General features: G+C 53.2%; 13 protein-coding genes and 1 long non-coding RNA gene across 17 annotated transcripts; 8 read left to right on the top strand and 6 right to left on the bottom strand.

The window, feature by feature from the left end:
• Window positions 1–4,254: 4,254 nt before the first annotated feature.
• On the bottom strand, window positions 4,255–37,199 carry Pde4a (phosphodiesterase 4A). Its single transcript, XM_048342227.1, is given in 16 exon segments — window positions 4,255–6,276; window positions 6,278–6,418; window positions 7,363–7,545; window positions 8,021–8,143; window positions 8,299–8,453; window positions 8,871–8,970; window positions 10,353–10,517; window positions 10,607–10,705; window positions 11,917–12,140; window positions 13,605–13,698; window positions 17,609–17,721; window positions 17,897–17,946; window positions 18,269–18,339; window positions 18,427–18,463; window positions 19,466–19,657; window positions 36,647–37,199. Coding segments are annotated over 16 exon segments (2,475 nt in total). The 5' UTR covers window positions 36,949–37,199; the 3' UTR covers window positions 4,255–5,850.
• A 10,869-nt stretch (window positions 37,200–48,068) lies between these two features.
• Window positions 48,069–57,332, top strand: Cdc37 (cell division cycle 37, HSP90 cochaperone). The gene is made up of 8 exons (XM_048342284.1): window positions 48,069–48,284; window positions 53,643–53,918; window positions 54,334–54,442; window positions 54,553–54,668; window positions 54,760–54,882; window positions 55,414–55,596; window positions 55,689–55,760; window positions 56,801–57,332. Exons 1-8 carry the CDS (start codon window positions 48,183–48,185, stop codon window positions 56,954–56,956), a joined length of 1,137 nt encoding a protein of 378 aa, XP_048198241.1. The 5' UTR covers window positions 48,069–48,182; the 3' UTR covers window positions 56,957–57,332.
• A 7,271-nt stretch (window positions 57,333–64,603) lies between these two features.
• On the top strand, window positions 64,604–88,268 carry Tyk2 (tyrosine kinase 2). 3 transcript variants are annotated; one of them, XM_048342201.1, is made up of 25 exons: window positions 64,604–64,779; window positions 65,511–65,688; window positions 66,840–67,026; window positions 72,654–72,777; window positions 72,855–73,002; window positions 73,500–73,663; window positions 74,525–74,891; window positions 76,503–76,721; window positions 76,803–76,960; window positions 77,969–78,077; window positions 78,162–78,351; window positions 78,438–78,541; window positions 78,864–79,067; window positions 79,168–79,255; window positions 79,970–80,097; window positions 81,500–81,635; window positions 81,719–81,873; window positions 83,526–83,676; window positions 83,879–83,976; window positions 84,211–84,403; window positions 85,061–85,179; window positions 85,626–85,798; window positions 85,992–86,109; window positions 87,828–87,938; window positions 88,032–88,268. In XM_048342201.1, the coding sequence occupies exons 3-25, from the start codon at window positions 66,858–66,860 to the stop codon at window positions 88,164–88,166; spliced, it is 3,561 nt and encodes a 1,186-aa protein (XP_048198158.1). In that variant the 5' UTR covers window positions 64,604–64,779; window positions 65,511–65,688; window positions 66,840–66,857; the 3' UTR covers window positions 88,167–88,268. The 3 variants fall into 3 exon arrangements, 2 of the variants coding, with proteins under 2 accessions (XP_048198158.1, XP_048198159.1); XM_048342202.1 differs by lacking the exons at window positions 64,604–64,779; window positions 66,840–67,026 and having other exon boundaries at window positions 64,856–65,688; XR_007210404.1 differs by lacking the exons at window positions 64,604–64,779; window positions 85,626–85,798; window positions 88,032–88,268 and having other exon boundaries at window positions 64,852–65,688.
• Window positions 88,269–90,303: 2,035 nt separating this feature from the next.
• On the top strand, window positions 90,304–96,994 carry Icam3 (intercellular adhesion molecule 3). Its single transcript, XM_048342238.1, has 7 exons — window positions 90,304–90,665; window positions 91,452–91,718; window positions 94,313–94,618; window positions 94,832–95,113; window positions 95,375–95,629; window positions 96,378–96,626; window positions 96,718–96,994. The coding sequence occupies exons 1-7, from the start codon at window positions 90,455–90,457 to the stop codon at window positions 96,909–96,911; spliced, it is 1,764 nt and encodes a 587-aa protein (XP_048198195.1). The 5' UTR covers window positions 90,304–90,454; the 3' UTR covers window positions 96,912–96,994.
• Window positions 96,995–97,001: 7 nt separating this feature from the next.
• Raver1 (ribonucleoprotein, PTB binding 1) lies at window positions 97,002–114,861 on the top strand. 2 transcript variants are annotated; one of them, XM_048342231.1, is made up of 13 exons: window positions 97,002–97,491; window positions 99,231–99,297; window positions 101,891–102,360; window positions 108,491–108,682; window positions 108,768–108,897; window positions 109,115–109,221; window positions 109,663–109,750; window positions 109,840–110,051; window positions 110,145–110,438; window positions 112,542–112,616; window positions 113,026–113,166; window positions 113,420–113,503; window positions 113,594–114,861. In XM_048342231.1, the coding sequence occupies exons 1-13, from the start codon at window positions 97,222–97,224 to the stop codon at window positions 113,738–113,740; spliced, it is 2,277 nt and encodes a 758-aa protein (XP_048198188.1). In that variant the 5' UTR covers window positions 97,002–97,221; the 3' UTR covers window positions 113,741–114,861. The 2 variants fall into 2 exon arrangements, with proteins under 2 accessions (XP_048198188.1, XP_048198189.1); XM_048342232.1 differs by lacking the exon at window positions 113,420–113,503.
• Window positions 114,862–115,054: 193 nt separating this feature from the next.
• On the top strand, window positions 115,055–122,945 carry Fdx2 (ferredoxin 2). The gene is made up of 5 exons (XM_048342321.1): window positions 115,055–115,213; window positions 115,289–115,340; window positions 115,543–115,649; window positions 122,411–122,498; window positions 122,577–122,945. Exons 1-5 carry the CDS (start codon window positions 115,087–115,089, stop codon window positions 122,731–122,733), a joined length of 531 nt encoding a protein of 176 aa, XP_048198278.1. The 5' UTR covers window positions 115,055–115,086; the 3' UTR covers window positions 122,734–122,945.
• Window positions 122,946–123,114: 169 nt separating this feature from the next.
• On the top strand, window positions 123,115–129,668 carry Zglp1 (zinc finger GATA like protein 1). The gene is made up of 5 exons (XM_048342303.1): window positions 123,115–123,361; window positions 123,807–124,157; window positions 128,414–128,499; window positions 128,866–128,959; window positions 129,328–129,668. Exons 1-5 carry the CDS (start codon window positions 123,240–123,242, stop codon window positions 129,455–129,457), a joined length of 783 nt encoding a protein of 260 aa, XP_048198260.1. The 5' UTR covers window positions 123,115–123,239; the 3' UTR covers window positions 129,458–129,668.
• Window positions 129,669–132,582: 2,914 nt separating this feature from the next.
• Window positions 132,583–139,965, bottom strand: Icam5 (intercellular adhesion molecule 5). Its single transcript, XM_048342203.1, is given in 12 exon segments — window positions 132,583–132,947; window positions 133,780–133,992; window positions 133,995–134,042; window positions 134,562–134,801; window positions 134,945–135,223; window positions 135,317–135,559; window positions 136,915–137,163; window positions 137,294–137,548; window positions 137,737–138,024; window positions 138,174–138,494; window positions 138,688–138,957; window positions 139,832–139,965. Coding segments are annotated over 12 exon segments (2,742 nt in total). The 5' UTR covers window positions 139,914–139,965; the 3' UTR covers window positions 132,583–132,693.
• A 1,870-nt stretch (window positions 139,966–141,835) lies between these two features.
• Window positions 141,836–143,738, bottom strand: Icam4 (intercellular adhesion molecule 4 (Landsteiner-Wiener blood group)). Its single transcript, XM_048342301.1, has 3 exons — window positions 142,559–143,738; window positions 142,139–142,444; window positions 141,836–142,026 (listed from the first exon to the last, which is right to left on the bottom strand). Exons 1-3 carry the CDS (start codon window positions 142,941–142,943, stop codon window positions 141,908–141,910), a joined length of 810 nt encoding a protein of 269 aa, XP_048198258.1. The 5' UTR covers window positions 142,944–143,738; the 3' UTR covers window positions 141,836–141,907.
• A 910-nt stretch (window positions 143,739–144,648) lies between these two features.
• Window positions 144,649–154,553, bottom strand: Icam1 (intercellular adhesion molecule 1). The gene is made up of 7 exons (XM_048342261.1): window positions 154,356–154,553; window positions 151,206–151,472; window positions 147,798–148,103; window positions 147,206–147,493; window positions 146,514–146,768; window positions 146,119–146,367; window positions 144,649–145,499 (listed from the first exon to the last, which is right to left on the bottom strand). Exons 1-7 carry the CDS (start codon window positions 154,414–154,416, stop codon window positions 145,282–145,284), a joined length of 1,644 nt encoding a protein of 547 aa, XP_048198218.1. The 5' UTR covers window positions 154,417–154,553; the 3' UTR covers window positions 144,649–145,281.
• Window positions 154,554–160,047: 5,494 nt separating this feature from the next.
• Mrpl4 (mitochondrial ribosomal protein L4) lies at window positions 160,048–167,597 on the bottom strand. The gene is made up of 9 exons (XM_048342298.1): window positions 167,491–167,597; window positions 167,322–167,388; window positions 167,066–167,216; window positions 162,654–162,705; window positions 162,087–162,204; window positions 161,708–161,814; window positions 161,514–161,623; window positions 161,349–161,425; window positions 160,048–160,804 (listed from the first exon to the last, which is right to left on the bottom strand). The coding sequence occupies exons 1-9, from the start codon at window positions 167,545–167,547 to the stop codon at window positions 160,659–160,661; spliced, it is 885 nt and encodes a 294-aa protein (XP_048198255.1). The 5' UTR covers window positions 167,548–167,597; the 3' UTR covers window positions 160,048–160,658.
• Window positions 167,598–175,508: 7,911 nt separating this feature from the next.
• LOC125347679 (tetratricopeptide repeat protein 32-like) lies at window positions 175,509–177,947 on the bottom strand. Its single transcript, XM_048340658.1, has 3 exons — window positions 177,841–177,947; window positions 177,476–177,677; window positions 175,509–175,535 (listed from the first exon to the last, which is right to left on the bottom strand). Exons 1-3 carry the CDS (start codon window positions 177,945–177,947, stop codon window positions 175,509–175,511), a joined length of 336 nt encoding a protein of 111 aa, XP_048196615.1.
• Window positions 177,948–187,113: 9,166 nt separating this feature from the next.
• On the top strand, window positions 187,114–197,813 carry S1pr2 (sphingosine-1-phosphate receptor 2). The gene is made up of 2 exons (XM_048342288.1): window positions 187,114–187,232; window positions 196,489–197,813. Exon 2 carries the CDS (start codon window positions 196,527–196,529, stop codon window positions 197,583–197,585), a length of 1,059 nt encoding a protein of 352 aa, XP_048198245.1. The 5' UTR covers window positions 187,114–187,232; window positions 196,489–196,526; the 3' UTR covers window positions 197,586–197,813.
• On the top strand, window positions 191,718–198,938 carry LOC125348793. The gene is made up of 3 exons (XR_007210409.1): window positions 191,718–191,732; window positions 194,381–194,384; window positions 198,088–198,938. It is a non-coding gene; the product is annotated as an uncharacterized LOC125348793 (long non-coding RNA).
• The last annotated feature ends 16,072 nt before the right edge of the window (window positions 198,939–215,010 follow it).

The following is a 215,010-nucleotide window of genomic DNA, read 5'->3' as shown; positions in this document are numbered from 1 at the left end:
CTCTACCACTTGAGCCATAGCTCCACTTTTAGCTTTTTGATGCTTAATTGGAGATGAGTATCTGAGACTTTCCTGCCTAGGTTGGTTTTGAACACTGATCCTCAGATCTCAGCCTTCTGAGAAGCTAGGATTACAGGCGTGAGCCACCAGCCCCTTATCTGATTTCCCAGGTGACGTGTGACACTTTCCTCTATTAGCTCCCCCTCTCATGACTGTTAGGATTGAGCTGAGGCACCCACTACTTGGGAGTCATGGGAGTGGGGGGAGGTCTTCTCAAATCTACGGGGCTCATGAAGCCTTGTAGGGAGCTCCAATTTGGGAGGAGAGGTTGCCATCATGGGGGGAGGGGAGGGCAGGAAGGGGTGCTAGATCCCTATGGGGGATGGGAAAAGCAATATTGGAAACCCTCAGGAAGTGGGAACGAGGCCAGTCCCCTTTTCAGGAAGGGAGAAAGCTGAGAAGGCTTGAGAAAAGGAATGACTCTGGGGTCCCCTCAAGAACATACATCAGGGTTTCCCCTCAAGAAGAAGAGGTGATGCCCAGCTTTCCTGCTGAAAGGAAGAAAAGGTTCTGCTGGAGCCGGAAATGAGTGACTTTAGGGGCCCCTAGAAAGGGCGATGATATCAGGATGCCCCTAAAATGGGAGAACCACTGCAGGGGGCGGGGGGGCCCACAGATACAAGGAGAATGTTAGGTGACTCCTTAACTGATGGTACTTTGAAGTTAGGTTAATCTCAGAAAGGAAGTTTAGCTCCAGGGTTCACCTAAGAAAGTGGGTGGCAGGGGGCTGGGAATATGGCCTAGTGGCAAGAGCGCTTGCCTCCTACACATGAAGTTCTCCGTTCGATTCCCCAGCACCACATATATGGAAAACGGCCAGCAGGGGCACTGTGGCTCAGGTGGCAGAGTGCTAGCCTTGAATGGGAAGAACCCAGGGACAGTGCTCAGTGCCCTGAGTCCAAGGCCCAGGACTGGCCAAAAAAAAAAAAAAAAAAAATTGTGGGTGGCAGGGTGGGTCACTTACTCTCTTCAGGGAATTGCACCTACAGATCAGAAACTCCTGCTCCTAGACGGCTTCTGCCCCTAGAATCAAAAGGCATGGCAGGGCAGAAGCCGGTGGTTCATGCCTGTAATCCCAGCTACTCAGGAAGCTGAGATCTGAGGATCATGGTTCAAAGCCAGCTAGGGCAGAAAAGTCTTGTGAGATTCTGATCTCCAATTAATCAAAAAGCTGGAAGTGGAGGTGAGGCTCAAGTAATAGAGTGCTAGCTTTGAGCACAAAAACTTAAAATCAGCACATAGACCCCTGAATTCAGGGCCCAGGACAGGCACACACAGGCATGCGCATGCCCCCCCCCCCCCCCCCCCAGACACACAATAAGGCTTAGCAGAAGCGCCTGTCATTGGCTTTTTCTCTGGGAATGACAAAGTCCTGAGCCAGTCACAGCGGGAAAGTTCCCTGTCACACCTCCCAGTCATCCTGGCTCTGCTGTACCTCCCTAGCCCAACTGTAGTGGGCGCTCAAGGGCTTGTGGTCCCAGGCATGTCTCCTAAAACCCATTTTATTTTATTTTTTAAAAATTTTTTATTTTTATTTATTTTGCTAGTCCTGGGGCTTGGGACTCAGGGCCTGAGCACTGTCCCTGGCTTCTTTTTGCTCAAGGCTAGCACTCTGCCACTTGAGCCACAGTACCACTTTCAACTTTTTTTGTTTATGTGGTGCTTGTGGGGCAAGCCTGCCCCGGATGCCTTGCATTAAGAGGCAATTAGCTGGCCTCGCCTCCCAGCCTTGGGACCATGTGTGGCCAAGATGGCACCTGGAGGTGAACCTGGAGGCGGTCCTGTGGGCTGTGATGTAGAATTAGGCTGCCTCTTAGGATTGGTCCCTTGGCCCTCCGCCCTTGACAGACAGCTCGGGTGTCCCTTCACAGCCCCTACGTAGGTGCACGTACTCCGTACTCCTCCCCTTCTGCCGCTCTCTGACCCGTTTAAGAGCGGCGCCCTCCTCTCAATAAAGTGAGACTTAGCACTGAATGGCTCCTGGACTGTCTGTTTGTCCTCCGGTAAAAGGGGGGCTGGGTGTGGGCAGTCTGTCTGCCCTTTCCTCTTCTTGGCTCGTCCGGTTGGGCCGTGTTTTCCTGTCTCTCCCGCAGGTCAGGAGAGCACAGGAGGCTAAAAACCCCGACAGCGCTGAGGAATCAAACCCAGGGCTTCATGCATGCAAGGCCAGCACTCTACCGCTAAGCCACATTACCAGCTAAAACCCATTTTAGTTTTCTTTTGCTGGTCCTGGGGCTTGAACTCAAGGCCTGGGTTCTGTCCTTGAGAATTTTATGCTCAAGGCTAGCCCTTTATCACTTGAACCCACAGCTCTACTTCTGGCCTTTTGATGGTTCATTGGAGTTAAGTCTCACAGATCATGATCCTCAGATCTCAGCCTCCTTAGTAGCTAGAATTACAGGCCTGAGCCACTGGTGCCCCCCTCCGGGGATCCCTGAGCTCTGGATTTGGTGACATAGTGAGACACTATCTAAAACATTCAAGTAGCCTCAGATCACCTCTGCTTAAGAAAGTCAGGCTTCTGGCTGCTGCACCTCCACTGACCTTTGTCCTTGTCTGGGGTGAATGAAAAGAGCAAGCTGATCATATGCCACACTGACCTTTGACAAATTGTCATAGTCACTGTGTCCCCACATGAAGTCTTTGGGACAATCCTATTTGCCCTTTAACACTTGGGGAAACTGAGGCTAGGGGTCAGAAGGCTGGCCCTGAGCCACCTCCAAAGTCACCTTTTGACTCTCAACCCAGTGCCCTTTCCCCAAGTTTGCCTTGGGACAATATCTGAGTCCTGTCTTTGCTTCTTGCATAGGTTCTAGAAACTTCTACCTACTTTTTCAGCTTCCTCCCTCCTCTGGGGCTATATTGGCCCTTACTCTTCTGGGGATAAGATACTCAGCCATGATCAAACAGAACTACTTTGTACTGAATCTTTTACACGAACTGTTTCCATCTGCTATGGTAGCTTCTAACCCCTGAGGGGTAAAATTTCCAGAACTTAACAGTCACCAGTGGCAACTTACTGGGTGTCACAATATAGAACATTGTCACCATTACAGACGTGTTTTACTGGGAGCCAGGTGTGACAACACACACCTGCAATCTCAGCACTGGGGAGGCTGTGGCTGGAGGATCCAAGTTCTAGGTCAGCTTGGGCTAAACCTGGAGTGTATTGTCTCCAGAAAGTCAAATGAACTCTTCTAGTGATGCACCAAATACAAGCAGAGTTGTGACACAAGTGGTAGAGCACCAGCCTTGAGTGAAAAAGCAAAGACAGCACCTAGGCCCTCAGTTCAAGCCCCAGTATTCACACACAATCAGTATACATGCTATTTCTATTTCTATTTTCTCATCTTGGTCCCTGAACTTGAGACCTGGGCACTGACTTTTTTTTCTCAACTAGCATTCTACCACTTTGAATCACAGCCCCACTTCTGGCTTTCTGGTGGTTTTGGTTTTTTTTTTTTTTTTCAAATTTTTATTATCAAACTGATGAACAGAGAGGTTACAGTTTCATATGTTAGGCATTGGATACATTACTTGTACTGTTACCTCGTCCCTCATACCCCCCCTTCTCCTCCCCCTTTCCCTTTCCCCCCATGAGGTGTTCAGTTCACTTACACCAAACAGTTCTGCAAGTATTGTTTTTGTAGTTGTTTTTCTTTTTTTACCCTGTCTCTCAATTTTGGTATTCCCTTTCAATTTCCTAGTTCTAATACCAGTATACGTGGTTTTTTTTTTCTGGTGGTTAATTGGAGTTGTGTCTCTTATCCAGGCTAGCTTTGAACGACACTCCTCAGATCTCAGCCTCCTGAGTATCCAGGATTACAAATGTGAGCCACCAGTGCCAGCTATTTTTTTTTTTTTGAGAGTCTATGTGTACCCGGCTGAGCCTCAAATTTCGACCCTCCTGCTTGAGCCTAAGTGCTGGGATTACAGGTGTGCCCCACCATACCCAGTCCATATTGACTTTTTCAGACTCATCCTGAAGTTTGAACTGTGGCTCAATGAGTTTGTGATATTCCTGGGTTCAAATCTCCCCAGCAGTCAACTCCGTGGAATAGCCTTGAGCCCGTTGGGATGAAGCCAAGTTCACAAATCAGTTCCCAGGAAGGGCAGGGCACTCTTTTCATCCCTTTCCCATGGAGGGCGTCACCCCGATGAACAAGGTGGCGTCAAATCACACGAGCCGTGAACCTCAGTGAAAGCCTGGGTTTAATTGGTAACAAGATCAGAGCCTTATCAATCCACAGACCAATTGATCATCCAGCAGAGCAGCACTGGGGGTGGAGAGGAGCCCCTGGCTTGGGGTGTGACCAGCCCCCCAGGCCTGCTGGACAGGTCCACCCAGACGCGGTCCCTCTCGGACCATTTCCTGTGACAGCACAGGGAGCCGCCTACTCCTTCCTGGGACTATGGTACAGTTTGTATTATACATTAGAAGTGAGGGGACCCCCCCGGGGACCCCTCTCCACTTTCCCACCAGGTTGGCTAGGGAGAGGCGAGTTGTTTTTCCTTTTTTGTTGCCTCTGAAAAATAATTTACAAACCAACTTTGTAAAGTATGTACAAAAAAGAAAAAAAGACTGTACATTATGGGGTGAAGGGGAAGTGGGTGGACAGACTGACTGTGGGGATTACAGTACCATGTGCACAGAATTGGGGGACAGAATGAAATAAGGGTGTGTGTGAGGGCTTCCCTTCCCAATGCTCCCCCCATGGCTTGTCGTATTGCTCAGGGAATAGCTGGAGGGGGGGGGATGAGCTCTGCAAAGTTGGGGGACAACAGGAGGATTGCTTTGGTGCCAGGGTGGAAGACTGCCCAAGGACAGGGGTTCTGGGGGTACATATTGTTATTGCTTCCTCCTAGGGCAAAAGGGGGCATGGGTCTGGGTCCACGTGGAGGGGTGCAGGACACAGGGAGGGGGTGCCTGGAATGGGGGCCTGGGCCTGGCCCCACCTCAGATGACGGGAGGACCACTGCCACCAGGTCTCCCCTTTCCACAGGGGGTCCCCTTAAGGCAGAAACAGGAGGAGAAGAGCTGGAAGGAGCATATGTGAGGTCGGAGCCCCCTTTCCTTAACAGTAAATGCAAAGTAGACTGGGATGGGGGGACAGCAATTGGAAAGTGGGGGGGGGGGGCGGGGTCAGGGTCTCCTCAGATCTGAAGCATGAGGCTGACTGGCAACAGCTTCCCTGACTCCTGCTCCCTATGGCTAGAGTGGTAAAAAATAAGATGAGGTGGAAGACTACTCTGGGGTTCAGTGGAGTCCCCTCCTCACTGAGCCCTCCCCGGAGGATGGCTATGGATTCACAGCCTGGTTCTGGAGTCTCCCCCCTCCACCCAATCAGACCCTGGAACATGGCCTTCATCCATGCCTGGGCCCTTAGAAAAACCCAGCAAGACGGAAGACAGACTTGGGGGGGGGGGGCCGGGAGGAAGGTGGGGGAGATTAGGGTGAGGGGCTGGGACACGGGGAGCCAGGAAAGGGGGGTGGTCTACAGTTGCCGTGTTTCATTCTTTTTTTTTTTCTTTTTCTCTTTTTCTTAAAAATGTTACAATTAATATTGAAAAAATAAAATCCCTCCCGGGACTTGGGGGGCCCTCACCACCTCCATCCAAAGGCCCCACGGTGGGGGGGGGGTGTAGCGGCAGCCTAGGGGAAGCAAAGAAAAGCGAGAACCCCCCACTTTTCCGTTTTCTTTTTTCTCAGGAGGGCGATGAGTCTTTGGGGCAGCGGCGGCGCGGGGTGGTGGGGCGCAGGGGTCCGGGGACGCCCCAGGTCGCGGGGGCTCAGGTGGGGTCCCAGCCACCTGGAGCCGGGGGCAGGGCCGGGGCCTCCTCCGGGGTCCCCGAGGAGCAGGCCCGGCAGGCCCTCTTGGCAGCCCGGTGGTCTTTCGGGGCCCCCGCCTCGGCCGCCGGGGAGGGGAGGCCCGCGAGGCCCGGGGCCTTGGGTGGGCTGGGGGGGGTCCTCAAGCTCGGGGCGCTGCCAAGGGCCGGGCCAGAGGAGCTGCCGCCGCCCACGGCTTCCCTGGGTGGCGCGGGCCGGTCGTGGGCATCCAGCCCCGGGGGGACCGGGCCCTCGCCCTCGCAGGCTTCCGAAGCGTCCTGGCACGCTGGCGGCTGCTCCTCGTCCTCCTCCTCCAGTGTCAGCTCAAACTGGAACTTGTCAGGAGCGGCGGGGTGCCGGGCCCCCCCGGGCTCCTCCTCTTCAGGGGGGTGGCGATGGGCTCTGCCGAATGGCGCTGTAATACCAGTCCCGGTTGTCCTCCAAAGTGTCTAGGATCTCCTGGGCATCGGGGTGTACGAGGTCTGCCCACGTCTCCCACAAGGGGTGCACGATGTAGTCGATGAAGCCCACCTAGGGGGCAGAGGGCACCTGTCAGCCCGGCTACTCAGGAGGCGGAGATCGGATGACCGCGGTTCAAAGCCAGCCTGGGCAGGAAAGTCTGTGAGCCTGGTGTCTCAAAAGAAAGCTGGAAGAGGAGCTGTGGCTCAAGTGGTAGAGCTCCAGACTTGAGTAAAACAGCTCAGAAACAGCACTCAGACTCCAAGTTCATGCACCAGGACTTGGAATGCGTGCACAGACAGACAGACAGACACACAGACACACAGACACACACATACACACACACACACACTCCATGCTTCTAACAGGATAGCAAACTTCAGGCCCCACCTGGCTACAAAGAAAACCCCTAAAACAACAAAACCAGAGTTCTATTCTCTGATCTAGCAACTTTGTTTCATCAAGTGGTCCTAGGGCTTGAACTCAGGTCCAGGGCACTATCCCTGAGAATTTTCACTCAAAGTTAGTGCTCTACCACTTGAGCCACATTGTCATTTCTGGATGTTTGGTAGTTGATTGAATATAAAAGAGTCTGACAGACTAATCATGATCCTCAGGTCTCAGCCTCCTGAGTAGCTAGGATTACAGGTTTGAGCCACCAGCACCCTGCTAATATAAGGAGTCTTAAATAAGACAGTCTGGCATTCATTATGTAACCCCGGTTGACCTTGAGCTCTCATTGTCTTGCCTTTGCCCCGCCCCTCCCCACAAGACTACAACAGGCGTGTTCTACCATGTTCAGCTAAGTAGCATTTCAGATCAGTTGGTGCTGTCACTGAGTTTCAATAGCTGAAAGAAGACCTCCATATTGTGAGTACGGAGGCTTAGAACCACTGTCCTTCAGTGGAGGAAATGTGGCCTATTTCTCATCTCCATGAAGAATTAAACAAACCAGAGACCATTGATGTGCAAGATGAGGCCGGCAGGCCAGCCCTGTCCCCTTGTGTTACTTGTACCTGAGACTTCTCCACCGACGCTGTGTGCTTGTCACACATGGGGCTGATCTCCATGCCACGCTCACGTTCCCGGTCCCCCTGCTGGAAGAACTCAGCCATGATGCGGTCGGTCCACTGGCGGTACAGCTCCAATGGCTTTGTGGGGTTGCTCAGGTCTGCACAGTGGACCATATTCCGAAGGACCTGCGTGGGGCGGGGGAGGGGAGGCCCTTCAGAGGCCATGTCCCACCTTGGGGGACATGTGTCTCACTCAAGGCTATCTAACATCCCACCTTGTGAAGGGGCATGGGGGGGGAATGGGGGGTTGGGATGAAGGAGGGAAAGGAAAGGAAATAGAGAAGAGATGGGAGATGGAGGGAAGTGGTGGGGAAAGGGTTCACTGTCTTTTTTCTTCTTTTCTTGGTGGTAGTGCTTGAACTCAGGGCCTGGGCACTGTCCCTGAGCTCTTCAGCTCAAGGCTAGCGCTCTACCACTTTGTGCCACTGCACCACTTCTGGTTTTCTGGTGGTTCATTGGAGGTAGAGTCTCATGGACTTTGCTTCCCCGGGATGGCCTTGAACTGTGATCCTCAGATCTCAGCCTCCTGAGTAGCTAGGATGACAGGCGAGAGCCACCAGCACCAGGGTGGGCACTGTGTTTGAGAGAGAGGTGTGGGCACCTGGATGCGGTCAGAGTAGTTGTCCAGGAGGAGAACCCCAGAGCTGGTAACTTTCTTCGTCTCCACCATGGTCTTCAGGTCAGCCAGGAGAGTCATGTGCTTGGACATGTCTGTGGCCAGCACCTGCAGGCAAATGGGGCGTCTATCAGGCCTGGAGAGGTTTTCATTCTGCAGAAACCTCCAGGTTCCGGAAGGTTCCCTCTGGGCTCCAGACCCCCTGGATCTCTATGTATCCTTCCCATGCTCGGTCTGTGCCCCTGTCCCCAAGCCCCACCTACCATGTCAATGACCATCTTGCGAAGGCTCTGTCGCTGGCGCTTGCTGAGGTTCTGGAAGATGTCACAGTTCTCCTCCTGCAGCAGCTTGAAGCCCACAGCCAGGTGGTGATTCTCCAGCACCGACTCATCGTTGTACATGAGCGCCAGCTCTGAATCTGTAGCCCAGAGGAAGGAGGTTAGGGGAGGGAACCACTGGTGACACCCTGGCCGGCCCAGTCCAGGGATGCCTCACCCACACCGCTTGCCCACCCCAACAAGGGGATCTTCCTGTCCACAGTGCTGGCCCGGCCCACAGCACTAGTTCCGCCTAACCAGGTAGTTGCTCTACACTGTGGGTCATGCCCCAAATCCATTGCACAGGACCCAATCAGGTAGCAGCCACATATTGCCAGCCCCGCCCTGTCTGGTCATTCCCAGCCCTTTACTAAGCTAGTCCTTTCTTGTCTTACTAGCTCCACTCTTAGCCTGCCCATTCATTCAATCCCTGGCTCTCAGACCAGCTTCTCCCACAGGCCACTGGCTCCGCCCCAAGGCTCGTCAGTCAACCCCAACACCAAGAGGGGACCACTCACTCGTGTTGATGAGAAACTGGTTGGAGACTCCAGGGTGGTCCACGTCGTGGATGGCAGCTGCAAAGAGGGCTGCCAGAATTTCCAGGTCTGTGAACACCGCCTAAGAGCAGGAAGAGTCAGTCAGACAGAGAAAGGGATGACAGGCTACAGGGGATGGGAGGACCAGGGGAAGATGGAAGGCTTCAGACAAATCAGGAAGCCCGAGTAGAGGCAGGAGGATAAGGAATTCAAGGCCAGCTTGAATTTCCTAGGAACATTTTATCTCAAAAATAAAATAAGGACTAGGGATATGGCTTAGTAGTAGAGTGCTTACCTAGCATGCATGAAAGCCCTGGGTTCAATTACTCAGTACCACACATACAGAAAAAGCTAGAAGTGGGCTGGGGATATGGCCTAGTGGCAAGAGTGCTTGCCTCCTATACATGAGGCCCTGGGTTCAATTCCCCAGCACCACATATACAGAAAATGGCCAGAAGTGGCACTGTGGCTTAAGTGGCAGAGTGCTAGCCTTGAGCAAAAAGAAGCCAGGGACAGTGCTCAGGCCCTGAGTCCAAGCCCCAGGACTGGCCAAAAAAAAAAATAGAAAAAAAGAAAAAAGAAAAAGCTGGAAATGGTGCTGTGGCTCAAGTGGTAGAGTGCTTGCCTTGAGCAAAAAGAAGCTCAGGGACAGTGCCCAGGACTGGAGTTTTTATCTCCAGTAAAACTACTCAGATAAAAACAGAAGTACTGGGGGCTGGGAATATGGCCTAGTCATAGAGTGCTTGCCTTGAGTGCTTGCCTCATATACATAAAGCCCTGGGTTCGATTCCTCGGCACCACATATATAGAAAAAGCCAGAAGTGGAGATGTGGCTCAAGTAATAGAGTGCTAGCCTTGAGCAAAAAGAAGCCAGGGACAGTGCTCAGGCCCTGAATTCAAGCCTCAGGACTGGCAAAAAACAGAGCAAGCAAAAAAAACAAACAAACCCCAAAACAAAAATAAAACCCAGAAGTACTGCTGCAACTCAAGTGGTAAGAGTGCTAGCCTTCAGTAAAAGAAGCTCAACGCCAGTGCTGGTGGTTCATGCCTGTAATCCTAGCTAGCTACTCAGGAGGCTGAGATCTGAGGATCTGGGTTTGAAGCCAGCCTGGGCAGAAAAGTCCCTGTGGGACTATCTCCAGTTAGCCGCTCAAAAACTAAAAGTGGCACTGTGACTCCAAGTGATAGAGCGCTAGCCTTGAGCAAAAGAGCTCAAGGGCAGCGCGCACAGGCCCTGAGTTCAACCCCCAGGACTGACCCCTCCTCCCCCCAAAAAGCCAAAACCAAAACCAGAAGATGAAGATTGGAAAGAAGAAATAGATGAGCAGGGAAGCCGGAGACAAGGGAGGAGAAAGACAAACGGGACGGGACATGGAAGATGGGCAATCCCAAAGAGACACAAGTGTGAGAGATGAGAGTGGGTGGGCATGGCGTGGGGGTGGGCAGAGATGCAGCCACACTCACGTCCAGCGCAGGCGTGGCGAGCAGCACGTGGGTGGACTGCAGCACGTCGGCTGCGTGCAGGCTGTTGTGGTAGGCCACATCAGCATGGTAGTGATCTTCCAACGTCAGCATGTACGTCACCATTGTGTCCACGGGGATTCGGAATTTCTTCAGCAGGTCCCGCTCCTGGGGACCAGCAGGGGCAGGGCTGTGACCCCTGCCAGCCCTGTCCTGCGCCCCGTCAATCCCTGCCCACTCCCTACTGCCCCCATCACCTGGAATATGGTGTACATGATACAGCTGAGTGAGCGGCCTCCTGCATAATCAGACACGCAGAAGATGTTCAGCCCCCACTTGCTCAAATTTTCCAGTTCCTGGTGGACATGGAGGTTAAAGGTCAGAAGCATGCAGGGGGCAGAGCCTGAGAGACCCTCTCCTAGGAGTCTGAAGCCCTCATCTGTGGCATGGACTCCTCAGGAAAGAATTTAACATAGCTCCTTGTCTGTTTCCTTGCAGGTTCTAAGGCTTGAACTCAGGACCCGGACGGTGCTTTCCCTAAGCCTCCGTAAGTTGTTTTTTTTTTTTTTTTTTGGCCAGTCCTGGGGCTTGAACTCAGGGCCTGAGCACTGTCTCTGGCTTCTTTTTGCTCAAGGCTAGCACTCTGCCACTTGAGCCACAGCGCCACTTCTGGCTGTTTTCTGTATATGTGGTGCTGGGGAATCGAACCCAGGGCTTCATCTATATGAGGCAAGCACTCTTGCCACTAGGCCATATTCCCAGCCCCCCCCCTTTTTTTTCCCTCTCTCACAGCTAGTGCTCTACCACTTGAGCCACAGCTTCAGTCCCAAGTCTTCTGGTGATTAAGATCCTTAGATCTTCACCTCCTGAGTAGGTAGGATTACAGGCTTGAGCCCTCAGTACCTGGCCAGCCTGCAGCTTTTTTATTTTCTCAAGGCTGGTGCTCTACCACTTGAATCGCACCTCTACTTCTAGCTTTACTGGTTAATTGGAGATTAAGAGTCTTACAGACTTTCCTGCCTGTGTTGCCTTTGAACCCCAATCCTCAGATCTCAAGCCTCCTGAGTAACTAGGATTATAGGTGTAAGCCACTGAGCCCAGCTTCCTGTCCTATTTGTCTTTTTGGAGACAAGTCTCAACCATGTAACCCAGGCTGGCCTTGAGTACCTCTCAATCCTTCTTTCTCAGCTGGGATTACAGGCATGCACTACCATGCCCCAACCCACAGCTACTGCCTTCATTCAGCATTTGTCTATCAAGTACTCAATCATACTTGGCTGATGAAGAACCCAGAGATGACACTGATGTCTCCAAGATCCCTAACCATCAAAAAGCCAGAAGTGGATCAGTGGCTCAAGTGGTAGAGCACCAGCCTTGAGTGAAAAAAGCTAAGGGACAGCGCCCAGTCCAGGGGTACCCTTAGGCGGAGGGCGGGAGCCCTCAGGCGGAGGGTGGCTCCAGCCGAGACCCCTCCCCTCACCCTTCATCTCTTTCTCCAGGGAATCTGACTTGAGATGTGTCCCAGTGAGGAAAGGAAAGACCCAAGCCTCTGGGGAACCCCACCCACTTGGGCCAGGAGCTCTTCTTGATCCGTCTTCACCCCAAAACGTGGGATGCCAGCATTGTTGAGGCCACTGCTGTACATGAGCTTCTTCACTCCTGTGATCTGGGACATGGGCTGGAACTGAGGTACTGGGGGCAAGGGGTGCTGGGAGGGTTTCTTTGGGGGCATTTCCTGGGTTTCTTGCTCCTTCATCGTAGGTGATGGGATCTCAACTTCATTTTGTTTGTCTGTAAAATATAAAAATCCATGAGTGAGAGAGCATGGAGGAGCACCCCCTCTTTAGAAGGCACCCGCACTCCTCAGCCCGTCACCATGTCCTGAGACACCAAACCCAAATGGACCACTTCCTCAGTGTCATCATGAGGATTATTCTAGGTGATGGAGAACTGGGGTGGGGACCCTGGGGTGGGGTCACTGCCAGGTTTGGCAGCAAATGGGAAGAGTCAGTCTGAAAGTGGGGTGGGGATGCCAGGGACACCCGTGGCTGACTGCCCAGGACAGCCATGGAACTTTCTGGGCCAGCGAAGACAGCTGCACAGTGGTTCAGAGTGCTGGTGGGAGGGGGCATGGAAGGCAGAAGGGAGGAGAGGAGGGTCTTGGGGTCCATGGCCCCCTGAATTGGCCAGCCTACCTGGGGAACCAGCCCCAGGAGCTGTTCTGGAGTTTTCAGAACTTTTGAACCCAAGTAGGGACCACCCATTGTGATCTGGGGTTGCCAGTCAACACAGGGCTTGTTAGGGGTCATTTGCATAGCAAATTGCTGAATCCTCATTGGCTGAATCCTCAGAACTCTTGGGGCATGCTACACCCTCATTGGCGGGAGCCTTTGACAGCAAGTCCCACCTTGCTATTGTTTCTGAAATGTCAGAACTCTCCATCTAGCTTGGGCAAGGCCTTGGACATGGCACATAGCCCAGGCTGGACCTCATGCTCTTACTTAGCTTTTTTTTTCCACTTAAAGCTGGCGCTCTGCCACTTGAGCAACACCTCTACTTCCAGTATTTGGCTTAGTTAATTGGAGATAAAAATCTTGGATTTGTTTGCCAAGTCTGGCTTTGAACTGTCATCCTCAGATCTCAGCCTCCTCAGATGCTGAGATTACAGGCCTTAGTGGTTGGTGCCCAGATGTTTTTTGTTTGTTTGTTTTTCAAAGACAGGATATTGCTAGGTAGCCTATGCGGATCTCTAAGCTTCTCCTGCTTCAGCTTTTCAAGCACTGGGATTATAGTGTACACCACCATACACGGCTTTCTTAAGGCTGAAAATACTATTTTGTTTGGGGATGAGCTCCTAGAATTTGGGGAGTGCTCAAATTGAGTTGGAGAAATCTACTAAGGTTGGAAGAGTTGATAACTTAGTGATTTTATTTACTGATTTATTTTTGAAGTTTGGAGGTCTCGGTTGAATTTATTTATTTACTTATTAGTTTATTTGCCAATTCTGGGATGTGGACTCAGGGCCTGAGCACTGTCCCTGGCTTCTTTTTGCTCAAGGCTAGCACTCTACCACTTGAGCCACAGCGCCACTTCTGGCTTTTTCTATATATGTGGTGCTAAGGAATCGAACCCAGGGCTTCAGGTATAGGAGGCAAGCACTCTTGCCACTAGGCCATATTCCCAGCCCCCTGTTTGGAGAAGTTAATTCAAGGTGTCCCCAGCCTCCCCCACCCCTGCCACCCCATAATCACTCACCCAGGAAAGTTGTGGAAATATACTCTGAGACTTGGTTTCCCGACCTGCTCATCTCTGACAGGTGTGTGAGCTCCCGGTTCAGCATCCTCTTGAACTAAGGTAAAGAGGCCGAGAGGGAGAAGGGGTGACTTTTGGGGGGGGTGGCGTGGTGCAGTTGTCATTGTGTGTTTATGAGTACAGGTCCTATATATCTCAGCTCATCAGAACTCCTAAAAACCCCTGGAGTTGTTCAGATTTCTCCTCTCCAACCCCTATCTGCCAGGCTACTTAAGACAGGCATGCCAGCCATTCCTTTCCTTCTAGCTATGGATGGGGGTCCCCAGGTGTGGTAGGAGGGGTTTAGAATCAGCATGCCCCCTCCTTGCCTGAGGAAAAGAGGGACTCCTCTCACTAACTCCCCTCAAGGAGGAGCCAGAGGGGGCACCTGTGGAAGGGAGGGGCTCCAGCCTGACAGAGAACCAATGGGGTACCAGGAGATTCCCGTTGTCATGGTGATGCGAGTCTCCTTAGCAACTCCCTCTCCAACCAGCTGCTGAGCTGGGGAAATGAGGAGGGGGGGGGCAAGCCTGAAGGCCCTTAACCCTTGCTTTGCCAGGACTACCCCTGGCCTCTAGGTCTTGCCAGACATGGGACCCCAGTCCCTGAAGTCCTGACCTTTATTCTCTGCCCAGTTTGGAATAAGCAATGTGCCCCCCAGCCCCAAGCTGTGGAGAAGGAAATATGTCCATGATATGGGTAAATACTGAATCCAGGAGACGCCCCCCTCCCCAGTTTGGTCAGTTGGGGAGGGGGAGGAGGGGCTCCTACTGGCTTCCCCTTCTCCTCCTTCCTGGATGGATGCACAGATGAATGGAGTAGACGCAAAACTGAGCTTGGGGTCCTTCCCCCACACACCCTGCCACTCCACACAGGCCTCTGCTGTGACATTGTGCTTGGAGGAGGAAGGGCACTGGCTCCCCTCCCCCAGGCTCGGCCAAACATCCCTAGGGCAGCAACAGACTATGTCCTGGGCAGCCTGAGGGACCTTGGAAAGCGTAGCCCACCCTGCAACATGGGGATGGATCATGGGGTCATTCCTCCCAGGCTGGTCTGGAGTCCCTGTACTCACACCTCACACACACATACACACACAGTACTGCACACCCGTGTCACAGGCTGCCCCCTCTATTCTACATAGGGTCACACAGCCCAGGCACACACACAAACCAAAGGGTATAGATCACACAGCAGTGACTGACACCCAGGGTCACATGTTCCCCCTATAAAAACAACCCCACCAAAGCACCAGACACCCCTGGGCTTGTAAACATGGTCCAACATACAAAATCAGGGTCAAAGCCACCTGGCTGAAGACAGGACCCAGGCTGGGATACACAACATGACAGCCAAGCCCCCCCCCCCACCCCCCGCCCCAAAATTCAATGACAGATCCATCGTCCTCAGAAAGAGCCATCCCTGCCCAGCCCTGGGCTGCGCACAATCACCATGTGAAATGTGCAGCCTAACACCTGCACACAGCAGCCCACACCCCCTGCCCTTCATTTCTCCTACCTGGTCCCACCAGCCCACCAGCCAGGGCTTGGAGCAGGTCTCACAGAAGAAATCAACCAGGGGCATCTTGGAGGCTTAGTCCCCCCTCGGGGCTGCTGAACGCTCAGGCTAGACTTAGTGAATGCTAGGGGTGTGTGGGGGGTGGGGAGGGCCACAGGGACTAGGGCTGGGGGCTGGGCAGGTGGGGGCAGTGGAATGAGGGAGCCGCGGAGGGGCCTGGGCCGGCCCAGCAAGGCTGGGGGCTCCCTTCCCCTCCGCGCTCCCAGCGGCAGTCCTGGTTACATGATCTGCCAGGCCCTGGCCCTCATGGGCCACCCCGCAGCTGTGGCGGGGGCAGCCAAGGGCGCCTGCCCATGGGGAGGGGGACGCAGGACAAGGGTCCCGTGAGGAGGCTGCTGCGGGATCTGTGTGCCCTGGTGTGTGTGTGTGTGTGTGTGTGTGTGTGTGCGCGCGCGCGCATGTGCGCGCTCACTGCAGCACTGGCAGACTGCATGCGAAGTCAGGTGGTGCTGGAGATGGGGGGGTGTTAAAGGGGCATGAGAAGCCAGGCTGCCGGTGGCTCACACCTGTAATCCCAGTTCCTTAGGAGGCGGAGATCTGAGGAGCATAGTTTGAAGCCAGCAACAGAGGAGAGTCTGAGACTCTTTATCTCTAACTAACCAGGAAAAAGCTAGAAGTGGATCTGTGGCTCAAGTATAAGCCTTGAGGGAAAAAAAGTTCAGGGACAGCACTCAGGCCCTGAGTTCAAGGAGCAATACCAATACCAAAATAGACAGATGGATGATAAACAGATGCATAAACAGATAAGATGGGTAGAAAGATGCTAGATGCACAGATAGATGTATAGAGTTATAGGTGCATAGATGAACAGATGCATAGGTAGATGGGTGATAAATGGATAGACACTGATAGAAGCTTAGATGAATAGGTGCACAGACAGACAGACAGACAGACAGACAGACAAAAGAGGACCCGAGTCCAGAGTCTCCACTAGGAACGAGAGAAGGCTGCTGGGGAGAGGCAAGGAGGCCTCCACAGATGTGTGAGAATACATTTTCCCCTGTGGATACAACACACACAAATGTGTGATATGCCATTGACAAACACCAATATACACCCTGACCTCTAATGCATACACAAGGCCAAGTCCTGCCAGTCTACAATACACACATGTGCACACACACATGCCAGGAGAGGGGCACAACTCCTGGGTTCTGCACCCAGGTCTACATGTGAGCACAGAGACACAACACTGAGAGACACAGTCCTTTCCAGAACATGGACCCAGGGCCAGACACACACATCATTACACAGAGGCAGTTGCATTCAAGGTCACACTGACCCACCCTCAGACTAATTTTCCCAGATAAGCTGCCACCTACAAATATATGCACCTCTTAGGCAAGAAACCCCACCTGCACCCCCACTTCCTGATAGGCACCCACCCACCACAAACACTCCCAGCAGTGCTATTCCTACTGCCTGCTTTCAGAACAGTGCCCCCTGGAATTGTGCAATGCATACTGCACAACTGTACATGGAAACTGCACTGGCCTCTGAGGTACTGCAAGCACACGTGGAGTAACAAACACTTCAGGGATATACACTCAGATTTGCACCTGAAGTCACTTCACACCTGCTCACAGCCACATCTCTCTGATAGGTCCTACATTTAGCACACTCTTAGCCTGGCATAATCACTGGACATATTCATATGCCCACCCACAGGTCTACACCTGCATGCCACCCCTCATAACCTGCTTAAAAAACACCAGTGTTGCTGGGCACAGATGGCTCATGGCTGTCATCCTAGCTACTCAGGAGGCTGAGATCTGAGGATCGTGGTTCGAAGCCAGCCTGGGTAGGAAAGTCTGTGAGACTCTTACTTCCAATTAATCACAGAAAAAGCAGGAAGTAGAGTTGTGGCTCAAATAGTAGAGCACTAGCCTTGAGCAAAGGAAGCTCAAGGACAGTGCGCAGGCCCAGAGTTCAAGCCCCGGGACCAGCAAAAACAAAACAAGCAAACCAAAGCTGACAAGTGTTGCAAAGACTATCTAAAAGAATCAACAGCTACAGAGCCTCACAGACACACCTGTAGACTGTACAAGCTCACAACAGGGACTTCTGAAAGTGCCACGCAATGCTTGGCCTCACCCAGGCACCCCACCTAGAGATTGGTCCTGCCCTCATCATCCAATGGCTGATGCCTTTCACTGACCCAACTAATGATGGGCCTTGTCCATAGGGTTGGCCATTGCCCCCCACCCACTGACCCTGCCCAACTGGCTCTGCCTAGTAGTTGGGCCCACCCATGGGACCTAAAAATTAACCAGTAGGTCTTCGCCAATGGATTAGTCCCGCCCATCGCTCCACACACACCGGCTCTGCCCACCAACCCTGCCTAGTCATTGGCCCACCTTGTAAGCTACTCCCACTCCTGTCAAACCACATACCTTGTGCGAAGCCATCTCGCTGACAGAGCGGTAGGTCTGCATGGTCTCCAGTTGCTCCAGGCACCAGTCCAGCTCCTCCAGCGTCTCGCGGGCCAACTGCTGGCATGTCTCCTCTGAGGAAGGGACAGCCCAGGGGGTGACCCAGAGGGCCCGTAGACGAAATCCCGGCCTACACACACACCCCAGGCTGCGATGATGGGGGTCCATTAGGTGAGTGGAGTGTTGAGGAAGGGTGCAGGCCAGCCACCCAGGGCGAGGAGCCGTTTCCCACCCCCTAGGCTCAGCTACCTGACAGCGTGGCCTTGCAGACAGGGGTTGGAGCGCCCAGTGGGGACCGCCTGTAAGGAAATGAAATTTCGATGTCAGCCTGCTCACTCAGATCCATGAACAAGAATGCTTTTCTTTCTTTTTTTTTTTTTTTTTGTGCTGGTACTTGAGCTGTGCCTGAGCATAGTCCCTTAGCTTTTCCACTCAAAGTTGAGCTTTGTGCTGATTAACTGGAGGTCATCATCTCCTACACTTTCCTGCCTGGGCTGGCTTTTCATAGGAGTTGCTCAGTGATCAGAGGTTCAGCGTGGTCATGTGCCAGCCAGCCTGAAGTCACACAGTTGAGAGATGGATTTACTGGACCTCGGGAGTTGGGGCCCAGCCTCTACTTACTTATTGTTGGGAGTGGGCACGTTGGTCAGGAGTGAGAAGTTGCTTCGAACGCTACGGAGACTGGCCAGCACCTGCCACAGGGGACAGTAAATGAGAGAGGTTGGGCATTTAGGGGACACTTGGGAGTCTCTTCCTTGCTGAGCCATTTGGGGTCTCACCTGAGCAAATGGCGTAACGATGAGGTCCTCAGCATGCCTGAAAATCAAGGGCAAGGACAAGTCAAGATCCAAGTCACGATCGCCAGAGAAGCAGCACCCCACCCCATGCCAACCCAAGGGTAGACATGACGCCAGGGCTGCTCTTGGGGAACACCTGGGGAGTGGGGTGCTGCAGGAGCTGCTCTGGGGTGTGTGGGGATTGGTGGGAGGTACAGAGGAAGTGAGGTGAGAGAGTTGAGGTATCCCTGGGGCAGGAGGCAGCTGAGTTGGCCTGTGGGGGGGACTCCTAGTTCAGTAAGGAAATATGATAATGGGGGGGGGGCTTGAATATACAGTCGCTTTTTTGGGGGGGGGCTTGAACTCAGGGTCTGAACACTGCCCCTGGCTGCTTCTTGCTCAAGAGCTAGCACTCTACCAACCTGTACTCTACCTCTTGAGCCACAGCACCAAGCGGCCTTTATTGTATGTATGTGGTGCTGAGGAATCGAACCCAGGGCTTCATGTATATGAGGTGAGTACTACTTGCCACTAGGCCATATCCCCAGTCCCTGGAGTCACTTCTTGAAGGACAAGATAGTTGAAGTAGGACCAGGTCCAGGGCAGCCAATGGCAGGAGGAATGGTGGGCGGGGCTAAGAAGGGAGAGTTAAGGTAGGTTCAGGTTCCAGACAGCCAATGGGAAGCAAGGGTGTGGGCGGGGCTAAGTCAGGGAGAGTTAAAGTAGCAGGGCAGCCAATGGCAGGAGGAATGGTGGGTGGGGCCAAGTAAAGAAGAGAGGGTTAAAATAGGACCAAGTCTAGGACAGCCAATGGCAGGAGGAATGGTGGGCGGGGCCAAGTTAGGAAGGGAGAGTTAAAGTAGGGTTAGGATCCGAGCATCCAATGGCGGGAGGGATGATGGGAGGGGCTAAGGGGTTCAAATCCACCCAGATGAAGCCTTGAGCGGTGGGGCCTTTGGGGGCTGCTTTCTCCCCTCTCCACCACGGCTGGGGAGCACAGGTGGGGCGGGCGCCCCGACCCCTCGCTGGGAAGGATGCTCACGCCTCGCTGGTGACAGAGGAGTTCCGGGACATGGTCTTGGGGGACATGTCGTAGTCGCTGTCCGAGCGGTAGAGGAAGGACTCCCGGCGCTGGCCGGTGACTCCCCCGGCGTGCAGAACGAGCCCCGGGCTCGCCTGCGAGTCCAGGGGGCTGCGGCCCGGCGAAGGCGTCGGCCCATTCTCCCCCTCGTAGCTGCGGGGGTGAGGGAGAAGAGGAGGCTCAGGGAGGGCAGCATGGTTAGCTGGGAGGTGAAGAGAACGGGGGATGAGGGTTGTAAAGTCACACAAGAACACCCCCCCCCGCAAAAAAAGATAGATGCCAGACAGGGAAGAAGCCAAGTCAGAGGCAAGTGATGGAGGTCACCCCAAGGACAAAAGTTTGTCCTTCGCACCTCAGGTCATCCTGGCTGCCAGGATCTACCCCAAATCCCATTTTTCATGCCAGGCCCTCCGGTCCCCCACACAAGCTTTTCAGCTTGACCCTGGGTCCCCAGCTCCACTCCATTCTTCCCCATCTGTTCCTCCAACCACAGGCAGCAGGGAGGCAGGAAGCACTTTCAAGTCAGCTGAAGTCCCCCTCCCAGCTCTCAACTTTCCAATGCTCCCACTTCACAAGACAACAAAACACGAGTCCTAGTGTAGCCCCTCAGGTCCTCCTCCAGACCTGGACCCCCAAGTCCAGCCCCCAGGCCTCATCCTCCTTGCTTCAGTTAACAGCAGCCTCCTCCCTGCTTCCTAGATATACCGCTTCCTCAGGACCTTCGCACAGTCTGTTTCTGCTGCCCAGATTCCAGTGACTTTCTTTAGGCCTCGGCTCAAATGTCACTTTCTCAGGCAGACTCTTTTCCAAACGCTGCAAACTTTAGCTCTTAAAACACACAACCAAACTATTTACTTCACAAAAGTCTGTATGTTTAACTGGGCGCTGGTGGCTCACGCCTATAATCCTACCTACTCAGGAGGCTGAGATCTGATGATCAAAGTTTGAAGCCAGCCAGGGGAGGAAAGTCTGTGACACTCTGATCTCCAATTAGCCACAAAAATTGAAAGTAGAGCATGGCTCAAGCAGGAGAGTGCTAGCCTTGAGCATAAAAGCTAAGGGACAGCGCCCAGGCCTTGAGTTCAAGCCCCAAGACAGGCACAGAAACACACACACATACACCAACAAACTACCTCACAAAAATCTATATTTTACTAATTTTTTTTGCCAGTCCTGGGGCTTGAACTCAGGGCCTGGGCACTGTCCCTGAGCTTCTGTTGCTCAAGGTTAGCACTCTACCACTTGAGCTACAGTGCTACTTCCTGCTTTTTCTTTTTATGTGGTGCTAAGGAATTGAACCACTAGGCCTTGTTCCCAGGATGCCCCTCTGCCCCCCACCCCACTGTGAGACTCTTATTCTCCAATAAACTACTCAAAAAAGCTGGGAGTGGTGCTGTGATTCAAGTGGTAGAGCGTTAGCTTTGAGCACAAAGAGGCCCAGGGAGAGCACCCAGGTCCCAAGTTCAAGACCCAGAAGCAGGAAAAAAGCCAAGTGCTGGTGGCTCTCGCCTGCATTCTTAGCTACTCAGAGGGCTGAGATCTGAAGATTATGGCTCAAAGCCAGCTTTGGTCAGAAAAGTCTGTGAAATTCTTATCTCCAATTAGCCACCAGAAAGTTGGAAGTAGAGCTGTGGTTCAAGTGAGTGCCAACCTTGAATAAAAAGGTAAGAGGTAGTGCACAGGACCTGCGTTCAAGTCCCAGAGTATTGGCAGGGGGAAAAAAAGTTTTATCATGAAGATAAACCTGAACTCCAGCTTATCAGAACCAAGGCGACCTTGAACAATAGTGGAAGGAAGGAAACACACCATGGAAATTCTTTCTTTCTTTTGCCAGTGCTCTACCACTTGAGTCACAGTGCCGTTCCCAGCCTTTTCTGTTTATGTGATACTGAGGAATTGAGCCCGGGACTTCATGCATGCTAGGCACGCACTTTACCACTAAGCCACATCCCCAGCCCTCTTTTTTCTTTTCTTTTTTTTTGGCCAGTCCTGGGCCTTGGACTCAGGGCCTGAGCACTGTCCCTGGCTTCCTTTTTGCTCAAGGCCACTCTGCCACTTGAGCCACAGAGCCACTTCTGGCCATTTTCTGTATATGTGGTGCTGGGGAATCGAACCCAGGGCCTCATGTATAAGAGGCAAGCTCTCTCGCCACTAGGCCATATCCCCAGCCCCCTCTTTTTTTCTTCTTCCAGTTACTTAGAAGTCTAAGATCTAAGGACCCAAGCTTGAAGCCAGTCCATCCATACATATTCAACACTCTTATCTGCAATTAACCAGCAAAGAGCCAGCCTCAGGTAGTTCAGCACCTGCTAGTGGAGAGCAATGGCCTCAATTCAAAGTGCAGTACCAACAAAAACAAATGAGAACAACCCCAAACCCCACAACACCACTGGACAAAACAAAAGCAAATCAACAACCAAAAACCCCAGTGAAGTGAGTACTCCACAAAGTTAGTTTCTGCCTACAAAAGCTATGCAGATAGGTGCAAGTGGCTCATATCTGTAATCCTAGCTACTCGGGAGGCTGAGATCTGAGGGCCAGGATTAGAGGCCAATTCCGGCACAAAAGTCCATGAGACTCATCTCCAATTACCAAGCAAAAAGCAAAAGTGGAGCTGTGGCTCAGGTGGTAGAGTGCCAGCCTTATGCGAAAAAGCTCAAGGACAGTGCCCCTGGCCCTGAGTTCCAACCACAATGCCACCAAAAAATTAAATAAAAAATTTAAAAGATCTTGGATTTGGCAATGATTTATTTACTCTGACAACAAAAACATAAGGAACAATAAACTTTAGAAAATGTGACTTTTTTATTTTCGTAGTGACAACCCTGGAGCTTGAACTCAGGGTTGATCTTTGCTCAAGTCTGGTGCTCTACCACATTAGCCACAGCTCCATTTTCAGCTTTTCTGCTGGTTCACTGGAGATAAGAGTCTCACGGACTTTCCTGTCTAGGCTGGCTTGGAACTGAGATCCTTAGATCTCAGCCTCCCGAGAAGCTAGGATTAAAGGCGTTGAGCCACTGGTGCCTGCCAAAATGAGAAACTTTTGTTCATTTCAATCTACTCTCTGAATGTGAAGATAATCCACAGGATGTAGACGAATGGTACAGTCATACATATGCTTAGAGATATGCAGAATTCATATAACTCAAAAACCACTAAAAGGCTAGAGGAGGCTCAAGTGGCATACCAGGGCAGGAAGTATGAAGTCTAAATTTCAAACATCAATACCATCCAAAGGACTGAGGGGGTGGGGGGAAGAAAGAGAGAAAGAGAGAGAGAGAGAGACAGACAGACAGACAGTCTTAAATAGGCTTTCTCCAAAGGAGATGTACTCAGGGCTAAAAGTGCAGAAAGATGTTAGTTTATCAGTCACCAGGGCAATGTAAATCAAAACCAAATGAAAGCCAAGTGGGGGTAGAGCAAGGCACTCCTGTAGTCCAAGCTCCAAGGGAGGTTGAGGAGGGAGGGTCACTTGAACCTCAGAAATTGTAGAGAAGCTCAGGCAACACGTGACTGATTCACAAACGAAGCAAAACCAAAAAAAAGTACAAACCCCTCAATGGGTTATCTCTTTGTATTTACTAGGATGGGTCTGATTTCATAGCAAATATGAAAACAAAGAAAAATTATAACCGTTCATGAGGATATGCAGAATGGTAATTCAACCTGGCGCTGGTGACTCACACCTGTAATCCCAGCCACTCAGAGGCTGAGATCTGAGGATCACAATTGAACCAGCCTGGGCAGGAAAGTCCCTGAGACTCTTATCTCCAATTCATCAGAAAGCTTGAAGTGGCGCTGTGGCTCAAGTGGTAGAGTGTTAGCCTTGAGCAAAAAGAAGCCAGGGACAGTGATCAGGCCCCGAGTTCAAGCTGCAGGACTGGCAAAAAAGAAAAAAAAAAAAAAAGAGAGAAAAGTCAGGCAAGGCGGCACATGCCTGTAATCCCAGCACTCAGGAGGCTGAGGCTGGAGGATCTGAGTTCTAGGCCAGCCAGGGTTGCATAGTGAGGACCATGTCTTAACAGAAAAAACCACCCTCATAGTCAGGCACTAGTGGCTCACACCTGTCATCCTAGCAACTGAGGAAGGAGGCTGAGATTCAAGGATGATGGTTTAAAGCCAGCTCGGATAGGAAAGTCCATGAGACTCTTTATCTCCAATGAAACAGCAGAAAACCAGAAGTAGCACTGTGGCTCAAGTGACAGAGTGCTTAGGGTTGAGCAAGAGTTCTGGGAGAACACCCAGGCCCCAGGTTCAAGCCCCACGACCAACCAAAAAAAAAAAAACAACTCATACTTCATATATACTTTATGCACAACATACATATATATGTATATATATATATATATGCACATACACACACAAACAAAATGACCTGGATATCATTTATAATTTTGTGCATGAAACTTTAGTATCAACATGGCGTTTAATTAATTTTGTAGTCTACTACATGTTTGGCTTAGGGCTGTTTAACCTGTAATGATAATTCTTCTTGAGACTTTTTTGTGTTTTGTTTTTCTTTTGAGACAGGGTCTCTATGTTGCTGAGGCTGGCCTTGAACCATTACTGATCCTGTGTCATATGGAATATTCTAGGCATCGGTCTTCAAATTCATGGTCTCATGCTTGCCAGGCAAATGCTCTACCATTTTGCTTATGTCTCCTGTGTATTCTTTTTATTTATTTTTTTGCTGTTAGGTTTCATTGTTATTGCCCCCCCACATTATTCTTTTGCCCAGGCTGGCTTTAGGGTATGATTGATCCACCTACTTCTGCCTCTCTGAGTAGCCAGAATTACAGGCATGGTCCACCACAGCTGGCCCCCGTGCCCGCCACCATCAAAATGCTTTGCGCACATACTGCCTTGGTGCATTCTGCCGCCAGCCCTCTGCCCCTCAAGGCCCAGCCTGGAGTTTGGGGGGCCTCAGTGAGAACATACCAACATCATACACCCCCATTGTAGGAATCAGTTTAGGAGGCCAAAGACCCAGGCTCCAGGGGTGCCGAGCCAGCATCTCTGAGGCAGATCCACCTGCCCCCTGGGGCACAGCACACGTAAGCAGGAGCCCAGAGGCCCGGATAGAACAGGGCACTCCCTGGGGCTTAGCTGTTTGTGCTTCTGCACTGAATGTCCCTTGGGCTGAGTGGGAGGGGAGGAGGGGACGGAACAGGACAAGGACAAGATGTGAGGGAGTTGTCGCACTGCCACCTAAGAGTGGAGGGACAGGGTGAGGTGGGGTGGGGTGCTTAGCTTCCCCTGGGCCTTCCAGGCTGGCTGGCCACTGGCAGCCTGCGATGTCTCGGTGGAATAAAGCCACAAACCGTACTGGAGTGTGGCCATCAGCCTCACATCCCTGTCACAGGCCCAGGATCTGTCCCTCCGACACGATGACTACTTGGTGGCACTCTGCAGGGACACAGGCCTTTACCTCCATGAGCACGCTTAGGCCTTGCCCACTGAAGTCTCGAGTGGCCATAGATTAGGGCTCTGGAGGACAGAAAGATGCTGGAGCTGAGCAGATCAGCACATGAGCCCTGGGGAGTCCGGTGAAAGGGATTCTGGGAGAGAAGCAAGGTTGGGGACACTACAAGGAATGGGGACATGTCATTACAAGACAGTCACAAGAGCTGGGAGCTGGTGCCTTATGCCTGTAATCCTAGCTACTCAGGAGGCTGAGATCTGGGCTGGGAATATGGCCTAGTGGCAAGAGAGCCTGCCTTGTATACATGAAACCCTGGGTTCAATTTCCCCAGTACCACATATATGGAAAATGGCCAGAAGTGGCGCTGTGGCTCAAGTGGCAGAGTGCTAGCCTTGAGCAAAAGGAAGCCAGGGACAGTGCTCAGGCCCTGAGTCCAAGGCCCAGGACTGCCCCCCCCCCCCCAAAAAAGGAGGCTGAGATCTGAGGATCGAGGTTCAAAGCCAGCCTGGGCAGGAAAGGCCAGGTGACTCATCTCCAATGAGCCACTAGAAAACCAGAAGTTGCACTGTGGCTCAAAGTGGTAGAGCCCTAGCCTTGAGCAAAAAAGCTCAGGGGCAGCGCCCAGGCCCCAAGTTCAAGCCCCTCCCCTCAAAAGAAGATACAGACTCACTGAACGTCCTCTGCTAGGCCTGGACACACCTCACCATCACCCCCAACAAATGAGTCCCTTAGTGGCTTTGAACCCAGGACACTCTGGCTAGCTACCAACGGCCTCTAAATCACAGTCCTAAGTCACCGGGTGACTGCTGCACTCCAGGGCAGAGGAAGGCAAGGCGGGGTATGTCTCCCTGGCTCCTTGGCCCTCTCCACCTGACTGCCTTGGCACAAGGTGCCAGGGCAGCCTGGCATTTGCTCTGTGAAGGTCACCGGGTGAGCTGGGGGTGCTGGTGTGTCTGCCAGGCGGCGTGTGGCACCGGGTGACCAGGCCCAGTGGACAAGGGAGGGGTATGGTATATGGATGAGTCCACGGGGACTAGTTGTATGTACAACTAGTGTGTGTAGAATTGTGTCCCTGTGTTACCCGGGGGGAGGGGGTTGGGTTGTTGTGTATCCCCACATCTGTGACTTCACGTGTGTGTGACCGTCTTCCAGAAGTGTGTGTGAGGGTGAGGCCCTGGAGTTGTTGTGATCTGTGTGTCAATTGCGTGTGTGGCTGCAGGTCACTCGGTTCAGTCGGTGCCTGGACTAGCCAGGAACCCCACACCTAGTATAGTAAACACCCCGTTGACCCCTATTGCCCGGCTTGCTTGTGGGTGTGGCAGTATGTGTGTGTGAGTGTGTGTGTGCCAGGTCGGATGAACAGCTGCGGGAGAGGTTTGTGGGTCCAGGTATCTTCATCCAGGTTCTGGGTGCTGGGTGGCATTAGATCCCGGAGAATTGCACTGGTCATCTCCTGGCTCTGGTTCTACCCAGCTGGTCCTAAATGCCCTCCAGGCCTGCAGGGCCCCCTCCCCCCAAGCCCGGCTTCGTTTTCAGCCCAGCCCTCTCCCTCTGGTGGGGAGGGGGGTGGCTGGTGACAAGGCGCAGATCAGGGCTTAGGGACCTGGCTCCAAGCCACCAGCCTGGGAGTGGAGCCCAGGTGACGTTGGATACTTAGATTTACTGCCAGGGTGAGTGCCATAGGCCAGGGTTTCGGGGCACAAAGGCGGTGAAGGGACCCTATCTTAGGCCGGCATGGAGACCCCCACTTTGGGGGCTTCCATGTGGAGAAATTCCACGCCCCCTAGCAGCACCGCACTTTGAAGGACTGGAAGAGGGAAGACCCAGAAAAATCCTGGAAGCCATTTAGGGGAGGCACTGTCTCCCTGAAGACAGACTCAGGTCGGTCCCCCCCTCTCCTCCCTCTTTCCACCCACCCAGCATAGTCCACATCCTGGGGGTCACCAAAGAGAGGCCGCACTGGCCATGGGCACCCACCTGAGGGATCTGCCCGGCGGGTGCCGGTGACGGGGGTCCTCATCGCTGCTGGGAAAGTGGGTGAAGGCCTCCGGCCCGGGGTGCAGCGTCAGGGCCGGGGGCCGAGGCCGGGCCCGGGGCACTGCCACGCTGGGGCGCATGGGGGACCCGGAGCCGTCGGGGCGCGCATAGGGCTGGCGGCACCGGGTTGTGCCGGTCGCTGGGCTCTGGCCCAGAGGTGTCAGCGGCTACAGGCGCCGCCCCCGGCGCCCACCATCCTCCCCCGTGACCCCCGGGGACGCCCCGCGCTGTCTCTGGGCACGCGCCAGCGCCCGTCCCCTCCGCCGGGCCCGGGCTCCGGTTTCCCGGGCTCCCGCCCCGCCTTTCCCTCCTCCCCGCCTGACGTCGAGCTGGGACTACAGCAGGTCCCCGACTGCTGTGCGCCCCGGGGGCGCAGCCCAGCCCCAGCGGGTGTTGGGCGGGGAGGACGTGGGGGCCCCCGGAGTGGACGTGGAGGGACCCGGGGTGGATGTGGGGTTCCCCCGAGATGGACATGGGGGTCTGGATGGACGTGGGGGGACCAGCGGTGGACGTGGAGGGATCCGGGCCCCGGGTGGACGTGAGGTCTCCCGCGATAGATGTGGGGGGCCGGGATGGACATGGGGGACCGGGATGGAAGTTGGGGGACCAGCGGTGGACGTGGAGGGACCCAGGGTGGACGTGGAGGCCGGGGTCATCAGCTGAGGGGGCGGGGCCCTGGGAGAGGCGGGAAGAGGCTAATGGAACCCCTGCTCCCCTCATGTTGGGTCCTGAGCGTTCAGGGGACCCTCAAGGGGGCGGCGGACGCAGAGGAGAGCAGTCGATGCCACACACACACACACACACACGGCCCTGCTGGACGCGGCCCCTGACGCCCCCATCAGGCTTCCTGCGCCGGAGCCACCCCGGGTGCCCCCGCGGGGCCTGGCGCGTCTAAGCCCCGTGACGAGGAGGAAGAGCGAGGCGCAGCCCACGACGCCCCCCGGCCGCGCGCCTGGCCTGCGCTGGCGACCGCGGCGGGCCTCGAACCCCCGGCCACGCGTGCGCGCGGGCTTACCTGGCCCCCGCCGGGCGGCCCGGGCCCTGCAGGGCGCGGAGAAGCCGCGGGCGCCGGCGGAACGTCGGGGACGGGGCGGTGAAGAAGACGGGCGACGAGGGCGGCGAGCGGGGCCGACGGGGCGCGCGCGGGGCCGGGGGCTCCGGCAGGAAGGCCTCGTCCTCGACCGCCGCCTCCGGGAAGGCAGCGGGTCGCCGCTCGGAGATGCGGCCCAGGCCGCGGGGCCGCGCCATGGCCGCGGGGGGCGCGGGGACCCCGGGGAAGGGCAGCCGGGGCACCGCCCGCCCAGCCCTGCGGGCTGCACCCCGCCCCGCACCACCTCGGCCCTTCCGGCTTCGCGCTGGGGCCGCCCCCGGGGCGGGGCCCGCCGGGCCTGGGGCGCCTGGCAGGCCCAGAGGACCCCAGGAAAACCCCAAGCCTCCCGCGGCCCTCAGGAGAGCCCCGCACAGCGCCCACGACCCCCCAGACGCCTCCACAAACCCCGCACTGCCCTTCCTGTGCCTAAAACAGCCACCCCCACAGAGCCCACGGGCACCCCCAAATCCACCCGCGCCCCCACAGTGACCCAGAGGTGTTCCAGGAGCCCAACGGACCCAGGAAAGCGGCCCCAGCTCCCCATGACCACTTTTTCCTAGAAGTATCTATACAGTTTCTGGAACACTGAGTCACCCCCAAGTGCCAGGGACACCCCTGAACAGCCCCCACAAACCCCAGGCTTGCTCAGAGCCCCTGACAGTGCCCTTCTGGTTGTAAGGCCACAACCACAGCTCCTCGAGAAAGCACCCGAAATTCCTGGGTCAAGTAGGCACCTCCAAAACACCCTTAGGGCCTACCCACCAGTACGGCGCCATTCTCACACTTGGTTCTCCCAAATCTTCCACTCCCCCTGGGTTCCCCATAATGTTCCGTTCCTGTTCCCGGTTCCATGGTATCCCTGAAATGCCCTCCACAAATGCTGAGACTCCCCTTCCCCACCCCACCCCCAGTAACCTCAAAGGTGCTTCAGGCTTAGATGCTATCTGAATTACTATGAAAGTGCCACCAAATTCCTGGGGTACAGCGCACAAGTAGGCTCCTGCACAGCTCCGGAGAGCCCCAATACTAGGCCTGAACCTGAGGTGCACCCACAATTCTTGGGGGAACCTCTGTTAACTTTATACCTCTAAAGATATCCCTGGAAACCCCAATTTAGCTTTGAACCATGTTCCTCAGATCTCAGCCTCCTGAGTAGCTGGGATTACAGGTGTGAGCCACGGGTGCCAGACTTGACACCCTTTAGAATGGGGTCCCCGCCTCTCTGCAGCGGCAGGCTGAGCAGTAAACATGGTTGAGGTTTTCCTGGTCCCCCAACCTGCTCTGCATTCCCCCTACTTTGACCCACTTTCACCAACTAGGCAAAGTGAGATGTGAAAGGCCAAAATCTTGAACTGAATCAGCCATCTAGTCACAGTTCTGGTTATCTGGAACTTTATTGGGGAAGGTGGTGGGGTGGTGAAGCTTTAGAATCAAACTAGGGGAGGGTACATCTATTTGAGGGCTCCCAGAGTTAAGGTGCCTGGGCCAGAGTCTGGCCTTTGGCACTCCTTAGCCAACTGGTATTGGCCAAATCACTTCATTTCACCAAGCCTCAGTTTTCCCAGCTGTAAAATGGGCATAATAAGAATACTTCCGGGCCTGGAATGTGGCTTAGTGGTAGAGTGCTTGCCTAGCGTACATGAAGCCATGGGTTCAATTCCTCAGTAGCACATAAACAGAAAAAAGCCAGAAGGGACACTGTGGCTCAAGTGGTAGAGTGTTAGCCTTGAGCAAAAAAAGCTCAGGGACAGTGCCCAGGTCCTAAGTTCAAGCCCCAGGAATGGTAAAAGAAAAAAAAAGGGAAGAAAAATACTCTCCCCGCTCCCACTTTGAGCATCAGTAGGTCACATCTGTAATCCTAGCTGCTCAGGAGGCTGAGATCTGAGGATTGTGGTTTGAAGCCAATCTCAGAAAGAAAGTCTGTGAGACTCTTACCTCCAATTAGCCACCAAAAAAGCCAGAAGTGAAGCTGTGGCTCAGGGAATAAAATGGTCACCATGAGCAAAATAGCTCAAGAACAGCAGCATCCAGGCTCTGAGTTCAAGCTCTTGGAATAGTGTGTGCATGCATGCGTGCATGCATGCACACACACCTACCTACACACTTCCCCTTGTGGATGAAGATTCATAGGTTCCAGAACATAAAACATATTCATTAAATGTGAGCTACAAATACAGATAACAGCAACAATGAAGATGAGGGCCATCCTATGTGCCTCTCTCCTGTAATTCCAGCTACAACAAAAATGAGGGAGGGGATGAGAATGTGGCCTAGCGGTACAGAGCTTGCCTCACATACATGAAGCCCTGGGTTCGATTCCCCAGCACCACATATACAGAAAAAGCCAGAAGTGGCGATGTGGCTCAAGTGGTAGAGTGCTAGCCTTGAGCAGAGACTCAGAGACAGCACTTAGGCCCTGAGTTCAAGCCCCAGGACTGGCAAAAAAAAAAAAAAAAGAAGAAAAGAAAAAGGATGAGGGCGACCACCTCTATCTTAACTGTAAACAGCCTGGCACAATGTTTTATGTCTATAATTCCAACTATACGAGAGGCCAATGGTTTGAAACTGGCTCCAGGCAAAATCATATCCTCTATCCTGAAAGACTAAAGCTATAAAGGGTTGGGGACCAGGCTTATGTGGTAGAGAGAGTGCCTGTCTCTGAGAAGCACAAAGTTGTGAGTTCAAAATCAGGTAGGCCAAAACCAAAATAAAAAGACAACATAAAAATAATGCACCCTCACAAAACACCCACCAAAGGTTACTACTCCTTTTTGTAAGGTACAGACAAGAAAAAGTGTAGGAGAGGAACAATCGGTTCAAGGTTATCTCAAGGTTACATCACCAGTGAGCTGGCTGAGCCAGAACTGCCAGCCTTTATTTCATTATCCACCCCTTATGAGATGGCCAAGGTAGACTTGGTCATTTTACATCCTAATTGCCTTCCCCATGAAATGTTAATGTCTGTTTAAGTGCTGTGTGCACAACCTGCCCTCGACCACGGCTGCAGCTGGCTTTCCTCCCCAGAGTCAACCAATTGCAGAGTGAATGTTATTTTCCTTTCCCCTGACAGTGCTGAGGGTGCTCTACCACTGAGCCATGCTTCCAGTGGTTTTTGCCTGTCCTGGGGCTTGAACTCAGGGCCTGGGCACTGTCCCTGGCTTCTTTTTGCTCAAGGCTGGCACTCCACCACTTGAGCCACAGTGCTACTTCTGGCTTTTTCTATATATGTGGTGCTCAGGAATCGAACCCAGGGCTTCATGTATAGGAGGCAAGCACTCTACCGCTAAGCCACATTCCCAGCCCCCTTTTTTTTTTTTTTCTTTTAAGGCTGTTGGTTCTACTACTTGAACCACATCTCTGGCTTCTTGGTGGTAAATTGGAGATCAGAGTCTCATGGATTTGTCTGCCTGGTCTGGCTTCAAATAATGATAATCAGATCTCAGCCTCCAGAGTAGCTAGAATTACAGGCGTGAGCCACGGGTGTGCTCCTTTTGTGATATGGCCCTGGCCAGTTGCCTAGGCGAGATTTCCCACAGGCACTAGGATCATGAATGAACACACTCTTGGTGAGAAGGGAAAGGGTCTCATGAACTTTTCTGCCCACACTGGCCTCAAACAGTGATCCTCCAAATCTCAACCTCTCAAGCAGCTAGGATTACATGGGGAGGCGGGGGGTAGGTGGAAGGATCTGGAATTTATAGCTAGGCTGTGCTACAGGTGACCTACTGCTTCAAAAATAATGATTTTGGGGCTGCGAATGTGGCCTAGTGGTAGAGTGCTTGCCTCGTATACATGAAGCCCTGGTTCGATTCCTCAGCACCACATACACAGAAAAAGCCGGAAGTGGTGCTGTGGCTCAAGTGGTAGAGTGCTAGACTTGAGCAAAATGAAGCTCAGGGACAGTGCCCAGGCCCTGAGTTCAAGCCCCAGGGCTGGCAATAATAATAATTTTCCTAGGCTGCCAGTGGCTCACACCTGTAATCTCAGCTACTTGGGAGGCTGAGGATCTGAGAATGGCTTTTCAAAGCAAGCCTTGGCAGGAAAGGCCATGAACCACCAGAAAAACAGAAGTGGCGCTGTAGCTCAAAGTGGCAGAACCTTCATCTTGAGCACAAAGGCTCAGGGACAGCACCCAGGCCCTGAGTTCAAGCCCTATGACCAACAAAATACCATAATAATAACAAGAATAGCAGTTATTATTTTGTCCTGAACAGCTGGAGACTTTTCCCTATTGCCCTTATTCCCTAAACAATACGGTAAAACAACTATTTACCCAGCAATCCCAAGTGTCAGGTGTTCTTGGAGTCTGTACAAAGACTTGCGCAGGGCCTACGTCATCTTATAGAAGGAGCTGGAGGGGTGGGGTAGTGGGGCTGGACCCACTCCACAGCGGCATATCAGGGGACCAGCTGCATCTCTGAGCTTTTAACTGTGTGGCAGTACACACCTGTATTCCCAGCCCTCAGGAGGCTGACACAGGAGGGTGGAGGATTTCAAGCCAGACTGGGCTACACAGCAAGACCCGGAGTCAAATATTTGCTTCAAAAATTAATTAATGTTTTTGGGGTTGGGGTACTGCCCAGGAATGAGTCAGGGGACCTTTTCATTGACTAGAGTTTACTCAAAGTTTACCTCAGTCCACGAACTGTCCTGTCACTTCTCAGCTTTATTTCCTTCCACTGGCTCTGTCTGAAGCACATTTATCTTTCTGGCTCCTATTTCGACCACAGGACCTTTGCACTGGCTGTTGTCTCTGGCCGGCACCTTCTTCGATGAGATCTACCCAGATAGCATTTCTGTCTCTCTCTTTTTATTTAAAGGTCTCTCAAATGTCAGCTCCTCCAAGAAGCCTTGCCTGGCCTCAGATCCTTCTTGTTTCTTCTTACCCTCCCATGTCACTAGCTATAATTATCAGACGGCTCTATGTGTTATTTTAGCTTTCTGCCACTCGTCTGAGAACCCCCAGACTGCAGGAATGGAGAGCTCTGCACCACAAAGGTGCACCTTTCCAGTGATTGGCTTTGGCAGGCAAGGGGTACCAAGCGAGCGAGAAGGCGAGTTCAAGGGCAAAGTGGCTGCCCTTGACCTCTTTCACAACCCTCACACTCATCTTCCTGCAGCTCAGTGGAGCCCCAAAGCCCATGCCACCAGTGATGGGCAAGGGGCAAAGTCTGTGGCTTGAGACCTTTCTCTGCACTGATGTCATTTTAAGGAAATGCCCCTGGCAGCTCAGCCTTACCACAGGCCGGGAAGGGGGTGCGAGGAGGCACTTCTCATTCACACCAACCTCGGTTCCTGATTGAAAAAAGGAGGCTCAGAGAGGTCCAGCTCTCATCACAGGGTCACACAGCAACCTGGCGGAGAAGCTGGCCCTGCTCACTTACTCACCCGCGTGGGTTTTCTAGGGAGCAGGCAGGACACAGACAGGGATGCTCAGGAGTTGGGGGCCCCTGGGGGAACCCCAGGATGGCAACTATCACCCCCGCACCCGTTCCCCTCGGTTCGCCAGGCGGCGCGCTTTGCTTGAAGGCCGGGGGCGAGAGTCAGCTCCCGATAGGGGATGTGGGGGACCCCCGCCAGCAGCTTGCGGCCGGCCAGCCCGGCGCCCGCGCTCCGCGGCGCTCGATAGCCAAGAAATCGCCATCCCCGGCCAGGCGGGAACTGCGCGCCGCCCCTGCGCTTCTGGCGCCGGCCAGCAGGGGGCACTCGGGTCCATCCCGCCGGGGTTGCACCCGGGTGTGGGTGTCCCTGGGGTGGACATGCGGGTGTGGGGTCCCGCCGGGGTTCCGTGTGAGTGTGGGGTCCTTCTGGGGTGGGCATGTGGGTGTCAACTGGGGTGGGCATGCGGGTGTGCGGGGGCCCAAGGCAGAGACACATCCCCACGTGCCAGACAGGAGTCCCAGCCCTTCTCCCTCGCTGGCTTCCACCTGCTGCCTGGCCCCGCAAGCGCTTCCCCTGGGGCGGCCGTTCTGGGGGACTGGTGCGGGGGAGGGTCCCACGAGTGTATGGGTGGGGATCCCTGGTGGACTTCCCCCCCCCCCCCAATGCGGGCACCCATGCCCCGATGCCTGTCCCCCTGCGGGTCTTCTTGCTGTTCCATCTGCCTCCTGACAGATCATGACTCAGCCTCGCAGGGCGCTCAAACACTACAACAGGGGGAATGGAGGCCTGGGGATGGGACTTAGGGGGTGGGGTGTCGTTTGTGGAGCCGGCTGCATCCCACTTCTGGAGGCTAAACTCTGAGGTGGAGAGAGCCGGGATCCCGTCTTTCTGCAGTGCTAGCACCCCGTCTTTTTCAGGTGCTGGGGTTATGAACTCGGGGCCTGGAGCTGGCTACGCAGGCACTTTACCACTTGGCCCTTTTTCCAGCCCTTTTCGGTTTTGAACTTTTGCCCAGAGCCAGCCTGGATCTTGCTGCGTGCTCCCTGTGCCGCCTGTGTAGCTGGGATTACAGGCGGGAATCACCACACCAAGCTTTGGAACCCGGGTCCTTTGGAGAAATGCCAGTCTCAGGAGTTGGCCCCTTAGACTTCCTCTTCCATCAACTTGGGATGCAGAGGGAGGGGGCTGGCACCAGCGCCCCAACCACTCCCACCTCAGCTCACAGCTCACCTCAGTGCCGGCTGTGGTGGCCCGAGTCTACACAGGCCCACAACGAAGCGGAAACGGAGCACGGTGCAGGGATGTGGTTGAAGTTCCTGTTTCTAATTCCCAGTCTGATCAGCCAGGCTTCACCCCAACCTCTTCCCCTCCTCCTTCCCCACGAGCCCAGCTCCCTACATGATCACCTACAATGCGCTCCCCAGGTCAAAGCCCTTGTAACGTTTGCAACTTCCATGGACTCCTACAGACAGTGCTCACAACAACTCCACCCTAACCGGCAGGATGCTGAGGCTCAGAGAGGACAAGACACTTACACAAAGACACACAGTAAGGGACCAGGCAAAGCCTGACTTGAGGGAATCCCAGGTGTTTCCTGGCTGCATGAACTTGAGGAAGGAGTAGAAGTAGGTGGGGATCTCTTTCCCCCCCCCCCTCAGTTTCCCCATCTGTCCAGCAGAGATGTTTCACAGAGATCACGGAGGCTAACAGTGAAGCATTGAAAGATAGGAGTGCATTAATATGATGCTGATTACCACTCAGGGCAAATCTCTGAAGAGGTAGCACTGGGGGGGGGGAGGGGGGAGGCAGGGAGAAGGGGGATGTAGGGAAGTCCCTAGGGCCTTAAAAGGGAATCAGGCCCAGTTGCTAGCACCCCACCCCCTCCAAGTCTCTCAGGACAGTGACTTGAGCCAGTTTGGCCAGCTGCCTCTGGTCCTGGCATTTCCTGTTGATCCTAGCTCTGTTTTCCTTTAGTTTTCTTTCTAGTTCGATTTGGGAAAAAGCCGACGATGTGTGCGTGTGTGTGTGTGTGTGTGTGTGTGTGACACGCGCCAATGTAGCCAGCACTAGATCTTCCAATCAGCTACAATCCTGGGGTGCACAGTCAGACCCCTCCAGGAGCTTGACATGGGGGGTGGGCTGGTCCCACATCCGCCTGCTCGCCCCCCCCACCCCCTCCAGAGCACTTGGCTCAGGGCGGATGACAGCATGGTCACGGTGTCTCCCAGAGACAATCGTACTGATACAATCAACCCAGTCCCAGTGACACATCACCATCCTGGGGATGCAGACACAACCGTTTCACAACCTCTGTTGTGGAGACACACACAGTGGCTGTCACAACGGCGACGTCCTGTGAGGACGGAGCCACTGTCACCATCCACCTCTCACCCTGTCACACAGACACGGTCCCTGGGTCCCACCATGACACACATGTGACAGCCATGGTATCCCAGGGACACGGACTCCTGCTGTCTGTCACCCTCCCCCCATGCGAGGGGACGCGGCATCAACAACACAACCTGTGTGTGGGAACACACGGTTCCAGTGTCACACGCGTTACACCCGCACGATCCTAGCGGCACAGTCACCTTGTCACTGTCACCAAAGGCCGGGACAGACAGCACACAGCAAAGCCTGTCGGGGTGGGGGGCACCCCCAGTCCACACATCCACTCACGACCATGTCACCCTCCCAAGTAAACAGGCACCTATTCTCCCTGCCGTAGCGGAGAGAAAAACAGAAAACCCCCAACATGCCCGCTCTGAGAAGAGGGGCTCCAACATGACACAGGGTCGCTCAAGAGGTGCACCCCCCAAACTGCATTTCTGACCTCAGCTTTGCAAGGCGAGTCCTCAAATGCCCCCCTCTTACAGAGTCCAACACCCCTAGGCACCCCCTGTCTGGAGGTGGTCCCCCATCTCCTCCAGGGCGTCCCCCTAGGGTACCCCAAGAAAGTCCAGGTCTGCCGTGATCGGCACTGGCCACTGTCCCCCAATAAACGGACCCCGCTAACAACACCTGCAGGTTGGAGCCCCCCTAAATCGGCTCCGGCAGGGGCTCCCCTGTGAGGTGCAGGGCAGGGAGAGGGCCGGGTCCCGCACCCCGTCCGCCCCCGCGGGTCCCCCCGACGCCGCCCGCTCCCCAGCGCCCCGTGCGGGCGGCCGCGCCTCTGCGCGCCGGGGCCGGGCGCGCCCCGCCGGGGTCTTACCGCCTGCCGCCGCCTCCGCCGCCGGTGCCGTGGAAGGACGAGGGCCAGGACATGCGGGTTGTGCGCAGGCCGGGCCGGTCGCCCGTGTCCACGGCGTCGGCGCGCTCCATGGGCCGGTGCGGCGGCCGCTCGGGCTCGGCGCGCTCCGCACTGTCCGAGTAGCCGCGCTGCTGGATGCGGATGGGGGTCCGCGGCTGCCGCCACAGGTGCTGGGGGGGCGGCTTCAGGGTGGCCTGGCCCTCCCGGGGCCCGGGCAGGGACAGAGACAGGCTCCTCTCCGAAGGGGCGGCCGGCGGCTCCATGATGCCGGTCTCCGCTCCCAACCCCGCGCGCGCGCCCACCCAGCGGCGCCCCCGGCCCTGCCGAGCTGCGCCTCAGCCCTGCCGCGCGCCGGCCCCGCGGGGGCGCCCGGCCTTGGCGGGGGCCATGGCGACCCGGGGGCGCCTGCTGGGCCGATCGCCCCGCCCCGGCCCGACCCCCAGGGCCGGGGCACTGCGGTGTCCGATCGGTGCCCGAGACTGGGATGGGGGGTGCTGGGGCCGCGAGCCCAGCTGCGCTCTCCGCGTTCGGCGCCCGGCTCGGCGCCAGCCCCGGATCCCCCACTCCGTCCCGCCCCTCCCTCCCGCCCGCCCTCCGCCGCCGTCAGCGCCGCCCCCTCCCCTCCCCCGCCCGGCTCGGCGGGAGGAGGGAGCCACGCCGGGGAGGGGGGCTCTCCCCGGCAGGGAGGGGTACGGAGGGGAGGGACGCCGGAGCCCCGCGATCTCCCGAGCCGAGCCACGGCGCCCCCGGTCACCAAGGAGTTAAGCGGTTAATCCGATCTCGGGAAGACACCCGAGTGGCTGCCCGTGCGTCCGTCAGTCCGTCCATCACGGCGGGGGGCGGAGCCGGGGGCCGGCCGCGGGCGGCGGCCACCTCCTCCCACCCCCGGGGGTGGGGCTGGGGAGGCCGGGGGGAGTGGTCCGGCGCCCCTCCGCGTTCCTCCGCGCCCCGGTCCCGCGCGGGGTGCGGGCGGCGGCGGAGTACAGGCGTAGGGGACCGGCCGCGGGCCTCGGGGCGCGGGGCGGGGCGAGCGGCGCGCACGTGGCCTCGGCCCGCCCCGGGGCGTCTTGTTTTCGACGTCGGCTGCGAGTGTGGGTGCGCACGTGGTCGGCGGGCGCCGTCTGCCCTCGCTGCTCGGGGACGCGCTGGGGGGGCGGGGCGGGCGCGCGCACGTGCGCGGGCCCGGGGGGGGGGGGAGTGCGTCCCCGTGAACCCCGCCCGGGAGGGAGGGGTCCCTTCTCAAGGCCGGGGGGCCGGGCTGGAGCCCTCACTGCGGCTCGAGGACGCGGCCCGCGCTTGTCGGTGCGCTTATCCGATGACCCAGGTCCTGGATGGACGGCCTGGGGTGGGGTGGGAGCCTATCGGGTTCGTCGGTGACTCCAAGATGACACCCCCGTGGCGGAGTTGGAGAGTACCCCCCTCTGCTCTAAGGATAGCTGCTCTCTTTTTGGGGGGTGGGATGAGGTGTCTTTCTAAAACCGCTTCTGGCAGTTGGTAAACTGAGGCAAGACCCCCGTAGCTGCGAGGACGCCTGCCCTTGGTGCCCTTTTCAGGAGCGTAAGCAGCCGAGCCTCTTCCCCGCGGCCCCCGCCCGCCCGGCGTGAGCCCCCCCCCCCGCCCCTCTTTCCGGCACCTAAATCCGGCCGTGACTCACGCTTCCCGCCTCCCCCAGTGCCGCGCCGGGCCGGGCGCGCGGGCCAAGAGTCGAGGAGTCCTCGCGCCTGCTCTCGCACCCTGGGCCCCGCTCCCCCACCCCGGGCCCCGCTCCCCCACCCCGGCCCGCTCTCCACCCCGGGCCCGCTCCCCACCCCAGACCCTCTCCTGCACCCCGGCCCTCTCCTCACCCCTGGCCCGCTCCCGCACCCCGGCCCCCGGGGCTCCAGGGCTGGGGGTGTCCGGGTGCCCTGGCTCTGCCCCCTCCCCAAACCGATCGGTATTCAGATGGCCCGGGGCGTACGCCCGTGGCCTCCCCACCCGTGTGACCTCCATCCCGCCACCGGTTCCCCTGGGGTCAGGCATTGCATCCCCCCCCCACTCCCCGCCACGTGGGCTGTTATTTTCTCTTCTCTTTTCTTTTTTTTAAAAACAACCTTTCAGTCTCCAACCTCCAAAGCCACTTTTCTCCCCCGCGGCAGGGGCTTCGGTAAGTGTGGGCGAATGAATGCAGAGCAAGAATGGGGAGCCCCCCTACCAACCAGCCGCGGGGTATCCTGGAGGCCCGAACTGTATACATCCTTTCCCCTTCTTGTCTTACAACCCCATTGCCACCTCTAGTTTTGGGGGAGAGGGGGTGGATATTCAAGAACTCTAGTCCTGCCCAAATCTTGAGGGGTCGTGAGTTGAACCCAATTCTCAGGGAACCGAAGCAGAGCTTTGAATGAGGGGAGAGTGGGGGTGCCGGCGAATGTGGGGGGTCAGGCCACAGCCGGGAATTGCAAGAGGATGGAGGAGGGTAGGAGGCAGAGGGCCAGGGTTGGTATTTGAAGCCGTGACTTGAGCCCCAAGATGCGTCAAGCTGGACAGGAGCCAAGGGGAGGCTAGAGGGGTGGGGGAGGGGGAGGTGTACATCAGGGGCCCGGAATGACATCTCGTCCCCGTCTCCCCTCCCCCCCAATCAGGAGGAATCAGGCAGGACCCGCAGAACCCTCCATTAGTGTACAGTGTTGGGGGTGGCACTGGAGCTGCAGAGAGCTGAGGCCAGGGGAGGGCAGCGAGAGGAGGGACAGGCCAGCAGCCAGGACCAGCTCAGCTCTTTGGTTTTCCGACTCATCCATCCCTGGACAGAAGGGGGGGGGGCAGAAGCTGGTGCCCTAAGAAGACCCCAAATGAGAAATATCTAGAAAGTACAGCATAATATAGGTTTTTTTTCTTCTTTTTAAATTATATCTCTCCCAGAGAAGGGAAAAGTCCCATCTCAAACCTCTTTTTAAGATTTGATCCTACTACCAAAATCCTTCCAGCTGGGCAAAGTGGCTGGTGCACCCCCAAGATTGGTGAGACGCCAGCTCCCCAGTGGGTCTGATCTCTGTGGATCTGGAGATGCTCTAAGGGCACTGGAAAGCTAAACCCCGTTCCTTCCCCAGGCCCTCCGTGATCCAGGCCCTTCGTGATTCAGGCGGCTCAGTTACCTGAGGCGCCTTTGCAGCCTGACTCACCAGGCCCACAGGGCTGCCACAGCCTGACCCACCAGAATCCAGAAGTTTCTGTTTTGCAAAACACAAAAGAGCAGGGAGCCCGGCTGGAGCCTAGAAAGGGCTAATGGCCACTAGTATGTAACCCAGCTCATCCTGTGCCTTCACCCCTCCCCACCCTCAGTCCTGGCCCCCCACCCCCACCCCACCTGCATACCTGGTGATGAAAATTCGTGGCGGGATCAGCAAGGGCAGTGTGGTGGGCCGTGGTGGCACACGGGTACCCGTGTCTGAGGAGGGCTCAGGCTGGGCCCAGCCCAAGCCGGGACCAGAGGACAGGCGGCGGCGAGGACGACGAAGATCGGCCCCTAGCAGGTCGGCACAGCCGGGCTCGAGGGTCTCCCGGGGCCTCTGTGGATGGACACTGTCCTTAGTTTTTCCCCCCTCAAGGATGGAGCTCTACTTCCTGAACCATACCTCCACTTTTGACTTTTTGGTGATTAGTCTAATGGACTCAGATTGGACTCGAACTGGGATCCTCAGGTCTCAGCCTCCTGAGTAGCTAGGATTACAGGGGTGAGTCACCCATTCTGGCTCCTCCCTCCATCTTATTTCTTCCATGAGATTCCCATTCAGCATCCCCCTTTTATAAAGGGCCTCATTCCGCCCTCCATAGCTAAAGAAGCTCCACTTGACTGCCCTGTCATCCCACCTATGAGACCCTCAAGATCTCACCCCCAGGCCCCTTCTCGTCTCCTGGCCAGAATTCTCTCCCTGCTTAACTTAAGCAGCCCCAAGAAAGACCCTTCCTCCCTGTCTACTGTTGGCTAAGAAACCGTAAATCCCGGCAGCAAGAGAAAAGCGGAAGCAAAGAGTAAACTGAGGCACCAAGGGACCAAGACACCTGCTGGGTGTTTCAGGAAACAGCTGCGATCACTAGAGGGCGCTGTCTCATCGCCCGCCCACGCTGGGGCCACGCCCCTCGCCAGGCCCCGCCCCGCACCTCTTCCCCGATCCCGGCCACCGACAGCGCGCTGCGACTCCTCTTCATCCCGCCATCCTAGCCAGTCCTGGGGGGCGCGGGGGTCATGTGGGCTCTGCCGGGGCCACCTGCAGGACCAAGCGAAGGCGTCTTGCCATGAACACCCTGAGGGCTCCCCCTGCCGGCGGGGCCTGGAGTCCACCCGCTCCCCCCCCCTCCCCGGCCGGCCCCCTGCCTAGCCGCGCGGCGTGACGTCAGCGAGCGGCTGACGCACGGCCCGCGTGTGACGACGCCCGCCTGTTGCCAGGGCGACGGCTGACGCACGCCGTGCTGGGGACGCACGTCAGTGCCGCGCTTGGCCGCTGGGGGGCCCGCTCGGCCCTCCGGCCCGGGGGATCCCCGCGGAGGAGCCCGGGAGCTCCCCGCGAGCCGGCCGCCGGCGGTGCGTGGTCCGGGCCGGGGGCCGGAGGAAGCGTCTCCTCCGAGCTCTGCTGGGCTTGTCTCTCTTTTTTTTTTTTAATGTCTGTACCCCGAAATAGATGCGATTTGCGGGGGCCGGGCGCCGCGCAGATGGGGACGGAGACAGACGGGGACGCGTGGAAATAGCAGCAGACAGAGCGGGCGCAGACGCGCTGGCGGCCCGGGGAGGCCGGGGGCCGGTGGGCGGGCTGCCTCGCTCCACCCGTGCTCGGCGCTGAAGCGTATGAGTGCGCGTTTTGTTTGCGGTGTGACCGTGAATCACCGACTTCAAGCTTCTGAGCCTCAATTTCTCCCCCCGGAACACTGAGTAATGACCTCTCCCTCCCCCTCCCCCTGCGGGGCTTACAGGAGAAGAACTCGCGCCAGATTGTGCAAAAAGAAAAAGGGAAAAAAGAAAACCCCCAGTGTCTGGGAGTCAGGAAGTGCGCTGCCAACATCTTGAGCCTGTGGAATAGCATCGGATGATGGCTCTGTTCTGCAGCAGAACCTTCCGTGGCCCTCACAGTCTGGAACCCGAGGCCAGGCACCGGGCAGGAAGGAGGTGCGGCTCACCTCCCTGCCCTCGGGCCAGTTCGCGGCTCATCTCCACTGATTCTGGGTGCAATCGCTCCCATGAGCCACAGGCCCCTCACACCCGCAGGTCTCTGCTTATTCTTTCTCCCTCTCCCCCCCCCTCGCCTTTTTTTTTTTTTTTTGGCCAGTCCTGGGTCTTAGACTCAGGGCCTGAGCACTGTCCCTGGCTTCCTTTTTGCTAAAGGCTAGCACGCTGCCACTTGAGCCACAGCGCCACTTCTGGTCGTTTTCTGTATATGTGGTGCTGGGGAATCGAACCCAGGGCCTCATGTATACGAGGTAAGCTCCCTGGCCACTAGGCCATATCCCCAGCCCCTCTTTCTCCTTTTTGCCAGTCCTGGGGCTTGGACTCAGGGCCTGAGCACTGTCCCTGAGCTGCTTTTGCTCAAGGCTAACACTCTACCTCTTGAGCCACAATGCCACTTCTGGCTTTTTGGTGGTTCATTGATGAAAAATGTCTCATGGACTTTCCTGCCTGGGTCAGTTTGGAACCTAGGTCCTCAGATTCTGCATACCTAGAATTATAGGTGTGAGCCACCTGTGCTTGGCTTATTGTCCTTTTTTCTTCTCTTATTTCAGTAGTCAGAACTTCAGTTTAATGTGGCAAGGAGTGAGTTTGTAAATAGCACCTTGTGGTATGGGGAGATGGCACCAAATCTCTAGGCACAATCCCAAAGAACACAGGAGTGGGGCCTGACTACCTCCTAAGTGCCAGAAAGCTAGGCACCTGTGGCTCATGCCTGTAATCCCAGCTTTTCAGGAGGGAGATCTGAGGATCCTGGTTTTGAAGCCAGTGTGGGCAGGAAAATCTGTGAGACTCTTATCTCCAACTAAACAGCAAACAGCCAGAGAGTATAGTAGCTGTGGTTCAAGCAGTAGAGCACTAGCCTTGAGCAAACAAAGAAAAAAAAAGCTCAGGGACTCAAGTGCCCGGGCCTGGAGTTCAAGCCACAGGACTGGCACACACACACACACATAGTCTAAGTGCCTGGGAAACTCTATAGTGAGTAAGTATTCTGGGATTTGCAGAATGAAGGAGTGGATCCGTCACATAAGAGGACCACAGGCAGGCAAGAAGGCAAAGAAACCCCAGGGGAGAGAGACAGGACTTCAGGAGCTGCGGGGGGGGGGGGGGCAAGGGGCTTCTAAGTCTGCCTTTCTTTTCTGAAACAGCAGGCTGACTGGAGAGAGGTTCAAATGTCAAATGGCACCAGGATTGGCACTGGGCAGCAGGCACCATACTCAGGCTGAGAGAGGCCCTTTCCCCCCTCTGTCCATCCATGTGGTCAGGCACCAGCGGGCTTGGGATGCCCCCCTCCCCATCCCACTCACGTCCAGCCAGGCCACATATCCAGAGCTGTCCCGGGCGGGAGAATAGGACTCCAGAATTCAGGAATACGTGGCTGGGAATGCAGCTTAGTGGTGAAGTGCTTGCCTACCATGCATGAAGCCCTGGGTTCAATTCCTTAGCACCACATACACAGAAAATGCCAGAAGTGGCGCTGTGGCTCAAGTGGTAGAGTGCAAGCTTTGAGCAAAAGAGGCCAGGGACAGTGCCCAGGGCCTGAGTTCAAGCCCCAGAACTTCCAAGGGGGGAAAAAAAGAATTTAGGACTATGTCATTCAGGAGTATGTATGGACAAGGCTTTCCCACACCTGTGCAATCACACACATAAAACTTTCTCTTATTTTTTGGTGGTATCCTTTGAGCTTTTTTTTTTTTTTTTTTGGTAGTCCTGGGGCTTGAACTCAGGGACAGTGCCCAGGCCCTGAACTTTTTTGCTCAAGGCTAGTGCTCTATCACTTTGAGCCACAGCTCCACTTCTGGTTTTCTGGTAGTTCATTGGAGATAAGAGTCTCACAGACTTCTCTGCCCGGGGTTGGCTCTGAACCACAATCCTCAGATCTTAGCCTCCTGAGTGGCTGGAATTATGGGTATGAGTGACCACCACCCAGCTAGTCTTCACTTTTTTTTTTTTTTTGCCAGTCCTGGGGCTTGAACTCAGGGCCTGAGCACTGTCCCTGGCTTCTTTTTGCTCAAGGCTAGCCACTTGAGCCACAGCGCCACTTCTGGCCTTTTCTATATATGTGGTGCTGAGGAATTGAACGCAGGGCTTCATGTATACGAGGCAAGCACTCTTGCCACTAGGCTATATTCCCAGCCCCTAGTCTTCACTTCTTGATCCTCCTTAGTTCTGAGATTACAAGCATGAACTACCATGAGGGACTTGAAGAGAAATTTAAGTATCTCTTCTTGTTCATCTAAGCAGGGTACATGTTTTCCTGACTTTTTTTTTTCTGTCCTGGCCCCAGCCTTTTACTACTATCATAGCCTTAGCCACTTGGTTTTGTTTCATTTTTGGGTGGCAGGAATCAAACCCAAGGCCTTGTAATTTGGTAAGCACACTCTCTTAATCATAACTAGTTGTTAGATATTGATTTGTTTGCTTATAGCCTGGTTCTGGTAGTTCTTGTGCATCCTGGTTCAAAGCCAGCCTGGGGAGGAAAATCTGTGAGATTCTCATCTCCAATTAATTGGCTAAAAGCTAGAAGTAGAGGTGTGGCTCAATTTGTAGAGCACCCGTTGTGACTGAATAAAAAAAGCCCAGCATTAGCAACAGCGCATGCACAAGAAAAAAATCTTGTTTTTGTTTATTGTTGCTTATTTTGTTTCCTCCACTAAACTTCTGAGGGTGTGGGGGCTTTATGTTCTTCGCTGCTATTCCTCAGCTCATACTTCTCGAATGAATAAATGAATGGTTAAATCCCTATCAGGACCACCTCTGTCTGGAGTCAGGACTCAGTTCTGATGTGTCCAGATACTTTCTTAGCTGCTTGTGACCATTCCTCCAACCTGCTACACATTTAGTGGTTTTGTTTTGGCATCTACTGGGGTTTGCACTCAGTGCTTTGAGCAAGGCAGGCAGTCTACTATTGAGCCACGCCCCCACCACTTGGGACAGCCCCTGGGTTGTAGCCACGCCCCTTTCTAATAAGGCACGCCCGACACCCTAGCCACGCCTCCAGCTCCTCCTCACATTTAGAAGCCTCTACATTTGATGGGCTCCTGACGATGCTTCGTTTTCTGAACCTAGTCTGAATTTAATCTCGCTTTTTTTTTTTTTTAAGTACTAGGTTGAACTCCTGGACTCCTGCTTGATGGGGCCTATTACTGAGCCAGGTTCTCTACTAATTCTCAATTTAATTAATTCAACTTGGATTGAGCTCCTACTGTGTGCCCAGCCTCCCAGTTCTAGACTGCATCAGTCTCGGGAGTTCAAAAGTGAAGGAAGATAGTAGACACGTCTCAGAAGTGTTATTTACTGCTGGGCCTGGGGAAGCTACGGGAGAAAAACAGTTGAAGGCCAGCCTGGGATACAGGGCAAGCTGGGAAGATTGAACAAGAAGAAAAGCCAGGAGCTGATGGCTTACACTGTAATCCTAACTACTCCGGAGGCTCCCAGGGACAGTGCCCAGACCCTGAGTTCAAGCCCCAGGATAGGCAAAAAACAAAAATAAAAACAACAACAAAACAAAACCACCTCAGAGTCTGTTCCCAGGCCCAGACAAAAACATAAATAAATAAATAGGGGCTGGGGATATGGCCTAGTGGCAAGAGTGCTTGCCTCGTATACATCAGGCCCTGGGTTCAATTCCCCAGCACCACATATACAGAAAACGGCCAGAGGGGGCGCTGTGGCTCAAGTGGCAGAGTGCTAGCCTTGAGTGGGTAGAAGCCAGGGACAGCGCTCAGGCCCTGAGTCCAAGCCCCAGGACTGGCCAAAAAAATAAATAAATAAATAAATAAAATTAAAAAAAATAAATAAAATAATGTCATCCTCTCCAGTACATTCGCTCCCCACTCCTCTTGGTACCCCCCTCCCCAGGCTGCCTGGCCATGGAACTGTAGTTTTCTCCGTCTCACACCATCAGGGCTCTTGTTTATCCACTGCTCTTGGCGACCAGCAGGGATCCTGCGGGCTGGGTATCCCTGCTGGTCTGGTTGGTTGCTGCAGCCTGATGGTCTTAGCCACAGCGCGTGGAATACAAAGCAGGTACCTGGGAAACACGCAGGAGATGAGCAAGGAGAGAAAGGATGGGATTAAAAGCAGCCCTCCCCTTCCCGACTCTTCCGCCGTGTCATCCTTACCCACTTCAGCAAAGCCGCTAGCCCATCTGCCTCAGCTACGCGGTGTGTGAGGCTGTGATGTGCATACAGGAAGCCAGGGTGCCCCCAAGCATTCCCACCTCCACCCCTACCGCACGGAAACAAGACGGATGCACTCATTGATGGGGCGGCGGGGAGGGGAGACAGAACAGTGCACAGCAACTGGGGGGGGTCTCAGTCCACAGGGCTGAACACACGATGGGAGGGGGGTGGGTTCCTAGTTCTGGGACTTGGGACCCCCATCTCGCCACCAGAGGCGTCTCTAAAGCCAGAGAGGGATCCCCGGACCGCCCTGCCCTGGAACCCAGGCCACCCAAGGTCCTCAACACATACCCAATTGGGGGGGGGGGTGCTCAAACCACTTAGCGTGGAGAGAGCCGACTTTTCTGGGGGAGCCAAGGGGACACACCTCCATCGACTTGATTGCCTACCCCCCCCCCCGCGTTCCCCATCGTAATTCGCAACCCAAAGCTTACCAGGCTGGGGTTGTAGGGAGGGGATGTCTCGCCCTCTATCCGGCCTGGGAGGGGCTGGGGTACCCAGAAGTGGATAAAGGAGGTCCAGACCCTTTGTTCACCGGCGTGTGTGAGTGTGAGTGTGTGTGCGCCCGTGCAATCGTTGAGTCGCGGAGTGAAGGTCCATGCGCGCGCACGCGCGCGCGTGCCCAGGCCCTGTTGACCACCGGTGTACGGGACTGACGAGGGCGGGAGGGGGAGAGGGAAGAAAGGAGACGGGTTCCCCCTCCCACTCCCGGTTTGAATGGGGTGCTGGGGGGATAAATGAGGGGGGGGGCGATGAGAGGTGACAGCCAGTAGGATGATTTGGTGCTGGTGGTCCCTCTCCCGCTCCGTGTTGGGGAATCACGACCCCCTCCCCGTTTGCTGACCTTTCCTCCTGACCAGCCCCCCATTATCCTCTCCTGGAAACCCTAGGAAGAGGTACCCAGATGGCCTAAACTCCTCCCAGCACTCCCCCCACTACCCCTTCTCTGCCCCTACCGAGCACCCATTAATCTGACATAATCCAAGCCACTAGGCTGCCACAGGTCTCGTTCACTCCGTATTTGAGCACGCAGCCCAGGTTTTCCCCCAAAAACTTGGGAGTAATAATAGAGTTCTTCAAGCCTCGGCGGTGGTTGGGGGTGGGGGGAGGTCCTCAGATGCACAGGGAGGGGCTAGAAGCACAGAGACCCTGATTGCGACGCAACGACGAGGGAAGCCTTCCCCCCCCCCCCCCCCCCCGCCGGCTTCGGTCCTCACTGACACCTCCTTCCCACCTCCACTCACCCGGAGCGGATCCAGGATCATCGGTCGCCGGCTAGACTCGAGCGACACCCCGCGGCCATGTGGGGTGACCGGTGCTCGCCTGACACTTGTGAAGAGAGCTGGGGAGGGTGGCGGGGGTTTTCAGGGTGATTCCAGAGCAGGTGAGTGAGCACAGATTCTCGCCCACGAGTCGCCAGGAGCTGGGGGCGGGGTGGGAGGCTGCGATCCGAGACTGGGGATCGCCAGTTTCCCGAGGCCGAGTCGCCATCGCTTTCCGAGGGCGCGGGCAATGTGACCTGTCCGAGGTGGACCCTCCCAGGACAGAACCCGGCCAGTCCCATCCGATCGCGTACCCTCCTCAGCGCGGGGTCCCGGCCCCCCCCCGGAGTAGGGAAAGGGGGCGTGCCTTCGAGCTGAGGCCACGCCCCCGCCGGTGGGCCGGGGCTGACGTCGCTGGGACGTCAGCTAAGGGGGACAATCCTCTCCGCCTCGCCCAGGGACACCCCACGCCGTGGCCGCAGCAAGCGCCCCTCCCACCTTACTGTAGTGGCAGCGGAGGATGAAGGGAGCTCGAGGTTGGGGCGACTACCCGTACGTCCCCCAGAGGTGCTTAGCGGAGCCTCCCCGGCCCGAGGAGGCGGAGTTTCGGCGGGAATTCCCGAGGCTCTGCAACACGTGCGTAGGACCCTTTAAGGAGGGCCTGGTTGTTAAGGCCGCCGGCACCGTTACCAAGGATGTGACGTATGAGGGATGGCCGGGACGTGCGGGGCCCGCCGGAAGCGGAAGGGGCGGGGCTTCGCGGCCTGAGGCTCCAGCCTTGCTGCTCCGCTGCCGCCACCGCCGCCTCCACCGCCGCCGCCGACACCGGAACCTGAGCGGACCTGGGCCGCTGAGGTAAGATGGTGGACTACAGCGTGTGGGACCACATCGAAGTGTCCGACGATGAGGACGAGACGCACCCCAACATCGACACGGCCAGCCTCTTCCGCTGGCGGCATCAGGTAGAGCGTGCGCGCCGTCCATCCCCTTCCCCCTCCCCCCCGGACCCCGCTCCACAGTTCTGACCCCCTCATCCTGTCCTGGGGACCCCGCTCCTGGCAACTGGGGTTTCTGTGCTGCAGTCTGGATTTGCATGATCCTCGATTCACCTCAGGGATTTCTCCACCCTCATCCTCGCCCAGTACTGCTGGGACCCTGAGAGTCTCCTTCGCCATTTCAGGGGTTCCCCCTCCCCCCCCCGCTTTCTGCGTGGGACCTAGGGGCTTTTTATCCTCTCAAGCTGAGCCTTGAAGTAGGGGACACATTCCACCACCACCCCCAAATCCCAGGGACTTTCACTTACAACCAGAATGTTTTCTTCAAAGAGAACTGCGAATTTCAGACGATCCCTTATCCTGCCCAGGTATCTGCTTTTGATTTTGGGGATCCCCCTAGAGTCTCGAGCCTCAGTACTAGTATCTTTTCTCGGGGTTTTGATCAAGGAGTCTGATTTAGAGATCTCATTCCTCATCCGAATCAAACAAGGAAATTGGTCCTAATCTCAAGATTTTTCTGCTCTGGATACCAACCCCCCCCCCCCAACTCCCTTTTTAGCCCTTCTAGGACATGAGGTTTGGAAAGCCTGTTCTCTAGATTCAACCACCAGGCCACCCTGAGGTAGCATGGAGTTCTAGCCTCTCCTGTCCCATCTCCTGTGGATCCCATTTCCCATTATGCCAGGAAACCCCGCCCACTTAACTTCCGCCCCAACCAGCGCCTCTTCTCCCTCCTAGTTTTGTAGACCCCCATCTCTGAAACTCTCACTTTACTGAAGCTAGGGACCCCCAAAGTCCACTCTGCTTTCCCTCGCTAGTCCCGGGCATTGAAGATTGTCCAACCTTAGTGCAGGGATATACTTGGTCTGATTCAAAATCACTACCCCTTCCGATGGACAGACCTCCCCAAGTCTGGGTGGCCCATATCTTACCACTCTTCTTTATATCTAGCAGTTCTCAGGGATGAGTGGGATGACTCAAGACCTAGTGCTGTAGCTCCCTGTTACCCAAATCAAGTGCTTGTGCGTGTAATACTCAAGTGGAAGATGTGTACCTCTCCAGTCTTTCCAGTTAGGAATTTCTTTTTTTCTTTTTCAGTCTTGGGCCTTGAACTCAGGGCCTGGGTACTGTTCCTGAGCTCGCTCTGCCACAGCTCCACTTTGTTGTTCTGATGGTTCACTGGAGATGAGTCTCACACACTTTCCTGCCTGGGCTGGCTTTGAACCACAATCTTCAGATCTCAGCCTCCTGAGTAGCTAGGATTACAGGCATGAACTACCAGTGCCAAGTTGGGAATTTCTTACGGCCTCTTACCTTGTTGCAACCCAGAAACTCCTAGAAGGCTCTTTCTCCCCTCTCATTTTCAGAGTATGCCTTGGTTCCCCTCCCCACCCCCACCCCCAAGTCTACCTTGGAAGCAGAAGTCTCCTGGGCAAACACACTGGAGTATGGGAAGAAAGTTCTCATACTTTTGTGTCCTTCTGCGTGTAACATTTCATCGTGGAATACTTAAGACTTCAGCTCCCTATTCTTACGAATGTCTATTTGTGTCACATAAAGAGGTTAATCTTACTACTGTGTGATAATAGTTTAGTCCTGCTGGGGACAGGGTGGTGGCCTCCCCTCTCCTGGTGGGAGCTACAGCTTCTAGTTCTGTGGGCTGTGGCCCCCAGAGGGAGGCAGGTGGCCTCAGCAGCCTCAGCCTACATTCAGGACTGGGTTCTAAATCCAGCCCTGCCCCTTCTTGTCTCAGGATGTGAAGTGACTCACAACCTCTCAGAGCCAGTGTGAAAGTCAGGGTCTCCAGGAAGCCCAAGCTGGCCTTGAACTCAGAATCCTCTTGTCTTAGCTGCCTAAGAGTTGGGTATGCACCACATGCCTGGCTTCTCTAAGATCTCTCCCTCTCCCCACCCCCCTCTCTCTATATATATCTCTCTATACATATTCTCTCTCTCTCTCTCTCTCTCTATATATATATATATATATATACACATTGTTTATTACTTTTTTGTTTGGTAATTGGGCTTGACCTCAGGGCTTGGGCATTGTCCCCGAGCTTTTGTGCTCAAGGCTAGTACTGCTCTACCACTTTGAGCCACAGCTCCACTTGCAGTTTGAGGGTGGCTAATTGGAAATCAGTCTCGTGGACTTTCCTGCCTGGGCTGGCTTGGAACTGCAATCATCAAATTTCAGCCTCCTGAGTAGTTGGCATTACTGCCACCAGTGCACAGCTTGAGATCCATTTAAGGATGAGATGAGACCTGCTCTAAAAAGGACTTGGATCAGGTGCCGATCACTTTTGTCTGTAATTCTAGGAGGCTGAGATATGAGGATCGTGGTTCAAAGTCAGCCTGGGCAGGAAAATATGTGAGACTCTTGTCGCCAGTTAACCAGCAAAAACCTAGAAATAGAGCTACATCTCAAGTGGTGGAGCCACCAGCCTAGAGCGAAAAAGCTAAGGGATAATACCCAGTCCCTAAGTTCAAGCCCTAGTACTTGCACATGCACACAAAAGAAAAAAAGGAAAATTGCAAAGGACTGAAAGTGAGTCTCTCCCTACCCCACTTCTGTCTCTGTTACCATTAATGGTTTCTTTCTTTCTTTTCTTTTTCTTTTTTTCTTTTTGCCAGTCCTGAGGCTTGAACTCAGGGCCTGGGCACTGTCCCTGAGCTTCTTTTTGCTCAAGGCTAGCACTCTACCATTTGAGCCACAGTGCTACTTACGGCTTTTTCTGTGTATGTGGTACTGAGGAATCGAACCCAGGGCTTCATGTATATGAGGGTGAGCACTCTACCACTAAGCCACATTCCCAGCCTCACCATTAGTGGTTTCTTATGCTCCTTCCACAAGCTGTATGTCACTGGGATTCCATGAGTCTCAGTTTCCCCATCTTGAAGGCAGGACCATGACACCTGTAGAACCCTTTTCCTCCTGCAGCTCTGCCCTGCCTGCCACAGCGCCCCCCTCCCCGAATGTGCAGTCTAGGCCAGAAACACTGCTGCCACCACCAGCTCCGTGTGGCCTTTTTGACTTTAGTGTCCCTGGCATTCATTCAGAGGACACGAGGGAGAAGCGGTGGCTGAGCCGCAGGATGGCAGCTTCCTAGAGCCAGCCCTAAGCCCAACCAAGGCCCCCATGGAGAACAGCAAGAAGGTTCCAGGGTGACTAGGCCCATGGTGGGGCTGTGCCTGACTTGGGGGAAGTCTTATTGACTGGGGAGGCCTTGCTTCTCCCTTGGGCTCAGAAAGCACAGTAGTGAGTCAGCACAGCATTTGGTGGCAGTGTCAAGGACCTGAGGGCTCACTGGGGGACACTGAGAGATGTGGGGACATATGCTGTTCTGAGTCTCACAGTTCACAGAGAGGCAAAGCACGGCCCACAGAGGCACAAGTGGCTGAACCCAAATTGCCAGATGGTAGCAGATCTGGCTGCTGTGACACAGACCTGAGCTGTCCTCAGATTGGTCCCCAGAGAGAGGTTGTCCCCTTGGGCAGATGGGAATGACAGTGGCCAGCCCTGCCTGGAAGGATCATTGGAATATTTCCTTTGTTCCTACTGCACATAGTTTGTGCCTTATGATAATTGATAATTCCATAGAGATTTTTTTTTGGGTGGGTGTCAGTCATGGGGCTTGAACTTGGGACCTGGGCACTGTCCCTGAGGTCTCTTTTTGCTCAAGGCTAGTGCACTACTACTTTGAGCCAAAGTGCCATGGTTCATTGGGCTGGCTTTGAATCACGATCACGATCACAATCGTCAGATCTCAGCCTCCTGAGTAGCTAGGATTAGAAGCATGAGCCACCGCATTCTTCTCCATGGAGATTTAAAAAAAAAAAAAACACAAAACTGGGATTGAACTCATAGCCTCAACCTCCTGTACTATGTCTCCAAGCCCTAATAGCTTTCATTATTTTTCAGATAGGGTCTGGGTTTTGCCTGGGCTGAACTTGGACTGTGACCTTCCTACCTCTGCCTCCCGGTTAGCTGAGACCTCTGCTGTATACTACCATGCCTAGTTTATGTTTGAGATAAGGTTTTCTGCTTTAGTGTTGGCTGGCCTGGAGCTGCAATCTCCATGTCTCTTCCTCCTGAGTAGCTGGGATAGTAGATGTGAGTCACCAGCCCAGGCTTGATTTTAGATTTTCTTGCTTTTACAGCAGTGCTAATGCATTCCTTGAACACAATTCTTTTTTTTTTTTTTTTAAATAAACTTCATTTTACAATAGTTAGCTACTTGGCAGGTGAAGGCAGGAGGATCCTTTGAGCCCAGGGTTTCCAGGCAGCCTGGGTGACATCGGATGATCCTGTCTCAATGAAGTAAATAACATGAGGGGTTGAACACTTTGTTATAAAACAACTTAGCATTAGATGATTTTTAGCCTTACGGCAGGCTAAACTGGGAGGTTCGAGATGTGAGGTTTATCCCCACTTTGTCTCCTTCCTGGTATGTGATTGTCATGTGACCCCATGGTAAGTGAGTCTCACTGCTTCCAGCAGAGGTGCTGTGTGGACAGATGAGAGAAATGAGGGTCATAGAAGCTAGGAGATGGCTTCAGCGGAACTTTTGGGGCACAGATTGCCTTGGGTTAGGAGCGTGTGATAGAACAGAGAGGAAGAAATAAGCCAAGTATCAGGGGCCTCTGCCAGCCACCCAGAGCCCCATCTTAGTGCAGGCCCTCCAAGATGGGGTGTATCAGGGAGAGCTATGGTCAGGAATGGTTTTCAAAGACCTCTGGAGTGGCTTCCAAGCCCAGATTGGAGCAGGAGGGGGGTCTGAAGAGGGGAGGGGTAACTCTCAGCGCTTACTCAGCAGCCTCGGAGAAGGCATGAGGTGGGCCAAGCAGGGGTGAAGAATGGAACCAGATAGGATGAAGGTGGGGTCACCCACCGCTGGCTTGGGGTTGGGGCAGCTGTTGGAGCAGGGGCTGAGGAAGCAGCTTGCAGGAGTGGACAGCAGGCAGGTGAATGGAGCGGAGGGGCCTCTGCTCTGGTCCTTGTCCAGGCAGGAGGTGGACACAAGTGAAGAAGCAGGTAGAAATGAAATCCCAAGGACTTGGGGCAGGGAAGAGGGTGGAGGCAGCCGGCCAGCGGTGGGTGTGGAGTAGCCTTTACTGGCATGAGAGCAGCTATTGCAAAGGCCTTGGGGTTGTAAAAGGAAGTAGTTACCAGAGCAGGTGCAGAGGCCACTTGTGGCCGGAGGAGGTGATGTGGTGGAGTGTGCAGGTCTGTAGCTTGGTGTGGTGGAGGCGGTATCCGCCAAGGGCTCTGGACAGAAAAGGGACCAAGGGGGGAGTCAAGAGTGATGGCCTCCCCACGTGTCCTTAGGCCCGCGTGGAGCGCATGGAGCAGTTCCAGAAGGAGAAGGAGGAGCTGGACCGGGGCTGCCGCGAATGCAAGCGAAAGGTGGCCGAGTGCCAGCGGAAGCTGAAGGAGCTGGAGGTGGCCGAGGGTGGCCATGCCGAGCTGGAGAGGCTGCAGGCCGAGGCGCAGCAGCTCCGCAAGGAGGAGCGGAACTGGGAGCAGAAGCTCGAGGAGATGCGCAAGAAGGAGAAGAGCATGCCCTGGAATGTGGACACGCTCAGCAAGGACGGCTTCAGCAAGGTGGGTGCTTGCTGAGGGGCAGGGACACGACACAGTGTGCATGCTCCAAGGTGGGGGGGGGAGCTCCCATTCGCGGGATGGGCAGGCATTGGAACTTCCAGGTAGGGATGGGGGCGGGACTCGCCACGCCTACCACGCGCAACCCTTGGGTTCGATGCCCTTGGTACTGCCAAAAAGGAGTGAGTGGGACCGAGTGGGGACCCCGACCTTCACAAGCAGGAGGCAGTTAATGAAGCACCCCACTGGTACCCTCTGATCTGCCCCAAGGCCCACGCCCCCGCAGCCTTGATGCACATGGCGTCGCCACCAGCTCCACCGTGGACAGGATGGGCGCTGCGGCCACGGCCCCCCGCACCCGCGTGCCCGGCGCTCGGCAGCCGGACCCCAGCCCACTCCCCCTCTCGCCCTGTCACAGAGCATGGTGAATACCAAGCCTGAGAAGGCGGAGGAGGACTCCGAGGAGGTGAGAGAGCAGAAACACAAGACCTTCGTGGAGAAGTATGAGAAGCAGATCAAGCACTTCGGTGAGTGGGGCTGGGAGAAGGGGTACCCCCACGAATGGAAGATGAGGCCAGGAAGAGCCAGCCCTGGCCTCCAAGACCCTTCTAGAACTACTCCCACCATCTTTCCCTAGGTATGCTCCGCCGCTGGGACGACAGCCAGAAATACCTGTCAGACAATGTGCACCTGGTATGTGAAGAGACAGCCAACTACCTGGTTATCTGGTGCATTGACCTCGAAGTGGAGGAGGTGAGCCAAGCTCAGTGCAGGGCTGGCCCTGCGGGGAGATCGCCTCTGGGGGAGCATCCCTTGGTGACCTTGTGCTGCTTCTCCCTGACAGAAATGTGCGCTCATGGAGCAGGTGGCCCACCAGACCATTGTCATGCAGTTCATCCTGGAGCTAGCCAAGAGCCTGAAGGTGGACCCCCGGGCCTGCTTCCGGCAGTTCTTCACTAAAATTAAGGTGGGGGAGCCCCTACTCCACAGATGAGGGTTTGCATTGGGACTCAGCCTCTGTGCTGGAGGGCATCACAGCTTCAGAGCTCCCACCTGGTGGGTAGGTGAGAAGTGATCAGCTGACTGTCAGAGTTTGAACCTGGAGCAACAGGAGGAGCCAGTGGCTACCATTTGGGGGAGTAAGCAGGCCTGCACCTTTTTTTGGCCTTGGCATTTAGAAAAGCAGCTACCTTACTAAGATTGGGGAAATGGAGGCAGGGAAGACTGGTGTGAAGGAATGATCAAAGCTGCGGTGTAGCTGTGTTGTTTTTCAGGGGACCTGTGAAACCCTCAGGGTGGACACTAAAGTTGAAAGTGTCTGGAGTTGAAGCAGGGGTTCAGGCAGGTGCAGGTAGGTGGTCACTAGCCAGGTAGACATCAGAGGAGCGGTCAGGCCTTGGGGTGCTGACTGTGTAACCAGGACCAGAACTGGGGAGCTGGCTGCCAGGAGCCTCTGGGAGCTGGCAGGGTCCCTCAGTAAGCACCCCACCCTCCACAGACCGCAGACCGCCATTACATGGAGGGCTTCAATGATGAGCTATCCGCCTTCAAGGAGCGAGTGCGGGGCCGCGCCAAGCTGCGCATCGAGAAGGCCATGAAGGAGTATGAGGCCGAGGAGCGCAAGAAGCGCCTGGGCCCCGGTGGCCTGGACCCCGTGGAAGTCTACGAGTCCCTCCCAGAGGTGCGTGTCCCAGGCAGGTGGCAGGCAAGGCGCTGAGCGGTGCCTTGGGTAACAAGACCCAGACCCCTGACCTTTGACCCATGCCCCCGCAGGAGCTGCAGAAGTGCTTTGATGTGAAGGATGTGCAAATGCTCCAAGACGCCATCAGCAAGATGGACCCCAGCGTGAGTAGTGGGGCTCCTGGCCGCCGAGGGCACAGGGGAGGGGTGGAAGGACAAGGCCGTTCTTACCATGTTGAACACCCACAGTGTGCCCAGCGCCTGGACTGTGTACCTACCGGTCCTGGGGCCTGAACTTGGCCCAGGCGCTGTCCTGTAGCCTTTTCAAGTTTGGTGCTCTACCATTTGAGCCACAGCTGCACTTCTATGAAGCAGGCTTTTTTTTTTTTTTTGGCCAGTCTTGGGCCTTGGACTCAGGGCCTGAGCACTGTCCCTGGCTTCTTTTTGCTCAAGGCTAGCACTCTGCCACCTGAGCCACAGCGCCCCTTCTGGCCATTTTCTGTATATGTGGTGCTGGGGAATCGAACCCAGGGCCTCATGTATATGAAGCAGGCACTCTTGCCACTAGGCCATATCCCCAGCCCCATACAGCTGCACTTCTAGTGTTTTACTGGTTAACTGGAGAGGAGAGTTTCATGGACTTTCCTGCTTGCAATGGCTTTGAACCTCTTGAACCTCGGTCCTCCCATCTCAGCCTCCTGAGTAGCTAGGATTGTAGGCATACCTTTATTTTAGACTCACCCTGTTTAAATTGAAACGTTAAAAGCTTTGTTTCTGGGCTGGGGATATGGCCTAGTGGCAAGAGTGCTTGCCTCCTATACGTGAGGCTCTGGGTTCAATTCCCCAGCACCACATATATAGAAAATGGCCAGAAGTGGCGCTGAGGCTCAAGTGGCAGAGTGCTAGCCTTGAGCAAAAAGAAGCCAGGGACAGTGCTCAGGCCCTGAGTCCAAGGCCCAGGACTGGCAAAAAAAAAACAAAAAAAAAACAGCTTTGTTTCTGGGCAGGGATGCAAATGCTTGCCTGATGCGCCCTGGGTGCAATGCCTAGTGCCAAGGACAGGTTCCTTCCTTCAAACCCATATGGAGGCTCTGTGGCCCTGTGTGGCCCTGGCTGCCCTGCAGGGTATCACAGCCAGTAGGACACAGGCTCGGGGCCCACGGCCATGGCCGGCCGGCCTCACCCACTCTCCCTTCCCCCTGCAGGAAGCAAAGTACCACATGCAGCGCTGCATCGACTCCGGCCTCTGGGTCCCCAACTCCAAGTCCAGCGAGGCCAAGGAGGGGGAGGAGGCGGGCCCTGGGGACCCAGTGTTGGAAACCGCCCCCCAACCAGGCGATGAGAAAGATGTCAGCGCCTGACCCCCCTCCAGCCACTGCCACCAGCGGCCACCTGCCTGTGGGCCTCCTGCACCCCTTTTCAGAAAACGAAAATAGACATCTCTCCCCAGCTCCCAGCTTCCTCCACTCGCTGCTGTCCCAGCCCCAGCTCCCAGAGCGCCCCTTCCTCCTCCCCCCTCTGAGTGTCTGCTTTGAGTCAAGGGGCCTCACTGCCTGCAGCCCCCATCAGCATTATGCCAAAGGCCTGGGGGTCCAGGGAGGGGCAAAGGTGGCCAGGCCCATCCTCTGGGTGGGGTGTGTGTGCCAGCCAGGGGGCCATCACTGTGGGTCTTCATTTCACGGTCCCTCTGCTGTCTGTTCTTCTATGAAATGGTCTAATAAAGGATGTCAGATGCTCGTGGGGGCACAGCCCTTCCTTTTGGGGGGGGGTTGTGGGGGCGGCAGGTGTAGAACCTAGCGAACTTGCTTCCTCCGCTGCCTTCCCTGTCCTCACTCATGGCCCTGACATGTGCTGTCCCACCACCTGGAACAGTTTTCCTGCAGGTGCCACCCACACTAGCCTGGCCTCCACAGGGGATCTGGAACCTGCCCCTCCCCCTCTTCCCTGCCAAGGCCTGGGTCCCTATTCTAAAGTCTGCCAAGGCCTGGGTCCCTATTCTAAAGTCTGTTGCCACCTCCTCCAGGATGCCCAGGCAGCTTCCAGAGGGTGTCCGTGAGCCTTGACTCAGGGCAGCACCCTCAGGACCCTCCCTAAGCCCCTCCATGAGAGCCAAGGCACAGGGCCCCAAACCTCATGCCCAGGACCTCTTTCCAGCCTACCTGCGTTCATCAGAGCCACATGAACTTTTCTCTTGCTCTCTCTTTTTTTCTTGGCCAGTCCTGGGCCTTGGACTCAGGGCCTGAGCACCATCCCTGGCTTCTTCCCGCTCAAGGCTAGCACTCTGCCACCTGAGCCACAGCGCCCCTTCTGGCCGTTTTCCATATATGTGGAGAGCTTCATGTGTAGGAGGCAAGCACTCTTGCCACTAGGCCATATTCCCAGCCCCTTTTCTTCTCTCTTTTTTTTTTTTTTTTTTGCCAGTTCTGGGGCTTGAACTCAGGGCACTGTCCCTGAGCCTCTTTGTGTACTCAAAGCTAGCACTCTGCCACTTGAGCCACAGCGCTACTTCCAGCTGGTGATTCATTGGATATACGAGTGGCACACTCGTATATCCATTTCTTGCCTAGGCTGGCTTTGAATTGTGATAATCAGATCTTAGCCTCCTGAGTAGCTAGGATGACAGGCCTGAGCCATACCTGGTCTGTGCTCTACTTTATACAAGCCCCACCACTGACACACATACACAATGACAACTCAGGTGCAATCAGCCCAAGACATGACATGTCCTCAGTCTGGGGGGACCTGCTCGTCCCTCTCAGGGGACACCAATCTGGGAAAGGCTCGTCATCCAGGCCACAGCAGTGTTTCTCCCAAAGTGACCCAGTCCCACTTTCAGAACCTCTCGTCTCACCGTCTCCCTCTCTGCTGATTGGTGCATCAGCTTCATGCATGTACCAGAGGCACCGTAAAGGCTCAAGTAGATTCTCTTGTTCATGGTGCTGTCAAGGGAGCCTGGCACACAGTAGGCCCTCAGGAAACCTTTGCCAAAGGAATATATGAAAGGGCCTCCCGAATGTTGCTGTTCCCAAGCAATACCACCAGGTGGCACTGGCGAGCTGCAGTCTGACTGGCATCCTAGATTACTTGTGTGTGCTGGTCCTGGGGCTTGCTTGAACTCATGGCCTATGCACTTCTGAGTTTTTGCCCGTGGCACCCCACCATTTCTCTACCATTTGAGCTACAGCTCTACTCCCAGCTTTTTTTGTGTGATTAATTGCAGAAGAAAAACAGCAAAAATAAAGTATGGCCAAAAGTTTTGGGGGGTTTTGTGTGTACCAGACCTGGGGCTTGAACTCAGAGCCTGGCTGCTGTCCCTGAGCTTTTAGTGTTCAAGGTTAACATCCTACCACTTGAGCCACAGATCTATTTACAGCTTTTTCCTCCCTTAGTAGTTTAGTGAAGAGTCCCATGGACTTTTCTGCCCAAGCTGACTTTGAGCCACAATCCCCAGATTTCAGCCTCCTGAATAGCTAGGGTTCTAGGTGTGAGCTACAGGCACCTAGCTAACGATTATCTTTAAATGAAAAATGACTAGCCCCTCGCCCTACACTCCACTCTGTGCTCTGGATAGGGCCAAACCTCCAGCCTGTTTTCTCTTAGTTATTTTGGGGGTAGTTTGTTGCTTTTTGCCTAGTACCACAAGAGTGGTACAGGAGTGTTTATGCTTCACAAATAAGAGTGCCAGGTCTGGGGCTGGGAATTTGGCCCAGTGGCAAGAGTGCTCGCCTCGCATACATGAAGCCCTGGGTTCGATTCTCCAGCACCACATATATAGAAAATGGCCAGAAGTGGTGATGTAGCTCAAGTGGTAGAGTGCTAGCCTTGAGCAAAAAGAAGCCAGGGACAGTGCTCAGGCCTTGAGCCCAAGGCCCAGGACTGGCATAAAAAATAAAAAGTGCCAGGTGTGCACTACCATACGAGCTTACGCATCGAGATGGGGTCCCTCAGCCGTCAGGGCTGGTGTGGAGCCATGATTTTCCTACCCTGCCTCCAGGCTAGCTGGGATCATAGGAATAAACCATAAAGCTTTGTTTATTGAAACAGTCTCACTACATAGCCTTCAAACACAAGATCCTCCTGTTTCCCTTTCTCAAGTTCCAGGATTACAGGCATGCCCCACCCCATCTGGAAATAGTTCCACTTTTACAGAGTCAAACAAACAAAAACCTGGCGAGGTCGAGTTGCAGCCCTGAGTCGTGTGGTGGCAGAACGGAGGCTTGATCGTGGGTTATTCAGTGCCAGCCTTGGCCATGTGCCTGCTGTTTCCTTGCCATGCTTGTTGGTGTGAAATTTCCCAGGGACTCTCAGTTTACACGTGCATCCAGTGAGGCAAAGATTCGTGAAAAGATTCCCAGGAAACTCACAACTCTGAAGGGTGGGCTGTGGGCTGAACTCTCCCTGTCAAAAGCACACAGGGGCTTTGTTTCAGCTTGCCAGCCTTGGGCTTTTCCCAGGTCTGGTGGGAGCTGGAGGCAGGAGTGGGGGGGGAGGGGGGAGGTCCCCTCCCTGCCGGCTAGCTCCGGGGAAGCCCCAGTCCTGAAATGGAGCCAGCCATCCTGCTTGGCCCAGGACAATCCCCACTGTCACATGGAAAGTCCCCAAGCTTGGGGAACCCCCTTAGGTCCTGGTGGTTTGTGGGGCCGGACACCACCCTGCTGAGCCCCGGCCAGGGGTTAAGTGTGAGGAGCGTTGGGGTTTCAGCCCTGCTTTGAAAGAAGGAGGGCAGGGCTGGGGGCGAGCTTGAAGGGAGAGCCCTTGCTTGCCACAAGTGAAGCTAGGAGTCAGTCACAGGGGAAGAAGAAAAGATCAGAGGAGCAGGGCGCCAGTGGCTCACACCTGTCATCCCAGCTACTCAGGAGGCTGAGATCTGAGGATCAGGGTTCAAAGAAAGCATGGGCAGAAAAGTCTATGAGACATCTACCAAAAAACTAAAAAAAAAAAAAAAAAAAAGCCAGAAGTAGAACTGTGGTAGAGTGCTAGCCTTGAGCAAAGAAGACTCAAGAACAGTGCCCAGGCCCTGAGTTCAAGCTCCAGGACTGACAAAAAAAAAAAAAAATCGGAGGGAGAGACGGAGGAAAGAGGAAAAGAAGAAAGGAAGGAAGGAAAAAGAGAAACCACTTTGCAGTACTAAACACCCAGCCCTTGTCCCACTCTGCCCAAGGGTGAGCTGTTGTTATTATTACTGCATTTATTACCATCATTATTGTCATGAATTATGACACCTAATATTTCCTGCAGGGCCCTGGGTGGATGGGCCCCCCTCCCCATAGTTCAACATCCAAATCCTGGGGCAACGCCTGGCCTCAGCCACCCCAGCGAGCTGCCTGTTGATTCTGGCACCTTCTGTTTCCTGTCACTGAGCCCTGGTGGGACCCAGCAGTAGAAGAGGAAGCCAAGGCTAGAAGACCATGGCCAGCCCTTCCGCAGCACAAAGGACAGTGGCCTGGCCTCCCAGCTCCTAGGCATGGCTTCAACAGCTACCAATTGCCAGGCCCGATTCCAGGTTCTGAAGAGAGAAGCAGACCCCTTGCTCCCTCCCTTCCTTCCTCTCTCATGGGGCTCAGTGGCTCAAAGAAACTTCCAGCTTCATACCAATGGCTCAGCTCTGTAACCCTAGCTACTCAGGAAGTTACAAATCTCAGGCTTCCAGTTGGAAAACAGCCCAAGCAGAAATGGCTGTGAGATTCTTATCTCTAATTAACTACCAAAAAGCTGGAAGTGGAGCTGGGTGTAACTGCATACCTGTGCACTCACTCACACAGACACTCACACACAAAATTGGGATCACAGGAGACAAAAAAAAAAAATGCAGCAAGGAAGTAGAAGAGAAAAGGTCTTGCTGATTAAAAAAAAAAAAAAAAAGCTGGGCTGGGAATATGGCCTACTGGCAAGAGTGCTTGCCTCGTTTACATGAAGCCCTGAGTTCAATTCCCCAGCACCACATATACAGAAAATGGCCAGAAGTGGCGATGTGGCTCAAGTGGCAGAGTGCTAGCCTTGAGCAAAAAACAGCCAGGGACAATGCTCAGGCCCTGAGTTCAAGGCCCAGGACTGGCAAAAAACAAAACAAAACAAGAAGCTGATATGAAAACACTGCAGGTTTTTTGTTTTTGTTTTGTTGGTTGTGGGGCTTGAACTCAGGGTATGGGCGTTGTCACTGAGCTCCTTTACTTAAGGCTAGTGCTCTATCACTTTGAGCCACAGCACCACTTTTGAATTTCTGGTGGTTAATTGGGGATTAGAATCTTATGGATTTTTCTGCCCAGGCTGGCTTTGAACTGTGATCCTCAGATCTCAGTTTCCTAGGTAGCTAGGGTTATAGGTGTGAGTCAGCTCCTGGCATTTTTTTTTTGTTTTGTTTTTGTGCCAGTCCTGGGGATTGAATTTATGGTCTACTTGGGCATTGTCTCTGAGTGTTTTTGCTCAATGCTTGTGCTCTACTACACAAGCCACAGCTCTATTTCTAGAATTTTTGGTAGTCAGTTGGAATAAAGAGTCTCATGGGCTTTACTGTCGGGACTGGAATCAAACCATAATCCTCACATCTCAGTATCCTAAATAGTTAGGATTGCAGGCATAAGCTACAGGTGCACAGCTATTTGTTGTTGTACTAGTTCACCACTTTGAACTCAGGGCCTGAGCACTGTCCCTGGCTTCTTTTTGCTCAAGGCTACTTCTGGCCGTTTTCTATATATGTGGTGCTGGGGAATCGAACCCAGGGCCTCATGTATACGAGGCAGGCACTCTTGCCACTAGGCCATATCCCCAGCCCTGGCTTTCAACTTTGATCCTCACATCTGCCTCTTGAGTAGCTAAGACTAGAGGTGTGAGCCTTCAGCCCTCCATTTTTTTATTTTATTTTATTTTTTTCTAATGCTGGGGCTTGGACTCAGGGCCTCAGCACTGTCCCTGGCTTTTTCTTTCTTTCTTTCTTTCTTTTATTCAGGCCTAGCACTCTACCGCTTCCATGTATGTGATGCTGAGAATCGAACCCTGGGCTTCATGCATGCTAGGCAAGCCCCTTACCACTAAGCCACATTCCCAGCCCAGCCCACCAATTTTTTTGTATTGTTGTTGTTTATTTGAGATAGAATCTCATTATGTTGTTAAGACTGGCCAGGAATTCCCAGGATCAAGCATTCCTGCATTCCTTCTGGCTCAGTCCCTAATTGCCAGGGAGGTCCTTATGGCTGGGAAGCCAGGCAGCCTCTGGCCAGCAGCCATCTAGAAACTGCATCCTAAGAAAAGCCTCCTCAGGCTGGACACTGGTGGCTCATTCCTAATATTAGTAGCTACTTAAGAGGCTGAGATTTGAGGATCAAGGTTAAAAGCCAACTGCAGCAGTGAAGTCCTTGCAAGTCTTATCTCCAGTTAACCTCTTATGGGATCTGGAAATTGACAAGCAATGAGACACTCAGATTAGAAAAATTTGTTTTCTTTTTTTTTTTTTTTTTGCCAGTCCTGGGCCTTGAACTCAGCCCTGAGTTCAAGTTCTGGCCGTTTTATATATGTGGTGCTGAGGAATCAAACCCAGGGCTTCATGTATAGGAGACAAGCACTCTAGCCACTAGGCCATACTTACAGCCCAGATTAGAAAAAATTAAAAAAAGAAAAAAGGTTTTATTGAGCGGGAAGGTGCTGTTGTGTCAGGATCTCTCCTAGAAAGGCCTTGGGTGTGGTTGGTGCGGTCAGCTGTGGACTTTTAAGCATTCCTGCTGAGGCCAGGAGAAGGTGGGGTGGGATACAAGCATGTGCCCTAAGGCTCTTTGTTTTAGCCAACTCTAAGTTAATCAGGACAGAGCCAGAGCAGAGTAACAGAAACTAAAACTGTTAGTTACCAAACAAGTCTTTTTGCAGAGGCAAAGGTGGAACATTTCATGTGAAGGTTACAGTTCAGTTTTATAATTGAATAGTTGTAATCATATTTTTATTTTTATTTATTTATTTTATTTTATTTTTTGCCAGTCCTGGGCCTTGGACTCAGGGTCTGAGCACTGTCCCTGGCTTCTTTTTGCTCAAGGCTAGCACTCTGCCACTTGAGCCACAGCGCCACTTCTGGCCATTTTCTGTATATGTGGTGCTGGGGAATCGAACCCAGGGCTTCATGTATACGAGGCAAGCGCTCTTGCCACTAGGCCACATCCCCAGCCCCTGTAATCATATTTTTAAAAGCATTTAATTTTTAAATAAGCAGGGACTCTTAATTTTTAGCATGTTGGAGCATAATATATAATCTAAATCAAATTATTTTATCCTCAATTTTCCTCATCACAATAAACCCACCAAAGAGCCAGAATCGAAACTGTGGTTCAAGTGGTTGGGGGCTAGCCAAAAATGCTGTGTGCTGGAAGTACTGGGCAGAGTTCAAGTCCTAGTACTGTTACACACACACACACACACACACACACACACACACTCTTGAGGTTAGAACCCGATCTTCTGGAGTTTTCCTATGACATCCCAGCCCCCCCCCCCCGCCCCCGTGGTCCAGGTTTTGTGAGAGATCTGGAAACCAGGTAACTCAGAGACTGAGATGATCTGTGAGGTCTTAGAAGGGATAAGGTGCTGGAGGGATTTATTATGAACAATGAGAGAGAATTAATACAGTAACATTAATTTTGTGCTGGGACTAGGTTTAAACTCGGAGGCCTTTAGCTATGCTATTTGGCACAAGGCCGATGCTCTACCACTTGAGCCACAGCTCCAGGCTGGCTTTGAACCGCGATCCGCAGATCTGCTTCTGGAGTATCTAGTATTACAGGCGTGAGCACCGGTGCCCAGCCTCATGTTCACTTTGGCAAAGGCAGCTAGGTTCTTACAACCAAAGCACAGGAGGGTTAGGTCCATCGAGGACTTGACTCAACTCTACAGGTTGCGCTCCGGAGTGAAGACGAGACCCGCAGCCCGGAGAGCACGCTCTTCTGCCCGCCCAAGCGGGCATCCTTTGCCTCCTCGCCGGGTTCCAGACTGACCAATCGCCTTTGAGGCTTGTGTGTGGTCACAACCAATCAGCGCGAAGTTCATCTGGAGAAACGACCAATGGGTACACACCGCGGGGCTCGGGAGGCCCGCGGTCATGCGCGTGCTGAGGAGCCAATGGGAAGTGGCGTCCGGGCTAGGCGGCAGCGGCTCCCCGCGGCGGCGGGGCGGGGTCGCAGCTTCCAGCCGGGCCCCTCGACGAAGGGTGAGTCTGGAACTGGGGGCCCCGGGGGCGCGCCTGGCCGCTCCTGCTGGAGCGGAGGTGGAGGAAGGGAGCCTCAGGTCCCGTGCACAGCCAGCGCACCCCGCAGTTGACTGCCCGGACAGCCGGGTTTGGAGGGGGGTTGTGGGGGAGGGATGACACGGGTGCAGCCTTCCCGGGCGCAGATTTCACCCTGAAGATCTCCGGAGGCCACGGAAGGAGGCGGGGAGGAAGCCGAGCACTCCCCACAAGTCCCATCCTCCGTGGGAGCCCTCTCCAGCATGAATTAGGCGCCGGCGGTACACCCGGAAGCCCTCGGCCGGAGCTCTTTGAGTCTTCCCCTCAGCTCTTTGCGGCAGACACTCCAACAATGTCTTGTTTTCCAGAGGGAAGCCCCGGGCCAACATTCCCCACTTCCCAACAACTTGCCATACACCAGTAACATCCCTCGCTCCGGGAGTCCTGGCTCCGGACTTAGGGTGCTGGGAGGGAGCCAAGCTGGGGGAGGAAATCCGAGGGGCTGGAGATGCCGGGGACAGAAATCGTGACTGACAGGAAGCAAAACCCACCGTGATCCTGAAACCAAGGCGAAGGAATGAGTTGGTTGAATTAATGAACTCATAATTTTTCTCAGGGCCACGTTACAGCTGCCCAGCTCCCATGATGATTGTATTTTGATTTGTATCGCATTTGTTTGCTTCTTTTGGTTTGTTTGTTTTCCTGCTTGATTCAAGGTCTGTGCCGAAGTTGTACCATGCAGAACCATGTTGACAGCTGGCTATTTTCCCACATCACAACCCTCCGGCACTCTCTCCTCCACACGGGCAAACAGGACTAAACTAGCTGAGCGAATTGCCACAGCACAATCCTCATCTCAGTAGTGTTTGACCACAGCCTGATTATTTCAGAAAGGTTGGTTCCAATTTGGTTTGTTGTTGTTTTTTGTTTTTTTTTTTTTTTGGGGGGGGGGGGTTGATAGGATCTTGCCATATTGCCCAGCTTGGTCTCAAACTGAAGATCCAACTTCCTCTGCCGCCTGAGTGCTGGGCTTTCAGGTATGCACCACCATGCAGAGCCAGAGTGGATATTCTTTTTCTTTCTTTTTTTCTTTCTTTTTTTTTTTTTGGTGCCTATCCTGGGACTTGAATTCAGGGTCTCAATGTTATTTCTGAATCTCGGTTCTACTTCCAGTTTCTTGTTGCTCAATTGGTGATTAGAGTCTCATGGACTTTCCTGCCTGGGCTGGCTTCCAACTTAGATCCTCAGATCTGTCAACCTCCTGTGTAGTTTGGATTACAGGTATGAGTCTGCAGCACCCTGCTTATTTTATTCATTTTAATTTTAATTTTCATGTTATTTCGGGGTTAAACCTAGTCCCAGAGTGGATCCTTATATTGGTGCAAATTTATCCACAGAAGGGAACATTCACATTGGGCTTAGTAGTGTCCACCTGTAGTTCCAACTGCTCAGGCAGCTGAGGCAGAAAATCACTTGAGTCCAAGTATTCTAAAAAAAAAAAAAAAAAAATACCTGGGCGTTGGTGACTCAGGCTCATACTGCTAGCTCCTCAGGAGCCTAAGATCTGAGGATCACAGTTCAAAGTCAGCCAGGGCAGGAAAGTTTGTCAGACTCTTATCTCTAATAAACCACCAAAAAAAAAAAAAAAGCCAGAAGTGGAGCTGTGGCTCAAGTGGTAGAGCACTAGCCTTGAGCAGAAAAGCTTAGGAACAGTGCCCACACCCTGAATTCAAGGCCAAGGACCAGCAAAAAAGAAAGAAAAAGGAGGAGCCGGTGCTAGTGTCTCATGCCCCAAATCCGAGAGGGGGGGGGGAGGAAAGGGAGAGTTTGATGTTAGCATGGCTGGCAGATGGAGGAAGTAGGTCCCCAGCCAACCCCATCAATCAAATGTGGACATTGATGCCAGGGAAGAGAATCAGGCACTTAAGGTTCCACAGACTGAGGGAGCCCCAAATTTACCCCTGAGGCCTCTGCCCAGGTGGATGCACATGGTAGGGCCATCCAGGGAGGGAGGCCTGGCGGCTGACACTCTGTCCCCTCCCAAGGTGCCAGCTGTGAGGAGCATGTCTCTTTGGAAGCCAGCTGCAGTAGACGCACCGCTCATGGCCGACTTGGGAGGTGTGAAGGTGCTACTGCATTGGGCCGGGCCCACAGGTGGGGAGCCCTGGGTCACCGTCAACGATTCCCTGCTGACCGCGGAGGAGATCTGTGTTCAGATCGCCCACAAAATTGGTGAGTCAGAGGTGGGCCAGGGTTCAGGTGGGGCAGGGCTAGGCCCCATTTATTATCTGCCTAAATGAGCACCAGCTACATGTCAGCTTCAGTTCTTTTCCTTTTTATTTTTTACTCAAGGCTGGCGCTCTACCTCTTGAGCCACAGCCCCATATCCAGCTTTTTGGTGGCTCATTGGAGATAAGAGTCTCCTGGACTTTCTGCCTGGGCTGGCTTTGAACTGTGATCACCAGATCTCAGCCGCCTGAATAGCTAGGATGACAGGTTTGATTGGGGTCTAGCTAGACTGACCTCATACCCCCTCTTCCTGTCTCTGCCTTCCCAGTAGCTGGGTCTCCAGGTATGCGCCACCAAGCCTGTCTGTCAGCTTCAGTTCATAGGAGGGAAGATGAGAGGAAACCTAATAAATGATGTTGAGAGGATGAGAATTTGGAATGCTAGGAAGGTTTTATTGAGGAGGCATTGTTTGAACAAAAGCTCAAAATCGGGAAAGGGAAGATGATACCAGTGGGAGCAAACAGTTTATGCAAAGGCCCTGGGGTTAGGACTTGCCAGGAACAGAAGGCGGGCCTGTGGGGCTGGAGTGGAGTGATTGAAGGGGAAATGAGACGGGAGGAGGTGACAAGGGAGATAATGTAGGAGGGAGCCATGAAGGGTTCTAAGCAGAGGACACAGCTAGACAGGAACGCTCACTCACCCATGCCCTCTGGCTGTGATCCAGGGAACAGAGTCTGGGACCCAATGGATGCTAGGAAATGATGGACAAAACAGAACTGAGGGTTTCAAAGAACTGTGCAATGGGCTAGAAAATCAACAGTAGACGTTAGTTCTGGGGTCACAATTCTGGGGTCTCGGATGTTTCAAGCAGGCCCCAGCATGTGCCTGGGGTTTCTTCTGCCTTTATTTGGGCTAGTTATTTTTGTTTGCTTGGTTTTTGTTAGTCAGGGGGATTGAACTCAGGGCCTGGGTGCTGTCTCTAAGCTTTTCTCTTCAAGGCTAGCGCTCTACCACTTGGAGCCACAGAGACTCTGATTCTCTGGTGGTTCATTGGAAATAAGAGTTTCATGAACTTTCCTGCCTGGGCTGGCTTTGAACCCTCAGATCTCTGCTTTTTTTTGGGCCAGTCTTGGGCCTTCAACTCAGGGCCTGAGCGCTGTCCCTGCTTCTTTTTGCTCAAGGCTAGCACTCTGCCACTTGAGCCATAGCGCCACTTCTGGCCGTTTTCTATATATGTGGTGCCGGAGAATCGAACCCAAGGCTTCGTGTATACAAGGCAAGCACTCTTGCCACTAGACTGTATTCCCAGCCCCAGATCTCTGCTTCTTGAGTGGCTAGGATTACAGGCATGAGACACCAATTCCCAGTTTATTTGTTGCTTTTTATTGGGTGTTATTTTGTCTTGGTGCTAATCCTGGGGCTTGAACTCAGGAAGTTGAGCTCTTACTTGACTTTCATTTTCATCAAAGCTCATGCTCTACCACTTGAACTGTGTCTCTACTTTTAGCTTCTTTTTTCTGGTTAATTGGAGATAATTATGGATTTTTCCTCCCCAGGCTGGCTTCGGACTATGATCATCAGATCTCAGCCTCCTGAGTAGCTAGGAGATTGTTGACATGAGCCACCAGCACATGGCTTGGGCTAATTATTTTGGAGATAGTCTTTTTTTTTTTTTTTTTGCCAGTCCTGGGCCTTGCTCAAGGCTAGCACTCTGCCACTTGAGTCACAGCACCACTTCTGGCCATTTTCTATATATGTGGTGCTGGGGAATTGAACCCAGTGCCTCATGTATACGGGGCAAGCACTGTTGCCACTAGGCCATATTCCCAGCCCCCTGGAGATAGTCTTATATGTGACTTGATCTACTTAATTTCATACCACCACGCCTAGCTAGGGATTGAGATGCTATTTTAGTGAACCCTTTTTTTTTTTTTTGTCCAGGCGTCCTCAAACCGCTATCCTCTAGATCATGGCCTTCTGAGTAGCTGGAGTTGAAGGCGTGACCCGCTGGCACCTGGCTCTTCCACTTCCTTTTTTTTTTTTTTTGGTCATTCATGGGCTTGAACTCAGGGCCTGGGCACTGTCCCTGAGCCTTTTCACTCAAGGTTAGCACTCTACCACTTGGAGCCACAGAGACTCTGGTTCTCTGGTGGTTCATTGGAGATAAGAGCCACAGCATCACTTGCAGTTTTCCGGTGGCTCTCTGGAGGTAAAGTCTCATGAGCTTTCTTTCCTGCCTGGGCTGGCTCTGACCTGTGATCCTCAAATGTCAGCCTTCTGAGTAGCTAGGATGACAAGCAGGAACCACCAGTGCCTGGCTCCTCTACTTCTTTTTTGTTTTTGTTTTTTGGCCAGTCCAGAGTCTTGAACTCAGGGCCTGAGCATTGTCCCTGTCTTCTTTTTGCTCAAGGCTAGTGCTCTGCCACTTGAGCCTCAGCGCCACTTCTGGCCGTTTTCTATATGTGTGGTGCTGAGGAATCGAACCCAGAGCTTCATGTGTACGAGGCAAGCATTCTTGCCACTAGGCCATATTCCCAGCCCCTCCTCTCTACTTCTTATAAAGCCACAGATACCATTCTAGGGACCCCACCCTCTTAACCCAGTCATCTCCCAGAGACCCCTCTGGAGATTAATATCCCACCATAGGCACTTCAAGAAGGCACTTCAGCTGTGTGCTGGGGGCTCACGCCTGTAACCTTGCTACTCAGGTGGCTGAGACCTGAGCATCCATATTTGAAGCCAGCCTGGGCAGGACAGTCCATGAGACTCTTCTCTCCAATGAACTACTCAGGAAAAGCCAGAAGTGGTGCTATGGCTCAAGTGGTAGTACGCTAGCGCTAGCACAAAGAGGCTCAGGAACAGCGCCCAGGCCCTGAATTCAAGCCCCAGGACTCCAAAAACAAAAGTCATTCCAGGGGACATAAGGCCAGTCTAGCAATGGGATCTGTCACTCCATTGATTCTCAGCATTGGTTCACTCCTCTAGCCATCTTTCTCCCCCTCACTATGCCACAGATGGCTCTCTTGACATTCCTGCTAAGGAAAGGGTGGGCCTTCCTTCATTGAGTTGTTCGTTCTCCTGTCTGGGGGTACAGGAATCACAAAGGACCCTTGATAGTTCCTACAAACTGCCCAGCTGAGGGAACTATGCCTGCGATGCCCAGGTTGCTCCATGTGTTTGAGGAAGCTGGGGAGCTTCGGGGTGACTGGTGTTTGCTCGCGTAACTGAGAAAGAGAAGCAGGAAAAAACCATACACACAAAAAAAAGAAAGAGGGGGCTGGGGATATGGCCCAGTGGCAAGAGTGCTTGCCTTGTATACATGAGGCCCTGGGTTCGATTCCCCAGCACCACATATACAGAAAATGGCTAGAAGTGGCACTGTGGCTCAAGTGGCAGAGTGCTAGCCTTGAGCAAGAAGAAGCCAGGGACAGTGCTCAGGCCCTGAGTCCAAGCCCCAGGACTGGCCAAAAAAAGAAAGAGAAGCAGAAACAGAACCCCGGACATGACAGCTGAAGCCAGCTTTCAGTTACTCAGGGCTGGGGCATTGGGCCTTCTCAGCAGGAAGTGGGGAGCTTGGAAGTTATATGACTCATCTTCCTACCATGGAAAACCAATGCCTCCACCAGCATCAGTGACTCATGGGAATCCCTGCTACTCAGATGGCTGGGCTCTGAGAATCATGGTGGAAAGCCAATCCAGGCAGGAAAGTCCATGAGACTCTTATCTCCAATGAACCACCAAAGGAGTTGGAAGTGGTGGAGCTGTGGTTCAAGGCACTAGCCTTGAGTGCAAAAGCTTAGGGACAGCGCCCAAACCACGAGTTCAAGCCCCAGGACCAGCACATATACACACACCATTGAATGAATCAATGAGAAAAGGTTCATTGTCGCTCACAATTTTGTAGGACTTGGTCCAGGATTGGTTGTTATGCCCAGTTGGTTGCATTGAGCATGTCACAAATGGCAGCAGCTTGTGGCAGAGCAGAACTGCCCTCACCATAGTCAAGAACCAGAAAGATAAATGATCAGAGTCCCACAGTCTCTTGAACATTAGGCTGCCAATTAGCTAAAGACTTCCCACAAGGCCCCGCCTCTTAAAGGCTTCACAACATCCTAATAGCACCACCCTGGGACCAGTTCTTCAATCTATAGGATAACTTGAAGATTGAGTCTTATAAGAGGTGTATGTAGGGGTGGGGACCTTGGATGAGATCTGTTTCTAACAGTACACATCAAAGGGGCCCTTTGACAGCAGATCATAGTTGGATATTTCTTTGGGGTTAGAGTTATAGGCAAATTGCTAGTTATTTCTAGAATGGTGTTAGTCTAGCATATATTTTGCTGTTGTAATAAGCAGTCCACTTCTCTCCTACCCCTCCCCCCAATATTCATAAAATAAGAAAACCAAGTTTGCTGGGTGCAGAGGCTCACACCTGTCCTCAGGAAATTGAGATCTGAGGATCATGGTGGTTTAAAGCCAGCCTGGGCAGGAAAGTTCATGAGACTCTTATCTCCAACAAGCCACTCAGAAAAAGCCAGCAGTGGCACTGTGGCTCAAGTGGGAGAACACTAACCTTCAGTAAAAGAAGCTGTGGGACAGCACCCAGGTTATAATGAGTTCAAAACCCCAGGATCAGGAATGGGAATATGGCCTAATGGTAGAGTGCTTGCCTCATATACATGAAGCCCTGGGTTTGATTCCCAAGCACCACATATACAGAAAACAGCCAGAAGTGGTGCTGTGGCTCAAGTGGCAGAGTGCTAGCCTTGAGCAAAAAGAAGCCAGGGACAGTGCTCAGGCCCTGAGTCCAAGCCCCAGGACTGGCAAAAATAAATAAATAAATAAAATAGGATCAGCCAAAAAAAAGGAAAGAAAACCAGATTTACCTGTAATCAAATGCAGGTTGAGACAGACATGCTGACACACACTTTTAGTCTCAGCCTTTGGGGGAATGAAATAGGGAAGGCAGTTTGGACTACATAATATGACCCCATCTCATCCTGCCCTATTCCGCCTTTCCCTCCAAACCCCCCATCCCCCCTCCCCCCCCAGAAAAAAGCTTGTCAGGGGCTGAGAATGTGGCTTAGTGGTAAAATGCTTGCCTGGCATGTATGAAGCCCTGGGTTTGATTCCTCAGTAACACATAGACAGAAAAAGCCAGAAGTGGCTCTGTGCTTCAAGTGGTAGAGCGTTAGCCTTGAGCACAGAGAGGCTCAGGGACAGGGCCCAGGCCCTGAGTTCAAGCCCCAGGACTGGGGGGAGGAAGGAAGGCTGGTCAGATAATTTGCCTCCATCTTATAGCTTTGCCACTGACTGCATAAGAAGTCTTCTGCACGCCTAGGATGGGGGACCTAGTATGGGGGAAGTGGCAGGAAGGATTATTTCCCAGCTCAAATCTGTCTGTCTTTCCTACCATATCCCATTGGCCATGAACCTAGCTGCAAGGGATGCTGGGAATTGTAGTTCTGTGAGGGCTGGCCTGGAGTTATTGACATACTGCATTTCCTTCTGCCTCTGTGCAACTGAGGAGGAGACTTACGGAAGAGGTTTGAAGGAAGATGGCTGGTCTCAGGGATCTTAGGGTGGACCTCAGCAGATAGGGCTCTGACCTCATTGTTTTCCTGTCCCAGGCATCACTCCACCCTGTTTCAATCTCTTTGCCCTCTTCGATGCCCAGGCCGGAGTCTGGCTGCCCCCAAACCACACCCTGGATGTGTCCAGAGACACAAATATGACTCTGTTATTCCGAATGAGGTGAGTTAGGCCTTAGGGAAGGCTTGTCCTTCTGTGTCCAGCCACAAGCCAGCTTTAAAACCCTTCCCTTCTTGCAGATTTTATTTCCGGAACTGGCATGGCTTGAATTCTCAGGAACCTGCTGTGTACCGCTGTGGATTCCCGGGGGCTGAAGCACCTCCAGAACAGGCAGAGCAGGGGGTACAACTCTTGGATTCAGCCTCATTTGAGTACCTCTTTGAGCAGGTGTGTGCAGGACTGGGAGGTGAGACTGAAGGAACTTAGGGGCCGTTTAGAAAGTTGCCAGGTCCCTCTCTAATTCACTATAGTGAATCCATTTCAACTCTTGTCATCTGGGATCCTTTGGCTTCCTGCACAACAAAAGATCCGGGGCATGTGGTGTCTTCCAAAATCAGGCTCGTTGGAGGCTGAGGTGAAAGGATCATGAGTTTAATGCTAGTCTGAAATATGTAGCAAGACATAATTTTTAAGTGTTTTTGTTTTGTTTTGTTATAAATCCCTATTTAAAAAATAGTGTGGTTGAGTGCTGGGATCAATTAGTGACATCTGTTATTGGCACCAGATGAATTAGTGATGTCTGCCACAGGTACAGGATTGGACCAATAAAGTTGTATTTTACCTTTTCTAAAAATGGTGGCCTCTCCCTCTAGAGCCTAGCAACTAAAGTTCTGTAGCTACAGAGAGCAAAATGGCTCTTACACCTCCTTTTCTTCCCACCCCAGGGCAAGCATGAGTTTGTGAATGACATAGTCTCCCTGTGGGAGCTGACAAGTGAAGAAGAGATTCACCACTTTAAAAATGAGAGCTTGGGCATGGCCTTTCTGCACCTCTGCCATCTCTCCCTCTGCCGTGGCGTTCCTCTGGAGGACGTGGCCAAGGAGATCAGGTGTCTGGGAATGGAGTGGGGAACTTGCCTTTCTCAGCAGGGGGTTGGGATGGACCACAGTGTGGAAGGAAGGAAGGAAGGAAGGAAAGAAGGAAGGAAGGAAGGAAAAAAACAGAAAAAAGGGAAGGAAAGGAGGAAGCAAGGAAGGAACGAAGGAAAAGAAAAGGAGAAGAGGGGCTGGGAATATGGACTAGTGGCAAGAGCTCCTGCCTTATATACATGAAGCCCTGGATTCGATTCCCAGTACCACATATATAGAAAACGACCAGAAGTGGCGCTGTGGCTCAAGTGGCAGAGTGCTAGCCTTGAGCAAAGAGAAGCCAGGGACAGTGCTCAGGCCCTGAGTCCAAGGCCCAGGACTGGCCAAAAAAGAAATGGAGAAGAGATAGAAAACTGTATGTCACACTAGTGGCAGGTGCAGGCAGATGACAGCAAGAAAGGACGTACTAGAGAGGCTGAGGAAGGAAGGACCGTGTTCCCAGAGCTGTGCCATTTTGCCCATCATCTTAAAGCAAAAGAACACCACCAAGTGGGGTTGGATCGCAGGGCCTTGAGCTCTTGCTTTTTGCTCAAGGCTTGGCACACTCCCAACACTTGAGTCACATCTCCACTTCCAGCTTTTTTGGAGAGAAGAGTCTTAAAGACTTATCTGCCCATGGCGGGCTTCAAACCTCCATCCTTAGCTCTCTGTAGTAGCTGGCAATGTTGAGCCACCAGTGCTGGATCTTTGTGTGTGCCTGTTTTCTAGAGAGGTGAAAGCCACTTTGCCCAGGTGATGTCACGCCGTCGGGGGCCTGCCCTCCCCACCACTCCAGTCCCTGACACCCCCCCTCACCCCACTCCTCCCTGTGTACCCCGCAGCTTCAAGGACTGCATCCCACGCTCCTTCCGCCAGCAGATCCGCCAGCACAATGCGCTGACCAGGCTGCGCCTGCGCAACCTGTTCCGTCGCTTTGTGCGCGCCTTCCAGCCCCGCCAGCTGTCTGCGCACGCGGTTATGGTCAAGTACCTGGCCACCCTGGAGCGCCTGGCACCCCGCTTCGGCGCCGAGCGCCTGCCTGCCCGCCACCTGCAGCTGCAGGCCCAGGCCCCGGGGGCGCCCTGCTACACCCAAGACGGCAGCCAGGCCTCCAGGGACTCGGACCCTGAGTCAGCCCTGGGACCCCCCACCCATGAGGTGCTGGTGACTGGCACGGGGGGCATCCAGTGGCGGCCAGTGCAGGACAAGGTGAGGCGGGTGATGCTTCTGCTCCCCAGAGCAGGGGGTCCCCACTCATCCCTGGCAGGCGGCCTGGGCCTTCTGTGTCTGTGTCTGTGTGTGTGTCTTGGTCCTGAGGCTTGCACTCAGGACCTGGACAGCACCTGGACACTGCCCCTGTCATTTTCACTCAAGGCTGTCCCTCCACCCCTTGAGTCACAGCCCCATTTCCGGCTTTTTGCTGGCTCATTGGAGATTTCAATTTGCATGGATTTTCCTGCCCAGCATGGCTTTGAACCACATGATTCTTAGATCTCAGCCTCCTGGGTAGGTATGATAACAGGTTTGAGCCATCGGCACCTGGGTTTGGGAGCTGTTTTTTTTTTTTTTTTTTTCTGTTTATTTTTGCTGGTGGTGGGCCTTGAACTCTGGGCCTGGGTGCTGTCCCTAAGCTCCTTTTGCTCAGGGCTAGCACTCTACCACTTGAGCTACAGCACCACTTGTTTTGTTTTGTTATGTCTCATGGACTTTCCTGCATGGCTAGCTTTGAACCACAGTCCTCAGATCTCAGCCTCCTGAGTAACTAGGGTAATAGGTGTGAGTCACCATCACCCAACTTCAGGAGTTACTCTTTTAGTGTCCTATTCTATGAGGTGATACCTGGAGTATGAACCTCCAGAGGGACTCTCTCTTCTTGCCATGCAGGGAATAGGACCCGGGGGCCTCACACATGCCAGACAGGTTATCACCCACTGGTCTGTACCACAGTCCTGGGGAACTCCTTTTTGTTTGTGTGTGTGTGTGTGTGTGTGTGTGTGTGTGTATGTGTGTGTTTTAGCTCATCCTGAAGCTTGAACTCAGAACCTAGGTACTGTCCCTGAGCTTTTTTGCTCAAGGCTGTTGCTCTGCCACTTGGGCCACAGAACCACTTGGTAGTTAATTGGAAATAGGAATCTTACAGACTTTCTTGCCCAGGATGGAACGTGGGAGCTGGAGGTGGGGAGTGAACGAGTCGGGCCTCCCTTCTGCTCTGCCAGAGATTCTGGCTTCTGTCCTGGGCATTTTGTATGATCTGTGGCTGTAGGTGGCTGGTTCCCCAGCTTCTGTCTTGCCCCTGGGGCTATAACCACACATGGCCCGTGTGTGGGACAGGAGCTGGCCTGTTAGCCTCTAGTTCCAGCTAATCTAGAGCCCAAGGGAAAGGATCACCTGAGCTTCAAAAGCAGCTTGGAATGTGGCTCAAGTGGTAGAGCATCAAGCATAGGGACTTGAGTTCAAACCCCAGTACCACCAAAAACCAAACAAACAAAAAATTTTAGCCCCCAGTAGTTCCCGCCTGAAAATTCTTACTCAGGAGGCTGAGATCCAAAGGATCATGGTTTGAAGTCAGCCAGGGCAGGAAAGTATGTGAGACTCTAATCTCCAATGAACCACCAAAAAGCCAGAAGTCGAATTGTGGTTCAAATGGTAGAGCAAGAGCACAAGGCCCTGAGTTCAAGTCCCAGTATTGACACAGGAAAAAAATAACCCCAAAGTGCAACAGACTGTTCAAGGCCAGCCTGGGCAACAGCAAGACCTTAAATCTCAAACAAAAGGAATTCATAGACAGGGCTTGTTCTCTATATTTCCCCCCACCCCCAGGTGCTGGGCTCCCAGGATTCCAAGGGTGGCAATGGTGACAGCAGGAACCTCCAGGGCCGCTTGTCCCGGAAGAAAGGCAAGGCCCACCAGGCAGGAGAGCAGGTGGTGGGCAGGCCCTGGGAGCCACCCTGGACCTACTTCTGCGATTTCCAAGACATTTCCCATGTGGTACTGAAAGACAGCCGCGTCAGCATCCACCGGCAGGACAACCAATGCCTGGTGCGGCCTGGGGCCACAGCTGGGTGGGCAGCAGGGCAGCTCTGGTCCCCACTGCCCACCTGATGTCCCCCTGGCCCGCAGGAGCTGAGCCTACTTTCCCGTGCCAGCGCCTTGTCCTTTGTGGCTCTGGTGGATGGCTACTTCCGCCTGACAGCAGACTCCAGCCACTACCTGTGCCATGAGGTGGCACCGCCTCGGCTGGTGATGAGCATCCAGGATGGCATCCACGGACCGCTGCTGTGAGGGGGCATGGCAGGGGCTCGGGCGAGGCCAGCAAAGCCCAAACCACCCCCTGAGGGTGGGGAGGGCGTGGTCAGCAGCAGGGTGGGGTGGCGTGTCTGGGAGCGTGTTCACTGTTGAGTGCGTGTGCATTGTCCACATAGGGATGTAAACTCCAATGTGTATGTGTGTGGTCCTTAGTGCACGAGTTTGTCTTCGTGAGCATGTATGCACGTGCTTCCGGGAATAGTGCATGTGTCCATGCGTATGCAAGGGAGTCAGGATGCACACTCACACATTTGCCCAGGTGTGGATGTGCATGTCCAAGTGTGCACCGTGCACACATGTGCATCGCACTCAGTGCACCCACGTGTGAGTCCACATGTGTAGACATGCACACGTGTAATACAGTCACACATGAATGCTGTATTTTATGTTTGTGCACGCACAGGCATGCACATGTGTGTGTCTGAGGGCTTGTGTGGTGAGTGTGGCTACCTGGGCTGGGTGTGGTGCAATGACATGCTATGTCATTGTGGAAGTATCCCTCCGGAGCTGTCACCCCATTTCTTTGTTTAACTGCTTGGGTTTGTGTCTCGTGTTTGTGATTGGCACCACCTACCAGACCAGCAGCTTTTACTGTCCATTTGTGCTTCTTTTGCACTTAGTTTGCGTGACACTGAGGATTGAACGCAGAGCCTGAAGCCTGCAAGTCTGGCACCCTCACTGGGCCACACCTCCAGCCCTGTTTTTGCTTTAGTTATTTTTGTGTTTATGTATGCCAGTACTGGGGCTTGAATTTAGGGTCTCATGCTCTTGCTTGTCTTTTTACACTAGAGTTAGAGCTCTACCACTTGAGCCACAGCTCTACTTCTGACTGGTTCATTGGGGATAAGTCTCACTCACAGACTTTCCTGCCCTGGCTGGATTTGAACCTCAATCTTCAGATCTCAGCTGTCTAAATAGCTGGGATTACAGATGTGATCTCCTGCACCTAGCTTCATTTGGCCCTCTTGTTCCCCCTTCAGGGATCCATTTGTGCGAGCCAAGCTGCGGCCGGAGGATGGGCTGTATCTCATTCACTGGAGTACTAACCACCTCTACCGCCTCCTCCTCACAGTGGCCCAGCGTGACTCGGTGGGCCTGGGTGCTGGGGAAGGGTCACTGCCTGGAGCCTGGCTGGGCACACTGACTGCTCACTGCCCCTTCCACCCACCACAGGCACCCGGGGTGCAGAGCTTGCGCCTCCGGAAGTTCCCCATCCTGCAAGAGGCTGGGACCTTTGTGATGGAGGGCTGGGGCCGCTCCTTTGCCAGCATCAGGGAGCTGCGGATGGCTCTGCAGGGCTGTGCCCTGCGGGCTGGTGAGGATTGTTTCCCGCTGCGCCGCTGCTGCCTGCCCCGACCTGGAGGTAGGTGAGGAGAGTGGAGACCAGGGGCCGGGCCTGGCATCTCTTCTCCCCAGCCAGCCCATCTGCCGTTTCGCCTCTGACCCTAGAAATCTCCAACCTCCTCATCATGCGGGGGTCACGGGCCAGCAGCCAGCCGCTTCATCTCAGCCAGCTCAGCTTCCACAGGATCCATCAGGATGACATCACCCAGGTGGGTGTGGCCAGTGGACAGGGAGGCGCTAGCCAGGTGGGCGGGGCTAGGGTTGCCGGATCCAATAGGACGCCACTCGGGTGGGTGGGGCTTCCAGGAGGAGAGCACCTAGGTATGTTGGCCTCCGGTGGGTGTGGCTATCAGGTCTGCTAAAAGCATTCAAAAGAAGGCAATGTTCTCGTGGGCGGAGCTTATTCTAAGTTCAAATGATGTTGTTGGGCGGGGCTTCCGGTGGGCGGGGCTTGAGCCAAGGCCAGCCCCCTCGCTGCTACCTTGTGGTGCCTGCTGGCCTTCAGGTCATATTCTGTGCCACTTCCCACAGCTCTCCCACCTGGGCCAGGGTACAAGGACCAACGTATACGAGGGCCTCCTACATGTGGGGAGCCCTGAGGAGGAGGAGGAGGAGGAGGAGGAAGACAAAGTGGACAGTGGGATCTCCCTGGAGCCATGTGGGAGCAGGAGCCGTGGGCAGGAGCTACGGGTGGTGCTTAAAGTACTGGACCCCAGTCACCATGACATCGCCATGGTGAGAGCGCCCCAGGCCCTGGTTCATCTGTTGTGGGCAGTGGAGTGGGACGTGAAAGTGGGCTTTGCAGCCCCGTGCGTGACCTGCCTGGTCCCCACAGGCGTTCTACGAGACTGCCAGCCTCATGAGCCAGGTCTCGCATGCACATCTGGCCTTCGTGCACGGCGTGTGTGTGCGTGGCTCCGAGAGTGAGTGGACCCCATCCATCCACACCCAACACCCCTTTGCAGACATGCCCATTTTCTAGGCTGTACCCCACTCCCAACTTTTTTATGAGGTGCTGGGGATGGAACCCAAGATTTGCATATTCTCTGCACACACACTACCATTAAGCCATGCCCCTAGCCCATCTGATTACTCATACATGGCCTGAAATCTGACTCTGGGCTAACCTTGATCTTCCTTCCATAACCAACCCCTGACTGTGTGCCAACCCTGTACTTACATCCTAACCCCAGATTACACTTTTGTCCTCTCACCTGTACCCCAACTTTCCACTTAACACCCTGATTGCTAGCTACACCCCAGTCTCCATCTCCCACTTTGCCTGCTGCACCCCAGTTCCCTTTAACCCTCCAATCCCATTGGTGCTGTGACCGACCCAGGTGGTCCTCCAGTCCTGTTGTGACCCCCTCAAACTTCCCACACCACTGCCTCTGCAGTGCAACTCACTTAGAGCCTAGTGCTATTCATACCCCTCTCCATGGGGCCCTCTAAGAGTCTTGTACCTCATGATCCCAGCCTTGCCATAATGCAACCCCTAAGTATATAACCATCCCTCCACTCCATCCCCCATTTCTCTTGTGAGTCTCTCCCAAACCTCTCCTACATCTTCCCCAACCCTCTGGCCCCTGGAGGTGGGAGGCGGGGGGGGGGGTCCTGGAGCAGCTGGATCTTTGCAGACATCATGGTGACAGAGTTTGTGGAACATGGACCCCTGGACGTGTGGCTGCGGCGAGAGCGGGGTCATGTGCCCATGACCTGGAAGGTGGTGGTGGCCCAGCAGCTGGCCAGCGCCCTCAGCTACATGGTATGTGGCCTGGAGGGTAGCACTGCAGCCCAGGGTGGCCAGGGAGCCTGGGCATTGTGGGGACGGCAGGACACAGCCCTAGTCCACAAGCTGGTATCTGGTCTTGGCTGCCTCTCTAGTTTTGGTGGGTCCCGGGGCTTGAACTCTTGGCCTGGATGTTGTCCCTGAGCTTTTCTGCTCAAGGCTAGTGCTCTACCACTTGAGCTACAGCACCACTGCCAGTATTTTGTGGCATTGGAGATGAGTTTCACAGATGTTCCTGCCCGGGCTGCCAGCAAACTGTGATCCTCAAATCTCAGCTTCCTAAGTAGCTGGGATTACAGGTGAGAGTCACTAGTGCCTGGCTTCTGTTTCGTGTGTGTGTGTGTTTGTGTGTGTGTGTGTTGGTAATAAGGTTTGTACTTAGGGCCTTGAGTTCTGCTCAAGGCAGGTGCTCTACCACTTGAGCTACACACACTTTGAGTTCAAGTTTTTTGATGGTTAATTGGAAGTAAGTGTCTCACAGATTTTCCTGCCCAGGCTGCTTCAAATTACAATCCTCAGATCTCAGCCTCCTGAGAAGCTAGAATTAAAGGTGTGAGCCACTGGCACCCAGCTGAAGCTAGAATTTTGCAGGAGTGGGAGGCAGTACTGAGGCTTGAACCTAGGGCCTCACACTTGAGCCATACCCTAAGCCAGGATCTGGGATTTGGGGTGGGAAGAGACAAGGACAATTCATCATTCATTAGTTCCCTCTGGGTTCCAGGACCCTTGACTGTTCAAGTCCCTTCTATACAGCGTCATAGTGTATTTTGGGTATGGTGGCTCAGTGCTATAATCCTAGTTACTTGGGAGGCAAGAGAGAAGAGCATCACAGTTGGAGGCCAGCTCAGGCTCATCCCCCCCCCCCCAAAAAAAAAACCCATAGTAAGACCCTTTCTCAAAATAAGCTAGATATGGTAGCACACATCTATAAGCACACCAGAGGCTTAGACTGGTGGATGGGGAATTCTAGGATAGCCTGGGCTACAGAGTGAGGCTATATACCCTGTCTCAAAAATAAATGAATAAATAGGTAGGCTGGGGAAGGTCTCATTCATTATAGAAGTGAAAGAAAGAACAGGAAGGATGTGGGTGGAAGAATCTATTGGAGGGAAAGTACAGGTAGTGCAAAGGCCTTGGGGCAGGAGGGTGCTTGGCACATGTGTGAGACCAGCAATGGGGTCTTCTGGCCTTTTGTCCCTGGCAAAGATCCTTGGCTACTAACTTAGGCCCCTTGTGCTGTTACCTGGTTACAGTGACAGAGTGTGCACATCCCATAATGACTATGGTATCCTTTGCACATAAATGCCAGTAGAGTTTGGGGACACAGTCTGTGCCCTTTCCCAGTGGTCACCCCTTTCCATTCCTGTCTCCCATCCAGGAAGACAAGAGCCTGGTTCATGGTAATGTGTGTGGTCGAAACGTCTTGCTAGCCCGGCCAGGGCTGGCAGAGGGCACCAGCCCATTCATCAAGTTGAGCGATCCTGGCGTTGGCCTGGGGGCCCTCTCCAGGGAAGGTGAGTACCCCAGCAGAGCAGGGCACAGGGACAAGGGACCCCTTCTCCTTCCACCCTCTGTGACCTCTGACCTTGGTCCCCAGAGCGCGTTGAGCGCATCCCCTGGACGGCTCCTGAGTGCCTGACTGGTGGGGCCAGCAGCCTGAGTACCGCGGCTGACAAGTGGGGGTTTGGCGCCACTCTGCTTGAGATCTGCTTTGATGGGGAGGCCCCCCTCCAGGGCCGTGGCCCATCCGAGGTACATCTAGGGCATCCCTGGGGCTCTATCTTGGGGTTCATTGCTGTCTTCCTTTTCTCTCTCATTTTTTTGTCAGTCATGGGGCTTGAACTCAAGGCCTGGGCTCTGTCTCTGAGTTCTTTAATTCATGGTTAGCATTCTACCACTTTGAGCCATATTGCCACTTCCGGTTTTCTGATGTTTCATTGGAGATAAGAGTATCAAGGGCTTTCCTGCCTGGGCTGGCTTTGAACTGTGATCCTCAGATCTCAATGGCCTGAGTAGCTAGGATTACAAGCCTGAACTACTGGCACCCAGCTTGTCCTTACTTTGTAAGGAAATCAGTGGTGGCCAAGGCACCTAACAAGGCTTCAGTTATAGGCAGTGAGCAGGGCAAGGGCAGAACCTCTTAGGGTCTGCACAAACCTTACCTTCAGGTTTTATTTAATGTAGGATTAGTGGACAAGTGTGGTGGTTCACACCTGCAATCCCAGGTAATTAGGAGGCAGAAATAGGAGGAACTGCCTGGGCAAAAATCTCAAGACCTGGCTGAGCACCAGTGGCTCATGCCTGTCATCCTAGCTACTCAGGAGGCTGAGATCTGAGGATCACAGTTGGAAGCCAGCCCAGGCAGGAAAGCCTTTTTTATCTCCAATTAATCATCAGAGAATGAGAGGCAGTGCTGTGCCTCAAAGAGCTAGAGCTCTAGGGCTGGGGATATGGCCTAGTGGCAAGAGCGCTTGCCTCGTATACAAGAAGCCCTTGGTTCAATTCCCCAGCACCACATATACAGAAAATGGCCAGAAGTGGCTGCGGCTCAAGTGGCAGAGTGCTAGCCTTGAGCAAAAAAAAATAAAAAAAGAAGCCAGGGACAGTGCTCAGGCCCTGAGTCCAAGGCCCAGGACTGGCAAAAAAAAAAAAAAAAAAAAAAAAAGTGGTAGAGCTCTAATCTTGAAAGAACTCAAGGACAGAGCCCTGGCCCTGATTCCAAGCCCCATGACTACTGCCACCACCAATAAAAATATCAAGACCCTATTTGAAAAATTATAAGCCAAAATGTTGAGGGTAGAGTGCCTGCCTCATAGGCCTGAGGCACGGAGTTCAGTTCCAAGTACAAAAAAATAAAGTGTAGAATTAGGCCTCTGAGCAAGGTTAGAAAAGGTAACTACATGGCCCAGCCTGTGCAAAGGCCCTGAGGCCTTCAAGCATTGAGGAAGCAGCAATATTAGCAATGACCACAAGCATGGGGAGAGAGGGGTAGAAGCCAGGACAGTAAGTACAGGGAACTTGGGCCCAAGCCTTGTCTCTGCAGCCCTCTGGGAGCCTCCCTCTTGCTCCTGTAAAAGGCTGGGAATGGGGCTGGGAATATGGCCTAGTGGTAGAGTGGTAGAGCCCTGGGTTTGATTCCCCAGCACCACATATAAAGAAAAAGCCAGAAGTGGCGCTGTGGCTCAAGTGGTAGAGTGCTAGCCTTGAGCAAAATGAAGCCAGGGACAGTGCTCAGGCCCTGAGTCCAAGGCCCAGGACTGGCAAAGAAACAAAAACAGAAAACCTTGGGAATGAAAAGGGCCAGGCATTTGGCTGAGGCCAACCCTCCTGCTCTGAGTATGGTCAGACTCTTAGGGAAGGTCGCAGATGGGGTGCTCACTGCGCCTCGCTCCCCTCTCATGTAGAAAGAGCGTTTCTACCAGAAGCAGCACCAGCTGCCGGAGCCCTCATGCCCTGAGCTCGCCATGCTCACGAGCCAGTGCCTGACCTACGAGCCTGCGCAGCGGCCGTCCTTCCGCACCATCCTGCGCGACCTCACACGGCTGCAGCCTCACAGTGCGCCTCGGGCAGGGGAATGGGATGGGTGGGATGCCCGTGACACAAGCATGTGTGGCCCCGAGGCCTCCATGCACAGCACATACAGGCAGCCGGGGGACGGGGAGGGCTGCAGCGGGAGCAGTAACCTGCCTTGTGATCCCGTGTGGGTTTGGCTGGGAAATGGCTGGAGCTCCCTCTTCCCCCACTGTGGTTCTAACAGATCTAGTGGATATCTCTACTGTGAACCCCGACTCGCCTGCCTCTGACCCCACGGTTTTCCACAAGCGGTATTTGAAAAAGATTCGGGATCTGGGCGAGGTAAGGGCAGGGCCTGGGAGGGGCCAGGAGTCTTCTGAACCCTGGTGCTCCCGATGGGGGAGGGTTTGGGGATTGTGCAAAGATATCTCACCTGTGATGGAAAGGCCCGGAGCGCCGAGATCCTCTAGCTCCTCCATCGCAGGACTGGATGGGGCCTAGGACTTCCCAAATGGGCATTCCAGAGGCCTGGCCTGGGAATTTGAGGCTAGGGCTGACCCTCTTTCTCCTGGCTAGGGGCACTTTGGCAAGGTCAGCCTGTACTGCTACGACCCCACCAACGATGGTACTGGGGAGATGGTGGCGGTGAAGGCCCTCAAGTCTGGTTGCGGCCCCCAGCTCCATTCTGGCTGGAGGCGGGAAATTGACATCCTGCGCACACTGTACCACGAGCACATTGTCAAGTACAAGGGCTGCTGCGAGGACCAAGGTGGGCAGGGCCTAGCCACGTTGTGATTGGATGAGGACGAGTGGGTGGAGCCTGTCTGGCCAATTCGAATATCACTATGTCCGTGGGGTCGGAGTCAGGCAGCCTTCTTTCCACTTACGATGGACGGGAGTCAAGTGGGGCCTTTATGGCGCATGCTTGTAAATCCTACTCAGGGTGCTGAGATCTGAACCTCTCCACTCAAAGCAAGCCCGAGCAGGAAAGTCCCTAAGACTTTTTTTTTTTTTTGTCGGTTGTGAGGCTTGAACTCAGGGCTTGTGTACTCACTTTGAGCCACATCTCTACTTCCAGATTTTGAGTGTTTAATTGGAGATAAGGGTCTCCTGCACGGACTTTCCTGGGCTGGCTTCGAACCGCAATCCTCAGTTCTCAGCCTCCTGAGTAGCTAGGATTACTGGCGTGAGTCACCAGTGACTGGCTCCATGAGACACTTACCTCCATCTAACCAGCGGAAACCTGAAAATGGAGCTGTGGCTCAAGTGGCAGAGTAATAGCCTTGGGTAGAAAAGCTCAGGGTCAGTGCCCAGGCCCTGAGTTCAAGCCCCAGGACTTCTCTCGCATACACAGATACTAGACCTCGGGTGCATGTAGGTGGGTGGTGATCTGGCCGTCTCCACCATGGCTCCCTCTCCGTGCCAGGCGAGAAGTCGGTGCAGCTGGTCATGGAGTACGTGCCCCTGGGTAGCCTCCGGGACTACCTGCCCCGGCACAGCGTGGGGCTGGCTCAGCTGTTGCTCTTCGCCCAGCAGATCTGCCAGGTGGGCCGGCCCCAACCCTGCTTCCAGAACCTGCTACCTCTGATTCCACCTGCCCCATCCATCCTGTCCAGTCTGCCCCTACTCATGAATCCTGGTCCTATTGTCCTTGGACCCCCCCACCCCACCCCGCCACTCTCTTCTGCAATGCCTAACATGCCCTACCCTCTCAAGGTCCTGGAGGATCCCAATGGCCAAGCCCATCAACCTGGCCACGCCCACCGCACAACATGGCCTACACTTATTGCCACGCCCACCATGGTGGCCACGCCCACTGCTATTGGCCACGCCTTCCCAGTTCTCTGGCTCCACCTGCTGCCCCATCCTCCCTCTTGACTGGGTCTCTTGCGGACTCAACCTGTTTCCCTGTGGTCCTGGCACCCACTGCTACCCCATCCCCTCTCCCCACCCCCCATCCCTAGACCCTAACTCCCCCCCACCGCCCCTAGGGCATGGCCTACCTGCACGCCCAGCACTACATCCACCGAGATCTAGCCGCGCGCAACGTGCTGCTGGACAACGACAGGCTGGTCAAGATCGGGGACTTTGGCCTAGCCAAGGCCGTGCCTGAAGGCCATGAGTACTACCGCGTGCGCGAGGACGGGGACAGCCCCGTGTTCTGGTGACCGTGGGTGGGGCCACAGTCTGAGGGCGGTGCCACCTGGAATAGCAGGGTGGAGGAGACTGAGGAAGAGCCTGATACTAGGGGAGCTGGGTGGTCCCAAGTAGACCTTCCCCTGGGGCTCCAGCCTGGACTGGACTCCTACACCCTCAATACAGCCTCTAGCCCTGAGGCCCGCCTCCCCTCTCCCCAGGTATGCCCCAGAGTGCTTGAAGGAGTGTAAGTTCTACTATGCATCTGATGTCTGGTCCTTTGGGGTGACCCTCTACGAGCTGCTGACACACTGTGACTCTAGCCAGAGCCCCCCTTCGGTGAGCACCAAGCCCCACCCATGGGAAACAGAAGTTTGGAAGCTGGGCCACAAAGCTCACTTTCTAGCCTGGTGTGGTGGTACACACCAGTAATCCTAACCTACTTGGGAGGCTGAGGCAGTAAGATCAAGAGCTTGAGGCCAGTCTGAACAACAACAAAGATATCAGGGGCTGGGAATATGACCTAGTGGCAAGAGTGCTTGCCTTGCATACATAAAGCCCTGGATTCGATTCCTCAGCACCACATATGTAGAAAAAGCCAGAAGAGGTGCTGTGGCTCAAGTGGTAGAGTGCTGGCCTTGAGCAAAAAGAAGCCAGGGACAGTTCTCAGGCCCTGAGTTCAAGCCCCAGGACAGGCAAAAAAAAAAAAAAAAAATCAGGACCTTCATTGCAAAATAAAAATAACCAGAGGTAGGGTTTGGCTCAAGTGGTGAAGTATTTTCTAGCAGATGGGTTCAATCCCCAGTACAAAGAAAATAAAACCCCAGCTCTCCATCCTAGCAGATGCCTCTCAGTGCTGATATTTAACAGGGGCCACTTGTTCAGGATTTTTATTTGTTTTGACAGGGTCTTATTATGTAGCCCCAGCAGGCTCAAACCTTGAGGTCTTATTCCATTGTGGTAGCATATGGAACAGGATGAGCCTTTTCTGTGGCCACAGCAACCCGTCCCTCCTTTTTCTGGTGTGATTTCCATGACTTCCTCTGATTGGCCCAGCTTAGTTCCTATGTGCATTCGGAAACCCATCACTGCACAGCCATAGGCCACAGTGATTGGCAAGACTTGGTGCAGGGGGGTGGAGGGAGCAGCTAGGAGAAAATTCTGTTACCCAGAATGCCTTTATAGCCCCAGCTACTGGAGATTGAGTAAGAAGTAGCACTTAACCCTAATAGTTCAGGGCTTGCCTGGGCAACATAGCAAGACCCACATTTTTTTTGTTGGTTAGTCATGGGTCTTGAACTCAGGGCCTTGGCACTGTCCCTGAGCTCCTTTGCTCAAGACTAACACTCTACCACTTTGAGCCACAGCTGTACTTCTGGATTTTTAGTGGTTAATTGGAGATGAGTCTGACAGGGATTTTTCTAGCTAGCTTCAAATCGCGATCCTCAGATAGCAGCTTAATTTAAAAAAACAAAAAGTTTCTCCATTTCAGTTTGATAGTTCATAGCTGTAATCCAGGAGATGAAAGGCTAAGGATCATGAGTTTGAAGCCAGCCTAGGCAAAGTTAGTGAGGCCCCGAAGAAGGGGGGAAAGGGAAGAAGATAGAGGGAGGGAGGGATGACAGGAGGGAGGGAGGCTGAAGTGGTAGAGGGCTTGGATAGTGTGCAGGAGGCCCTAAGTTCCATCTCCACCAAAAAGGAAAAATAGCTGGCACTGGTGGCTTAGCTACTCAGGAGGTTGAGATCTGAGAATTGAGGTTCAAAGCCAGCCTGGGACGGAAAGTCCATGAGACTCCTATCTTCAATTAACCACCAAAATTAAGGAAGTGGAGCTGTGGCTCAAATGGTAGAGCACCAGCCTTGAAGTTTGGGGGATGGGGGAGGGAAGCCCAGGACAATGTCCAGGCCATGAATTCAAGCCCCAAGACTGGGTCAAAAAAAAGAATGGTTTTGGATTGAGCCTGCAGCTGGGAAAAGTGTTGAGGTGGGATTTGAACCCCCCACAGTGGCGTGTCAAGCCTCTCTCTCCCTGGCAATGTCATCTCTCTGTGCCGTAGAAATTCATCGAGCTCATAGGCCTCACCCAGGGCCAGATGACGGTGCTGAGACTCACCGAGTTGCTGGAGCGAGGAGAGAGGCTGCCGAGGCCCGACAAATGCCCCAGTGAGGTGAGATGGGTCCCCTCACCCCTGCCTTCCACCTCCACTTCCCACAGACAAGCTACAGGGAGCAGCACCCATCACTCCGTTCTCCTTCCCCAGGTCTATCTCCTCATGAAAAACTGCTGGGAAGTGGAGGCCTCCTACCGTCCTACCTTCCAGAACCTCATCCCCGTCCTCAAGATGGCCCACGACAAGTACCAGGCCCAGGCCCCGTCGGTGTTCAGTGTGTGCTGAAGTGCCAGGACGGGTCAGAGCCCAGGGGTGCCCCCCCGCCCCAGGACCCGGGCCTTCTGTCTGGAGCCCTCCACTTTGCTGGTCCTGGGGCTTAAACACGTGGCCTGGGCGCTTTCCCTGAGTTTTGTTGTTGTTTTTCCCCTTCAAGGCTAGCATTCTACCATTCTACCATTTGAGCCACAGCTCCTCTTGTGGCTTTTTGGTGGTTCATTGGCAATAAGAGTCTCACGGACTTCCCTGCTTGGGCTGGCCTCAAACTGCAAGCCTCAGATTTCAACCTCCAGAGTAGCTAGGATAACAAGTGTGAGCTGCCAGTACCCAGCTAGATTCAGCTTTTAAACTTCTGCTCCCCATAAGCTGCCAGCCAGGCTGGGGTGCTGCTCAGTGGCACAGCATAAGTTTAACACACAAGATGCCCTGTGCTCCACCCTCAGCACCCAAACTACACGTACGCACACACACAAAAGGCCAATTTCTGGTACACAGAAGGCGCTCAATAATGGCTTGTTAAGTGTCCAAAGTATCTGGGGAGCCACTTTCCCCCTGGGTAGGACTTGACTATGCACATTCTTTATGTTCTCTGAGACCTCAGGCAAATCGCCAGCTCAGCCTGTCTGGGCCTCCCTTTTCTTTTTCTTTTTTTTTTTTTTTTTTGGCCAGTCCTGGGCCTTGGACTCAGGGCCTGAGCACTGTCCCTGGCTTCCTTTTTGCTCAAGGTTAGCACTCTGCCACTTGAGCCACAGCGCCACTTCTGGCCGTTTTCTGTATATGTGGTGCTGGGGAATAGAACCCAGGGCCTCATGTATAGGAGGCAAGCTCTCTTGCCACTAGGCCATATCCCCAGCCCCTGGGCCTCCCTTTTCAATCTGTGGGAATGGATGTAACTTGCTACCTGGCAGGACTGATGTGGGGAATGCTGGGGATGTACATTGTTGAACAGAAATGTTAATAAACATTCCGTTTTGTTACCGTGACTGTCAACGTTGCTGTTTGAGTCACTTGCGTCTGTGCACAGCACTACAATCATTATCTTCTGAAGACGATGTGGCCCAGTGCCGTGTGGTTCACGCCTGTAATTCCAGTCCTCTTGAGTTCAAGGCCAACCTAGGCCACATCTTGCCTAGCAGGGGTTTAATCCCCGGACACACACACACCCCTTGAGCCAGGTGTAGTAATCCCAGGATTATGAGTTCCAGATCAGTCTGGGCTACATACCAAAATCCTGTCTTAAAGAACAAAACCAGGGGCCTGGGAACATGGCCTAATGGTAAAGTGCTCCCCTCACATACATGAAGCCCTGGGTTCAATCCCTCAGCATCACATATATAGAAAAAGCTGGAAGTGGCGCTGTGGCTCAAGTGGTAGAGTGCTAGCCTTGAGCAAAAAAAAAGAAGCCAGAGACAGTGCTCAGGCACCAAGTTCAAGCCCCAAGACTGGGGAAAAAAAAAAAAAGAATAAAACCAAACATTAGGCCTTACTCTGCCCATAGAGAGTTGGAGTGCTCCAAATATTCCAAGGGAAAACCCACAGTGGTCAATAGAAGACCCACCATTGGTGTGGTAGGCTGATTTCTTTTTTCTTTTGTGCTCTCCTGGGACTCAATGTCAAGGTCTTGGCACTGTCCCTGTGCTTTTTCACTCAAGGCTGGTGCTCTATAGCACACAGCCACAGCTCTGCTTCCTACCTTTTTGGTGCTTAATTAGAGATCGCCTCACAGACTTTTCCTGCCTGGGCTGGCTTCGAGCTATGATCTTCCGATCTCCGTAGCTGGGACCAGCACCTGTGCTCTCCGCCCTGGATGCCAACGTCTCACACAAACCCTCTGAAGTTATGCATGCCTGGCACTGCTCCCGTTGTTGCCCTTCTGAAATGCTGTCTTGGATTCCTGTCTTTAGCTGGGTGTAGTAGTGCACACCTATAATCCCAGCTATGGAGGGCAGTTGAGGCAGGAGGAGCCTTTGAGCCCCAGAGTTTGAAGCCAGCCTGGGTAGCAAGGCTAGATGCCTTAAGGAGAAGAAACCTCGCTTTTAAGAAGAAAAAAATGTTACCTAGACACCCCTCCCCCCTGACTTCCTCTCTAGGGACAGAAGTCACCCTGTGCCCAAGTACTGCCGATGCTTTCTCACCCCCACTTCACCCCAAACCCAGGGTTTCTGGGTACTGAGAACAAAGGCAACTGCCAATCTTGTGAATTTGGGGGAACAGCTGTGCATCTGAGACCTGTCTCCAACTGTTTCTGCGGGTTCCCCTGCTTGTGCCACCTGGGGCCCAGAGCCTCCCACTTAAAGATGTCAGGCCCCTCCCAAGGTGCAGCCCCTGGCTTCTGCAACCCCAACCACAGGCTTCCGCTCCTGGTCCTGCGCTGCCCTGCCAGGCATTTGCTCCCCAAGCCTTCCTCTCTCCGCCTCGCCGCCATGGCAGCCTCCAGGCTGCACCCCCTGGGACCCCGTCGTGACCAGCTCATCTTTCAGCTGCTGGCCTGCTGTCTGCTGCCCATAGGTCAGGAGACACACGGGGCTGGGGGGATCCAAGGAGACTGAGAAATGGAGAACGGGAAGTTCGGGCACCCTCAGGCACCCCGATTACTTCCTGCTCTCTCAAGTCTGCAAAGGCCTCCCTAGGAGAAAGTTCTAGCTCCTTACTTTAGCCATGTGTTTGTTGTGTTTTAGTCAGTTGTGGGCATTGAACTCTGGGCCTGGGCATTGCCCCAGGGTTTTTTATTTTGTCTTGTTTTTGCTCAAGGCTAGTGCTCTACCCCTTGAGCCACAGCTCCATTTCCTGATTTTTGGTGGTTCCTTGGGGGAGATAAGTCTCTCAAACTTTCCTGCCCAAGCTGGCTTTGAACTGTGATCTTCAGATCTCAGCTTCCTGGGGTGCTAGGATGATGGGCAGGAGCTACCAGTGCTGGGCGACTCCTGCCTTTTGTGTTTTGGCAGTACTAAGGATTGAGTTGCTAGGCAGATGTTCTACTACTTGAGCCATGCCTTTATCCTGTTTTGCTTTAAATATCCTTAGAGAACCCCACACACCATGTTTGGCACAGTCTCAGACAACAATTACCTACATCTGTCTAGCTGGGACAACAGACAAGCCCTCCCATGCCCCATTGACTAAATGAGATGGGGGGCTCCACTCTGATTGGCTCTGAAACATAACTGTCCTGGTCTCTGCCTTCTGAGTAGTTGGGATTACAGGCGCCAGACACTGTGCCCAGCCCTCAGTCCCTTATCAATCCTTTGTCTTCCTCCACTGGATGTTCGTGAGTATTCTCTCTTGTTCCTCCAGGAGACCCGGTGCAGGGGTCCCTGATGCGGGTGGAGCCCAGGGACCCAGTGCTTCTTGCTGGAAGGACCTTGGTAGTGAACTGCAGCATGGAGTGTCCCCAACCTGAACTCCTCTTCCTGGAGACATCCTTCCTCAAGGTACCCGCAGGCCATGGTGTGGGCTGGGCAGCCTTCCAGCTCAGCAACGTCACTGCCAACAGCCAGGTCTTTTGCTCGGGATACTGTAATGGCTCTCAGCTGACAGCGGCCTCTGCAATCACTGTGTTCTGTGAGTGGATGTGATGGTGGGGGGATGGCCAGCGTCTGGGGGAGGGGGATTTGCTGGGAGGAACGGATCTGGGCTCTGCCTCAGAACTTCGACTTGGACCTATGTATATGTGTGTCTGTGAGAGATAGACAGACAGACAGACAGACAGACATGCCTCTCAGTCAAATGATGGAATAGCAGGTGCTGGTGGCTCACACCTGTAATCCTAGTTACTCAGGATACTGAGATCTGAGGATTGTGGTTCAAAGCCAACCTAGGCAGGAAAGTCTGGGTGACTCTTTTTTTTTTTGCCAGTCCTGGGCCTTGGACTCAGGGCCTGAGCACTGTCTCTGACTTCTTTTTGCTCAAGGCTAACACTCTGCCACTTGAGCCACAGCGCCACTTCTGGCCATTTTCTATATATGTAGTGCTGGGGAATCGAACCCAGGGCTTCATGTATACAAGGCAAGCGCTCTTGCCACTAGGCCATATTCCCAGCCCCTCTGGGCGACTCTTATCTCCAATTAGCCACCTAAAAAAAGGAAGTGGTGCTGTGGCTCAAGTTGTAGAGTACTAACCCTGAGCAAAAAAGCCTCAGGGACAGCACATAAGCCCTGGGTTCAAGCCCTATGGTCAAAACAACAAAGACAGAGTAGGAGCTGCTATCCACTGCTGGGATTTGAACTCAATGCCGTGTAATTTTTTTAATTTTTTTTTTTTTGCCAATCCTGGGCCTTGAACTCAGGGCCTGAGCACTGTCCCTAGCTTCTTTTTACTCAAGGATAGCACTCTACCTCTTGAGCCACAGCACCACTTCTGGCCATTTTTTTCTATATATGTGGTGCTGGGGAATCGAACCCAGGGCTTCAGGTATACAAAGCAAGCACTCTACCACTAGGCCATATTCCCAGTCCCTGGTGTAATTTTTTGTTTTGTTGTGTGCCACTTTTTTTTTGTTGTTGGTTGTAGAGCTTAAACTCTGGGCCTGGGCGCTGTCCCTGAGCTCTTCAGCTCAAGGCTAGCTTTCACTTGAGCCATAGTTCCACTTCTGGCTTTTTGGTGGCTAATTGGAGATGAGAGTTGCTGCCTGGGCTGGCTTCAAGTCAGGATCCTCAGCTCTCGGCCTCATGAGCAGCTAGGATTGCAGGTGTGAGCCCCTGGCACCTGTGTGGGCCTCATTCTTGATTGTGCAGGTACTCTACCACTAAGCTATGCTTCTAGTTCTGGCTTTTTGCCAGAGGCTGAGATTTGAGGATCACAGTTCAAAATCAGCTGAGCAAACAAATCATATCTTAGCCAGGCACTGGTGGCTCATGCCTGAGCTTTTTTGCTTAAGGCTAGCACTCTACCACTTGAACCACACTGCCACTTCCGGCTTTTTCTGTGTATGTAATGCTGAGGAATCAAACTCAGGGCTTCATTCATTCTAGGCAAGCATTCTACCACTAAGCCACATTCCCAGCTGTGAATGTATAAAGGGTTTTTGTTTTGTTTCTTGCCAGTTCTAGGGCTTGAACTCAGGGCCTAGTGCTGTTCCTGAGCTTGGTTTGCTCAGAGGTAGCACTCTACCACTTGAGCCACAGTACCACTTCTGGCTTTTTCTGTGTATGTGTACTGAGAAACCGAACCCAGGGCTTCGTGCACGCAAGTCCTTTAGCATTCTACCACTAAGCCACACTCCCAGCCCATGAATGTAGAAAGTTTTGATGGGTATGGAAAATGACCTTTAGGGGAATCTGATGGGTTTGGGAGATTTACAGTAGCCTGGAGACAGACTGTGTGTTTCACTACAGAAGGGGTAATAGTTTATAAATGTCCCTGTTGGCTAAGGGACCAGGCTTCCTGCAACAGGATTTAGCTGATAACAAAGGACCCAAGGCCATTGTTTCTCCTCTGGTGGGGTCTGTACTTAAGGCAGATAAGGCCCAGACTATACTTTTTACTTTTTTTTTCTCTCTCTCTGTGCCAGTTCTGGGGCTTAAACTCAGGGAACTGTCCCTCAGCTCTTTTGCTCAAGGCTGGTGCTCTACCACTGAGCCACAGCTCCACTTGCTGGCTTTTTTTTTTTTAGGTTAATAGATGAGCCTCATGGACTTTTCCTCCCAAGGCTGTCTTTGAACTGTGGTTCTCAGATCTCAGGCTCCTGAGTAGCTAGGATGACAGGCCTGAGACACGGGGGCTAGGCTCCCATTCTGGCTTTTTGGTGGTTAACTAGAGATTAGAGTTTCCCACAGGTTTCAAACAGGGATCCTCAGACCTCAGCCTTGTGAGTAGCTAGGATGACAGGCCAGAGCTACAGGCACCCAGCTTAGGTGTGGTTTTCTGAGCCCCAACACTGGCAGGGTGCCTGACAACACCAAAAATATTAATCCTGCTACTAATGACAAAGACAAACACTTGTGCTGGCCCATTGTGTCTACTCCACATTCACAGGCTCAGGTGTGGCTCATTAGCACCAGTGGGCCAAGGACAAGTTCTGGGGAGTGGTGGTGGTGGGGCCGTCCAAGTTCACAGATCTGAGCAGGAACGGTCCTGTTTCCCCTTCAGTCTCTGGGATGGGGGAATTGACAGGGGAGAGGACTAACTGCCCAGTGCCACTCAGCACTCTTCCTCAGGGTTCCCAGAGACCGTGGAGCTGGCTCCCCTGCCCCCCTGGCATCCAGTGGGCCAGAACCTCACCCTGAGCTGCCTGGTGACTGGTGGGGAGCCCCGGGCCCAGCTCACCTTGGTGCTGCTCCGCGGGGAGGAGGAGCTGAGCCGGCAGCCTGTGCTGGGGGAGCCGGCAGTGGTCACAGCCACGGTGCTGGCCAGCAGAAGCGATCATGGTGCCAATTTCTCCTGTGCCACGGAACTGGACCTGCGGCCACACGGGCTAGGGCTGTTCCAGAACACCTCGGCCCCCAGGCGGCTCCGAGTCTTCGGTGAGGGAGGACTGCAGAGGCTGGGTGATGAGCTGGGGTCTTCAGGGGCAAGCTTGCAAGGGCCTAGGAGGCCCTGCAAGGGAGCCAGGGAGCAGGGCTGGGGCTTCCCTGGGGTGGAAGTGAGCTAGGCTGAAAGTCATCCTGCAGAGAAGGGGACACTGCCTGGGGTGGGGGGGCTCCTGCAGCCTTCAACTCATGCCTCCACCTCCCCAGCCCTGCCAGGGAGGCCCCTGCGCCTGGAGGCCCCGCGGATCTTGGAGGTGGGGTCGTCCAGGCAGGTGCAGTGCATCCTGCATGGGCTCTTCCCGGTGTCTGAGGCCCAGGTCCACATGATGCTGGGGGGCCAGAGGCTGGATACCACAGTCACAAGCTCTGGGGACACGCTCACAGCCACGGCCACAGCTCACACCCACCTGGAAGGTTCCAGGGAGATCGTCTGCAATGTGACCCTGGGAGGCCAAAGTCGCCAGGCCCAGAAGAACTTGACTGTTTACCGTAAGTGGGGTCCCCAGACCCAAACTGCTGTAGAGGCGGGGCCTCTGTGGGGCGAGGGGCGGAGACATGAGAGGGCAGGGTGTGGTCTCTGCGGGGCGAGGGACAGAGACTTGGGAGGGCCGGGCCTGTCCCCCGGTTCTCAGGATTGCAGCTTGGGCAGTGCCTGACCCCCATGTTAGGTCAGGCCCCAAAAAAGGCGTGGCCTGGAGATCCCCAGCGGGAAGAGGTGGACACCTACAGTAAATGTCCTCCTGTCTTCAGGCTTTCTAGGACCCGTTCTGAACCTGAGTGAGGCTGTGGTCGCCGAGAGGTCCACAGTGACTGTGACTTGCACAGCCGGACGCCAAACCCAGGTCATGCTGGATGGGGCTCCGGTCCCACCTCTGGGGCAACCCGCCCAGCTTCAGCTGCATGCCACTGAGCGCGATGATGGACGCCACTTCTTCTGTAGTGGCACTCTTGAGGTGGACGGGGTTGTTTTGCATAAGAACGCAACTGTCCGGCTATCTGTCCTGTGTGAGTTGATCACTCAGACTATTGCCGGTATTGGTTGAACTAAGGGCCTGTTGCTGTCCCTTAGCTTTCACTTGAGACTGGTGTTCTTTTTTGTTGGTTGAATGAAGATAAGGGCCCCATAGACTTCCCTGTCTGACTTCCAACCATAACCCTCAGATCTCAGCCTCCTAAGTAGCTAGGATTACAAGCGTAAGTCACCTTGGCACTAGGCTATTTAATATTGGGATTGGTTCTTGAACTCAGGCCGCTTTTTTCCTCCTCAAGGTTGGTGCTCTACCACTTGAGTCATGGCTCCATTTCTGGCTTTTTGGTGGTTAAATGGAGATAGGAGTCTCATGGGATTTGTCCACCCAGGCCGGCTTAAACCTGGGATCCTCAAAGCACAGCTTCTGTCTGGAATAGCTAGGATTACAGACCTGAGCCATCTGGTTTTTGTTTGTTTTTTCTTTTTTTTTCTTCCCAGTCCTGGGCCTTGGACTCAGGGCCTGAGCACTGTCCCTGGCTTCTCTTTGCTCAAGGCTAGCACTCTACCACTTGAGCCACAGCACCACTTCTGGCCGTTTTCTATGTACGTAGTGCTGGGGAATTGAACCCAGGGCTTCATGTATAAGAGACAAGCCCTCTTGCCACTAGGCCATATTCCCAGCCCGAGCCATCTGTTTTAATCCCTCATCTTCCCATCGATTTTCCCTTGTCCATTTTGCCTCTGGAAAGATGTTGGGTGTCTGACCGCACGGTGGTTCCACAGATGGCCCCAAGATTGACCGGGACAAATGTCCCCAACACTTGGTGTGGAAGGAGAAGACTACCCAGGTTTTGCGGTGCCAGGCCGGAGGTAATCCGGTCCCTAGGCTGCAGTGTTTGCAGGAGGACTCTGGGAATGTGGTGCTCATCGGGATTCCATTCATCGTCGGGCTAAATTATAGTGGCGTCTACTGTTGCCAGGCAACGAGTCCAATGGGCTCTGCTACCTTGCCAGTGGAGATTGACGTTCGAGGTAAGTCAAAGGGGGAGGGACAAACCCAGGGGAGGGGGGGTGGAGTCTAGAGAAGCCCTTTTTTTTCTTTATTCCGAGCTTTTCTGTGCAGAACGCAATCCCGCGTCCGTCGGCATTGTCTTAGGGGTGCTAGCAATCCTAGCGGTGGTGATTATCACGATGGCCTTAATATATGTCTTCGGATCGAAAACACGGAGGGGCAGCTACTCCGTGGCAAGGCGAAGCACCTCCATACCCCTCACGGCGAGGACGCCTCAAGAGACAGAGGCAGACGAAGTGCCTTGAGCGGCCGGACGCCGGGATCCGGGGTCAAGGACGGGGAAGGGACTTTGGCTCCAGTTCCCCACCAATAAAACCCTTCAAACTTCCGTGTTTGGTCCCTCGATTCTCCTACTTACGCCGCGTAGCTGTTCCCACCGCACCGCACAACTACTGAATCGCCCGGCCAAGACGGAAGGGGGCGGAGCTTGTGGCGCTATTAACGTAGCTCGAACTCTAAGAGGCTGGCTGAGCCTTAACCAATAGGCTGAGGAGGACGAGGAGAAGGCGGGGCTTTGATTAGCCAATCGGGGGGGCGCACCTTCATTGCCGCTCTATGCCGCTCCGCCTTGACTCGCTGGTTCCAGAAGGCGCCGGGTTTCCCAAGATGGCGGCCGACGTGTCCGTTACTCACCGGCCCCCGCTGAGTCCGGAGCCCGGGGCCGAAGTAGAAGCTAATGATACTGCGGAACGCCGGGCACCCGAAGAAGAGCTGCCGCCTCTAGATCCAGAAGAGATCCAGAAACGCCTGGAACATACCGAGCGCCAGTTCCGTAACCGCCGGAAGATACTGATCCGAGGCCTCCCGGGGGACGTGACCAACCAGGTATAGCTGAGGGGGGGGGGGAATGAGTGGAAACGGGGGGGCGGTGTGAGAGCGTGGCGGGAAATACCAACGTGCGGGTGCGCGCGGGGGGGCGCGTCAGGAGACACCAATGCCAGGTTCCGCGGGGTGGGGGGGGCATCCCTGCGCGGGATCCCGGTGGGGTCGGGAGAGACCAAGAGCGAGATGGGGGGGAGGAGCCGCGATGAAGGGGGAAACCAATGATGGATTGCTGGGAGTCGTTGCTAGGGGAGACCACGGGCTTGGGTCAGACCAGATAATTGAGTTTGGGCCTTGGAGGACGAGGGGAGAGGGCTGTGTGCTTGCATTGCTGGATTGGGGTGTGGAAATAAGAATCAGTAGCCCCCACCTTGCTTTGGATTGTGTGTTTCCCTCCCCCCCCTCCACACCGTGGGTGGCGGGACCTTCCGTCCAGAAGTTTGAGGATCAGAGCACAACCCTGCCTCGATGAACACACCTCTTAAAATGCAGAGCCGGAAGTCGTAGCAACCTTCCATAAGGAAGCCCGGGATTGATTTGGGAAGAGGAGGTTTCCTGCGACCGTATCTCGGATCTAGAGGCAAAGGCTGTGTTCCGTGGAGCTCACCTTGGTCGATCTTCCTGCATGCCCTCCCCCTCTCGGCCCACAAGGGACAGCCCTTCCCCATGCTCTTTGGACCCAGGAAATGGCATCTCTAGCACGGGGTAGATTCATTCTCCCTGTGGTTCTCCAGCCCTCTTTGCCCACAAGATGGGGCACATGGCTGAAGGAGCCCCTTCGAGGGTGAGGGGACCGCTCCGTCACCAAGTGCCAAGTCCACAAGGTCTGGCTTGTTTCTGGGGCTGGTCTTCCCGTGTCCACAGCACACAGCTGCCCCTCCTGCCACCTCTACAGGGTGTCAGGTGCAGTGCCTCCATCTCTAAGCCCTGGAACAGGAAGGCCGCCCTGCCAATGGGAGGGGATTGGGAGACAAAGTTATAAATAGGTGGAGTTTTTATTCTCTACTCAGTTATCATTGGAAAGTATCTTTGCCGCTTTGCCCCACTGCCCCACCTGGGGCATATTGATTCACCTCCCTGAGTCTCAGCCTCCTTGCCCACAAAATGGGTTTGTTAATATTTAGCTGGAAAGTTGTAGGAAACAGCCTTGCAGGTAAGAGTCAGGACAGGTTCATAAGCTTCCCCTAAAGGCCCACTTTCTGAGCAGCCTGTGTAATATCGTGGCCAGTCCTCTTCCTTGTCTTCTTCTTCCTTCTCCTCCTCCTCCTCTTCCCCTCCTTCCCCCCACATCCCCCTTCTCCTCTTTACTAATACTAGGGGCCAAACTCAGGGTCTCAGGCTCGTGTTGGGCTTGCTTGCTTACTGCTGGTGCCCTACCATTTGGGCCACCCCTCCAGCCTGGCCCACTCCAGCCTTTGGGTGATTAGAGAGAAGAGTCTCATGGGTTTTTCTGCTCTGGCTGGTATGAAATGGAGATCCTCAGATCTCAGCCTCCACAGTAGCTAGGATTACAGGCATGAGTGTCAACAGTGCCCCAACTTTCCACCCAGCTCATGAATCTTGCTTTGCCAGTGATGGTGTGGAGCAGGTACAGTGGCCTTGTTGAAGCTCAGTTTCCTCCTTTGAGTGGCGGGATTGGTAACCCACCTGCCTTGGTAGCTGGTTCACCTGCAGGAAGCGCCTGCTTGGTTGTTCCTTCATCAACCCTTGGTGACTCTGTGCTCTGGTTTCTGTCTCTGCAGGAAGTACACGACCTACTCAGCGACTATGAGCTCAAGTACTGTTTTGTGGACAAATACAAAGGGACAGGTTTGTGGGGTGGTGGGGCAGGCCTGGGCAGGAGGTGAGTGTGCCTGAAGGTGGGAGGGTCACATCTTGTATCCTAAACTTCGATCCCAATAGACTCACCAAAGCCAATGGCAGTCTTGGAGCTGCCTGCATGTTCTACCCTGGGCTTTAGGCTCCCTCCCACAACACCCATGCACCCTCAGGCAGCGCATCAACCAGGCCTCAGCTCTCAGCCCCCTCCCCCTGCCCCCCTTTCCCTTGTGTGTGCTGGTACCAGGGCTTGAAATCTAAGAGTCTTGGCACCATCTGTTAGCTTTCTCACTCAGGGCTTGTGCTCTAGCACAGCTGCACTTGGGGCTTTTTTGGTGGGTTAATGGGAGATCATAAAAGAGTCTCAGGGACTTTCCTGCCTAGGCTGGCTTTGAACTGCAGTTCTCAGATCTCAGCCTCCGGAGTAGCTAGGATTTCAGGAGTGAGTCACCAGTGTCCAGATCTTCTTGCTTCTAGTGCATGCATGCTCACACCCCCCTCCCCCAAGCCAGTTCTAATTCCCTTACACACCTCATTCTGTCCCTGATCTTTTCCCCTCAAAACCACTCTCCTATCCCTCGTAGCACTGTCTTGTAAAGATGTGTTCTGGAAGGCTCCAGACTGTCTCCTCTGCCTGCCATCATGGCACTGTCTACCCTTGGCTGTCATTGCAGGCTTAGAGGCCTGCCTCCTGCCTCGATCCATGAAATTGGGATGGTCTTGTCAGCCTCAGCCACTGTAAGAGACCCTCAGTGTATGTCTGTGCCTGCTTGCCATTGTGCCAGGTGTTAAAGATCTTCTAGAACATTCCCTGACAGTGTGTAGGGCAAGGTTAGTGATTGAGATCTCAGAAGTACAGAGACTTCATGTTTGAATCCTGGTCTGTCCCCACTCTGGCTGTGTCAGGTGACAAGGGGGACAATGCTGTGACTATGTAATGAATAGCCAAAGAATCAGCCAATCATAAACATGCTGGGTCCCAAGTACAACTGGGCCTCAGTATCCACAGGCCTCTCCTGGGGTTCCAGGCTCTGCGGGTGCTCAACACAGCCTTCCAAGACTTCAGCACCTCTGAGTGACAGGATAGCTAATACCACGTAAATATTGTATGCTTGGCTGCTTTACTATAGAGTTCAAAGATAATGACAAAAATCTGTCCATATTCAGTGCAGCCACGCCTCCTTTCTCTCCAATACTTTGAGCCCGCAGTTGGCTAACCTGTGAGTGTGGAGTCTGTATTCAGGAAGTCTCCAGATGTTGAGTGATGTTTTCTATTCATGTCATCTTTCAACAAATCCTTACTTGAGCATTTACTATGTGCCGGGTGCCAGGAACATGGCTAGTCACTAAACAGTCTGGGCTGGAGAGGAAGATGATATTCAAATACCTCCAAATGTAAAGGTGAAATGGACCAGGCATGGTGGCACACCCCTGTATCCCAGTACTACAGAGGGTGAGTTCAAGGCCAGCCTGGGCTATGTCTCAGAGGAAAAAAGGAATTAAAAAAGGATGTTGGCACCAAAAGCTACAAAAAAGGTACAGTGGGAGGACAGAGCAGGGACCTTGAACTACAGCAGTTAGGAGAGGCTATGGGAGATGCTAAGCTTATGGTCCCATCACGAGGGTGGGTCAGGATTGAGCAGGGATTGGTGGGACTCAGTGTTACTTACTTGGGGAAAGCAGCACGGAGGCCTGGGTTGTAGTCTTGTCTTTCATGGTTCTAGAAGCATCTGTGGGACATGGCAGAGGAGATGACGTAGGTCACAAGGCTGGGCCTGGATGAAGGGGAGGACAGGGTGCAGTCAGGGCTACTTAAATTTATCTGTCTGTTTATTTGTGCCAGTCCTGGTGCTTGAATTCAGGGCCTGGGTGCTGCCCGAGTATTTTGTTGTTGTTGTTCAAGTTAGCCCTTTACCACTTGAGTCACAACTTCACTTCCTGCTCTTTTGTACTTTATTGGTCCCATGAGCTTTCCTGGCCCAGCTGGCTTCAAACCATGATCCTCAGACAGATCCCAGACTCCTGAGTAGCTAGGATGACAGTCTGAGCCACCAGCTCCCAGCTTATTTTACATTTTTTTGAGCTAGAATCTCATTATGTAGTTCAGGCTGTCTTCAAACTGAAGATCTTCCTGCTTCCAATTCCTGAGTGCTGGTGATAGAACATATGCATAATATGTGTGTGTGTATATATATATGTAGTATACATGTGTACATATGTGTGCATATATTATATCACTGCCTGGAATGTCCTAGAACACAAGTTCCTCCTATTCCACCTCTCCAGGGTTGGGATTATGGGTGTGAGCTATCATACCCGCCTCTGCACAGTGATCCTTCTTAGGCTCTCCTAAGTCAGCAGGCCCTGCTGCTGGTTGAGAACAGATGCAAGGGCCAGCAGGCTGGGGACCCCCTGGGCCCTGTCCAGCTTGCCCTGGCTTTGCAGATTGCGAGGGGCTGGTGACTTGGGACTCTCTGGGGGTTCACACCCTGTGATCAGGCCAGATGGAGAGGGCCAGGATCCCCAGGGCTGAGCTCTGAGCAGGCCTGGAGCCGCTGACCCGCCTCCTGCCCCTGCCCCGCAGCCTTCGTGACCCTGCTAAACGGCGAGCAGGCAGAGGCGGCCATCGGCGCCTTCCACCAGAGCCACCTGCGGGAGCGGGAGCTGTCGGTGCAGCTGCAGCCCACCGACGCCCTGCTGTGCGTGGCCAACCTGCCACCCAGCCTGACGCAGGCGCAGTTCGAGGAGCTGGTGCGCCCCTTCGGCAGCCTGGAGCGCTGCTTCCTGGTGTACAGCGAGCGCAGCGGCCACTCCAAGGGCTACGGCTTCGCCGAGTACATGAAGAAGGACTCGGCCGCGCGCGCCAAGTCGGACCTGCTGGGCAAGCCGCTGGGCGCGCGCACACTCTACGTGCACTGGACGGACGCCGGACAGCTCACGCCGGCGCTGCTCCACTCGCGCTGCCTCTGCGTGGACCGCCTGCCGCCTGGCTTCAGCGACGTGGACGCCCTGCGCCAGGCGCTGTCCGCTGCGCACACGCCCACCTTCTGCCAGGTGAGCCCGGGCCCGCGGCGGCTCCTTGCGGGGCCCTGCCTCACCAGTCTGCCTCCCTGGGAGGTGAAGCAGTGCTGCCGGGCCTAGTGGCTGACACCCGTGACCCTAGCTTCTCAGGAGGGCTGTGATCCAGAGGATCGAGATCCGAAGCCAGCCTGGGAAGGAAACTTCAGGAGATTCTCATCTCCAGTGACCCATCAAAGAACTGCAGGTGGGGCTGGGGTTTAGGTGGTAGAGGGCCTGCCATGAGAAAAAAGCTCAGGGACAGCGCCAGGGCTCTCAATTTAAGCCCCAGTACCGACACCACACATGTGAAGCAGTGCCCCTCACCTTTGAAATGGGCTCTTAGGTGTTGGAGGCTCCCAGAGGCTGGGGTGTGGCCTGGGGCCCCAGCTTCATCATTCCCTTTGGTTGCAAGTTTCATCAATGCCTAGGCACTCCCAGCCAGAGGCCAAGCATGGCGGTGGCTGTCATCCCTCCTTTACTCCCATGTGCTGGGATCACAGGCATATGCGCACCACCCACACTTGGCTCTCCTCATCATGAAATAGCATAGTAATGCCAGTTGCTTACTTTTTTTTTTCTTTTTAGCCAGTCCTGGGACTTGAACTCTGGGCCTGAGCACTATCCCTGGCTTTTTTGCTCAAGGCTGGCCCTCTATCACTTGAGCCACAGTGTCACTTCCAGCTTTCTCTATTTATGTGGTACTGAGGAATTGAACCCAGGGCTTCATGCATGCTAGGAAAACACTCTACCACTAAGTCACATACATACCCAGACTCCCTCCCCCCCTTTTTTTTTGACAAGTTCTCATTGTGTTCCCCAAGCTGGTCTCACAGTACTGGTCAAAGTATGAGCCTCCTGCCTCATCTTCCCATGTTGCTTGGTCTGTACTACAGGCATATGCCACCATGCCCAGTTTAGTGTTCTGTGGGTACATGATCTGAATGGCTGCTTGTGCATTCCTCCCTTATACATTTACTAACATTCACTTGTTTATGATTTACTTTTTTTGTTGTTGGTTGTGAGGTTTGAACTCTGGGCCTGGGTGCTGTTCCTGAGCTCTTCAGCTTCAGCCACAGTACCACTTCCCGTTTTCTGGTGTTTAATTGGAGATAAGAGTCTCACAGACTTTCCTGCTCTGGCTGGCTTTGAACCATGATCCTCAGATCTCAGCCTTCTGAGCAGCTAGAATGACAGGCGCAGGCTGATTTACTTATTTTTTGCTGATACCACTTGGGCTTGGTTTGCTCAGCAGGTGGTCTACTGCTTGAGGCATACCTCTAGCTCTCCTATTTATTTTGTGATAGAGTCTCAAGGTCTTTTACTGCCCAGGCTGGCTTTAAACTAATCTTTCATATCTTAGCTCCTGAGTAGCTAGGATTCACAGGTGTGAGCCACCTGCTGTTTCATTTATTATTTATATATTTTTGGTATTGGAGATGAAACTTAGGGCTTTGTGCATGCTAAAGAAGTGGTCTACCACTGAGCTACACCCCAGCCCCTCATCAGACACATATGAAACACCTGGGGACCACCAGATGTTGAAGTGACACCCTCCCCCCACCTCCAAGTAGCTCAGTCAGGCCTTGGGTATGGAGCAGAGATTGGTGCCTGGAATCAGGCAGGTGCCTCAGCCCCCCCCCCCCCCCCGCCTTATCTAGGAGTCATGTGACCCTGGTCACTCTTTGGCCCCTAATGTGTCTGTCCACCAGATGGGCAAGAGTAGAAGACTTCTTTTTTTTTTTTTTTTAGTAGAAAACTTCTGTATCCAGATTTTGGCCCTAAGCTTGGCCAGGAGCAAAAGACAAGTGCCTTGTATGCTGGGCTGGCATATGCAAAGGTCCTGGGCCCTTCCCATTAGCATTTGCCAAAACAATGACTGAAGCCAGGCTGTGGCCAGGGCACTCTGAAGGTGCTAGAATGGTAGCCTACCTTCCCCTTGATGAGTCTCATAACACCACCACCAGGTGGGTCCAGTTGCTGGCCTCACATTCTGTGTTATGGGCTAGGCATGTGGCTGTGTCTACTAGGCAGAGGCAGTGGCACATGCCAAGCTGGAAGCTGGCATCTTGGAGACGTTGCTGATTTTCTCCAGTAGGATTGATCCCAGAGAGACCCTAAGGGCACTTGGCCTGGATTCACTGGCCACAGAGTCTCAGGTCGTTTCCATTCCTTGTGTTACTGTATTATGAAGTTGCTGAGAAATTTTTCCTGGTTGGTGGGGGGCAAAATATAGCTGGGGAATTTTGAGTTTCATAGGTTGGATGTGGCTCAAGTGGTAGAACATTTGCCTAGCCATGCAGGCAGGCCCAACATCAGAAAAAAAAAAAAAAGTAAAACAACACAAACTAAAGCAGATATCACAAGACCTGGCATGCTATCCAAAAGTTGTTTCTGATTGTTTTGTGAATGGGCCATCCAGGCAATTCAAAATTCAATGTGTCAGCCAGGCACCGGAGGCTCACCTGTCATCCTCGCTACTCAGGAGGCTGAGATCTGAGGATTGCAGTTCAAAGTCAGCTCTGGCAGGAAGTCTGTGAGACTCTTTTTTTGGCCAGTCCTGGGCCTTGAACTCAGAGCCTGAGCATTGTCCCTGGCTTCTTTTTGCTCAAGGCTAGCTTGAGCCACAGTGGTGCTGAGGAATCAAACACAGGGCTTCATGTATACATGCTAGGCAAGCACTCTACTGCTAAGTCCCATTCCCAGTGACGGTGAGACTCTTATCGCTAATTAACCACCAGAAAACCGGAAGCAGCCCTGTGGCTCAACATGGTAGAACATTCACTAGCCTTCAGCTGAAGAACTGAGGGACAGCGCCCAGACTCGAGTTCTAGCCCTAGGACTGACAAAAACCAAAACCAAATTTCAGTGTGCACTGAACAGCTTGGGGTGAAGTAAGTGTTCATCCTCCCCACACTTCTTGGAGTGACCCTGCTCATTCCTGATGCCACAGAGATACTCTGAAAGCTGAAACTTATTTTTTGTGTTGCCCAGGTTGGTCTCAAACTCTTGGTCTCATGTTTGCCTCTGCTTCCTTTTTAATTTTTTTTGGCAGTCCTGGGTCTTAAACTCAGGGCCTGGGCACAGTCCCTGAGCTGCTTTTGCTCAAGGCTAGCACTCTACCACTTGAGCCACAGCACCACTTTTTCTGTGTATGTGGTACTAAGAAATTGAACCCAGGGCTTCATGCATTCTAGGCAAGCACTGTACCACTAAGCCACATTCCCAGCCCTGCCTCCACTTCTTAAGTAGCTGGGACTATAGGCAGGTGCACCCATCTCCCTGTTTTCCTTTTGATGGTATTGAACATTGAACTCGGGCCTTGTGCTTGCTAGGCTGATGCTCCCCTACTGAGGCACACCTCCAGTCCTGTTTTTGCTAGTTCTTGTTTTTTTTTTTGTGTGTGTGTGTGTGTGTCAGTCATGGGGCTTAAACTCAAGGCCTAGGCTCTTTCTGAGCTCTTAGAGCTCAAGGCCAGCGCTCTACCACTTAGAGCCACAGCGCCATCTCTGGTTTTCTGGTGGCTCATTGGAGATAAGAGTCTCACGGACTGCTCTCCCCATGCTGGCTTTGAACTGTGATCCTCAGATCTCAGCTTCCTGAGTAGCTAAGATGATATGTGTGAGCCACCAGCACCTGGCTGTTACTTCTTTTTGAGTCAGGGTCTCTACTCTTGCCCAGGCATGAGTCTGAGCTGCCACCCTCCTACTTGAGACTTACTATAATTCTTGGGATCACAGGTGCTACATGCTGTCTTATCTCCCCAAGGGAGTGGAATCTCGTGGGCTCTTCTCAGGCTAGCCCACACCTTAATCCTTCCCTTCTCGGCCTCTCAAATAGCTAGCTGGCTCAGAACTTTGCTGACAGAATACTAAACAGTAGTTCTGATCCTGGTTTGAGATTTTTGGGGTTAGAGAATGGTTAAAGTCTTAAACTTGGAGAATGATTCTGAAATCTGATGGCTTCTGGTCACCAGCATTTCAGGTCAGAAATATTCAGGCTGAATTAGCTATCTCTAAGTGCTACATGTATTCCCTACCCCCATTTTACAGGCAGTAATGGGGTCTTGAACACAGGGCCTCTTGCTTCCTAGTTTGGCACTCTGCCCCTTGAGCCTCATCTCCAGCCATTGACCCCAATATTGCCATGCCTGGTTTGTCTTGCCTTCCCAGGTTTTTTTGGAGGGAGAAGGGCCTGAACTCAGAACCTGGGTGCTGTCCCTGAGCCTCTTTGTGCTCAAGGCTAGCACTCTACCACTTTTGAGCCACAGTGCCACTCCCAGCTTTCTCTGAGCAGGTTTTATTGGAGATAAGAGTCTCATGGGGGCTGGGAAGGTGGCTTAGCGGTAGAGTGCTCGCCTAGCATGCATGAAGCCCTGGGTTCGATTCCTCAGCACCACATATACAGAAAACAGCCAGAAGTGGCGCTGTGGCTCAAGTGGTAGAGTGCTAGCCTTGAGCAAAAAGAAGCCAGGGACAGTGCTCAGGCCCTGAGTCCAAGGCCCAGGCAAAAACAAAAACAAAAAAAACAAGAGTCTCATGGACTTTATTGCCCTAGTTGGCTGGCTTCGAACCATGATCCTCAGATCTCAACCCCCTGAGTAGTTAGGATTATAGGTGTGAGCCACCGGCCGTACTTTGGTCTCCAGTGTGGCTCTGTGTTCACCACACTCTTCTTCACTCCTTTGCAGTGGAGCAGTATTCCTTCTTAGAGACACAGCTGCTCCTCAGCCTGTGTGTGAACTGTGTATTGGTACTCAGTACACTGTCACACTTCTATAGTCCCAGCTACCCAGAGGCTGAGATTGGAGGATCACGTGGGCCCAGAAGTTTGAGATGAACTTGGGCCACATAGTGAGACCTTATCTCAAAGCCCAAATCATCATATTGTTTCCCATGAGTCACTTGGGACAGGAAAGGATGCCTCACCCACACTTTGAACACCCCAAAAGCTATAAAAACTGAGAAGTGGGCCTCCCAGGTTGGTGGCAAGTCCACTTGATGATATAGCCTGACCTAATGTGGGTCATTTGTAACTTTTTGGTTTTGTTTCCCAGATAAGGTCTCACTATGGAGGCGGGCTGGCCTTGAACTTGGGATCCTCCTCCCTCTGCCTCCTGAGTATCAGGACGATAGGCCTGTGCCACGATGCATTGTTTGTGGCCCTGCATTTTGTACCTTGTTATAGAACCAGCCCTGTGGGACTGGAAGCATACAGGCTTTCTTGTATGTATGCTGGTACTGAGCTTGAAATCAGGGTTCTGAGCTCTTGGTTTTTTTTCACTCAAGGCTGCCATTTTACTACGTGAGCCACAGCTTCACTTCCAGCTCTTGGTTCTTTTTTTTTTTTTTTTTGGCCAGGGTTGGGGCTTGGACTCAGGGCCTGAGCACTGTCCCTGGCTTCTTCCCGCTCAAGGCTAGCACTCTGCCACTTGAGCCACAGCGCCGCTTCTGGCCGTTTTCTGTATATGTGGTGCTGGGGAATCGAACCTAGGGCCTCGTGTATCCGAGGCAGGCACTCTTGCCACTAGGCTATATCCTCAGCCCCCAGCTCTTGGTTCTTAACTGGGGCTAAGAGTCTTCTAGACTTTCCTTCCTGGGGCTGGCTTTGAACCTTGATTCTTACATCTCAGCCTCCTGAGTAGCTGGGACAAGGGTGAGCCACCAGCACCCAGTGGCATACTGCATTTTATGCATATGATGTCTGCAGCATTAGGCCATTCCAGTGTCAGCCCATTTTCATCTTGTAATACTTCTGACCTCGGATGTGACTGAAGGGCTGTGGATACAAAGTACCGAGTGACTGCTGTGAGCAGTGTGGAGAGGTCTTTGTCCAGCTTTGATTGCTCTGTGCTGGGACTCCAGCCACCTGCCCAGTTCCTGGCAGCACAAGGCCCAGAGGAGGAGCTGACCTGGGCATGCTGACTTCTCTGAAACATGGTTTTGAGGGAGGGTGGTCATAAAAATTAGATGATGGGAGACAAAGCAGAGTTGGGGATCAGGAATGGCACCAGCACCACCCGCCCCCCCCCTCCCCCGCGGAAGGGGCTCTGTCACGATCTAGATTCCCATCCTGGCCCCTACTGGTCACTCCATACACCCTGGGCTCATGACCACTTCCCCTGCAGCTGGCGTGTGGCCAGGATGGCCAGCTGAAGGGCTTCGCGGTGCTGGAGTACGAGACGGCCGAGATGGCGGAAGAGGCACAGCAGCAGGCTGACGGCCTGGCTCTGGGGGGCAGTCACCTGCGCGTGTCCTTCTGTGCCCCTGGCCCCCCAGGCCGCAGCATGCTGGCTGCACTCATTGCTGCCCAGGCCACGGTGAGTGTCTATGGGACGGAGGCTTCCTCAAGATGCCACTGTGGCTGCCAGCCCTCCCTCAGCCACCTTCCCTTCTTCTCCCCAGGCCCTCAATCGGGGCAAGGGGCTGCTGCCGGAGCCCAACATCCTCCAGCTGCTCAGCAGCCTGGGTCCATCCGCCTCCCTCCAGCTGCTGCTCAACCCCCTGCTCCATGGTGGCGCTGGTGGCAAGCAGGGTAAGTCGAGGCCTGCGGCCTGAGGTGGGGGTGAAGTCTCCAGGGCTAGCCGAACAGGCACCCAGGAGGAATGGTGGAGAGGGGACAGTTCTCCTACCCTCTCAGGTCTTGCTAGTGTGGCTACAAGCCCTCCAAGGGTCTGTTACCTGCCATCAGCAGGCCTGGGTGAAGTGTGTGTGTGGGGGGGGTCAGCACCCAGCTCCCTGTATCCCCACAGGCCTCCTGGGCGCCCCTCCGGCCATGCCGCTGCTCAGCGGGCCTGCCCTGTCCACGGCACTGCTGCAGCTCGCCCTGCAGAGCCAGACGCAGAGCCAGGCTCAGAAGGTAAGGGCTGCCATGGCCATGGCCACCTGGGGCCACGTCCCCTACCCAACGCAGCTCCGGCCCCTCCTTTATACACCCTCTCCACTCACCCATGCACAGAGACCAAGACACTTTCACACCTCACTGCCCCCCGTGACTGCGTGTGGTTGCGGTTCCTACACCTCCGTGACACCTCCATGGTGACATTGTGAAACGGTGGGCCCAGGCCATTGTATGATGGAGTGACCTAAAGTAGCTGCGGTGGGCCCGCGTCTGTGTCACCAGCAAGGCCTAGCAAAGGAGGCCCTGAGTTCACGGGGTGCTGTGTGTGTGTGGGGGGGGGGGTGGGGGGGTGGTAGACAGGACCTGGCATGCAGGAGGCCTTGGGGTGTGGGGAAGTGTGGGGGTGGGGGCTGCCCAGAACTCACCTGGCTGTCTCCCACTGACTGTACTCTATTATAGAAACCTGGCATTCTGGGAGACTCACCCCTGGGCACCCTCCAGCCGGGCACCCAGCCGGCCAGCCCCCTCCTTGGGGAGCTGTCTGCAGGTAACACCTCCTCCTAGCCCCCAACACTGGCAGGACCCAGCTGTGTGGCCTTGGACCAGGACACTGGCTCATAACCCTTTTCTCCATAGGGGGAAATTTGTCCTCAGAGATGCCGCCCAGGAGAGGAAAGCCACCCCCCCTGCTGCCACCACTGCTGGGCCCCACTGGTGGTGATCGGGACACCATGGGCCTAGGTCCCCCAGCTGCCCAGCTCACCCCACCTCCTGCCCCTGTGGGGCTCCGCGGCTCAGGCGTCAGAGGCCTGCAGAAGGACAGTGGGTCCCTGCCTGCACCTGCTGGGGTAAAGCACCACCTGCACCCACCACTGTGTAGCCTTCTGCCACCCCCCTTCTCTCTCCTTGGCTCCTTTGTAAGTCTGACCCTTTGATCACAGGCATCGCTGCTGGGGGAGCCCCCCAAGGACTACCGGATACCCCTGAACCCTTACCTGAACCTCCACAGCCTGCTTCCTGCCAGCAACCTGGCAGGGAATGAGGCCCGGGGCTGGGGAGGGGGCCCACGAGGCCGCCGCCCACCCGAGGCCCCTACACCCAATCCCCCATCCTCGGGTGCAGGGGGCAGCAGCAAAGCCTTTCCGCTCAAGTCCCGCCTGCTCAGCCCCCTCTCCAGCTCCCGACTGCCCCCTGAACCAGGGCTGGCTGACAGCTTTGGCTTCGACTACCCTTCGGTGAGTACCAGGGATTCGCCAGCTCTTGACTCCCCAAAGCATGTCATGTTCCAAATCAGTTCAAGGTGCGCCTCCTTAATCCAAAAATCCACAATCTGAAATGTTCCAAGTAGCAAACCTTTTTGTTTTACAGTGCTGAGGTTGGAACCCAGGGCCTTGCATGTGCCAATAAGCAAGTGGGCCACCACTGAAGCCCCGCCTCCCAGCCCTAAAACCACACCTGCCAGCCCACCTCAGTTCCATTTAGTTGTATGGGTGTGGTAGTGGGGCTTGCAGTCCTATGGGCGGGAACTCTCATTCTTGCTCAGCCTTGCTCACACCTAGCTTTCAACCACTTGAGCTACGCCTCCACTCCAGCTTTTTGCTGTTTATGTGGAAATCAGAGTTTCAAAGATCCTTCCGCCTGAACTGGTTCCAAATCACAGTCCTCAGATCTCAGTTTCTTCAGCAGCTAGGGTGGCATGAACCACAGGCACCAGGTTTTTGAGCAGCCAAAACATAATAAGTATAACATTCTATTCCTGTGCCTGTGGCTTACATCTATAATCTTACTCAGGAGGCTGAGATCTGAGAATTGTGGTTCAAAGCCAGCCTGGATAGGAAAGTCCGTGATACTCTTTATCGCCAATTAATCACAGAAAAAGCCAGAAGTGGCACTGTGACTCAAGTGGTAAAGTGCTAGTCTTGAGCAAAAAGAAGTTCAAGGAACAGTGCCCAGGTCCCTGAGTTCAAGCCCCAGGACCGTGGTGGGGGTGGGGGTGGGGAGGAAGTATAACATTCTACCCTTGGCCTTGGTCTTCTGTGTGGGTCACAGTTCCAGTGCAGACACTCTAAAAATACTGTAAAAAATAATTGTCGGTGGGCTAGGAATATGGCCTAGTGGCAGAGTGCTTTCCCCGTGTACATGAAGCCCTGGGTTGGATTCCTCAGTACCACATATATAGAAAAAACCGGAAGTGCTAAACTTAAACAGGCCCTGAGTTCAAGCCCCAGGACTGGGGAAAAAAATTTTAATCTAGGCACAGATGGCCCACACCTGTAAGCTACTCAGGAAGTTAAGATCTAGAAGGTGGAGGTTTGAAACCAGCTTGTGGAAGAAAAGTCCACTAGGCTCCACGTACAACATAATCTGCAAAAAGGCATGTTGCGGGGGGGGGCTGGGAATATGGCCTAGTGGTAAAGTGCTCCCTTCATATACATGAAGCCCTGGGTTCAATTCCTCAGCACCACATATGTAAAAGCCAGAAGTGGCACTGTGGTTCAAGTGGTAGAGTGCTAGCCTTGAGAAAAAAAAAGCTAGGGACAGTGCTCAGGCCCTGAGTTCAAGCCCCAGGACTGGCAAAAAAAAACAAAAAACAAACCAAAAAAAGCATGTTGGGGTGTAGCTCACGTAGAGCCTCAGCTTTGCAAGGAAGCTGAGTAAATGCAAGTTGGTGATATCAAACACTAGTATTGGCCAGACACTCGTGACTCACACGTATACAGTAATTCTAGCTGCTCAGGAGGTTGCGATCTGAGGATCACAGTTCCAAGCCAGAACAAGCAGGAAAGTCCTTGAGACTCTTATCTCCAGTTAAAAGTGGAGCTGTGGTTCAACGTGGTAGAGTAGCCATGTGATGGTGGCTCAGGAGGCCAAGATCTGAGGATCATGGTTCAAAGCCAGCCAGGGACACTAAGTCCATAAGATTCTTTATCTCCAGTTAATCAGCAAAAAGCTATTGGAGGTGTGACTCACGTGGTAGACTGCCAGCCTTGAGCAAAAAAGGGACAGTACCCAGGACCTGAGTTTGAGTTCTAGTATCAGTGCAAAAAAAAAAGGTTGGGGGAAGGAACGAAGGTCTTTCTAACACCTGTGGGGATTCTCATCTTACACAGTGGTCCCACAGGGCCACCTTCATCCCAGTAGCCGTATTTAGCCGGGTGCACCTGAGATGGGCGGCCACACCTGGTCTTATTCTTTGACTGCTACAAGGCTGAATTTGCCTCTTCTGGGCCCAGGGAAGGAGGGGGCAGGACATGGATCTGTGATGCCAGCTGGGCTGTAGAATTCATCCTGGGTGAGGCTGGGACGAAATTTCATCTTTCCTGCTCCTGTCTCTTCAGGACGTGGGACCTCGACGGCTCTTCCCCCACCCACGGGAGCAAGCCCTAGGGCCTCATAGACCCAGCCGGCACAAGGTAAGAGCTTCCCATGTAGGTACATTCTAGCTCTTTGTAGGCTTTTTTCTACTGAGCCCTCAGGATCCTTCTGTCTCAGTCTCCTCGGTTGCTGGGACTATAGCCAGACCAGGTCTGGCTGCTTACAGTTTTTCCTTTCTCACCATTTTGCAGCGTGGTGGGTGGTTTCTTTGGCTGCTCACTCACTCCCCAGGGGTTCAGGGGCTTCCCATATGTGGTGGTCACTGGCCTGTGGAAGGACACTGGACCCCAAGTGTTTGTCACTGACCCACCATCCCAAGTCCAGCCCAGATTGTTCTGGCTGGTGGTATCTCACTGTTTCCTGGAGGACAAGGGAGTGTGGGCCAGGGTCCCTCCCAGAGTTGTTTGGAGGCTCCTACAGTGGCTTCAGTCAGTCAACCCTCTGCAGATGTCCCCCCCACCCAGTGGCTTCGGAGATCGGAGTGGCGGAGGAGGTGGAGCCCCTCTTTCTCACTTTTACTCGGGATCCCCCACTTCCTACTTCACCAGTGGCCTGCAGGCCGGCCTCAAACAGAGCCACCTCAGCAAGGTGAGAAGGGACACTTTTCTGGGGGAACGGGGGGAGGCAGGTCCCCAGGGTCAGCCAGGATGCTGTAGGCAGGGCGCCAAGGCTGGGGTGCCAGGGGTCTGACCAGCCCACTGTGCAGTGCCACACTTCCACTCACTGTCTGCCCCGTCAGCCCCAGATGGGGAAACTGAGGCTCAGGGAAATGGAATCTGCCCAGGTAGAGAAGCTTCCCACCCCAAGAGTGGCCCACCCCTGACCTATCTCCTTTCTCCAGGCTGTCGGATCTTCCCCACTGGGCTCCAGTGAGGGGCTCCTGGGCCTCGGTCCAGGGCCCAATGGCCACAGCCCCCTGCTGAAGGTACGGGCAAGGGGTGGGGACACACAGAACTGTGGGTCCCCCAGCCCTCTGGCAGTCCCTGACGCAGCCCCTCTTGCTGTCTGTCTCTAGACCCCACTGGGTGGCCAAAAACGCAGCTTTGCCCACCTGCTGCCCTCGCCCGAGCCCAGCCCTGAGGGCAGCTACGTGGGCCAGCACTCACAGGGCCTCGGGGGCCACTACGCCGACTCCTACCTGAAGCGGAAGCGGATTTTCTAAGGGCCTTCCTGCAGCGCTTTTGGGGTTTCCTGGGTTTTGTGGGATGTCCCTCCCTGTCCCCCAATTTTCTTGTAGTACTAAAGAGAAATCTTGGAAAAGACTTTGCTGACCAAGGAACTGGAGCCCAAGGAATGGAGGGCTTTGGGGAGCCAATGTGCACATCTGGGCCTGCTCCCTCGTGCAGAAACCATGCAGCCTTAAGAGAGAGGCACCCCCAGCCGCTCTCTCCCTCCCTGGGCCCCTGCTGTGCCTGGCTCTCAGGGGTCCCCCCTGCCTCATCACTCCTGTGTTTTGGCCTTTCGAGTGCCTTGGGGGCCTGCTGACCTCCCGTGAGGATCAGAGACTGTCTGGCCTTTTTTAACTTTGACAATGGACTTTGGTTTTCTTTTATAATTTTTATTAATTTTTTAAAAAACCAGGATGCTCCCTCCCCCAGCTCCGATTCCTGAAAGGACTCTGATCTGCCTGGGCCTCCAGTTCCTACTTCACAGTATAAACGGCTCAACTCTTCCCCCCTGTGTGTGCTGTGGGCATGGCTGTGTCCAGCTCCCACAAGCCTACTCTGGCCAGTACCTGGGGCCCAGCTCCTTGCTTCCATCCTCCTCACCTCCTGATGCCTTAAAGTTGGGCCCCAGGCTTCGCTAGCCACAGCCTCTCAGATGCCAAGCTCCCCCCAAAGCTTGACTCAGGACCAAACCTCTCTGGCCTGAAGATTGGGCCCCTCCAGCTGAAGTCTCCCCACCATGGAGACAGAAGGCCAAAACTTTGGTCTTGGCAGCCCCACCCTTCCACCCAGGCCTAGGCACTGAGACTAAAACTTCCCCCTTGGGGCTGTGGCCTGCTGTGGTTACTGAGCCCCCGCCAGCCTCTCTCTGGAACAGAGCCTGGAGTCCTACCTTTGGAGCTGGCGTCCTTCCTACCCAGTACAGACCGCCCCAGCCCCGCCCACCAGCAGGACCTGCCCGGCTCCGGGGCCCTGGGCCCCTGCCTTGTCCCGCTGGGCCACTTGCTTTCCTCTGACTCTGGTGGTGCACAGCCCACTCCCAGGGGTGCCTTCCCTGTTCTTACCACACAGAGACCTTTGCTGAATTAAAGTTTGTAAGTAAACGGTTTTAAAGAGATCACAGCTGGCTGGTTTCTTGGGACAGTGAGGGGTGGGGGGGATCCAGGATGATGCCCCTCCTGCCTCCCGACCCAGGCCCACAGCTCCCTTGCCCCTGCCATGCTACTCCTGATTCTGCTGCAGCCAAGCGGGAGGCGGCTGCGCTTCTATCCGAGGCAATACGTGCTGGGCCTCCGCGCGCGGCACCACGCATGCTCAGTGTTCCTGTCACGTGACTCATGTCATGGCCGCCTCCATGGCTCGGGGCGGCGTGAATGCCGGGTTTTTGCTCCGGGCGGCCAGAGGCTCCAGGTGGAGCTGGTCCGGGGAAACGGCGACCCCGGAGACAATCAGGAAACTGAGGACTGCAGGTACTCGGGTGCCTGGAACAGATCGGCAACGCTTTGAGCGCCGCCGAGCCCGGCTCACCCTCCCGTGTCTTCCAGGCTCTGCAACCGCTGGGGAGGCGGCCGGAGGCCCTGAGCGGCCTGGGGACGTGTGAGTGCGGGGATCCGAGCTGCGCCCAGGCCATGTGTCCCCATCCCGGGCCGGCGCCCTGACCTCGCGGCCCTGTCCTGCAGCCCCACCCCGACCCTGCCTGTTCCCCTCCCCGCCCTCCAGCCACCAGGCCCGAACCCTAAATTCTAGGTGGCGCCAAGCTCCTCCTCCTAGTCGCCATCTGCACCCCGCCTGTCCCCAGGGTGAACGTGGTGTTCATAGATCGGTCAGGACAACGGATCCCGGTGAGCGGTAGAGTCGGGGACAATGTTCTGCACCTGGCCCAGCGCCACGGGGTGGACCTGGAAGGTAGGGGCCCATCACTGGGAACTGGGGGGGGGGGGGGGGGGGGGAGGGCCTGCACCCTTTGTTTAAACAACGAAAAAAGTTACAGATTAGTAGGTGGAGTGATGCAGGCCTGTAATTCCAGCCGAGCTCCACCCTGTGTCATTAAAACAAATAATCAAAAACAAGTCTAAACTCTTCACCTCAGCCTAAGTCTGCCTAACCTTTTTGTTGTTGTTTTCTGAGGTTTTGTTTTTTTGTGTCCCCCCCCCACCCCCGGCACTGTCCCTGAGCTCTTATCACTTAATAGCTCCACTTCCTGTGTTTTTTTTTTTTTTTTTTTTTTTTTGCCAGTCCTGGGGCTTGGACTTGGGCCTGAGTGCTGTCCCTGGCTTCTTTTTGCTCAAGGCTAGCACTCTACCTCTTGAGCCACAGTGCCCCTTCTGGCTTTTTCTGTATATGTGGTGCTTAGGAATCGAACCCAGGGCTTCATGTATAGGAGGCGAGCACTTTACCACTAGGCCATATTCCCAGCCCCTATACTTCCTGTTTTTTTTTTTTTTTTTTTTTTTTGCCAGTCCTGGGCCTTGGACTCAGGGCCTGAGCACTGTCCCTGGCTTCTTCCCGCTCAAGGCTAGCACTCTGCCACTTGAGCCACAGCACCACTTCTGGCCGTTTTCTGTATATGTGGTGCTGGGGAATTGAACCTAGGGCCTCGTGTATCCGAGGCAGGCACTCTTGCCACTAGGCTATATCCCCAGCCCACTTCCTGTTTTTTAATGGTTAGTTGGAGATAGTCTCAGACTTACCTGCTTAGGCAGTCTTTGGACTGCTATGCTCAGTCTCAGCCTCCTGTGTGGCCACAGGTGCCTGAAGCACACAGCCTGTCTGTCCTTTTTTTCTTCCTTTCCTTCCTTCCTTCCTAGTCCTGGGGCTTGAACTCAAGTTGGGTGCTGTCTCTGAGTTTCTTTTGCACAAGGCTAGTGCTCTACTACCTTTAAAAAAATTTTTTTGGTCTGTTATGAGGCTTGAACTCTGGTCTTGGGCACTGCCCCAGAGCTCTTCAGCGCAAGGCTAGTGCTCTACTTGAGCCATAGCACCACTTCCAGTTTTCTGGTGGTTAATTGGAGATAAGAGTCTCAGAGATTTTCCTGCCTGGGCTGGCTTTGTACCATGATCCTCAGATCTCAGCCTCCTGAGTAGCTAGGATTACACGTGTGAGCCACTGGCACTGGCCACTTCTGGCCTTTTCTGACTGGATTTATTGGAGATAAGTCTCACAGACTTTCCTATCCAGGATGGCTTTGAACTATGATCCTCAGCTATCAGCCTCCTGAGTAGCTGAGATTATAGGCATGAGCCACTAGTGGCCTGGTTAACACTGCCATTCTTTCTGGTTATTTTGAGACAGAGTCCTGCTCTGCTCTATAGCCCAGGCTTGCCTCAAATTTACCAAGTTTCTTTCTTTCTTTCTTTCTTTTTTTTTTTTTTGAGCAATGATGGTAATGTTTATTGATAAAGCTAGGATTTCTATGTTAGTGTGGGGAACCCCACAGTTCACAAGGATCAGACAGGTGACATAAATGAGTCAAATTTACCAAGTTTCTGAGTGCTGGGCTCACAGTGATTTTCTTCATGTATTTAGTAGCTAAAGCCTCCTATCTCCAGAGCTTTGTTTTTCCTGTTCTCTTCATCAGATATATCTTCTCAGCAAATGTCAACTTCCTCAGCCAGTTGTTGGTCATATGAGTATTTTGGTACTTGTTACCTATTTTGATATTACTTGAGTTTGAGCTTAAGACCTTGGGCATGCTTGGCAAGAACTCTACCTCTTGAGTCTGGTTATATCTCAAGAGTATTGCTTTTTGTATTGGGTTAGCCTCCTAACATGAGCCTTCTATCTGTGCCTCCTGCATAGCTGGAATCACAGGTATGAACCACCGTGCCTGGCTCATTGAGGCAGAAGTCTTGCTACTATTTTGCCTGGGCTGGCCTGGAACTATGGTTCTCTAGATCTCCACCAGCCAAGTAGCTGGGATTACAGGCATGAGCTGCACAGCACCTGGCCTAGTATGTTTCATTGTCCTCATGGCACTTGTCAATGTTTGGCTCCCTTCCTTGTCCTCTGTCTCTTGGTGCACTAGGAAATTAAATGCATGCATCTCATGACTTGGAGTGTTCATGACTTGAGATCAGTATTGCTAAAAGAAAGATAACAGCTAATGCCTATGAACTGACTGAATTTTCATAACAACATTAAGTAGAGATGAACTCCATTTTAACAGCAGTAGACCTGGTCCAAAATCAACCATGTGGGAAACCCAGATTCAAATCCAGCTCATTTTAGCCACTCATCCATGCTTCCCTCCTGTGGATACTGAAAACCTACTGGGTGTTAGGTGGCACTGTATGAGCTAGACAAGGCCTCTGTAGGGACAGGAATCCCTGGACACTGGTGGCTCAACACCTGTAATCCTAGCTACTCAGGAGGCTGAGCTCTGAGGATCAGGGTTCAGAGCCAGCCAGGGAAAGTCCATGAAAAACTTCAATTAAGCACCAGAAAACTGGATGTGGCACTGTGGCTCCAGTGATAGAGTGCTAGCCTTGAGCTGAAGAGCTCAAGCACAGTGTCCATGCCCAAAGTTTAAGCCCCACGACCAACAACAACCACAAAAATCTAAAAAAGCCTGGGCACTGGTAGCTCATGCATATAATTCTACTTACTCAGGAGGCTGAGATCTGAGGATCGTGATTCAAAGCCAGTCCAGGCAGGAAAGTCCATGAGACTTATCTCTATTTTATTTTATTTATTTATTTTTGCCAGTCCTGGGTTTGGACTCAGGACCTGAGCACTGTCCCTGGCTTCTTTTTGCTCAAGGCTAGCACTCTGCCACTTGAGCCACTTCTGGCCATTTTCTATATATGTGGTGCTGGGGAATAATCGAACTCAGGGCTTCATGTATACGAGACAAGCACTCTTGCCACTAGGCCGTATTCCCAGCCCTGAGTCTTATCTCTAATTAACCAGAAAACTGGAAGTGGTGCTGTGTCACAAGTGGTAGAGTACTAGCTTTGAGCAAAAGAAGCTGAGGGACCATTCCAAGGCCCTGAGTTCAAGCCCCAGGACTGGAAAAAAAGAAAAAGAAAAGAATCTCACTAGTAAACTTATGATTATCCCCTGCTCAATAGGAAATAAACAAATAGATCTACCAGAAAATGTACATAGGGTTGGGTTTTTTTTTTGGGGGGGGAGCTGGTGGTTGTTGTTGTATTTTGTTTTTTGCCAGTCCTGGGCACTGTCCCTGAGCCACTTTGTGGTCAAGGCTAGTACTCTACCAATTTGAGCCACAGCGCCACTTCTGGATTTTTGGTGATTAATTGGAGATGAGAATCTCATGGAATTTCCTGCCAAGGCTGGCTCTGAACCTCAATCCTCCGATCTCAGCCTCCCAAGTGGTTAGGATTTCAGGCATGACCCACCAGTACCTGGCTCCCCAGCTATTTTAAAAACAGGTGGGGTTTTTTGTTTGTTTGTTTTGTGTTTTTTTTGCCAGTGCTGGGTCTTTTTTGTTTGTTTTTTGCCAGTCTTGGCACTTGGACTCAGGTCCTGATCACTGTCCCTGACTTCTTTTTGCTCAAGGCTAGCACTCTGCCACTTGAGCCAAAGCACCACTCCTGGCTGTTTTCTGTAAATGTGGTGCTAGGGAACCGAACCCAGGGCTTCATGTATATGAGGCAAGCACTCTTGCCACTAGGCTATATTCCCAGCCCAAGTGCTGCGTCTTGATCTTAGAGCCTGAGCACTGTCCCTGAGCTTCTATCTGTTAAAGAATAGCACTCATTCCCAGTCTAAACCAGGTGCCAGGTGATTTCTGTATTCTCCCATTGAGTGGCTGTGGAATGAAATTATTTGTGATACTTACTACCTGGCACCTGTTGCAGAGAGGAAGCAGGTCAATCTAGAGTTAAAGGTGATTATGGGGTTGGAAATGTGGCTCAGTTGATAGTGTGCTAGCCAGTGAGCAAAAGCATCAGGTAAGCCGGGCACTGGTGGCTCATACCTGTAATCCTACCTATTCAGGAAGCTGTGATCCAAGGATCAGGGTTCAAAGCCAGCCAGGGCAGGAATGTCTGTAAAGACTCTTATCTCCAATGAACCACCAGAAAACCAGAAGTGGCGCTGCACTGGCCCTGAGTTCAAGCCTTATGACCAACCAAAAAAAAAGAAAGAGGGACTGGAAATGTGGCTTAGCGGTAGAGTGCTTGCGATGCATGCACAAAGCCCTGGGTTTGAATCCTTGGCACCACATTAAAAAAATAAAATGAATATTAAGAAAAGCCAAAAGTGGCGCTGTGACTCAAGTAGTAGAGTGCTAGCCTTGAGCAAAAAGAAGCTCAGAGACATTGCCCAGGCCGGGAGTCCAAGCCCCAGGACTGGCAAAAAAAGGAAAGCATCAGGTTCAAGTCTTGGTCTGGTGGGGAGGGTGAGAGAGAATTTATAAGCCAGGCACGGTGATTCACCTGTGGCTAATCTAGTACTGGCACACAAAAAAGTAATAAAGCAAAGTTGTTTATCTCAGTGAACAGTGCACAAACAGAAGGAGGAGGAGGCATCTGGGGATAGTCAAGTTGAACCAGTGGAGGAAAAGAGCATTCCAGGCTTTAGGGACAACAAGAGCAAAGGCCTTGGGTGGAAGTGAACTTGGAATATTCACTGTTGTATCAAGGGGGTCATTGTGGAGCCATTCGTGGTAGTATATGTCTGTAATCCCAGCAGTTAGGAAGCTAAGATGGGAAGGTCTTTCCTTCCAGTGCAGCTTTGTCTTCAAAGGCCTGTCTTAAAAAAAAAAAAAAAAAAAAGAGGGGCTGGGGATATGGCCTAGTGGTGAGAGAGCTTGCCTCCTTTAATGAGGCCCTGGGTTTGATTCCCCAGCACCACATATACAGAAAACGGCCAGAAGTGGCGCTGTGGCTCAAGTGGCAGAGTGCTAGCCTTGAGCAAAAAGGAAGCCAGGGACAGTGCTCAGGCCCTGAGTCCAAGGCCCAGGACTGGCCAAAAAAAAAAAAAAAAAAAGGAACAGTGGAGTGATAGAGGGAAGAGTAGATCTCAAGTCATGAGTAAAGAAATTTGGACTTTATTCCTGGGGGGGAGGGGGTTGTGCGCACGCGCCTGTGTGTATTTGCCTGTACTTGGGCTCAAACTCAGGAGCTGGGCTCCATCCCTTACCATTATTATTATTTATTTTTCTTTTGCCAGTCCTGGGCCTTGAACTCAGGGCCTGAGCACTGTCCCTAGCTTCTTTGTGCTCAAGGCTAGGCCTCTACCACTTGGGCCGCAGTGCCACTTCTGTCTTTTTCTGTTTATGTGGTGCTGAGGAATCAAACACAGGGCTTCGTACATGCTAGGCGACTAGTCTACTACTAAGCCATATTTCCAGCCCCTTATTATTATTATTATTATTATTATTATTATTATTGTTTTGTCAGTCATAGGGCTTGAACTCTGGGACTGGGCACTGTCTTTGAGCTCTTCAGCTAAAGGCTAGTACTGTACCACTTGAGCCACAGCACCACTTCTAGTTTTCTGGTGGTTAATTGGAGATAAGAGTCCCATGGAGGGTTGGGAATATGGCCTAGTGGCAAGAGTGCTTGACTTGTATACATGAATCCCTGGGTTCAATTCCCCAGCACCACATATATAGAAAGTGGCTAGAAGTGGCGTTGTGGCTCAAGTGGCAGAGTGCTAGCCTTGAGCAAAAAGAAGCCAGGGACAACAGCACTCAGGCCCTGAGTCCAAGCCAGGACTGGCAAAACAAAAACAAAACAACAAGAGTCCCATGGACTTTTCTGCCTGGGCTGGCTTTGAACCCTGATCCTCAGATCTCAGCCTCCTGAGTAGCTAGGACTACAGGCTTGAGCCCCTGGCCCCTGGCTCCTTACCTTTATTGTACTCAACAGTGGTGCTCTACCCCTTGAACCACAGCCTTACTTCTAGCATGTTGGTAGTCTTACAGATTTTCCTGCCCCATCTTTGATTGAACCTGGATCCTCAAATCTCAGCCTTCTGAGTAGCTAGGATTACAGGTGTGAGCCACTGTGCTCAGCCTGCTCGCCTGGAGCCAGGAGGGAGAGCCAGGGTACCCAGCACAGTTGCAGCGAGGCCTCACAGATGCCCGCTGACCTGTTGCACTTCTTCCCGTCTTTACACAGAATTTATGGCCATGGTCACTGTGGGTTGCACTTCTAGCCTGCTGGGCTATGTCTTTGCTGGCGACTCACACCTGTAATCCTAACCTCTCAAGAGGCTGAGATCTGAGGATTGCAATTCAAAGCCATCATGGGCAGCTGAGTTGGTGAGACTTTTTATCTCCAGTGAATCATCCAAAAGGCAGAAGTAGAGCTGTGGCTGGAGTCGTAGAGTGGTGCCCCTTGGGCCAAAAAGCTCAGAGACAGAGCCCAGGCCATGAGTTCAAGCCTCAGGACACACACAAAAGAGAGCTGGGAGTGTGACTTAGCAGTAGAGTGCTTTCCGAGCATGCAAGGAGCCCTGGGTTCTATTCCTCGGCACCATGTGATCAGAAAAAGCCAAAATGGCACTGTGGCTCAAGTGGTAGAGTGCTAGCCTTGAGCAAAAAGAAGCCAGGGACAAAACCCAGGCCCCGAGTTCAAACCCTGGGACTGAAAAAGAAGAAAGAAAGACCACTGTGGGTTGCTTGGGGCCGCTGCTAACTTACGGTGAGGCCTCAGGCCCCAAATCAGTCCCTTTTTTCCCTTCCTCCCGGCAGGGGCCTGCGAAGCCTCCCTGGCCTGTTCCACCTGCCATGTGTACGTGAGCGCGGCCCACCTGGACCTTCTGCCCCCGCCTGAGGAGAGGTGAGCGGGGCAGGCCGGGCCGCAGGCCCTGGGGTCCCGCGGCCTTCCGCGCTTACCGCGGCTGCTGCCCGCCCCCAGGGAGGACGACATGCTGGACATGGCGCCTCTGCTCCAGGAGAACTCACGGCTGGGCTGCCAGATCGTCCTGACTCGCGAGCTGGACGGCGCGGAGTTCACACTGCCCAAGATCACCCGAAACTTCTACGTGGACGGCCACGTGCCCAAACCCCACTGACGTCACCCCCACGGCCCTGGGACTTGCCGGGAGAGCCACGGGGGGGGGGGGGGGAGGGCGGGACGGGCTCAGGTGGGGACCTGGAGCGGCCCCTCCCGGGTGGGGGACAGGGCCCGGCCTGGGCGCCTCAGCCCCGACCCCAGCCTCTGAGAGCAGGGGCGTGCGCAACGGCGTGGGCTCAAATTGAGCCGCAATAAAAACTGTCACGGATGTCCGGCCTGTGAGTGTCCTTGGGGTGCTGGCCGTGGGGTGCTGGGCTCGGTCTTGCCTCCGCGCCCTGGCTCTGCGCCCTGCGCCCTCCGCACCGCAGAGAGGCTCGAGACACCGGATCGCGGCCCTGGGCCGCGGAGGGGTGCACAGCCCCGTCCCCGCAGGCCTCGGCCGCCCGCCCCGCCCAGGTGGCGCCCATCGCACCCCCCCCCACCCTCCGCGGCGCCCCCGTGCGGCCGCGCCCAGCTGGCGCCCATCGCCGCCCAGCGCCATTGGCGGGGCGGGGCGGCGGGGCCATGGAGGCCGGGGGCGACCCCAGCTTGCTGCTGCTGCGGGAGCTGCTGGCGCCGCTCTGTCTGGACCGCAAGTCACCCCCGGGACCCCCGGCGCCTCGCGAGCCGCGACCCCTGAGATGCAGGTAATGAGGACGGAGGGGGTGGAGCCCCTGGGGGCTGCTGGTCCTGGGGCCTCGCTCACCGGGACGGCGGGGGGGGGGGGGGGGGCACGCTGCCATGACGGCCGCGCACCCACGCCGGCGCCCGTGGGGTCACGAGGGTGGGGGCGGCTCTGTAATAAATGAACCGGGTCGGGATGCGAGCGCGGGGTGCCGGGACCGGCCAGAGTTCAGATCCAGCCGAGGCTTTGAACTCTGGAATGATCGGGACAAACAGCTACGCGATCCCGCAGGCCGAAGATGGCCGGGCCCTCGGGGGTGGGGGCGGGCGCCCCTCACTGTCAGGTGCCGCCAGGTGAGTGATTGATGGGGGCCGAGATCCTGCACCCCCCCCAGTCAGCCCTGCTCGTAACTCCCGATTCCGGACCTCCAGATAACCCCAGCGGCCCCTGTCCCTCACCCCACCCAGGTCCCTCTGGCCCACCTGCCAGGGCTCCCTCCTGCGCCTCCTCCAAAAGACAGAAGAGGACTTGGCTCTGCGCCCCCTCTCTGGCGCCCAGGCCCTGGGGCCCTGCTGGGAACCGATGGCCCTGGGGACCCTGGGGACCCTGGCCGTGGCCCAGGCTTCCAAGAGCATGCCGAGAACAGCCAGCCCCAAGCGCCGCCACCCGGAGCACCCCCAGGCGCCGCCTCGGAGGAGAGCCCGGAAGCAGCCGCGCCCGCGCCCAGGCAGCGCGCGCGAGGATCCGGACTTCAGAGGGGTGACGCTGAAGTTCCAGATCAGCCCGGACCGCAGCCTCCAGATCTCGCCCACCTACAGGTAGCGCCGCGTCGGCCCGGCCCGGCTCCCTTTTCCCAGTCAGGGCTCCTGGGGACACCACCGCCAACAATGTTCAAGTGTTTAAAATAAAATGGCTGCCAGGCACCAGTGGCTCATGCCTGTGATCCCAGCCACTCTGGAAGCCGAGATCCGAGGACTGAGGTTCAAAGCCAGCCTAGGCAGAACCGTCCAGGAGACTCTTCTCTCCCGTTAACTACCAAAAAAAAAAAAGAAAGAAAAGCTGGAAATAGTGGCTCAAGTGGTAGAGCCAACTCTTTTTTTTTGGGGGGGGGGCGGGGAGGTGCAGTCCTGGGGCTTGGACTCAGGGCCTGAGCACTGTCCCTGGCTTCTTTTTGCTCAAGGCTAGCACTCTGCCACTTGAGCCACAGCGCCCCTTCTGGCCGTTTTCCATATATGTGGTGCTGGGAATCGAACCCAGGGCTTCATGTACACGAGACAAGCACTCTTGCCACTAAGGCCCTATTCCCAGCCAGTAAAGCCAACTCGTGAGCAAAAAATCCAAGCAAGAGCAGGCGCTGAGTTCAATCCCCAATTTCAGCACCCCCAAAAAAAGAAAAAAACAAGAAAAACTTCGTTTTGAGACAGGATTTCACTATGGAGGCCAGGCTAACTTGGAGCTCTCCCTCCTCTTGCCTCAGCCTCCTAAGTGCTGCGATTACAGGCATGTTTCACCATGCCCAGCCCTCTTGTAAACTTCATTTTATTTATTTTATGTTTTTATTACTTTTGGCCATCCTGAGTTTGACCTCAGGACCTGATGTTCGCTGTGCGGCTGAGCCATGCCCTTAGCCAGTCTCCACAGACATAGATGATTTATAGTAAATACCTACACTGGGTACATGGTGTAGAAATCCATGTTTTACCTCATTGTTTAGGTGACAAGAGCAAAAGGCATCTATGTGTTCAGTACAGGGACAGCTTGCTTTTGTTTTTTGTTTTCTTGGTCCTGGGTCTTGAACTCCGGGCCTGGGTACACTATCCCTGAATACTTTGTTCAAGGTTAGCATTCTACCACTTCGGGTTTTCTGGTGGTTAATTGGAGATAAGAGTATTGTGGACTTTCCTGCCTAGGCTGGCTTTGAACCAGGATCCTCAGATTTCAGCCTTCTTAGTAACTAGGATTACAGGTGTGAGCCTCTTAACACCTCACCTTTTTTTTTTAATGCCAATATTGGGATTTAAACTCAAGAGTCTCGGGCTGGGAATATGGCCTAGTGGCAAGAGAGCTCGCCTCGTATACATGAAGCCCTGGGTTCGATTCTCCAGCACCACATATATAGAAAACGGCCAGAAGTGGCGCTGTGGCTCAAGTGGCAGAGTGCTAGCCTTGAGCAAAAAGAAGCCAGGGATGGTGCTTGGGCCCTGAGTCCAAGCCCCAGGACTGGCCAAAAAAAAAAAAAAAAAAAAAAAAAAAACTCAATAGTCTCATGCTCTTGACCAGCTTTTTGTTGCTTATGGTTGATGCTCTACCACTTGAGCCATACCTCCAGCCCTCCTTGATTTTTTTTTCTTAGAATAAAGATCATGTACAGAGAGGTTATAGTTACATAACTCAAGAAAAGAGTACATTTCCCCATTTTGTTGGGGGGGGGGGGCTGGACTTGTTGTGTGGCTTGAACTGAGGGCCTAGGCACTGACCCTGAGCCTCTTTGTGCTCTAGCACTGTGCTACTTGAGCCACAGTGCTACTTCTGGCTTTTTCTGAGTAATTTATTGGCAGTAAGAATCTCACAGGGGGGCTGGGAATATGGCCTAGTGGCAAGAGTGCTTGCCTCGTATACATGAGGCCCTGGGTTTGATTCCTCAGCACCACATATACAGAAAATGGCCAGAAGTGGCGCTGTGGCTCAAGTGGCAGAGTGCTAGCCTTGAGCAAAAAAGAAGCCAGGGACAGTGCTTAGGCCCTGAGTTCACGGCCTAGGACTGGCCAAAAAAAAGAATCTCACAGGGAATTTTCTGCCCAGGCTGGCTTTAAACCACAGTCCTCCAATCTCAGCCTCCTGAGTAGCTAGGATTACAGATGTGAGCCACCCACCAGTGCTCAGCTATCTTTTTCTTTTTTGTTTTTTTCAGTTGTGGGGCTTGAATTCAGAGCCGCAGTGCTGTCCCTGAACTCTTTTTGCTCAAGGCTAGTCCTCTACCACTTTGAGCCACAGCATCACTTTCTGGCAGTTAATTGGAGATTAGAATCTTAAAGACTTTTCTTCCTGGGCTGGCTTTGAACCACGATCCTGAATCTCAACCTCCTGAGTAGCTAGGATTATAAGGGTGAGCCACTGGCACCCAGCTAAGAGTACATTTCTTTTTTTCTTTTTTTTTTTTTAGTCGCCAGTCCTGGGCCTTGGACTCAGGGCCTGAGCACTGTCCCTAGCTTCTTTTTGCTCAAGGCTAGCACTCTGCCACTTGAGCCACAGCGCCACTTCTGGCCATTTTCTGTATATGTGGTGCTGAGGAATCGAACCCAGGGCTTCATGTATACGAGGCAAGCGGTCTTGCCACTAGGCCATATCCCCAGCCCCTAAATTTTTATTTATTTATTTATTTATTTATTTATTTATTTATTTATTTAGGCCAGTCCTGGGCCTTGGACTCAGGGCCTGTGCACTGTCCCTGGTTTCTTTTTGCTCAAGGCTAGCACTCTGCCACTTGAGCCACAGCGCCACCTCTGGCCATTTTCTATATATGTGGTTCTGGGAAATTGAACACAGGGCTTCATGTATACTAGGCAAGCACTCTTGCCACTAGGCCATATTCCCAGCCCCGAGTACATTTCTTCCTGTGAAATGTCTCTCCTTCTCTTGCTCTTTCCCATTTTTCTCCTCCTGTGCACACCCACAAGTTGTATAGTTCGTTTTCCTCATAGTATCTAGTGAATACCTCTGCTGCATTTGTTTTCCCACTGTCCCTCCATTTCTGTGCCTCCCCCCAAAGACAGATAAATGAGCAAACAAGACAGAAAAAAAAAAAAGAAAACAGAAACAGCAACAAAGAAAAAAACCTTGTTTTCATTTACTGGAGTTCATTTCAATAATTTTTCTTTCTTTCCTTTTTATTTTGCCAGTCCTCAGGCTTAAACTCAGGGCCTGTCCCTGAGCTTCTTTTTGCTCAAGGCTAGCATTCTACCACTTGAGCCACAGCGCCACTTCTGCCTTTTTCTATTCTTCTCTGGCTGGGCACCAGTGGCTCATGCCTGTAATCCTAGCTCCTCAAGAGGCTGAGATCTGAGGATTATGGTTTAAAGCCAGCCCTGGCAGGAAAGCCCATGAGACTCTTATCTCCAGTTAACCATCAGAAAACCGGAAGTGGAACTATGGCTCATAGTGTTAGAGCGCTAGCCTTAAGCTGAAGAGCTCAGGGACAGTGCCCAGGCCAAGTTCAATCCCAACGACCACCACCACCACAACAACATCAAAAAGAATTATCCTCCTTTGGTCTCACAATGTGTGATTGCCCAGGATTTTGTATAATTTATCATATTCAGATGTATTTTAGATTTAGCTTCTACAAAACATGCACCATTTTTCTTTCTGAGCTTTGCTTACCTCACATAACATGATTTGTTCTAGGTCCATTCATACCTCTGCAAATGACATCATGATATTCTCTCTAGTGGCTTTGTACAATGTCATTGTGTATACACATACCCCATTTTTTTGATCCATTCATCTGTTTATTGTGGGGGGTATCTGGGCTATTCCCACAACTTGGCTATTGTGAATAGTGCAGCAGTGAACATGGGTGTGCACGTGTCTTCATGGTGTCCTGGCTCGTGATGTTCAGGGTAGATGTCCAGAAGTTGTAGGGAAGATCTGTGTTTGGTTTTCTGAGGAGGCTCCAGTCAGGTAACAAGCCATGAGCCCACTGCAGCCTCTGAAACCCATTTTACACAGAAGGGGAGGCCATGGGGCCATGGTCACCCCACAAAGATGTGGGATGAACAGATTTGAGCTTCAAATAATATTTATGCTTGATTGAGACAAGGTCTTGCCATAGAGCCCAGGTTAGCCTCAGATTGGTTTTCCTCCTCCTGCTTCTGCCTTTTGGAAGCTGGGATTACAGACCTGTGCTACCATGCTGGTGTCAATATTACTGGACTAGCAGGGCACAAAGCCAGACTTTGGGGACATCATATACCTGTTCGGGAATGTGGAGCGCCTGGATAATTGCCTTCATTTGGGGAGGGGGTTAAGATGGGGATTCCCCCCCCCCCATATTCATGTGTTGTCTCTCTTCCAGCCTGGCCAGCACCAGCCTCGCTCAAAAACCTCTCCCCAGCCCAGCCAGGGTCCCTGAGCCCAGCCATGGGAGCAGTGAGGTCCTGGGTGAGTCCTAAAGCGTGAGAGCTATAAATATATTGGGGGGGGGGGTCGCGGGGGGACAGTTTCCCAGCCTCCATGTCTCCTCCCCACCCGCTTCTCCATGGTGCTTCCTCATTTAGCCCAAACAGCACGTCCCCCCTCTGGGCTGAGTCACCCCACCCCCGCTTCCTCCCTGGCACAATTCTGCCATCTGTCTCCCTTCCTGGCACTCCCCATTTTCCATCTCACAACACCCAAGGCTGGCCCAGAGCCACCCGGGCCTTCACAAGAGAAACTCCCCCAAATTAGAATTACCCTAACTCCACTTGGGCCTCTTAATTTTCTCTATCTCTGCCTGTCACCTCTGACCTCTGACCCCTGACCCTACAGAACCACGGCGATGTGCTTCATGCAGGACCCAGAGGACCCCGCTGTGGAGAGACGCCGAGGATGGGACACCCCTCTGCAATGCCTGTGGAATCAGGTCTTCAAGCATGGACTGGGGACCCCAAATGGAGTCTGTGCTTACCTAGGGCGAGGGAAGGGAGTGACAAGTAGCCATCTCTTTGGGAAAATGGTTTCTCTGGGATGATTTCTGGGGGGAGGCTCTGCTGCATCCTCAGTATTGATTTCAACCAGGTGCAGTAGCTCATGCCTGTAATCCCAGCTGCTTAGGAAGCTTAGCTCTGAGGATCAAAATTTGAAGTCAGCTGGGGCAGGAAAGCCCATAAGATTCTTATCTGCAGTGAACCAGCAAAAAGCTGGAAGGGGGCCCTGAATTTAAGCCCCTGGACTGGCACACGCACACACACACACAATGATGTTTTTTTTGTTTTCCTTCCCCAACCCCAGGTACAAGAAATATGGTACCCGTTGTTCCAGTTGCTGGCTGGTGCCAAGGAAAAGTGTCCAGGCCAAGCGTCTGTGTGGCAGGTGTGGGGTGTCCGTGGGATCCCATCCAGGCCCCACTCAGGAAACCTAAGCGTTCTTTCACCCAGAGGAGTGGGTCCTGCCTCAGTTTCTCCCAGGGAAGAGAGGGCAGAACTCAGAAGCCAGTCTGCCCTCCGTCACTTCCCACTCCAGCTCCCAGGTTGGAAGGTCAGGCCTCAAGGCGGGGCTGCAGGACCCCAGGCTCCTCCCCTTCTCCACCTGGCCCTGCTGGGCCCCAAATAAAGGAAATACCTGAGCAGAGATCACTCACTGTCATCATTAACACAGCACCACAGCACAGGTGATACACACAGACCGGCTCAGGATAGGGCTGAGGGTCACGCGGGATCAGACAGGAGACAAACATCCCAGCCCTCAGGCGGCTCAGGCACAGGAGGATGGGATTTGGAGGCTCAGTCTGGGCCACATACTGAGGTCCTGTCTCACCCTGGTGCCTCCCACCTGTCGTCCCAGATACTCAGGAGGCTGAGCTATGAAGGTATGAGCCAAGGTTTGAAGGCAGCCCAGGCAGACAAAACTTGACATTCCCATCTCCAGTGAGCAAAAAGCTGGAAGTGGAGGTATGGCTCAAGTGGGAGAGGACCTGCCTAGCCATCACATTGCCCGGAGTTCAGATCCCAGTACAGGTGCTCCCCGCTTTGTGGTGGGAGGGGAAGAAGGAAGCCACGTGATCCTCCTGTCACTCCCGTGGGGGAGCACTGGGGACCACTTTTGGGAAGACAGCCAGTCTTCACTATCCAGTCTAAAATACCCATAACTGCACTAGCTGCTCAGCTCCTTGCTGACCTCCCTCTTAGATCCGTGACTTTGTGTGGGTCCTGGGGCTTGAACTCAGATCCTGGGTGCTGTCACTCAACTTTTGTGCTCAAAGCTAGCACTCTACCACTTGAACCACAGTGCCACTTCCAGCTTTTTGGTGGGTCATCACAGGTAAGAGTCTCACTGACTTCCCTGCCAGGGCTGGCTTTGAACCATGATCCTCCGATCTCAACCTCCTGAGTAGCTTGGGTTTGCAGGTATGAGCCACCAGTGCCCAGCTTAGTACAAAGATTTTGAGAGGACTCCAGTGCAAAGGTGAATGGAAAGGCCATGGGGTGAACTAGGTTTGGGGGTCTTCCAGGAGCCTGGAGGCAACCAGTAGGAGTGGAGTGGGAAGATGTAGTGGGCTGGGGGCCCACACATCATTTGTGTTTTTGTGCCTTTGTCCTTGGCATACAGCACCATTTTGCTTCGAATGCCATTTCCTATTCTCATCTTCCCCGTGCACTGTTCTCCTGACAGCCAGTGAGGGCGGGTGCCTAGGCTCACTTCCTGCCATGGGGCCCAGTGTTCCTGCTTTGTAGGGAGCAGGGAGAAAGGGGGAGGCGTCCCAGCTGCTCTCTCCTTCTGCTGTGAGGGGGTGAGGGGACCATGAGTGTGCAGTGGGGGTTGCAGCTCATCCATTGTCTGCTTTGAATCATGAAGGGCCCCGCAGAAAAGCCAAGCTTGGGGGTAAAATGAGGCACTGGAGTGAACACATTGGAGAAGGTCTTGAGGGTGGAACAGGGCTAAGCCCTTTAAAGAAAGAATACCTTTTTTTCTTTTTTTTTTCTTTTTTTGCAGGTCCCGAGGCTTGAACTCAGGGCCTGGGTGCTGTCCTTGAGTTCTTGAACTTGAGTCACAGCTCCACTTCTGTCTTTTTGGTGGTTCATTGGAGATAAGTCTCACTGACTTTCCAGCCTGGGCTGGTTTCAAACTTGTGACCCTCATGGCTGGGAATGTGACCTAGCAGTAGAGTGCTTGCTTAGCATGCATGAAGTCCTGAGTTCGATTCCTGAGTATCAGACACAGAAAAAGCCAGAAGTGGCACTGTGGCTCAAGTGGTAGAGTGCAAGCCTTGAGCAAAAGAAGCTCAGGAACAGTGCTCAGGCTCTGAGTTCAAGCCCCAAGACTGGCAAAAAAAAAAAAAAAAAAAAAACTGTGATCCTCAGATCTCAGCTTCCTGATTAGGATTGCAGAATGTGAGGCACTGGACCTGGAGGGGGATATCTCTAAGACTGACGCCCATCGGGTTTAGTCATCCCTGTGGGGAGGGTGTTTGCCCATCCTGCTACTTATCTTGGCAAGGTGACTTTGCCCTGCTGGTAACCAGGCCCTGGGAAGCACCTTAGCTGCTACCTCCAGGAAGTTGGGGTCAGAAAGCAGTGCTGGGCAGGGAGGAGGAGGAAGGCCAGAGGAAGGGCTACTGATTGCAGGAAATGGGGCACAAATAGCACAGACTGCAGGTTACATGGCACCCAGATGTCTGACAATGTCCCGGAATAATAGGCCTCCAAAACAAAAAGTTGAGTGACTTGTGTGACCTTTTTGGCCATTCCTGGGGCTTGAACTCAGAGCCTGAGCACTCCCTGGCATCTCTTTTGCTCAATGCTAGCACTCTGCCACTTGAGCCACAGCGCCACTTCTGTCTTTTTCTGTGTATGTGGTGCTGAGGATCAAACCCAGGGCTTCATGCATGCTAGGCAAGCACTCTACCACTATGCCAATTCCCAGTCCCGTTTTTTTTTGGTTTGTTTTGGTTGTGTGTGTGTGTGTGCACGCGTGTGCTTGTGCACACGCGCAAGTACTGGAGCCCAGTACAGGGCTGGGTGCTGCCCCTTAGTGTTTTATTTTTTTGCTCAAGGCTGGTGCTCTACTGCTTGAATCACACCTCTGCTTCCAGCTTTTCGGTTGTTAATTGGAGATAAGTATCTCACAGCTGAACACTAGTGGCTCAAACCTGTAATTCTAGTTATTCAGGAGGCTGAGATTGGAGGATTGCCATTCAAAGCCACCCTGGACAGAAACGTCTGAGATTCTTATCTCCAATAAACCACCAGAAAACCAGAAATGGCGTTGTGGCTCAAGTGGTAGACAGCTAGCCTTGAGCAGAAAAGCTCAGGGACAGCACCCAGGCCCAGAGTTCAAGCCCCACAGTGGACCAGAAAAATAAAAAATGGTCTCACAGATTTTCCTACCTGGACTGGCTTCGAACCTACATCCTCAGATCTCAACCTCCCCAGTGGCTAGGATTACCTAGCTTTTATTGTGCAACTGTGCATTGAGCTCAGAATCCCACCATATTGCAGAAAGAAGCAGAGCCCCCTCCAACAATCCTTTATAAAAACTTTATTGGGGGTGGGTAGAAAACAGGGAGGATGAGGCCCCTGAAGTTGGATAAATACAATAAATAAGCCCCCTTGTGCTTCTGGGGGGCGGCCCCCGGCCCGCGGGGAGAAGGGAGCAGGCTCAGGCCGATGTCAGCTGGATGGAGAAGACCTCGCCTCCCTTGGGGGACTCGGCGCCCCCATCTGCGCCTGCGCCCCCCGCGCCTGCGCCTGCACCATTGAGACACACGGCCTCGCCCGAGCTCTCGGCCTCCTGGACGTTGTATTCACCCTTCTTGCAGGCCGTGGACTGCACATAGAAGGCCAGGCCGGCCCCGGCCGCCAGCAGAGCCGCACCCCCTGCCGCTCCCCCCAGAGCGATCCACAGCCAGGGACCTGGGGGGGCGGGGAGGGGGTGCACCCTCACCAATCAGGGCTCCCCACCGCTCTGAGCCACCCCTGGCCCCTGGCACGGGCTTGAAGGCAGGCCTCATGCACCTGCCATGGGAATATACTTTTTTTCTTTTGCGGCCAGTTCCACTGGTGTTCTACCACTTGAGCCAGTGCCTCCAGATTGACATTTTGCTGCTTAATTGGAAATAAGGTCTCATGGACTTTTCGGCCGGGTTGGCCTTGAACCTGGATTCTATGGATCTCAGCCTACTGAGTCTCTAGAATTACAGGTGTGAGCTTGGGAATATGAACTCTTGACTCCCCTAGGCCCATACTGATGAGTCTAGTCCACTAGTCCCCAGAGTAGGGGAATGCTGGCTGGACGGGCTCTGCTTTCTGCCATGCCGGACAGACCCCAGCTACAGGAAGAGGGGAGGGGAGCCTAGTTGGGCCCCACATTGGCTACTAGGACCCTTTCACTTCTCCCCCACTCTTTCCCATAGCGATGTAATTGAGGGAGAATTGGGTGATGTCTTTGCCCCTTCCTCGTATCGTGAGTCCTCCCTGCTATTCCTGAGAGGCCGAGACACTGAGGTACAATCAGGGTGAGTGCAGGAGGCCCCGCCCCCCACAGGCCCCACCCCGTTCAGACCCTACTGCTTGGAGGCCCCGCCCTCACATGGGTTCTAGCCCCATTAAGTCCCGCCCCTTGGTCAGGCCCTGCCCATCACTGACCACGCCCTCGCACCCGGACCTCTCGTAGGCTCCACTCATAAGGCCCCGCCCCTCCCACAGGCCACACTCCCATTGGACCACGCCCCATTCCCCCACTCACCGGCCACGCGCACCGTGATGCGCCGCGCGTGGCGCCCGTGCGCGTTGGTGGCTGCGCACTCGTACTCCCCGCCGTGGCTGCCCAGGGCGCCCGCCACGCTCAGGGTGCTGTTGTTGCTCGACAGGCCGAGGTTGAGCGCCCCCGGGGGCGCGCGCCAGCTGATCTGGGCGGGAGGCCAGGCCTCTGCGCGGCAGGTCAAGGTGAAGTTGCCGCCGGTCGCACGCTAGGGGGAGAGGCGGCCAGCTCCGCCACCACCGGCCGGTCTACAGGGGGACAAACGGTGGGGTGTGGGGTGATCAGCGGTGCCCAGGTGCCGTCGTAGGCAATCCAAGACCACCCTCCTCCGGTGATGGGCCGGCGGAAATGAGTCCTCCCGCGGCAGCCCCTCCCCTGCTGCAATCAGACAGGAGTGCTGTATCCTTAGGGAATGGAAGCAGGCTGGGCCTGCTTCACTGTGATTGTTTCACTCGAGGCTGGTGCTCTACCACTTGAGCCACACCTCCACTTCCAGCGCTTTGCTGTTTAATTGGCGGTAAGATTCTCAGGCTGGCTTGTTTGCTGCAACTGAGATCCTCAGGTCACAGCCTCCTGAGTGGCTGAGATTACAAGCGTGAGCCACCAGGGCCCAGCCCTGGTCAAGTTTTGCGAAGGACCCCCAGTCTAGACTGCCCCTTGGTTCCCCAACAGCAGGGCTGGGAGAGATACCCAGAAATCCCGCGGATTCTGCCACCAGCTCTGCATACTTGGGAGACCTCTCCATCGCTCCCTGTGGCCTCACTTACATTCCACGCCCACGGTGACAGTCCTGGAGTCCGAGCCGTGGGCATTGGTGGCCACACAGTGGTAGGTCCCCGCGTCCTCACGGGACACGAGCTGTCGCTCAGGCCGGGCCGCGCCGTCTCTGGAGCAGCGCACCCGTGGTGGGGGGCGGCCCCGGGCGGCACAGGCCAGCGCCGTAGTCTGAGAGCCTTCCAGCCACGTCTGGTGACTTGGACAGCTGGAGTCGTCCATCTGAGGAGGTGCTGCAATAAAGCCACGGGGTGGGAGGGCGAGAGGGAGGCGTCAGAGAGAGGCCTGGATGTTGTAAGGCGGGGGGGGGGGGAGGGGGGGGGGAGGGGGAAGGAGGGGTCCCCTTTACTTCCCCGCCCATCTGGGCCCGGCTCACACTCCGCGCTCACGATGACTGTTTTGATCGAGGAGCCGTGCGGGTTGGTGGCATTGCAGAGGTAGACACCGGGTGTCAGATTTTTAGGACTCCCAGGGTTTCGGGGACCAGGATTTGAGGATGCCAGTGGCAGTGCCACCCCGTCACTGGCACCCTCAGGACCCGTGCACTCCACGCTTGGCTCTGGTTTCCCGTCCACCTCACAGGAAAACGGCTTTCCAGATCCTTCCACCCAGGTCCAATTGCTGGGGCACCTCAACTCCTCAAAACTAGGGCCATCTGGGGAACAAGAAAGGCTGAGGTTGGCTCAGGGGACAGACAGGAAGCCCAGGACAGGATTGTCTTTGTGGGACTCGGAGCTGCGATGCTCACATTCCACGGTGACAACCACATTTTTGGCTGCAGAGCCTCGGGCGTTGGTGGCCTCGCAGCGGTAAGTGCCTGCGTGCTCCCGCGCGACCTGCAGAAGCCCTTCCATAACCTCCACCTCGCCGGAGCGCACGCAGCTCACGCTGGGCGGCGGGACGCCATGGGCCACGCAGCTCAGCGACGCTTCCGTTCCTTCCAGCCAGGTAATACGTTCTGGGCAACCCACACTGTCCAGTGCCGGTGCGTCTACAAGAGGTTGTGCGTCGTTGGGGTTGGGTGTCCAGAGACCCATCTTTTTTTTTTTTTGCCTGTACTTGGGCTCGAACTCAGGGCCTGAGCTTCTTTTTGCTCAGGGCTAGCACTCTACCACTTCAGCACTTCAGCCACAGCTCCATTTCCGACTTTTTGGGGTAGTTAATTGGAGATAAGAGTCTCATAGATTTCCCTGCCTGGGCTGGCTTTGAACTGCCATCCTCAGATCTCGTGCTTCTGAGTAGCTAGGATTTAACAGGTATGAGCCACCTCCACCTGTAATCCTTTTGCTTCAGCCAAAGGCCAAGAGGAAGGGTATATAGTCTGTTTGCTCTAGGGACACTGACTCCTTTTTTTTTTTCTTCCAATTTGGCCATTGGTCTCCCCCAGTCTTCACCCTATTGTTGCTAAAGCCCACCCAGGCACCATGCCCCAGTCTATGGACATGCCTTCCCCTTTCCTTTCATCTTTTCCTAAGATCTTGCCCAAATCCTGTTGCTCATCAGCCTCCTCCCAGCCCCCAAATCCTGCCCACATGCTAGGCATGGTAGTGCACCTCTTTAATCCCAAATTTTGGAAGGTGGAGATTCAGAGGACTGAGATTACATGTCAGCCAGCATAAAAAGGTTCTCAGATCCTATCTCAATTAAGAATCCATGGAGGGTCTGGGAATATGGCCTAGTGGCAAGAGAGCTTTCCTCGTATACATGAAGCCCTGAGTATGACTCCTCAGCACCACATAAACAGAAAAAAGCCAGAAGTGGCACTGTGGCTCAAGTGGCAGAGTGCTAGCCTTGAGCAAAAAGAAGCCAAGGACAGTGCTCAGGCCCTGAGTTCAAGCCCCAGGCCTGGAAAAAAAATCCAGAAATCTGTTACTTCCACAGAAGTAACTTTGGGAGGAGGGAGCTAAACCTTTTGCAAAAAATAATAACTATAACTAAAGCAAAAACAAAAGGGGGTTAGACTTCCAGCCCAGCAAGCATGAGGCATCAAATTCAAACTTGTATACTAGCTGGGCAGCAGTGGTTCATGGCTATAATACTAGCTACTCAGGAGGCTGAGATCTGAGCCTCAAAGTTCAAAGGCAGTTGAGGCAGGAAAGTCCATGAGATTCTCATCTCCAATGAACCACCGAAAAGTCGGAAGTGGAGGTATGCCTCACGTGGTAGAGCACCAGGCTTGCATAAAAAAACTCAGGGACAGCATTTGGGCCCTGAGTTCACGCCCCAGCACTCGCTCACGGGCACACACACACACACGGAGTACTGCCCCCCCCCCATCTTGTCTGACGCTTACACTTAATTTCCCAGACAGAACCAGAAAGAGGTGCACCTCGTGCCCCTACTCACACTCCACGGTCAGCATCACATCCTTGACCGCCTGGCCCTGGGCATTGGCCGCTGTGCAGCGGTAGATGCCGGCGAGCGCGCGGGTGACCGGCCCCAGCAGGCCCAGCGCCAGCACGGCCCCGCCGTCCGGGCGAGCGCAGTGCACGGAGGGCGCAGGATTTCCGCGGGCCTCGCAGCGCAGCGTCTGCTCGGGGCCCTCGGGCCACGTCCAGCTCCTGGGACAACCAGAGTCGTCCAGCCGGGGAGCATCTGCGGGCAGGGACGTGGACACAGGTGGCTCTTTTGCAAAGACCCCTAGTCCACGACAGGGTCAGGGCCCCGGCAGGTCCTTGGTGTCACCCAGAATGGGGGGACGAGCGAGGGGTGAGCACCGACTTACACAGGACTCGAAGCTCAGCGCTCCCATTTTTGCTCAGCGTCTCCCCGTCCACCTCGAGGGTGGCGTCACAGAAGAAGTCACGTTTGTCGTCGTCTTCGGTGACGTTTATTTGCAACTGGACCGGCTGTCCCAGGACAGCAGCTGGAATTCCCTCCAGCGTGACCCGTGTTTGAGCCCCGCCGGTGCAAGTCACGGTGACCATCTTCCCCTCGGGTGCGTTAGGATCGCTCAAAGTCAGGCGGGGCGCTGGGAAGCCTGCGAACGGGCATTGGCTGAAGTCCGCTGTTTAGGCCACGCCCACCCGCTAAGTCCCGCCCGCAGCTCACCAGAACCTGCCTATTGGCTGCAAGTACACAGAGGCCCCGCCTCTCGGTCCCGCCCACTAGCCGCCACGCCCTCTCGTTCCTTTAGCCCCACCCCCGAGCCGCCTCATTGGCTCTTACTATAGACGGTCACGTTTTCCCACGTCTCACGGCTTTCGCCCCCCAATGTCACGTTGCACACTAGCTGCCTGGTGCCCTCGTGTTCTTCGCCCGCGGTGGCGGTGGCAGTGGCCCTCAGGGCGTCCCCCTCGAGGGTGACATTAGGATTCAGCCTCTGGTCTCCCAGCGCGAGGTAAACCCCAGCCTCTGAGGCTGGAAACAGCCCGTCCAGGGTACAGCTCACCGGCCTTTCTGAGCCCACTTCTAAGAGCCGGGGAGCGGTGAGGTGCGGGGGGTCCGATGGCAGGGCTGGGGGGTGGAGTGGGGGAGGACAGAGATTGAACTTCAAAACGGAGCACTCGGTAGGGACTAATGCAAGATGGACAGGCTTGACGTGAATTGCCTGAACCACCAAGCCCACCCCATGGGGGAGTGGCAAAGTCTGTTTCCGGACTCACCAAAAGTTCGGAGCTCTCTAGGGGCTGAGCTGTTTTCGAACAGTCCCAGGCCGTGCGGCCGCAGATCTAACTCCGCGCGGCAGGAGAAATTAGCGCCATGATCCTCCCTCCGCGCCAAGACAGTGGCGGAGAGCACCGCGCCCCGCGCCCGGGGTGGCTCTCCGGCAAAACTACGACGGATCAGCTCCTGGGTGCCCCGTAGCAGAATCAACGTGAGGCTTCCACGAGGTCCGGCGCCGGGGACCCGACAGCTCAGGGTAAAGTTCTCGCCTATGGGCTGCCAGGGAGGCAGCGGTACTAGCTCCACGTGATCGGGTCGCTCTGCAAGCGGAGGGGGGAAATGCTGGGATTTAGGGAGACTGGGATGGGGTGGGAAGTTGCTTGGAGAGAAGGGCGTGGGGATCTAGGGGGTGGAGCTTAAGGAGAGGCCCTCACGTCCCCTCCTTCCCCAGAGGGTGGGGCCTGGAAGGGGAGGAAGCGTAGTGGAGTAGCATCGTGGCCACCCGGAACTCACGGAAAGTGCGAATGAGCCCACGCGCCTGGAGCGTGCGGCGCGCGCAGCGGAAGAAGCAGACGGGCTGGGTCTCCGGTTCGCGGATGTCCACCAGTTGCCGCGCCAGCCAGCGCAAACCCCTCTGGGTGCCGTTTCGACGCAGCGATGTCTCCAAGCCGCCGCGCTCCGGCCGAGGGCAATTGGTGCTACAGTTCAGCCACAGCGAACCCCCGCGCTCCACCAGCGCCACCCGCGGCTGCAGGTCCGCCCAGAAGGGCTCCTGCGCGACCGCTGCCCGGGGAAACGCGGGCTCAGCCTGGGGAGAGGGCCACCTTCCCGAGATCTCAGCCATCCCCTAGGCCAAATCTGAGGGCCTCCCAGAGGGACGAACTCCAAAAGACCCCAAGGAAGGGGTGGGAAAAAACATAAGAGGGGAAGAGAGGGGAGGAAAAACGAGATCTCCGATGCACGCTGCCACGTTGGGAGGCAGGCGATTCCAGGTGGGGGATGGGAGGCAAACAGATTCGTAAGATCCTGGCACATCGCCAGGAGAAGGGGAGAGAGAGAGAGAGAGAGAGAGGAGAGAGAGAGAGAGAGAGAGAGAGAGAGAGAGAGAGAGAGAGAGAGAGAGATTGGGGGCGAAAGCAAAGGAGAGATGAGGTTGGGTCAAAGACCAAGGAAGACCCCAGACCTAGGTAAAGAGAGCAGAAAGCAGACTCGGAACTGGACGTCGGGAACAAAACCGGGACCCAGCTGCCAGGGCTCCAAAGTGGAGCGGGAACCTCTTCTCTTCGGAACCGTGATAGTTGAGATGGGGTCTCTCTGCCGATCGCGAGTAAGGAAAATGCCAGTCCGTGCACCAAGGTGCAGAACAGAGCAAGAGGAGGGAAGGGGAAAGGAGAGCCTCTCGGTCCTCAGGGCGCCGTTTGGGCGCTGGAAAGCGCCCTGCATCTCGAAGGAGGTAGGGGAGCAATCTGGGAGTCAGAAAGCTGGCTCCAAGGGTGTGTCGGGAAGAGGGGGACTAAGGGTAAAGACCTGGTCTCAAGGTGGGGGCCGAAGCGTGGGAGCGCGGAGAGGGCGGAGCCAGCAGGGGCCTGAGGCCGCCCCTCGGTCCGGCAACTCCGCCCCCGCCTTGTCCACCCGAGCCCCGGCGGGCTCTCCTTACCTGAGAGGCCGAGGATCCCCAGGCCCAAGGTAACCCAGAGGCCGAGTAGCGCTCGGCGCAGCCCTGGCGAAGGCCCTGGCATCGCCGCCGCCGTGGGGGGAAGCGCAGGAGGCGAGGGGAGCGCGAGTGACGAGCCGGGCTGGAGGACGGCGCGGCGCGGCGGGTGGAGTGTGGGGGAGGCCGACTTGCGCTCGGGGATTGGTTTAAACGTTGGTAACTTGGTTTCCAAGGAGGGGGCGGCGGCAGAGGCGGCCGGGAAGGAGGGCTGGGGGGCGGGCGGGAGGGGAGCGTGTGCGGGGCTCCGGGCCTTGGTGAAATCAAGCTTGCAGGAGCGCGCGAACCCCCGGGGTCCTGCCTGGAGGTCCGCAGTCCTTCCGGGGACGGCGCTGAGGTGCCTGGTGGTCCTACCCAAGTCCCCTCCACCGACCCCTGGGCTCCGATGCTCCGTTTAAGGTGCTGGACTCCAAGCTCCGCCCCCTCTCTTAGCTCCGCCCACCAGCGCCCCTTAGGGCGGGGACGGATTGGGGGGCTCGGCTCCCGTGAACAGCGTGGGGGAAGGGCCGTCCTGGGGGAGGATGGGGGGGCGCTGCCCGCCACTGATCCTTCTCCTTGGACCCTGAAACCTCTCCTCACCCGAGCTGCGGATCCCCACCCACACGCCCTCGCCCCCCTCCCCGCTCCGGCACGCGACGGCGAGGGGCGGGAACGCGAGTGGCAGCGAGTCGGGGACACGAAGACACGTGTGCGTGCGCGCCGCGCTGGTTCGCAGGCGTCCACCGGGCGAATCGGCCGGGCTCCGGGGTCTGCGTGTACCCGGCGTGCAGCGGGCATGTGTCCGTCTCCCTGGGAGAGGCGCCTTCCCGGGGGTGGGGGGTGGGGGCAGGAAGGGGACTTGGACACGCCCCCTCCACCGGCGACCCCCACCGCCACCAGCTCCACTAGGTACCCAGCGCAGGTCTGGCTTCTGCATCCAAAAGAGACCCAGAGGGCAACTGTGACACTTCGGATCCGGCGTCGGGCTCTCCCTCCCTCCCCACCGCCCCAGATGCCCATCTGGCTCGGAGACTCACCGAAAACAGCGCCTTCCCACGTGGACCAACGATCTCTCTCTCTCTCTCTCTCTTCTGGGTATTCACGTCCTCTCTCTCACTATTTCTTGCGAACACCCACCCATCCACCCACCCACGTGTGACCTCGTCGTTCCCCCTCCCCCCCACTCGCTGTGAGTAAAGTGGAGGGGGCGGGCAGGGCGGGGAGAGGAAACTTAGTATCCAATTAGAGCTGCTGAGAGTAGTGGCAGAGTCAATCAGGAAGAGGCATTCCTTGGGCCCGCCTTCCCCAGACCTGGGGCGAGGCAGTAGCTCGGCCCATGCACTTGGATTTGGACCCCAGGAACTTTTACTTCTAGAGCTGCAAATGCAGAATCTAGACAGGTGCGGGTCTGAAACCCAACGTGGGTTTTTGTTTTGCTTTTGCCAGTCCTGGGGCTTGAACTCTGGGCCAGGGCATTGGACCTGAGCACTCTAGCACTTGAGCCACAGAGCCATGTCCGACTTTTCCTGATTGATTAATTGGAGATTGGAGTCTCAGGAACTTTGCTACTGGGGCTGGCTTCGAACCGTGATCCTCAGATCTCAGCCTCCTGAGTAACTAGGATTATATAGGCCACCAGTGCCCAGCCAACGTGGATCTTGATGGATAAATCACAGGTGCCTTGAGAGTAACAGAGACTTTAGGAAAAGCAGAGCCCAAAATTAAGAAGACTACGTGTGGGGCTCCAGTGGCTCACGTGTGGGGCTCCAGTGGCTCCAGTGTCATTCTGGTTCCTCAGGAGGCTAAGATCTGAAGATGTTAGCTCGAGGCCAGGCAGGGCAACAAAGTCCAGGAGTCTCTTATCTCCTGTTACCCACCAATAAGCTTGAGTGGAAAAAGCTCAGGGACTGAACCCAAGCCCTGAGTTCAAACCCAGCACAAAAATAAACAAACACACAAAGGAGAGGAAGCCACTGGACACCAAGACTTTATTGATGGGAGGGGCCAAGTTCTTCCCCTCAGCTGGCCTAGAACACCTCTCCTCTAGGCCTGCGGCTGCATAGCCAGGTACTTGCGCAGGGAGGCAGCTCCCACGCCAAGAAGGAGTCCCACCGTGACGAGAATGGAAGTGGAGGCCAAGGCTATGGAGGTGGGGCTCCAAGCTGAAGATCCGAGGTGAGAATTAGGAACAAAGTGCAAGTGGGGACTGTACCAGGTTGACCCCAGCCATGGCCTCCTTCCCTGCCCCCCAAGGCTCCGCGTGGGGGGCCTCACCGAGGAAGGTCAGCATGACCCGGGCTGAGTTGCTTCGGATCACCAAGCCGTCGAGATTGAGGCGCGCGTGGCATGTCAAGGGTTGCCAGAGGTCCTGGGGCCCAGCGCGCACCACGTGGGTCAAAGTAACATTGGCCAGATCCAACCCCTGGAAGCGCTCCAGGCTCTCGAAGTAGATGACGCGGCCGCCACGCCGGAGGGTCACCACCAGGAAGCCCACGGGGAACACGTGCGTCACGTGGCAGCGCAGGGTGTACTGGCGGCCCACGAGGACCGCAGGCTCCAGGACCACGCTGCGGGGCCGCTCTAAGGCAGGGCAGAGGGGGAGCCCCCTAGCACCACCGCCAGCCACCCTCCTCCGCCCGCCTCGCTCCCTCCCTCCCCCCAAGCCTTCCCGGGCCTTGAACCCTGGACCCTCACTGTATGCGTTGATCGTGGCCGTCGCCTCTCGAGTCTGTCCCGCGCAGGTGACGAGGCAGTCCACGCTGGAGCTCCAGGCTCGCACCTCCAGCAGTTGGTACAGTACCCAGCCGGGACCCCTGAGAGCCTGGCCCTGCCTCAGCGGGGTGCGCAGGCTGGATGTCGCCGGCAGGGGGCAACTGTGGCTGCAGTTCAGCCACACCGAGTCCCCGGGTGGCACAGCCACCAGCTCTGGGGTTAAACGCACCCAGAATGGCACCGAGGTCCCCGAGGGTGCAGGGGGGCCAACACCATACACCTGCCCATCCTGGAGGTCCTGGAGGTTTCCTTCTCCCGGGTGGGCGGCCACCAGCAAAAGAGGGAGCCACAGAAACGCAGGCCACATGGCCGAGAGCCTGCACTGAGGGGCCCAGAGCCAGGGAGCCGCAGCTGGCTCTGGAGATAAAGAGGCCTGGAGCCCCACCTTTTCAAACCCGCCCAGAACCGGAGGCCCCTAAGAGGTACAGGAACGACACCCCGCCCCCACTCCAGATCCTGTGTTCAACAAAAAATTATTGCAATTTCCTGGGCCAAGTGTGTTTCCTTTCCCCAAATGTATATATTTTTTAAATCCTAGATTTGGGATGGCAGCCTCAGGGTTGGGCCAGCCAGCAGCCTTGGCTTAGAGAAGGAAGTGAGCCATCAAGGTCCTCCACCAAGTAGCTTAGAAAGAACTGGAACGGATGTGACACCTGCCCCCAAGCTGAGGCTGATAAAAAGCTTTATTGGCACCAAGGACATTTCCAGAGCTGGGATGGGGGTGCTCCGTACTGGGAGGGGGGCATGCCCACCCCAACTGCTTGAGGATCCCATTGATTTGGGAAGTGGAGTCACAGCGTTCTTCTGAAGCTGGGTCTGCCTGAGATGGAAATGGGCAAGATCAGGTGGAGCACCTGAGTTAGGCCGGTTCCTGGGACTCCATACTTGAGCTGCTGAGCAGTGGGCATGCATGTTTAGACATTGTGAATGCTGGCACTGAGGCGTGTGGGTGAGGAAGATGGCTGGAAGTGCAAGGGCTGGGAAACGAGGCACAGGAAAGGCTCTGGAAATGGTCACTGAACATGTCCACACAGTGCTTTCATGTCTAACTTGTGTGTGTGCCAAAACGGGGGCCTGAACTCAAGGTCTTGCACTTTCACTAAGCTTTTTCACTCAAGGCTGACATTCTACCACTTGGGCCACAGCTCCACTTTCAGCTTTTTGATGTTTCACTGGAGATAAGAGTCTCAAGGACTTTCCTGTCCAGGATGGCTTTGAACTGTGATCCTCAGATCTCACCCTTGAGTAGCTAGGATGCCAGGTGTGAGCACCACAGTACCTGGCCTGATTTTTAAGAAAGGAAAGGAAAAAGCAGCTTGTCCCAAGCAGCTTAGTCAATGGAAAGAGAATCCCAGCCCCACATGATCTCTTTTTTCTTTTTGTCAGTCCTAGGGCACTGTGCCTGAGCTCCTTTGCTCCAAGTTAGAGCTATAGTACTTTTGAGCCACAACTCCATTTCCGGCTTTTTGATGGTTCATTGGAGATAAGAGTCTCATGTACTTTCCTGCCTGGACTGTCTTTGAACCACCATCTTCCGATCTCAGCCTCCTGAATAGCTAGGATTCCAGGCCTGAGCCACTGGTACCAGGCTTGTTACTTTTTTGTTTGTTTTTGCCAGTCCTGGGGCTTGGACTCAGGGCTTGAGCACTGTCCCTGGCTTCCTTTTGCTCAAGGCTAGCACTCTGCCACTTGAGCCACAGCGCCACTTCTGGCCATTTTCTGTATATGTGGTCCTGGGGAATTGAACCCAGGGCCTCATGTATACAAGGCAAGCACTCTTGCCACTGGGCCATATCCCCAGCCCCTGGGCTTGATTTTTTTTTTTTTTTTGGCCAGTCCTGGGCCTTGGACTCAGGGCCTGAGCACTGTCCCTGGCTTCTTCCCGCTCAAGGCTAGCACTCTGCCACTTGAGCCACAGCGCCGCTTCTGGCCGTTTTCTGTATATGTGGTGCTGGGGAATCGAACCTAGGGCCTCGTGTATCCGAGGCAGGCACTCTTGCCACTAGGCTATATCCCCAGCCCCTTGATTTTTTTTTTTTTAAACCAGATCCTCTTGTGCAGTTGCAGCACAGTCAATACAACTGGACTTGGCCAACTCTGACAAACTGGGTGTTCTATCAAGGCAGGAATCAGTGTTACTTTTGTACATCTTTCTAGCCTCCATGGAAGGTACTCAATAAATAGTAAGAAAAATATTTAAAAATAATAAATACATTATCGTGGAGATCTGAGAACAAGTCAACAGACAGCAGGGCCCAAGCTGGCACAGGTCGGAGGAAAGCTGGACATCTGAGGTTCCACTTGGGGTCATTTCTGCCCTTGGGCCACAGGGCCTTAGGACATGCAATAGAAGGTGATTACAGTGTTTCCTGGCTTCAGGGCCCACGTGGCCATATTTGCATTATTTCCAGCTCCATCTCTCCTTCCGTCTGCCCAGGTCAAGTTTCCAGGTCTGGTCCCAATCCTGACTTCTTTTGGCTCAGTCTCACAGCTACAGATTATCTGTGCAGCCTTGAGGGCCCAAGGGGTGCTGCTCTCTTGACTCCAAATGCGGCCTGCATCATGAGGCCACGGCCCCTGGCCTCTGTCACCCTGAGGAGTCGCTATGACTAAGTGACCACACACGTCCACCATTTTGTTCAATTCTATGGCATGGCAGCTGTGCAGGGGGTCCCTGGGGTGGGCGGGGTGCACAGGGGCGGGGCTTGCACGTTCAGTTTCATGGCGCAGGCCTCCCGAGCCTTTTGCAGCTTGTACTTCTTGATCTTTCGCTGTCGGTTGTACAGGTAAGCGCCAATGGCCACAGTGCCCAAGATCAGTCCAACGGTCACCAGGATGATGACCACTAAGTTGTTCTGGTTGTCTGCAGGGAGAAGGCAGATTAAGGATGAGGAGAGGGAAGCAGGCCTCACGGCCCTACCCGTGCCCAGCTCTACACCCTAAGATACTTGTTATGGGGTCCAAGGGAGGGGAATCCCCATCCCTCCAAGAGTCCACCACTCAGAGATCGTTTCAAGCAAAAAGATGGGTTTAGTGGGGAAGCATAAAGCAAACTGACCAGCCAGGGACATAGCACATACTCGGAGCTGCCACTGTGACCCCGAGCAGTCCTCAAATTAGAGTTTATAAAGGCAAAAGCGTGGGCTGGGAATGTGGCCTAGTGGTATACATGAAGCCATGGGTTCGATTCTTCAGTACCACATATACCACATATATAGAAAAAGCTGGAATTGGCGCTGTAGCTCAAGTGGCAGAGTGCTAGCTTTGAGCACAAAGAAGCCAGGGACAGTGCTCAGGCCCGGAGTTCAAGACCTAGGACTGGCAAAAAAAAAAAGGCAAAAGTGTATCACAGATGTAGGGGGTTGACACAGGGTAGAGCAAGCAACAAACAAGTCAAGCAAGCCGTTTACAGAAGCAGAATTTTGGGGTCAGGTTGACCTAATCAAGATGGAGTCAGCTTTGCTCCCTACAACAATACTCACAGCTCACTCTCAGGACCACCTCGCGGATGACCTCCCCTCGAGAGCTCACTGCCCGACACAGGTAGGTGCCAGCCTGCTCTCGCTTGACCGGCCTCACGTCTCCGGTGGGCAGCGGAGCGCCATCGTGTATCCGATTACAGCTCAGCTGAGGGGCTGGATTCCCCCTCGCTTGGCAGATCAGAGTCTGATGAGACCCCTCTTCCCAAGTCCAGTTGCCCAAGCAGTCTCTCTCATCTAGTCGGGGGCCATCTGGGAGAGAAAGAAATGCAAGATGAAGGGCAGAAGTCTGGGACAAGGACATGCCTCTCCATCTAAGACTGGAGGGCCAGGACTGGCGGAAGCTTAGGGGTTGGGCCCCGGAGGGCAGGGCTCCTTGACTCAGCCGACCCACTCACACAGAACACGGAGCTCCACGGTGCGGTTCTTGTACAACACCTGCCCGGACACTTCCAGGCCAGCAGAGCAGGAGAAGCGACGCCCATGATCCTCGGCGCTGGCGTTCACCTGAAGCTGGGCCTTGGAGGACGGTGGCTTGGCTGGGGCGCTGCTCAGGGTCACCCAAGCTCCAGCTAGGGCCTCACAGGACACCATCACCAGGTTCCCTTCCGACACTTCGGGCTCACTCAGGGTCAGGTTGGGACCGGGGAAGCCTGGAGGTGGGGCACACGGTGAGCCCCTCCCCTGGTCCTGGGCACTCTTCCCTACTGAAAACCCTAATTCTGGCCACAGATCCTGCTCCAGCCATAGCCGCACCCACAACGCCACGCCCAAGATTCAAGCCCGCCCCACGAAAAATCCGCCACTTCCAGGCCACGCCCCCACGGGAAGCCCACTGTGGTGCAGACTCTGCCAATCCAGGCTCCAGATAGTCAGACTCCGCCCTGTGTCCCCGCCCACTCCACAGACCACACCTCCATAGAGGCCTGCCCAATCAGACTGTGCTTCCCGGGGAGCCCCGCCCTGTCCCAGATCATGCTTCCAGGAAGCCCCGCCTGCTCTAGACCATGCCACCCAATTCAGGCCACACCTCCAGGAAAGCCCGCCCCTGTCTAAACCACGCCTCCACCAAAGCCCCGCCCCTCCTTACTGTAGATGGTCAGAGTCTGCTGGGTCTGCCGCCTCTGGGTCCCCAGACTGACCATACACAGCAGGTTCTGGGGGCCCTCCAGGTCTGCTGTTGCCTCGATAGTGGCCATGGCAGACACGGAGTCCCTGCTGTAGGTGGTGGTGAAGCTCAGCCTCTGACTGCCCAGCTCCAGGTGTATCTGGGCCTCGGAGGCCGGGAACAGTCCATCCAGAAAGCAACCCACGGGCTGCAGGGTGCCAGTCTCCACGACCCTGGGCATGGAAAGTTGCGGGGAATTCATCGGCAGGACTGGGGAGAAAAGACGGGCATGATCAGAGACCTTTGCTGCAACCTGCTCACTTGCTTTCTGGAAGATTCTCCTCCCTGGAGATCTAAGGCCTGGGTCACCCTTGTCACATGGACTCTTTAAGGAGGGTCAGTTTCCCCCACATGATCCTGCAGCTTATCCCATGGCCAAAGACATATTCCTTCCAGAAAACTTCTACAATCCAAGCATAACTTCTGAGTATCCCCATCTAGGACCCCTACCTTCAACCCAGGAAGATTGTCCCCCACCCCTCCCTTCCAAGCCCATCCTTTCCCAAGGCCTCACTGAAGGTTTGGAGCCGCCTGGGGGCCGAGGTGTTCTGGAACAGCCCTAGCCCGTGTGGCCGCAGGTCCAGTTCCGTGGCACAGGAGAAATTGGCACCATGATCGCTTCTGCTGGCCAGCACCGTGGCTGTGACCACTGCCGGGTCCCCCAGCACAGGCTGCCGGCTCAGCTCCTCCTCCCCGCGGAGCAGCACCAAGGTGAGCTGGGCCCGAGGCTCCCCACCAGTCACCAGGCAGCTCAGGGTGAGGTTCTGGCCCACCGGATGCCAGAGGGGCAAGGGGGCCAGCTCCACGGTCTCTGGGAACCCTGAAAGGGGAAGGGGGGAGTAAGTCCTCTAAATATGCCAAGCCTCCTTGCTGCAGACAGGCCACACCTGTCTGGGAACTTAGCTTTCTTCTTCAAGCAGAACACACCACCTAAGCATACAGGAATGCTAAGAGCTTCACGGAAAACCGGTGAGTGGGCTCCCAGTGTTTGTCCAGGAAAGCAACACATTCTTAGTTCACTGACACAGTGTTTGACAAGTAGAAAAGAATCTGGAAACTGGTCCAAAAAAAAATCTAAGCTCAGTCCACAAGGCATGAATTTAGAAAAGAAACTGGAAGGCTGAGCATGGTGGTTCACACCTGTGATCCCAGCTACACATACACACACACACAAAGACACTTGAGGGTTGGCTTGGAGATTGATGGTAGAGCACTTGCCTAGTGAGTGTAAAGGCTCTGGGTTCTATATCAGCACTATATACACACAAGCCCTGAACTGTTACCCAATAATGCCAAAGAGGAAAAAATGGAGAACCAGAGAAACTGTATGGCATTCCCAGCTCGTATGGCTGTCTTTGTGTGACTTGGCCTCTCTGAGCCTGTTTCCTGAGCTGTAAAATAGGGCTACGAGAGGTAGAAATAGAATTAATCCACTTAACATGTTCAGGAACCAGGTGCTTCAGGCTCACGCCTGTAATCTGAGCTACTCAGGAGGCTGAGATTTGAGGACTGTGGTTTGAAGTCAACCAAGGCAGCAAAGTCCATGAGACTGGCACACACAAAAAGCTGCCAAGACAATTCTCAGATGTCCAGTGCCAAAGTCTAACCATTTTCTATCAGGTGTAGCAGGTAGAATTTGAGGTCCCTTAAACCTCCACCCTACAAATGAGACCCAGCAGCCCTGAATTCAGTTCCCTGTATTATGTAAGACATAGTAAATTGGGGGGGGGGGGGTTGTGATCTCTCTCAGCTGCTCTTTGACCCTGGACCTTCAGTCCTGCACCAAATCTCACTCAATTTTTCAAATATTTGTCCGCTCCTCCTCTTTTGGATCCTGCCACAGTCAACCATAGCCTGGAACATTTCACAGTCAGAGGCTGTTGGGCTGTGTGTGTCTGTGTGCCTGTGTGTGTGCGCGCACTACCCACACACACATACATGCACTCGAGCTTACTGGGTGCTGGTTGAACCCAGCCTGGGTGTTGTTCCTGAGCTTTTTTGCTCAAGGTTAGCACTCTACCACTTGAGCCACATGTCCTCCACTTTCCCTTTTCACTGATTAATTGGAGATAAGAGCCTCATAGAGTTCCTCCCCAGATTGGCTTTGAACTAGAACCCTCAGATCTCAGCCCCCTGAGTAGCTAGGATTACAGGCAGGAGCCACTGGCACCTGGCTACCTTTATAGATTTTGATCCTCAACATTTGTTCCTAGTTTGTTTTGTTGTGATTCAAGGTATTTTTAGTTTTTGCTTTGGTAACTTACTTTCCCAGTTCAAAATCCCCAATATCGGGGCTGGGGATATAGCCTAGTGGCAAGAGTGCCTGCCTCGGATACACGAGGCCCTAGGTTCGATTCCCCAGCACCACATATACAGAAAACGGCCAGAAGCGGCGCTGTGGCTCAAGTGGCAGAGTGCTATCCTTGAGCGGGAAGAAGCCAGGGACAGTGCTCAGGCCCTGAGTTCAAGGCCCAGGACTGGCCCCCCCAAAAAAATCCCCAATATCATTATTTCGTTCTTTTTTTTTTTTTTTTGCCAGTCCTGAGCCTTGAACTCAGGGCCTGAGCACTGTCCTTGGCTTCTTTTTGCTCAAGGCTAGCACTCTGCCACTTGAGCCACAGCGCCACTTCTGGCCATTTTCTGTATATGTGGTGCTGGGGAATTGAACCCAGGGCTTCATGTATACGAGGCAAGCACTCTTGCCACTAGGCCATATCCCCAGCCCCTATTTTGTTCTTTCTTTCCGCGTGTGCGTGTGTGTGTGTGTGTGTGTGTGTGTGATGGCTGTGGGGCTTGTCCTTGAGCCTCTTTGTGCTCAAGGCTAGTGCTCTACCACTTGAGCCACAGCGCCACTTCTGGCTGTTTTCTGTATATGTGGTGCTGGGGAATTGAACCCAGGGCCTCATGTATACGAGGCAAGCACTCTTTGCCACTAGGCCATATCCCCAGCCCCATTTCCAGTTTTTGAGTGGTTCATTGGAGATTAGAGTCTCACAGACACTTTTCTGCCTCAAACTGTGATCCTCAGATTTCAGCCTCCTGAGTAGCTAGGATTACAGGCTTGAGGCACCAGTGCCTGGCTTTTATTTTTCCTTTTGACATGGTTTCTTGCTGTGTTGCCTAGGCTTGTCTCCAACTCTTGAAGTCCAACTATCCTCTGTCTCAGCCTCCCAAGTAGCTGAGACTGCAGGCAGAATTTATTATTCTTTCTTCTTTTTCATCTCAGGCTCCTATATTTATATCTTCCCCCAACCTGTCCCCCGCTGTTCCCTAATAGAGCAAGGGGCATGCCCCTTAGACTTGACTTCATTTCTTTCTAAGTCATCTCACTCACCTAGGAACTCATTCTCTCCTGGCAAGAGGTGTGTCCTTCTTCTTTTATACAGCTGTATACTATTCCCCATATGCTGAAACCACTGATCATCTCACTGGCCCTCAACAGCAGAGTGGTTGATAAAGTTACAGCCTTGAAACCAAACTGCAATGTGGCTGGGAGACAGAACTGCGGTGGGGGTGTGGTCCAGTGGCAGGGTTATAGCTCCTTGGCTCCTTGGTGGAGGCATGGCTTAGTTTGGGGGTGTGGTCCCAAGATGGAAGCATAGCTCATTGGCCCTGTGGTGGGGGCGTGGCTCGGTATGAGGGCGTTGCCCAGGGGTAGAGGTGTAGCTTTGTAGCACAGATTAGCATAGCATGAAGCTTGCTATGGACCTCCAGCAACACACACACACACCCACACACACACACACAGTGTAGCTGTGGCAAACCTCATGAGGTCTGAAGTAGCTTCTAAATGATCAGGGAACTGACTTTCCACAGGTATGTCTGCCAGCCTTTAGTCCCTGCGAACCTCTGCCCCATCCCCTCCCACCCCGGCTTTCCAAGTCCTGTCCCCCAGGCTTCCCACCCCCATCCAGCAACTCACAGTACACAGTGATGGTGGCCTGCGACGACACCTGGGCCCCGTCACAGGCAGCAAAACATATGGGGCTGCTCGTCTTCAGGATTTCGCTCAGTTTAAACACCGTCCAGTTGTCCCCCGAGGCCAGCTCCACCTTTGGCAATGGCGTCTCCAGGCCCAGGTTACCAGGCTTTGCACAAGGGGCGCTACAGTTGAGCTCAATGGACCCCCCTCGGGGCAGGATGGCCTCTTGGGGGAGTACCGAGGTGGATCCCTGGGCACCGCAGGGCCCTGAAACAAAACAAGACAGACACAGCTGTTAATATGACAGGATTGGACTGGCTGCTGGCACACAGCCTTGAACCGGACCAACAGACAGTCATCAGCAAACAAGATAATTAATAACGGATGTTAAAAAGAGCTCTGGAAAAAAAATAACGGGGTGAGAGAAAGAGAAGCTTATGGCTTAGTGACAGCCTTGAACAGAGACCTGAGTGATGGGAGAGGGCTGGACTTGCAGAGAAGGGGGAAGTGGATTTCAAGCAAAAGAAAATCACATGCAAAGGTCCTGAGGCAGGATAGTGGGAGTCTAGAGAACAAATGGGGAAGGGAGGAAATGAGCCAAGAGGGGTCACGTAGGCGGTGCTGGCCAGGGCGAAGAGCCGTCCCTTAGGGTGAGGAGTGGCTCTTTGGTACTGTCTGCCCGGTATATGCCAAGCCCCTGGGTTCCATTCCTAGCAATGTAGCAAAAAATAGCCGGAAAAGTCTGTCTAAACCCACCCTGGCCACTCCCCCCAAATTCCTTGTCCTTAGATGACACGGAGACTGGATGTTCCTCAAGGGGGAGTCTAGAAACATCCATGTTTCACAGAACGAAAGAGGTGGGATCTCTATTGTGCCAGCGATCCAATAGTTGTTTCCTCATACACACACACACACACACACACGCACAATTGTGACCAACATAGTTTTTACTAAAAGTGGCTAGAAGGCATTTCTCAAGCAGCTTCTTCTTTCACAAAACGTACGTGAGGCCAGGGAAGGGCTTCAGCTCTAGTTCCTGCGGGGGCCACAGTGGCTGCGACAAACCATTTCAAGAGCTGTTCTTAAACCCTCTGCCAACAGATGGGGGGAAAGCACCTGACAGAACCCCAGAAAATCCAGCTTCTTGCATTCCTGAAAACTGAGGTTTTAGGTTTATCTAGTCATTATAGATACTGACACAACTTGAGTAGTTTATGTCCTGGGGCTGCCATTCCTCATGGTTGTTTTTTTTTTTTGGGGGGGGATGCCAGTCCTAGGATTTGAACTCAGGACCTGAGCCCTGTCCCTGAGTGTTTATGCTCAAGGCTAGCACTCTATTATAACTTGAGCCCCAGCTCCAATTCTGGCTTTTGGGGGGTTAATTTGAAGATAACGACTCTCACAGACTTTCCTGCCCAGACTGGCTTCAAACCTCAATCCTCAAATCTCAGCCTTCTAAGTAGCCAGGATTCCAGGTGTGAGCTATGGCACTGGCTAAGAGCTGCTACAGAAATCAGGTCACCAACTGGAGATGAGCGGTAAGGAATGATCAAGTAGACGAAAGAAAGGAGGCAGAGACCTCAACAGATGAGATCAGAGTTTATTCATCTGAAGAGGGGGCGTCAAGTACCAGTGGGCAGAGTTGGAGATACAGAAAACATGGAAATGAGGAGTCCAGAGTTTCAAAGCTCAAACAAGGACATGAAATCAGGAAGTTGGCAAAGGCTCCCTACCCCAGGCCATGCATAGCTTTCAGACAGGTGAGGATTTTCAGAAAATTGCTTCAAGGCCAAGACTTCCAAGAACAGCGGGGAAGGTGGGGGGTGGGGGACAGAGGACCCTGAAGGGAACACAGTGAAGATTCCTGTTCCCATCAACTGCTCCCCTTTCTCTAGCTGGGCGGTTGTGGGGAGGGCAGGCTTGGGGTGTCCTGGGATGCCCCACGTCTTAGCTTTCAGCCCATGATTAAGTCAGTTGCTTCTGGAATTCCCCTGCCTGGACTTCCCCAAGGGTAGAGGCCGAGTGCCTGTACTTGGGGACCCACTCTGCCCTGTGGCTTAGCATGGGGTGAACCAAGTCCTGGGGTCAGTTGCTGTGTGGTGAGATCACTCAATGCCTACGGGTGGGGGTGGGGGCAGGGGTTGTTCTGGCCTCATAACGTTCCTCAACTAAGAGCTGAGAAACTGAGAGGACAAGGCGCTGGCATGCCTGGCACGGTGGCTCAAAACGTGGGATCTAAGCAGGGCTGTGGGGGCGCGGCGGCCCACCTGTCATCCCAGCTACTCTGGAGGCTGAGAGCTGAGGATTGTGGTTTGAAGCCAGCCTGTGCAGGAACGTCTGTGAGACTTTATCTCCCATTAATCACAGAAAAAGCCAGAAGTGGCACTGTGGCTCAAGTGGTAGAGTGCTGGCCTTGAGCAAAAGGAGCATAAGACAGCGCCCAAGTCCTTGAGTTCAAGCCCAGGGATTGGCTAAAAAACAAATAAAAGTGCAATCTACAGCTCCAGACCTCCCCTATTACAAGGGAAGAATCCAACTCAGAGCTGGTAGTGTTTAAGTTGCTCCTCCCACACCCTCTTCCCATAACAGCTGCAGAGATCGTGATGCACCTTCATGGCCAGTCCGGGGTCAGGGGGATGGGGGTGGGGGGAAAAGGGAGACTGGGGTGTGGGGGGCAAGGGGATGGGGTGTGTGGGACAGGGAGACAGGGGTGTGGGGGACGGGGTTGTGGGGGACAGGGGTGTAGGGGTCAGGGGAACTGGGATGTGGGGGGCAAGGGAATGGAGATGTGGGGGGCAAGGGAACAGGGCTGTGGGGGACTGGGGTGGGGGGCAAGGGGACGTGGGTGGAGGGGACTGGAGGGCAAGAGGACAGGGGAGAGGGGAATTTGGGGGGAAAGAGAATGGGGGTGGGGGGACAGGGGTATGGGGTCTGATGTGTGGGGGACAGTGGGATGGGGGACAGTGGGACGGGGTGGGGGGGACAAAGGAACAGGGGTGGGGGGGACGGGGGTGTGGAGGGCAAGGGAACGGGGGTGAGGGGGACGGGGGTTGGGGGGCAGAGGGGCTGGGGTGTGGGGGACCAGGGGCACGGGGATGTGTGGGATGCGGGGGATGCGGTTTCATAGCTCTCGGATCTGGGAGCGCTCACCTGGAAGCAGGGCAGCAGTGATCAGCGCCAGGATCAGTGGCTGGGGGCCGGCGGGAGCCATCGGAGCGCTGCGGGCGGCTGCGGGGTCAGCGCTGACCGCGTCCCGCTGCTCCCTCCTTTATAGCGCCGGGCCGAGGGGCGGTCCCGGTGCCTTCCCGGAAACCTCGCGCCTTCCCCTCCGGAACGAGGCCGGCATTTCCGGACGAGAAGTGCCAGGCCTCCGGGGGTCCTGCCCGACGCCCCCATGTGCCGCCCCGGAGTTTCCTTCCGAACTGAAGCAAGCGGGAGGGGGGACGGGAGCCGGGGAGGAGAGGGGAGGCGGCGGGATCCCCCCGCGACCCGGACCCGGGGTCCACCCCGAGCCCTCCGCCCCGGACCCGGACATGTCACCGCCCCCTTGCACCCCAGCTGTCCCCCGCGTCCATTGCGCAGCAGGGGAAACTGAGGCCGCGCGGTTTGGAGAGGTCAGAACCCGGGTCTGGATGACGCCCCCAACGCGCGTGCACACGCGCACACACACACACGCACACACGGGCTTTGTTTTCCGGGGTGCAGCCCCCGGATCGCTTGGGGTGCGCCCTCCCTCGCAGAAGGCCCGGTGCCCGCCCGGTGTGGGAGACTTCCCGAGAAGCGGTGCGGGCAGGTTGGGACACTTGCCGGCCGCGTGCCGGGACCCGGTGACTCGGTACCCCCACCCCGCCCGCCCCACGGCGCCCCCGCAGTCCCGCTTCCGCTTTCGGCCCCGGGGGTGGGGGCTGGGGTGGGGGAGGGGCGTCTTGGTAGCTGGGAGGGGGGACAGAAAAAAGGAAGTCCCACGGTGGTGTGGCCTGGAGCCCCGCCGCTGCTGTCCCACGCTCCCCGGTTCAAACTGAGGCAGAACTGAGACGTGGGCCCCAGGGGAAGAAGCGGGGGCGCTGAAAACCCTACCTTCCGGGGGAAACTGAGGCAGAGCTGAGCTGTGGACGCCACACAGTAAAGAAAGAGGACGCTGTTAATTCTATGACCCGTAGGGAAACTGAGGCAGCCCTAGGGAAGATGTGAGCCGGCGCTCCTGAAGCTCCCACGTCGGGGTTGGGGGGGACCTTGGGGCTGCAGGCCGCCTCTGAGGCTTCCTGTTGTGCGACGCCAGGGCGGCTGCCATGGAGACCTCCGAGGGGCCGGGAGGTCGCGCTGCAGCCGGGGAAGGGAGGGTCCCGGCTGCGCGGTGCTTCCTGCGGCCACCGCCGGCCCACGGCCCCGCCCCTCGCCCCGCGCCCCCTCCCCGTGTCCCGGGCCCCCGCCCCGCGTCCCCCACCCCGCGCCCCGCGTCCCCCACCCCGCGCCCCGGCCCCCGCCCCGCGCCCCCTCCTCGCATCCTGGGGCCCGCCCCGCGCCTCAGGCCCCGCGCCCCCTCCCCTCGTCCTGGGCCCGCGCCCCCGCCCCTCGCCCCGCGCCTCAGGCCCCGCGCCCCCGCCCTGCGCCGCGCCCCCCGCGTCCCGCGCCCGCCCAGCGCCTCGCCCCCCCCCCCCCCCGACCCCGCGCCTTGCGGCTCCGGGTTATTCCCAAGGAATTTCCACGGGGATCTTTGTTTCTTGGGGGGCTCTGGGACCGGGGCGGAACTGCCTCCCTGCCCCGGAATGGCCTTGGGTAAAGTCGCTGGGAAAACACTGGGGACCTGCCGGCCGCGACGGCCCGGGGAAGCCCGGGTCTCACCTCCCCGCCCCGCCGAAGGAGGCGGATCTCCCCCGGCTCCGACCCAGTCGGCGCGGCTCCGGTCTCCGCGCGGCTCGCCGGCGCCCCCGCGCGGCCATGCGGCGCACCTGCGGCTGGAGGCTAAGCGGGGGACCCGACCTGAGGAGGCCAGAGTCTCAAGTGTGCCTGTGTTAGTGTGTGTGTGAGAGTGTGTCCACTCGCCAGTCCTAGGGCTTGAACTCGGAGCCTGGGCGCTGTCCCTGAGCTCTTTTGCTGAAGGCTAGTTCTCCACTACTCGAGCCACACAGCTCCACGTCCAGTTTTTGAGTGGCTAATTGGAGATCATCACCGGCAGTTCTGTGTCTGGATTGACTTCGAACCACAATCCTCAGAACTCAGCCTCCTGAGTAGCTAGGATTACAAACCAGCCTGAGCCACTAGCACCTGGCTGGTTAATGAACTTTCAGATTACCCTGGTAGACTAAGAATGTGGCATGCGGCTGGGCAGGTGGCTTAGCAGTAGAGGTAGAGTTAGCATGCATGAAGCCCTGGGTTTGATTCCTCAGTACCACATACACAGTAAAAGCCGGAAGTGATGCTGTGGCTCAGGAGGTAGAGTGCTAGCCTTGAGCAAAAGAAGCTCAGGGACAGTGAGCACCCAGGCCCTGAATTCAAGCCCCAGGACTGGCAAAGAAAAAAAAAAAGTCAAAGGTTGAGGGGGGGGTTCCTGAGCCCCTGGAAGGATGGCAAGCCCCTTCCTGAGTGGGGTGATAATGGGGGCCAGGCTGGAGGGGGGGCATCTCCCAGGCTGGCAATGCCCAGCCCTAAGCCACAGCCTGGAGGAAGGGCCAGGCTTCCTCCCTGGTGCCAGGCAGTCTCGGGCTGGCCACAGGACGGGCTACTGGGGGTCCATGCAATTAGCAGCTCTTTTCTCGCCACACTCTGGGACTGCTTGCAGGTTCCTATACCTGAAATACTTTTCCATTCAGTCCTTTATTTGTGTGGTACCCTTCCTGGGATTTGAACCCAAGGCCTGAGCACAGTCCCCTGAGCTCCTCGGCTCAAGGCTTGCACTTTACCACTTTTAGCCACAGCGCCACTTCTGAGCGCCACTTTCTGTATCATTGGAAATGAGACTCATAGGCTGGTTTTGAACTCAGATCCTCAGGTTTTTGCCTCCGGAGTAGCAGGGACTACAGGCATGAGTCACCAGGGCCTGGTTGTCCTTTTATTTAAGTGGGTTGTAGGGGTGGTTCACATTCTCCATCCTCTTGCCTCGGCCTCCCCAGCCCAGGGATTACAAATGTACACCGCAGCACACAGCACAAGCGTCCTAATTATTATTCTCAATGCCGAGCTCAGCACATGCTGCCATGTTTTGGATCTCATGCGTTGTAATTCTCTTGGTGTTCACCGCTCAACTCCCAGAGGCCCCAGGGTTTAAGGGAATGGCAGAGGGGAGGAGTGAGGCTGATGGAGAAAGTCGGGGCCGTTGCTGATTGGTCCATCGGGAAGTCAGTTACAGGAGGTGGAGTCTCCAGCTTCCCTCTGCTGGGTCGCGAGGCCTGGGGAAAGGCTGTTCCTGGGTCCCCACACTGAGGGCTGGCCTCCAGCGTTCCATGTGACCCTCCGGAGAGGCCGGGATTACCAATGTGAGCGATCCAGCCCAGCTTGCTTTCTTCAATTGGGTTAGGGATGTGGGTTTAACCCAGAACATGATAGATCCTGTCTCAAAATTAACAAGCTGCCCATCCCTGGCTCACATTTGTCATCTTAGCTACTTGGGTAGCTGAGATCCCCAGCATCAAGGTTCAAAATCAACCCTGGGCAAAAGAATCTGAGAGATTCCATCTCAACAAAAGCTGGGTATGGCTGCACCACCATCATCCTAGCTACAACATGTAATATAGGAGCATGATCATCTCAAGAGACCCGCAGACAGCCAGGTGCTGGTGGCTCACTCCTGTAATCCCAGCTACTCAGGAGGCTGAGACCTAAGGATTGGAGTTTGAAGCCAGCCCAGGCAGGAAGTCTGTGAGACACTTGTTCAGAAAACTACTCAGAGGCTCAATGACAGAGCCCAGGTTCTGAGACTGGCAAAAAAGAAAAAAGCCGGAGGTATGGCTTTGTGGTAGAACAAAAAGTGATTGTCAGCAAAATACCAGAGGCAAGGAGACAGATGTAGATTTTTTTTTTCCCCTCAGAGAATCAACTCTGCCAACATCCGACTTTGACTTCTAGTCATGTAGACAGGAGACAGTCCAGCTGGTGGTACTATTTGTTTTTATTTTTTGCAGGTCCTGGAGCTTGAACTCAGGGCCTGAGCACTATCCCTGAGCTCCTTTTACTTAAGGCTAGTGCTCTGCCACTTGAACCACAGTGCCACTTCCAGCTTTTTCTGTGATTTAATTGGTGATGAGTCTCACAGACTTTCCTGCCTGGGCTGGCTTCAAACTCCAATCCTTAGGTCTCAGCCTCCTGAGTAGCTAGGATGACAGGCGTGAGCCACCTCTGCTGGACTTGGGTGTTTCAATTTATCACAGCAGTCCTCATCACCCATCTGCTCTATCAGCGGCCCTGCATACATCCCATAATTGCTTCTGGGGTACTGGGTTGGGAACCCAGGAACTTGGACTCTACCCTTTAAGCTACACCTCCAGTTTCCAATTATTATTCTTTGAAACAGGGTCACTGGGTTATTCAAAACTCACACACTCCTATCTCAGCTTCATGCTGGCTCCATGGGAAGAGAAGAAACCTTCTAGCTATGTCATTTGTTCCTTCTGATACTTTGGGCATCTGGACACAGCTGTGGGGGTTCCGGTATGGAGAAATGCGTTGTGACACATTCTTTGGAAATCTGTATGCGCATGGACTCTGGTTTCCTGAAAGTTCTCATGTGCTTGAGAATGTGTCCATGGGCGTAGCAGTGACCAGGCAGGCTGGGTCTTCCTCTGGGCTGTGGTGCCTCCATGGGCCCACCGCCCTGCGGCCACTCCCACAGCTCCTGTAACCTGGCTGTTTCACTTAGCTGTGAGTTTCGGGAGCAAGCCTGCATTCCAGGGATGCCCCCAGCCCCAGGGCTGGGCAGAGGGCAGCACGAAGCATGGTGGCTGCCCTGGCAGCTACACACGTGGGAGGAGCAGTTCCAGCCAGCTTCATTTCTATACTTATCCTCGGGCTTGAACTCAGGGCCTGGGCACTGTCTCTGAGCTGCTTTTGCTCAACGCCACTTCTGGCTTTTTCTGTGTGCGTGGTGCTGAGGAATCGAACCCAGGGCTTCATGTGTGCTCTTGCTCTGTAGCACAGGCTGGTCCCAAGCTCACTAAGCTCCCGTGATCCTCCGGTCTCAGTCTCCTAGGAAGCTGCACACCACTGTGAGCTACTCAGGAGGCTGAGGTCTGAGGACTGTGGTTCAAAGCCAGCCTGGGCAGGAAAGTCTGTGATAATCTTATCTCCAGTGCACCACCAGAAAACTGAAAGAGTGGCACTGTGGCTCAAAGTAGTAGAGTGCTAGCTTTGGGCAAAAGAGCTCAAGGACAGCTCCCAGATCCTGAGTTCAAGCCCTTCAACTGACAATAACTCAATTAAAAATGACACGTTCGGGGCTGGGGATATGGCCTAGTGGCAAGAGCGCTTGCCTCATATACATGAAGTCCTCAGTTCGATTCCCCAGCACCACATATACAGAAAATGGCCAGAAGTGGCACTGTGGCTCAAGTGGCAGAGTGCTAGCCTTGAGCAAAAAGAAGCCAGGGACAGTGCTCAGGCCCTGAGTCCAAGGCCCAGGACTGGCCAAAAATAAATAAATAGAAAATGACACGTTGAACTGAAACCACTTTGTACAACTACTTAAATATACTAAAAAAGTTTACTCAGCACGCAAACACCAGTAGACTAGAGAACTAGGATCTGAGGGTGCAGGGTGTGGCCCAGTGGTAGAGCACTTGCTTAGCATGTGCAAAGGCCCTGGGTTCTATCCCCAACACTGAAAGACAAAAAGGCACCAGGATAATGTGCAGTATAAAGATGTTTATCTACTTGTTAACCACAGGATCTCAGCTTTTGTGAATGTGTTCTTAGGGGAAGTTGTGATGAGGGCAGCTTTGGGCTAGCCTGAAAGAAAGTGCCCAGGATGACAATGTGCAGAGGTCCAGGTCCTGGGTCTTACACAGCTGGGGCACATTCATTCTGGCACTTTCCACAACTTGGAGGTGCCATGAAGGCAGACTGCAAGCCCCAGGGCAGAGGTTATGGGGTGCTCTGTTGTGCCCACTCCAGAGGGGGCTGAGCCCAATGTGGTTAAGCTGCAAGGAGCCTGTGTTTTCCCCACTTGGTCTCCAGCTTTTCCCGATCAAGGCCAGTACTCTACCACTTGAGTCTGAGCTCTATTTCTGGCTTTTTGGTAGTTAATTGGGGATGAGAGTCCTAGGGACTTTGCTGCCTGGGCTAACTTTGCACAGCGATGCTCAAATCTCTGTCTCCTGACTAGCTGGGATTACAGGTGTGGGCACCGGCGCCTGGCTTCAGCCTCGATTTGCAGCTGAGCTAGGGCAGCAGCTCACGGGTCTCTCTGCACAGAGTAGTGGCCTGGCTCAGTTCAGCGCAGGGTGGGAACGCGGCGAGGCAGCATCAGGGGAAGTCGCTGTAGGGCAGGCGGAAGGGGTAGAGCGGCGTGTAGCGCGAGTCCTGCCATAGCAGCTTCTCCTCCAGGAAGGTGACGGTGGGCAGCGTGAGGACCAGGGTCTGGTGCTTGAGCATGCTGTACACGTTCAGGCCTGGGGGAGGGGGTGTGGGTACGTTGGGGCGTGGCCATGCCGGAAATCCCCGCCCACAGTGGAACTTACCCATATTTAGCCCCAGAGACCTGCCCTGGCAAGGGATGAATGGGTCTGGACGATGGTGGAGGCGTGGCCACGGCGGGGGTGGCCAGATGGCCCCGCCCACAGGAGAACCAACACATTGGTTGCCACAGACCTAGGTGAGCCGGGTGCCAGGTGCTAGAAAAGCTTGGGAGGAGGGAAGAGGCAGCCGGCTCCACCCTTCTCTGGGGGAAGCCAGAGGTCTGGAGCTGCCCTCGGGCGCCCTCTGTTGACAGTCGAGGGAGGAAGCCCGGCCCAGCAGGAGCTTGGGGCGGTTCTGTGGCACCTGCTAGGAGGGGACAGATGCCTACCTCGGGCCTAAACCTCCCATGTAGCTGGGATTGCAGGTGTGCACCACCACACCCTGCTTGTGGAGCATGTAAGGCCACCTTCAGGACAGTGGAGCCTGGGGTCAGACTCCAGCCTTCCCAGGCATGGAGGGGGCACAAGCCATGCTCACCGACAGCCGGGACCAGGGTGAAGGTCTTCAGCCTGGAGGTGGCCTCCACAATGTTCTGGGGCATCCCCTCATGAGTCCTGCAACAGGAGGCCAGGAGGTGAGGCCTGTGTCTGGAGGCCGGCTCGGGCGGGCCTGTCTCCCCGACCCCAGAGGACCCCTCCTCACAAGTCCACCAGGAGCACAGAGCTGCCCCAGCGGCGGTAGTGGGCCAGCTCCGTCAGGTACTGGGGGTCCGAGGTGGGCAGCTCTAGCGAGTCCACGATGTGTAGATCATCCTGTAAGAAGAATGGTCCCTTGAGCCCCAGCCCAGAGCCCCCCACCCATTCTCCAGTGCTGGGGCTCCTGGCAGCCGCACCCACCTGGGTCAGTTTCACGGTCAGGGCCACCTTGAGGCCCAGAGCCCGGACCTTCATGGGCAGCATGTAGTAGTAACTCGTGGGGCCCCGGGGACCGTGGGCAACGCCTCCTGAGAGGACAGAGGAGTGGGAGCAGGTCAGAAATCTGCCTCAGTGGCTCAAAGGTAGTGGAGGAACCTGCAGTTCTGGCACTTGGCTGGGCTAGGAGGATTGCTTGAGCCTAGGAGTTCAAGACCAGCCGGAGCAATTTAAAAGCCAGTAGAGCGGTGCACACCTATAATCCCAGCACCCAGGAGGCAGAGACAACAGGATTGGGAATGAGACAAAATTGGGCTCCAGAAAGCTCTGGGCACCAGGCACGGGGCTACAGCGACTCACTCACCTCCTCGCCAGATGGGGGAGCGGATGCTGCCGTGCCGGGCTCGCCCACTGCCTTTCTGTTGCCAGGGCTTGCGCCCCCCGCCCCGCACCTCAGCCCTCGTCTTGGTCTTTGCATAGCTCTGTGGGTCAAAGCCGGGAGGGGTCAAGTTCACAAGGCTGATGGCATGGGGCTGATGGCATGGGGTGGTGCGGGGGGGGGGGGGCATCAGGGCCAGAAGGAGGAGGTGAGCCAGGCAGCTGGACAGCCACACTGCTGGGCAGCAAGACAGACATTCAGGAACGGGCTGGGGAGCAGCATGGCTCACGTGGTGAGGGGTGAGAAGAAATCTGCCCACACCTATGCTAGAACACCAGGCAGGGCCCTTGGCTTATTCCAGCCCTGCCACAGGACTACTGCACACGCTATCCCCCTCCACTCCAAGCTAACCCCAGTGCTTCTGTGAGCTGGGGGTTTCAGGAAGGCACACAAACATCTGTCTGCAGCTGTACACAGACAGGAACAGCTTGGTGACAAGTGTTCAACCCTCCTGGTAGCTCTCCTGCCATCCGATTCTCCCAAGACACTCACAATTCTCTTGAAGTTCCTCTGCCACACAGCAACCTGGTGCAGGATGTCAAGTCTGGGGATGAAAGGAGGCATGAGAAGTTCATCCTGCTTAATAACCTCCCACAAGCCAGGCGCTAGTAGCTCACACCTGTAAACCTAGCTACTCAGGAGGCTGAGATCCGAGGATCACAGTTCAAAATCAGCCCTAGCAGGAAAGTCTGTCAGACTCTTTGGCCAGGGCTGGCCTCAAACTTCAAGATCCTCCCAACCCTAGCGTCTCAAGTAGCTAGGATTACAGATGTGAAACTGTCCTGGTTAATCTGTTTTAAGTATGAGAAAAAGTCTTCAATCAAATGAAAGTGCTTTTGTCTTAAATATCGATATTTCTTTAGTTCTGGTATTTCCTGAATGATTGGCTTTTTATTTCAATTGTAACTATTATCTGTGCTGCTTGTGACAAAACTTAGGAAATAGCCCACTTAGAAGGTGAGCCTAACTCCTTGACAAGGAGGAAGGACAGTCTGGATTGGGATAAAAATCTAGCAAAGGTCTCTGCCTCACGTTGAGGAGAGTCTTTGTGCAGTTCTAAAGTAACCCAGAGTTAACTAACTCCTCAGGCCAAAAGAAACAATGGGCAGTTTTAAAATCAAACCATAATAAAGCTCATCAGGTACAAACAAATGTGTGTAATATGACCATTTCCCAAGTACGTATCGGTGAGGAGCTGACAATGGTTTCAACCTTAATTAGTATCTTAAAGTGTATATTTAGTTAAAAATTAACCAGTTTAGGGCTGGGAATATGGCCTAGTGGCAAGAGTGCTTGCCTCCTATACATAAAGCCCCGGGTTCAATTCCCCAGCACCACATATATAGAAAACAGCCAGAAGTGGCGCTGTGGCTCAAGTGGCAGAGTGCTAGCCTTGAGCAAAAAGAAGTCAGGAACAGTGCTCAGGCCCTGAGTCCAAGCCCCAGGACTGGCAAAAATAAAAATAAATAAAATTAACCAGTTTAATCAGCTGCTGTTTCAAAACTCTAATAACCACTAATGAGTTTTGTTATTACAGAGTTGATCCTTGTAGGCATTTTCAGTCAGACCCAGAGAGGGATAAATAACTCTTACAGGTATTCACTGGTCAAACTTCAATTCTTTTCTTTTTTTCCATCTTTTTTTTAATTAATTAAATTTTGTTGAGAAGGTGTTGTGCAAAAGGGGTACAGGGAGCTGGGGATATGGCCTAGTGGCAAGAGTGCTTGCCTCGTATACATGAGGCCCTGGGTTCGATTCCCCAGCACCACATATACAGAAAACGGCCAGAAGTGGCGCTGTGGCTCAAGTGGCAGAGTGCTAGCCTTGAGCAAAAAGAAGCCAGGGACAGTGCTCAGGCCCTGAGTCCAAGGCCCAGGACTGGCCAAAAAAAAACACAAAACAAAAACAAAAGCAAAAGGGGTACGGTTACATAATAGGGCAGTGAGTACATATCTTGTGATATCTTACACCCTCATTTTTCTTCTCCTTCCCTAGATCAAGTAGGCATATATACAATACCCAGTGTATCAAAATCATATACAGTAAACACGACGCGTACGCCAAAGGAAATTCACCTAGAACTTTAAAGGTAACGTAAACAATAGAGTTCTCCTGTTTCTTGGAGTTGTTCTTGGAGTTCCTTCTCTTTTTTTTTTTTTCTCAAATTTTTATTATCAAACTGATGTACAGAGAGGTTACAGTTTCATACGTTAGGCATTGGATACTTGGAGTGCCTTCTCTTGGAGTTGTTTTTGCTTATCCTTATCTTATATGATCATATGTACATAGCTGTTGAGCTATTGTGATCCACTGATAGGTCTATTCTAGACCTTTTTATGTTTAGTAGTTGTTTGGTTTTAGATATATAATGTAAGGTCGCTGACCCAAACCTGTGGAAATACCATTTGACAAGAAGTTTTTTGTTTCACAGACCTGGTCTCTACTGTTGTTTCCCCCCCGCCCCCCTCAATAGTCATATATCAATGAGACCATTCCCCTTTGTTCTCTGTCAAACTTCAATTCTTAACAAGTTGCAGGTAGGCCCTGCTTAAGAACTATTTCTATTGATCTCCTTGTTGTTTCAATTAGAAATAAAAAGAAGCTATTGGCAAGAACTTGTTTAATCTGTCAGCCATCCCCCACCCCCACCCCCACCCCCACCGTTGGACATGCCATCAGTAAACGTGGACGTGCCATCCCAGCAACAAGCAAAAATGCCAATGCAAAATCATCCCAGCAACAAGAGACCTCCTAGGCCCACCAGGACAGATCTAGTCCTGGAGATGAGGGTCCACCCACAGATAGTTGGGAAAATTGCACAGATAAGAGAGGATGGTGTCAGATTGTAAATGGAGTTGCTTTGTGCTTGCCCCTTCAAAATTAACCAGAGCTAAGAGCTCAAGGGAAAATAGTTCGAGAATGCCTACCGAATGCCCATACCTGTCTATCTTTTAACTGGGCAGGATTTCTATTTATAGTGGGTCTTCCATCCATACCCTACAGTCTCGACATTTATAGTACATAGAATGACTAAGGCCTCCCACTGGGCCCTCAAACACCCCAATCCACCCTGGCTTCTGACTGGTGATTCCTAACCAGTCCACCATGCTCTCCCTGACCCAGCTGCCAGGTGTTAGTCAGGAGTAGGTAGGGACATGATCCACTAACTCCAGGACCACCTGGAACACACTAGGGAAGTCATCCAATTTCTTCCTTTTCCACCTTGAACAGATGGCTGCCTTCCCTTCTGCTGCAGGTTCTCTAATGTTTTTGTTTTTTATTGTTTGGCCCTTGCCTTGTGAGACTTCTTTCAGACTTCATCCAAAGATGCATACATGTTCACCACCAAGGAACTCTTTTTTTTTTCTTTTATTGCCAGTCCTGGGGCTTGCACTCAGGGCTTGAGCACTGTCCCTGGCTTCCTTTTGCTTAAGGCTAGCACTCTGCCACTTGAGCCACAGCACTACTTCTGGCTTTCTGTTTATGTGGTGCTGAGGAATTGAACCCAGGGCTTCATGTATGCAAGGCAAGCACTTTACTGCTAAGCCACATTCCCAACCCGCAACCAAGGAACCCTTACTGCTGCCTTCTTCAGGACCAGATGACATCTCTGTCTTCTCCCCCCAAACCCATGCCCCTGACCAGCAGGAAGCAGCTAGGGAATGTCTTGCCAACCCTCTACCCTCTGCCTTTCACTTTTAAACTTTGACGTATAAAACTGTAACCCCTCTGTACACCACTTTGACAACAAACTTTTAAAAAAGAGAGAGAGACAGGAATCTAAGGTCTCAGAGTCAGCATGTCAATTAAGTCTCCACCCTGTGGTCTCACCTGTTTACAAAAATCTGTTAAGTTTTATTTCCCCACTGCTGTACTGCTTTCCCATGTGATACAAATTCCCACCCCAGTTGCAACAGTCTCATTACACTGCTTCTCAGAATGTCTTTCCCGGCACAACACTGTCTCCTAGGAACAGACTCTACCCCCCCACAAGTTCCCACAGTCCACATAATGTGACCCATGTGATCACCCCCTAAAATTCTGTTTAAATTCTGCCCACATTGTCCACTGCTGCCGCCTCCATTCCTGCTTGGAGCAGCCGGGCAGGTCTGTCCCCCAATAAAGTCTTGAGCCCATATCAGTCCCTCGCCTCTCATTTCTTACAGAAACTTGGTGCCCAGCTGGTTGATTTGGTCTTTTGAGGCTGTTTCTCACTTTTTTCTTTTTCTTTTTGCCCAGTCCTGGGCCTTGGACTCAGGGCCTGAACACTGTCCCTGGCTTCTTTTTTTGCTCAAGGCTAACACTCTGCCACTTGAGCCACAGTGCCACTTCTGGCCATTTTCCTATATATGTGGGTGCTGGGGAATCGAACCCAGGGCTCCATGAATATGAGGCAAGCACTCTTGCCACTAGGCCATCCTCCCAGCCCCAAAGTTTCTGCTATCTTTTTTTTTTTTCTTCCCAATCCTGGGGCTTGGACTCAGAGCCTGAGCACTGTCCCTGGCTTCTTTTTGCTCAAGGCTAGCACTCAGCCACTTGAGCCACAGCACTACTTCTGGTCATTTCCTACATATATGGTGCTGAGGAATCGAACCCAGGGCTACTCATGTATAAGAGGCAAGCAAGCACTCTTGCCACTAGGCCATATTCCCCGCCCTGTTTCTCACTTTTGAGGCCCAGGCTGGTCTCATATTCTAGATCCACTTGCCTCAGCCTCCTGAATGCTGGGATTATGGGTGTAGGCCACCACATCCGATCCTGTGGCAGGAACCGCTATATCACCGCTAACCCCTTTGGCAGGCGGGGAAACTGAGGCTCAAAAGCTAAAAGGCTATGATCGCAGATCCTACAGATTCTTGAATCCAGGCCCCCTCCCACCACTACTCTTGCAGCCCTCCGCTCACCTGGGCGTTGTAGCAAAAACTTCGGGGTGCAGCTCGGCCAGCCCCACGCGTTCCTGCTCATAGCCCCGTAGGGACTCAACCCAGGCCTGCACGGGCCGCCGGTGCGCGGGAACCGGGAGTTCGCACTTGCGTAGTACTGGATCCGGGAGACCTGGGGCGGCCGCCAGGTCAAAGATCAAAGATCAAGGACTGACACATTTCTCCCCACCCCCGACAGCGCCGTCCGCTGACCTCGAGCGGCCCCCTGCGGCCTCACCTACACTCGACGCCGGCTGCGGGGCCTCCGCCGGCCGCTCGGCCTCTTCCACCAGGGAGTTCACGCCCTGCGAGCAAGCGGGGGTGGGGGGGGAAAGGAGGGGTGACGGAAGTAAGACACGGCCCCGGGACCCCTCGCCCCTGCTTCCCACCCCATGTCCGCGCCTCACCCGGCAGCCCCAAGGCCGCAGGTAGCCGCGCGCCGCGGCCCGCACGAAGCTCAACATCTTCCCCGCCGCTCGCCGAACCGCTGGAGGTCGCGGCTCCTGCGGGCCGCATGGCGATGATGCCACGCCGTGACGTCACTAGCGCGACGGCACCTCCCCGCTCCCGCCTGGATCCAACGAAAGGTGTGGGAGATGACAGCTTCAGGGCGCCGTTCAGGGCGCCCCACTTCCGTCTCAGAACTGTCTCCAAGGCCCCCATTTTTCACCACTGGAATAAGTGGTGACCCTCACTCCACGAAGCCACGCCCACTCCAGGCCTACTTCTGATTATCCCCGCCCCCCATGGGCGGGGGCAGAAGGCTACCCAATGAGCGCTTTCGGATTGAAATACACGCTACCGACTCAGCCAATGAACGTTAAGGGTGGAGAATGGAACGCCGGTGAATCAGCGCGTGTAGGTGGGGACTAGGGGAAGGAAGCCAATCAACGTTTAAGATGTTCAGGTGGTTGCCATTCCTCAGTGAGCTTCTGTCAAGGAGAGCCGGGGCGCTGTGGTCGCTTAGTTTTGCTTGCCTCAAGCTGGCTTTCCCCCATTCCGGCTACAGCACCAGCGCCACTTCGGGTAGTTTGGGTAGTTTATTGGAAATCAGAGTCTCACAGGCTTTCCTGCGCACGATGGCTGTGAGCCGCGATCCTCAGCTCTCAGGCTCCTGTGTCTCTAGGAGGACAGACTTGAGCCACCAGCGCCCAGCCTTTGTTTTTCCGTAAATCTAACTTTAAATTTTTTAGGGGGGAGGGGCTGGGAATGTGGCTTATACCTACCTAGCATGCATGAGGCCCTGGGTTCGATTCCTCAGCACCATGTAAACAAAAAGCCGGAAGTGGTGCTGTGGCTCATGTGATACAGTGCTAGCCTTGAGCAAAAGAAGCTCAGTGACAGTGCCCAGGCCCTGAGTTCAAGATCCAGGACTGACCAAAACAAAAACAAAAAAAAAAAAAACAAACCCAACAAAACACTTTGTTGGGGCTGGGAATGTGGCTCAGTGGTAGAGTGCTTGCCTCCCATGCAGGAAGCCCTGGGTTCGGTTCCTCAGTATTATATACAGAGAAAAACCTGTAAGTGGCGCTGTGGCTCAAATGATAGAGTGCTATCCTTGAGCAAAAGTAGCTCAGGGATTGTGCCAGACCTCAGGATGCACACACACACACACACACTGTGTGTATAGTGGGGTTGCAGCTAAATAATTTTTAATCTATTTTTATTTTTTTGTCTTTCCTTCCTTTTCTCTTTTTTCCCCCGCCTGTTCCTCCTTCCTTTCCTCCCTTCATCCTTTTTCTTCTTCTTTTTTTCTTTTTGTCAGTGGTGGAACTCAAGCCTGGGCACTGTCCCTGAGCTTTTTTGCTCAAGGCTACCATGTTACCACAGCGCCACTTCTGGGTTTTTGGTGGTTAATTGGAAGTAAGAGCTTCATGGGAATTTCCTGCCTGTGCTGGCTTCAAACTGTGATCCTCAGGTCTCAGTCTCCTGAGAAGCTAGGATAACAGGCATGAGCCAATGTCTGTCTCTCTCTCCTTGCTATATTCCTTAATCTCTTCTTCCTTCCTTTCTATCCAAGGAACAAAAGTCACCCAGCTCTGATCCAAATCATTCTCCTCCACCTGCCCCGAGATCCAAATCATTCTCTTCCACCTGGCCGCGAGAGGGCGCCAGGAGCCCACCCCGGCCTGCCTGTCCACCCAGAGTCTGGCAAGTCCAGACCCAGCCCTGCAGGACCACGTGGCTCCGAGCTGGCCTCAGTGTCTTTATCTAGAAGAAATAGGAAGTTATGGAGTTTCCAAGCAATGAAAGCACAATGCAAAAAGTCAGTCAATACACAGCATAGTACCAGTATTGGGGCTTGAACTCAGAGCCTGGCCTGTGACTAGCTTTTTTGCTCAAAGTTGGCACCCTACCACTTGAATCACACCACCTCCAACGTTTTGCTGGCTAATTGGAGATAAGAGTCTCTTGTGGATTTTTCTGCCTGGGTTGGCTTTGAACTGTGATCCTCAGATCTCAGCCTCCTGAATAGCTAGGATTATAGATGTGAGCTACCAGCATCCAGCTTCACATTTTCTTCATCCATTCATCTTGTTGGACCTTTCAACTGGCTTGATACCTTGGCTATTATGAACAGGGCTTCAGTATTTGTAGTCTTTGTCTTTTTGGAGGTACTGAGATTTGAACTCTTAACACTTGAGCCACCCACCCAGTCCTTTTTATGTTCTATCCTTCATATATGATCCTAACAAATACTCTTACATGGTTAAGTGTCAGTGGCTCAGACCTGTAATCTTAGCTACTCAGGACACTGAGATCTCAGGATTGTGTTTCAAAGCCAGCCTGGAAAAGGAAAGTCTGTGAGATTCTCATCTTCAATGAACTATGAGAAAATGGGGCGGGAGGGGGAGGGGAATGGAGCTGTGGCTCAAAGTGGTAGAGCCCTAGCCTTGAGCTGAAAAATCGCACAGACAGTGCCCAGGCCCTGAGTTCAAGCCCCACAACTGGCAAAACAAACAAGCCCCACAACTGACAAAAAAAAAAAAAATGCCCTCACACACTGACCTTGAAGCTTGATCCTCCAGTCCTAGCCTCTGAATTAGCTGGGATTACAGTAATGTGCTCCTACCTTTGGCTAAGATATTTTTGGCCAGTCCTGGGGCTTGGACTCAGGGCCTGAGCACTGCCCCTGGCTTCTTTTTGCTCAAGGCTAGTACTCTGTCACTTGAGCCACAGCGCCCCTTCTGGCCATTTTCTGCATATGTGGTGCTGGGGAATTGAACCCAGGGCCTCATGTATAGGAGACAAGCACTCTTGCCACTAGGCCATATCCCCAGCCCCGCTAAGATATTTCTTATATATGCTGGTTTCATTTCCTTTGGTTATATGCCCAGGAGTGGTATGGCTGAATCATATGGTAGTTCTATTATTAGCTTTTTGAGGAACTTCCATCCTCTTTTCCATAATGGCTGTATGAATTTGTGTTCTCTGCATGTGCCAGTTCCTCTTTCTTCCTCTACATCTTCCCCTGCACATTTGTTGCTTTTTTGATTTTTGCTTATACCTATTCTAAATTGAGCAAAGGGACATATTAATGTGGTTTTGATTTGCATGTCCCTGATGATTAACAATGCTGAATATTTTTCATATTCTTGTTAGATTTTACTTTGCTATTTTAACAACAGTTTGGTTTTGGTTTTGGTCAATCATGGGGCTTGAACTCAGGGCCTGGGTGCTGTTCTTGAGCTCTCTTTTGTTTAAGGAGAGCACTCTACCACTTTGAGCCACTGCTCCACTTCCAGTTTTCTGTTGGTTCATTGGTAATGAGTCTCACAGAGGGGCTGGGAATGTGGCCTAGTGGTAGAGTGCTCGCCTCCTATACATGAAGCCTTGGATCGATTCCTCAGCACCACATATATAGAAAAAGCCGGAAGTGGTGCTGTGGCTCAAGTGGTAGAGTGCTAGCCTTGAGCAAAAAGAAGCCAGGGGGGCTGGGGATATAGCCTAGTGGCAAGAGTGCTTGCCTCGGATACACGAGGCCCTAGGTTCGATTCCCCAGCACCACATATACAGAAAACGGCCAGAAGCGGCGCTGTGGCTCAAGTGGCAGAGTGCTAGCCTTGAGTGGGAAGAAGCCAGGGACAGTGCTCAGGCCCTGAGTCCAAGGCCCAGGACTGGCCAAAAAAAAAAAAAAAAAGAAGCCAGGGACAGTGCTCAGGCCCTGAGTCCAAGGCCCATGATGGGGGGAGGAAGGAAGAGAAGAAGGAAAGGAAACAAAATAAGGCAGGGAAGCCCTATGGCAGGTGACAATCCTCACTTCTTTTTTTTTTTTTTTTTGCCAGGCTTGGACTCAGGGCCTGAGCACTGCCCCTGGCTTCTTTTTGCTCAAAGCTAGCACTCTGCCACTTGAGCCACAGCGCCACTTCTGTCCGTTTTCTATATATGTGGTGCTGGGGAATAGAACCCAGGGCTTTATGTATACAAGGCAAGCACTCTTGCCACCAGGCCATATTCCCAGCCCCCAATCCTCACTTCTTGGGAAACAAAGGGAGAAGTTTTGTGAAAAAAGTCAACTTCAGGTAAAAATGTAGGGCCCTATCTGAAACAACAACCAGTACAAAAGAGGACTAGGGGAGCATGGCTCAAGATGTAGAGCACCTGCCAAGCAAACACATAAGCAATGAATATTTTTTTCTATGTGGTGCCGAGGAATTGAACCCAGGGCTTCATGTATACGAGGCAAGCACTTTACCACTAGGCCGTATTCCCAGCCCCATAAGCAATGAATTTAAGGCCCAGGATGACAGAAACAAAAGTAATGCTGAGGGGCTGGGGATATGGCCTAGTGGCAAGAGAGCTTGCCTCGTATACATGAGGCCCTGGGTTCGATTCCCAAGCACCACATATACAGAAAACAGCCAGAAGTGGCACTGTGGCTCAAGTGGCAGAGTGCTAGCCTTGAGCAAAAGGAAGCCAGGGACAGTACTCAGGCCCTGAGTCCAAGGCCCAGGACTGGCAAAAAAAAAAAAAAAAAAGTAATGGTGAGTACCAGTGGCTCACACCTATAATCCCAGATACTCAGGAGGCTGAGATTTAAGGATCATGGCTCAAAGCCAGCCCAGGCAGAAATGTCCATGAGACTAATCTTCAATTAACAACAACAACAAAAGACTGTGGCTCAAGTTGGAGAACTCTAGTCTTGAGCAGAAAAGCTCAGGGATAGTGCCCAGACCCTAAGTTCAAGTCCCACGACCAACACACACAGAAAATAAAGTTGTTAATCTGGGTGCTGGTGGCTCAGGCCTATAAATTTAGCTACTTAGGAAGCTGAGATCTGAGGATCACAGTTCAAAGCCAGCCTGGGCAAGAAACTCTGTGAGACTCTTTTTTTTTTTCATTTTTAAATGTTTTATTGCTCCTTAGGTTTTTATTAATTGCTTGTGTACAAAGTAAATCATGCATTCATATGTTTTGTTTTGTTTTGCCAGTCCTGGGGCTTGAACTCAGGGCCTGGGCACTGTCCCTGTCTTCTTTTGCTCAAGGCTAGCACCCTACCACTTGAGCCACAGCGCCACTTCCACTTTTTCTATTTATGTAGTACTGAGGAATCGAACCAAGGGCTTCATGCATGCTAGGTAAGCACTCTACCACTAGGCCACATTTCCAGCCCTCTCTCTTCTTCTCTTCCTTTCTTCCTTTCTTCCTTCTTTCCCTTCCTTCCCTCATTCTCTCCCTTCTTCCATATTCTCTCTCCCTCTTTCTTTCCTTCCTTCCTCTCTCTTTCCTTCTCTCTTTCTCTCTCTCTCTCTTTCTTTCGTTCATTGGTTTGTTCTGAGATAGGAGCTCACCATGTAGTCCACACTGGCTTCAAACTCATGATCCTGCTGCCTATACTTCCTGAGAGCTAGGAATGCAGGTGTGCACTACCATACTTGGCACTGGTCTCCTGATGTCTCTGCCCTCCCCTGATCCAGTGCTTGGGATGGAACCAAGAACTTGAGGTTTACTAGGCCAGGGCTTCTCCTCAGAGCCTCGGAACCATGCCTGATGTGCTTCTCCCTTGCCTCTAGCTGCAGCTGCAGCACGGGGCCTGGAGCTCCACCAGTGAAATCAACGCTTGGAAGTTACTTCATTCCTATCTGGTTGCATGGTCCTAGGTCTCAAGGCCTCTATTCCTCAGAGACAACTAGCACAAAATATGTCTACTTAAATGATTTTTTTGTGTGTGTTGGGGCTTGAGCTCAGGGCCTGGGTGCAGTTTTTTCCCTCAAGGCTCCAAGTCTGTCTTTTTTGGTATTTAATTGGAGGTAAGTGTCTAATTGCTGGGCACTGGAGGCCCACGCCTATCATCCTAACTACTCAGGAGGCTGAGATCTGAGGATCACAGTTCGAAGCCAGCTCAGGCAGGAATGTCCATAAGACTCTTACTTCCAATAAACTACTCAGAAAGTTCTGGAAGTGGCGCTGTGGCTCAAGTGGAAACAGCTAGCCTTGAGCAAAAGAAAGCCAGGACAGTGCCCAGGCCCTGAGTTCAAACCCCAGGACTGGCAGAATAAAAAGAAGAGTCTCATAAACTTTCTTGCCTTGCTGGTCTCATCTCTTAACCTCCTAAATAGCTAGGATTACAGGTATAAACCACCAGTGCCCGTAAATGACTTTTTACCTGATGGCTTGGAAGTCCTGAAAACACAGGGACAAATCCAAAGGCTGCCCCTTACTGGCAGCAGCATGTCTCTGGGAAAATTGGGAGGGGAGGTGCTGCTTCCTAATCTGTAAGTGGGCTATTTACTCTCCCTCCGGGATGCAGCTTGCAGCTTGAGTTTATTTGCCCTAAAGGAGTTTGTAAAAACCTCAGTTAGTCTCCTTTCTGTTTCTCTTACACCCACCAGACCCCTGCAGGGCCTTCTCCTCCACTTCTCACCTCCATCTCCAACACCCTGTGGCTAAAACCCAAACCTGCTTCCTTCCATCTCCTTTCCACCTCAGGACCTTAGCACAAGTCATATGTTCCTTATGCCTTGTTTTCTCTGTTCATAATTCCCCCAATACTTGTATGTCTCTTTTCCCTTCCTACCCCTCATTCATTTCCCATCTTTGTTGCATTATCTGTAGAACTTTCCTCATATTCTAATAGAAACAAACAAAACAGAATCTGTTATTTTTGAGTGCTAGGTATCAAATCCAGGGCCTTACTTATGCTAAGCCTGCATTATTACTGAGCCATACTGCCAACTTGGATTCTGTGTGTGTGTGTGTGTGTGTGTGTGTGTGTGTGTGTGTGTGTGTATCTTTTCCCTGGTGCTGGGAATTGAGCCCAGAGCCTTGTGCATGCTAGGTCAAAAATAAATAGAGGGCCAGGAACGTGCTTTAGCAGTAGAGTGCTTGCCTAGCTTGCAAGAAGCTCTGGGTTTGATTCCTCAGCACCAATACACGGAAAAAGCCAGAAGTGGTGCTGTGGCTCAAGTGGTAGAGTGCTAACCTTGAGCAAAAAGAAGCCAGGGACAGTGCTCAGGCCTTGAGTCCCAAGCCCCAAGACTGGCAATAAATATAAACAAACAAACAAATAAATAGGGGCTAGAAATGTGGTTTAGTGGTAGAGTGCTTGCCTAGCATGCATGAAGCCTTGGGTTCAATTCCTCACCACCACATACACAGAAAAAGCCAGAAGTGGTGCTGTGGCTCAAGTGGCAGAGTGCTAACCTTGAGCAAAAGAAGCTCAGGGACAGTGCTCAGGCCCGGAGTTTAAGTCCCAGGACCTGCAAATGAATGAATGAATGAATAAATAAATAAATAAATAAATAAATAAATAAATCTCAGCTCCTTCTGGGTGACAATAGCTAACACCTATAGTCCTACCTATTCAGGAGGCTGACATCTGAGAATCTGGGTTCACAGCCAGCCCCCTTGAAAAGTCCCCTTAAGACTTTTATTTCCAATTAACCACTCAAAAACCAGAAGTGGCGCTGTGGCTGAAATCAGTAGAGTGCTAGATTTGAGCAAAAAAGCTCAGTGGCAGCCTCCAAGCCCTGAGTTCAAGCCCCACAACTCACGGGGTGGGGGTGCGGGGGGGAAACACAGTTTTCCATGTGGATGATGATTTTTTTTTTCTTGCCAATCCTGGGGCTTGAACTAAGGGCCTGAGCACTGTCCCTGGCTTCTTTTTGCTCAAGGCTAGCACTCTACCACTTGAGCTACAGTGCCACTTCTGGCCTTTTTTGTGTATGTGGTGCTGAGGAATTGAACCCAGGGCTTCAAGCATGTTAGGCAAGCGCTCTACCACTAAGCCACACTCCCAGCTCTGGTGATGAATTTTAATAAAAGGCAAGTGGTGATGGGGACACCTACACACTAAGGCTCAAAGTCTGATCATTTTGGCTCAAATTTGAGTGGAGAACAAAGGGCAATGCAACCAGCCATTTCCGGTGGGTCAAGGGTGATTGCAGTGACCTCTGCCCCTGTTAAAGTAGGACGGGAATCAGCCTTACACATCCCACAGGGTGTTTGATAGCTGTGGATTTCGAGCAAATAGGTGAACTCAAAAGGACTCCCCACTAACATGGCCTTTCCTAGCTATCCACATCCTTTTTGCAAAGCCCATGGCTCAGGACTGCATATTGGGGAGACTAACCCCCAAGTGTCAGATTGTAGGGCAGGCCTGGGGGGGGGCAGCGGTCCTGGTCCTGCCTCAGACTCCCCTCCCCCACCAACGGCTCACACACCTGCTGCGGCTTTGTTTTTGGCTCAGTTTGTGGGTAACTGCCAAACCCCAGGAGAAGTTTCCCACTGAGGTAACCCACCGCCAGCCTTGGGGCTCATTTGCATGTGCCTGGCCATTTACTGCCACCAGAGCCCATTAGCGTGGGCAGTGCTCCATTGGCTGCCAGTGCTCATTTGCATACTACATGCCCATTGTCTGTCAGGGTTCATTTGCATATTGTAAGTACCTTGGCTGCCAAGGTTTATTTGCATAGGAGCCTCCATTGGCTGCAGTTTCCAGGGCAACCACAACAGAGATGCAGGGAGACTCAGGCTTTTTAGCCAGGTGTTCCAGTCAGCCCTCCCTGAGGGGCTGGAACATCTGGGGGAGTCACAGCTGGTCTCCAGGCCTCAGTTTCCTTCCCGGCAAAATGGGTGTATCATTGCCATTACATACAAGCTTCTTTTCTATTCTTTATTTTTATGTTTGATAGTGCTAGAAGTGGAAACCAGGACCTCACACATGCCAAAGTGCTATATCAGTGAGCTACACCCTAGCCATTGTATGGTAATTTTTACTTACACTCATTTGTTTATCCATTTTATTTATTTATTTATTTAGGTCATGAGGCTTGAACTCAGGGCCTGGGCACTGACCCTGAGCTTTTTTTGTTCAAGGCTAGCAGTCAACTACTTTAAGCAATAGTGCCACTCTAGTTTTCTGGTGATTTATTGGAGATAAAGAGTCTCATGGACTTTCTTGCTCCAGCTGGCTTTGAGCTGTGATCCTCAGCTAGGATTACAGATGTGAGCCACTGGCACCTGGCCTTATTTTGTATTTGGATTGTGACAGGTCTAGTGTTTGCTGTGCCTGAGCGTTTTGTGCTCAAAGCTATCACACTGCCACTTGAGCCAAAGCTTCACTTCTGGCTTTTATGTGGGAGTTGATTAGGGATAAGAATCTCTGCAGGGCACTTGTGGCTCATGCCTATAATCTTAGCTACTCTGGAGGCTGAGATTTGAGGAGCCCAGCTCACAGCCAGGTCGGGCAGCCAGCTCTTTTTTTGTTATTTTGTTTTTTTGTTGGTCCTGGGGCTTGAATTCAGGGGTCTAGGCGCTGTCCCTGAGCTTTTCTGCTCAGGCTAGTGCTCTACCACTTTGTGCCACTTCCAGTTCTAATTTTTTTTGTTTGCTTGAGGTATTTTACTGTAATAATATAGGTTTATACATTAATATGATTTACTTATACTTTATAAGAGGCAAAGTATTTGACATAATTTCTCAACCTGAAATTAACAACCTTAAATGTATTATTTAACCTTAATGCTAGTTCATGAATTCCTTTATGTTAAATATAAATTAAAATAGCTCAATCAGTATAAGGACCATGAGTTAATATTTCAATTAAGTTAAAAATTTCAATAATTATTTTCCATATTTCTTCTCTGTTTTTCTTCTTTGTCTAGGATAGTCTGTTTTAAACTCAAAGCAGCATCTTGAAATCCAGGATTTTTTTTTTTTTTTTTTTTTTTGGCCAGTCCTGGGGCTTGGACTCAGGGCCTGAGCACTGTCCCTGGCTTCTTTTTGCTCAAGGCTAGCACTCTACCTCTTGAGCCACAGCACCACTTCTGGCCATTTTCTGTATATGTGGTGCTGGGGACTTGAACCCAGGGCCTCATGTGTACGAGGCAAGCACTCTTGCCACTAGGCCATATCCCCAGCCCCTTGAAATTCAGGATTTAATTCTAGTACCTTCTTAAAATCTTCCAAAGCATCATCAAAATATCCCAGCCTATAGAGTATCAGCCCTCTGTTGTAATACGGAACTTCAAAATTGGGTTGCACTCCTATGGCAGCTGTGTAATCACCCATGGCTTCATAAAAGTCAACCCTGAAGTACTTGATTTGGCCCCTGTTGTTATACGCAGTAGCCAAATCCTCGGGGCTGCGTTTGCTTTAAACATAAAAGTTCACATTAAAAACATGGCGTTACCAAATTCCTCTCGTTTCCACTTTCATTCTCTTCTGGGCGCTGTCAACCTTCATAGCTTGTAACACGCTCTGAAAAAAACAAGCTCCCGCGACCCCCGTCACTGGCGGGTGCCGCGCTTGCGCACTGGAAGATGTAGGCCGAGTACAGCGCTTCGGCCTCGGCAAACTCTCCCTTGTCGAAGTGGGCCTGGGCCAGGGCCGTTTGGGCTTCGTGTCGCGGCCGGCCTGCCATCGAGGCCAAAGGCCCGGCTCGCGGTGGGGGGGGGGGGGGGGGGGGGATTGACTTTGTGGACGATAAGGGCGCGCCACGAGTCCACTTCCGCACCCTGGAATTACATTTGCTAATTTTCCAGTTCTAATTGAAGATAAGAGTCTCTCAGACTTTCCTGCCCCAGGCTGGCTTTGAACCATGATTCTCAGATCTCAGTCTTCTGAGTAGCTAGGATTACAGGTGTGAGCCACTGGTCCCTGGTGCAATAAGGACATTCTCTCTCTCTCTTTTTTTTTTTTTTTTCCAGTCCTGAGGCTTGAACTCAGGGCCTAGGCACTATCCCTGACCTCCTTTTGCTCAAGGCTAGCACTCTACCACTTGGGCCACAGCTCCACTTCCGCCTTTTTCTGTGTATGTGATACTAAGGAATTGAACCCAGGGCTTCATGCATGCTAGGCAAGTATTCTACCACTAAGACACATTCCCAGACAATTTTCATTCTTTTTGAGACCAGTCACATTACGTTGCTGAGCCTGGCCCTGGAATCATGGTTCTCCTGCCTTAGCATCCCAAGTGCTAGCATAACAGGTGGGTGTCATCATCCCTAGCTTGGATGACTGATTTTGACAGTAACATCCAAATCCACCAGTAGTTAAAACCAGATGAGGTGACTCACTCCTGTAATCCTAGCTGCTTTGGAGGCTTAGCACAGAGGATGGACATTTGAGGCCTGCCCAATCATAAAGGTTTGTAGAACTCCATGTCAACTGGTGGCCGAGTGTGGTGGGTCATGCCTGTGACCCCAGCTCTATATGGAAACACCAGTACGGTTGATCGATGATCACAACCCAGGCCACTACTGGTAGCAAATGAGCCTTGAAAATAACCACAGCAGCTGAGTGCTGCTGGCTCACTCCTCTGATTCTAGCTACTCAGGAAGCTGAGATCTGATTATCTTGGTTTGAAGCCAGCCCTGGGGACTGGGAATGTGGCTTAGTTGTGCTTGCCTAGCATACATGAAGCCCTGAGCAGAAAGAGAAAAAGCCTGAAGGGGTGCTGTGGCTCAAGTGGTAAAGTGCTAGCCTTGAACACACAGGCTCAGGGACAGAGCCCAGGCCCTGAGTTCAAGCCCCAGGACTGATAAAAGAAAAGAACCAAGGCAGAAATTAAAAAAAGGGAGGAGGAGGAGGAAGAGGAGGAAGAGGAGGAAGAGGAGGAGGAGGAGGAGGAGGAGGAGGAGGAGGAGGAGGAAGAGGAGGAGGAGGAGGAGGAGGAAGAGGAGGAGGAGGAGGAGGAGGAGGAAGAAGAAGAGGAGGAAGAGGAGGAAGAGGGAGCTGTTAATGTGGCTTAGTGGTAGAGTGCTTGCCTAGCATGCATGAAGCCCTGGGTTTGATTCCTCAGTACCACAGAAGCAAACAAAATAAGGATAATAATAATAATAATAAGTTGTTGAAGATAAACTTTCTGGTCCCCACAGAATCTATGAACTTGACCAGGGTGTTGACACACTTGTAGCTCTTGTTTTGGTTGCTGTGGTCACATACTGCTTAGCACTGACCTTAGAAGTCTTTGCTTGTTTTCTGCTTTGGGAAGGGCAGGCAGCCCTCTCTTGGAAGAGACCCATCTAGGCCGAGATGTATTAACTTGTTTATTCGAGGCACGGGGATTTGCTATGTAACCTAGGTTAATTTCCAATTCATGATCCTCCTATCTTAGCCTTCCTAGTGCTAGGATTACAGCTGTGTGCCATCAAGCTCTGGGTATTCCCTGTTTCTTTTCTTTTCTTTTTTTTTTTGAGGGGGGTGTCAGTCCTGGGGCTTGGAACTTAGGGCCTGGGTGCTGTCCTTGAGCTCAAGGTTAGTGCTCTACCATTTGAGCCACAGCTCCATGTCTGGCTATTTTGCTGGTTATTTAGAGAGAGATAAAAGTCTCAGGGACTTTCCTGCCCAGGTTGGCTTCGAACCTCAGTCCTCAGATCTCAGCCTGCTGAAGAGCTAGGATGACAAAAGTGAGGCCCCTGCGCCTGGCTTCTTGCTCTGTTTTGAAGCAGAGCCACAGCCTCTAGCTAACCTTTTGAGTTCTCAATCCCCCCACCTCAGTTTCCCAAGTGCCTCGATTCCAGGAGCCACCACGCCCAGCTGTCACACACACACACACACACACACACACACACACACACACACACACGCTCACATATGCAGAACGGGAATTGGCACATTGTAGACATATTAGCTGTTATTGTGCAAGGGTGGGAGGGGGTTTGCTGGAAAGTAGATGGCCCTCTCTCCATTGCACATGTCTGCCTGGGCTAGAAAAGCAGGTCTACCCTTCCCAGGCATGTAGGATCAAGATGCAGCTGTGGGAGACGTGGCAGGGGCTGGGTCCCACTGGGGCGGCCCCACTCTGCTCCATCCACCCTGCCAGCTCAGCGTGGGCCCCTCGCCTGCGACCCGCTGAGCTCAGCCAGCTGCAGCCCAGCAGGCTGCCAAGATCAGCATCTGGAAGGCTTTTCTGCAAATCTTCTTCCCTGGGGCCCCTTCCCCCAGGACGGGCCTTGATGAGAAAATCAAACTTTCTCCAACATGGTTCTTCCAGCCAAAAGCCCAGAGCCAGGGGTGGGGCCTTGGGAAGGGCCAGAGAAAAAGATGGAAAACAGGCCTGGGCCTCGATCACTTGGGGGAGTCATCAATGTATGGGGTGGGGTATCAGCAGTAGTCCCTGAGCTTTTTTACTGAAGGCTAGTGCTATACTATTTGAGCCAAAGCTCCACTGAAATCTTTTGGTTTTTTGGTGGCTAACAGAGATAAGAGTCTCAACCAGGTGCTGGTGGCTCAGGCCTGTAAATTCTAGCAGTTCAGAAGGCTGAGATCTGAGGATCAATGTTCAAAGCCAGCCCGGGAAGGAAAGTCCATGAGATTTTTATCTCCAGTGAACTACTCAGAAAAAGCCAGAAGTGGTGCTGTGGTTTAAGTAGTAAAGTACTAGCCTTGAGCACAAAGAGGCTCAGTGCTCAGGCCTTGAGTTCAAGCCCCAGCACCAGCACAAAAATAAATAAATAAGAGTCTCACAGGCTTTCCTGCCCAGCTGGCTTTGGACCATGATCCTTGAAGCTCAGCCTCCTGAATAGCTAGGATGACAGGCAGAGCCACTGGCACCTGGCCCATTGTGATTATTGAGAGCATTCCACTCTTTTCCTTTTACCCATGTGGTCCTGGGTGCTAATCCTTACCCTTTGGCTCAAAACCCCCAGAGGGGCAGGGAGAAGGGCTATATCAGGAGACTGGAGTGACGACATGGGAAGAATAAGAAGGCAGGGGGCTAGGGCTGCTGAAAGAAGAGGAAGCAAGGGGTTCAAATCCCACCTTTCTTCTGTGCCTGTGTTTATTGGTAAGTTATTCATTACTGTAACCAAAGGCCTGAGGCCTGCTCACTTTGAAAGAAAAGAGGTTCATTTTGGCTTCGGATCTGGTTCAAGCCCAAGCCACTCATCTTGGTGACACAATCCCAGGCCATACTGGGCATGGCATAGCAAGAGACAGGAACACGTGTCTCGGTTTCCCTCCTGGCTTCTCTTCCTCTTTTATTTCTTTTTCTGGGAACTGGGGAATCAAGCTTCATGCATGTCAAGTGATGGCTCTTCCCCTGGGCTACACCCTCAGCATGATGCTGTGTCCTTTTTCTCTTTTTCTTTTTTTGCTGATCCTGAGGCTTGAATTCTGGGCCTGGTTGCTGTCCTGAGCCACAGCTCCACTGCTGACTTTTTGGTGGTTCACTGGAGGTAAGAGTCTCATAGACCTTCCTGCCCAGGCTGGCTTTGAACTTTGATCCTCAGATCTCAGCCTCCTGAATGGCTTTCTTTCTTTCTTTCTTTCTTGGAAAAAGAGGATTTGAACTCAGGACCTCAAGCTGGCTAAGCAGCAACTCTGCCATTTGAACCATGACTCCAGCCCCAAGGCTGGCACAAAAGGAAAAAAAGAAAGAAAGAGAAAATAGAAAAAGATCTACTTTCTTCATGCCTAACAAAGAGGATTATATTTCAGGTCAATGAAGCCAGGCACCAGTACCTGTATTTCCAGCTACTCAGAAAGCTGAGAACTCAAGATCAATGTTCAAAGCCAGCGCTGACAGGAAAGTCTGTCAGACTCTTTATTTTCAACGAACCACCAAAAGCCAGTGGTGGAGCTGTGGCTCAAGTGGTAGAGTGCCAGCCTTGAGCAAAACAGCCAAGCAAGAGGAACTCGGATGCCTTGAGTTCAAGCTCCCCCACCCCTACACCCCACAATTTACATCAAGTGGGCCTAGGGAGACACATTTGAGGAACATCCACCCCGCAGCCCTTAGTTTCCTCACCTTTGAATTGGGTTGATGACAATATTATCCACATCCTCAGCTAGTGAGAGCTCACAAAACCACACCCGGCATAGACACACACACTGTGTGTGTGTCGGGCGGGGGGAGGTGAGCATTCACTATTATGTGGGTGTCCCTATAATTAGTAAAAATTCTCTGAACTGGTCCAAGTACTTCCTTTCTCTTTATTCCCAGCTTAGAGTTCTAAAAAAAATAAATAAAAGTCCTATTTCCTTCCTCTTCTGCTGTCCCCTATCCTGGGCAGCACTAGGGGGCCAGGCCTTGACAGGCTCTCTCTGTCTCTGTCTCTGTCTCTCTCCTCAAACTACAGGATGGCTGGGCTCAAATACCTGGCCAAGACCTTCTAGAAGTTTCCCTAAGAGAATGTCCCCCTGGGGACCTCACCTTCTGTGTAGGAGCCACAGTTTCCTCCTGCACACACCACCCCCCCAGCAGACACCCGGATATGTCTTCAGCCTTGACGTTCCCCCCCCCCCCAGGTCTCTAGGGAGATGGCAAACTGCTGAGCCAGCCCAGGCCTGCGTGGGGAGGGAGGGCATTTCCTCCCCACCAGCCCTCCCCACACTAAGGTCCTTGCAGAGTGATTTCCGCTACGATACCCCATACGCACAGCGCCATGGCGAGCACCCAGATTTTTTTTTGTCGTGTGTGTGTGTGTGTGTGTGTGTGTGTGTGTGTGTGTGATCTTCCCTGTGAGTTGAAACACCTGGCTCTGGAGGTTGTTGGGGAAATGCATCATCACCATTCAAAGGGGATTCAGTGAGGGGATCAGTGGATTCAGGTGGAGACCCCCCCAAGATCTGGCTGGGAACCCAGGAGACCCTCAAATCTATATGGGATTGGGGAGTGGAGTCTAGAATGATCAGCCACTCTCTGACTTTCCTTACAAGCCTTTTTGAAAGCCCCCTAGGTTGACTCCATCTTGGGACCCTCCTCTTTCCTCTCAGCCTCCTCCCTTGGACTGGCAGCTTCCTACACCTAACCCTCCCCGCCAAAAAAAAGATGCAAGGTTCCACTGAGCCCGACCTCACCCAACCCTTCTTGGCTTTATAAATTTTGTTTTAGCAGTAGGATCTCACTACCACTTAATGATTCTCCTGTCTTCTCTCCGGAGTAGCTGTGATTATAGGCATGTGCCACCACATCTAGCAATAGTTCTTTCCCTCCCTCCCTCCCTCCTTCCCTCCCTCCCTTTCTACCTCCCTCTCTTCTCTTTTGCTGGGCCTGGGGTTGAACTCTGGGCCTGGGCACTGTCCCTGAGCCACTTGAGCTAATAGCTCTACTTCTGGCTTTTTCGGTTGATCTAGTGGAGATAAGAGTCTCAGGGAATGAGACTGCCCCAGGCAGGCTTCGAACCTCAATCCTCAGTTCTCAGCCTCTAGAGTAGTCCGGATTACAGGCAGGAGCCACTGGTGCCTGGCAGGAGCTCAGCATTTCAGATGAGTATCGATACATTCATCATTAGTGATGTTTGCCACTAGGAATGGAGTTCAGTGGTAAATTGTTTCTCTCCCACATGCAAGGCCCTGGGGTTCATCCTTAGCACTCAAAAACAAACTTATTTAGTAATTTTTCATATGAACACTAATTATTACAAGGATTAATTTGCAGGCTGGGGGAGATAGCTCAAGGGGTAGAACGCCTGCTTGGCAAGTATCTAGTTCTGAGTTCAAGGCCCAGCACCACCAGGAAAAAAAAGAGAGAGGGGAAAACTCTTTTGCAATAAGATGTCTGGAAACTCGTTATCTCTCAGATCTGTAAATTTTTAGAATTAGTAACACAAGCACAAGCTCTCCAATGGTTGGGGCGGGGGGAGCTGTCCTCATCTTACCTAATTTCCCTGCCCCCTTCCTCCCCTCTGAGCTAACTATGACTGATGCCTAAAACAGACATAACCAGTAAATCTGCAGGCAAATGTCTTTATAAATACACCCAGAAATGCATGCAGGCAACACATGTGTGTCTAATTGTGTGTGTGTGTGTGTGTGTGTGTGTGTGTGTTTGTGAATGTGTTTTAGGGCTTGAACTCAGGGCTTGGGCACTGTCCCTGAACATTTTTGCCCAAGGCTCTACCCCTTGAGCCACAGCTCCACTTCCAACTTTTCAGTGGTTTATTGGAGATAAGAATCTCACAGTCAGCTGGGTGCTGGTGACTCACACCAGTAAATCCTAGTTGCTCAGGAGGCTACGATCTGAAGATCCTAATTTGAAGCCCGTCTGGGAAAGAAAGTTAGTGAGACTCTTATTTCCAATGAACAACCTGAAAACTGGAAGTAGAGCTGTGGCTCCACTGTAGTAGAGTGCCAACCTTGAGTAAAAGAGGTCAGGGACAGTGCCCAGGTGCTAAGTTCAAGCCCCAAGATTTACAACAATAAAATAAAATAGTCTCACAGACTTTCCTGCCTAAGTTGGCTTTGAACCTTGATCCTCAGATCTCAACCTCCTGAATAGCTAGGAGGACAGGTGTGAGCCATCAACACCTGGCCCAACTCACATTTCTATTTCATTAATTTGTTTATTTTTCTTTTTTTTTAAATAATGATGCAGTTTTATTTTTTTTAATTTATTTTTTTATTTTTTTGGCCAGTCCTGGGGCTTGGACTCAGGGCCTGAGCACTGCCCCTGGCTTCTTCTTGCTCAAGGCTAGCACTCTGCCACTTGAGCCACAGCGCCCCTTCCGGCCATTTTCTGTATATGTGGTGCTGGGGAATTGAACCAAGAGCTTCATGTGTAGGAGGCAAGCACTCTTGCCACTAGGCCATATTCCTAGCCCCAGAGAGCCTTTTTTTTTTTTTTTTTTTGGCCAGTCCTGGGGCTTGGACTCAGGGCCTGAGCACTGTCCCTGGCTTCTTTTTGCTCAAGGCTAGCACTCTGCCACTTGAGCCACAGCACCACTTCTGGCTGCTTTCTGTATATGTGGTGCTGGGGAATTGAACCCAGGGCCTCATGTATACGAGGCAAGCACTCTTGCCACTAGGCCATATCCCCAGCCCCAATTTGTTCATTTTTCTGAGAGGATCTTGCCGTGCAGAGAAGACTGTATTTTATTTTTAGCAGTACTAGAGTTTCAACTCATAGCTTTGGCTTGCAAAGCAAGCACTCTACCAGTAAGCCACATTCCCAGACCTAGAGATAGAATCTTGCAGGCTTTTCTGCCTGGGCTGTCTTTGAACCTCAATCCTTGTCAAATGTCAGCCTTCTGAGTAAGTAAGATTGGTGTCTAGTAATCATTTTTTCTTATTTTTATTTATTTTTTTGGCCAGTCCTGGGCTTTGGACTCAGGGCCTGAGCACTGTCCCTGGCTTCTTTTTGCTTCAAGGCTAGCATTCTGCCACTTGAGCCACAGCGCCACTTCTGGCCATTTTCTATATATGTGGTGCTGGGAAATCGAACCGAGGGCTTTATGTATAGGAGGCAAGCACCCTTGCCAATAGGCCATATTCCCAGCCCTTTAAAATTTTTAATAGGTAGGTGTCAATGGCTCAATTCTATTTTTTTTGTCTCAGTTCAGCTTTTCTTTTTTTTGCTAGCACTCTGCCACTTGAACCACAGCTCTACTGCCAGCATTTTAGTGATTAATTGGAGATAAGAATCTCACAGACCTTTTTACCTGGGCTAGCTTTAAAGGAGGATCCTCAGATCTCAACCTGCTGGGTATCTAGGATTATAGATGTGAGCCATTGTGCCAGCCACTCCTTCTTTCTCTTTGGGTATGGAATGGCCCTAATTAATTTATTGTGAGACTGGGACAGGCACCCACATGTTAGGAAAAGTGAAGTACAAAGGTGGGTTAGAGGCGTGGCTGGCTAGTGGGGGGAGTGGCTCGCTCCAGGGCGTGGCTTCAGGAGTTGGGCTTTTCTGCAGGCTAAACCAGCTCTGTGCCACTGACACACACACACACACACACACACACACACACAGAACTCCTGATATCCTGTTAAGAAGCTGATGGGCAAACCTCTTATTCCATGTTCAAAGCCCCTGGTTTCACACACACACACACACACACACACACACACACACACACACACACACACAGAGCCCATCTTTCTTTCTGCAACCGGGCAGGCACTAAAGCCCAGGAAAAGCTGGATGTTGAGAGAAGGGGGAGTGTATGGTAAGGAGCCACAGGAGAGGGAACCATGCCTTGCACCCACCCCACACACGGAAGGAGCTGGAACTTGGGATAGATAGCTCATGGCCCCAGGAAAGGGAGGATGGACTGTGGCCCTACATGAAGAGGTATTTTCCTCCTTTTTTAAATTTATTTTTTAATAAGCTCCTGAATTCTAAAGGGATGTGTGTGTGTGTGTAAGCCACACCTACTCGTTCATTTACTGGGTGACTCGCGGACAGGGGGCGCAGAGTCTTTTGGGGTGCTGACCCCCAGTAGGGGCTGGCTGGCGGCTCCCTCCGGGGGGCTGGCTCAAGAGCGGTGGGTGACCACACCCTCCGTCTCCAGCGGGTGGGCTGAGCGCACATCATGAAAGCTTAGAGACAGCAAACAACAGCTGGGTTTCCCCACCACCACCGTGCTGTGACGTCACGGGGGTCCGCATGACGTCACGCTCCGTTGTGTCCTCACGGGGAGGAACTGGGAGGGGCAGGGCGAGAGGACAAAGCCTCCCCCCCTCCTCGGGATCCTCCCCCTCCTCCTTCCCCCTCCTCCTTTCCGCCCTCCCTCCTCCTCCCTCCTCCTCCCCGGCCGGCCACATCTGGAATTCATTGCAGCCGCCGCCGGAAAGGGGCGGAGAGGAGGGCGGGGAGCGGGAGTGGGGGGCCGGCGCGGCTCTCCCCGCCCCCTTTTCTGTGCCCGGTCCCCAGGCCCGGGAGGGGACGCCGCGGAGCCGGGCCAGTAGCCCCCGCCGCGGCCGCCCGGGGACGCCGACGCCGAGGCCCCTCCGGCTAGGGCAGGACCCGGGCCGGCTCTGCCAGGTGAGCGCGCCCGGAGCGGCGGCGCGGACGGGTGGGGGACAGGGCGTGGGGGGACCGGGTCCCCGGAGCCGCGCGAGCCGGGCTGTCGGGGCCCAGCCAGGGGTCCCCCGCGAGGCGCTCCCGGCGCCGCCGGATCGGGGTCGCCGCAGCCCCAGGCCCCCGTCCCCACCCCGGGGCTGGACCGCGAACCCCCAGACTGCGCTCCCTGCCTTCCCGCGGGGCAGGAAGTTGGCGCCGGGGGGAAGGCGGAATCCGAGCGCTTCGGGCTGGAGCCCTCGGGAGGCCGGGACGGGGCTTCCCCGGGATCGGGATTCGGGGGAGGCTGTGCCGGGGAGGGGGGTACATCTAGGCCCCCCTCCCCCGCCGTCTGGCCTCGCCTCTCCGAGCGGGGCGATCGGTGTTTCGTGCAGCCCGGACTCCACGTTAAGAGGCGCGCCCCCCCCTCCGGGGTGGGGTGAGGAGTGCAGTTGCTGATCGCCGGCGCCGCTGGCTCCGTGCCTCAGTTTCCCGGAGCTGTCTGTCGCCTCCTGTCCCTTCGCGGGGGGGGCGTGGCTTGGTCTTGGAAGGAGAGGGAGAATTGACTGCGTGGCTGGGGCATCTCCCCGGTGCCCTCTGGGCCCGGGGATGGGGGCGCGGGTGGGGGCGCGCGTGGCGTGGACTGCCCGTCCCGGACCCCGCACGGCGTGCGCCAGGTTGACTCACTCGGGGATTTCCACTCCCTCCTCCCACACTGTCCTTGTCCGACGCCCCCGGGTGACACTCGCTGAGCCCACGCGCGCCTCGAGGGCCACAGCACTGGGGAGGGAGCGAGGGAGGGATGGGCACAGTTGGGGACAACCCCCCCACCCACCCCCTCGCCCATCTCCTGAGGGATCTAGAAGCGGAATGCTTAGAGGAGTCTCGAGGAGTCTCCCACCCGCACTGGGAGGTGTTGGGGGAGCGTCCCGCACCCCCAGCCCAGCAGTGGAGGAGCGGTGAGAGGAGGCGCCGCCCCAGCGCGCACGGGCCTTGGAGCGTGGATACCGCGCATTCCTCGGCCTGATAAGGAGGCCCAGAGTGCGCGAGGCGGGCCGGGCCGTCTCCATGGAGACGCGCTGGGCTTCGGCGTGGTGGGCTGGGGGACGTGGACAGGCCGGCCAGGGGACCACAGCTGCGCCTCCCACCCTCGCTGTACCTCGGGGCCGCCACCTCCAGTTCCATTCGTCCATCCCCTCACTCATTCATCCATTCCCTCATTCATTCCTTCACTCAATCATTCATCCATCAGATCCATCTGCCACACACACACACACCCCATGTTTCCGGAGTTTCTTCTTTTTTTGCCCTAGGCATCCTTGGAGGGGCAGCCAAGTTATAACTTCTCAGTGGTGAAGCCAAGGAGAAAACAACAACAAAATATTTCCCAGTCCTGGGGAGTGCTGTGGACATTATCTTATTTTAAAACTGTGAATCTAGCCGGGCCTTGGGGGCTCATGCCTGCCGGAGGCTAAGGTCTGAGGACCAAAACCCCCGAGGCTCTTATTTCCAATAAACTACTCAGAAAAAAAGCCAGAAGTGGCCCTGTGGCTCAAGTGGTAGAGCTCTAGCTTTGAGCACAAAGAGGCTCAGGGACAATGACCAGGCCTTGAGTTCAATCCCCAGGACTGGTCAAAAACAAAAATAAAAAACCCAGCAACTGTGAATCTAAGGTCTGCTTAGATTTTCCTTAGAATCTAAGGCTGCTGCTACTGTTTGAGACTAAAGGTCAAAGGAAAAAGTTAACAAGTAAATGGAAATCTAAGAAGTGAGAAAGACAGTCATTTAAAGATAATCAGGAGATCATGGACTAGGTGGGTTAACAGAAGCAAAGGTCTTGAGGCTGGGGTTTTCGTGGTCCCTGGGAAACTAGCATGATTAGAATGGTATATGGTGTGGGAGTGTGTGAGCAGAGCCCACATGCCCCAGGAACTAAGGCATAGGAACCCTAGGAAGTAGGAAGCCATAGAAGGATCTTTTAATTTTTTTTTTTTTGGTCAGTTGTGGGTCTTGAACTCAGGGCCTGGGCACTGTCCCTGAGCATCTTTTTGGTCAAGGCTCTCATTCTACCACTTTAAGTCACAGTGTCACTTCCTGGTTCTTAGTGGTTCAATGGAGATAAGAGTCTCAGGGACTTTTCTGCTTGAGCTGGCTTTGAATCACGATCCTCAGATCTCAGATCTCAGCCTCCCAAGTAGCTACGATGACAAGCATGAGCCACCAGCACCCGGCTTAGAAGGATGTCTTGCTAGAGTAGAACATAGGAGTTGTAAGTTAAAAAGGTCCCCCTGACTGCTTGACAAAGAATGGCAAAGTGTGTGTGTGTGAAAGGAAACTAAAAGAAAGAGAAGGTGAGAAATGTAGGATGTCTGGGATGACTGGCAGGAACTGTGTAACCACAGGGGACTGACAGCTGATGGGAAGGAGTTTGGAAACCGCTGGGCCTTCCTCCAGCTTTCCTCTGTCCTAATCTTCAACCGAGCAGTAATGTCTGGGTATATCTCTCTTCCCTCCCCTCCGAATCCTGTCACTTTGACCCTCTTGGTCCATTGGAGACCTGGTCATTCCCTCTTTAGGTCCTGGGGCTTGAATTCAGGGCCTGGGCGCTGTCCTGAGCCTTTCTACTTAAGGCTAGCACTCTACCACTTGAGCCACAGCACCACTTCTGTCTTTTTCTGAGTAGTTGATTGGAGATAAGAGTCTCATGGACTTTTCTGCCCAGGCAGGGTTTGAACAGTGATTCTCAGATCTCAGCCTCCTGAGTAGTTAGAATTACAGGTGTGAGCCACCAACCAGGGTCCTGCCTGGAAAACTTTTACCTGTTTAAGCTCCTGCCTTCATGAGCAAAGTTCTAGTAGGGTATGATGTGATGAAGAGACTGAAGGCCTCAGCTCTCCTCTAACATGATGTGCCCCTTTCTTTCCAGACATCTTAGCTTCCTGGGTCTGCAGAAAATAGGAAGCTCAGCACCCACCATCTTCCACAGTCTTCCCCAGGGAAGACATGGGCATTTCTGGCTCATTCTCTGGGGTTGCATAGGGCTGCATACAGGAAATAGCTATAAATCTTTCTCAGCAGCTCCCTTGTGAGCCCCAGCGGGAGTGGCTGGGGGATATATAGCCAGGGTTTCTTGCCCAGGGTTTCTTGCGACTTTGTTCCCCAGGCATGCGATAGAGAGCCTGGATTCTCAGTTATCAACTCCAGAAGGGTCCAGCAGGCCCGCAGCAGCTTGGGGAGGCATCTGATGGGGGTGACCCAGCAGTCAGACCATAGTTGAAATTGTCCTGCAGGGGAAAATCCACAGGAGTTTAGCTTCTTCCTTAGTTCTAGGAGCTATAAACTTCACAGCCCCCCCCCCCACTAACCATAGAGTGGACCAATCAGAGGCCGAGGATGAGCCACTCTGACCAATAAGAAAATGGTTCAATGCCTAGGACTGAAAAATGAGCCTATCAGGCTTCAGGGGGTTTGGGGGGGGATGGGGGCAGTGGCCCGACGACTGGTCTGGAGAGGCCAGTGGCCTGGGCCAAGCCAGCCTGAGATGGGTTGCAGCAGGCAGAGGGCATGGGGTGCTCAAGGGCCCTGTCGGGCAAGGGGAACAAGGGGACCTCTGTTTGCAGATCTGGGCGGGGCACCTGTCCCCAAGGGCACGCACAAGCTCTTCTCTGTTTTCCAAAAACTAGGACGGATGTCCCTTCGCCTAGAGGAGGGGGAGTGGGGGGAGCAGCTGCCACTGCAGGGGGGCCATGCATCCGGGAAGTGACATGATGGCTGCGTGACCCTGGAAGCCCCCCACTATTTCTAGGGCTCACTAGAAACTGGCCTAACCAGCCTTTTTATTTTTTTGGAACTGTCTTGCAAGTGGCCCTGGGCTTGTTTCCAGGGATAAAGCCCAGTTTTTTGTCTGTAATCCTCCCCCTCCCCACCCCTTTCTCCTCCATTTAACTAAAGGCTGGGGTTTCCTTCTCCCTCCTCCGAGCACCCCCTTCTGCACCCCCAAACTGGCCATGCTGTGAGGTTTTGTTTCATCCTCCCTTCCCACCCCTCCCTCCAGTGGGTGACTCAGGCCCTGCCCCCCTCCTTGTTGAGCCCCTTACTGCCCCCTCAATTGCTCACAGGACCAGCAGATGCTCCATCTTCCAGCGCCAGGACCTCCCAGGGGGGGTCTTGGGTGACCCCCGCTGCCCCCCAGCCAGCCAGCCTTCCCCACACCGGATATGACCAGCCTCCACTCTGTGTGTTGCAAAGGGGCCTTGCACATCTGGATTTCATCCTTGCTAGGAAGGGGGTGCCAGCAACCCTCCTCAGTCTCCCCCTGCATGCACACACAGTGCTCTGGCCCAAGGCAAAGCTGGCTGGTGCTGATGGGAGCCGCCTGTGGACAATTATTTTATTTGGGGTTGGCTCAGGAAGCGTGGTGTGACATCATTGCTGGCTCAAGCCAGGAATCCTAGCTACTCAGGAGGCTGAGATCTGAGGATCATGGTTAGGGACCAGCCTGGGCAGGGAAAGCCAGTCTGAGAGACTTTTTTTTGTCAGTCATGGGACTTGAACTCAAGGCCTGGGGGCTGTCTCTGAGCTTTTTTGCTCAAGGCTAGCACTCTGCCTCTTTGAATCACAGCTCCACTTCTAGTTTTCTGGTGGTTCACTGAAGATAAAAGTCTCATGGACTTTCCTGAAGCCTGGGCTGGCTTTGAACAGCGATCCTCAGATCTTGGCCTTCCGAGTAGCTAGGATTACAGGCATGAGCCATCTGCGCCTGTCCCTTGAGACTCTTTTTGTCAATTAATCACTAAAAAGCCAGAAAGTGGAGCTGTGGCTCAAGTGGTATAGAGTGCCAGCTCAGGTACAAAGGCTCAGAGTTCAAATCTCTGTACCAGCACCAAAAAATAAGTAAATAAAAAAGAAAACATTGGGTGGAGAGCACCCAACCCAGGGCTCTAGGAGACTAATGCTATTAGCTAATAGTTTGTGAGTGTTTCCTGCATGCAATGGACACTGTGCATTGCTTTTTTTTTTTTTTTTTACTTTATACTATTTTGGTTATTTCTTTTTTATTTGATCTCTTGATCTGATGTTTTCACTCGCTGGCTGTGGATCTACCACTTGAACCACACCTCTGACCCCCTTTATTTTATTTTGGAAATGGGTTTTGCTATGCTGCCCAGGCTGGTCTTGAATTCTCCAACTTCAGCCTCTCACAAATGCTGAGATTACAGGTATATGCTACCAACCTGGCTTTATGCATTTAAAAAAATAACCCAAACAAAAACATTTCCCCATGCTGGCATAGTGACTTGTGCCTGTGATCCTAGCTATTCTGAAAGTAGAAATTAGAAAGATTAAGGTTTGAGGTCAACCTAGGGAAAACACAAAAGTTAGGGAGACCCCATTTCAACCAATAACTGGGCATGGCAATATGTTCTGGTTGGTCATTCCAACTATGAATCAAGATTAAATAGGATTGAAGCTGGCTCAGCCTTGTAATCCTAAGGGTTTAGGAGGCTGAGATCTGTGGATCATGGTTCCAAGCCAGTCAGGGCAGGAAAGTCCATGGAACTCTTTGTTTATTTGTTTTGTTTTTGTTGCCAGTCCTGGGGCATGGACTCAGGGCCTGAGCACTGTCCCTGGCTTCTTTTTGCTCAATGCTAGCACTCTGCCATTTGAGCCACAGCACCACTTCTGGCTTTTTTTCTATATATGTGGTGCTGAGGAATCGAACCCAGGGCTTCATGTATAAGAGATGAGCACTTTACCACTAGGCCATATTCCTAGCCAGTCCACGGAACTCTTTTTTTTTTTTTTTTTGCCAGTCCTGGGGCTTGGACTCAGGGCCTGAGCACTGTCCCTGGCTTCTTTTTGCTCAAGGCTAGCACTCTGCCACTTGAGCCACAGCGCCACTTCTGGCCATTTTCTGTATATGTGGTGCTGGGGAATTGAACCCAGGGCCTCATGTATAAGAGGCAAGCACTCTTGCCACTAGGCCATATCCCCAGCCCCCAAAACTTTCTGATTTTTTTTTTTGGTAATGTGGGTAGTAGGACTTGGGCACTGTCCTTTAGCTTTTTCTTTTGCTCAAGGCCAATGCTCTACCACCTGAGCTACAGCTCCACTCACAGAACTCTTATCTCCAATGAACCACCAGAAAACTGGAAGTGGCGCTGTGGCTCAAGTGGTAGAGTGCTAGCCTTGAGCGAAAAAGTTTAGGGACAGTGCCAAGGCCCTGAGTTCAAGCCCCATGACTGACAAAAAATAAAATAAGAGGATTGAGGACCAGACTGGTCCAGGCAAAGATAACTAAAGGGCTGGGGTGTGTGGCTCAAGTGATCGAGTGTCTGCCTAGAAAATTGGAAGCCCTGAGTTCAAATCCCCAGGACTGTGGGGGAAAATAGAGAGATTTTCCCCATCATCTCTGGAGGCAAAGAAGTAGAGTGTATTGGGAACTTCCTGACTAGTCAGACTCTGAGAGGGACAGAATTTACTTTACATTGGCCCTAAGGCCTGAATGCTTGGAGCCGGTGAGACTCTGGAATGCCTGAACCCCAGGCCCGCCTTGGTGTCTCCCCAAGTTCTTATCTGGCAAGCACCCATGGCCTTAAGGGTTAGACACAGCCTGAAATCAGAGCAGTGGGTGGTAATAAGCAGGGTAGGCTGCTATCAGTGGCAGGGATCTACGTGGCCTAGGTCAGCAGGTGGCATGAAGCCCTAGGCTCTGTGTGTTCAACAAAGGAGCCCAACAGCGACTCAACAGTATGTAACTAAAACCAAACAATTACTCAACATATAAAGGTCAAAAATTGACCTCTCAGGGGAATACAATAGCTCAAAAGCTATGTATGTACGTTCATATAAGACTACTGTCTACATATGGTCTAATATCGACATTACATTTAAAGCCCTAGGCGAACTTTTTTTTTTTGGCCAGTCCTGGGGCTTGGACTCAGGGCCTGAGCACTGTCCCTGGCTTCTTTTTGCTCAAGGCTAGCACTCTGCCACTTGAGCCACAGCACCACTTCTGTAGGCGAACTTTGTTGGGTGTGGCTACTGTATATGTTCTTGATACATTGTATATTGTATATATGTCTACCTGACCTAGAGAAGAGATAGAAAAACAGGGCGTAAGATATCACAAGAAATGTACACACTGCCCTACTATGTAACTGTACCCTTTTTGCACAACACCTTGTCAAAAAATTTGTGTTCAATTAATAAATAAATTAATTAATTAATTAAAAAAAAAAAAGAAAGGAGCCCAGGGCTGGGAATATGGCCTAGTGGCAAGAGTGCTTGTCTCCTACACATGAAGCTCTCGGTTCGATTCCCCAGCACCACATATATGGAAAACAGCCAGAAGGGGCGCTGTGGCTCAGGTGGCAGAGTGCTAGCCTTGAGCGCGAAGAAGCCAGGGACGGTGCTCAGGCCCTGAGTCCAAGGCCCAGGACTGGCCAAAAAAAAAAAAGAAGCAAGGATGGGGGCTTGGCATGAATGATAGAGCACCAGCCTTGAAAGAATAAGGCCCTGGTCTGGGAAGGTGGCTTAGTGGTAGAGTGCTTGCACTCATAAAGCCCTGGGTTTGATTCCTCAGCCCACATGAACAGAAAAGGCCAGAAGTGGTGCTGTGGCTCAAGTGGTAGAGTGCTAGCCATGAACAAAAAAGAAGTTCAGGGACAGTGTCCAACCCTGAGTTCAAATCCCAGGACTGGCACACATACACACATACAACAAAAAGAATTAGACCCTGAATTCAAACTCTAGTATTACCCCAAAAAAGAGAAGAAAAAGGATACAAGGCTAAGCACAGTGGCTCACTCTTATAACCCCAACTACCTAAGAGATAGAGGTCAGAAGGATCATGGTTGAAGGCCAGCCTAGGCAGTAAGTTAGTGAGGCCCCATGTAAGCTAACAAGCTGGGAGCCCGGGTCCCTGGGTTACAGCTCAAAATGCACCTGAAAAACAAATCAGAGCATGAGGCTGGAAGCTTACAATCCTAGCTTCTCAGAAGGCTGAGAGCTGAGGACCCAGGCACACCTCAGGGACAGTGCCCAGGCCCTGCATTCAGGCCCCAGGACTGTCAAAGCAACAACAACAACAAAACAAAATACAATAATAAATTTAAAAGTGAATTGACCTTTTAGGTCACCCATCCGTAGAGTGGGGAGGGGTGCATCTGATTTCACAGCTAATGAATCACACAGCCGGAACACAAACCTCCACCATCCACAACTGAAGTCCCAACCCAGCTGGGTGCCATTGGTTCAAGTCTGTAATCCTAGCTACTCAGGAGGCTGCGATCTGAGGATCGGGGTTCAAAGCCAGCCCAGGCAGAAAAATCCCTGTAAGGGGCTGGGTATATGGCCAGGTGGCAAGAGTGCCTGCCTCATATACATGAGGCCATGGGTTCGATACCCCAGCACCACATATACAGAAAATGGCCAGAAGTGGCGCTGTGACTCAAGTGGCAGAGTGCTAGCCTTGAGCAAAAAGAAGCCAGGGACAGTGCTCAGGCCCTGAGTTCAAGGCCCAGGACTGGCCAAAAAAACCCCAAAAAACGAAGAAGCCAGGGACAGTGCTCAGGCCCTGAGTTCAAGCCCCAAGACTGGCAAAAAAAAAAAAAAAAAAGTCTTACAGGGATTTTTTTTTTTTTGCCAGTCCTGGGCCTTGAACTCAGGGCCTGAGCACTGTCTCTGGCTTCTCTTTGCTCAAGGCTAGCACTCAGCCACTTGAGCCACAGCGCCACTTCTGGCTGTTCTCTATACATGTGGTGCTGAGGAATCGAACCCAGGGCTTCATGTATATGAGGCAAGCACTCTTGCCACTAGGCCATATTCCCAGTCCCCCCCTCCCCCCAAGATTCTTATCTCCAATAAACTACTCAACAAAAAAGCCTGGGGCTGGGAATGTGGCCTAGTGATAGAGTGCTTGCCTCACATACATGAAGACCTGGGTTGGATTCCTCAACACCACATATATAGAAAAGGCCAGAAGTGGCGCTGTGGCTCAAGTGGTAGAGTGCTAGCCTTGAGCAAAAAGAAGCCAGGGCCCTGAGTTCAAGACCCAGGACTGGCAAAAAAAAAAAAAGAAGTCCCAACCCATCAGTTCACAGTTCTAACCCGTTGTCTGTCTGTTTGGTATATATATGATGCTGAGGAATCGAACCCAGGGCTTCATGTATATGAGACAAGCACTTTACCACTAGGTCATATTCCCAGCCCCTAACCTGTTGTCTGTTGTCTCTTTTAGTTTTAACAGCCTCATGGCCCCAGCCGGCCGCTGAGACCATGGGCAGCTACTACTCGGAATACCTCAATCCCAACAAAGTGGTTGACCATTATAATTACACCAAAGAGACTCTGGACACTCAAGAAACGCCCTCCCGCCAGGTGGCCTCGGCCTTCATCATCGTCCTCTGTTGTGCCATTGTGGTAGAGAATCTGCTGGTCCTTATCGCCGTGGCCAGGAATAGCAAGTTCCATTCGGCCATGTATTTGTTCCTTGGCAACCTAGCAGCCTCTGATCTCCTGGCCGGGGTGGCGTTTGTGGCCAATACCTTACTCTCGGGCCCTGTCACCTTGTGGCTTACCCCCTTACAATGGTTCGCCCGGGAGGGCTCTGCCTTCATCACCCTGTCTGCTTCGGTCTTCAGTCTCCTGGCGATCGCCATTGAACGGCACGTAGCCATTGCCAAGGTCAAGGTTTATGGCAGCGACAAGAGCTGCCGGATGCTGCTGCTTATCGGGGCTTCGTGGCTCATCTCGCTCATCCTCGGGGGCTTGCCCATCCTTGGCTGGAACTGTCTGGGTGACCTTGAGTCCTGTTCGACTGTGTTGCCCCTCTACGCCAAGCCTTATGTGCTGTGTGTGGTCACTATCTTCTCCGTCATCTTGTTGGCCATCGTGGCCTTGTACATTCGCATCTATTGCGTGGTCCGATCCAGCCATGCGGATGTAGCTGGCCCTCAGACCCTGGCCTTGCTCAAGACGGTCACCATTGTGCTGGGCGTGTTCATTGTCTGCTGGCTGCCTGCCTTTAGTATCCTCCTTTTGGACTATGCCTGCCCTGTGCGTGCCTGCCCCCTTCTCTACAAAGCCCACTACTTCTTTGCCTTCGCCACCCTCAACTCCTTGCTCAACCCTGTCATCTATACGTGGCGCAGCCGGGATCTTCGACGAGAGGTGCTACGTCCCTTCCAGTGCTGGCATCGGGGGGCAGGGGTGACAGGACGCCACGGTGGGACTCCAGGCCATCGCCTCCTTCCTTTACGCAGCTCCAGCTCTCTGGAGAGAGGAACACACATGCCCACATCACCCACGTTCTTCGAAAGCAACACTGTGGTCTGAATGATGCTCAAGCCACAGCAGGCAGCTGCCAAAAAACTGATTCTGGGGAAGGAGGGGCTGTCCAGCAAGAAGCCCCCCTAATTCTGCATGTGTTGGTGAGAAGGAACATCATTTGTTCATAGCCCAGGGTGACAAGTGGAAACCACTGGCTAGTCTGATGGCAATGTACACTATATGAGACCCTTAAAAAAAAGACAGGGTGGGGCTGGGGATATGGCCTAGTGGCAAGAGTGCTTGCCTCATATACATGAGGCCCTGGGTTCAATTCCCCAGCACCACATATACAGAAAATGGCCAGAAGTGGCGCTGTGGCTCAAGTGGCAGAGTGCTAGCCTTGAGCAAAAAGAAGCCAGGGACAGTGCTCAGGCCCTGAGTCCAAGCCCTAGGACTGGCCAAAAAAAACCAAAACAAAACAAAACAGGGTGAAGCTGGGCGTCAGTGCTCATGCCTGTAATTCCACCTACTCAGGAGGGCTGAGAATCTGAGGATTGGTGGCTCAAAGCCAGCCCAAGCAGGACAAAGGTTGTTAGACTCTTCTCTCTCCAATGACCTACCAAAGAGCCGGACGTGGCACTGTGGCTCAAAGCTGTAGAGCCGCTAGCCTTGAGTTCAAGGCTCAGGACCTGCATTAAAAAAAAGAAAGGTTAGGGTGACAGAAGGCAGAGAGAAATAGTTCACCAGTGATAAAAATGGATTTCAGTGTCTTCCTGCCTCGCCATTCACCAGCTGCCTTCATGAAATGCCTCCTAACAACCGGAAGCGGCCAAGCCCAGGGGCCGGGGAGCTGCTTCCTCACCTCAGGCCCCAGACCCTCCAGATCTGCCCAGTCTTCTACCCCTCCTCACCAGCCTCCTTCTCCCCTTCCCTCTCAAATGCCAATCTGTGGGGGCCCTGGGGGGTGACTGAGCCCCATTCCCCATTCTCAGACCAATTAATTGCACTATTGGGGTGCAGAAGAATTGCCAAAGACTGGAAAAACCTGCTTGGGGAAAGGCTTTGGGCGTCTTAGAGGAGCAAGGTAATACTTGAGAAAGTTCAAGGGCGGTGGGGGGGGATGTTTGCCCATTCCTGGCACCCTTCCCAACCCCCCCAAACAGCAACTCGCTCAATAATTCCCACTTTTATACTTTCCTCCCCAGCCCAGGTTCCCTCAACTCACAAGCCACTTTGTAGGCTGTTTCAAATACAGTGTAGGAAGGGGTGCCCAGGGACATTTGCTGGGGATACCTGTTGTTCCCCACAAAGACTTTTGAAAGCCAGGCACTGCCCATGACGCATGCCTGTAATCCCAGTCATTCAGGATGCTGAGATGTCAGGATCCAGGTTCAAAGCTGGCCTGGGTAAGAAAGTCCATAAGACTCTTATTTCCAATGAATCAGAAAAAAAAAGCCAGAAGTGGAGTTGTGGTTCAAGTGGAAGAGCGCTAGCTTTGAGTATAAAAGCTCAGGTGCAGCACTCAGGACCTGAGCTCAAGCCCCACGACTGGCACAATTTAAAAAGACTGCAAAATCATGTGGGAATATGGCCTAGTGGTAAAGTGCTCACCTTGTATACATGAAGCCCTAGATTAGATTCCTCAGCACCACATATATAGAAAAAGCCAGAAGTGGGCTGGGAATATGGCCTAGTGGCAAGAGAGCTTGCCTCATATACATGAAGCACTGGGTTTGATTCCCCAGCACCATATATATATATAGAAAACGGCCAGAAGTGGTGCTGTGGCTCAAGTGGCAGAGTGCTAGTCTTGAGCAAAAGGAAAGCCAGGGACAGTGCTCAGGCCCTGAGTTCAAGGCCCAGGAATGGCAAAAAAAAAAAAAAAAAAGCCAGAAGTGGCACAGAGGCTTAAGTGGTAGAGTGCAAGCCTTGAGCAAAAAGAAGCCAGGGACAGTGCTCAGGCCAAGTTCAAGCCCTAGGACCCAAAATCATGTGGATAAATGGGAGGGCAATTACGGTACAAACTATTTATGTGTGTCTGTGTGCAAGTGTGTGCTGTCTGTCCTCCCCTTTCCTGCCATGCCCCTCCCCCATGGATGTTGTTCCCTCTGTGTGTGTATGTCTATACCACGTACCTTCCTGTGAATGCAAAGGCTGGGGAGGGGGGCTTTGGGGGTGGAGCCAGTTGAGAGCTCAGCTCCCCTCATGCAGCTTCCCAGATGCCTCCCAACCCCCACCTTGGAGACCCAGAGCTGGCCTAATAAATGGTCCCATTTTCTCTTTCTGGGAGTAGTTGTGTCTTTGTATGTGTGTGGGAGGTTATAGACAGTTGTACTCCAATGGGTTAAGTTGAGTAGAAGGGAGACGGGGAGAGGATGGTAGCAGGTGCTCAGGCACCACACCCCAGCTTCATTTATTTATTTATTGCCAGTCCTGGGGCTTGAACTCAGGGCCTCAGCACTGTCCCTGGCTTCTTTTTGCTTAAGGTTAGAGCCCTACCACTTGAGCCACAACATCACTTCTGGCCTTTTCTGTTTATGTGGTGCTGAGGAATTGAACCCAGAGTTTCGTGTATGCTAGGCAAGCACTCTACCACTAAGCCACATTCCCAGCCCTCCAGCTTCATTTAAAATTTTTTTTTTATTGTTTAGGTCCAGGAAGGGAACTCACTGGGCACCTGTGCACTTCGGCTAATTGACTAGCATGCTGCCAGTGGAGCCGGCCCCCATCAGACCTCTCCTCCCATGCCCCCCACCCCCACTTCTGAGCTGGGATTTCAGCAGCTGCTGAGAAAACTCCAGCAACCTTGACCTTTTCTCGGAGCTGCGGGGGGAGGTAGAGGGGAGCTTGCAGTGATTCATGAGGCCCAGGGCTCCAGGGTTACTTCAAAGAGATGGCCTAGGGGTTACTAGGGGAGCCATCCTCTGTACTAAGTAGGCCTATATCACCCACCCACACCTCAGTATCCACCCCTCAACCCCCCAAGGAAGGCTTAACCTTTATCAAACACCTTCCAGGCCTGAACTCTTCTGCTGGTAGAACCAAGTATAAACTTGGTTTAAGAGATGAGTTCAGAGAGGTTGAGTGTGTTGGGCTGGGAATATGGCCTAGTGGCAAGAGTGCTTGCCTCCTACACATGAAGCTCTCGGTTCAATTCCCCAGCTCCACATATATGGAAAACAGCCAGAAGGGGCGCTGTGGCTCAGGTGGCAGAGTGCTAGCCTTGAGTGGGAAGAAGCCAGGGACAGTGCTCAGGCCCTGAGTCCAAGGCCCAGGACTGGCCAAAAAAAAACAGACAGAGAGGTTGAGTATGTTGTGCAGGTTCAAATAGCTCCTGGTCAGCAAATTGTAGAGTGGAATTTGAAATCTAGCAAGCAAAATAGCTCTAGATCTTACAGGCTCTGTTCCCTGCTGAGCTACAGAGAGGCCAGTCAAACCCTCCATGCCTTGAGAAGGGGGTTACAAGTCTCCTCCAGAACCAGGAAGAGGCAATGTGGGATGCAGCTGGGTGCTGGGAATTGTGTTTCTTGGAAGTTACTCTCATCCATTGTCCGGAGACAAGAGCTTCTTGGCTTTTTCAGAGACAGATCTGAGTTGGGTGCTGGTGGCTCACACCTGTCATTCTAGCTGCTCAGGAGTCTGAGATCTTGAGGATCACAGTTCAGAGTCAGCCTGGGCAGGAAAGTCCAGGAGACTCTTATCTCCTATGAAGCAGCAGAAAACGAGAAGTGGAGCTGTGGCCCAAAGTGGTAGAGGGCTAGCCTTGAGCAAAAAGGAGCTCAGAGACAAGGCCCAGGCCCTGAGTTCAAGCCCCAGGACCAACCATTAAAAAAAAGAGAGAGAAAGATCTGGAACTCTGTGGCAGGGGAGATTCCGCCCCCCCTCCACCCTCCGCCCCCATCCCTCCAAGCTGGAGCTGCTCCCAGGAAGCCCAGCAAGAAGAGGCAGAGACAGAAACTTCCAGCTCCCACTGGAAGTTCCCTGTTTGAAAACCTGAGGCACAGCTGGAATCCAGCAGGGGGTGGGAGGTGGGGGTCGGGAAATACCCTGGACCAGAGTCCAGGCAGTTCTCCCAAACACTCAAGCCACCTCCATCTCCCCCTCCAGGCCTGACCCCAGTGAGGCCACCTCCTCAGAGAAGCTCTCCCTGATCACCGCCTCTTTTCTCTATTCCCTCCTCTGCTGATCAGCTGAAGCTAAATTATATCAGCAACTTACCTGTGTCTCCAATGAAAAGTGGAGCAACCAAGCCAGATGCCAGTGGCTCACACCTGTAATCCCAGCTACTCAGGCAGCTGTGATCTTGAGGTTTGGGGTCTGAAACAAGTCCGGGCAGGAAAGCCGGTGAGACACTGTCTCTAGTAAACCAGCAAAAAGCTCAGCTGACTCAAGTGGCAGAGTACCAGCTGTAAGCTAGCAAGCTGAGCAAGCACAAAGTCTTCAGTTCAAAGGCATGGCACCTGCCTACCTCATAAACACTGTAAGGGTAGGATTGAATTGGTTTTGTTCAGGAATATGTCTCTAAATCCCTGAACAATCCTGGGGGAGAATATGGAGGGGTAGGTGAGTGCAAGAGTGTTCACCTACCGGGCACTTAGCCCTGGTTTGATGCTCAGTACTGAAAAGAGAAGAAAGGAAGGAAGAAAGAAAGAATACTTCCGGGCTGGGAATATGGCCTAGTGGCAAGAGTGCTTACCTCCTATACCTGAAGCCCTGGGTTTGAATCCTCAGTACCACATATATAGAAAATGGCGAGAAGTGGCGCTGTGGCTCAAGTGGCAGAGTGCTAGCCTTGAGCAAAAAGAAGCCAGGGACAGTGCTCAGGCCCTGAATCCAAGCTCCAGGCTGGCGGAAAAAAAAAAAAAAAGAAAAAAAGAAAGAATACTTCCTATGGGGCTGGGGATATGGCCTAGTGGCAAGATTGCCTGCCTCATATACATGAGGCCCTGGGTTCGATTCCCCAGCACCACATATACAGAAAATGGCCAGAAGTGGCACTGTGGCTCAAGTGGCAGAGTGCTAGCCTTGAGCAAAAAGAAGCCAGGGACAGTGCTCAGACCCAGAGTCCAAACCCCAGGACTGGCCAAAAAAAAAAAAAGAATACTTCCTATGTTTCTACCCCAGGGCCTTTGCAACTGCTGTCTCCTCTGCATGGATTTAAACACAGTAGGTGCTCAATCAGTGCTGAATGAGCAAAAGCAAATAATGTTTCTTTTTGGTGAGTGGTTAGTACAAACTAGGGGTTGTGGATATAGCTCAGAAAAGTCCCTGAGACTCTTCTCTCCAATTAACTAGCAAAAAGTGCAAGTATGGCCCAAGTGGTAGAGCATTCAGCAAAAATGCTCAGTGTCAAAGCCCTGAGTCCAAGCCCCAGTTCTAGCACAAAATAAATAGAAAAAAATGTTTTTGGAATGTTGGTGCTATTTTTAGGTAGCAAGGCCAGAGAAAATCTCTGGACAAGTATACACCACATTCATTGGCTACTCCTTTGGACAAATGGCTAAGAATAATATAATAATAATTACTATATTATAGTAATATAATAATGTAACATTATAATACAGTATATATTATACATATTGTAATATATAGTGATAATAATTACTACTATTATTTGCAGTATTGGAACTTGAACTCAGGGCTTTGCACTTGCCAGCTTGCACTTCCCCCAGAGGCCTGACTTCAGCCCAAATGATGTAAGCTAATTATAATAATAAAAATTGGCCAGCACTGATGGCTCATCCCTCTCATTCTAGCTACGCAGGAGGCTGAGATCTGAGGATTGAGGTTCAAGGCCAGCCTAGACAGGAAAGTCCAAGAGACTGTTATAATCAATAAACGAGCAAAAAAATGCCAGAAGTAGATCTGTGATTCAAGTGGTAGAGTGCAGAACAGAGCCCAGGCCCTGAGTTCAAGCCCCCGCTAAAGTTGTCATTGTCAGAAAAATGTTGTATCCATGAACTCTCACTACTTGAAACAACCCTGCAGAGTATATGTTCTTGTCATCTCTCTGACTGGTAAGGAAACAGGCACAGAAGTTCAGTAAGCTGCCCAACATCAAGTAGCATGAGAGAGGAGAGGCCTGGGTTTGAAGGGAGGCCCCTGTCTGAAAGGCCTTAATCACAGATGGGTGCTGGTGGCTCACACCTGTCATCCTAGCCATTTGAGAAGCTGAGATCCAGAAGATCTTGGTTCAAAGACAGCTTGAGCAGAACAGTCCATATACTCCAATTAACCAGCAAAAAAAAAAAAAAAAAAAAAAAAGCTTATCTGGGGCTGGGAATATGGCATAGTGGCAAGAGTGCTTGCCTCCTATACATGAACCCTAGGTTCGATTCCCCAGCACCACATATATAGAAAACGGCCAGAAGTGGTGCTGTGGCTCAAGTGGCAGAGTGCTAGCCTTGAGCAAAAAAAGCCAGGGACAGTTCCCAAGTCCTGAGTTCAAGGCCCAGGACTGGCAAAAAAAGCTTATCTGGAGGCATTGCTTAGGTGGTATAGCCCCAGCTGTAAGCCAGGAAGTTGAACAAGAGAGGCCCTGGGTTCAAGCCCAAGTACGGCACAAAAACACACAAGGCCTGACAGCAGTGGCTCACACCTGTAATCACAGCTGTTCAGGAGACTGATCCTGAGATCTGAGGATCTGGGTTGGAAACCAGCATCGGCAGGAAAGTCCATGAGATTCTTATCTCCAATTAACCATCAAGAAGCAGAAGTGGAGCAAACGGCTAAAGTGGTTGAAAAAAAAAAAAGGCTTGAGGGAAAATTTATCTAGGGCCAGAAAGACTGATGCCAGATTGGTAGCACTTTGGGCTCCTATCTGTCCACCCATCTGTCCACTTAACTATCCATTTCTTTATTCAGCCATCCATCTACCATCCATTCATTCATACATCAGCCCACGCATCTTACCATCCATTCATCCATCCGCCCACTCACCCATCCATTCATCCATCCACCCACCCACATTCATTGATCTGTCCATTCATTCTTTTATTCATTCACCCACTCCATTCATCCATCTCCATCCATTCATACAAATTGCTCAGTGAATTTCCCCAGAAAAAGTCAATCTTTTATATAACCTCAATGAAAATACCAGAAGAAGAAAAAGCAGAAAGTGGGGGGGGGAAGGCAAAAAGGAAAGAAACTAGCAGAAGCAGGAATGCTCCAGACCTCAATCAGATCTCACCAATGAGCTCATTACCGGCCAGTTCAAGTCTTTATTCTTTCATTTTATTTTGTTTTCCTTTTGCTAGTCCTGGAGCTTGAACTCTGGGCCTGGTCACTGTCCTTGCTTGGGATTATCTGCTGTGCCCTTCCCACTGGACTCACATGCATTTTTTTATCTGTTGCTGCTGGCTCATGCTTGTCATCCCAGCTACTCAGGAGGCTGAGATCTGAGGATCGAGGTTCAAAGCCAGCCAAAGCAGGGAAGTCTGTGAGGCTCTGATCTCCATTTCACCACCATAAAATCAGAAGTGGAGCTGTGGCTCAAGTTGGTAGAGCATTAACATTGAACAAAATCTCAGGTACAGCACCCAGGCCCTGAGTTCAAGCCCCACCATGGACATACACAAAAAAATGCATTTGGGGGGCTGGGGATATGGCCTAGTGGCAAGAGAGCTTGCCTTGTATACATAAGGCTATGGGTTCGATTCCCCAGCACCACATATACAGAGAACAGCCAGAAGTGGTGCTGTGGCTCAAGTGGCAGAGTGCTAGCCTTGAGCAAAAGGAAGCCAGGACAGTGCTCAGGCCCTGAGTCCAAGGCCCAGGACTGGCCAAAAAATAAAAAATTAAAAAAAAATGCATTTGGGGGTAGGGCTGGGAATGTGGCCTAGTGGTAGAGTGCTTGGTTTGCATGCGTGAAGCCCTGGGTTTGATTCCTCAGCACCACATAAGCAGAAAAAAAACAGAAGTAGTGCTGTGGCTCAAGTAAGGTTGGGTGCTAGCCTTGAGCAAAAGAAGCCCTGAGACAGTGCTCAGGCCCTGAGTTTAAGCCCCAGGACTAGCAAAAAATAAATAAATAAGTGCATTTTTGGCTGGAAGACCCTCAAAAGTAACTTGAATCCTTTTCTGTGAATCTTAGCAGGAATCACTTGAAGACAATTAATCTCATTAGTTCAATGCCAGCTTGGGCAAGAAAGTCTGTGAGACTCTTATCTTCAATAAACTTCCAAAGAATTGGAAGTGGAGTTGTGGCTCAAGTGGTAGAGCAAGTAAATAAAGTAAATCAAGATTAGAGTCAGTGCTTGGGCACTGTGTTTAAGCCCCAAGACCAGCATAATAAATAAATAAGGTTATTGTTTCTTCTTTTTCTTTTTAGAAATTGTTACTACAAAGGTGATGTGCAGAGAGGTTACAGGTGCATACGTCAGTGAATGAGTACACTTCTTTCTTTTTTTTTTTTTTTTTTTTTTGCCAGTCCTGGGTCTTGGACTCAGGGCCTGAGCACTGTTTCTGGCTTCTTTTTGCTCAAGGCTAGCACTCTACCACTTGAGCCACAGCGCCACTTCTGGCCGTTTTCTATATATGTGGTGCTGGGGAAATGAACCCAGGGCTTCATGTATAGGAGGCAAGCACTCTTGCCACTAGGCCATATTCCCAGCCTCATGCTTCTTTTTTTTTTAGGCATCACTTCTTCCCTCCTAGTTTTTTCACTCCCATCCCCATCCACAAATTGTATAGTTCATTTTCAATATAGTGTCTAGTGAGTACCACTGCTGCATTTGTTCAGCCTTTATCTCCCCATTTCTATGCCGCTTTAACCTTTCCCAATATTTCCTCTTTTGTAATGAGTAAGTAGCTGTGGGGGAAGTATTTAAATTCCTGATCTTACTATTCAGCAGACTTTCTTTTCTTTTTTTTTTTGGCCAGTCCTGGGCCTCGGACTCAGGGCCTGAGCACTGTCCCTGGCTTCTTCCCACTCAAGGCTAGCACTCTGCCACCTGAGCCACAGCGTCCCTTCTGGCCGTTTTCCATATATGTGGAGCTGGGGAATCGAACCGAGAGCTTCATGTGTAGGAGGCAAGCACTCTTGTCACTAGGCCATATTCCCAGCCCGTATTCAGCAGACTTTCATTCTTTCTAGCTCAGGTAAGTTATTACTCATTGGATATTTTGATGCAAATCTGAGACATCCCCCAAATCATTTAATTTGCAATTGCTCAACTTTTTTTTATCTGTAGGATAGCCACACTTATGTAAGAAAAAACAAACAAACAAAAACAAAAAGAAAACAGCAGAGCTGGGTGTTAGTAGTAACTGGGTGTAAGGTTAGCTACTTAAGAGGCTGAGATCTGAGGATCGCAGTTTAAAGCCAGCCAGGGCAGGAAAGTCCATGAGACTCTTCTCCCTAATGAACCACCAAAAAAATCCTAGAAGTGGAGTTGTGGCTCAAAGTGGTTAGAACACTAGCCTTGAGCAGAAGGGCTCAGGGATAGTGCCCAGGCCATGAGTTCAAGCCCCATCACCAACAAAAGAAAGATAGGAAGGAAGGGAAGGAATGAGGGAGGGAGGGAAGGAGGGAGGGAGGGAGGAAGGGAGGGAGGGAGGGAGGGAGAAAAAGCTGAGCAAGACGAGGTCCTGAGTTCAAGTCCTGGTACTGGCTTCTAGGCCCAGATAGTCACCATCATGTGCAGTGGGGCATGCATGTAAGTCCCACCTGCTCATTAGGTCAGAAGAATTACAATTTGATGCCAATCCCCTGGGGGAAAATTTAGCAAAACCCTCATGTCAATCAACAAGTCAGGTGGAAGTGGTGTGTGCTTTGTCACCCATCTGTACAGCAGACCTTGATAGGTGGATTTTGGTCCAAAGCTGGTCTGATAGAAAAACATAAGACCCTGCTTGAAAAATAGCTGGAGTGGGCTGGGAAAGTGGCTTAGTGGTAGAGTGCTTGCCTAGCATGCATGAAGCCTTGGGTTCCATTCCTCATACCATATACACAGAAAAAGTTCCAAGTGGTGCTGTGGCTCAAGTGATAGCAAAAGAAGCTCAGGGACAGTGCCCAGGCCCTGAGTTCAAACCCCAGGACTGGCAAAAATAAATAAATAACGGAAGCCAAAAAAGGTCTGTGGGTATGGCTCAAGCTGCACCAGCTGTGGGTATGAAACAGCACCTGCCTAGCAAGCACAAGGCCCAGAGTTCAAATCTCCAGGACTGAAAAAATTAAAAATAAAAAACCCAATCTTGAATGAAAAAAAAAATAGTACCACTTTGAGAAAGGGCTTGGCAGTACTATACAAATGCAGTTATAATATTACCATAAGATCCATTAATTTGCCCTCATCTACATAAGAGGAATGAATGTTTGCACAGAGATCCCAGGTGAATTCATAACAGCTCCAAAGCAGAAACAATTTTGATGGCTATTCATTTGTGAATGAATCAGCAAAATGTGGACCATGCAACAAAATAATATGTATCCATGAAAATGAATAAAATATCCTCCCATACAATAACCCCCTAGTCATTGCACTTTCCCACATTATTTGAAAGATGAAGAAAAAAAGGAGGAAGAGGAAGAAAAGCTGCTGAGTGCAGGTGGCTCAACTTTGTAATCTCAGTTACTTGGGAGGCACAGATTGTGAGGACTGCAATTTGAGGCCCACCTGAATAAACCCTCAATAGTTCTTTTCTTTTTCTTTGCCAGTCCTGAGGCTTGAACTCAGGGCCGGAGCACTGTCCCTGGCTTCTTTTTGCTCAAGGCTAGCACTCTACCACTTGAGCCACAGCGCCACTTCTGGCCTTTTCTATATATGTGGTGCTGAGGAATCGAACCCAGGGCTTCATGTGTGCTAGGCAAGCACTCTACCACTAGGCTCTATTCCCAGCTCCATCATTTTGTTTTTACAATTTGTGTGTCAATACTGGGGTTTGAACTCAGGGCCTGGGCAATGTAGCTGAGCCATTTTGCACAGGGCTGGTTCTCCACTGCTTGAACCAGACACCACTTTTGGCTTTTTTTGAAGCAAAAAAAAAAAAAAAATCAGACATGGGGCTGAGAATATGGCCTAGTGGTAGAGTGCTTGCCTCTTATACATGAAGCCCTGGGTTCGGTTCCTCAGCACCACATACATAGAAAAAGCCAGAAGTGGCGCTGTGGCTCAAGTGGTAGAGTGCTAGCCAAAAAAGAAGCCAGGCAAAAAAGAAGCCAGGGACAGTGCTCAGGCCCTGAGTTCAAGCCCCAGGACTCGCAAAAAAAAAAAAAAAATCAGACATGAAATCACTCAGACTTTCCTGCTCATGCTGGCTTTGAACCATGATCCTCAGATCCTCAGCCTCCTGACTAGGCAGGAGCTACTGCCCCGGCCTCCCCCACCCGCAAATGCTGTTTTGAAAGCGCTTTGGGTGAGGTATGCAAAGGGAATGTGGCTTGCGTAAGTCTTGGAGACTTTATATAATGACTTTTCCGCAGAGTTAAAGCAATTCTGCTCCCTTGCCCAGGGAACACATGGCAATGCCTGCAGGCTTTCCTGGTGGTCCTGTGGGGGTGGGGCGAAGGTTGCTATAGCACCCGTGATGAGAAGTAGGGATGCTCCTCCCATAATGCACAGCGAAAGCCTCCCTATGACCAAAGATAATTCAAATTCAATCCTTAATGTCAACAGGTCCCAAGCTAAGCAAAAATGAACATTAGACTTTTTTTTTTTTGTTCTCCATTTGTCCATTCACATGATCCTGGGTTCCCACTCCAGGTCTGGGAAAGTGAAGGAAAGTTCTAGAAACATCCCCACATGCCCTGAATGAAGATCAGTCCTCTATCTTTGCCAAGTAGTTTGGATAACTTGGTGATTACTTGTTGGAAACTCAGTTGTGGTTCATTTGGGGAGGGGTGGGTATAAATTTGGAGGTTCCTCAGGTGAAACCCTTTGGGGTTTAATGAGGAAGGCAGGCCTAGCTCTTATTTCTACCCTTCTGGGTGGAGACCTGACACTTTCCCTTTGGGCAGGTCAGGAGTGAATGCTGAGACTTCACTTCATTTTCCTGGAAGGTAGGCAATTTGTTCTCCTTCCTTCGTGTGAGCACTGGTTTTCTCTAGGACCAATGTAGACGATGATTGGGGGACCCCAGTTCTGAGCAGACCTGGAGGTAGAGCATATGTGTAATTGATGCCCCCCCACCCCGTGAAATGGGGGAGGAATGTGGGGAGACATAGTGGTAACCAGTGGAATTATGCAATATGTGTTTGTGTGTGTTGGTACTGAGGCTTGAACTCAGGGCCTGAACACTATCATTAGCTTTCTTACTCAAGGCTGGTGCTCTGCCACTTGAGCCTCACTTCCCCTTCGAGCCTTTTGCTGCTTAACTGAAGATACTCTCCCAGGTTTTCTTGCTTGACCTGGCTTCAAACCAGGATCCTCAGATCTCAGCCTCCTGAGTAGGTAGGATTACAGATGTAAGCCACCAATGCCCAGTTTGTAAGAACAGTTTTATATGTTCTATGAACCTACTCACTTATGTATTTTTCAGTGGCTGCTTCTGAACTTCTGTGACACAAATGGATTGGAGGGCCAACAAATTCTAAAATACATTTACTTTCTGGATTTTTTTTAACAGCAAAAGCTTTTTACAGCAAAAGGCCCTTATGTATAGTTTTCCCTCTTGTGATAAGAGTGAGCTGGGTGTGGCAGTGCACACTTGCAAAGGAGGAGAGCCAGGTGCTGGTGGCTCATGAGATGTGAGGATCGAGGTTTGAAGCCAGCCCAGGCAGAAAAGTTCTTGTGAGAATCTTATCTCCAATTAACCACTCAAAAACTGGAAGTGGGGGCTAGGAATGTGGTTTAGCAGTAGAGGGCTTGCCTAGCATGCATGAAGCCCTGGGTTCGATTCCTCAGTACCATATAAACAGCAAAAGCTGGATGTGGCTCTGTTGCTCAAGTGGTAAAGCACCAGCCTTGACCACAAGGAGGCTCAGATACAGGGTCCAGGCCTTGAGTTCAAGTCCCCAACTGATCAAAGAAGAGGATCTAGGATTCCTAGCAGGCCTAAAGTACATAGGGAGATGCTGCTGTCTCAAAACAAAAAAGGAAAAGGAAAAAGGCCAAGTATATCTGTAATCCCTTCTGCTTAGGAAGAGATAGGAAATCGTTGTGTGAGGTCAGCCCATGCAAAGGAACATTAGAAACGGTGTGCTTGTGGCTTGCATCAGTACTCTTAGCTACTCAGTAGGCTGAGATCTGAGGATGGAGGTTTGAAGCCAGGTGGGGCAGAAAAGTCAATGAAACTCTTAATGACCAACTAACAAGCAAAATCTAGAAATGGAAATGTGGCTCAAATGGTAGAGCACAAGCTTTTTTTTTTTTTTTTTTTTGCCAGTCCTGGGGCTTGAACTCGAGGCCTGGGCACTGTCTCCGAGCTTTTTGCTCAAGGCTAGCACTCTACCACTTGAACCACAGTGCCACTTCCAGCTTTTTCTATATATGTGGTGCTGAGGAATCGAATCCAGGGCTTCATGTATACTTGGCAAGCACTCTACCACTAATCCACAGCTCCTAGAGTTCCTTTTGAACTTAGAAGCTGAGGGATAGTGTCCAAGCCCTAAGTTCAAGCCATAGTACACACATGCATATAACACAAACCAAAACCAAAATAACCCACTAGATCTCATCTGGAATAAACAAAACAAAACCCAAAACCATTACACCTTGTCTGAAAAACTATAAAAAGCAAAAGGCCTGGGGTGTGGCTAAAGTGGTCATGTGCCTGCCAGCCTTGTTACTGGGGATGGGTTAGGAGTGGAAGGTTTGGGGTGTGGGGGTGTGTGTGGGGGGAATTGAGGCTTTCTTTTGCACGTCCCTGCTGACTAATGAACTTGAGCAGTTTTCCAAATGAGGCTGGTTCATTTCATTCCTTTTCTGTTAAGTGTCTTGTCAACTCTTCTGTCCACTGAATAGCCATAGGGATTTCAGAGCCTTTCATTAAGGAAGGAGCGCTTTTGTGCCTGGTAGGTGTGGGTTCCTTGTCAGGCTGTGGGGGAGCTATCCAGGGGAACTTTGGGGTGATGGGAGGAGGGAGAGGTCCTTGTGAGATTTGAGTGCTTTCTAGGAGGAGAAAGAGGAGGAGGAGAAGGAAGGTGGCAATTGTGGAAGGAGGCAGGGCTGGCATTCAGGGAAGGGCGGTGAGCCTTAGGTCTGCAGGGGACACTTCATGTCTCCCTGCCATCCCCCTATGGTCATGGAGGGCCCTGGGCTGGCTCAGGGACCACATAAGGAGCTGGTTGTGCCTGGCACATGGTAGAGGCCTTAGGATTCCCTAGGTTGAATTCCTGGCTTGCGCAAGCCACTTGAATTTGAGAGGGTGGAGAGGATTTTGAGTGTGTGACTGTGTGTGTGTGTGTGTGTGTGTGTGTGCGCGCGCGTTCGTGCTAGAGCTGGGCCTTGAACTCAGGGCCTAAGTACTGCTCATGAACTTTTTGTGCTCAAGGTTAGCATTCTATCACTTGAGTTACTTCTCCGTTTCTCACTTTTTGCTTGTTTTAAGTGATTCATTGGAGATTAGAGTCTCTCAGACTTTGCTGCTCAAGCTGGCTAGGAACCAGGATCCTCCTATCTCAGCCTCCTGCATAGCTGGGATTATAGGTGTGAGCTACTGGTGTCTGGCTAAGCCTGGGGAACTGTTAGGACCCTGTTGGGGGTGAGAGATAAAGTGGAGGATGGTTAAGGGATGAGTCTGACCCAAATGCCTCTGTGAGGGTCTTGGTGCTGGACCCCAGTTTTGTGGCTGTGACAAGCCTAATAATCTGGGGTACCAGAGACCACCTGGCATCTGACTCTGCCATAGCCACTGCTTGCCTGCCTGCTGGGGCTCAGGACACGTGGCCAGCCTTCTGCTAGCTCTCCATGCCTAATTTGGGGAGCCTGGGCTTCAGTCAGCTGACATCAGGGAGTCCAGGCAGATCTGGCTGGAAGCAAGAATGTGGCTCAGGCAGCAGGGGCGTGGTCTGGGGGAGCCACAGTGCCTACAAAAGCTGCTTGTGGTTCATGGTGCAGGTTCTAGCCATTTCTGTGAATGATGGGCCCTGCCTGTGCTGGGGAGGGTCCTCCAGGGGTGGGTAGTCTAGACAGTTATGCCAGAGGATAGGCATGGCTTCCTTCACACCAAGCCTGTTCCTTTTCTCCTCCCTCCCACCCCCCAACCACCCTTGTTTTTGTGTGTGCTGGTCCTGGAGCTTGAACTCAGGGTCTGAGCGCCGTCCTTGAGCTTTTCCCTTCAAAGCTGCTGCTCTACCACTTGAGCCACAGTTCTACTTCTGGCTGTTTGGTTGGTGAATTGAAGATTCTTACAACAGGCTGGCTTCAAAGCTCAATTCTCAAATCTGTCTGCTGACATGGGACTTAAAAAAAAATCTCAAGAGATCAGGCTCATTCAGAGTGGTAAGGCTGAAACTCTATCTCCAATTAATCACCAGAAAATCTGAAGCTTCCTTTTGCTCAAGGCTAGCACTCTACCACTTGAACCACAGCCCCACTTCTGGCTTTTTCTGTATGTGTGGTGCTGAGGAGTCAAACCCAGGGCTTCATGCATGCTAGGCAAGCACTCTACCACTAGGCCATATTCCTTATGTAGTTTATTGTGTTGCTTTCTTCTCCCCTCTCCTCCCCCTCCCCTTTCCTTATCCCCTCCCCCCTCAGTTATCACCCTCTCTCCTCCCTTATCCCCCTCCCCTCTCACCTCCCTCCCTCTCTTATCCCTCCCCTTCCCCCTTTCCATCTTCCCTTCTCCCTCCACTTTCCTCCCTCTTCTTCTCTCCCTTTTCCCTATCTCCTTCCCCCTTCTCTTCCCTCTCCTTCTACTCATTCTTCCCCTCCTCCTCTTCTCCCCTCCACTTCTCCCCCACCCATGGTCTTGGGATGCTGCTTTTGGGATGCTGGCCTGCTAGGCAAGTTCTCTACCATTGAGCCATGCCATTCCCCTAACATGGAGTTACACCCTTACTTTTGTGTGGAGTTTTTACTGGTCAAATGAATGAACTGAGGCAGGCAACACAGGGACTAAAGACAGACCTACTTTCACAGCCTGATCCATCATGGGGCTTGGCTTCACTTTGGAGAATAGAAATGACAGCTTCATTACTCACCTGTGTTGTCTTCCCTTAGCATCAGGTACCTCCCATGCTCATATACTAATTCAACTAGTAACTACATTTGGTGTGCTAACCGTTTTGTTAAGTTTTCTTGACACAGTCATAGCTATCCATTTGTATACTGTGGCAGTTCTTTTTTTTTTTTTTTTTTTTTGGCCAGTCCTGGGGCTTGGACTCAGGGCCTGAGCACTTTCCCTGGCTTCCTTTTTGCTCAAGGCTAGCACTCTGCCACTTGAGCCACAGCGCCACTTCTGTATATGTTTTCTGTATATGTGGTGCTGGGGAATCGAACCCAGGGCCTCATGTATATGAGGCAAGCACTCTTGCCACTAGGCCATATCCCCAGCCCCCTGTGGCAGTTCTTATATTGAAGTCTGACTTGTGTTAGTTGTCTGGTCCTTTACAGAAAGTCTGTCTACCACTCCTATATCAGAAGGAGTGAACAAAAGTATCTTGGAGCTAGGTGCTGGTGGCTCACTCATGCTTATAATTCTAGCTACTCAGGAGGCTGAGATTTGAGGATCACAGTTGGAAGTCCAGGAGAGACTTATTTCCAATTAATCAGCAAAAAACCTGGAAGCAGTGGTGTGGCTCAAGTGGTAGAATTCCAGCCTGACAAAGCTAAAGGCTCTCCATGAGGCCCTGAGTTCAAGCACCTGCTACTGGCTCACACACCAAAAAGGATCTTGTTTGTTTGTTTGTTTTTTTGGCCAGTCCTGGGCCTTGGACTCAGGGCCTGAGCACTGTCCCTGGCTTCTTCCCGCTCAAGGCTAGCACTCTGCCACTTGAGCCACAGCGCCGCTTCTGGCCGTTTTCTGTATATGTGGTGCTGGGGAATCGAACCTAGGGCCTCGTGTATCCGAGGCAGGCACTCTTGCCACTAGGCTATATCCCCAGCCCACCAAAAAGGATCTTGAACAGTAGTGAATGCTACAGAGCCACAAGGAAGGCAGAATGGAGTAGGTAGGGCAGAGGTGGTTTTTTTTGTGTGTGTGTTTGTTTTGTTTTTTTCCTAGCTGGTTTGAGGAAGAATGTATGCTTTAGAAAAACTGGATAGTATGGTTTTGTTTCAGTGCTGGTCTTGGGTCTAGAATTCAGGGCCTGGGCAGTGTCCTTCTGCTCAAGATTAGCTCCCTGCCACGCCACCACTCTCCAGCTTTTTGGTGGTTAATTGGAGATAAGAATCTCAGATTCCCTCCCCACCCCCACACAATTTTAACCACAATCCTCATTATCTCTGCCTTCTGAGTAGCTAGGATTAGAGATATGAGCTACAAGCTGTCTGAATATGCAGTTTCGTTCTGTTTATTGGGGATGATGGTTTTCTCCTTGTAATGTTAAATTCAACCCACTGACCATGAACGTGGTCCCTGGCCTCCCCTGCAGGAGAGATCGATTCTA

This window comes from Perognathus longimembris, chromosome 3 (genome assembly GCF_023159225.1).
Source record: "Perognathus longimembris pacificus isolate PPM17 chromosome 3, ASM2315922v1, whole genome shotgun sequence".
NCBI lineage: Eukaryota > Metazoa > Chordata > Mammalia > Rodentia > Heteromyidae > Perognathus > Perognathus longimembris.
This window is presented reverse-complemented; position numbering and strand designations above follow the sequence as displayed.

Coding starts and splice junctions, on each gene's coding strand:
- Icam4 (XM_048342301.1), bottom strand. CDS start 142,943: ATGTGGCCTGCGTTTCTGTGGCTCCCTCTTTTGCTGGTGGCCGCCCAC. Junction 142,445..142,558: donor GGCCACGATCAACGCATACA/GTGAGGGTCCAG, acceptor GCCCTGCCTTAG/AGCGGCCCCGCAGCGTGGTC. Junction 142,027..142,138: donor GGTCATGCTGACCTTCCTCG/GTGAGGCCCCCC, acceptor TCGGATCTTCAG/CTTGGAGCCCCACCTCCATA.
- Fdx2 (XM_048342321.1), top strand. CDS start 115,087: ATGGCCGCCTCCATGGCTCGGGGCGGCGTGAATGCCGGGTTTTTGCTC. Junction 115,214..115,288: donor CAGGAAACTGAGGACTGCAG/GTACTCGGGTGC, acceptor CGTGTCTTCCAG/GCTCTGCAACCGCTGGGGAG. Junction 115,650..122,410: donor CCACGGGGTGGACCTGGAAG/GTAGGGGCCCAT, acceptor TCCTCCCGGCAG/GGGCCTGCGAAGCCTCCCTG.
- Icam3 (XM_048342238.1), top strand. CDS start 90,455: ATGTCAGGCCCCTCCCAAGGTGCAGCCCCTGGCTTCTGCAACCCCAAC. Junction 90,666..91,451: donor CTGCTGTCTGCTGCCCATAG/GTCAGGAGACAC, acceptor TTGTTCCTCCAG/GAGACCCGGTGCAGGGGTCC. Junction 94,619..94,831: donor CAGGCGGCTCCGAGTCTTCG/GTGAGGGAGGAC, acceptor CCACCTCCCCAG/CCCTGCCAGGGAGGCCCCTG.
- LOC125347679 (XM_048340658.1), bottom strand. CDS start 177,947: ATGGCAGGCCGGCCGCGACACGAAGCCCAAACGGCCCTGGCCCAGGCC. Junction 177,678..177,840: donor TACTCGGCCTACATCTTCCA/GTGCGCAAGCGC, acceptor TTATGTTTAAAG/CAAACGCAGCCCCGAGGATT. Junction 175,536..177,475: donor CTTTGGAAGATTTTAAGAAG/GTACTAGAATTA, acceptor CGAAATCCACAG/CTATCAAACACCCTGTGGGA.
- Icam1 (XM_048342261.1), bottom strand. CDS start 154,416: ATGGCTCCCGCCGGCCCCCAGCCACTGATCCTGGCGCTGATCACTGCT. Junction 151,473..154,355: donor CACTGCTGCCCTGCTTCCAG/GTGAGCGCTCCC, acceptor GTTTTGTTTCAG/GGCCCTGCGGTGCCCAGGGA. Junction 146,368..146,513: donor CGTGGAGCTCCGTGTTCTGT/GTGAGTGGGTCG, acceptor TTTCTCTCCCAG/ATGGCCCCCGACTAGATGAG.
- Tyk2 (XM_048342201.1), top strand. CDS start 66,858: ATGTCTCTTTGGAAGCCAGCTGCAGTAGACGCACCGCTCATGGCCGAC. Junction 74,892..76,502: donor GGCGGCCAGTGCAGGACAAG/GTGAGGCGGGTG, acceptor CCCCACCCCCAG/GTGCTGGGCTCCCAGGATTC. Junction 86,110..87,827: donor CTAGCCAGAGCCCCCCTTCG/GTGAGCACCAAG, acceptor TCTGTGCCGTAG/AAATTCATCGAGCTCATAGG.
- Mrpl4 (XM_048342298.1), bottom strand. CDS start 167,547: ATGTTGAGCTTCGTGCGGGCCGCGGCGCGCGGCTACCTGCGGCCTTGG. Junction 167,217..167,321: donor GCAGCCGGCGTCGAGTGTAG/GTGAGGCCGCAG, acceptor CGGCCGCCCCAG/GTCTCCCGGATCCAGTACTA. Junction 160,805..161,348: donor CACCCTGGTCCCGGCTGTCG/GTGAGCATGGCT, acceptor CCCCTCCCCCAG/GCCTGAACGTGTACAGCATG.
- Raver1 (XM_048342231.1), top strand. CDS start 97,222: ATGCCGCTCCGCCTTGACTCGCTGGTTCCAGAAGGCGCCGGGTTTCCC. Junction 108,898..109,114: donor TGGCGCTGGTGGCAAGCAGG/GTAAGTCGAGGC, acceptor GTATCCCCACAG/GCCTCCTGGGCGCCCCTCCG. Junction 113,167..113,419: donor AACAGAGCCACCTCAGCAAG/GTGAGAAGGGAC, acceptor TCCTTTCTCCAG/GCTGTCGGATCTTCCCCACT.
- Cdc37 (XM_048342284.1), top strand. CDS start 48,183: ATGGTGGACTACAGCGTGTGGGACCACATCGAAGTGTCCGACGATGAG. Junction 54,883..55,413: donor AGTTCTTCACTAAAATTAAG/GTGGGGGAGCCC, acceptor CACCCTCCACAG/ACCGCAGACCGCCATTACAT. Junction 55,761..56,800: donor TCAGCAAGATGGACCCCAGC/GTGAGTAGTGGG, acceptor TTCCCCCTGCAG/GAAGCAAAGTACCACATGCA.
- Zglp1 (XM_048342303.1), top strand. CDS start 123,240: ATGGAGGCCGGGGGCGACCCCAGCTTGCTGCTGCTGCGGGAGCTGCTG. Junction 124,158..128,413: donor CAGATCTCGCCCACCTACAG/GTAGCGCCGCGT, acceptor TCTCTCTTCCAG/CCTGGCCAGCACCAGCCTCG. Junction 128,960..129,327: donor TGCAATGCCTGTGGAATCAG/GTCTTCAAGCAT, acceptor CCCCAACCCCAG/GTACAAGAAATATGGTACCC.
- S1pr2 (XM_048342288.1), top strand. CDS start 196,527: ATGGGCAGCTACTACTCGGAATACCTCAATCCCAACAAAGTGGTTGAC.